The sequence below is a fragment of the Dermochelys coriacea genome, chromosome 8, assembly GCF_009764565.3.
Source record: "Dermochelys coriacea isolate rDerCor1 chromosome 8, rDerCor1.pri.v4, whole genome shotgun sequence".
NCBI lineage: Eukaryota > Metazoa > Chordata > Testudines > Dermochelyidae > Dermochelys > Dermochelys coriacea.
In genome coordinates, this window is record NC_050075.1 from 44,672,181 (window position 1) to 44,911,397 (window position 239,217).

Below are 239,217 nucleotides of genomic sequence, written 5' to 3' on the forward strand. Positions count from 1 at the left end.
CGGGGGAAGGGGAGGGGATGCTGGGGGCGGGGGGGGAGGGGCTGTGGGGGAGGGGAGGGGATGCTGGGGGAGGGGAGGGGAGGGGATGCTGGGGGCGGGGGGGGGAAGGGCGAGAGCGGCTGCGGGGGGTGGGGAGGGGCTGCTGGGGGCGGGGGGGAGGGGAGGGGATGCTGGGGGCGGGGGGGGAAGGGCGAGAGCGGCTGCGGGGGGTGGGGAGGGGCTGCTGGGGGAGGGGAGGGGATGCTGGGGCGGGGGGGGAAGGGCGAGAGCGGCTGCGGGGGGTGGGGAGGGGCTGCTGGGGGAGGGGAGGGGAGGGGAGGGGCTGCTGGGGGCGGGGGGGGAGGGGCCTGCGGGGGGAGGGGAGGGGATGCTGGGGGAGGGGAGGGGAGGGGATGCTGGGGGCGGGGGGGGAGGGGCTGTGGGGGAGGGGAGGGGATGCTGGGGGCGGGGGGGGAGGGGCTGCGGGGGAGGGGAGGGGCTGCTGGGGGCGTGGGGGGAGGGGCTGCTGGGGGAGGGGAGGGGATGATGGGGGCGGGGGGGGAGGGGGCTGCTGGGGGAGGGGAGGGGAGGGGATGCTGGGGGCGGGGGGGGGAGGGGCTTCTGGGGGAGGGGAGGGGATGATGGGGGCGGGGGGGAGGGGCTGCTGGGGGAGGGGAGGGGAGGGGGATGCTGTGGGCGGGGGGGGAGGGGCTGCTGGGGGAGGGGAGGGGATGCTGGGGGCGGGGGGGGAGGGCGAGAGCGGCTGCGGGGGGTGGGGAGGGGCTGCTGGGGGCGGGGGGGAGGGGCTGCTGGGGGCGGGGAGGGGAGGGGATGCTGGGGGCGGGGCGGGGAGGGGCTGCTGGGGAGGGGAGGGGATGCTGGGGGCGGGGGGGGAGGGGGGCTGTGGGAGGGGAGGGGATGCTGGGGGCGGGGGGGGAGGGGCTGATGGGGGAGGGGAGGGGAGCTGGGGCTGCGGGGGGAGGGAGGGGATGCTGGGGGCGGGGGGGGGAGGGGCTGCGGGGGGAGGGGAGGGGATGCTGGGGGGGGGGAGGGGCTGCGGGGGGGGCGGGGAGGGATGCGGGGGGGGGGGGGGAGGAGGGCTGCGGGGGAGGGGGGAGGGGATGCTGGGGGCGGGGGGGAGGGGTGCGGGGGGAGGGGAGGGGAGCTGGGGGCGGGGGGGAGGGGATGCTGGGGGAGGGGAGGGGATGCTGGGGGCTGCGGGGGGAGGGGAGGGGATGCTGGGGGCGGGGGGGGGGGGCTGGGGGGAGGGGAGGGGATGCTGGGGGGGGGGGGAGGGGCTGCGGGGGGCGGGGAGGGGATGCTGGGGGAGGGGGGGAGGGGCTGCTGGGGCGGGGGGAGGGGCTGCTGGGGGGGGAGGGGAGGGGATGCTGGGGGGCGGGGGGGAGGGGCTGCGGGGGGGAGGGGAGGGGATGCTGGGGGGCGGGGGGGAGGGGCTGCGGGGGGAGGGGAGGGGATGCTGGGGGCGGGGGGGGGGGGATGCTGGGGGAGGGGAGGGGATGCTGGGGGCCGGGGGGGAGGGGCTGCTGGGGCGTGGGGGGGAGGGGCTGCTGGGGGAGGGGAGGGGATGCTGGGGGCGGGGGGGGAGGGGCTGCTGGGGGAGGGTAGGGGAGGGGATGCTGGGGGCGGGGGGGGAGGGGCTTCTGGGGGAGGGGAGGGGATGCTGGGGCGGGGGGGAGGGGCTGCTGGGGGAGGGGAGGGGAGGGGATGCTGTGGGCGGGGGGGAGCGGCTGCTGGGGGAGGGGAGGGGAGGGGATGCTGGGGGCGGGGGGGGAGGGCGAGAGCGGCTGCGGGGGGTGGGGAGGGGGCTGCTGGGGGCGGGGGGGAGGGGCTGCTGGGGGCGGGGAGGGGAGGGGATTCTGGGGGCGGGGGGGGAGGGGCTGCTGGGGGAGGGGAGGGGATGCTGGGGGCGGGGGGGGAGGGGCTGCTGGGGGAGGGGAGGGGATGCTGGGGGCGGGGGGGAGGGGCTGCTGGGGGAGGGGAGGGGATGCTGGGGGCTGCGGGGGGAGGGGAGGGGATGCTGGGGGCGGGGGGGAGGGGCTGCGGGGGGAGGGGAGGGGATGGTGGGGGCGGGGGGGAGGGGCTGCGGGGGGCGGGGAGGGGATGCTGGGGGCGGGGGGGAGGGGCTGCTGGGGGAGGGGGGAGGGGATGCTGCGGGGGGAGGGGAGGGGATGCTGGGGGAGGGAGGGGATGCTGGGGGCTGCGGGGGGAGGGGAGGGGATGCTGGGGGCGGGGGGAGGGGCTGCTGGGGGAGGGGAGGGGATGCTGGGGGCGGGGGGGAGGGGCTGCGGGGGGAGGGGAGGGGATGCTGGGGGCGGGGGGGAGGGGCTGCTGGGGGAGGGGGGAGGGGATGCTGGGGGCGGGGGGGAGGGGCTGCTGGGGGAGGGGAGGGGATGCTGGGGGCGGGGGGGAGGGGGGGAGGGGCTGCGGGGGGCGGGGGGGAGGGGCTGCTGGGGGAGGGGGGAGGGGATGCTGGGGGCGGGGGGAGGGGCTGCTGGGGGAGGGGAGGGGATGCTGGGGGCGGGGGGGCGGGGGGGAGGGGCTGCTGGGGGAGGGGAGGGGCTGCTGGGGGCGGGGGGGAGGGGCTGCGGGGGGAGGGGAGGGGATGCTGGGGGCGGGGGGGGAGGGGCTGCTGGGGGAGGGGAGGGGCTGCTGGGGGGGGGCTGCTGGGGAGGGGGAGGGGCTGCTGGGGGCGGGGGGAGGGGCTGCGGGGGAGGGGGAGGGGCTGCTGGGGGCGGGGGGGAGGGGCTGCTGGGGGAGGGGAGGGGATGCTTGGGGCGGGGGGGAGGGGATGCTGGGGGCGGGGAGGGGAGGGGCTGCTGGGGGAGGGGGGAGGGGAGGGGATGCTGGGGGAGGGGGGGGATGCTGGGGGCGGGGGGCGGGGGGGGAGGGGCTGCTGGGGGGGGAGGGGAGGGGATGCCGGCTGGGGGATGCCGGGCGGATGCTGGGGGACGCCGGGCTGGAGGATGCTGGGCCGAGCCGAGGGCGCTGGCCGCGGAGCCGCCTTCCCCGCCGCCGCACAAGCGGAGCCCGGCTCCCGGAGTAGCCCCCGAGGAGCCCAGCCGGGGCCGGCCCAGCCTGGGCTCCTGCCTCGCGTGGCCCCGGCTGCTCCTCCTGCTCCCGGGAAGCGCCTGGGCTGGATCTAGCCGAGATGTGGACTCCGGGCCGGAGGTGAGCTAGGGGTTCGGGGTGATCCGGACTGGGGGGCAGTCAGTGCGATGGGGGGCAGGGTGATCCGGAGTGGGGGCAGTCACTGCAATGGGGGGCAGTCAGTGTGATGGGGGGCAGGGTGATCCGGAGTGGGGGCAGTCACTGCAATGGGGGGCAGTCAGTGTGATGGGGGGCAGGGTGATCCGGAGTGGGGGCAGTCAGTGTGATGGGGGGCAGCGTGATCCGGAGTGGGGGGCAGTCAGTGTGATGGGGGGCAGGGTGATCCAGAGTGGGGGGCAGTCAGTGCGATGGGAGCAGAGTGATCTGGACTGGGGGGCAGTCAGTGCAATGGGGTGCAGTCAGTATGATGGGGGGCAGGGTGATCCGGAGTGGGGGCAGTCAGTGCGATGGGGGGCAGTCAGTGTGATGGGGGGCAAGGTGATCCGGAGTGGGGGCAGTCAGTGCGATGGGGGGCAGTCAGTGTGATGGGGGGCAGGGTGATCCGGAGTGGGGGCAGTCAGTGTGATGGGGGGCAGGGTGATCCGGAGTGGGGGCAGTCAGTGTGATGGGGGGCAGGGTGATCCGGAGTGGGGGGCAGTCAATGTGATGGGGGGCAGGGTGATCCAGAGTGGGGGGCAGTCAGTGCGATGGGAGCAGAGTGATCTGGACTGGGGGGCAGTCAGTGCAATGGGGTGCAGTCAGTATGATGGGGGGCAGGGTGATCCGGAGTGGGGGGCAGTCAGTGTGATGGGGGCAGGGTGACCTGGATGGGGGCAGAGGGGCAGTATGGTGGTGCACTGTCAGGATGCAGGTGTCTGCTTCCCCCTACTCTCCCTCTCTATTAACGGGGTGGGGGCACTGTCCTCCAGGAGCTGGGGGGAGGGTTCAGCCGGGGCACGAAGGGTGGCCCAAGGTGGGATGGCGACCAAGAGGCTGGCATCACTGGTGGGGGAGCAGGGCAGTGATGCCCAGGGTCCAGAGATGAGGGTGGGGCTGCAATGGGCCATAGTTTAAGGAGGGCCAGAGGGAGCCGTGGAGGGGCTGGCGGGCAGCAATTGGGGCCAAGGCCGGAGGTGACCGGGGCAGACGGGCATTGCAGCAGACGGGAGAGTGCTGATGTGCTGGAGGAAGCCACAGAAGGACTATTGGCTCCCAGTGGGGGTATGATCTGGGGATCCCATGCTGCTGTCGTCCCTGCAGGCAGAGCCAGCCAGCCTTTCTGCACATTGGGCCCTTTCCTAGGCAGTTGTGTTGGGAGGCCGGAGTCCCTGTGTCAGCTCTTACTGTCAGGGATGTGCTCTGTGCTGGGGCTGCACAAACTGGGCCCTCTGCTGCCCTGCAGGCTGGGATAAGGGCAAAGTCCCTTTTTGCACCTCTGAGGCCTCCTGCCCTGCAGGGAGCTAGTTTGTGCCGCAGCTGCTGCCCCTTTTCTCCTTGGATTCCTGCTCTGTCCTCAGCAAGGCTGGTGCTATGCTGGCTCTAGCACAATCTCCCTGCTGCCCTATCCGTGCTAGCCCACGCTGCGGGATCACCATGTCACTCCACTGGGCTGCAGCCTGCAAAGGTGTGGGGACGGGGCTTGGTCTCAGTGCCTGGGCAGGAGGGGATTGCTGGGTTGTAACCAAGTGCCCCAACATAGTGCCACTGTGACCCCTCTCAGACTTCCCCACAGCTGGCCCCCGGAGCTCAGGAGCTGAGCTCATTGATGCATGGTGTGCAGGCAGAGAAGCGGGCCCTTTGCCGCTGGGACCCACCTGTTGGTTCTCTTCTCAGCCAGCTAGGGCAGCATGTGGTTTACAGCACCCTGCCTCACTCCCTCATTGCTGCACCACCTCAGAGACCTGCTCCACCTCACTCAGCTCCCAGGACTCCTCCACCTGCCCTCCAAGAACTGCCAGCTGCATCTTCCTGATCCCAGTGGCCCACTGCCACTCACAGGGACCCTCCTCCTGCCTCCCTCCTTGCAGCAACCGTCGGTGCTGTCCCTGCTGCAGAGTCCCTCCCTCACCCTCTGAATAGGCTTGGGGTCAGACGCTGTAAGGTTTTGCCGAAGAAGCAATATTGGTTACGTCGTTCTGTCTGGGCTTCAAGTTCCCGGTGCAAGTGCGACTTCAAGTTCCTCAGACCTCTCTGCTTGTGAATGGGGCATGGGCATCGGCTCCAGCACTCCCTGTGTGTTGGCTAGTTGAATGTGTGCGGGTATTTTGGGGAAAGCATGAGGGCGTCTGAAGGCCTGTGATGGGTGTGCAAAGCTTGCTGCTGGATGTAACAGGACATAATGTGCCACTGGCAAGTTACGCTAGCTCAGAGCAGTAGATCCTGCCTTTTGATTTGCATAGCATTAGTATTTTGAAATGCCTTGGTCCTCTAAAAGGCAGCAGATTGCACCGGGCCTCTCAGAACGTTGCAGGGGAGAACAGCAACTCCCCATGCCCTAGTTGATTGTCTCCTGTCCCCCCAGCACAGCTCCCACACTTGCCTGTCTAGCTATAGCTTCCCAAGGGACTACAGTAATGTAAGAGGAAAGATGAGCATTTCCACTGCACTAAAGTCAGGAGGTGGCAAAGGGATGGTTCTGATTTCAGGGAGTGCTCAGTGGCCTTTGCTATAGTTAAGGCTACAGAAAAGTTTTGGCTCTGTTCGATTCTCCCTGCTGTTACATGCTTCGTTTTTGGAGACATTCACCTTTTCGGGCTGCAAATTGTCATGCTCGATTTCTCGCCAGAAGTGCTGCTGCTTTTTTTCCTGGACAGTTTGAGCAAAATTCCTCTTCCGCTGTTTTTGAGTTGAATGAGGGGGAGAAGAAAACACTTCTCTGTTTCAAAATAGTCTAGCCACACTTTAGGGAGGGGCATGCTGAAAAAACAGCTGACATGTGACACTGTTGAAGACTAGCTTGGTTTAAAAAACATTGGCTGAAGTTCTGTGCAACAGGGTGGCCTCCCCAGGGCTGGAGAGCCTGGAGCTGAGCCAGCCTTGACAATGAGGATGAGCCCCATCTCGGGGGGAATCAGGGATTCCAATGTAAAAAGCAGCTGGAAATTGCACTGAAGGGGAAAAAGCTCCTGGCAGCTGTGGCAGAGCCTGTGGAGAGGGAGGAAAGCTCTCTAGGTACAGTGGCCTGGAAGAGACCCTGACCATGCAGAGCGAAGGCTGCAGAAGCCCCAGACAGAAAGTTCTGGGAAGAGGAAGAGACATCTTAGGTTGTATGGATCTATGCGTGGACTTGGTTTTGGTGTTTTGAGTTTTATTTATGGTTTATTGTGTATTCATAAGCCCAGTCCCCAAGGAGGGGTATTTTTTGACAAGGAAAAAGCCGCAATTGAAGTTTATTTGAACAGTCCAAGAGGGGAAACTGAGGCAGACTGCCTGTAGCATGACCCAGGGCCACGAGGAGGCGCATGGGAGGTAGCTGGCCTGGTTACAGTCTGAAAGTTACTTACTGAGCATGCAGTGTACGTTTTTCACTGTCAGTAGGTGCATGCCTACAGAGAGGTCTGCAGTGCCTTCGTGGCCAGCATGACAACTGGCATGTCAACTTCAACCACTCCTAGCTTCAAAACTCTGGAGCCCATTTCCTTCAGGCTTTGTGCGTTTTGTGACTGTTTCCCTGACAGCATAGTCAAGCCCAGACTGAAGAAAATAGTTTCAGGAGATTCCCAGATGTTTAAAATCAACGTGTTGAAATGTCACTGGAATAAGGGAAACAAGCAGAGTACCTGGCTCAGTGTTAGCACCACAGGCTTCTTTCTGTGACTCTCTGCGGTTGACATATGATGGAGCTGAGCCTAGAGAGGAGAGCTCTATTTCTGGGGGTGGTGGGGTGAGCTCCTCAAAGACTGGCTGCGTGGAACACCTGTCTGGTTGCATTGCTCTGGGGTTTGCTAGTGGATTTGATCTCTGACACGCACCCAGTTCCATGACGCTGGCTGTCACCCGTGCCTAGAAAGGCCGAAGCAGCTGCTGCGGCTCTGAGGCCGTTGGCATATCACTCTCCCCGGCTGGGAAGCAGGGAGAGTGCTGGCAATAGGTTCTCACTCTGTGCTGGACTGTTTCCTATGCACAGCTCGATGCATCAGCTGCCCCTTGTGGGGGTCAGAGAGGGATTCCCCTCCCCCAGCACCCACGTACAGCATTGCAGACAGGATACCACGTAAGCTGGGCCAATAACTGGAGCTGGTGCTGCGAGCCCAGTGTTCTTTCTGTACTGCTCCTGACCAAACTGCCTGCCTGATTCCATGCCTCCTTGGCCAAGGTGCTCTCCTGGTGTGTGTGAAGGGTGAGTGAGCTCAGGCTGGTACTGGCAAGGTTTCCTTGTTCTGCCCTTAAGAACCCATCTCTGCAGTGGTTGGTCTCCTTGCTCAGAGGAGTGCAGGCAGGTGGGGTCCCTCTCACAGCCAGCCTTCTCTTTCTCTGCTCCCATAGCTGCGCATGTGCTCAATCCTTTGCCATGAGAGGCAATGGGAGCAGGCCAATGGTGAATGCCTGTGTTCCTTACAGGCTCGGTGACGGTGACACCCCCGGCCTCGGGGCGTAAGCTGCTCTCAGTGCTGTGGTGTATAACCCCTCTGGGAACCCCCCTGGCTTCTGCCACAGCTGGCGTGATAACAAGGCAAGCCCTTGCAGTGGTACCCATGGTCTTACAATGCAGGTGCTTTTCTTAGGGGCAGGCTGCTAGGACAGTCTCTGAAAGTCTCTGGATAAGGATAAAAAGGGTAAAAAACAAGGGTGATGTCATGGTGGGGGGTCTACTACAGACCACCTAACCAGGAAGAGAAGGTGGATGAGGCTCTTTTCAAACAACTAATAAAATCATCCAAAGCACAGGATTTGGTGGAGATGGGGGACTTCAGCTACCCAGCCATCTCTTGGGGAAAATAATACAGCAAGGCACAGATTATCCAACAAGTTCTTGGAATGTGCTGGAGTCAATCAGTTCTATATTTGATTTTGACAAACAGGGAGGAGCTAGCTGAGAATTTGGAAGTGGAAGGCACCTTGGGTGAAAGTGATCATGAAATGATAGAGTTCATGATTCTAAGGAATGGTAGGAGGGAAAACAGCACAATAAAGATAATGGATTTCAAGAAGCCAGACTTTAGCAAACTCAGGGAGTTGGTAGGTAAGATCCCATGGAAAGCAAGTCAGAGGGGAAAAACAGCTCAAGAAAGTTGGCAGTTTTTCAAAGAGACTTTATTAAAGGCACAAGAGCAAACTAGCCCACTGCATAGGAAAGATAGGAACTATGGCAAGAGAATACCCTGGCTTAACCAGGAGATCTCCAGTGATCTGAAACTCAAAAAGAGAGTCTTTTATAAAAAGTGGGAACTAGGTCAAATTTTAAAGGATGAATATAAATAAACAACATGATCATATAGGAACAAAATTAGAAAGCCTAAACACAACACGAGATTAAACTAGCTAGAGACATAAAGACATTTGTAGACATTTGTCTACAAATACATTAGAAGCAAGGGGAAGACAAAGGTCAGGGTAGGCCCATTATTCAATGAGGGGGGAAGACAATAACAGAAAATGTGGAAATGGCAGAAGTGCTAAATGACTTTTTTTGTTTCAGTTTTCACCAAAAAGGTTAGAAGCGATTAACATAATGAACGTCAGTGAAAATTAGGTATGATCTGATGCTAAAATAGGGAAAGAACGTGTTAAAAATTACTTAGATAAATTAGATGTTTTCAAGGCAGCAGGGCCTGATGAAATGCAGCCTAGAATACTCAAGGAGCTGATTGAGGAGATATCCCATTAGTGATTATCTTTGAAAAATCATGGAAGACGGGAGAGATTTCAGAGGACTGGAAGAGGGCAAATATAGTGCCCATCTATAAAAAGGGAAATAAGGACAACCCAGGGAATTTAGCTTAACTGCAGTACCCGGAAAGATAAAGCAATCAATTTGCAAACACCTAGAAGATAATAAGAAGATAAGTAACAGTCAGCATGGATTTATCAAAAACAAATAATGTCAAACCAACCTAATAGCTTTCTTTGACATGATAACAAGCCTTGTAGATGGGTGGGAAAGTGGTAGATTTTTAAGAGCAGGGTAGATAAACACCTGTCAGAAATGGTCTAGAATCTGATAATACTTAGTCCTGCCTTGAGTGCAAGGGACTGGACTAGATGACCTCTCGAGGTCCCTTCCAGTCCTACACTTCTATGATTCTCTGACAGGTATAACTGGCTCTGAACCAGAGTCACATACATGCCAGTCCAGTTATTGAGTAGAGGTTCAATGGTGGGTATAAGGATGAGCTTTTCCTACAGGCTGGCACTGTGCTGCCCCTATACAGACAGCATGGGCCTCTCTCTCTGAGGGCAGAAATCTTCTGGCTTGTGGGGCTAGTAGGGTCGTCTGATATCCTGGACAGGTATAGCTCAGTAGCTTGTCTGGCAGCCGTACATGATGATGTCTGGCAGCCGTACATGATGATGTCTGGCTTGTCCAGATGGGACTCTGGCTATCCTGGCCTGCTAGACGGGTTCTTCCAAGCTGCGCTGACTCCATGACCAACTCCTCCCATCTCTCCCCACCTTGAGGACATGAGTCCAACTCTTCCTCCGGCCCCTGCTACTGCCCTCCCACTGTGAAAAGCTCAGACTAGCTGCACTGGGGTTTGTATTGAAACTCGGTCCCACAGTAGCTGCTCAACTCCTTCTTCTGCTTCCCCCAAGAGTCCCCCTGCAGCTGCTGATGTCAGAGGCCACTGCTACCCTGCCACTGACCTGACTCCCCCAGAGGGATCTGGGGGACCAGACTTCTCCTGTTGCAGCAGCTGGGCTGCCTCCCCCAAGACCTTCCCCTCCTGGTGATTTCCCCTGATTCCCTGAGCTACAGCCGCACGGCTGCCCAGCTACCTGCAGTGACCCATGTCTGGAGCTGCCCCTCGGAGCCTGGGCGCTGCCCTTGGCCTGTCACAGAATGGCACGGTTCCCTGGTAGCCCCTCCCTGGGTTCCCTGCAGCACTGACTCATCCACTGCTCCCACTGCTTCTATTGCCAGGCTGCCTTGAATTCCCACCTCTTTGGACCTGTGTCTGCCCCTTACAGCTGCTGGGTGGGTTCCCCCAGCCCGGCCACCCAGCCTCCCTTCAGCAGCATTGTTACACCTCTCTGCTTGGCTCCTTGTTGGCATTGGGCCTCTCTTGCCACCTCCTCAGGCCCAGCTGTGCTGAGGAAAGGGAGGTTAGTTTCTTTCTGGCCACGATGCTCCAGGCGATTGCAACTCTCCTGGCCCAGCCCCTGTTAAAAGGGTCCCAGGGTGCCTGCTCCCCAGGCCTCTATTTGGGCTCAGTCAGCCACGAGGCTTCCTATGCTTAGGTGACTCAAGTCCAGGCCCTCGGGGTTTGCACCCAGTGACAGGCTGGTGGGATCACTAGTGCAGGGGCACAGTGCTGTGCGGCCTGCCCCTGCCCCCTGGGGACAGCTTGGTGCTCTTGGGGCTGGAGGCCAGGAACCTGGTTGGGGGCTCCTCTGCCCTCTGACAGTGACCTAGGACAAGTCACTTCCCCAAGGCCTTTCAAATGTGGGGGCTAAGCCTAGGCCCTTTGCCCTGCATTTAGGCATCAGAGCAGAAACAGCGTGATCTCCGAGGTGCTGGGACCCACAGCTCCCATCTGAGCTGGGGGAGGTGCAGGTGCCAGCATCTCTGCTCACCGGGCCCCTGATGCTGAGGTGCTGAACTCTGGGAACCCGCGTGTGCAGGCATAGGCCTGCATCTCTTCCGCATGTACCACTTGTGGAGATGGACTTGGTAGTCCCGGGATGGGAATGTGCAGCCGCCACAGCCTGCTAATCAGTCCGGCTGACTTGGAGTGTGAGCTGCGTTTGTTCAGGAGTGATGGCATTGGACAGAAGCCTCTGTCGTTTGCAGCCAGCGACGCACCAGCAGGGAGGCTGGGGATGCAGAGAAAGCGGCTGTGTAACAAAGCCGACGTCTGGCTGTCTTGCTCTCTGCGTCTCCACCATTCGGAGTGTGTTTTCACTGTCCCCCCTCTCTGGGCGGCAGGATATGTAGCCGTCCTTCGGATAATTCCAGACTGCTGCAGGCCCAGTTCCTGTCCAGACCACAGGCTGAGACCAGACCAAGAATAGCCTGCCCGGAGTGCTGGAATGTGCAGCATGGGGTGTTGAGGGGGGGCAGCCCGCTTCGAGACAATGTGCTGCTGAGACGTGACCCCCCACTGGAGACCGTTTCCATGGAGCTGTGACACAGGTGTAATAATCAGCTGGGCTTCTCTGGGTAATGCTGTCCATTTACCCCCGGAACCTAGTGTGCGTATGTCACGGGTGCATGGCATCTTCAGACAGGATCCTGCACAGCAAGGGGGGGAACAAAGGCTGGCGGATCCAGCAGGGACCCACTGGGGGATTCAGGATTCTCCTTTCTGGGCGTCTGATATGTGTGGGCAGGGGGCTTAGAAAGCAGGCTGGCTCTCTTGCTCATCAGCGTGGCAGCATTCGCAGCTCTGCACTCGCAGGGCTGGAGGCTGTGCTTTCCACCCCAGGAGCTTGCATAATGCCGTGGGCTCCAGGCGCCTCGGGTCCTGCTCCCCTTCAATGGAATCCTTGTTGCTCTGCACTGGTTGGGGGGTAGCTGTGCACAGCACGCAGAGTGCTAGTGCAGTTGTTTGATGACTGTCCAAGGCTCCACCTCTGGCAGAGCTGACAGCTCAGCCTGTGCTGAGAAACCCGTGCCAGCCAGTCATCTGGGAGTCTGTGCGAGTCCTCTGTGCTCAGCTGCTCTCCCAGTCTGCCTGCTCCAAGGTGTGCTGCTTTGGGACAGCCTGTGCTCTGTGATTCGGATAGAGACTCTCTGCGCCAAACCAGGCAGGAAGGAGACTGTCTCCTCTGCAGGGAGATGCTGTGCTTTTAGCTAGAAACCCCTGGGCCCTTCTTCTCCCTACGCGGGTCGGTGAGATGCTGTCCCCAGGAGCAAGCAGAGGGGCCGCAAGATGGAAGGGGCTGTGACAAGGAAAAAGTAAGTGCTTGGTCTAGCTTCTCCCTCTCGCCTCCCTAAGCTGACTTAGCACAGATGGGCTGTAAATGTGACTTTCCTGTGCAAACCCCATGCAGGCTGCCTGCCAGAGCGGCTCTTGGGATCCCTCTCTGCCTCACCCTGCCATCCCGGGCTGTGCTGCCCCCTACAGCATGCCATGTGGGTGGGAGCCCCATTGCTGGCTGCATCACACACTCCCCGTGGGCAGTTCACATGCACCTTAGCTCTAGTCCATGTGCACTGGACAGAGGGCTAGCACGGCAGGCCCGTTAGAACCATTTGTGTCACCAGCAAAGCTCCTCTCCTCCTAACGCAGCATTTTACCCCAGGCCAATCCATAGACAAGTCAGATAAGGTAGTGCTTGGTGTCCTGAAGTCATACTTGAAGCTGTGAGGCTGCCAGATCTCACTGGCTACCTGGGCTGGTCGGGATCAGTAGCTGGTGGATGGGTGACCAAAGGAACATGTAGATGCTTCGGGAAGTGCTGGGCTGGCTGACATCTGGCAGGTTCCATTTCAGAGCCCTGGCTGCTGTTTCAGTGGCGGGTGTAGCCATCCTTGTATAAAGTTTGTGGATTAGTTTCTAAGCGCTGGCATACTCTTGAGCATTGATTGGGATAGTTATTTCATTGTAAGCCCTGTGTGGGTTTACTCTTATTCCGGCATAGCTATTTTGGGACCTTTCCAAGGCAGACAAAGTGGGCACGGGAAAGTTCCCAGGAAAGCGTTAATTCTCTGTTTCAGTGAGAGCCATAGCACTGCACAGATGTAGTGTCCAAGGTTGGCACTGATCCATTATGGGCTCCCAGGAGGAGTGGGAGTAGGCGTGAAGGCTGCGGGGGAGAGGGCTCTTAAGAAGGTGGATTTGTAGGGGTGAAAGTGACGTGAGGAAATGAGACCAGACATGTCATGTTTAGGTCTGGTTGTGCCTCAGCTTGAGTGCCATAGACAATTGCACTGCCGGTAAGCTAAGGATCGCCCATTTAATCCCCTGGTGCAGGGTGTTCTTCGGGAGGGGTGGGTGGCTGTGAAACGGGCTTCCCACCTGGCCTCACTGGAGCCTCGATTGTAACCTTGAGACCATGCTTGTCCCAGCCCCCTCTTCTGCTAATCTTTGCATGGGAGGGAGAATGGGGAGGAGTTGGGCTGGAGGCTTGCGTTGGTGGGGCGCTGGGGATGGAACAGGAGGAAGCTGTTTTTGCGTGTCTCTCAGCTGCATCCTCTGTGTCCAACGCTCTGTATTGCACCTAGAGTGGAAGATGGGTGGAAACACTCCAGCCACATCAGTTGTGCTGACTAGCCCCTGCCCTCCTGGCTCCTGTGCCATGTACTGCTCCTGCACTGGGGGAATTCTCCCCTGCCCCGGTCGAGAATCTCTCCCTACCTTGTCTGACCTTGCTTAGAGCAAGTCTCCACGCTCCAGCCTCTGTTGCCTTGTCACCGTTGGAGCTCTCGCTGTTGCGACCATTGGAGGGAGCTGAGCCCAAGGCAGCAATGATGGGAAATGTTTGACCAGAAAGGCCCTATGTAGCAAAGGCTGTGAGCTGAATGGGATCCTTCCTTCCTTCAGCAGAGTCCCAGGTGAAGTGTAGCTCAGCAGGGCCTCGCCAGCCCCTCGTGGACATCTGTGCAACCCCGCTGTCTTTGAACGAGCCCATCAGTTCCCTGCGGAGCCCCAGTGCTGTCAGTGGGTTTGTCTGATGGAGATATGGTGAACAGTAGGGCTGGGGCAGTAGGCGAGCAAGTAGGCAAGTAGGAATCCAGCCTGCCCAGGCTGTGGATATGTCCACAGACACTGACTTTTGTTTTTGCTGGTGGGTGCTTGCTCCTCACCACCGCCTCTCCCACTGAGGGTGGGTATGGCCTCGGAGAGCGAGCGAGGGTGGGGTCTCGGGGCAGAGTGGTGGGCAGGGCCTTGGGGGAAAGAGGCTGGTGGGGGAAGGGCCTTGGGGCAGAGCACGGGGCCCACAAAAGATTAATCCGGCCTTGCGGGTGCTGAGCACCCCCTATTTTTTTCAGTGGGTGCTTGAGCCTTGGAGCACCTATGGAGTTGGCACCTATGGGTATACACTGTATCTACCTTGGAGCTGGGTGGGCAGTGCCCAGTGAGGAGACAGAAGTGAGCTGTAGCTCACGAAAGCTTATGCTCTAATAAATTTGTTAGTCTCTAAGGTGCCACAAGTACTCCTTTTCTTTTTGCTAACTCTCCTGGAGCTTGGGTGCTAAAACTAGACTGTAGCTGTGGAGCACGAGCGGTGAGATGGTAAGTGTGCGCCCATCGGAGACGCAAGGTACATCCTCAGGGTGGCTACCGCTCCCATTGCTTGCGCTGCAGTGGCTGCTCTGAATTTTTACCACACTAGCTCGATGAAGACTAGCTGAGTACGTCTCCTTGAGCTGGAAATAGGACCCTGAACTTGCAGGGGCACAGTGCTTTAGGACTTACTTTGATATAGCTAGTTGAGATAAATGCCACATGGAGGAGTTAGGCTGAGCGCAACTAGCTACCCCGAGAAGAATTACTTGTGCCTGGTAATTGTCTCCAGTCGGATTTCACCATAATTGAGCTCTCCCCAGCTCTACATGTTGCACCTTTTTTTGCCACAAAGACAGACCCTCGGTGCATTGGCTCTGCAGGGCTAATAGGAATAAAAAGTACCAAAAATGGAATATTGCTATCACAGCTTAACTCTTGCAATCCCTTGATTTGTGTGCTTCATTTCTTCCTGGTGTTTTAATCACATAGCATGATGCTTTGGTGAATGCAGGAGTGATCTAGGTCTAGGAACCTCCTAATGTTCGGGTTAGCTCCCCAGGAGCTTCCACGAGTGAAGAGGAACGTAGCTTTGGAAACATGCAAACGTTTAATTTTGGTGAGTAGCGAGGACCTCATAGAAGAAATGGTTGTAGGGGACAATCTTGGCTCAAGTGATCATGAGCTAATTCAGTTCAAACTAAATGGAAGGATTAACAAAAATAAATCTGCAACAAGGGTTTTTGATTTCAAAAGGGCTGACTTTCAAAAATTAAGGAAATTAGTTAGGGAAGTGGATTGAACTGAAGAACTTATGGATCTAAAGGTAGAGGAGGCCTGGGATTACTTTAAATCAAAACTGCAGAAGCTATCAGAAGCCTGTATCCCAAGAAAGGGGAAAAAATTCATAGGAAGGAGTTGTAGACCAAGCTGGATGAGCAAGCATCTTAGAGAGGTGATTAAGAAGAAGCAGAAAGCATACAGGGAGTGGAAGATGGGAGGGATCAGCAAGGAAAGCTACCTAACTGAGGTCAGAACATGTAAGGATAAAGTGAGAGAGGCTAAAAGTCGAGTAGAGTTGGACCTTGCAAAGGGAATTAAAACCAATAGTAAAAGGTTCTATAGCCATATAAATAAGAAGAAAACTAAGAAGGAAGAAGTGGGGCCGCTTAACACTGAGGATGGAGTGGAGGTTAAAGATAATCTGGGCATGGCCCAATATCTAAACAAATACTTTGCCTCAGTCTTTAATAAGGCTAAAGAGGATCTTGGGGATAATGGTAGCATGACAAATGGGAAGGAGGATATAGAGGTAGATATTACCATATTGGAGGTAGAAGCAAAACTGAAACAGCTTAATGGGACTAAATCGGGGGGCCCAGATAATCTTCATCCAAGAATATTAAAGGAATTGGCACCTGAAATTGCAAGCCCGTTAGCAAGAATTTTTAATGAATCTGTAAACTCAGGAATAGTACCGAATGATTGGAGAATTGCTAATATAGTTCCTATTTTTAAGAAAGGGAAAAAAAGTGATCCGGGTAACTAAAGGCCAGTTAGTTTGACATCTGTAGTATGCAAGGTCCTGGAAAAAATTTTGAAGGAGAAATTAGTTAAGGACATTGAAGTCAATGGTAAATGGGACAAAATACAACATGGTTTTACAAAAGGTAGATCGTGCCAAACCAACCTAATCTCCTTTTTTGAAAAAGTTCCTTTTTAGATAAAGGAAATGCAGTGGATCTAATTTACCTAGATTTCAGTAAGGCATTTGATACCGTGCCACATGGGGAATTATTAGTTAAATTGGAGAAGATGGGGATCAATATGAACATCAAAAGGTGGATAAGGAATTGGTTAAAGGGGAGACTGCAACGGGTCCTACTGAAAGGCGAACTGTCAGGCTGGAGGGAGGTTACCAGTGGAGTTCCTCAGGGATCGGTTTTGGGACCAATCTTATTTAATCTTTTTATTACTGACCTTGGCACAAAAAGTGGGAGTGTGCTAATAAAGTTTGCAGATGATACAAAGCTGGGAGGTATTGCCAATTCAGAGAAGGATCGGGCTATTATACAGGAGGATCTGGATGACCTTGTAAACTGGACTAATAGTAATAGGATGAAATTTAATAGTGAGAAGTGTAAGGTTATGCATTTAGGGATTAATAACAAGAATTTTAGTTATAAATTGGGGACGCATCAATTAGAAGTAACGGAAGAGGAGAAGGACCTTGGAGTATTGGTTGATCATAGGATGACTATGAGCTGCCAATGTGATATGGCTGTGAAAAAAGCTAATGCGGTTTTGGGATGCATCAGGAGAGGCATTTCCAGTAGGGATAAGGAGGTTTTAGTACCGTTATACAAGGCACTGGTGAGACCTCACCTAGAATACTGTGTGCAGTTCTGGTCTCCCATGTTTAAAAAGGATGAATTCAAGCTGGAGCAGGTACAGAGAAGGGCTACTAGGATGATCCGAGGAATGGAAAACTTGTCTTATGAAAGGAGACTTAAGGAGCTTGGCTTGTTTAGCCTAACTAAAAGAAGGTTGAGGGGAGATATGATTGCTCTCTATAAATATATCAGAGGGATTAATACAGGAGAGGGAGAGGAATTATTTAAGCTCAGCACCAATGTGGACACAAGAACAAATGGGTATAAACTGGCCACCAGGAAGTTTAGACTTGAAATCAGACGAAGGTTTTTAACCATCAGAGGAGTGAAGTTTTGGAATAACCTTCCAAGGGAAGCAGTGGGGGCAAAAGATCTATCAGGTTCATAGAATCATAGAATATCAGGGTTGGAAGGGACCTCAGGAGATCATCTAGTCCAACCCCCTGCTCAAAGCAGGGCCAATCTCTAATTTTTGCCCCAGATCCCTAAATGGCCCCCTCAAGGATTGAACTCACAACCCTGCGTTTAGCAAGCCAATGCTCAAACCACTGAGCTATCCCTCTCCCCTAAAGCCATGTTCTATTTCATAGGTAACACACTAGATAGTTAAAAGTAAAAGTAAAACTGCTGTCACCTAGTGTAATATGAGATGCTCAGCTGCCCTTCCACCACATCGGTGGAGCTGCTGGCACTGGACTGAGCCACTTCTGCAGTGCAAGCCCCATTTCTGCATAACTAGTAACTGTGCAGCTTGTATCTTATGTCTGGCTAGCAGACAGTAGGCTGTGCATGTTCCACAAGAAAAAGGAGATTCCTTGTATGTCTGCAGGTGAAGAGAACCAGAATGGGACCTGGGGTGCCCAGTCCTAATACTGACATCCTGGGCATAAATTCTAGATTCCATCTCCAGTCTACAGATAGAGCCCAGGTCATCACCAGATGAAGTCAGGCAGGCTCTCCCACAGAGACTGGATGCTGCAGCAAGTCTGTCTACCCTCCTCCCCTGCAGCTGACATTCCCCAGGGCAAAGAATCCAACTGAAGCCAGTTATCCTGGGGAATTCTACCCACCACAGGACAAAGGGAGCAAACAAGATCAGTGGATTGTGCTAGAGCAGATTGGGAGTAGAATGTCCAGGGCTCAGCTCTCACACTGATGTGGGAAGTGAGGAGGGCTGGGAAGCTCCTTCTCCCAAACCTCAAAAGAGAAGACTCAGGAATTGGCTAAGACCAACCACAGGAGGGAAGGACTGGGAACCTTGTACTGTGCACCCTCTCGAGGAAGCCAGACATGGAGAACAGATCACCCTCAACTCTCAAAACAGGCAACGCCAAATCAAATTGCGACTAGTTTTAAAGGAGAAGCCGCTGAAGGGGAAAAAATAAAAAAAGGAAATGGGGTGTGGGAGAGAAAACATTACTGGAGTGGAAGGAAAACTGGTTAAGATGCAAGGCAATTAGGGAGGTGGAGAACCAACCCCCAGCTTTATTTCCCTATCGTGGCAGCTTTTTTGTTGCATTCACAGGAAAATACACCTCTGCAGATAGGCCCAAGGTGTGGGATGGAGTAAAGGGCACCATGGTGCCAAAGTGCAACAACTAAAAGAGGACATAACATTCATTTTGCACTCAGGGCTCATACCATGCAATAGGAGGGGCAGCCAGGGCTCTTCCCCCACCAGCTAACAGGGAGCTCGCTCACTTAGTAGATTGATTAGTTGTTTCTTCAGTTCACAAAAAGTAGGTTTGCCTAGCTAATAAGAAGTGATGCTCTTCAGTGAGACTGGCCAATCAGGGAAAGTGTTGCTATACAACGGGCACTTTAGCAGGAGCAGCCGCTCTCCGTTACTGGCTGCTCAGGAGGTTTCTCTAGCTTGATGTCAATCATGTCTTCTTTGCAAGATTCTACTCGATAAGTTTATGGAGGAGATGGTATGATGGGATAATGGGATTTTGGTAAGTAATTGATCTTTAAATATTCAGGGTAAATAGGCCAAATCCCCTGAGATGGGATATTAGATGGATGGGATCTGAGTTACTATAGAAAATTCTTTCCTGGGTATCTGGCTGGTGAATCTTGCCCATGTGCTCAGGGTTTAGCTGATCGCCATATTTGGGGTCGGGAAGGAATTTTCCTCCAGGGCAGATTGGAGAGGCCCTGGAGGTTTTTCGCCTTCCTCTGTAGCATGGGGGCATGGTTGACTTGAGGGAGGCTTCTCTGCTCCTTGAAGTCTTTGAACCATGATTTAAGGACTTCAATAGCTCAGACATGGGTGAGGTTTTTCGTAGGAGTGGGTGGGTGAGATTCTGTGGCCTGCGCTGCGCAGGAGGTCGGACTAGATGATCAGCATGGTCCCTTCTGACCTTAGTATCTATGAACATTAGTGAAGCAGGTTGTTTGATTCACTGGTGTGGTGCCTCCTGATGGCCGTTCTGAGCATTAGCTCTTTCCAGTCTTGGAACATCCGCCTCTGGCCGATATCTCACCTGCCTCAGGCCCCCATGTCCCTCCCGGACCCCAGTGTCCCTTACCTCAGGTGCTGCCTCCCTGTAGTGCCCCCACATTTTGGGTCTCCCCTGCCAGGGGAATCCCCAACCCTCTATACCCACCTTGCCTCAGTGGCTACTGCCAGTTGTCATCCAGCCCCCTCTTAATGGGACAAACTGCAGCCTGTAATGGCTCCTCCTCCTCCTCATCATCATCATCATCATCATCATCATCATCGGGGTTGGACCAGCTGCCCCTGCCCCTGCCCCTGCCCCTGCCCCTGCCCCTGCCCCTGCCCCTGCCCCTGCCCCTGCCCCTAGCAGCTATGTCCTTCTCCCTCCCAGGCTGGAGAGAGACTTGTCTAGCTCCTAGCTCACAGCCCTTTTATAGGGCCAGCTGTTGCCTGATTGGGCATGGCCCCAGCTGTGGCTGCTTCCCCAATCAGCCTAGATTTTTCCACCGGAGCGGGGTAACTGCCCCCCTACAGTTAGCATTTTGCCTAGTTCCAGTTATCCTCCCTTACAGTGGAAGAAAACTGGTCTCAGCTAAGTATGCTCTCTACCTCTGTATAGGTTCTTGTGTTACAGTTTGGACAGTGTGGTAAAACGTTTCAAACTGTGTGTGGGGGGGATGTGGTATTAATTTCTTGATTCGTCAAATAGTTCATTAAGGGTGCAGTTTGTGGTGTATTGAGAATCGGGTTAAAATGACTAGCTATCACTTTAAGTGTAAGGTGTTTCCCAGGCCTGCTTGCAGGCTAAGGGGCTCTGTAGAGAAGCATGTAATCTGGGCCTTCAGCAGGCAGTCTGCAAAGAGCAAGGTGGCTGAGTTGTGCTGCTCTGCTTTAAGGAGCAGCCTGCTTTGTCTCTCTGTCTCTCTTTTGGTTCCCGCATGTTAAGTTTCTGGATGCGAAGCAGTGAAGTCATGGAAACCTTCCTGAAACATAAAAACATAAAATATGCTAACTTCTCTTTGTGTGTGGTAAATGAAAGATAGTTCACCCCAATTCAGGGACCCTACTGCATCAGCCCTGGCTTGAGAGGAGATGCATGGATCAGCTGCTTGGACATGAGGGTGAATTTCATCCTAGTTTCATTTTGAATTTCTTCCTTTTGCAGCTGCTAGGCAAATAGTTTTTCTCTTTTATTCCCCTACTAATGTGCTTTAGCTTAGTAAATTGTAATGCTGTTTCTCCTTTTGGGGGCTCGTTGCCTATGTACTTGTCTAGTGCCGTGTAAAGTGATGAACATTCCCTTCTCTGTTGGGGTGTGTGTGTGTGTATTTATTTAATTGGTAAATAATCAATTACATTGATTTCCTGTGTATACCTTTGCTGTGGGATTTATAAGAGTTGTGCATGTGCAGTACCTCTGGTATGGAGCTTTCTTCCTCAGCTCATGAATTGTACATGAACTGGGGAAGGTCACACTGCGTGTGTGTGCGTCTGACAGGTGAAGCAGCGCCCTGCGTAAGCTCCTGCCTCGTAGCTCCTAACTCATGGGGGAGAAGAGCTCTCCTGTGACTTCCGGAGGTACACAGGGCAGCTCCTAACGGGCCCTACTGCCCTGCATTTTGCAGAGTCACTTACACCTGTGCAAAGGGAAGTTAAGACACTCCCAGGTCAGAGCCACGTCCCTTGTTGGCTTTGCATAGGCATGGATGGTGACCTAATGGGAGGGGAGCTCAGCCTGTGTAGGTAAGGGCGGTCTGGGGGTGGCTGGGCCAATGAGTCCACATCATGCAATTTCCTTTCTTCTCTCCAAAACCAATCTAGCCTAAGAGATGTGGTGACGCTGTGTTAGGCGACTGTGAGGGCTGCAAAATTAAAGCAGTCAAAGGTAGGGACGAGCCAGGAGTGGGGTGTGTCTGTGGCTGCGTGCAGGCACAGGCACTCATTGACGTCCTGCCGACTGGGCAATAGCATGAAAGGACTCCTTGTTTCTGAAATGAAACTGGCTCTTTATCAAGAGATCTATTTACTGAGATGCTGCAGCTGCAGCCAGGCTGCCGACCATGTGCACGTGGACTGATTCCTCCTAATCTTTCCCTCCTGCAACTCGGGCTCCACCCTGCCAGTTCCATGCAGGTTGCTGCTGTCTCTAGCGCTGGGTCTCAGGTATCGCTCTGGGTAGCAGTCTCTCTTTCTGCAGTGGAGACGCGGAGTGAGGCTGCATGAAGGGGCATGCCCTGTTCTTGGTGGGAGGCCAGTGGCTTGAGATTTCTCTGTCCTGTACCCTGCAGTCTCCAGGGGTGAGCAGCAGGCCCACTTCCCCAGCATCTACTGACCTCTCTCTCCATTGGGAAATAGGGCATGGTTGGGGGATCTCCCCAGCTCTTTCCATGGAGGAGGCAGCAGCTCTGTGTCCCCCACCATAAATTGGGGAGGAGGGGTTCCCCTGTGTCCCCAACTGTCCAATCCTCACTGCCCCCAAGAAATCCATCCCCCGAGTGTATTCATTCTTCCCATCCCGTAACTCAGCGCTTATGGGTGCAATGGCCGGCCTGGCCAAGGCAGAAATCCTGAGCGCCAGCAGGAGCTGCTGCCCTTCCAGCTGTAATAGACCCCATCGCCTTCCACTGCCCACCCAGCGATCCCACCCAGCCCTGGGAGCACAGGGCTTGTTAAAGGAATATGCAAACAGGCAGGAAGTTAGTGACTCCCGTGTGTCTCTGTCCCGGGACATCAGGTCACTGGTAGCTCCGCTTGGAGCCTGCCATGTTTTCTTTGGAAGATTCCTCCTGCAGAAAAGTTTTCCAATGCAGTGTTTGGTTCTGTATCAAAGCCAGGCCACAAGCCCAGCCTCATGCTGTTGGGTGCATGAGCTCTGCTCACCAGGACACATGCACCTCCACTGGGCTTGACTGCCTTGGGCACAAGCGCCCCGCTGGGGGGTTGGGCCAGCACCGTGCTCTGTGTTAGTGCTCGCATAGCATCTGAGCAGGGCCCCTCAAATGAGGAAGAAGCAGAGCTCACCATGCAGGTGGGGCGTGCTGCCAGAAGAGGTTAATGTAGTGATGCAGAAAAGGCAGAAGGCTGAGTCTGATGGGTAGCAGCAGTTTCTCCTCAGGAGCAGGGCCGGCTCTAGGCACCAGCAAAACAAGCAGGTGCTTGGGGCGGCACATTTCTAGGGGCGGCATTCCGGCATTGGCCGTGCTGCCCCTAGAAATGTGCCCCTGCTGCCCCAGCTCGCCTCCACTTGCTCCTCTAAGCGCGCCGCCACCGCTCCGCTTCTCCCTGCTCCCTCCCAGGCTTGCTGCACACCAAACAGCTGTTTCGTGCGGCAAGCCTTGGAGGGAGGGAGGAGAAGCTGAGCAGCGGCATGCTTGGGGGAGGCGACAGTGGTGGAGCGGAGGTGAGCTGGGGCGGGGTGCGGTTCGTCTACCCCCCCATTACTTCCTGTGCTCCCCCCCACCCTTGCGCCCCTCCTCTCTGCCTGCTCCCCTAAATGCGCTGCCTCTCCCTTGCTTGAGAGGGAGTGGGGAGAAGCGGAGCGGTGGTGTGTTCAGGGGAGCAGGTGAAGCGGAGGTGAGCTAGGGTGGGGGCTTGTAAGGGGGAAGCCACAGGAAGCAATGTGGGGGAGGAAATGCGGCATGCCCAGGGGTGGAGGTGGGGCTGGGGATTTGGGGCGGAGCCAGGGGGGCACGAAAAAAAGTGGGAGCCGCCAAAATCTTTTTCGCTTGGGGCGGCAAAAATCCTAGAGCCGGCCCTGCTATGGAGGAGTCCTCTGTGCCCTCCTCCCTCCCCTCCCAAGGGGGGCTTGGATTTCTCTTCTCTTTGCCAGCAGCTCAGACAGACCCACTCAAGTCTGAGTGGAGGAAATATAAGCTGCTCATGGGTCTAGAGTGACTCTGTCCTGAGGGCACCTCCATTTCCATCCCGACTCTGCCATCTACCCGCAATGGCTTTGCTGTCCGTACACTTTTATCATCTGGCACCAAACAGGGCCCCTCATGGGATTAGGGACCACACACATAAACACTTTTCTGTGGCTTGTAATTTGGCCAGGTCTGGACAGACTTTCCTGGAGCAGCAAAAAACCCAGGCGGCTCTGATCCCAGACCTGTCCTCCTATCCCTGCCAGGTTTCTAATTTCCTGCTCTCAACCCCTGAGCTGCTAGAGGTCTCTAAGGAAAGGTTGCAGATAACCTTTGTAAACACTGGCAGTGCTGCCTCCTGCCTGCCCCTCTATCTCAGTTCTCAAAACCGGCAGAGCCGCTGGAAAATCAAACGTATCAGCAATAAATGGAAAGCTGCAGCGGATCCGAAATGTGGCACATTTCAGCCCCCAAGGTTACGGTTTAGCAAAGTTATAAGCAACTGAAGGCAGAAGGTTCTTGCCGTGCACAGGACTAGGCAGGCTGCAAACTCGGCAGCGCTGGGTGTTCAGCCGGCTCACGGAGGAGGAATCTCCGTGAATTGCAGCCAGTCCATAATGCGTGACCCAGCCCCATGCGCCAAGGCCCTCATTTTGCAGTGAACACTGCATGGGCTCAGGGGTCTGCCCGCACAGCACTCAGTGTGGGATCAGGACCTGAATTTCTTCCTCTTGCACGACAGCCTCAGCTGCAGCAGCTCTTACCTTAATTGTAGTGCCTGTCCCGGTTATCAGGTGGACTGCACCTCTGAGCCCTCCTGGTGTCTCCGAGAGCACCCCATGGGGTCTCTGGCCATCACCTCTCAGGGTGGGGTCAGGCGATCCTGCCACTCTCAGAGCAGGAGCTGGGTTCAGCCCACTGTGAGTACCTCAGCAGGTCTGGTGTATGCCCAGACTCTGCAATTCTCTCCCTCCAGGACAGGACAGTGAAAATTAGTGACCCAACAGCTTCCTTTAATTAGCATTTGTTTAGAACAAAAGCATTTGAGAGAGAACAGATCTTAAAATAATGGAGCAGGCTCAATGCAATCGGTGTTTCCCCCTGATTCTTGTCATTCCCTTGACTGGGAAAGCACCATTCCATGGGGCCTGGGTATGTCCACACTGCAGCTCGGAGTAGGGTGACTCCAGCTTGGGTAGGCACACCCGCATGAGCTGGAATCTAGCTAGCATGGCTAAAAGCAGCAGTGAAGATGGGGGGTCTAGACCACCACATGGGGCAATGTGAGTACCTACGCGGAGTTCCAGGAAGGCTTGTGCAGCCTCCGCTGGGGTCCAGGCTAGTCCAGGCTCTCTGCCTGATAAAAGAGATATATTTGAATCAACATGGCTTTTGTTCACTGCGGGTCTGAAGAGTGCACCAAATCCGAACTAGACTTGTTCCAAATAGCCCCTACGCAGACCAGCATTGAGAAAAGCATCTACATCAAGGTGCCACCTCTTTCGCCCTGGCTTCCTCTTGGACTTTCGCTTATGGCCGACCCTGCGGGTCAAAGCCCTTCTTTTAAAGGGTTTTGGGGGACCTGTTCATCGCGGGTATGACGCATTTCTCTTTCTCTTCTTCCTCCTTTTAATGTACATCAGTCCCGATCCTTCCTGTGAAGCTGTATTCCCCACCTTCTCCAGAACAGCGCGGGAGACATGACCTACCACGTCTTTAGCTATGTTTTGAGCGGCAGCTTTTACGTGGGGTTTAATAATGTCTAGCCCCCGCCTCAAAAGCGGTACGGCTTTTCGAAAGAGGCTACGGAATATTTCACCCACACCTGCCCCATACATCACGGGGGCCCCATGATATCCAGGAAGGGCATATCCCGCCTGGGCTTTGTAATAGTTCCCGTAGATGTTGGAATCGCCGTAATTTTTTAGGATCGCCATAATAGTGTTTTGCTTTTTAGAAAACTCGCTCTCTCCGGGGACGCAGGTGTAACTTGATGATCACCTTGCCAAAGCAAAATGAGATGTTTCTGTTCTGATCTGTCTTTATTTCAACGGTAATGGTGTCGATGTGGTGTTTACTGGTAGGGACGTAATGAGGTTTATCGTAGGTGATGGTGACAAACTCGTTGTTCCTTCCTTGGACGGGGACACAACATAACAGGGGAACAAAAAAGTCCCCCACAAACTGGTGTTCTACGATATCAATGTACAGATACAAGGAATTAAACCCCCCTGTAATGTCTGCCGAGAAAGGGAATTTTTGGACGCTGCGTTTGGGGCCCAAACCCAGAATGTTAGCTAGCTTCCCGCTGGTAGAAAACATATAAGTAAAATCGGCGGATTTAAGTCTAATTTTTCTACCCATGGGGTCATAGTTCATGACCATCTCAGGTGGTCCGGGGTGACGAGCCACGGTACTGTTCATATGGTCCAGTAATTCGGGTATGGACGAGTAATAACCTCGTCGTAGGATGAAACTCCACGCCATATCTCCAAAGGTGATTTCAAAAGGTGTGTCTTCGTTGATAGTGTTCCAGCTGTGTGGGTATTGTATTTCCACTAACCCCACCTCCCAGGCGCCTGGGAGATCCAAGGGCTTAATTAGCCATATTGTAAAGTTCGAGCTGGTGTTTTGGAGAAAAACTGCAGAGCTGGCGTTGCTGGGCAAAGTAATGTAAAACCCGCCGTTGCTCATTTTCTCTGTCTTTGTAGGAGGAATAATTTTTGTTTGTTTTTGTTGTTTGTTTGTTGTTTGTGTCTAAATGTCACAGAGCTGAGAAGCTTTCACCCAGCTGTTAAACTTATCAGGCCACCCCAACCATTTCACCAATAGTTGCTTTTTTCACCCTTTTCCTTTCTCAGCTAGAACTTTTTCAATCCTGTAAATCCTGTCTCGTTTGGGGTTTACTTTTTGTAATTCTTCAGGGTAGAAAGATCCAGTAACTGTCTCACCCTCGTAATCTTTTAATCGGTATACAGGTCTCTGACCCCTGGTTAAGGCTTCATCCACTATGAATATCTCATCGGTAAATGTCTGTTCATAACCTTTTTCAAAAGCTCCTTTGGTTTTAGATAGTCTCACGTGATCACCTTTTCTGAAAGGGGCAACAACCGGTTTTATTTTAAAACCATCTCCATAAACTGTTTTCCATACCTTCAGAGAATTTGAAGGGTTAACATCAGCGGGTCTGGTATGTATAGTTCTGTGAAAGCTCGGGTTGTAACTCTTTATAAAGTCAGGTAACACATTGATGTAGCGAAAGATGTTATGGGCTGTAAAATATCTCCACATCCTAGTTTTTAAAGTTCTGTTAAATTGCTCCACAACCCCTGCTTTGACTTCATTATTAGTAACAAAATGTTGAACGCCATGCCACTTTAACAATCTGCTTAAAGGTTTGTTTAAAAATTCTTTCCTCCGATCGGTTTGTCATTTTTGAGGCACCCGCCCTTTGCTAAAAATAGCTTTAAAGGCCTTGGATACCTCACCACTCATCTTGTCTCTTAGGCCTAAGGCCCAGGCATATTTGGATAGAATGTCTACCACTGCTAAGATGTACTTAAAATTGCTGTTGTGTTTGGAGAACCGGTGCATATCCACCAAATCTGCCTGCCATTGCGCATCCACATCTGAAACAATGGTCCTGTTTCTTTTAAAACGTATTCGAGCCGGTTTGTGTAAAGTGTAAGCATCCTGGTCTGAAAGCCAAGCTGTTACCTGTCTTCTATTTAAAGTTTTACTATGCTTTTTGGCCACTTGAAAAAGAGGGTTCCCCCCGCCAAAGCTCCCAACTTCCCCGGGGGTGTAATATATTTTCTCTAACAGAGCCGTCCCTGGAGACATGACTGTTACTGGCACCATCTTTTACTAACACATGTATGGGTGGGGGACGACATTCATATTAACACATTTAAATAAGTTTTATTAATCGCCTGGTTTAACACAACCTTTTACAACCGCCTGTAAAAATGGACACCATGACTTCTAACATGAGGGAGTCTGTGCTGGTTCATTCTTCCATTTTGTCCTTTTCCTCTTGAGATCTGTGTCTCAGACATGTGCAAAAACAGCTGATGCATGATACATTTACTCCCACGGGGCTACCGATGTGTAAGTTCTCAAAGGCCTCTAGAAAGGCATCATCAAGCTGTCGAGAGATTTTTTCAGAAAAGAAATAGTGTAAGCACCCCCCTGCTTGGTTTTTGATTTACACAATCCCTGGTTCCTAACCCCATTACACACCCCATCCTACCCCACCCCCGACCGTCACTTAAACATTCATTTACCTGAGCATTATCTTTTCCATTCACCTTGTCCGCCCGTAACTCCCCCAAGCCATGATCCCCTTCCACTTCTAGGGGGTTGGACAACAAGAGGCCATCACGCTCATCGGGTTTCGGGGTCGGTTTCCGCCGTATCCACCAATGGTTGGGCCAAAGGGTCCTCCTCAGAACTCTCACTGATGTAGCGCTTTCTCCACACAAGTCCAAAGGTGCTCGGGGCTAAAACAAAGTCCAAAGTTCTCACGGGGGTGGTGAAGGAGGCCATGTTTCCACGACTTCTAAAACATGCGCGCTTGGTAAAAGATGGCCTCTTCTGCCCAACGCTGGGACTTATGGGGTGATGGTGCTGCGCTCTGACTGGCAGAGGGGTCACACGCCCCTCTTCTGGGCGGTTCACCCCATCCCAGAACCTGCCCTATTTTGGTCAAATCTGCTCTCGGGGTGGCCTGATTGGTAGAGGTTGGTGGGAGGAGTTGTTAGAGGGGTCACAGGAATCATTTCCGGGTGGGTCACCCCACCCCCGGAACTCGCCCTGATTGGTCAAATCTCCTCTTGGGGCCAGTCCTAGCGGGACAAAACACATCCTGATTGGTAGAGGGTGGGGCAAGAAGTTGTTAGAGGGGTCACATGACCCACTTCCGGAGAGGACACCCCACCTCCGGAACTTGCCCTGATTGGTCAAATCTCCTCTCGGGGCAGTCCTAGAGGGGTGAAACCCCTCCTGATTGGTAGAGGGAAGTGGGAGGAGTTGGTAGAGGGGTTACATGACACACCTTGCTTCCGGTCATGTGGCAGTCTTGACCCCGGAAGTAATACCCCATGGGGAGGGCCTTTTGGTGAAGGGGGCAGGGGTCAAGGGATGGAGCTTAAAGAGTCAAGGGGCGGGGTTAGGGTTTGATTGACAGTAGGGCTCTTATACTACTCAGGCTGCCACGTTTTCACTGCCATTTTTAGCCATGCTACCTAGATCAAAGCTAGCACAAGTGTGCCCTAGGCTGCAGTCACCTCTCCGACTGCTGTGCAGAGGTAACCTTTGCATCCCTTTGTGCCAGCTTGAATCCCTAGACAGCTGCTGACAGTGCCTCCTCTCTGCAGTAATCAGAGCACTTCTAAACTGTTTGTAGCCCTGTGGTCTGGTGGGTCCCAGCATGTCTCCAAGTATAAATATTCTGAGATTTGTACATTGCAGCTCCTACAGTGTCCACAATGTTGTATATCACTCCATTTCTGTCACAACACCTAACCCTTTAGGAGATGTCAGGCTTCTCTCCTTGGGGAGCCATCCCTATTTATGCCACATGCTGGAGCTTTCCCAAGCCCCACATCGGGACAGGCCTAGAGAAGGTGGCTGATAAGTCTGTTGTCAGTGAACCCAGACAGAGCTCCCAGCGTCGGTGAGACGCTAAACCAAAGTCAGAAATAAACAACGGGGCACTGTTGCTAGCAGGACTACTTGAACATGACGTGAACAACCCTAGAGTGAGCTGTGGACACAGAACTGCTTCAATAGTGCTGTGGGATGGGGAATGCATTGAGTGCTTGGAACTCCCCGTATTGTGATACTTGGGGAGGATGGTGCTGGGGACACTCTGAATGGTGATGCTGGGATTTTGTATCAGGATCTCTCTGGATCTGTGGCGGGCGGGATGGTTTCTATGGATAGGGGACAGTGCCACAGGTCATTATTGGGGTTTCTGTCAGTAAAAGAAGGGAAGCTTTCTGCCTTAGGAACCCAGCCCTGCTGTGCAGAGCTGTCTATTGACATCACCCCATGTGCTCTTCTCTGCAGGGCTTATTGTGATGGTGACGGGAAGGAGATGGTGCCCGGAGCCAGTCACGTAACAGGTAAGGAGCACTGCCCTGTACTGAAGAGCTGGCCTGCTCCCAGGTCGGGCATGGCCCTGCTGTCTGTGTGGGCACCTCTGATCTGTATTCTTCATTCCGCCCACTCTCAAGACCCTTGTAAATGTCAGGAGCGTGCTGTGTGTCCCCCATCCCAGTTAGCACTGGAGGTCTAGCAGCAAACTTTGGTCTACCCCACTGGTCACCTCTCTCCAGCGCAATTTGTGGCCATTTATAATGACCCTTCCTTCATTCGGCCAGCTTCCACCCCATCTGGCAGCACATGTATTCTAGCTAATTCGTGTTATTCTTTTGAGTAAGCTGTAGCCTTGATCCACTAACTTTGTAATTCCCTCAGCAAAGCAATCCAGTTGGTCTGGGATAGCTAGTTATTTACAGACTCCAGCACATTACTCATGCTTCCATTACCCTCCAGCTGTTTTTAGATCTCTTTTCCTCTTAATGTGTTGTCACCTGATCATGCAGACTCTGTCTCTGCATAGTGACCAATCTTCCATTATAACCCTTATGAGACAGGAGAGCAAGGGTGGCTCAGTGGTTTAGGGTGCTAGCAGGGGGCTTGAGAGACCTCGATCCACCCTGGCCTAACAAAGACTTCCTGTGTGACTTAGCCAAGTCATTTAGTGTCTCTGTTCCTCGGTTCCCATCTGCACAATGGGGATTTTCACCCTGCCCCCCAGGGAAATACATCTGAGTGTGAGGTGCTCTGGTACATGAGAGAGAGAGTTCTTGCCCATGTTCTCTTTCTTTGGCTTGGGAACGAGTGCACTTCTCACAACCATTTCCCCTGCTTCCCGGCTCCCTGTTCAGACCTTGATTCCAGGCCCAGGCCCAGATTTCTTTCCCTGTGGGCTCTTGAAAGTCCCCAGGAGCTGCTGGGGACCCTAGTACTGTCTGTGTTGTGTGTATGGTTCCTGCTAGCCCATTGAGGCCTGCAGCAGGGCCTGTGGGCTTCAGGAGTGCCTCAGGGGCAGGGCCGGAGTCAAGGTATGGCGCCTGAGGAAGCAGGGACATGCAATAAGAAGCTGGCTGTGTACCATGCCAACCCCTGACGCTTCATAGGTGTCCGTGCTTCCTGGCTCTCTGGTACCAGTGACTTGCAGAGCAGCCTGGCTCAGCTGGTCCCATTGGATAGCAGAGCTCAGGGGCTCCCCAAGATGATCTGTTTCCGGTGCCTGTCAGACAATTCAAACTGCCAAGGACATGAGGATGACTTCAGACAAAACACTCGACGCTTTGGGTAAGGCTGAGGGTTCCTATCAGTGAGCTCAGGATAAAAAACCCTGAAAGAATGCTGTAATGTAATCACATCAGAATGGCCATACCGGCTCTGACCAATGGTTCAGCTAGCCTAGTATCCTGCCTTCTGACAGTGACCGGTGCCAGATGCTTCTGAGGGAATTAACAGAACAGGGCAATTTATGGAGTGATCCCTCCCGTTGTCCAGCTTCTGGCAGTCAGAGGTTTAGGGACACCCAGAGCATGGGGTCATGTCCCTGACCTCCTTGGCTAATAGCCACTGATGGACCTATACTCCATGAACTTATCCAGTTCTTTTTTGAACATGTTATACTTTTGGCCTTCACAACATCCATGAAGAGTTCCACAGGTTAACTATGTGTTCTGTGAAGATATACTTCCTTATGTATGTTTTTAATTTGCTGACTATTAATTTCATTGGGTGACTCCTAGTTCCTGTGTTTGTGATGTGCTAAATAACACTTCCCTATTCATTTTCTCCATAACATTTATGATTTTTATAGATCTCTGTCGTATCTCCCCCTTAAGCATCTCTTTTTTTCTAAAATGAGCAGTTCCAGTCTTTTTAATCTCTTCTCAGAAGAAAGCTGTTCCATACACCTAATCAAATTTGTTTCCCTTCTCTGTACCTTTTCCAGTTCTAATGTATCTTTTTTTGAGAAAGGGGTGACCAGAACTGCAGGCAGTATGTGAGGTGTGGGCATACCAGGGATTTCAGTTTTGGCATTATGAATTTTCTTTTTTATTATCTATCCCTTTCTTAATGATTTTCAACATTCTGTTCACTTTTTTGACTGCTGCTGCAGTTTGAGTGGATGTTTTCTGAGAAGTATTCACAATAACTCCAAGATCTTTTTCTTGAGTGGTAACAGCTAATTTAAACCCCATCATTTTGTATGTATAATTGGGATTATTTTTTCCAATGTGCATTACTTTGCACTTTTGAACATTGAATTGCATTTGCCATTTTGTCACCCAGTTTTGTGAGATCCCTTTATAACTGTTTGCAGTCAGCTTTGAATATAACTATTCTGAATAATTTTGTATTATCTGCAATTTTGCCACCTCACTGCTCACCCCCTTTTCCAAATCACTTATGAGTATGTTGAACAGCACTGGTCTCAGTACAGAACCTTGGGGGACCCAACTATTTACTTCTCTCCATTTATTCCTATCCTTTGTTTCCTATCTTTTGATCCATGAATGGACCTTTTCTCTTATTCCATGACTGCTTACTTTGTTTAAGAGGCTTTGGTGAAGGACCTTGTCAAAGACTTTCTGAAAGTCCAAGTACACTATATCCTTTTAATCACCCTTGTCCATGTGCTTGTTTGGCTCTCTCAAAGAATTCTAATAGATTGGTGAGGCATGATTTCCTTTTACAAAAGCCATGCTGTATCTTCCCCAACATATTGTGTTTATCTATGTGTGTGGTAATTCTGTTCTTTACTGTAGTTATAAACAAAACAAGCCCATGAAATCCAGAGAAGGTCAAGTAAACTGCCTTAACTGACCCCTATAGTGATGCCCTGAGAAACCACCCAGGAACTCTGAGACAACCTTATCCATCCATCACAAAGCATTTCAACTCCTGGATGAGCACAAAGGCTAGATAATATTGTCTCTTTTAGCTTGAGTGGTTAGTCAATATATGGGGTCTTGTCGGGTTGTTTCCCTTAGAAGGAGAAACTGATGATACAAATCAAATGTTTCCTTGGTGCAATCCTGTTTATTTACAGAGAATGCATGGTAGGAACAACCAACAGCAGGGAGTTACTGGCTGACAATACTAAGCCTGCTGCCAGCCAGCACTCTGTGCCAAAGAAGCTCTTTTGGCTTCCTTTCGGGGACTTTCTCACACCCACCTCTGCCATTCAGTTAGTGCCCCAGCCCAGGAGCGGATTTACCATGAAACAGACCGTGCAGTGGCCCAGTATGCAGGACATATATCTGACAACCTGCCCCTGAGTCCCAGCTGGTGGATGCTTGCACGCCGTGGCCCCACACCGCTCCTGGAAGTGGCCGGCTGCTAGCATGTGTCTGCGAGCCCCTGGCCGGGGGTGGGGAGGTGGCTCCATGCTCTGCCCCTACCCTGGGCAGTGCATGGAGACCTGCTGCCCCCCTCCCTCCAAGAGGCAGGCAGAGATGTGCCAGCAGCAGTACAGCAGAGCTAAGGTGGTTCCCTGCCTGCTCTGCCTCCCTTCCTCTACATTGCTTCGCTCCTGGAAGCAGCCGGCATGTCCTTGCAGCTCCTGGAAGGGGTGGGGGCGGGTGTCTCTGCATGCTGCCCCCCACCCCAAGTGCCGACTCCGCAGCTCCCATTGGCCGGGAACTGCGGCCAATGGGAGCTGTGTGGGCAGTGGCGCATGGAGACTCCCTGCCCCCCTCTGCCTAGGACCCACTGCCAGAGGGGTGTGCCGGTCGCTTTGGGAGCCATGCTGCCCAAGGTAAGCACCGCCCCCCCGCCTGCCTCCCTCATCCTAGCCCGGAGCCTGCACCCAAACTTCCTCCTAGAGCCCGCACTTGCACCCCAACCCCCTGCCCCAATAAGGTACCTCATTTTATTTTCGTTTACTTCCCATTACTTATAATATAGGAGGACAACGAAGGGAAAAAAAAAAGAGAATGAAAAATGGGGGTGAGGGGAGATATGAGAGAATGTTTTTTCTTGAGGGAGGGGGTGACAAAGATTGGAGGTGCCAGGACAGGGGCTACTCTAAATTGTAGGTGTTTTTGCAGCAACAGACTGTTGGCTTTGTAAAGCCCTTATGAAAAACTGATGGGGTAACTGGGAGATGGGTATGGCATGACCACTGTACCAGTACATTAACCTCAGAGAATTAAAATGGCCATGACAGTTATCTAGGAATTTCTCCTAACCAACAGGAAAAGCTCTTGGATCCCAAAATAACCTAGTTTACGTTGTACCCACACGATGCTGCAAACACCTGCTGGCATGAACGATGGCGTGTCAAATTCAGCTCTAAGCCTAGATGCGTGAGAGAGGTAGCAAGGGAGGTTTGGAGGCTGGCATTCCTGATGCAGGAATCCCAGGGTGAGGTTCTCTGGCCTGGGTGATGGAGGAGGTCAAAGTGCAATGGTCCCTTCTAACCTTAAAATCTGTGGCTTGCTCCAGGGAAGAGTAAAGGTTGTTTGGGTGCCTTATTAGTGCATTTCCATAACTTCATATATTAGCCTCGCTTTGTAATTTGACCTTGACTCTGAATTTTGAGTTTCCAATGATTAAGTGGGAAAACTTCAGCATTCCTGTAAGGCAATGTTACCCTCAGATGATGGCTATTTACTTTTAAATTACTGATAGGTGCTTTAACTCCAGCTTGATGCAGTTTTTATCTGGAGGTATGATCCAGTTTGCTCACCAAGCGTGTATATGAAACAGACACTTCACCTGCATTTCCTCTGTACTCCCTTTCCAGCTGTTCTCCACGATACACCAGAGCAGGGGACCCTAGACATCTCCGATGAGGATCCCCCGAGGTGGACACCCACGTTGGGAGACTTTGAGACGGCCCATCACCCAGAGCCGGCTCAGACTCTGCCAGGCATTGAGCAGAGCCCTCTAATGCAGACTCATGTCCTCAGTGGCCTGGAGATGGGCCCTGTAGTGCAGACCCAAACCCTGCGAGATTTTGAGAAGGTAAGTCCCACTCTGGGGTCAAACTTGTCCTGATATCGATAGGAACTTTGCAGGTGCAAGGGCTGGATAACATGGGGGACTGCAGACCCAGCCTGTTATTCCTATTGCAAACAGGACAGTTAATATGATGTTCTACCTTGCTCTTTTGTTCTGCTGTCTCAGGTTATTTGTTTAGGGCCTTGTGTTATTTATCTCATCAAGGTCTGTCCCAATTCCCCTTGCGTCTCTGTGAGCTCCTGTTGCTTTCTGGCATCATCCATTGCTGGAAGCATATAATAGTGGTTCTGAGGAGTCCCAACCATGCTGAGCCTCATCTTCACCGCCCCTGTGCAGCTTGTGTTTGCACTGAAGTGCCTCCTGGACCCACATGAAGCTTGCTGGTGGGGAGCTATTTGATGGGCTGGTTGGGACTGAGGCTTCAACTCTCAGTGCTCTTTGATCTTCTCAGGAGTCTGTAGCCTTTTTTGCCTTTGGCCTGTGCCAGCTCAATGAGCAGTGTTGTGGTTTCCAAATGATCAGAAGAGACTGGGTTACAGGAGTGGGTTATTTCCTTACTAGGGGAGAAGCAGTTGAGACTACCTGAAAGGGGGTTTCAAAGAGGATGGCTCTAGACTGTTCTCAATGGTAGCAGATGACAGAACGAGGAGTAATGGTCTCAAGTTGCAATGGGGGAGGTTTAGATTGGATATTAGGAAAAACTTTTTCACTAAGAGGGTGGTGAAACACTGGAATGCGTTACCTAGGGAGGTGGTAGAATCTCCTTCCTTAGAGGTTTTTAAGGTCAGGCTTGACAAAGCCCTGGCTGGGATGATTTAACTGGGACTTGGTCCTGCTTTGAGCAGGGGGTTGGACTAGATGACCTTCTGGGGTCCCTTCCAACCCTGATATTCTATGATTCTATGATTCTATGAGATGGACATACTCCTCTTGGACAGGGGGACAGAGGACATGCTCTAGCTTGCAGAAATAGCATCCCTTTCAGAACTCCCACAAAACTGCTCTGTGCTCCAATCCCACCCAGACTAAGGGGGAAGTTGATAGAGACAGATATAAATAAACTAGGACCAGTAGTGTGACAGGGTCAAGACTCACCACTGCTGGCACCTCCCACTAGTTGTTCTGGGAATTAGCTCTGTCTGCTGTGGAGCATCCTCAGCGCATGGTGTCTTGCCCATTTTCCGTTCTGCTGCCCTGGGACCCGTGTTGCTCTCCACTTGGCGGTGTCTGCTTCAGGACACTGCCCTCTGGCAGTGCCCACTACTCCAGACTCACCCCCTTTTGGGTTAACAGTAGTCTTTGGGACTTGTACCTGCCTCAGTGGCCAACCACAACCCAAAGTCTAGCCCCTTAGCTCAGGGACAAGTTGCAGTCTGTATTGGCCACTGTCTTCCATGGCCAGGTACAGTATAAGGGGGGTCCCAGGCCCACCTGCTACTCTGGGTCCCAACCCAGGGACCCTCTAGTGGCAGCCTCTTTCTGCCCTCCTTTGTTTCCCTCTTGTCCACCTATTCTTCCCTGGGCCACTTTCCCTTTGGCCCTGTGCATCTTCTAGGCCCTTTGTTGCAGGGTCTGCAGCCTGGCAGATAATGGGGCTGGAGCCCTCTCCTGCTCCCCCAAACCTGCCCAGCACTGCTCTGTCCAAGGTGTTAGCTCCTTGCTTCAAGAGCCTGTCCTTCTCCCTCTCTAGTCAGGGAGAGACTGCCTTCTTCGCTGCTAGGTCGCCTTTATTTAGGGCCTCCCCCAGCCTTGATTGGCTGCCTCTTCCTTCCCCTGATTGGCCCTCCACAGGCCTTTATTGATTGGCTGCTGGTCTGTGCAGCTCAAAAGGCCTGTTCCAGCCCTTTGCTCAGGGGGTGGGGTGACCGCCCCACCAAAAGTAGAAAATTGATAAGGGACACAAGGGACACAAGGAGACCTCTATGGCCAGCAAAGTTAAGGACAATAAGAAGGAGTTTTGCAAGCATATTAGGAACAAAAAGAATCCTGACAATGGTATTGGTCCATTACTAGATGGAAATGGTAGAATTATCAATAATGCAGAAAAGTCTGAAGTGTTCAATAAATATTTTTGTTCTTTTTCTTTGGGGTGGGGGGAGGAAGCAGTACCCTCTCTCGGGCCCTGCAGGGGCTGAGGCTCCAAGGGCTAAGGGAGCACATGAAAATAGGTTAGATCTAATGCAGAGCTGCTTCACCAACCCTGTTACTCTCTAGTTCCATTTGCTGGAGTATAGGGTTAACTAATCCAGATGGCTTTTATTCAGTGCAATACTGGACTATATTGTGCGGGCAGACCAGTCAACAATCTAGCCACATGCACTAGTTTCTAGCTATGGCACAGAGTGGTGCAGCAGCAGGGTGACTGGGCTCCTTGCATGTTGTTTTCATTCGGTGAGAGAAGGCAAAGCAAAGTTCCCAGCCACAGCCTTTCCAGACCTTGAGATAGGGATCTGGTTTAGGAAGCCAGTCACTTTCCTCCTGGAACTGAGTTAGATTAGAGCTAACTCGGGCACAGAGCACTTCTTGGTGAAAGAAAAGCGAGATTCCAGTGCGTGAGTGACTTGGAGATAGTGGAGCAGGCACATGTCATATTAGTGCCAACCCCAACTGCTGAAAAATGGAGTCTGTCCCCACTCCTGGACTGAGACTGTTTTAAAAAATTTATGAAATTAAAAAGAGTTCTCTTTATTTGCCTTCTGGATTCTGTGCCTTCGTGGAATACTCAGCTCACTTTTTCTCTGCAGCCAGGAGCACTGGAAACTTGTATTTAAAAAAAAAAAAAAGACAGCTGAGCTTCTCACTAAGTCACTTGGGCTCTGGGGGCTGGGGCTTGAAGGGAAACCCCAAATATTGTGAGACCATGGTACAATAACAATCGTTGGCAACACTGCATGTGTTGTGAAAACAATCATAGAACCTTCAAAGGAAGGCTGTTGTTAACACATGAGATGGATTGCATCAGCTGTGTCTTTCTTAGGATGAAAAGAAAAGGAGTACTTGTGGCACCTTAGAGACTAACAAATTTATTAGAGCATAAGCTTTCGTGAGCTACAGCTCACTTCATCGGATGCATTTCTAAGGTGCCACAAGTACTCCTTTTCTTTTTGCGAATACAGACTAACATGGGTGCTACTCTGAAACCTTTCTTAGGGTGCTATCACACTTCAGTTGTGTTCAGGGGAAATGCCCAATTTGACCCCAAGGCAGCAATAAAACAAATCACTCTGTTTGCCACCTGCATTGAAAAAATAACCCCCAAATCATCTGCCCTCTGCAGAAAGCTCACGCCAGCCCCCGGCAGAGGGATAACTTTTGCCCTTCTCTGAATGAAATACCATTGTATGTGCACAGTGACATCTCCGGCAGAGGGAGGAGCAAAGCGCAGCCCTGTCAGGAAGCATATCCTGTTTCTGTGCGGAGCCCCAGTGCCCACTTACACTTCTCTGCAGCCCTGCACAGGGGTTTTTGCTGCAGTGTGACTATGCGTAGTTACTTCATATCATTGTTTAGGGGCCAATTAAGAATTAAAGACTGTAATATCAAGGCTTTGAACTTTAAACTCTTGTCCTGTGTTTTGACTAAACCTGGCTCTGATTGCATTTCTCACTGGAGGTTCAAAATAGGAGCCTTGATCTTCTGCCTTTCAGCCATGGGGTGGGTGAATGGGGGGTGTTTCAGTATTTCCACACTGGAGAAAAGCCTTTTCTTTTTGCCTTCCTTCCTGGAAAATGGCTGGCAGACACATAGGCTCGGTGTTTAGGGACATCCCTGGCTGCAGCTCCGTGGGAGCCCTTGGTGCCCTTTCAGTGCTGCGCTGGGAGATCTGAGTCTGCACACACAGGGTGCGGGGCAAGGCTGTTCCCTAGGGGCTCTCACCGAGTGGGAATTAGCCTTGCTGCTATCCAGCAGCTCTGAAAGCTCTCTCTTGGCCAGGTCTATCGCGTGCCACACGTTGTGGTGCCCTCTGGGTGTCTGTCATCCTGCCTCTCACTGGCCTGGTCCTGCAGTTGGGGTAAATGGCTCTTTTCTCTCCCATCCTTTCCTTGCATTTTGCACCTTGCACAAGAGAGGTCAGCAGGACACCAATTAGAACCTGCCCATGGCCTTTACCTGTGTCTCCCATGGGATCGGCTGGGGCCAGGCTCTGGGAGCGGGGAGGGGAGACCCTTGGGAGATTCAGCTGGTGGACAATGGGGTGTTGAGGGATTGGTGGGGAATCTTCTCTCTTCTCCCTTCCCTGCTGCATCCTCATCACGTTTCCTAGCTGCCCTCTCCCCTCCTGTGCGGGTCTCTGCTGGCCAGGCCCCAGGCTCGCATTAATGGCTTGCAGTTGGCTGGGAGGTGGACGTGGAGTCGCTAGGGCCGCTGTCCGGATCAGGTTACACCACTTGTGTCTGTCCATGCAGGATGTTCCCCTGCCAGGGATTCCACAGATATCTCCTGGAGGTAAAAAAGGAAAGCGAGCTGCACTCTTGCACCCATTGGGAGCTGCTGAGCTGTGGGGAGGCTCCAACCAGGAGTGCTGCAGCCTCCCCACCATGTCTCCGTAGGCCGTCGTGGGCTGGGGCAGCTTCCCAGGGGCTTGGCTCATTCCCTTCCCTTGGCAATGTCCCCTGAGTGAGGGGGGTGATGCGGAGATGCCCCCCTCCATGGGTCACCCACCATGTCTAACGGCTACCGTACTCTGTCCCAGCACCTCAATGACCTGAAGAAGGAGAACTTCAGCCTCAAGCTGCGCATCTACTTCCTGGAGGAGCGCATGCAGCAGAAGTATGAGGCCAGCCGGGAGGACATCTATAAGCGGGTGAGTACGGCAGGCTGGGATGGATGGTGCAGCCGCAGCGTCTTCGGGCCCCACAGGCTCCGTGGGGGCTTGGGTGCCTTGGGGTAGGCCTGGTGGGGGGTGGTCAGCAGGATCTGGGTCCTGGCTGGCACTGCCAGGGAGGGACTGAAGCTCCAGAGCATTGTGGGTGGGATGGGGTCTCACTGGAAGGGATTTGGGGTGAGGGTGGAGGGGAGGCATTGTAGGAGCTGGGGCGAGGGTGTGTCAGTAGTGTGCTATGCGGGGAGGGGAGGAATCACAGGGTTCTCAGTTAACGGGATCCAGGCTCAGCGGGTGGATTGGTGTCTCCAAGGGACTGGGACTCAGTGGGGGTGAAGAGAGGACTTCTTCAGTAAACAGACTTTGGGCTGTGCTCGGGTGAATCAGTCAGAGGAGTTCAGTCACCAGGTGGGGCAATTTGTCACTTACAGAGGTAGGGGTGCAGGGACCATGTCTTTAAGGGGATCCGAGGCTGGGGGTGTAGCGTAGGGGGATTCAGCACCTGCATCCTGCGGGGCTTCTGGCGCTAAGCAGAGAGGTGGGGGTGGTGCTGGTTGAGGGGTTTATTCAGCCAGTCCCTCAGATCAGTGCCAGGGTATGGTGTGTACATGTGCTAGGGGAGCAGGAGGGTGGTGTCAGGCTGTGTCTTGGCCTGGGCACTGGTGGGAATTAGAGATGTCAGGGACTCAGCACTGACACACCCATCAGCCCTTTCTGGGCTTCTGCAAAAATCCCCACAAACTAGCGATGGGGGAGCCACCAAATATAGGGGATGCGGCTAGAGTTCAGGGAGTTGGGTGCTTCCGTGAGCCAGTGGAGGACTCCCCACCCCCCCGTGGGCCAGCTCCCTCCCCCCAACAGCCCCTCTCCACAGCTCCATCCACAGCTGTCTCTGGTGGGTGCCTGATGGGAAGAAAGCAGGCACAGACCCACCCTCCCCCAACCTCTATCCAGAGCCCCCTTGTTCCTCTCACCATGATCTGTCCCCATTTAGCCCCCACCCCCACCCCATTGATTCTCTGCTCCATATCTATCACTGGTCCATGGTGCCCCAGCTCCTGAGCCATCCTTCACTGCTTCCCCCCATGCAGTTCATGCTGTCAGTATTGCCCATCCCAAGGGTTTCCAAGTCATGAGCCAGGCCCCCCAAAAAACCACCAGTGGCTTAATCCTGATTTTTTTAAAAATTAGGAATTGGGATTTTTTAAAATTTGCTCACTCTTTGGGGCTCGTGTTTCTCCACAAGCACCAGGGCTAGAGTCTTATTTCTAAGAGCGAAAGCTGAGAGTCTCACCTATTCACATGATTCCAGGAGCTGGGGCTTTAAGAGTAACACCACATATGGCGAGAGTTGGTGTCTCTGTGCTGGGCCCCAGGCCCCTGTGCTGGCCAGCCCTACCATTGTCGCTGATAATGTCCTTGCCCTGGATGTCCCCTCCCTGCTCTCGCTGACAAGAAAAATAAGGAGCAGCTGTTTGTGTAATTAGGCCGCGAGAGGGTCAGTGTAACAGGAGCTGCTGGTGCATGGAAGAGAAGCCTTTTGACTCTGCTCTGGCCCCACGGATCAGAGTGGTTGGGTGATTGGAGATAGAGTCCTCGCCAGTCGAGAGACTCCATCTGGGTGCTCCGATGCCATGGGGAGAAGCGCAGTAAAAGACAACAGATGGTTTCTCTCATCCCCGCAGTGACCCCTCCTTTTATCTGGGGTAAACATTCCTCAGCTTCCTTCACTGCAGCCTTGGCTAGAACCCAGGACAACACGGGTGTGTGAGGCAGGTACACACTGATCCCCAAGTATGACACAGGGACTTTCCCAACTCTGGGCTACCTTCCTCTTCCCTGGGGGGCCCCTTGCAGGACAGAGACAAATCCTTGACTCGGATGAGAAGATAACCCAGACCTGGGCGTTACAGTATGGGTGATCTCTCACCTTGTTAACCCTTGTGCAGCCTTACCAAGCCAGCGCACTGTTTCATACTTAGTCTAATCCATCAATACTCTCCCCCCGCCCCCTCCCTCCCACATCACATTTAAGTGACAAGAGCAGAAGGAAAGAAGAAAACGAAGCGTGCCTGGTAAGGCAAGTCCCACTCTCACTTAATCATTATGGCTGAAAAATCAAGCTCCTCGAAGCTAAGACATGTAGGAAAGGAAGGTTTTTGCAGCAGCATGACCTTGGCCATGTTGTTATATCAGGTATTTCCTGGCATTAGGGAAGGATGGTAGTTTCTCCATGGTGAAGGTTAGAACACACTTTCATTTCAGGAGGCCAGTGTTGGTCACTCTCACAACCCCCACTTTGCCCCAGGTAAAGAAGTCACGATTGGGCGCTGTATGTACAAGCTCAAAGCCAGGTACAGTGATCAGGGGGTCTGAGATGGGGGAAGGGGAGGTGTGGCAAAATTCAGCTCAAAGGAATTTGGCTGAGAAAGCTGTGAGCCACTGGAAAAGGGGGTGAGAATGCAAACAGGCTCATGCTTAGCTAGCGCATTCTGCACTGCAGCCAGCTGTAGTTATTCTGATTTCACACACATACATCTGCTCACACGCTTACCCATTGTGCGTGTGCATTCGAGTATGCGCAGATACATATGTTCATTCAGACACACACAGGGCTCCCTTCACACATGCATCCACACACTCCTGCCTGTCTGTATGCAGCCACACCCTGCGCACACAAACTCTGCCGTTAAGTCTTTGCATACTTGCACTGAGGTGTGTCAGTGCCATCATTTTCATACCCTTGCACACATATTTTCATGTGCATGCACATACATCCCTGCATGTGAGTGGATGTGCACTGCACTGTGAGAGACCTAGGCAAAGTGCTGACAGCTCTCCTCTGCCTCCAGCGTGTGAAAAGCACAGTGAAGGCAAAATGGGCCAGGCGCTGCCAGCCAATGGCGAGGGAGCCGCCTGCTGTTCCCAGGTAGCTGGAGTTATAAATAGATTGGTTACTGGGAGGATGTGTGGAACTAACTGGCTGGAGCATTACCTACAGCCTGCAGCATGGCAGCTGGTAGAACGCAGTGTGAGCTGGGCTTTGAGTGCCAGCGCATTGCTCTGCCCAGAGGGCAGGAAGATGGGTGCAAGTTCTACAGTGCACATTAGCTCATCTGATGTTTGGAGTGTGCAGAACCTCATTGCACACCCAGGCACTCTCCAGAAGCAGGCTGCGCCCTTGTTCAAGTGGGATCGTGCCAGGAAGTCCCTTGAGTCGCCTCCCATGCAATTAAATTTTCTTTCCTTTAATACGATGTAGCAAATGTGGGACATTTAACGCTGCCTGGGACACCTCCAGCAGCAGCGCTCCAAACCTGTGCTAAGTAGGTTTGGCATTAGCCCAGCTCAGCTAGAGTGGGTCAGGAATTTATTAATGACACGTTGGAAAATAGCAATTTGTCAAAACCTAAACTGTCCACTGGAATGTACCAGTTTTGAGAAAATGTTCATGGAGAAAGGTTTCATAGGGCCAGGAGAGACAGGGTTTTTTTGGAGGGGAGAGGAATAGTCACCTACCCTGGAATAGATAGTAGCCCAGGGGTTAAAGCATGAATATGGGAGACCTAAGTTCAAATCCGTGCTCTGCCTAATTTGGAACAGGGATTTGACCCTGGGCTGTTTTTTGCTTTTTTTTTTTTTTTTTTTTTTTTATCAAAAAACTTCAAAAGGTCCCAGGTTTGTCCAGTTACAGGACAGGAACTCTTTTGAAATCTCAAAAGCCATTTCCCACCCAGCTCTGGTCAGCCCACCTCGGCCCCCTCCCAACAGACCCCACTCAGCTGGTAGAAGATTGGCCTATGTGGCCGAAAACCAGGAGAAGGCCAAGGCGGGTAGGAGACAACGGCTTTGTGCAGGGAACAGCTGATCTCTGCTCTGGAGGGCAGGCAGCTGGAGTTGTACATTCTGTTCCCAAGGCAGTAAGTGTTGCTGGGGTGTTCAGCCAGGCAGCTCAGGGTTGCTAACTATTGCTCCTGGGCTTCACATTTAAGGTAGAGAACTAGACAGTGGCTATGGCAGGGAAGAGCACACCGCTCTGGGCAGCTCCTGTCCCTACTACAGCAACCATCAGGACCCAGTGCCTAGAGAGTAAGCACAGGGTCTGCACAGCTTAGGACTGGCTTATGGTGTGTTGGGGACCGTACTGGAATTGCAAGCTATCGCTTTGTGTGGGTTTGCGGGGGGGGGGGGGGTGTTGGGGCAAGTTTCCAGTCATGCTTGCAGGCTCGGACGCTCTGCAGGGAAGTGTACGATCTGAGCCTAGCCGCAGTTAGTTTGCAGCTTCTACTCCTGAGGGAATTCTGCACCACAAAAATAAAAATTCTGCCCACAATATTTTAAAATTCTGCATATTTTATTTGTCATTAAATAAATATGGAGGCTCTAGCATTGCAATGGGGAGCACAGGGAGGTGGGAGATCACCCTGAAGCCCCTACCCTCTGGGACATGGACTCGGTGGTAAGCCTGCATCCAACCCTGATATAGTGCAAAAGCCAGACCTGCTGCAGATACAGCCCTGGGCCCTGCCCTTCTGTGCCAGGAGCACCAAGATAGTGAGTGAAAAGGACAGAGTCTTGCATGCATGTCCAGCCCTGGCCCCCAAACCAGGTGTGGGTCAGGCATGCTCAGCCTGGCAGGATCCAAGTGTGGAGTGGCTTAGTGTGGGGGGGACACAGATATGGAGTGAGAGGGTTCTGCGTGGGGCAATCTGGGTGCGGGTGGCTCAGTGGGGGTTCCTGGTATGTGGGGAATCTGGATGCACAGGATCTTGTTGGGGGGTTCCAGGTGCAGGGACAGAAGGACTCTGCAGGGGGGTCTAGGTGAAGGGGGTAGGGGCTCAGCGGGGAGGTCTGGGGCGATGGGGCTTGGCAGCAGGCATCTGGGTGTGAAGCGCTCAGCGGGGGGATTTGGATGCTGGGGGAATGGAAGTTGGTGTGGTGGGGATTCGGATGCATCTGGTTGGGGCCTAGTGAGGTGGGGGTCCAGGCATGGTGGGGGGTTATTGGGGTGGGGTTCGAGTGGGGGGCTGAGGGATGGTGGTCTGTGTGCAGGGTTGGGGGGTTCAGATGAGGGGGTGGGGCTTCATGGGGGTCCAGATGCAGGGGGTGATGGGGCTCAGCAGGAGAGTCTGGGTGTGGGGGTTGAGGCTCAGTGGGGTGAGGGTTCGGGTATGTGGGGCTCAGTACGGGGGTTCTGGGTGTGGGAGGGAGTCTGATGTGCGGGAGTTCAGATGCATGGGGGTTGGGCGGATCAGGAGCAGCTCCTGGTACAGTGACCCCTCCCCCCACAGCTGAGGAGTGATAGGCGCAGGGAGCAGGAATGGACTGCCGAACTTCCTGCACCCAAGGGAGATTTCTGTGGATGGGTCTGACCCAGCCCCAGCTGCTCCTCCTCAGCCCAGCCAGGACTACTAGCTGAGCCTAATGCAGGATAGGAGCCAGGGCTGGGGCATCCCCAGCCCCCATTCTCCACTGTGGGGATTTACCTATCTGCCAGCTTCTCTGGGCACCTGAAACAATGTACCTGTATTGCTAGGGAGGGGAGCTTGACCACTCTTGCAGCGGCCCTTTTCTTCCCTGTCAAAAGTAATTTTTCTACAGGAAGAAAAGAAATCTGCTGGGTACATGAATTCTGTGCATGCTCAGTGGTGCAGAATTCCCCCAGGAGTAAGCTTTGAGCAAGGTGGGGTGAGATGTACCTCTCTGCTGTAGGGAGCAACCTGCTTTGTTGCTCTCTGTTTTTGGGTTCTTGTGTGTTCTTGTTTTGAATTCTAAGAAATAACGTCGTGTTGCATCACGGCTTTCCAGCAAGAGTATTTGATGGTTTTATCTAGCTTCTGTGTGTGCATGTATGATGGAACATAATCCCAACTGTACATATAAAATGATGGGGTCTAATTTAGCTGTTACCACTCAGGAAAGAGATCTTGGAGTCACTGTGGATAGTTCTCTGAAAACATCCACGCAATGTGCAGCAGCGGTTAAAAAAGTAAACAGAATGCTAGGAATAATTAAAAAAGGGATAGATAATAGGACAGAAAATATGTTTCCTCTATATAATTCCATGGTATGCCCACATCTTGAATACTGTGTGCAGATGTGGTTGCCCCATCTCAAAAAAGATATATTGGAATTGGAAAAGGTTCAGAAAAGGGCAATAAAAATTGTTAGGGGTATGGAATGGCTTCCGTATGAGGAGAGATTAATAAGATTGGGACTTTTCAGCTTGGAAAAGAGAAGGCTACGGGGAGATATGATTGAGGTCTATAAAATCATGACTGGTGTAGAGAAAGTAGATAAGGAAGTGTTGTTTACTACTTCTCATAATACAAGGACTAGGGGTCACCGAATGAAATTAATAGGCAGCAGGTTTAAAACAAAATCAAGTATTTCTTTACAGAACGCACAGTCAACCTGTGGAACTCCTTGTCAGAGGATGTTGTGAAGGCCAAGATCATAACAGGGTTCTTAAAAGAACTAGATAAATTCATGGAGTATAGGTCTATCAATGGCTATTAGCCAGGATCGGCAGAAATGGTGTCCCTAGCCTCTGTTTGCTAGAAGCTGGGAATGAGAGACAGGAGATGGATCACTTGATGATCCATTCCCTGGGGGGAAGGGATAGCTCAGTGGTTTGAGCATTGGCCTACTAAACCCAGGGTTGTAAGTTTAGTCCTTGAGGGGGCCATTTAGGGATCTGGGGAAAAAATTGGGGATTGGTCCTGCTTTGAGCAGGGTGTTGGACTAGATGACCTCCTGAGGTCTCTTCCAATCCTGATATTCTATGATTACCTGTTCTGTTCATTCCTTCTGGGGCCCCTGGCACTGGCCATTGTTGGAAGACAGGATGCTGGGCTGGATGGACCTTTGGTTTGACCCAGTAGGGCCATTCTTATGTCCTTAACATAATGTGGCTCAGTCAGAGCAGTAGAGGGCAGGAGGGAATCCAAATTGTAATGCTGTTGGCAAGTTAACCACTGAACTCTCTAAAAGGGTCTCCCATTGAGAGAGGTGGGGATGTGAGTTGGACATGCTCAAGCTCAAACTCTCTTAGCCCTATGTATGCCCCCGTAGTGCTGAAAATGTGCAAGGGAGCCTGTCACTTGCCCTTCACAGAGCCAGGAGGAAGTGTACGGAGAGGCTGCGCTGCGTGAGCTCACACATTCTTGTCTCCTTCTGTTAGTTGCTTTTCTTGCTACATTCCTCTCTGCTGGCGCCTTGGCACGTGAGTCACTAATGGAGGCTCCAGGCTGCTGCTTTACACCCAGTGGGCTAAATCCAGCAGTGATGTGTCGGGGCAGAGTATAGGTTACATCCTGCGATGTTTGTGAGTTTAAGTCCAAGTGAGTGTTTAGGGGCCTTACACTGGTGAGGGGGGGCAGGTGAAGACGTGACACCCATTTAAACTCAGGGGCCTGCTGGGTGTAGTTTACACCCCCCTTCCCCGTCACCCCGCATGTGGCCCCAGGCATCTGTGACAGTGATCTGTAATCTGTGTAATCACTTCTTCATTGTAATTGTTAAATGCACAAGTGAGGCTGAGATTTTGTCCCCGAGAGCTGTAGCCAGAGGGGGGCTGTGGGTGTGATTGCCCCTGGTCCAGGTGGAATTGGGGTGTCACCCCTTGTCCCTCCCCTCACAGCCCCACTGGAGAGCTCTTCAGGGGTGGACTGGGTGGGCAGCAGGCAGGAAGCAGATTGAGGACAGAGCGTGGTGTTTCCCTCCCACTGCCCCTGGAGATCTTTTGTGTTGCCTGTCTCAGTGTCTTGGGACACAGCTGGGGGCTCACAGCCCAGATAAGGCCCTTAAGTCATTGGTCTGAACAATGGTGACTAAATTTAGACACATATCAGTGACCTGACTGAACGTGGGGGTGGCTGGGCTCCTCTGTTAAGTCAGTCACTTAGATGCCTAAATTTAGACATCCAGTTTTGACAATGCTGGCATGAGTCCCATTCATGCTGCAACAGTTTGGGGATCACCCAGAGCAGTCAGGGGGTCTATGTCTGCCTGCCCTCTAACCCTGGGTGCCTTAATGCTGTGCGGCTCTGGCTCAGAGCCTGATACCAGTAGCTGGCTGCCAGGCATTAGGGTCTCACCACCTGATCTTCCCTCCTAGTTCCCTCCAACAGCCCTTCTGGTCTCCAGTCCCCCCAAATCCATCCACTCGGAGTTCTTAATTAGAAGACACGTGGTCTTTTCCCTTCTGGATCGTCACCCCAGCAGGAGTGAAACTGGCCCCCAGTTATCAGCTCACTTTGGCACACAGTTTGCACAACAGAGGCCTGCTTGGGTAAAAATAAACACAAGGGTTATTTAATAGAACAGCCCCGGATTCAGAGCTGAAATAGATAGGGGACAAGAACACAGACAGGCTACACAGAAAACAACCAAAGCTGCAGCCTCAGATGTTACCCTTTCACAGTAGATAAAACTCTCTTTTCTCATACAAGTTACCTTTGCTGAGCTTCTCAGCATGCCCCCGAGTCCTAAGGAGGGAACCCACTGTTCATAGACAGCCCCTGCCTTCAAGTCTGGCCCTCAGTGCTGGTTACCTTTCACTTCCACCCCTTTCCTTTTAAGAGGGTTTGCATGTCCCTTTCCCCCTTCCACCAGCCTCTCTCACACACTGTGTGGTGATTCATGGTGGGGGCAATTCCCAGCTGTCTTAGCTTTCCAAGACCTTCAGTGTCAGGGTTTATCAGTGTTTTCCCATCAGCTTTAATGGGACATCACTTGTCTTTTCCTGGGTCATACAATTCTTAGTTGTGATAAATGAAGGTGTGTGTGTGTGTGGGGGGGGGGGGGAAGCTCCCTTTTATGGACCCAGCCAGCTAGTTAGCTATCAAATCCCTCTTAGTAGCTGTTCTCTATTTGCTTTACCTGTAAAGGGTTAAAAGTCTCACTGTGACGCATAGGTAAAAGGAAGTAAGTGGGCACCTGGACAGAGAGCCAATGGGAAGGCTAGAACTTTTTAAAATTGAAACAAGACTCCCTTTTTGTCTGTCTGAGGTTGTTCTCCTGGAGAGAGAGAACAGGACAGCAACTACGCTGTAAGAAGCTTGGGGCCAGGTATGAAAAATCATCAGTATCATACCTAGAAACTACTCATTTAAAACCTCAGATAAGTAAGTAGATCAGGAAATGTCTAGGAAGACGTGATTAGGTTTATCTCTTTTTATTTCTTTATGGCTTGTGGACTGCTCCGTGCTAACTCCAGGTGCTGTTGTTCTGCTTGTAACCTTTAAGATGGACCTCAAGAAAGTTATTCTTGGTGTTTAATCCTTGTAGATTCTGGTTTAAAAAAAAATAATCTAGCAATAGCCTGAGTTTCCAGATGTATTCTCTCTCTCTTTTTTAAATAAAATTTACCTTTTTTTAAGAACAGGATTGGATTCTTGTGTCCTAAGAGGTTTGTGCACATTGTTTAATTAGCTGGTGGCAACAGCCAATTTCCTTTGTTTTTTCTTTCTCAGCTCTTCCGCCGAGGGTGGGTGAAAGGGCTTGAGGGTACCTCACAGGAAGGAATTCCCAAGTGCATCTTCCTGGGTTCTCAAAGGGGTTTTGCACTGGGTGGTGGCAGCATCTACCCATCCAAGGTCAGAGAAAAGCTGTAATCTTGGGAGTTTAATATAAGCCTGGAGTGGACAGTATTAATTTTTAGAATTCTTGGGGGCTCCCACCTTCTGCACTCGACATGCCAGAGTGGAGATTTAGTCTTGACATTGGTGATAGGAGCTAATCTCATCTGTTTGGGGATGCAGCCCCTCGCTGTCAGGCTGACCACCTCCCATGGAGAGGTGGGGCTGAACGTTGCAGCACAGGTTAGGAGCACGGTTTGATATCTACCCAGATACATGGATTCATGACCACAGGCCATCTATGCATCTCTGGGGCTGTCAAGTGTAGAACATGACAAGCTTTCAGAAGAGACCTTCCTTGATATTTTTATACACAGCAATATTGTATACAGCCAGTTGACTCAATTGCTTATTCTTTGGGGTTCGGACCCTCTGTTCTCCCCTTGGGCGGCTGCACCCTGACCATCACCTGTTCAGTTAGGAAAGGCTAGTCTAAATCTTTGGCCAGAGGCAGAACTACATGTAGCTACAGTGCTGGGCTTGCAGACAGGGCAAGTTTGACCCAGTGGCCCCTGGTGACACCCCATCTCGCCATTAGCATGGCTAAGACACCTATGGAGGGTGAACTTGAGAAAGGGCCCTGCCCTATGACAGTGTCTGGGATTTATTCCCAGCCATTCTACAGGGCTGTTATCTTGGGCAAGTCACCCATCTCTCTGCCTCCCATCTTTTGAGTGGGAATAATAACCCTTTCCTAGCCTCCAGCGGATTAGCTCGTTAAGCCTGAGGTGGCCCGATACCATGGTGATGAGCATCCTAGATAAGCCGTAACTCATGGCAAGTGTGAGTGATTCTGCCATTGCTTTAAGTGGCAGCCCCTGCATTTGTCCCAAGCTGGATAACAAGCTGTTTTGGAACCTCAGAGGTGCCAGACTTGCTCAGACCCGAAACCCAGCTGGCCCTGTCTCTGACAGTGGCCAGCACCAGCTGCTTTGGAGCACGGTGGGATGGGGTGAAATACGTCAGCCGCGATCTGTTTTGGGGCACATGGGGCCCAATCCTGCTCACTGGCTTCAGCGGTGCATGAGCCAGCTTTGCGTATTACTATGCTCTGCTGAGAGCGTCTCAGATCCAGAGCTGACTTTCCACGTGCTCTGCTGATGTGAGTGTTTCACTGCTCCGTCAGACACCAGACAGCTGAAAGGAACCAAGGGCAGCCAGTCTTTCCTTAGCAGAATGGCAGTGGTGTCTAGGGGCTGGGCTTCTCATGTGCTGGCATTCTATGAAGAGACGGGGCCACCCCAGAGAGCTCCCAGGTGGATGTGACAAATGGATTCGGGGGGGAGCACATAAAGGAACAGTGAATGAACTCACGTAATAGGTTCCCACTGAACATTCAGATGCACATGGCTGTTGGCCGTGGCTAGATGAGACCGAGGCTGTAATACTGCTCCCCAAGGTGGTTATCGTGCACTAGATGCTGCTAACCGAGGCAGAGAGCTGCCTGGTACAAAACTGGACTCTTAGTATAGCTATTGACGCTCCTTGAAGCGGTTGTGTCAGGTCCGGCATCCCCTGTCAGTCACCCAGAGGCTTGTAGCTGTTGTGGGGCTCTGAGGGGAGGTGCAGGTCTCTAGCAGCAGCACCGTGGTGTCCCAGCCAAGGTGGAGCTTACTCCTTAGGAGTGAACAAAGGGAAACCAGTCGTAGCACAAACATGCTCTTTAGGAACAGCCCATCTTCCCAGGGTCTACCCTCTTCCATGACAGCCTGGGACCCTTCTGCTGCTGTGAGCTTTGGACTCCTGTCAGCTCCTCCTGCCCCTCATTGGTAGAAGTGTCTGCCCTACTTCATGGACTGGCAGCAGCGGGAGACCCCTCCCTCTGCTGTGGTGCCTGCAATGGCATCCTAAACCATTGGGCTGTCCGCCCTCGAGCCCAAACCACCCGGTTTCCCTTTCCTGGCCTTCCTAGCCAGCCTGGGCCTCTGTCTAGCCCATTTGAAGCAGCTCCCCCTGCTCTTTAGTAGATCTCCCCTGCCCCTGCAGGCTATCCTTCTATCTCCCATGGCAGCCCTGGTCTCAGCCACATGCTCCCCCATCATATGATCCCTGTACTCTCATCCCCTTCACCTGGGGAGGTGAGCAAAACCAGAGCCACACCCCTCCCGCCTCCCCCCATAAAGGGGCTACCTCACCCTGGCAGCAGTGCACTCTGAGTGGTATGTTCCACTCTAATGCTGGAGAGATACGTGCAAAATCTAAGGGGCTCGGAGAGGAGCAACCAAAAGGATGTTGGGGTCTGCAGGGCTTGGCTTATGGTGGCTGAGGGAGAACTAGACAGCTGTGAGAGTCTGAAAGATGGAAAGTGTCAAGGAGGAAGCGGAGCTGTCTAGCTTGGGCCGGGGGGGCTAGCAAGGGGTTGCTGCCTTTGGAAAAAGGGAGATGCAGGCCGCTGTGCACAGGCACGTGGGGCACAGAACTATCTGGGTCCCTAGGGAGTTGCAGATGCTCAGCAATTTCTGTGGGGACAGATAAGTCTGAGCCACGTGCCATAATAAACCCTCTCAGGTGTAGATCCCCGTGTGCAGGACTGCGGCTGGGCGTTGCAGAGTCTTGCCATTTCCATGTGCTGTGCACGGAAGCAGAGTGAGAAATGTATCTTTTTCCAGAGCAGGCATCCTGGCTGGGCAGCAGACTGGTGGCTTAATAACATGCCATGGTGTCTGCTTGCGTTCAGCCCCTTTCCTGCCTGTGTGCCCCAGAACGCTCAGCTCAGCGGGGACTCACCCCTGCAGGGCACTGCAGCGGGTCTGCATTGCCCAACAGCTCCCCCACAGCCCTGGCTGTGCATCCCTGTTTGCAATGGGGCGTTACGGCCTGTATTTATCCCCCTTTGCTATTTAAAACCTGTGCTAGACTCAGTCCTCTCCCTGGGCAGAGCCAGCTCATCTCCTCTGAAGGACAGCAGCTCAGGATTGCTCTCGCTCTTGACTGAGGCCGTGTGGTACCACCGTGTCAGTGAGCAGGAGGCTGTGATGGAGAGCCAATACCCCTCCTTAGCTCTTTCTGCCGGAGCCTCCCACTGCAGCCTGGGATAGTGCCCATTCTTGCAGAGATGAATTGCCCAACCCCAGCTGCAAGGGGGAGAGAGAAACAACTGGCCCACTGCAGCACGCAGGGTTTCTCTTGGACAGACTAGCCGCTCTACGTTATTTTTACCAGTGCTGGCATACGACAAAGTGCTTGTGTCAAGGCTGATTCACCACACTGGCACTTCAAGCGCAGAAGGTGGGGACCCGCAAGGACTCTAAAAACTAATACTGGCCACTCCAGGCTTGTATTAAACTCGCAAGCTTACAGCTTTTCTCTGACCTTGGCTTGGTAGATGCTGCCACCACCCAAGTGCAGAACCCCTTAGAGATCCCAGGAAGGCGCACTAGCGAATTCCTTCCTGTGGGGTACCCGCAAGCTCTTTCACCTGGCCTCTGGGGAAGAGCTGAGAAAGAAAGAAAAAAATAAAAAGGAAATCAGCTGTTGCCACCAGCTAATTAAACAACATGTGCACAAACCTCTTAAGACACAAAAATCCAATTCTGTTCTTAAAAAAAGGTAGATTTTACTAATAAAAAAAGAAGAAAATACATCTGGGAACTTAGGCTTTTGCTAGATTAAAAAAAAACACTACAAAGATTAAGCATCAAGAATAGCTTTCTTGAGGTCCAGCTTAAAGGTTACAAGTAAAACAAAAGTACCTGGGGTTAGCATAGAGGAATCCACAAGCCACCAAGAAATAAAAGGAATAAATCTAATCACATCTTCCTATACATTTCCTTATCTACTTACATATCTGGGGTTTTAGATGAGTAGTTTCTAGGTATGATACTGATGATTTTTCACACCTGGCCCAAGTTTCTCACAGCATAACTGCTCCATGTCTGCCTCTCCAGGAGAACAACCACAGACAGACAAAAGGGGAGTCTTGTTTCAACTTTAAAAAGTTCTAGCCTTCCCATTGGCTCTTTTGGCCAGGTGCCCACTCACTTCCTTTTATGTATGCATAGCTGTGAGACTTTTTAACCCTTTACTGGTAGAGCAATTAGAGAACAGCTACTAAGAGGGATTTTACAGCTACTGGCTGGCTGGGTGTCCATAAAAGGGAGCTCCCCTCCTTCATTTATCACAGCTCGGTTCTAGGAGGGGCCCTGGGGGCCTCAGCTGCTGGAGAGACTGAGTAAGGCCTGGGCGTAGGAAATACTGAGTGACAGCACGCTGCCAGGCTGCAGCATATTCTCCCGGCCGGCCGGGGAATATACGGAGGAGGGTGATTCTTTCCTACAATGTCACTGCACCTCGCGGGAGCCTGCTGACTCTGCACGTGGCTGCTGACACCGTCCTCTGATATTGCCCCAGGGCCAACGAATCATAGCAGCTTCTGTAGTACACAGTGAAATGGGAGGAAAGGTAGACGGGGGAAGAAGCAGTTCCTAGGCACTGGGTTAGGCCAGGCGTCTCTGGGCAAGGGACTGCTATGCAGTGTGTGGATAGCCTCACACCATACAGCACTGCCACACTCAGTGGCAGGTGGAGCCTCACTGACTGTGACTGCAAGGATTTCCCACTTATAATGGGATTGATTAGGGGCCTGAATCTCTTTTCCCAGGTTTACACTGGGTAACTGCACTGACTTTAATGGAGCTGCTCCTGATTTATACCAGTGTAAAGGGAGAGTAGATTCTGGGTGTGCAAATCCTTTGGCCCCTCCAGGAGGGGAGCCTCCCAGACCAGTCCCCTCTCCAGCAGTATGCTGGGAGGAGGCTCTGCTGCACCAGACAGCAGCCTGGGCTCAAAGGCTGCTCCAGAGTGCTACCAACTGGGAGCTGACTTGCTGCACCTGAATCAGGGACTCAGCGCTTCCTAGGAAGAATGACGAGGGCTCGGTGCTGCTCAGAAAGCCCAGGGAGGGGCTCTCACAAAATCCTCTGGGGCTTGTAGCCTTTGTTCTTCTGGCTATAAGGCTGCTGCCTGCAAAACTGCTGGGCCAGAGATTATTGCCCAGGTGGGTTAAAGCAGCCTCATAGATGCTAAACCCTGCCCAGAAGGGGTGACTTGGAGCTAAACCATGTGTTTGTCTCTTTGTGATTGGCTATTTAGCTAATGGTTAGGACTGGAGAGTGTATGCCCTGCCTTGGCACTGCATCATGGGCGGTAGTAGTCCAATCTGGATGTTGGCTGTCAAAGGGGGATAATTTTCTTTAACACTGACTTGGGTTGGCTCTGAGATAGTGATCTGGCAGTGCTGGTTCCCTGCATTGCCTGGTCATTGCATTACTAAACCACTTGAGAGCCTGTATTTCTGCATCCGATGAAGTGAGCTGTAGCTCACGAAAGCTTATGCTCTAATAAATTTGTTAGTCTCTAAGGTGCCACAAGTACTCCTTTTCTTTTTGCGGATACAGACTAACACGGCTGCTACTCTGAAACCTGTATCTCTTTGATCACTTGTCCGTTTCCTGGGCCCAGTTGGTGCCTGCTGGATAAGTGGGGATGCTGCGAGTCTGGGACTAAGCAGAGGGTGCCACACACTGGAGGAGTGGGGTCAGGTAGTATTATGGTGGCATCATTCATCCATGTAATGTAGGGTTCAGATACCACTGGGTCAAAAATTTCTGTGCCTGGCTGCTGCTTTTGGCATTGTTAGGTGAGGAAAGAAAAGAGGCTTGACTGGAATTACCAGGAAGCAAGGCAGGGTGTGAACAAGGGACAGAGGCAAAAATTTCCTCTCCTGCCCTTTGTTAGCTAGTTGTGCACTGTAGCCTGGGGGTTTCTGAGCAAGGGAAGCAGGTAGCAGACCTCCAGCAACCACTAATCCAGTGCCCTGGCTGCCGGGGGTCTGTTGTAGTGTTTTGGGAGCTGGGAGAAGCGGGGGAGCTCTGGCCCTAACAAAGGCACCCCCTGTGGGAAAACAGAGCCCCGTATAGGAGGGCTGAGTCATTCATCCTGACCTGGCCTTGCAGAGCAAGTGAGGGCATAGCGTGGGAACACTGGAGCCCTACGACAGCGGATGGCTCTGGCTGTTCCCAGCATGGTGCGGGAGGGTAGGCCGTGGTAGGCATCGAGGATAGTGCTGTGGAGGGGATGGGAACCAGAGTGGCTGGGTGAGAAGATCCCCACGCTGCCCGCGCCCAGCTGTCAGAGCAGAGACCCTTTGTGTTGCTGTGAATGCTCGTCTATAACCAAACCTGCCTGACTCTGAACTTGGGGATGGGCTGAGTGTTTTCTCCTGGCACCATAAATACCCACTCGTGCTCTCCGTGAGGGGCGGGGCCTGTCACCACCCACCTGTGGGCCAAACCCAGGCCCAGCTGCCCCCATCCGTACTGCTCCCCCCCCCCAAGACCAGTGGCTCAAAAGCAACTGGGTCATGTAGCGCCTTGAAAAAATTTGTTGTGGTGTGAATGGGTGGAAAGTCAGGCTGACAGCGCAGTCTGGGCCCCTTGCTCTGGATTCTCCCCAGTCACTGGAGGGGTGTGGATGCGTTGCACACATTCATCCATGCGAAACACTTATCAAAATCTCTCCCTGTCTCCCTCTTCCTGTCCCCTTCCCAGACCCCGTTCCAAGACCAAGTAGCATAGCTCCATGCCAGCTAGTGCGCTGCACCCCCATGTTCTCCCCCCAGCTATACCTAGAATCCATGAGAACGTCAAGTGTTTCGCTGCATGCACCACACCAGCTCCAGGGCGCAGGGCCCGGGGTGCAGCTGCAGGGAACAGGTGGGAGCAGGGCAGGATGAGGCACTATGAGAGCAGAACCAAACTGCACAGGGACTGGAGAGAACAGAGCCGTGGGAACTGCAGGTAACAAGGGGAGCTTCACTCCCAGGGAATGTAGGGATCTGCCCCTGTGGGAGGAAATTAACTAAACAGCACAGATACCCAATGGGGCATGCTGCCCCCAGCGCACTTCAGGGGCCTTTTTCTGTACTGCACCTTCTGTCTCTTGTAACCAGCCTGTCCAGCTCATCTGGGACCATGTGGGACTGGCATGGGGAGGGGAGGTGTCCCAGACAAATCTCCATCTTCAAAAGTGAGGCACTGGGGTGTCTAGTGCAGCATTTCTCAAATGTGGCCACTGTGGCTGCATGCAGCCACCACGAGCTTTTCTTGTGGCCACAGTCTCCTGGGCTGTGATGGGGGTTGGGGAAAAGCAGCGGCCGCTCCCCTTCTTTGTTGTTCCTGGATCAACTGCCTTGGTGTTGGCTGCTGGGGATGCAAGCAGGGGTTGGGACCTGCCCCCCCTCTGGTGGGGCACAATGCTGGAGGCATTGGGGCTCAGGCTCTGGGCTTCACCCCTGGGGGGGCAGTGCAGCAGGCTCTGGCCACAGGGTTTTAGGGTCTGGCTGCATGTTAGCGGGCCCCGGGCTCTGGCTGTGTGGCTTCAGACTCCATCCCCATCCCCTAGCCACGGAGCTTCAGGCTCTGGCTGCGGGGCTTTGGGCTCTGGCTCCCCAATGTCTCCCCCAGCCCCTCCCAATTCCATCGCCCCTGGCCCCTGCTGCCTATCCCGACCCCGCATCCAGGGCTTAATTTGTCCCCAGGCTTGCTAGGGCTGAGTAAGTCTGTTGTGAAAAGTGAGATGTTTACTGCTAGCTTGAAAGTCTGCTGTGAAAAGTGATATTAACAAACATACAAGTATCACTTTTCACAGCAGACTTAGTAGCTAGCAATAAATAAACTACAGTGATTTGGATGTGTACATGTGTATTTATTTGTTTTTTCTTAAGCTAATTAAGTATTTTAGGAAAAAGTGTGAGAGCTGCCATCAGCAAGAGTTGGTGGCTGCCCACTGAGGCCACAAAAAAAATTGTCCTGAGGACCCCTGATCGAGTGAGAATTGCTGGGTGGATTTAGGGAGGCAGGACATAATGGTCCCTAATCGAGACTGGCCAGGATGCTGGGGTTCACCCCTTCCCTTGGCTATAAGAAAAACAACCAAACCCCCCTGTGACCATAAATGGAAAGAGTTTCATGTGCTATCTCTCATTAAAGCCAGCCCCTCTGGCTGCACGGAGCCACCTAGCGCCATGCTACAGGACGCTCTGACTCAGGGGAAGAGTGTTACATACTGAGTCGCCTGCAGCCACTGTACCGGTCTCCTGTCCAGCCCCCGAAGAGGTCTGATCCACTCACAGGGGGGAGGGGGTGCAGACAGAGCCCCTTCCAGGGCTGGGCAGGAGAGCGATAGCAGCTGTCCACCCTTCTTGCAGGGGATCCAGGTGCAGTCAGTGTAGCTAGGTGCAGCAGAAACAGCTCACTTGATGTTTAGACCACAGGTTTTGCTGCTTTGTAGTAAACATGAAACTTACTCCTTCAGCTTCCATTTCTGGAGACAGCTGTGTTGAGGACAACAGCCCAGCTGCTGGGGATGGGGAGACACTAGGCCCTATTTTACGTAGAGGGGGCCTGATCCAGGCCTCTCAAAGTCAGTGGGCATAGTTGTATTGGATCGGGTCCATGTGGTGGTGAGGTTAGCTACTCAGCGGCGGTAGCAAGGAGCCTGGTATAAATGCTTGCAGAGATGTTTTGGTCTTGAAAAGCCAGCTGGGGTGCTGGGAAAGTCAGCGTTTTGGGATTGCTGGTTTGCTGGATTTGGACAAACCCCAAAGCAGCCTCCGTGGGACCAGCCAAGGAAGAAGGTGGGAGATTTGTTACAGGCTCCCAGCGACTGTGTCTGATAGCCAGAAGACTTTCAGGGGAGAACCTCCCCTCCAGGCAACCAGCTTCTGTGAGCTGGGAGACAAAGGGCTGAGATGAGATGCTTAACCCAGGCCCTTTGCTCTGCTGGTGACCTGGCTGTCCAGGACCAGGATGATGGAGCATCTCTGACAGGAACTGCTTACATGCGGGACGGAGTGAATGGCTCAGCAGATGACAGAACAAGGAGTAATGGTCTCAAGTTGCAGTGGGGGAGGTTTAGGTTGGATATTAGGAAAAACTTTTTCACTAGGAGGGTGGTGAAGCACTGGAATGGGTTTTCTAGGGAGGTGGTGGAATCTCCTTCTTCAGAGGTTTTTAAGGCCCGGCTTGACAAAGCCCTGGCTGGGATGATTTAGTTGGGGATTGGTCCTGCTTTGAGCAGGGGGTTGGACTAGATGACCTCCTGAGGTCCCTTCCAGCCCTGATATTCTATGATTCTGTGTGCAGGAAAGGATGGGAGCTGGGGGTCCCTAGGCCCTGGGCAGGGTTGGAAGTTAAGTGGCAGGGCCAGGGAGCACCAGGGGGTGAGGTAACTGCCTGTTTGTTCCTCCTCCCAGAACATCGAGCTGAAGGTGGAAGTGGAGAGTCTGAAGCAAGAGCTCCAGGAGAAGCAGCAGGCCCTAGATAAGGCTTGGTAAGTGACACTGTCCATGAGCAGCTGGCAAGGCCTTGTAGCCCTTCAAAGGTGCCCATCCTCAGGGCCAGGGTCGGTGAGTTATATTCCCTTGTGGTGCCTGGGCTCCAGCAATATTCAGGGCTGGGGGCCCTGCTCCACAATGTTTGGAGCTGGGTCTCTCCCCCGGCTCTGCCTGGAGCAGCCTCGGGTCCAGAGCATCTGCCCCGGGAGCACCCCTGTCTAAGTGAAAGCGACGCAGTTCTCTCTGGCCTCCAGCTGCCAGCAGCTACAGCACAGCACAAGAGCAACGCCAGCAGCAGGCTGAGGCAGCTGCTGCTGCTACTGCACCTCCGGACGGGGAGGAGGCACACACACACGTGCTTGGCAGCTCTCCCTTCCCCTGTCCCTGCACCAGGCGGGAGACATCTGGAGTGGACCTCCTTGACTCACCTGAGCAGCTGCTGGGGCTTCCGGGAGTGTTTGACCCTGTGATCCACCCCCCACCCCACCCCCAGCCACCGCTCCTGCAAATACTGGGCAAGGGGCAGCCCCATCCCCCAGCCCCAGTGAGGCTATGGTGAGGGAGAGCAGGGGAGGAAGGAAGCCACATGTGATGGCAGTCCCCTCCCCGAGCCCACACCCCCTCTCCGGTCCCCAAACTCCCTCCCAGAGCCTGCACCCCCAGCCTAGAGCCTGCACCCAAACTCTGTCCCAGAGCTTGCACCCCTCACCCCCTCCTAGACCTCCAGCCCCTGGCCAGAGCCTGCACCCAGCACCCAAACTCCGTCCCAGAGCCTGCACCCAGCCCTCCGCACTCCCTCCCAGAGCCTGCACCCCTCCACCCATCTTGCACCCCACCCTGTGCCCCAGCCTGGAGCCTGCACCCAGCACCTAAACTCCATCCCAGAGCCTGCACCCCCACTCCCTTCCCACACACCCCCTCCTGCACCTAAACACCCTCCCAAAGCCTGCACCCTTCACCCCTTCCTGCACCCCCAGGCCCTGCCCCAGCCCAGAGCCTGCACCCAGCACTCAAACTCCATCCCAGAGCCTGCACCCCCACCCCCCTCCTGTACCCAAACTCCCTCCTACACCCCCACCTCTTACCCCAGCCCAGAGTCTATAATCAAACTCCATTCCAGCGCCTGCATCCCCTCCCTCTGCAGCCCCTCCCATCCCCAAACTCCCTCCCAGAGCCTGCACTCCTCCACCCATCCTGCACCCCCATCCTGTGCCCCAGCCCGGAGCCTGCATCCAGCACCCAAACTCCATCCCAGAGCCTGCACCCCAGACTCCATCCCAGAGCCCAACCTCTCAACCATCCTACACCCCAATTCCCTGCCCCAACCCAGGGCCTGCACCCCAGACCTCCTCTCCCAACCCAAACTCCCTCACAGAGCCTTAGGTGGCGGGGGGGGGGGGGTGTGCTCTGAGCGTTCTGGGCACCACCAAAATTTCTACAAACCTGCCGCCCCTGTTCAGGGCATGATGCTGAGAGGGGGAGCCAAGCAAACCCAGCTCCGACCCACTCTCTGCCCTCCTCCTGTGCAGCAGCCAGACCATTCCACAGTCCTGTGCCCAGAGCGGCCGCTGGTGCTGTGTAAGGCTGCGGGGCCCAGTGGTTACCCTACGTCTTGGGAGGCATGGCAGTGCCGGGGCAGGGCAGGCCATGCTGTCCTCCTGGCTCTGGCTGCTGTTGGTTCCAGCTGTGCAATCGGAAAACATAAATAACGCCGTTGTGCAGCCCGAATGCTCGTTCTTTGCATGAAGCAACAGTGCCCCCCAGCATGGCCCCCCACCTGCGAGGACAGAGCCTACGTGCCTTGTGGATCTTTCTGAGCCACCTGCTCAGCAAACTCTCAGTGGAGCACTCCCCTGGGCCCTGCACTGGGCCACCAGCCCACCACCGCTGTGGGAGCAGGGCACAGGGGAAGGGAAAGGGACCCTGGTGGACAGCCCCGGTGCCCCGCTGACCTGGCTCTGCCTCCCAGCTGATGAAAGCCCTTTCCATTGTCCTGGGGCGTAAAGCTCTACGCAGTGAGAGCCAGGCCTGCGGCACTCGAGGGGAGAGTTAATAGCAACTCAGGCCTGGTCTATACTACGAGTTTATGTCAGATTTAGCAGCGTTAAATCGAATTAATCCTGCACCCGTCCACACAACGAAGCCATTTTTTTTGACATAAAGGGCTCTTAAACCGATTTCTGTACCCTCCCCAATGAGGGGGTTAGCGCTGAAATCGACATCGCTGTTTTGAATTAGGGTTAGAGTGGACGCAATCCAAAGGTATTGGCCTCCGGGAGCTATCCACAGTGCACCATTGTGACCACTGTGGACAGCACTCTGAACTTGGATCCACTGGCCAGGTGTACAGGAAAAGCCCCAGGAACTTTTGAATCTCATTTCCTGTTTGGCCAGGCGAGCTCATCAGCACAGGTGACCGTGCAGAGCTTATCAGCACAAGTGACCATGCAGTCCCAGAATCGAAAAAGAGCTCCAGCATGGACCGAACAGGAGGTACTGGATCTGATCACTGTATGGGGAGAGGAATCTGTGCTGTCAGAAATACGTTCCAAAAGACAAAATGCCAAAACATTTCAAAAAATCTCCGAGGACATGAGAGACAGAGGCTACAGCAGGGACGCAACACAGTGCCGCGTGAAACTTAAGGAGCTCAGACAAACATACTAGAAAACCAAAGAATCAAACGGATGCTCTGGGACAGAGCCCCAGACCTGCCGCTTCTATGCTGAGCTGCGTGCAATTCTAGGGAGGGCCGCCACCACTACCCTACCCCTGTCCGTGGACTCCGATGATGGGCTACTCTCTGCCATGCCTGAGGATTTTGTGGATGGGGAAGATGAGGAGGAGGAGGACAAGCTTGAGGAGAGCACACAGCACACCGTTCTCCCCGACAGCCAGGATCTTTGTATCACCCTGACTGAAATTCCCTCCCAACCCAACGAAGCCGGAGAAAGGACATCTGGTGAGTGAACCTTTTAAAATATAATACATGTTATAAAAGCAAGCGTTTTTTAATGATTAAGTAGCCCTGGGGACTTGGGATGCATTTGTGGCCAGTACAGCTACTGGAAAAGTCTGTTAACGTGTCTGGGGATGGAGCGGAAATCCTCCAGGTACATCTCCATGAAGCTCTCCTGGAGGTACTCTAAAAGCCTTTGCAGAAGGTTTCTGGGGAGAGCAGCCTCATTCCGTCCTCCATGGTAGGACACTTTACCATGCCATGCTAGTAGCAAGTAATCTGGTATCATTGCATGACAAAGCCTGGCAGCGTATGGTCCCGGTGTTTACTGGCATTCAAGCAACATCCGTTCTTTATCTCTCTGTGTTATCCTCAGGAGAGTGATATTGTTCATGGTAACCTGGTTGAAATAGGGGACATTAAATTAAGGGGACATTCAGAGGTGGCTGTTCCTACTAGGCTGTTTGCCTGTGGCTGAAAAGAAATCCTCCCCGCAGTTAGCCACGCGGTGTGGGCATTGGCGCTGAGCTGTTCGCGTTTGGCTAGCAGGGATCTTCCCTGATACCAGCCATGCGGTGGGGTGAGGGGTAAAGCGATCATCCCAGAGAATTGGATGGGGTGGGGCTTAGTTTGGTTTCTGCTGCTGCACGTTAACAGGAAAATCGCAGCACTAAATGGCCAACTCAACGTGCTTTGCTTGGTCTGGGAGAGGAGGGCGCTGCTGTTATGAAGGTTGCAGAAGCCGAAAGACTATGGCTTACCATGGCTGCCTGCAAGCCGAATTCTGTTGCCCAGCACAGCGTGTGTGATCTCTAACACCAAAGCCACAGGCACTCAATGTAAGATGCAAAATGCGATCACCGTGAAAGAGTATAGCCATTGTTCTGTAAAATGTATCTTTTAAAATTCACTCCCTTTTTTTCTCCAGCAGCTGCAAATGTTTCAAGCCTCCCTCCTCCGTCCCAAAGGCTATCTCAGATAAAACGGCAAAAAAAACTGCACGTGCGATGAAATGTTCTCTGAGCTCATGCAGTCATCTGGCACTGACAGAGATGTGTGGAGGGACACAATAGTAGAGTACAGGAAAGTGGCTGATGAACGTGAGGAGAGGTGGCGGCAGGAAGATCAGAGGAGGCATGAGGCAACGCTGGGGCTACTGCGGGATCAAACGGACATGCACTGGCATCTGGTGGAGGTTCATGAACGGCAGCAGGATCACAGACTGCCGTTGCAGCCCCTGCTTAACCACCCTCCCTCCTTCCCAAGTTCCATATCCTCCTCACCCAGAAGCCCAAGAATGCGGGGGGGGGAGGTTCCGGGCACCCAACCACTCCACCCCAGTGGATAGACCAAGCAACAGAAGGCTGGCATTCAACAAGTTTTAAAGTGGCCTTTTCCTTCCCTCCTACCCAACTCCCACACCCCACCCGGGCTACCTTGTGAGTTATCTCCCTATTTTTATAATCAATTAATAAAGAATACATGTTTTTTAAATGATAGTGACTTTATATCCTTTGCAAGCAAGCTATGATTGAAGGGGGGAGGGTGGGTGGCAGGTTTTAGAGGCATTTAGAAGAATTTAGAGACAACCCCCCCCCGAAAGGGGCAGGTTTTCATCAAGGAGAAACACATGAAACTGGCCAGTCATGAAACTGGTTTTCAAAGCTTCTCTGATGCGCAGCGTGCCCTGCTGTGCTCTTCTAACCGCCCTGGTGTCTGGCTGCGCATATTCAGCGGCCAGGCGATTTGCCTCAACCTCCCACCCTGCCATAAACGTCTCCCCGTTACTCTCACAGAGATTGTGAGCACACAGCAAGCAGCAATAACAATGGGAATATTGGTTTTGCTGAGGTCTGAGCGAGTCAGTAAATTGCGCCAGTGATCCTCTAAACATCCAAATCCACATTCTACCACCATTCTGCACTTGCTCAGCCTATAGTTGAATAGCTCCTTACTACTGTCCAGGGTGCCTGTGTACAGCTTCATGAGTCAGGGCATTAAGGGGTAGGCTGGATCCCCAAGGATAACTATAGGCATTTCAACATCCCCAACAATTATTTTCTGGTCTGGGAAGTAAATCCCTTCCTGCAGCTGTTTAAACAGACCAGAGTTCCTGAAGACGCGAGCGTCATGAACCTTTCCCAGCCATCCCACGTTGATGTTGGTGAAACGTCCCTTGTGATCCACCAGTGCTTGCAGCACCTTTGAAAAGTACCCCTTTCGGTTTATGTACTGGTTGCCCTGGTGGTCCGGTCCCAAGATAGGGATATGCGTTCCGTCTATAGCCCCACCACAGTTAGGGAATTCCATTGCATCAAAGCCAACTAGTAGGACCTGCACATTTCCCAGAGTCACTACCTTTGATAGCAGCAGCTCAATGATTGCGTTGGCTACTCAGCAACCTCCACGGTAGATTTGCCCACTCCAAATTGATTCCCGACTGACTGGTAGCTGTCTGGCATTGCAAGCTTGCACAGGGCTATTGCCACTCGCTTGTGAACTGTGAGGGCTACTCTCATCTTGGTATTCTTGCGCTTCAGGGCAGGGGAAAGCAAGTCACAAAGTTCCATGAAAGTGCCCTTACACATGCGAAAGTTTTGGAGCCACTGGGAATCATCCCAAACCTGCAACACTATGTGGTCCCACCACTCTGTGCTTGTTTCCCGGGCCCAGAATCGGCGTTCCACGGCATGAGCCTGCCCCAGTAACACCATGATCTCCAAATTGCTGGGAACCGCGGTTTTAGAGAAATCTGTGTCATCACCATATTGCCATCGCCTCCTTGCCTGGTGTTTCAGGTGCTGGTTCTGCATAAACTGAACGATAATGCACGAGGTATTTACAATGGTCATAAGTGCTGCGGTGAGCTGAACGGGCTCCATGCTTGCCATGCTATGGCGTCTGCTCGGGCAATCCAGGGAAAAGGGCGCAAAATGGTTGTCCGCTGTTGCTTTCACGGAGGGAGAGAGGGTTGACTGATGACATTTACCCATAACCACCCGTGACAAATTTTTGGCCCCATCAGGCTTTGGGAGCTCAGCCCAGAATTCCAATGGGCAGCGGGGACTGCGGGAACTGTGGGATAGCTACCCACAGTGCACCGCTCAGAATGTCGACGCCGCACACCGCCGAATTAATGTGCTTAGTGTGGACACATGCACTTGACTTTATACAATCTGTTCCCAAAAATCGACTTCTGTAAAATCAGAGTACTTTAGTAGTGTAGACATACATTGGCAGCTGGAGCGGTACGTGTGAGACTGGTGCATCAGATATGTGAAGGGGGATGGATGGAGCTAAATGTGCAGGGTGGGCAAAGCAGAGAAATGGGGGAGGGGGAAAAGAGGGCTATAGAAACACCATCCAGGCAGGAACATCAAGGAGATTTTTCACAGTATCTGATTAGCGGCAATTACTTTGTTCTGAAAATGGAAATACTTTGACTGGGTGGCAGAAGGTGCTGAGCAGCAGATCTCAGCCATTACAGCGAGCAAGCCAGCTAGATCGGCCTCCTGCCGGTTCAGAGAGGTTTCCCACTCTACCCTCTCCGGTCCAGCTGGAAATGGGGCTCCCGCCAGCTGTTAGCACTAACACTAGGATCATCATCAGGTAACACCCCTTGTGCCCAGCCTTAGGAGCCCCTTGCAGCTGGTGATTGACCCCCATAGGGCAGGTCTGCACTGCGGCTGGAGGTGTGACGCCCTCACCCCCAGCTCTGCTTGAAGTAGTGCCTGGAAAACGGTGTGGCTGTGAGAGGAGGGAGTGGGTAAGCCCCCGCGAGTCAAAGCCTTTTGGAGACCTGAGGCACGTCCTGAGGTGGCTAGCCCAGAGGCGGGTGTGCTGTTCTCGGTGTGGTGGTGCCAGAGTTCTGAAGGACAGGCTGTCTCCAGCGCTGGCTTTTTGGAGCCATATCACGTTGCAACCTCAGTCTCCCTTGCGGCCCTCTCCCCTGCTCTCTGTGCTCAGCCCCAGTCTCTTCCCACCAAGTATCTCTCTCCGGTTCCGATCATTTCCCCTCGGTGCATTAGCTGCCTTGTGCCAGCCAAATCTGTGCTTTGATTGTCAGCTCATGTTTCTAGCCTCTGCATTATCCCTGCCCCAGTCCAACTCCATTCAGTGCCATCTGGGTCTCCAGTGTCAAATTGCACAGGACTGATCCCTGGGGCTGTGGCACCTCCATAGACCCCTCCCCCTCACTTGAGCTATCGTTCTTTGTCTTAACCCCTTGTTCACCACATGTGGGCCAAATCTCAGTCTGTAACCTTTACTGGTTCGACCAGATGCCTGCTAGCCAAAGGACTACACCCACTAGGCAAGACAGGTAGCCAAGAGGTCCAAGGACAGCTGCCTAGTGGGAAGCCCAGGGTGCACACTCCTGGCTTCTCCTCCCCCCTCTTGCTGGGAGGGTTGGGGGCTTTTCTTCAGCTGCTAGGAGCCAAGGGGGAATGTCTCTGGCTCCTGCAGAGGGAGATGTGCTGCTGTTTGAGAGCCCTGCTCTATCCCTCTAGGGTCAGGCAAGATATGGTGGTGCTGTGAGAGCAGCGCGCTCTTGTTGCCTGGAAGGACTGTCCAGGGAGACTTGGCTGGTGCTTCTAGGGCCCTGCTCACACCCTAGCCAGTTTCCTGGGTGAGAGTTTGGATCTCGTTCCCTGAGATGGAGCCCTTGCTTTCCAGGAGCCTGTGCTCTGCTGTACAGACAGGGAGATTCGCTGATGACAGTAGCTCAGTCTGAAGAGTACAGGCATCCATCTGGAATTAAAACTACGAATGAGGTTGCATGGAGGGGTGTGTGGGAGTAACGACACATCCCAGCGAGAGGCCTGTTGAGCTGGGAAGCTGTCCAAGGGGTGCTCGGCTGCAGGAGAGCTGCTCTCGTGCCCCTGTTGGAGGTGTTTTTTGCACAGCATCACGCAGAGGAGTCTTTTACATTCAGGTCTAGTTTTTTCCCCCATGACTGGACATGCTCTTTGAATAACGCAGGTAAAGAACCCTCAGGCACCCAGAAATAACGTCCAGGCTTAGATCCTGTAAGAGCAGCTCTGTGGGCTTGTGTTCCAAGTGGTTTGTTTAACAGAGATTTGCTTTTCAGTGCATCAGGCATCCTGCTAATCTCCCTGCCCTGGGTAAGCGGGGCTTTTGTCCCTGAAAGAGTGTGAACCGGCAGAGTGAGGCAGTAGTGCCAGCTCTAAGCACTGAAAAATCATGAGTCACCCCTCCCTCTCCCCCCCAAAAATCATGCAGTTGGCTCAGAAATCATGATATTTTCACGATAACAAATATTGGGTTGGGTTTCTTTGTCTTCTAGTTTCTGAGTCCTCAGGGTTGACTCAGGCCACATTTTTGTGTTTTTCACTGCAACTAGGAGGACACATAACTTACTTTGTTTTCTGCATGAAAGCTGAGATTCTCATGTAATCACCTGACTCCAGGAGCTGGGGCTTGAAGATCCCCTCCCCAGTCTCATTCCAAAATCCCAAGAGTTGTCAGCACTGGAGAGGGTTTGAATATGTGCTGTACGTCTCAATGGAGGCAGGGAGACGCGGGCTTAGAGGCTGATATTGTTTAACATTCTAGATGCAGCATGAGCAAGTACAGCTGTTTGTAAACTAAAAATAATCGGGCACCACCTGTTTCCCAGACGGCAGGAAGATTCCTGTGCTGGCTGTGGGCACATCACTGACTCTGCGCATAGGACAGGAGCACAGTCTGTTTGCAAATAGGATGGGATCCCATGGGCTTTTCAGCTTGTGAATCTCTCCCCCTCCCCTGCTACTTCGCAAAGCTTTTGTATTTAAAAATAAAAGTCAGTGTCACAGAAGTCCCCAAAGCAGGAATAGAACCCACGGATAAGGAACTGCTCACATGACAGTCACCTTTCCAGTTTAAAATATGCCCTTTCCATTTGTGACCTGGCATGTCCTGAGCGCTGTGTCCCCTAGGAGAACGGCTGATGTTCCAGTCGCTGTGAGCAGGATGGGGAGGGGTGACTCAGTCTGGTGACAGAGATGACAGGAGACAACAAGACATTCTGAATTCAGATCTAGGCAGTAAAGAGAAGGAAACGTTCTGTTCCCATTGAATATTCATATTACAATGGAGTTCAGAGACACCAGTCTGAATGTGTGGCCCTGTCATGCTAGGTACTACACATATGAAGACATGGCTCTGAACAGTCCGGAAAGACAAGTGATCTAGGCTGAGTATGGGAAAAGGGAGGCAATCAGATAGATCCAATGTTTGCACCCCTTCTATCCCAGCCTGGCAGGCAACTGAATGGAAACCTAGTAGCATCCCAGAGCTGTAGTCAGGGACCAAGGCACCATGGTGCTATATGCTGGGCAATCACAGAATGGAAAGACAGCTTCTGCCCCAGAAAGCTTACACTGGATTTCCTTGTGAGCTTGCAGGAGGGGAGTGCACAGGTTGTACTGCTGCTCTTGGCAGAAGGATACTGCAGCAGTGGGGGCCGTAGGGGAACCTGGCTGGAATGGCAGGGAAGAGGGATGGAGAGACAGCCCGGCAGCATGCAGTATCTGGGATGCCAGGAGCATTGCACAGTGAGGGGAGGCTGCCCCCACCGAGAACAGAATTAGCTCTCCCCTATGATCGGTAGCTTCAGAGTCGGGGAAAGTGTGTCCCCTGTGGTTCACAGGTGCCTTTCCAGAATGCTAGGGTCCTTCCCCTGCTCCTCTTCTTCGCCACTCCCCAGCCAGGGCTAGCTGGTGTGATGCTCAGGAGGCCCATCCACTCTGCTTGGGGCCTCAGTGTTCCTGCTTCCTCACACCTTTCTTGTTCCTACTGCCTGCACTGTGGGGGCCAGAGTGGAATGGGTCAGAGGGGTTGGTACGTCGTCTGGTGTCTGTGTAGCGTGCCCCAGACCTGACTGCCTGAAGCTGGAGACCAGGCTCAGATCCAGACCCTGGCTCCCCACCTGGGGAGAGGTGAGCCTATGGGGCCTGATTCTGTGCCATCAAATTGGTGCAGAGCGGAATCAGGCCCAGATCCTTTGGGAGCTAGCTTAGTGTCCCATCCTCCCCCCAGTCCCTCTCTAGGTGCTGGGGACCAGCAGGCCATGCTCAGCTCTCTGCAGTCTTCAGCTGTTGCTGTGGCCCTGGTGCAGCGACGGAATAGAGCAGCCGCTGCTATTCCTCCCATGCTCACCCCACTCAGCGCAGCAGTGGGTGTGTGGCTGTACATGCTGGTCTGTGCTAGCTCTCCCTATGCTGCTAGCGCCAGGTGGGGCCTCCCAGAGCCGTGCTGGTTGGAACCAGATCTGAGCCCCATTTGTGACACTGACAGAGTGGAATGAGCCGAGGTGACAGCCTGACTTGCAGCCCAGCCCCTGCTGGGCAGTCCAGGGCTGCCCCTTGCTCTGACAGGTGGGTGCCATGTCTTGCAGGGCAGCTGCCGAGAACGTGACCAGTCGCAATGAAGCAGAGCTCCAGCGCCGGTATGAGGAGAGGCAGCAGGAGACGGAGCATGTGTCGGAGCTACTGGAGAACAAGATCCAGCTCCTGCAGGAGGTGAGTGCGGTGGGGCATGCGCCCCAGCTGTGCGGCATCGGCCATGGAAGAGGAGCACAGAGCCGCCCGGGGCCAAGTGGGGCCCGTCTCTCTTTGCCAGCCCCCTCTGCCCATTCTGGAGTCTCAGTTTCTTCCCCAAATCCCAGTGGGCTCAGTTTTGCTGGGCCTGCCATGTGGGATGGGCTTTGGGTCCCACAGCAAGGCCCCCATGGGACATGAGGAGCAGGACTCTTGGCCCCGTGACTTCTCTTTGCTTATGGGGAATGGAGCTCAGGGTCCCCTGGGACTCCCCTTAGTCCACGGGAAACTGGGAACAAATCTGAGGCCCCAGCTGCTCTTCTTCCCACTGGTTATTCCCTCTGTATCTACAGCAGACAGAGCTCTGAGCCCACCAGCTGGTTCTCTCTTTTCCCACAGCGTATGGGTAAGGGAGTCAGGCCCCCAAGGTGGCTAACTGCAAGGTATTAGAAACCAGTCGCAAGGCTCCATGGCCCTTGACCCTCACCTCCTGTTCTTTCCATTGGAAGGGCAGCTCTGCCATCCTGGTACAAGAGAGCCCGTCAGTGTAGCCTCCCCCTCCCAGCTTGGTGTTGTCCTTGCTCTTGTCTCCCTCGACAGGAGCAGAGATTGGCATCTCTGGGAGACTCCCCTGGGTCATAGACACAGACTTGTGATGACCCCATCAGTTCTAGTGAAGATACGCAGCTTCCTCCTTCGTACAATAATTACACAGATGCAGCTGAAGTCCATGGGAGTTGCTGAGCGCTCGGCACTTCTGCAAATTAGGCCACCTCTTTAGGAGCCTACATCTAGATTTAGGAGCCACCCTATATTTGAACATCTTGGCCATGATGTAATCCATACCATGGGAGCGCAGCTGGCCCTAGGAGAACCTTCCTTGTTGCTGTTATGGCATTGTTTGCATTTAACCTTCCCATCGCAGTCACATAGGGCTTTTTATTTTTCACTTAATTTCCTTGGATTTTAAAACAAAGAACTGGAGAGAAGAGGTTTTGTAAATGAAGGCAGGGGATCATGGCTGCAGTGAAAAGGACAGAGTCACCTAAAATCACAGGGGAGGGATTTTAAACATTTTTTGTATTCTTGTGATTTTTCTCCTGTCTTGGATTTAAGGCAGCGAGTGTCCTGGGAGGAGTTGACGGTGTTTTCCAGGGAGGAATTTGCACTTGTCTCACCAGCAGCCTGCGCTCAGTATCCCCTGCTCTTCCCTATGTGGCCCCATAGGGATGGTACATTGTAAGCGGGGCTTCATTATTTCTTTAGAATGAATTAACAACAAAAAGCTGCCCAGCCCCAGATCTGGGCACCCTAACACGTCATTAGCAACACAGCTGTATCCCAGTGGCAATACAGCCACCTCCAGAAAGCACTCCATCATTGTGGGAAGCACTCGGACCCCAGCCATGAGCTCACATCCTTTCTAAAAGGTGTCATTTGTGGCATGTCTTCTAATTCAGGCTGTTTCTGAGGGGAGGTGGGGAGCGAGTTGCAGAGTCCCAGAGCCCTAGCAGATACCCACTAAGCCTGTTCCGAGGGAACACGCAGCTGTTGGGTTTTTCGAGGGCATGCAGTTGTTGGGTTTTAGTCCCAGTTCAGTAGGGAGCCCCTTCCTCACAGAGACAATCTGAAGCTGACTTTGAAGAGGATGGGTTGTAGTGCAGGTCCTGGTGAGACTTGAACTTCAACATCAGCTGCAGGCCCCATGAATGCTAGCACTGATGCATCACTTGTTAGCGACTGTAGCATGGCCCCAATTCAGTCATCACTTACAGCAGCTCAGGTCAATAGGCCCAGCCCTTCATCCTCTGCCCAAACCCTGCAGCTTACAGGAGAGACCACGTCTGGTCTCACTGGATGCAGCAGCCACCCACTGGTATTGCTGCTTCTCCTTCCGGTCACAAGCCAGTGGAGTTGTGGCTGTCTGCCGGGGGTGGCACAAGTATCCCTACTCACGTCACGTTCCATCCCCAGGAGGCCAGATTAGCAAAGAGTGAGGCGGAGAGGATGGCAGCACTGACGGAGGCTGAGAAGGGACACTGCCTGGAGCTAACCGAGAAGCTGAAGAAGCTCACCAGGGAGGAGGAGAAGAGAGGAGCCCAGGTTCTGCATGATGATCACTGTGCTGCGCTGGCCCAGAAGGACAAGTAGGTAGCCCTGATCACTCCATTGACTTGCCTCTGCTGCTTCTTGGCTCGTGCCCCCTTGCCCACAGAGCAGGCAGCCCAGCTGGGGGGTTCAGAAGAGGGATCCTTGTCTCAGAGACCCCAGAGTGGAGCTTGCTGCGCCACACTGGGCCGCATGGCAGGAGGACCAGTCACTGCCTGGGTGAGCAGGGTCACGGGATGGGGTAGGGGTTGGCATCCAGCAGCGTCAGGGCTCAGTGAGCCCCTGGGGGGATCCTGCTAGGGGGCAGTGTCTGGCTGAGCCAGGTGGTTGCAGAGCAGGTGGTACTGGCTGGGTGGGATGGGTTAAGCCACATAAGGGGACTCCCTAGGTGCTGTACAGACAGCATAGTGAATGTGCACTCCCTGGCTCCTCGCAGCACCTCCAGCACAGGGGCATGGATGGGGGAAGGTGTGTAGCCAGCAGGTCGCTACACTCCAGACTGTTCCAGGAACAGCCCCTTGGCCTGGGAGCTGTCAGCTGTAAGTTAGAGCAACCCTGAGGCTGTTCTAATTTATTCTGGGGACTGGCCCACACCCTGGCTGGCCCCAGAATCAGTTCTGCAAATGCGATGTGAAGCCGCCTTGGGTCCTGCGCTGAGCACAGAGCCCTTTAGCGGAGATCCTCCTCTTCTAACCAAGGTAACTAAGCCATTTTCTCCTTGGCAGACGCATTGAAGAGCTGATCCAGGAGCTAAGTGCCAGAGAGCAGCTCATTGAGCTGCTGGCCACAGAGAAGCAGAACCTGCTGCAACGTCTGGAGGAGCCCAGAGAAATGGAGGTGCAGGTGAGATGGGAGCTGTGCAGGAGATAGTCTGAGGCCTCCCAACATGTCCCTGCTACACATGTAGCTGGGCCATTTCCTGGGCTCTAGACCCAGCTATGCCACCAGCCTGCTGGGTGACCGGGGGCAAGTCATTTCCCTGCCCTTTACCTTAGTTTCCCCATCTGTAAAATGGTGGTAATGGTGTTGGCCTCCTTTGTAAAGGGCTTTGCAATCTTGGGCTGATAAGAGCTGGATGGCACTGTGTTCTTTATTGTTATTCTCAGCCCATTGAAGCCAAATCTATTTTCTGCCAGTGGAAACCTGGCTCTGGGGCCCCTGGTCACACTTTGTGCACCAATTAGCAAATCATTCAGTAGGTTGGGTTTAACTCATAAGGCTCTGTGTGTGTGTGTGTGTGTGTGTGTGTGCAGGGCGGGGGGTGGGGGAGAGTAGCCATGATTTGGGGGCCTTTTCTTCCAGTCCCTCCCTGTCCACAAGTCCCCTGTTAGGAGACTGCTTTAAAACCAGTTCCTGCTGACCTGGGTGGAGGCACTGGGCCAGTTGTCCCTCTGTGACCTCAGTGGAGTGGCACCAGAAGTGAACTGGCTCAGTTTGTCTGGTAAGTGTGGACCAGGTAGCAGGGTAGAATTGTTTTCTAATTCTCTTACAATGGTTTGCTTGGGGCGGGATTCTGTGGTTATTTAATGCCTAGCAATCATCCAGTTCTTTATAGGTCTCCAAGTACATTAGCCAAGGCCTTGTGTCCTGTGCAGATTGGATTTTGCAGGAGGGACTTGCCTTGCCTCCCAGGGTAGGGGCTCAGATTGGAGTTGGGCATGGCAATGGGGTGTACTGGCCCTTTGAAACTGGTGTGGGAAATCTTTGGAGCCAGCACTAGCCCCTCCCAGATAACATGGAGGATGAGGTCATGGGATGGCAGCTGGAAGTCAACCCAAACGGCTGCCTTTGTTCAGGGCCTGTGATGGGAACTTGGGAGTGAAGCTCCCTGCTTTCCTCATCGCTGGGGGAATGCTGGGAATCACAAAGGAAATTATAGGTCTCTGCAGCAGTACATACTGGGAAAGGGTAGGGTGAATAGCTGGAAGTGATGAGTGCAGGGGAAGGAGAGAAACCTAGGCTCTCAGTGCCACGCCTGTTTACCTCTTGCAATACAAGGCTGAAGGGCATTCAGGGAAACAAAGCCATTATCCCTAAGATCCTCTTTAGCCTTATTAAAGACTGAGGCAAAGTATTTATTTAGATATTGGGCCTAGAATAAATCTTTAGGGATAATGGTAGCATGACAAATGGGAATGAGGATATGGAGGTGATATTACCATAACTGAGGTAGAAGCGAAACTCAAACAGCTTAATTGGACTAAATCGGGGGGCCCAGATAATCTTCATCGAAGAATATTAAAGAAATTGGCAACCGAAATTGCAAGCCCATTAGCAAGAATTTTTAATGAGTCTGTAAACTCAGGAGTTGTACTGTATGATTGGAGAATTGCTAACATAGTTCCTATTTTTAAGAAAGGGAAAAAAAGTGATCCAGGTAACTACAGGCCTGTTAGTTTGACATCTATAGTATGCAAGGTCTTGGAAAAAATTTTGAAGGAGAAAGTAGTTAAGGACATTGAAGTCAATGGTAAATGGGACAAAATAAACATGGTTTTACAAAAGATAGATCGTGCCAAACCAACCTGATCTCCTTCTTTGAGAAAGTAACAGATTTTTTAGACAAAGGAAATGCAGTGGATCTAATTTACCTAGATTTCAGTAAGGCATTTGTTACCGTGCCACATGGGAAATTATTAGTTAAATTGGAAAAGATGGCGATCAATATGAACATTGAAAGGTGAGTAAGGAACTGGTTAAAGGGGAGACTACAACGGCTCCTACTGAAAGGTGAACTGTCAGGCTGGAGGGAGGTTACCAGTGGAGTTCCTCAAGGATCAGTTTTGGGACCAATCTTATTTAATCTTTTTATTACTGACCTTGGCACAAAAAGTGGGAATGTGCTAATAAAGTTTGCGGATGATATAAGGCTGGGAGGTATTGCCAATTTAGAGAAGGACCGGGGTATCATACAGGAGGATCTGGATGACCTTGTAAACTGGAGTAATAGTAATAGGATGAAATTTAATAGTGAGAAGTGTAAGGTCATGCATTTAGGGATTAATAACAAGCATTTTAGTTATAAGCTGGGGACGCATCAATTAGAAGTAACGGAGGAGGAGAAGGACCTTGGTTGATCATAGGATGACTATGAAAAAAGCTAATGCGGTCTTGGGATGCATCAGAAAAGGTATTTCCAGTAGGGATTAGGAGGTTTTAGTACTGTTATACAAGGCACTGGAGAGACCTCACCTGGAATACTGTGTGCAGTTCTGGTCTCCCATGTTTAAGAAGGATGAATTCAAACTGGAACAGGTACAGAGAAGGGCTACTAGGATGATCCGAGGAATGGAAAACCTGTCTTATGAAAGGAGACTCAAGGAGCTTGGCTTGTTTAGCCTAACTAAAAGAAGGTTGAGGGGAGATATGATTGCTCTCTATAAATATATCAGAGGGATAAGTACCGGAGAGGGAGAGGAATTATTTAAGCTCAGTACCAATGTGGACACAAGAACAAATGGATATAAACTGGCCATCAGGAAGTTTAGACTTGAAATCAGATGAAGCTTTCTAACCATCAGAGGAGTGAAGTTTTGGAATAGCCTTCCAAGGGAAGCAGTGGGGGCAAAAGATGTATCTGGCTTTAAGATTAAACTCGATAAGTTTATGGAGGAGATGGTATGATAGGATAACGTGATTTTGGTAATTAATTGATCTTTAAATATTCATGGTAAATAGGCCTAATGGTCTGTGATGGGATATTAGATGGGTGGGATCTGAGTTACCCAGGAAAGAATTTTCTTTAGTATCTGGCTGGTGAATCTTGCCCGTATGCTCAGGGTTTAGCTGATCGCCATATTTGGGGTCGGGAAGGAATTTTCCTCCAGGGCAGATTGGAAGAGGCCCTGGAGGTTTTTCGCCTTCCTCTGAAGCATGGGGCACGGGTCACTTGCTGGAGGATTCTCTGCTCCTTGAAGTCTTTAAACCACGATTTAAGGACTTCAATAGCTTAGATATAGGTGAGGTTTTTCGCAGGAGTGGGTGGGTGAGATTCTGTAGCCTGCTTTGTGCAGGAGGTCAGACTAGATGATCATAATGATCCCTTCTGACCTTAGTATCTATGAATCTAGCCAGGCAACTGCTAATAAGCCTGTAATAACTTTGTATTTTCCAATCCCTGGTACATCTGGGGCTGTCTTGCTGCATTGTGGCTTGTTTACAGTTATGAAAAGAAAAAGAAAAAAGAGAAAAATTACAGAATTAGACCATAATGTGTAGAGAATTATGGTCTAATCCTGTAATGTTTCTTGCTCTTCCTAATTATTGCCTGCATGTGCAGTTTAAACTGAGGTCTTAAAATACCCTCTGAAAAGCTAGCTCCAAGCATCAGTAAGGTTTTCAGTGCCATGAAGGGATCAAACTAGATTACTAACCAGCAGCTGATGGAGTTCTCTGAATATATTGCCCCCTCAAAGCCACATTCTTGGAGGCTTATGCTGGGCAAGTTACTCCTAGGCAAACTTCACTGCCTGCATCCTAAGGTACAGAGACTGTGGGAAGGGCAACAGAGAATGAGCCCCAACATCAATGAAGAGGGCCCAGGCTCTCTCGAGGATACAGAGACACCAAAGCAGCAAGGATGGAGAGGGAAGATGAACCTGGGTTTGCGGATGTGGCATATGCACAGAACTGTTACTGATCAGTGATGTAGATTTCTGTTGGTGTTGCCTGGGGGAAAGGGGCGTGTTTATATTTTATATCAGACTTGGAGCTGAACTGAGATTTAACAACCTTGGACATATGGAACACCTGGGAGTGCTGCACACTCTCCATCCTGATTGACCTGTGTTCCTGGAAAGGGTTTGACAGTGGTACTCGGAAATCTTTTGGCAAATGCACAAATGCAAGACTCTGATATTAGGAATTAACTCACCTGTGGTTCTTCAGTTTGAGGTATTCCTGCTGATGTCAAAATACCAGGAGGCGCAGCCCTTTAATAATGGCAGCTGAAATGCCGCTTGTAAGGAAAGGGACATATTCGAGATCCTAATTGCAACAGATCCCTGCTCTTGGGCCTGGGCTCTTGCACATGGCTGGTGCAGGTCCCCCAAACTGTGGTTCCGTGTGTGTGTGAGAGAGAGAGAGTGAGTGAGTGTGTGTGAGTGAATGAATGATTGGCAGCTGGGGTCTCACACCAGTTCTTGCTGTGGAACATTGGCGCCCCCTGTTGCTCCAGCAGCCTGTCCTTGTCAGGGATATTGCTTCCCCAGGATCGCTGTATTGGCTACCACTGGCCCCAGGGCTACTGGGCTCAGCTTGAACCATGTAGCTTCTTCTTGTCTCTTAATAGCAACATTGTTGTTCATTAATCCTCTGGCACTTCCAGTTTCTAAGATGAGTCTGTGGGTGTTTGGTGCTGCTCGTGGTGGTGCACTCATTAGGATGGTGATGGGTGCTGTAGAAAACTCTATAGATAGGTAGGGGTCCATGCCTCAAGGCCTCTCTTGCATTGAGATCTTTGGTTCCAGCTGGCCCAGGACCTGACACCATCTACAGGCCTGAAAGCTCAGCTCTCTGAGCTGAGGGCTCCTGCTGTGTGGATAAACCTGTATCAGTTCAGCATCTCCATTTCGCTGTGTTTACATGTGGAGTGTTTCTTTGCAAACAAAAGGGCTATGAAAGCTTCAAGCCTGGAGCACAGTCACAAGCTGGGGAGCTACAGCAGGGTGCAGGCTGCACCTCCTGTACCAGACCCCAGGCAGCCAACACCTCTGCCTGCTAAAAACTCTGCATGAAAAAGCCTCCCTTTGACAGCTCCGCTTCCATGCTCTGCAGTGAGGCGCCACCTGCCCTGCTGGGTCGCACAGTATGGGAGCAGCTTGGTGCCCCAGAGCACAGGTTGTGCCTTGGCAGCTGGCACACTGATCTGCCAACTCCATGGGTCTTCCTCATAGATTACAAGTTCTCTGACCTGTTTATGGGCCCCCAGGGGAAATCTGTGCCTGCCTCGAGGGGACTCTCCACCTGACCCATCCATTACCCCACCTCCTGCAGAAGGGCAACCAGTCAGGGTCCCTGTGCTTGCCTCTTCTCTCAGCAGGTGAGGCAGTCCATTACCCCACGTCCTCCTCCTCTCTGTACATAAAATGCTGGAATCACTGGGCCCTCATTTGGATTCCTGTCTCCTCCATGGCTGTGTACTCGGGTTTGTGGAGTAGCGGATTTGTTACTCTGCCATTAATTGTTTTTTATCAGACTTTTTTTTCTAATTTTCACTAAGTTGTTCAGCCCGAACCCTGCCTGCATCAGCTCACGTGTGCTCTGCAGTGGCCTTCTTGGCATGAGTCTGGAGGTGCATATCCAGGGTCCACATCACAACACCCCTATCTTACACAGAACTGAGAGACCAATTCCCAGCCTTTGTGCCAGGAGCAGGGCCCATCTCCATTGCCCATTTCAAACATTTTCAACAGGCTCCTCTATGCTTTCTCCCATACTGACCCTTCCACTTGGGAGGAGCATCCCACTCACTGTCCTCCAAACCCCTCCGTCAAACTCCACTCTGCCACGGCCTCCGAGAAACCCAACAGCGGTTAGGCACCCGGTGTGCTGAGGCCTTTGTATCTCATGCTGACCAGTATTGTCTCACTGTTTCCTTGTGCTCCCTATCATGCTTCCCCAGGAGTATCCAGGGCTTTGAGATACCTGGCTACCACCTACCATTAGTGTGAGGAGGCCTTATCTTTACCTGCCATAGGCCAGCTCCCCAACTCCACCTTCCACGGTAACACGAGTAACGCCCTCTAGGCCTACACAGGCCCTGATCTCTCTCTCCAGGTTAGCGGTGGGCACACTCCAACCCCCGAGCATCTCCCTGGAATGTCCAGCCCCTGATTCACTGGCCCCTCACAGGATTCACTGATGCGCTGCTCCCAAAGAAGCAGTGTACCCCAGCTTACCAGTTCCACCTCAGATCACCATGCCGCTTCACACCCAGCACTTAGACATGATTAGAGTGAAAACAGGTACAGGTTTTATTTAACAAAGGCTAGAGATTCAAGTGACAGCAAGTAGAAGTATTGGAGTATTCTGGTTATATATAAAATCATAACACGCATTCTAGAACCTAGATGTACTTAGCTAGTTATCTGATCAGCATCCTGTACAGCAGACAGGAGAAGATCAAGAATGGGCTCTCAAAACTGGAGACTCTCACACAAAACCAACCTTCCACACAAACTTCCACATGGCTGGACTTTACAAAAGCCATTTACAAATGAGACAAGCCATTTACAATGCACACTTCACTTCTCTACAGAGGAAAAAGGACAGTAAACTATCTAAACTCCTACATGCCACAGGGGGTACAACAGTGGTACCCTCAACTCACCGAACAATATTGTTAATCTATCCAACCACACACTTAGCCTGGCAGAAGAGTCTGTCCTATCTCGGGGACTCTCTTTCTGCCCCGCCACCCCCACAAACATGATACAGTTTTGCGGTGATCTGGAAGCCTACTTTCGTCATCTCCAACTCAAGGAATATTTTCAACACACCACTGAACAGTGCGCTGACCCACAGAAACCCTCCTACCAACACTACAAAAAGAAGAATTCTGCTTGGACTGTTCCTGACGGTAGAAATCACAGACTGAACTTCTACATAGAGAGCTTCTGCAGACGTGCATAGGCTGAAGTTGTGAACAAACATCATCGCTTGCTCCATAACCTCAGCCGTACAGAACGCAATGCCATCCACAGCCTCAGAAATAACTCTGACATTATAATCAAAGGGGCTGAGAAAGAAGATACTGTAGTCATAATGAACAGGTCAGATTATGAACAGGAGGCTGCCAGGCAGCTCTCTAACACCACATTCTAAAGGCCACTATCCTCTGATCCCACTGAGGAGTACCAAAAGAAACTATACCATCTGCTCAAGAAACTCTCTGCTATAGCACAGGAACAAATATACATGGACACACCCCCAGAGCCCCGACCAAGGGTATTCTGTCTGCTACCCAAGATCCATAAACCTGGAAACCCTGGATGCCCTATCATCTCAGGCATTTCTTACAGCAGGATTATCTGGCTATTTGGACTCTCTCCTCAGACCCTACGCTACCAGCACTCCTAGCTATCTTCGAGTCACCACCGACTTCCCAAGGAAACTACAATGCATTGGCGATCTTCCTGAAAACACCATCCTGGAAACCATGGATGTAGAAGCTCTTTACACCAATATTGCATACAAGGATGGACTACAAGCTGTCAAGAACAGTATCTCTGCTAAGGCCACGGTACACCTGGTGGCTGTGCATTGTGACTTTGTTTTCACCCACAACCATTTCAGATTTGGGGACAAGTTATACCTTCAAGTCAGTGCCACTGCTATGGGTACCCACATGGCCCCACAGTATGCCAACATTTTTATGGCTGACTTAGAACAACACTTCCTCAGCTCTTGTCCCCTAGAGCCCCTCCTCTACTTGTGATACATTGATGATGTCTTCATCATATGGACCCACGGGAAGAAGGCCATAGAAGAATTTCACCTGGATTTCAACAATTTCCACCCCACCATCAACCTCAGCCTGGACCAGTCCACACAAGAGATCCACTTCCTAGACACAACAGTGCAAATAAGTGATGGTCACATAAACACCACCCTATACCGGAAACCTACTGACCTCTGTACTTACCTACATGCCTCCAGCTTCCATCCAGGACACATCATACGATCCATTGTCTACAGCCAAGCCCTAAGATACAACCAAATTTGTTCCAATCCCTCAGACAGAGACAAACACCTACAAGATCTTTATCAAGCATTCTTAAAACTGCAATACCCATCTGGGGAAGTGAGGAAACAGACTGACAGAGCGAGATGGGTACCCAGAAGTCACCTACCACAGGACAGGCCCAACAAGGAAAATAACAGAACAATACTGGCCATCATGTACAGCCCCCAGCTAAAACCTCTCCAGCGCATCATCAATGATCTACAACCTATCCTGGAAAACGATCCCTCACTCTCACAGACCTTGGGAGGCAGGCAAGTACTTGCTTACAGATAGCCCCCCAACCTGAAGCAAATACTCACCAGCAACTACACACCACACCACAGAAACACTAACCCAGAAACCAATCCCTGTAGCAAACCTCGTTGCCTACTCTGTCCCCATATCTACTCTAGCAACACCATCAGAGGACCCAACCACATCAGCCACATCATCAGGGGCTCATTCACCTGCACGTCTACTAATGTTATATATGCCATCATGTGCTAGCAATGCCCCTCTGCCATGTACATTGGCCAAACCGGACAGTCTCTATGTAAAAGAATAAATGGACACAAACTGGACATCAGGAATGGTAACATACAAAAGCCAGTAGGAGAACACCTCAGTCTTCCTGGACATTCTATAACAGATTTAAAAGTAGCCATACTTGGACAAAAAAACTTCAGAAACACACTTCAAAGAAAAACTGAAGAACTAAAATTCATTTTCAAATGCAACACCATTAATTTGGGCTTGAATAGGGACTGGGAGTGGCTGGCTCACTACAAAAGCAGCTTTGCCTCTCCTGGAATTGACACCTCCTCATCAATTATTGGGAGTGGACTTCATTCACCCTGATTGAATTGGCCCTGTCAACACTGGTTCTCCACTTGTGAGGTAACTCCCTTCTCTTCGTGTGTCAGTATATTTATGCCTGCATCAGTAATTTTCACTCCATGCATCTGAAGAAGTGGTTTTTTACCCTCGAAAGCTTATGCCCAAATAAATCTGTTAGTCTTTAAGGTGCCGCTGGACTCCTTGTTGTTTTTGTGGATACAGACTAACACAGCTACCCCCTGATGCTTAGCTAGTTACTGTAATGCCTTACAGAGCAAAAGGCATTTTTTCTGCATTTTACAGCTAGTGCTGGCTGTGATCTTCCATTCATAGGATGTCATGCTGTCAGCTTGCCTCCCGTGTGAAAGATCCAGGTTGTGTCTCTACACCCTCAGCTATACCCCCACAATCCATTCTCTTCATATATGTTTACTTTCATGAAGATTTCACAATCTCTTGATTGGCATTTGGTTCAGTAGGTGAACAGGCATTCATCGGGAGGCCCCCAATACACATCTGATGAGACACAGAGATAAGCATCTATCACTTCCTGCCTGTAACAAACACGTGTGAGGTTGGTCACCTTCTGATGACCTGCCTCATCTCCCAGATTTTAAGAACAGTTTTCAATATCGTTATCTAACTCCTTAAACATTATCCGTACACACATTTTGCAATGATTATGATGACCCGTAGGCTCTTGGGGAGAGAGAGAGACCTCACATACCACCCCTTAGTGAATTATTTTGCATATGTCTGACACAGGGATCCCTGTAGAATCCAATGCATCGCCTGTGCCCACTGCCAGTTGGCATCAAGAGATCCCTGGGTCACACTCTCCCCTTTGTCTGCTGTATCCATCTGCTTGTTGTCTTACACTTAGGGCACATCTACACTGGCGGAGTTACAGCACCGGGAGTTACTGCACTGCTCAGAGAGTGTTGACGGGAAACCACTGTTGTGTGTCAGCTGCCGGTCAGCTGCCTGTGCAATAGCATGTTCACATTTGTGGCACTTGCAGCGGTATTCAGAGTGGTGCACTCTGGGCAGCTATCCCACAGAGCATCTCTTTCTCTTCTGCTGCTAAGAGTTGTGGGAAGGCGGAGGGGGTTGCAAGGCATCCTGAGTCCTGTCCCAATGCCCCGTGATGCATTGCTTCGCATCCCAGCAATCCCTGTGCTTCCGCATTTGGTGCCATCTTTCAACGTGTACAAGCTGAAATCTGAACACCTTGTCTGAGGTTGGTCACCTTCTGATGACCTGCCTCACCTCCCAGATTTTAAGAACAGTTTTCAGTATAGTTATCTAACTCCTTAAACATTATCCGTACACACATTTTGCAATGATTATGATGACCCGTAGGCTCTTGGGGAGAGAGAGAGACCTCACATACCACCCCTTAGTGAATTATTTTGCATATGTCTGACACAGGGATCCCTGTAGAATCCAGTGCATCGCCTGTGCCCACTGCCAGTTGGCATCAAGAGATCCCTGGGTCACACTCTCCCCTTTGTCTGCTGTATCCATCTGCTTGTTGTCTTACACTTAGGGCACATCTACACTGGCAGAGTTACAGCACCGGGAGTTACTGCGCTGCTCAGAGAGTGTTGACGGGAAACCACTATTGTGTGTCAGCTGCCGGTCAGCTGCCTGCGCAATAGCGTGTTCACATTTGTGGCACTTGCAGCGGTATTCAGAGTGGTGCACTCTGGGCAGCTATCCCACAGAGCATCTCTTTCTCTTCTGCTGCTAAGAGTTGTGGGAAGGCAGAGGGGGTCGCAAGACATCCTGAGTCCTGTCCCAATGCCCCGTGAGGCATTGCTTCGCATCCCAGCAATCCCTGTGCTTCCGCATTTGGTGCCATCTTTCAACGATTTGTGTACTGCACACCCTGCCTCTTCGGGCTGCAGGAATGGATCCTAAACTGTTGACCGGTATGCTGCTTGCTCTGACCAACACGTCACGAGTGACGGTGGAGTTATTCCTTAAACTACAAAGGCAAGAGGAGTGTGACATTGATCTCACCACGCGTAGTAGCTATGCCATGAGATTGCTTGTGGGCTCGGGAAACAAGCACTGAATGGTGGGATCACATCGTGATGCATGTCTGGGATAACGAGCAGTGGCTGCAGAACTTTTGGATGAGGAAAGCCACATTCATGGGACTGTGTGATGAGCTCACCCCAGACCTGCAATGCAAGGACACGAGAATGAGAGCTGCACTGCCATTGGAGAAGCACGTGGCGATTGCACTGTGGAAGCTGGCAACTCCAGACTGCTACTGATCGGTCACTTACCAGTTCAGAGTGGGAAAGTCTACCATTGGACTCACGTTGACAGAAGTCTGCAAGGCCATTAATCGCATCCTGCTCTGAAAAACCGTGACTCTGGGCAACGTGCATGACATTGTAGATGGCTTTGCACAAATGGGCTTCCATAACTGCAGAGGGGCGATAGATGGCATGCATATTCCAATTCTGGCACCAGACCGCCTAGCCACTGAGTACAACAATCGCAAGCGGTATTTCTCAATTGTTCACTAGGCGCTTGTGGATCACCGTGGGAGTTTCACAGACATTAACACAGGCTGGTCCAGAAAGGTGCATGACGCACACATCTTTCGGAACACTGGCCTGTTCAGGAAGCTGCAAGCAGGGACTTTCTTCTGGACCAGAAGATCACCATAGGGGAAGTCGAAATGCAAATTGTGATCCTGGGAGACCCTGTCTACCCCTTAATGCCGTGGCTTATGAAGCCATACACGAGGCAACTTGACAGAAGCAAGGAGAGGTTCAACAACAGGCTGAGCAAGTGCAGAATGACTGTTGAATGTGCTTTTGGCTGTTTAAAAGCCTGCTGGCGCTGCCTCTATGGGAAACTGGACCTGGCAGATGACAATATTCCTATGCTTATAGTTGCGTGCTGGACGCTCCATCATATTTGTGAAAGGAAGGGTGAAAGCTTCCCTCAGGGCTGGACTGCAAAGGCTCAGCACCTGGAGAATGAGTTTGAACAGCCAGAGACCAGGGCTTTTAGAGGGGCGCAGCATGGGGCCATAAGGATCAGAGACGCCTTGAGGCAGCAATTTGAAGCTGAAAGCCACTAATATTTGTTGCTATACTTGGGAGTGCAGTGCTTGTAATGCTAGGAGATAATTGGTGCAGACAATGCAATATGTGGGTTTAACATAATTGTATGTTGCTTTGCAGGGCTCTTTTTGCTTTTAATTAATAGAATAATGATTGCTTTCAAACCAGCACAATTCCTTTATTAAAAAACAACAACTGGAGGAGAGAAGCAAACCAAAACAACCCATCATCAGTGAGGGGGATGGGGGAAGGGGTATCCCAGGATGGCTAAAGATTTTTGTATGTCCAGGGATCATATCCAACCTTCTTCTTTGGAGTACAATGCAGCGGGTACTGTACTTCTGCAGGGCCAAACTGCAGAGGGATGGGTGTTGAGTGCAGTGGGTAGTCTGCAATGCTGGACTGTGACGGGGGAGGAGTGGAATGCCGGGGATATAGATTGGAGCCAGGAGGTTGATAAGAGTGTGTTGGCGGTGTCTGGGGGGTGCATGGGAAAGAGTTTTTTGACAGCGGCTGCAGGGGAGGGCGGGCGCAGAGCTGCTCGGTTTGAAGAGTTAGTATCACCTGGAGCATGTCTGCTTGTAGCTCTATAACCTTTAAGAGCGGCTCCGTGGCTTCATTCTGGTGTTCTGCATTCTCCTTTCAAAAAAAAAAAAAGGAGGACTTGTGGCACCTTAGAGACTAACAAAGGTGCCACAAGTCCTCCTTTTCTTTTTGTGGATACAGACTAACATGGCTGCTACTCTGAAACCTGTCATTCTCCTTTCAGTCCCTCTTCTCGCTGTCCTGCCACTCCTTCAATTCCTGTTTCTCGGCTGTGGAGTGCATCGTAACATCATGCAGAAAGTCCTCCTTAGTTCTTCTTGGCTGCTTTCTAATTCTGTGCAGCCGTTCAGCCACTAGTAACAAAGAGGGAAGCTGGGCTCCCAGGGTCATCTCTGTGAAGTTTAAACACAACATATTACAGAAGCAGTATTTTTTGCAACATAGAGAACACTGATTCAGTGATTTAAAACACAGCCAGTATTCACACAGGCTGTCACTAACTGGCTGACCCCAGGGAAGCACACATGAGCCACAAGACCCCCCAAATGGTGAGTAGCCGCAGAAGCAGGATAAATCAGTCTTCCCAGACTCTTCTGTACACTGGGCATGTGGCTCTTGTCGAAATCCAACACTGGGGGGAGGGGGGAGCTGATAATCATTCCTATCCCCATACTTTCCACAGGATGTGATCATTATAGAAGATATCTCGCTGCTGAGGGTCAGCAGGGAATGAAGGGAGGGTCTTCTCCAAGACTGCGGCTTCCGCCCTGGCCCCATGCGGCTTGCCTGTCTGCAGCAATGGTCCTCTCTCCCCCACCCTCACCCCCCCCCCGTGATGGCACAGTGGTGCTCCCAGTGATAAAGCGCTGTCTATACTGGTGCTTTTCAGCGCTAAAACTTTTGTCGCTCAGGGGTGTGTTTTTTCACATCCCTGAACGACTAAAGTTTTAGCTTTGAAAGTGGCAGTGTACTGGGTAGAGTGGGTGCTACTATTGTGCAGGGCTTTGGGATAGTGGCACAGGGAGCTGTGTGAGCAGGTGGGGGGTACATGGCAGGTGGATCTAGGTGCTGCAGGGTGTTGGATGTGTTGGCTGGAGCCCTGGGAGGAGGGGCTGGTACTGGTTGGGCTTGGTTGGTAGATAGTGGTCAGCAGCCCATAGGATTGAGTGTTGGGCAACTCCCGTCCGCATGTGATGCTAGGAAGTGTGAGGAGCCCATTGGTAAGTATGGCTGGTGCTGGGGGTGTGTGCAATGGTGGAACATGTGGCTGGCACTGACGTGTGGGTCGAGTGGTACCAGGGCCTGCTGGTAGCAGGAGGCTGGTGATGTGTGTGTACCTGGGCGACAGGTGGGAAGTGCCGCAGCACACAGTGGCTGGTGGCTGGCAGCGGGTGAGGACACGTGGTGAGTTGTGGGTGGCTGGCACAGCAGGTGGTGAGAGGCCCTGGCTGCGGGAAGGTAGGGCAGGTGGCTCTGCATGGCATGGTCACTGGCTGGGCATACAGTAGGGTCACTGGTTTGCAGAGGGCATTGCTCAGGCAGGGGGAGCGCTGTGGGGAGGGGGGGTTCTCGGTGTGTCACTGAGGATCCTCTTTGGCTGCTGGGTTTTGTGCTGAATCTCCCATGAGAACTGGGGCTGGGAGGGGGGTTGGGGGAGACCGTAGCATCCTTTGGCCCGCTTTACAGCGCGGCTCCCTCTGCGCACGCGCTCCTGGGCTGTGAGCGGAGGATAGAAACTACAACTCCCAGAAATCCCGGCCCGGCGCGCATGCGCGGCGGAGCCATCTTGACATCTGAGCCGTAATCAAAGAGCCTCAGTGGCAGGAGGCGCCTCGCCGGCGGCGGGAGGCGTCGTGCCGGGCTGCTGCCTCCTCACGGCCGGCCGCGCCCTGCCCTGCCTCGCCCCGGCTTCGGGCCGCGCTCCGAGCCACAAACGGGGTGCCGGTGGGTCGGGTCGGGTCGGGTCGGGTCAGGGATCGCCAAGGGAAGGGCTGTGGGGTCAGGGGGACTCTGGGGGAAGCCTGAGGGGTCTCTGAGACAGCCTGAGGGATCGGGGTGTTCCCTAAGGGGGTCAGCCTGGGGGGCCGGGGGAGCCTAAGGTGGGGTCAGGGGTTCCTGGTGTCAGCTCGTGAGATTGGGGATCCCCAGGATGGGGAGCAGCCTGTGGGGTCAGGGATCCCTGGAGTCAGCCTGTGAGGTGAGGGGGGTCCCCAAGGTGGGGGGAGCCTGTGAGATGAGGGGGTCCCAGTGAATGCCCCCAGGAGATCTGCTGAGTGAGCAGGGACGACTCCCCCAGCAGACCTGAGTGTGGGTCTGGGTGCTAAAGAAGAAGATGAGGGAGATCTGCCGGATTTGCGCCCGGGAGCTCTGTGGCAACCAGAGACGCTGGATATTCCACACGGCTGCCAAGCTCAACTTGCAGGTGCTTCTCTCCCATGTCCTGGGCAAGGAGCTCTGCCGAGATGGCAAAGCTGAATTTGCCTGCAGCAAATGTGCATTCATGCTGGACCGCATGTACAGGTTTGATACGGTCATCGCTCGCATCGAAGCCCTCTCCATCGAGCGTTTACAGAAGCTGCTGGTGGAGAAGGATCGCCTCAAGTTTTGCATTGCCAGCATGTACAGGAGGAATAATGAAAACTCTAGTATTGATGACAAAGTTGTTGGGGATGTGACTGTGGACATTTCTGGCCTGCCTGATATCAGATACACGGCCCTTCTTCAGGAGGACTTTGCCTATTCTGGATTTGAATGCTGGACAGAGCATGAGGAACATATCCTAGAACCGCATAGCTGCCACGCTTCCGAGAGTGTGGGTAACCGCCCAAGGCGATGCCATGGCTGTGCTGCGTTGCGTGTTGCAGATGCTGACTATGAAGCAATTTGCAGAGTCCCACGAAAGGTGGCTAGGAGTATCTCTTGTGGGCCTTCCACCAGGTGGCCAGCTAGCGTATGCAATGAGGAATCCTCTGTATGTGAACCTATAATTGCTGACTCAGGAAATGTCAAGGTGCCTGTGGAAGAAGAAAGCATGGAGGAGGGGACTCCTCGGTCCTCTGTTGAATCCTTGGATGCAACGGTGGAGGTCAGCCCTCCACGACAGAAGGATGAGGAAGCAGACAAAGGTGTAAAAGGGAGTGAGAAGTGTGATGATTCCTCAGATGCCCGTACTACTCCAAACTCATCATTGTATGGGAATAGGTTGGAGTTAGCCCTTAGCCTGATCAAAGCTTTTGACTACAAGCCTGTTCAGAGTCCCAGAGGGAGCAGGTTACCTATTCCAGTGAAATCCATCCTGCCATTTTCCAAGCCTAGCCGTGACCTGGTGGATGAGAGTGCTCTTCCTGGCTCAGTGAATGCTGGTTCTGGTTTCCTCAGTGCAGCCACAAAACCCTTTCCCTTGGAGCTTTCTGACCTGCAGGAGCTGTGGGACGATCTCTGTGAAGATTATCTGCCACTTCGGGTACAGGTAGAGGTCAATGAAAAACATTAGTTTAAAACAATACTGATCCCGAGAACACTGTGGATTCAGATGTGCTGAGATCCTATGGATAGCTAAGTGTAGCCAAACTCAGGTTAGGAATAGGTCGCTGCCTATTAACTATTTAACTGTACCCCCTCTATGCAGTCTGTTCCTTTTCCATGACCAGATATTGTCTCCCTGCTGTGTTTTGAAGAAGCGAGCCCTCTGGGGCTTGATGTCTTCACATCTCTCTCTCTCTCTCTCTCTCCTGCTCCTTCCGAAGACTGTATACTACTGTGGGTTTGAGTTTTAGTTTGCCTCTAGTTTCCTACCAGACAAATACTGCTACTTTATTTTTCCTTGTTACTCTCTCTAACTTGGTTTAAATGTATAAGTTGCACTAAAGGGAATTGTAAGCTGCCAGAGACCTCTTCTAAGTGCTGATTTCTTTTGGGCTTTATAACTGCTCTGTTCTGATGTATCAGGAATTTTCCTCCTCTCAGACAGAGTCCTAAACTATAATCCTCCCTCTAAGGATCAGTCCTCAAATGTACACAGCACACAGGAGTACACTGGTATGTTACCTACAGAGACTGTCATCTTTGAGATGGATTTGCTTCAGTGGATCATTTTAGGGCTGGCATTCTAGATATTTGGTTTGCCTCCTGATCCTTTAAAAAGTTTAAGTGATTAGTGGCAGATGCCACCAAAAGCCTGTGCGTTGAAGACTCTGCTTTTAGAGGAATTCCAGGTGTCTTGCCCACTGTGTAGATTCCAGTCCACATATAGCTCTGGATTTTCTCTGTTTTGCCAGGCTTTAAAATCCTGATTAGTATGTGGCCAGAAAACTACACCTGTAACTTCTTTACTACTTTGTTAATGAATAGAAAGCCCTAGTCAGCTTCAATTCAGGAATATCCATGTCAATTTAATTGCATTCGCATTAGCAGTCTTAGTGCTGTCTAATGTGCCAGCTAGCCTCTGGGACTAGAAAGATGCTTGTTTATTACTATGGCAACTGTAGCCAGTGGATACATTTCCTATTCAGAGAGCAGGGCTGATTCTTTTCCTAGTCTGACATTTTCCAGAGACCTGTACTCTTTCTGCATCAGCTATGATGTGCCTTTATTGACAGGCTAGAAATTGTGCTATGGAGGAAAACAAATTGACAAAAGCAACAAATTCAGTGCCAATCCACTTGTAGCTCATGATTGAAGATCTGCTGACACCACCTGAAAAACTTCTAATGAGGGACGGTGCTGCAGCTTCTGCCCTATTCTATAGTCTCTATATCCCTGACTGGGGATATAAACATTAATTTGTATATGGATTTAAATGGCTTGGCTTTCTCTCATGTCTTATCATCTTTGTTACGTCTCAGAGTTACTTACAAAGGTTTTTCTAAACTCTAGCCTTTGTCACATGTCTGTTTCTGCAGTGATTCATCATGTTGAATTTGCAACTTCCAATTTCTTACCAACAAAACGTTATCACCAGCACTCAACGATTCAGTGCTGGATCTGGCAGAAGGAGAAAGCTCTTAATCACACTGTAGATGGCTTTAATGCTAGAAATGGAAAGTCAGTTGCCAGCAAAGTAAATAGTTTTTGTATAAATGTATGTGTTTTTTTTCCTTCTTTTCCCCAGTATGAAAACAACTCTTCAAGAACCAAATATTGCGTTTATTCCATTAACATGGAAATCAGCTGATCACAGGAGTTGCATTGCCCTAAGAAGCTGATATGCTTCTTGTCTTTGTTCCTTGCCTAGAATAGCAATCCTTTTAGGTTCATTCATCGCAATTAGGATGTCTCAGAGCATTAAGATCTGATAGGCAGATGACTTCTTAAGCCGGGTTGGCACTGGCATTTTCTGCAGAACGTTAAAACCTCTTTCAGCCTTGCAGCTCCAGAGGCAGTAGCAACAATGCTAGCATAAACTGGCTGCCAGTGCTTCCACCATTGTTCTGTGCAAACCTGCTCTTGGCCGGGTTAGACAACATGGTGGTTATGAAAGGCAAGTGGGCAATCTATGCTAATGCTGCTATTGCTGCTGCAGGCACTGGTGGGGAGAACTTAGAAAATGCCAATGTAGAAAAAATTCTGGGGTGTAGAGATTCTGTTTTTGGTACAGTAGTGCCCCAGTAATGAAGAATTAAGGATGGTAGATCCTAAGTGCCACAACTTGGCTCTTCTAAGTTCGTGGCACGCGCGCTTGCTCTTTTTTTTTTTTTTTTTTTTTTTTTTTTTTTTTTTAATTTCCTACTGTGTATCAATTATTCAAATATTTTAATTTTTAAAAATTTAATTTTTAAAAATCATGTAATTGGGGAGGAAGGAGAATTTATGCTTTTCCTTTTGCATTTTCAGCAGCCTAACTAAAGAGTTACAGTTTGAAGTGAGCTGTAGCTCACGAAAGCTTATGCTCTAATAAATTTGTTAGTCTCTAAGGTGCCACAAGTACTCCTTTTCTTTTTGCGAATACAGACTAACACGGCTGCTACTTTGAAACCTGAAGTTTGCCTCCTGTAAGATGTGCTAGCAGCAGCCTCTGTCTGTGCTCAGGGGCTCCTGGTCAGGCCGGGTAGAACAACGTGCAGGGATGTCAGAGTGCAGAGCTTTATTAAAACCTTAAATCCATGGCCCTTGTTCAGAAGTGATTGCTGGCCCCATGGCTTACAGTATTAAATATGCTGTCAACCAAGCAAAGGCTCTTGTCCTTCCTGAGGACTAGATCTAGACCAAATTTCAAAGCTCGGCCAAAATGATCCGTGTTAAACCTTTCAAATCTATTATTTGGGGCAGCGTGTTAGGCTCTTAAAAATTGCAAAAGCAGAGGGACTGAAGAACAAGTGGTCAGTAATTCTTGATTTTCTAACCAGTAACTGTAGCTATGACACAGCAGCTAGCTGATCTCGTCTAGCTATGACTGCAGTTAGTGCTTTGGGCCACTTTTTGGTTTTTATTATTCAAATGCAGAGGGCTCCTTGTATTGCTTTCCCAGCAGCGTGACTCTTGTTAACAGCCTCCTCGTAGAATATAGGTCATCTCTGGCAGTCAGAGCTGCCTTAAGGTTGCTTCCCTCTTTTTGTTCTCTTCAGCCCACAGTCCTTGCTGTTCCATCCTTCAGAGGTCATGTGCGCACTCATCAATCTACCAGAGATGTTGGTGCTTAGTATCTCACTGCAACCCAGAGACAGAATGCAGCACTGCCTCTGCAGCTCTTGCTATTTGATTTATTTATATTGCTATGTATCAGGATCATTTCCCACGTTCTTCTCACCTTCCAGACAGAATGGGTCTGAACTCAGCCCCAGAGAGCTTACAGGCCTAATTAGATGTGAAGGAGCGAAACAGTAAGGAGGGCGATGACAGAAGTGTCAATCAGATTATTATGTGATTACTCAGCGGGTGCTGGCTGGCACACACAATGCTGCGCTAAGGAAGGTGTGATTTCTTTTTTTTCTTTGCTTTCCAAGTAAATTGATGTCTGTCTTGGCTAACTTTTTCAGGCCTAGTGGCAGAAGCAAGTGGGGAGACCCAAACAAGAAGTTGGCCTCACAAATCATCTGAGAAAGGGCATTCCATGCATGTTGTGGGAGCAGGCTATGATATTTGTGGATAAAGTAGGGCATTGAGGTTGGCATCACAGGGAGTGGAAGGGGCAGTGCAGAAGGAGATCAGCTAAGTTATGGAGAATCGTGAAGGGTGATTACAAGAATCTTGAATTGGACATTGTGTAGACGGGAGCCAGTTTAGTGATTCAAAGAGGGTGGGAAATAGGTTCCAGTCCAGTGGTGAGGAAGGTGATCTTAGTAGCAGCAGCATTTTGGATGGATTGAAGGGGGTGATGTGGGTGCCAGGGAGGCCCCTGAGAAGGAAGTTACAGTAATAGGGACAGAGGTAAGGACCTGAACAAGAGTGTTTGCTGTTAGGTCGGACAGAAAAGATCAGGTCCTGATGATGAAGTGTCAGGACTGGCTGGGTGTGACGGCAAGGGAGGAGGCAATGATTATTCTGCGTTATGCGCTGGGGAACTGGTGGTGGTCTAAGGTAAAGGGAGTTTCAGAAGGAAGCTAAATTCAGCTCTGGCTATGTTAAGCTGACTGCTAGGCATGCAGGAGGGACGGGATTGGAGTGGGGGAAGGGGATTGGTGAGTCGCTGGCTGGAAATGGTAGTTGAAGCTGTATGAACAGATGAGATCACCCAGTGAAAGGGTATAAAGTGAGAACGGTGGGTCAAGAACAGACCCTTGGAAGGGGAGGAGGTCCCTGAAGGATCAGCCAGACATGCAGCAAGAGAGGGTGAGGTGCAGGTGGCAGGATGTTGAGAAGGTTGCTATAAGAAGAAGATGTTTTGAAATCCACATTAGGAGCATAGGTGCCAACTTTTCCTGGCGCTGGTGGGTGCTCGACCCTGGCCCCGCCCCCATTCCAACCCCATCCCCAAAGTCCCTGCCCCTATTGGACTCCTTCCCCAAATACCCGCCTCTTCCCCGAGCGTGCTGCTTTCCCCCTCCTCCCCCCTCCCTCCCAGCGCTTGCTGCTGCGAAACAGCTGTTTTGGGGAAGGTGCGCTCAGGGGAGGAGGTGGAGGTGAGCTGGGGCAGCGGGGCGGAGAGCTGATGGTGGGTGCAGAATTGGCGCCTATGGTTAGAAGGGCCACCACCACTCTGAGCACTGAATAGAAACCAAGAAGAGACTCAGGCCACCCATTTTCTCTTCTGTCTCTCCAGAATCTGCCTGAGGACCATCAGCAGCTGACTCAGTGTGACCCTGTGGCGAGTGGGCATATGTCTGAATCGCACGCTGCTGAGCTGCAGGACAAAATCCAGCAGTACGATTCCACCAACAAGGTATTTGTTCACTGGCAGCTTCTTGAGGATTCTCGTTTACCTTAATTAGCAATAGCCATGAAGTGTCATTGCAGGCACTGGAAGTTGCCCAAACTGAGATGGTGCTATTGGCCTTCAACAAGGCTAGGATGTACTTCCTTTCCTATAGCTACGCTATGCAGCTTCCTTCCTTATGCCAGTTCTAAAGCAGTGTTTGAAAGGCCTTCCTTTATGCCAGGGGGCCTCCATAGAGCCATTTGAAGAAAGATGCCTACATCCCTGAGCTCCACCCACTGCCTGCCCCTCCCACTCTGGCTTCTTGGCTGCTGCTTCTCTATGGTGAGCCTTCTGCAGGCAAAGAGGGAAACTGCCATGGAGGCAGCTGGCCTCCTTTTGGCGTGGGGTGAAGGAGGTCAGCCTGCAGAGGGGCCCACCCTGGCATGCTTTTAAAAGGCATGAATTAAAAATTAGCTGAACAAGAAGATGGCTAGCCTAGTGGCAGGTTAAATGAATACACATGGGAAGGCATAGCTGGTTTTATATATGTGGTGCTGTAAATTAACTCTAACCGATCAGGAAAACACCACAGAAGTCATTGTGAACAGCTCCATGCAAACTTCTGCTCAGCATGCAGCAGCAGGCAAAATTGCAAAGAGTGTTTTACCACCCCTTTCTTAACACTGCTAAACAAAGTCTGTTACAGTGCCCTTGTATAGATCAGTTGTCGTCCATAGCTGGAACACTTAAGTTCAGTTTGGCCAGCCTCGCTCAGGAAGGATAACTCCAAAAGAGAGAAGGGCTGGAGAGCAGCAATGAAAATGAATTAAAAAGACAAGGGCAATTTAGTTTCAAAAGAAGCCAAATAAGAGGTAATGTGCTAGGTATATAAATTAATGAGCAGTATAGAGATGGTCATTTGAGAGTATTTGAGAATGAGTGTGGTATCAAGGCCGTTATAGATATTTACCTTCTCATAATAAAAGATGTTTAAAAGGCAACATTTAAAACTGATTAAAATAAACACTTTTATTAAGCAACTTAATCTGTGGAAGTCACTTCCACATGCCATTATGGAAGCAACTGAGCAGGATTGAGAAAAGATTTATCTTCTATTACACTAGTGAGGATGAAAACATAGGAGGTGCTTTGGCACTCATGTTTCAGGGCATAAACCAGCCTTCCCCTCCACCATGATGTTGCAAAACTTCTGTGTGGCAGGGGAAGCCCTAATCAGCACCTGCTACTCCAGCCCCAATCAGGGAAATGGGTTGGAGCTGGGCAACTAGCTAGGACTGGCCTGGAAACTGGCCCCACCTGGCAGCCTCATTAACAGGGGCTAAATGCTTGGGAGGCAGTGAGTCTGGAGGGCGGGGTGGAGACCAAGAGGGGAGAATAGGCTCAGAAGGAGCCAGGAGCCTGCTACCCTGTTGCCACTGAGGCCTGTGCTAGGCCAAACCTGTAAATACTCTGTAAATAGTTGGAGCTTGGTGGTGGGGACCTGACACAGGAATAAAGAGCATGGGTGTTGCACCAGCTTGAAGTGGTCCTGACTCATTGTGGAGGATTTCACTTTGTTGAAGCTAGGACACTGGGCTGGATGGACCATGCATTTGCTCGAGCATGGTGGTGTTACCTAAATCCAGGCAGTTGCTGCAAGAGTGAGTGGCTAGCTGGATGGTGCTACCTGGAGAAAGGGAGGAAGAGTGTAAATATGTAGCTGTAATGCTCTAGCTGTACTGGGTGAGTTGGAGGGAAAGCAAGTGGCCTCTGGGATATGTGGGTTCTGTTTGGAGGCTCCAGATCTCCAGGAGTACCAAGGGCTGGAACCTCTCCTCCCCTTTTGAAAGGGTTGGGGAATTGAGTAATCGAAACTGGGAATGGCATTAGGCAGCTGAGTGTTGGAGACAGTATCAGACAAAGTAAGCAGGGCTCTCTGGGAGGATGTGCAAGGTGTTGAGATGCATGAGTTGGAGGCCAGGATTGCAGCCCCTCCCTCGGACTGGATCACTGGGGACTGGAAGCACAGGTTCTGACTTTTCAAAGTGCTGAAGGCTGTGTGACCCTGGCTCTATCCCAGGCCCTGCCCCCGCTCCACCCCCACCCTGCCTCTTCCCGCCCCTGCTCCGCCCTGCCCTGCCTCTTCCTGCCCAGTTCAGTCCCCTCCCCCGAGCGCACCATGTCCTTGCTCCTCCTGCATCCTGCGAAGCAGCTGATTGCGGCAGGTGGGAGGTGTGGGGAGAGACGGGGAGGCACTGATCCACAGGGTCCGCTGGGGTGGTGGGAGGGAGCTGATGGGGAGGCTGCCAGTGGGAGCTCAGCACCCACCATTTTTTCTCCATGGGTGCGCTAGCCCCAGAGTTGACTCCACCACAGAGTCAGCACCTATGGCTGGAAGTTGGCCTCAGTCCGTATGAGAGAAGGAAAGGCCTTGCATTGCCTTGTTGCTACTCTCTTCACCCAGATCAGGAGAGCCAGACTTCAGAGGGAGCCGCTTTGGTCTTGGTCTGGGGAAATAAAGAGGAACCTCTGGACTTTGTGGACTCAGTATGGTGTGGAGGGATTCTTAGGGGCAATTTGATGACCTTTTGGGCTTGGTAACTAAACCATTGTGTTCTCTGTGTTCAGTTGCTGCAGGAAAAGCTAAATGAGATGAATTTTGAATTAAAATCTGTCCAGGAAGCATCCCAGAGACAAGATCATACAATCCAGAGTCTGAATGAGGCCCTGAAGAGCAAAGAAAGTGAGGTAACTAGCACTGCTGGGGAGGGCCAGTGCTGTTTCCTTGTATAGGAAATGTGGATGCAGGGAAGCATGCTATTCTAGCAGCAATTCAGAAGGAGCCCTTCAGCCATCCTTGGACCTGCTCATTTCTCCTGTGACGTGTTTCTGTCAAAGCACTTACAACAGGCAGAGGCAATCTGTGCCCAAGACTCCTGGGGGTATGGGGCTTGTTAATGGTTGGGTGTCCTATCCCTATCTTGCAGACAGAGGAGCTGTACCATGTGATTGAAGGGCAGAATGAGACCATGGCCAAACTACGAGACATGTTACATAGAAGTCAGCTTGGACATTTGCAGGTACTTCCCTGTGGGCCCCTCCATCCCCCAGAAATGAGGGGCCTTTGCCTTAAAAGAAAATTGAAAAGCCTTGGGTATTTCACTGTCACAGGCTCCTTCATTGTTCTGAACAGCTCTTGTGAGCTCATGCTTAAACACTCACACTTCTGTTCTCCTCTCTTGTCAGACCTCAGAGGGGCTATCCCCTTCCCAGCAGCAGCAGCACATGGCACTGCTAGATCTGCAGAACACGCTCTTCTGCACCCAGCTGGAGATACAGCAGCTGAAGAGGGGTCAGCGGCAGAAAGAACACCAACTGGCTGAAGCCAGGAGAGCTACCCAGCTTCTAGAGGCTGCTGTGCAGGAGGAACAGCAGCTGAAAGAGGTGTCGTTGAAACACAATCAGGTACAGCATGCTTCAGCAGTTGAGCATGGCCTGATGCCACATGCAAATGACAGTAAAGTGTTTTTGCATATGAAGAAAGCAAACCTATGACCTTCATAATGCTTATATTAGCTGAATGTCTTAAGTGGGTACTGTGTTGTGCATTCTCTGTCTAATTCATGTTAGCTTGCGTTCAATAGTACGTGCACACAATCAGTGCAGAGACTGAATACAGTGGATCAGTAGTGGCACTTACTGGTATGTTTTAATTGGTACAAATGTCCTGTTTCTTTTTGTGATGCTGTACTCCTCTTTCTTCAGTGGATTAGCCGGGGTAGATTTGAAAACTTTCAACTTCACCTCTGGCTAGAAGAGGGGATTTAAAAAAAATGGTTCTTAGATGCACAGGAAAATTTTTATCAGGTTTAAAGTTGTGCAGTCACCAACAAATTTTCACTTCGCCGGGGGAATTGAGTGCAGAACCCTAATTCCAGTTGCTTGTCAGTTTCACTACCAAACTTCATGTGGTTGGACCCACTTCGATAGTGACTTTCTGAAGAAGTTAAGAGTTAGTTGCACTGTTCTTGTGCTGGGCACAAAATAATACATAGAACTAAAGGGGCATGTGGCTGGTCACTTTGGTGAGATGGACGGATTTAGAGTTTAAAAATCACTAAATGTGTCTGTGTAATTTCAAAGAAAAAGTAATAAATGTTTGAAAGTTTGCTTTGGTGGCTGTGCTGTACAAAACCCCAACTTGGCATGTAGGTAAGTAATCAGATGTGTCTATGTGGAAATGGATAAAACTCTATAGCAGTGGAGGTAGGGAATAGGAACCCCCAACTTGAGACATACTCAGCTACGGTCAACACTGACATCTGTCCATGCAGCTGTGGAAACCCTATCTCCATCTACATGTGTGCTACACATGTACTGAGCCTAGCTTCCATAAGCTGAACAACGTGGAGATATTCATCGGTGCTCCATCCATATGCTTGCTGAAGGGTTAGCATCCCCATCTCCTGTGGAAGGAGGTCAGGCTCTCAGTTTTCTGATCTGAATGACAGCAGCCTATAACATCTGAATCCCTACTGAATCTATGGTACCCTCTCCTGCAGCCCAGCCTGCCCGTTCCCTTGTGAGATTCAGCAGGATAACATGCTTCTGAAGAAGTGGGATTTTTTTACCCACGAAAGCTTATGCCCAGATAAATCTGTTAGTCTTTAAGGTGCCACCGGACTCCTCGTTTTTAACAGGATAGCAGCTCCTGAGGCTGTCTCCATCTTTGGTGTGACTGACTGACAGGGCTTCCTGTTAGCCTTTTGGCTTCTAGTGGGGAAGTGAGCATCTTATGGCAAAGAAGTGAGAAGTGTGTTTCCTTTCAGGAGCTGCGCAGTGTTGTGCAGCAGGTACAAGCAGAGCTGCAGGCCAAGGCTCAGCAGCTGCAGGCCCTGGAGGGGGAAAGGTGCTATGAGATCCGGGCCCAGGAGCAGCGTGTTCAGCATTTGAGCCAGAGGCTGGCTCACAAAGAACAGCTTCTGCAGGTGAGGTGAAAAAACAATGCGAATCAGGAGTTAGCCTCACCTTGGTATTCGGGTGCTGGTGACCATGTGCAGCTCTCCAGGGCCTGCCTTCAGAGAGATTGGAGTCTGAGGGCAGCCCTCTGACTACAGCCACAGGGAGGGACCTGTATCTGGGGCTGAGTCATACAGGTGAGTCCTAACTGGGGAGGGAATCGGATAGAATAACACTGACCTGACCTGTGGACTCTGCCATCCTTTGAGTATGGGGAGAGGAGAGTGAGCTCAGAGAGAAGTTATCTGACCTTTCCTTGCTCTGACCTCAGAAATCCCTGCACTGGCTCAGTAATGTTGGTGTCTGTGCTGATGTGTGCTTATGGGACCCCTTCAGGAATCCCGGGAACTTCTGCAGCATTGGCAGAGCTTGGAGAAGAACCCTGTGGTGACTGACGCTATGCTGGAGAAGTTGCAGCAGCGAATCAAAGACCGAGATGCTGCTCTGGAGGTAAGCACAAGACATTCCAGCACAGTCTTCCCTGTCCTTTCCCTGAGCTCCACCCCTGGGGTCCTGTGGGGGTGGGTAGGCACAGCATCCCTTGTACTTTGCCCTCCCTTGCCTGGGTTGGTATTCCCTCCTCTCCCTTTCCCTGGGGCTGTCCCCACTTTCCCACCCACATAGAGTTCTCCCACCTAGTGTGAAGTAAACTGCATGGCGAGAGAATTCAGGATGTTGTCCCCACGCAAGGGAGTCTTTCTCTATGACCTCTACGTTGCCTTTTCTCCCTGTAGCGAGCAATAGATCAAAAATTTTTTGCTGTGGAAGAGAGAGAACAAGAGCTGAGACAGCTCCATCTCTCTGAGAGAGAGCGGGAGCACGACTTGGGGAGACTGCGCAGCGTCCTGTCCAGCAATGAGGCCACCATTCATGTAAGTGTGAGCCCCTCCCAGGCGTAGTGTCCACTGTGCAGTGCACCTATGGTGTAGGTGATCACCAGAGCTCCCGACTCAGCTTGCCACAGCATTCATTCCATTAGTGTGGCCAGCCCTTACGTTAGTGCTTTGGCTGCCTCATCGATTCCACAACCAGAAGAGACCACTGTGATCATCTAGTCTGATCTGCATAAAACAGGCCAGAGACCTGCCCCACAATAATTTCAGAAAAGCTCTTGATTTAAAATGGTCAGTAATGGAGAATCTACCATGACCCTTGGGAAATCATTCCAATGGTTAATTAGCTTCACTGTTAAAGATTTATGCCTTATTTCCAGGCTGAATTTGTCTAGCTTCAGTTTCCAGCCATTGGATGGTGTTAGACCTTTCTTGGCTAGGTCGAAGAGCCCATTATTAAATATTTGTTCCCCGTGTAGATACTTATAGACTGTGGTCAAGTCACCCCTTAACTTTCTCTTTGCTAAACTAAATAGGTCTTCTTGGATCTGTCACTATAAGGCATGTTTGCTAATCCTTTATTCATTCTCATGGCTTTTCTCTGGTGAGTGTTTGCTTAGCATACTAGCTGGCATACATCTTCATCCCTCCCCATGAGGCAGTTTTCTGATGGCCTCCTGCATCTGGGGAAGGAAGTGGTTAAACTAATTGTTCCATGTGGCATTTCTCAGCTGGATGCTGAGGTGGAAACTTTCCTTAGGGAGTGAATGTAATGGCTGTTTGGGGCTGCACAAAAGTGTAGAAGAGACTGAATAGTTTCAATCCTGTTTAAGTGCACAAGAAACTACTTTGTCCTCAATGTGTTCCTGGTTTTTTTTCTGGTCCCTAGAGCATGGAGAGCCTGCTGAAAGCCAAGACGCTGGAACTAGAGCAGGTGTCAGCAACCTGCCAGAACATCCAGTGGCTGAAAGAGGAAGTTGAGGCGAAATCCAGCTGCTGGCAGAAGGAGCAGGAGGGGATAATACAGCAGCTGCAGACCTCTCTGCATGACAGGAACAAGGAAGTGGAAGTAAGGCCCATGCTCCCTGCTGCAGGGCCTCCATCCATTCCGTCTTTGGGTGGGATCCCTGAGCACTACTGCCAGGCCTCTGGGCCACTCACTCAATGCCACTGTGCCATCCTGCTCCCCTTGGAGGAGGTGTCAGACTCATTACCCTGATTTGGTGGGGTGTGTGGGTGGGACCCTTAGCCGTGCTCTGCTCCTCTTGGAGATTCCCAGTGTGTCACCTTTTTAAATCTCTGTGCTCTCGGCCGCAGTGCAGAGGAGGAAGCACCTCGGAGGCAATGTAAAAATATCTAAACTAGTATAGTCCTCAATTTGAGAGCACCAACAATTGCCAACTTGTGGAAGCAAAGGCTCTCCCTACAGAATGGAAGCACAGAGGCACATCGGTCTCTGAGTGACATGCATGGCCCAGCCCCTTCCATATGTGCTGCAGGAAGAGCGGGGGCGAGCCAGGAAAGCTGCTCCCTGGAATCCTGGCAGGCCCTCGCAATGCTGCGTTGGCATAAATGCTCGCTGTTCGTAGATTCTCTGCTGGTGACTACACATGATCAGATGGGTGCTCCCAGGCTGCACAGCTATTCATCCCAAAGTGCCAGGCTTCTCTGAGCATGGAGATGGAACATTTCAATCCCTTTCTCCCTCCTTTTCCCCTAGAAGCTCACAGCAACCTTGCTCTGCAAGCTGGGCCCAGGGCAGGGCGAGATTGCAGAGGAGCTGTGCTTGCGTCTCCAGCGTAAGGAGAGGATGCTGCAGGATCTCCTGAGTGACAGGAACAGACAGGCTGGAGAGCATGAGACCGAACTTCAGGAGCTGCTTCAAGCCATGAGCGCCCGGGAGCAGCGAAGCCGAGTGAGTTGTGCTCAGAGCAGCCGCTGACCAGCATGGCTTTGATGGGTCTGCTGTGTGGAAACTGGTCTGCAGTCTCTGATGCCATGCGGGGAACTGCAGGAAGTGTCTCCTGTTTCAGAACCACATAAATGAGAACACCCCACTCGCCCATGTTAATGCAGAGTAAGGTTACAAATGTCAATGTGTTGTCTGTGGGAAATTCTCAGAATTATTACCATAGAGCACCGTTTGCTTGTCCCCGTGCCCCACGGACCTACGTTGTGAAACCTGGGGGCTCTTCTTGTGCACCCAGATCAGGGTTTTCATGTGCATATTGTGGGGTTGGGGAGAGGAAAGTGTTCAGATTTCGGCTTGTACACATTCACAGGGCATTGTGTGCACACGTACCACCACTGCCTGGCCAGTAATCATGGGAAGGATGAACCCTGGAGCCCTTCCCCACGGCGGTGACACTAGGTGACCAGAGGGAAGCCCCAGAGCTGGGTGGAGCCATCTGCCCTGCATAGAATCAGAAGGGTGGAGGGGCAACATGGGGGGGAGCTCTGGCTATTGTATATTAGCTGTATTTAACTAGTTAAACTAGTACTCGGGACTATTGTGTGCGCTACCAGGGATTTAATATTGCCACAAGAGTCTTGCCCTCCGCATTGCCTGCGTTCTGTGCATTGTGATCAGTTTTAAATGTCAGTGGAGTTTTGCATTGAATTTCCCTTTTTAACAGGATTAAAAAACCAAGCTCCCAGCTATCTCCTCACAGCATTTGCCTCCCTTTTCTCCTCCAGCTTCTATCCTCATCCCCTCTGTCCTTCCAGGCCTCCTCCCATATTGCTGCACTCCACAGCCCCCATGCCATGGGTGAGTTTTCACCATCCCAGTCAAAGGTTTGGTAGCACTGCTGAAGAGTTATGCAGCAAAGGCTGGGTAAGTGAAAGCAGGGGGCTGTGATGGCAGTGCTGTAGCATTGATTGTTATGTGTGCTGCCACAAAGCCCATAGCAAAGTCTCCAGTTAGGATTGGCTTGGGACTCCTGATCTCTGTCCAGCAGCAAGTGATCGGTAAATCTGTCCTTATGTTGCCAGAGCAAGGAGTCAGGGCCACGATTTGTGCCAGTAGTCACCTGAGACCCAACTCTTTGTCACCTCTGCTTCTCTTCTCTCACCTTGCTTTCCCGCTGTGTCAGGTGGCTGCTGAGAAGATGGTGCAGGCTCTGACAGAAAAGAGTGGTGAAGTACAATTCCTGCGCCAGCGGCTGGTGGAGAAGGAGCTGGGGAAGAACCTAGCGGCTGATAGCAGGCTCCTCCTCCAGAAAGACAAGCAGCCCTTTCAAGTAGGAATTGTGCACTGGATTATTCTGTCCTTTGCATGCTGCCTCAGGATGGGGAAGAGAAGTGATTGCTGTAGCAGCAGAGGGGAGAGAGAGAGGCCTGTGGGAAGAAAGCAAATGCAGAGAGATAACAGAAGGGGGTGATGAGATGCACTGGGTGGGGGAGGAGTGATCGAGCACTGGGCGTGTCTCATGGAAGCCATTGGCAGCTGTTAATATTTACTATTTGTATTGCTATAGTGCCTAGGAGTCCACTCAGAGACCTGGATCCCTTTGTGCTAGGCACAAACAAAGACCCTCCCTGCTAAGGGGAGTCCAGCTGAGATCAGAACATCCTGATCTGAACCCTACAGCTTTTTCTTAGTCACTCAGCAGCTCCTTCCCCACAGATCTGCTGAGAGCAGACACTGCTGGTGTGGGCAGTATTGGAGCCCCAAAAAGGATGCTGGGGTCGGGGGGAATCAACCTCCCAGAAAGTCATGGTCCAGCCTTGGCTGGGAGCAGGAAGAACTAATTTTAGCCTGCTAATTCTTAGCAGAGCCTGTCGCATGTACCCACATTTAATTATTTCATCCTCAATTGTCAAGTGTTTTTAAATCCGCTTTGCTAGGAACCCCTTTGTGACGGGTTCTCTCACAGAGACCCCCTTGGGACTGTCCCTTGACGTGCTGAAGTTAACCTCTGAGCCCGTTTTTCCCTGCCAGCGTGGGACTCCGGAACACTGTCTTGTTGAGGCGGACATGCTAGCCTGCTGCAACACAGACCCACGTCTGGTCCACGCCCCCAAAGCTGCAGGCTTTAACCAAAAACTGCTCAGCAGGTCACCTGCCTCCAGCATCAGACACCCAGCTCCCAGTAGGATCCAAACCCCAAATGAGTCTGTTTTACTCTGTATAAAGCTTATACAAGGTAAACTCATAAATTGTCCGCCCTCTCTAACACTGATAGAGATGCACAGCTGTTTGCTCCCCCAGATATTAATCATTTACTCTGGGTTAATTAATAAACAAAAGTGATTTTTATTAAGTATAAAAAGTAGGATTAAAGTAGTTTCAAGTAATAACAGACAGAACAAAGTAAGTCACCAAGCAAAATAAAGCAAAAACAGGCAAGCCTAAGCCTAATGCATTAAGAAATTCTTTACAGGTAAAATCTCACCCTCAAAGATGTTCCAATAAGCTTCTTTCACAAACTAGACTCCTTCCTAGTCTGGGCCCAGTCCTTTCCCTTGGTACAGTCCTTGTTCTTTCCAGCTCAGGTGGTAACTAGGGGTTTTTCATGACTGGCCATCTCCTTTGTTCTCTTCCACCCCCTTTTAATAGCTTTGGCACAAGGCGGGAATCTTTTGTGTCTCTGGATCCCCACCCCTCCTTCTAAATGGAAAAGCAGCAGGTTTAAGATGGATTCCACCATTCTTCCTGGGCTGGCTTACATGAACACAGGAAGGCTTGCAAGTAAACAAACCCATTCACAGTTCATTGATTCTGAAGCACCCTTAAAGGCTTCCACCTACTGTGTTTACATCAGTAATACAAGTTTATATCTTATTTCTATGTCTGGAGTTAGGAGAATAATACATGCAAACAAATAGGATGAACACACTCAGTAGATTATAATCTTTGCAATGACACTTTACAAGAGACTTTTTGCATAAAGCATATTCCAGTTACATCATATTTACACTCATAAGCACATTTCCATACAACATTATGGAGAGCAACATCATACCCTTTGTCACTGAGCATGAGCCAGGCTGCTTTTCTTGGAACCATTTCAATTGTTTCTTGGTGAACAAACATCTACTTTTTGTTTAAAGTTGTAAAACAGGTCAGAGTTTAGAATCATGGAGTTTAGGCCAGAAGGGACTAGTAGGCCATTGGTGATTTGTCTCCGCTCCCCAGTATCTCACAATGAGTTGGAAAGACTTTCCTTAACCTTTCCAAAATTGTGCCTCTGGGCTGAACTCCACTGTTAACCTCTGAATTCTCGATGCTGAGTTGCACAGAGAAATATCTCTGCTACGTAGCTAGCTAGTGTGGCTCAGCCCAGAGAAGTTCCTCACAGGGCTCTGGGAGAGTGTAAACAGGGCTGACTTGGGAGTGGCTTTGTAACCTTTACTGTCATGCTCATTGCCAGCGCTCCCAGGATGTCCGATTTAGCAGGTGTTTGGAAGAAGGAGAGGCTCTGATTGAAGATTGCTACCCATCACGGAAAATCCCCCGGCCCGGCACTGTTGCCCATGCATGCAGCCTGTGGGCATATTTGATTCCTCTGTGTGCCTCCTGCAACCAGACCATTGCTAAATCCTGCCGCTTTTTCATGACAGCAGCTTCGGTTCATCCTTTCCTCTTCATTCTAGCTATTAAAGCCCTAGTCCTTTCTCTGATCATCTCTTGCACTGTTGCTGCAGCTGCTTCTCTGGTGTCCCTGCTACTTAGTCCCCCTTGGTGCATCCCAAACGCAGTGGCCAAGAACCTCTTTTCCTTTTCCTGCTCTGGACACCTCTCTTTGGAGTCCCTTTCCTGACTTCCCAGACTTGTTTGTCACACCAGATTTAAGTTTTCATCCCATTTGCGCTTGTCTCCCTCCATTCCTCTGAGTTCTGGGATCCCCAAAAACTTGCAGTCCTCTGGTCAGCTCCCTCATAACTGAAAACCCCGCCAATGGTCTGTGTGACACCAGTGAGCATGTGTCGCGTTTGGTCTTAGCATTGGGTGGTGAGGTCTGGGGGGGGAGGGTCTGAACTATGCAGGGTGCACAGGGTGATCTCTAAGGGGGTAAAACCAGGAATCGCTTTGTGTTTTCAGGAATTACTGCCAAGAGGTTGTGGGAATGCTACCACTACAGGAATTTCCCAGGGAGAGGACAGCAAATTCAGGATGGAGAAAGGTCAGTACAGCGGCAGCTTCTCTCCAGTCTGTACGAAGGTGATACAAGGCTTTTGCTACGGGGAGAACTGTCTCATGTGACAAACAGCCTGCAAAGACACCAAAGAACTCTAAACAGGAGTATTGACTGGAGTCGTCCTTCCCCAGGGGTGTGATACTGGGGATAAAACTTGGGGCACTCGATGACTGTGGCTTGGATTTGGGATGGGAGACTGATGCTCAGGAATCACTGACAGGTTCTGGACTCCAGTGCTGAGTGGAGGAAGTTGGTGTGGGCGTGGGAGCTGGTGTTTTCTGATCACCGGGCTAATCAGAATGTCCTGCCCTCTTTGCCTGGGAGGAGTGCAGTTAATCTGGGAGGGTGGTCAGGGATACTTGGAACTTTTCCCAGGGGTGGGGCCACTGGACTCTGGGGGGGAAGGCATCGGGAATGGGAATGGACTCTGTCTGGGGCGGCTGGTAGTTGAGGATTGCTATGGGAGCAGGAGCATTAGAAAAGGCTTTGAAAAATCCATCTCCATCCAGTTCTGTTAAGGATTTGAGCTCTAATTTGGAAAGTGATTCTGTTTCTAATGCTTGCAGTTAGAAAACCAGGGTGTGTCTGGTAAATGATTCAAGCGCTGCGTTAGTGTAACTTCTTGGGCTGTGGTTTCCTCTCCAGGCCTGTTGGAGACGGCTGCCGAGCTGGAGAAGGAGCTTCTTAATGCCAGAGAGGAACTGAAGCTAATGGCAAGAAAGGAAAGGGAAAGCCAGGTGAGTTTGTGGAGAGACCCTGAGCATCTGGAGTCTGAGACTTATTTCACTCGAGACCAAATCCAGCCTGGCCTGCTTTCGAACAGCCATGCTGTGTTCATACTCCCACCCTGTGGGGAATGGGCTGTCTCTCGCTCGGTGTTTGTACAGTGCCCAGCACAATGGAGCCTGGAAGCACGGAGTATTAATTATTATTTGGTTTCTGGTGAGGACCCTCTAGCACCCTGCGTGGGAATGGAAGGTGCTAGCCCTGGTGTCCTAGTCAAATTCCAGCTCCGGCGATTACATTCAGTCTCCCTATGTCCTCTTGTATTTTTGTTGGATATAAGTTTCTTTTTCACGTCCTGTCACGAGCAGTGTACTATTAAACTGCTGCTGTGTTCCACCCCAGAGGTAGCTTATTTCCTAAACTGAAACCATCTAGATCATTACATTTGTGAGTAGCTGGCCTGTGCTTTATCCTGGGGATGCTCTGGTTTCCGGTGTAGCGACCTTTATGCCTTACTACTGACTAAGGCAGCGGTTCTCAACCCATGGGCTGCCAGTCCACATGGGGTCCAGGTTCCTGGCCGCCCAGCGCAGTGGTCCAGCTGGTCTGGAGCTGCTCACCAGCCTGGTGGGGTCCAGGGCCTGGGGCTGCTGGCTGGCTCAGGGAGGGCTGGGGTCCGGGCTGCCACCCGGCTGCCCTACAACCCAGCCCCACATGGCAGTGTCCAGGTTTGGGGCTGCTGCCCAGTCCTGCACAGCAGGGTCTGGGGTCACTGCCATCCTGCCCAGGGCTCCACTCTTGGCCCCACTCTGTGAAGGGATCTCTGGGTGGGAGGCGCTGGACATAGGGATCTGTGGAGGGAGGCTTGTGGGGGAGCAAGCTGTGGTTCTCAGCCTGCAGCCCAGCACAGTCCACAATGATAAATAGGTTGAGAACCACTGGACTAGGGATTGTCCCACGTGGTGTCAGTCATGAAGCTAACAGATTAACACTGGTCCTTAATCTCCATGGCAATGGGACCATCAACTCCACAGGCACCTCTCTTGATAGAGGGGTGAACAAAGGGTCTGGTTATGGGGTTGCAGTGCTGACTTGATGAGACTGAAAGTAAGTTTCCTTCCTGGGCCCAGTTTGGCCCTCCTCTGTCTTTCTCAGAAATGTTGTCTTTAGACTCAGATAGAGGCATTGTACAGCATGTAGTAGTGTTGCACTGAGTGAAGGAGGTCACTCGCCACTCTGGCCAGCACCACAGCTTAGGGGCATGGGGGTGGGATGATTGGGACAGTGACAGGGAAGGTTTATGGCATGTGTCTGGGTTGTGGAGCTTTCACTGACCCCGTGGTCTCTGCTCTGTAGTTGGAGCTTTCTTCTCTTCGATCTGTGGTGACAGCACAGGAGGAGGAGCTGCAGGTGCAGGTTTCAGATATTGAGTCTCTGACCAGGAACATCCAGAGCAAAGAGGACCTTATAAAGGTGGGATCACTACAATTCTCCTGACATAGACTTGGATCATCTCTGCCCAGGGATGCTAGTGAAGAACCTCCAGCTCCCCCCACCTCGAGCCCTCTAGCTGGCTTCCAGTGTACTGTAAAATGTCAGAACCAGGAAGCAAGGTTTCCATAGAGATCGGCAACGAGGTGGATGCATGAGGAGACTCCCGAGCTGTAGTCGAGGTCTCATGCATGGATCTTGTAACATCTTGGGCCTCACTCCATGGTTTCTGTAAAACAGAGTTGGGAACCCAGGGCTCCATCTGACATCTCATTATTTAGGAGTCTCCCAGCATTCTGCTCAGATGCTCGTTCGGGGATCTCGTTACTCAAGTGCCCTTGCTGTGCATCCTGGTCCTTGTTTAGGAGTTCTGGAGCATGCAGGGTGCCTTGCATCCTGTCTGGAGTCTTGAGCCAGGCTCCTGTTAGCACAGAGCAACAATAAGACTTACTCTGGGATGTTGGTGCCACACACCACTTGAATGTGGGTTTGTTTTTTTTCTTTTCGAATTATCTGGCTCACCCTTGGAAGGGATAGGAGTTTTCCTTGTTAGAGACCCTAATCTCCAGTGTCTCTAGGGACCTTTGTAACTCCAGGTCCACTGATTTGTATGAAGTTCAAGAGGTGTCTCCTGTTGTTGATCTCCAGCCAGCTCTGCTCTCCTTGGCTTTCAGGACCTGCAGATGCAGCTGGTTGACCCTGAAGAAATCCCAGCTGTGGAGCGACTGACCCAAGAAGTCCTGGTACTTCGGGAGAAAGTAGCCACAGCAGAGTCAGGAAGACAGGAGGCTACAGGGAACAGAAGGCAACAGGTAGCACGTGCTCTGATGGAATCTCCCGCAGAGGGGATATCTCATGGGCTGCAGGCTCAGGCCTGTTTCCAGTTCCTGCAAATAGTTAGTTCTCTATTGCCAGTTCTGCACGGTAATGCTATTGCCTGGGAGGGAGTGTGCCAGTGTACGTGCAGGTGTAAGGGGCTCAGACCCTCTTTGTGGCACAGAGGTGTGGTTTGGATCCCCCTCAAGGGCAGAGGTCAGCCCCTCATCTCCATGTCCCTGACATGACCAACTCCAGTCTCTTGGCTGGACTCTGCCTCTCACGTGTTTCTAGGTGGGGGTGAAGGCCTTGCTCAGCTCCCACCTCTGTGCCTGTTGCTTTTTGCCTCCATTCTCCCCAGCTGTTGCTGATGCTGGAAGGGCTGGTGGCAGAGAGGAGTCGTCTGAATGAAGCTCTGCAAGCAGAAAGGCAGCTGTACAGCAGTCTGGTGAAGTTCCACACTCACCCAAACAGGTAGGGGGCCCTCGGGCTGCTCTTGTGCTGTCGCTGCCTGTGTGGTCCTGCGAGGTGTTGGAGCTGCACTCCCTCCAGAGCACTTGTTCAAAGGGAAAAGTTGAAGCACTAGCATGTCCGTGAGCCTGTGTGTGCTGCAGAAGGGCTGACCCGGTGTGAGCAGGGAACTGTTCGGTGGGCTGCTGCTGGGGAGTGGCTGATTTAAAGGCAGCATCTGTCTCATGGCAGAGGAGATCACATGAGGCAGGTGAGACAGCAGGAGTTAATCACACCCCCGAGCTCTAATGCTAATTTCAGATTCTTTCTCCTCTCCCCTTGATTTCTCCCTGCTCCTTTGGCCTTGTCTTCTGACATCTCGGAGCAGCTGCACGTCCCTTTGTTAAATCATTGATCTGAAAATTGCTTGGGGCTTCTAGTGGTTTGTCCAGGTCATTTCCCTCCATGACAGCGTAACTGACGTTGCTACCCTTCACCATGCAAACCCCGTGCCTTCCAAGGTGGTGGTGGGGAGCTGAGCAGTTTGCAGGGCTGAAGGAGCCACGTGCACATGGAGTTTCTCTTGGTACCTGGGTCAGTGGTGATAACTATCGATGTCCAGGAAGCCACCGTCCCTGCCCTACTTCCCAGGGGATTGGGAGTGAGTCGGGGGGAACTGCTCCATGGGTGTAGGAGTCTGTGCCTGACCCAGGTAGGAGGGAGGTGCTGGGGCCCGGCGCCTGCAGCTGGTTCTGGTAAAAGTTAGAAGAGAAGCAGAAGAGGCTGATGCTGGATCTACCTTTGGAGCACTGATGAGCAGTGCTCTGAGTAAGTGATGGTTAGACGTGAGCCAGCACTGCTCTGCATCCTTACTGATGTGGACATTCTGTGAAGCCTGTCTAACCCTCTTCCCTTTCTGTATGACGTGTCTAATTAGTCCTGAGAGAGGCCAGACTCTGCAGGCCGAGCTGGAGAGGGCCCAGGCACTCCGTGGACGACTGGAAGAGGCTCTTGGCAGAAGCATGGAGCATTTGCGCAGGCTGGAGACCCTGGGCGCCTTTGGAGGTGGGGAACAGCAGTGTGTGAGAGTCCTACCCCAGCATGCCTTCTGAGCTCTGGCCTTCACCCTGCCACCTGACCTGGATGGAAACTGGTCACTAACAGAGCAAGCCTGGCTGACTGACTCTGGGAAGGTTGACTTGTTACTAATGATATGATAGGAGTGGTGCATTTAGAGCTGACCTGGAAATGGCGATTTATGCAACCCACGTGTGTCTCATCTATGTACTTGTCTCTGGCCCTTCAGGGGAGGTTATGAAATGTATTTGCACGTTTTGAGTCATTCCATTTTAGTTGATCCTCCTCCATCTTTCTCCTACTCCTCCCTTCATTCCTCTCCCCATGGGCCAAATAAAGATTCCCTCCCTGTGAAAGCGATTTTAAATGTTTTGTGCTATCTCACAAATGCATGGGTGGCTTTTTTTTTTTTGTTTTTTGTTTTTCCCCCTAATCTTTCCCAGTCAGTTAAATGCTGCTCATAGGACAACGGCTACCTCTGCAACCACCTGGCAGAGTAAAGAGAAAGCAAAGGGTCTGGGGAGAAGCAAGTTCTCCCTTGCAGACAGAGTGGCAGCCAGAGAGGAGGGAAATGGTTGTTTTGTCACTGATTACCTGGCCAACCAGGGCCTTTTTTGGTAGTTGCTATATCACTGATGTTGTCTCTTGGCCTAACAAAGAAATGACCCATTTTAGGGTACAGTCAAATCCAGCTCATGTGGAAGCCATGACTGGAATCTTTTCCATTTTTGTGGTTGACAGTCTCTCTGCCAGCCTTGAAATGTGACTCATTCCTCCTGGGCTAAGCTTTGTTCCACGGGTTGTAATCGTCCGCCAGCTCCTCTGTACAGCAAAAGGAAAGAGTTCCCAGCCCTCAAGACAAAAGGGCTGAGCGGGGGGTTGGGGTGATAAAGCCCAGTCTGATCTGGCAGGGCATGTTCCTATCAGGGTGGCATGGGACATGATGCCTCTGCTCCATGTTCTCAGCTTGTGCGGTCCCTTCTGTCGGCTGCTTTGAAAACTTGAGGTCAAGCTGCAGGACCCCTCTGGGCACATGCGGCTCTATGCTGTTTTGCAAGTGGGTATGAGTGCACTGTTTATTCCAAGGTCTCCGTTTCTCTTTCATAAAGGTATTCCTACTGCCCTAAACCAGGAGAGCCAAACCAGCAGGCATTTCCCACACCAGCTTTTCAGTGGTCATCTCTGAGTGGCAGAGGGGAAATCTACCACTTATGTTCTCTGTGAGCAGGGGTGGGATGAGATCCAGTACATCATTTAGTCACCTATTCTTCCTCTCTTACATGTTTATATGGACCATCCTCTCAACAGTGAGCAATAACAGCCAGGCCCCAGGAGCTGCAGTTCCCTTCAGTGTCCTTGTTCCCTGCACACTGCCTCATTCGTGTAGAAGGGATAGAGCAGCTCTCATGCTCCTGTCAGGAGGAGATCAAACCATTCATGTGTCTTAATGCATCCGATGAAGTGAGCTGTAGCTCACGAAAGCTTATGCTGAAATAAATTTTAGTCTCTTAAGGTGCCACAAGTACTCCTTTTTTCTTTTTGCAAATACAGACTAACAGGGCTGCTACTCTGAAACCTCTTCCCTACTGTGTGCTTTCTACCCTTGAGTCTAGACAGGGATGGAAAAGCCCTGGTTAGGTGTGTCCAGGCCATCTGCCTCCGGCCAATTCAGGACTTTTCCAATGCGTGTTTACTACTGCTTGAATGTGCTGATAGCCATTCCACTGCTACTCTGGGGGCTGCTTTTGCAGCCTAATACATTTCATTGCCTAGAAAGTTTATCTTAATATTTAATCTAGATTTTTCCCTTACTTAATTTCATCCCATCACTCCTAGATATATCTGTGTATCACACTGTCTCCTCTCTCTCTCTCTGCTGTTTACACCCTGCAGATACTACTGTTGTGTTCCCCCTTAGCCAGCCCGGACAGATTTAGCTCTTTTAATCTTTCCTCATCAGTCCAGTACCCTGCTAACTCAGTCACCCCCCTCTGAACTGACTCCGCTTTGTCAGTATCTGGTAATGTGCCCAGGAACAGAATGAGGTTGAATCAGCATGGCCTAATGGACAGGTGTTGTGATGATATTTTTACATGTGCAGCCCTGAGCTGTGTCTTCATTGTTTTCTTTTTCCAGTTTTGTCACACTGCAGCATTGTGTCTAATTTGCTGCTTTCAGCATCCTGGCCTCCCAGCACACCCTGGAGCTGGGGTTTGGACTATTTCCCCTAGCTGTATGTTTTTAGTTCTTTCCAAGCTCTATGTAAAGGATTTTTTTACAAACCCTTTTAGCATTGTTATCCTCATAACTCCCTGGGAGGTCAGGCAGTGCTGTTAGTCCCATTCTACAGCTAGGGAACTGACAAAGATTAAGTAACTTGCCCAAGGTCATCCAGGAAGTCTGTTGCAGAGCAGGGGACTGAACTAGGGTTCTCTCAGTCCTAGGCTAGTCCCCTAACCACTAGATCATCAATCCCCTGAACTGTGTATTTTCTCCCTGGAGTATGTCTCCCTCCTGCCCCTCCCACATTTTAGTTTCATCTGAATTTCCTGCCTGTGCCCCCATTCCCAGCATAAATAAAGATAGGCTGTAGCTAAGGCTACCCCCTGCAGTACCCATTGCACCCTCTGTCCAGCACTGCTATTGTGTGGGTTAGCATAACCTGTCATTAACCTTTCTGGATGGCCCTTCTAACCACTTTCTGTCCACATTCTAGTATTTATACCAAAGCTGACCTCAGTTCTAAGAGTATGATGATGTGAGAGAGTATTGCATGCTTTATACAGTCCAAATATAGTGCGTCTGCTACATCCCCTTCAGCCATTGAGCCTAGTGAAAAAAGCACTCAGCTTTGTGTGGCAGAATCTTGATGTACCAATGCAATGATTCTGATAGCTGAGAGATGTATAGTGGTTTCCCCCATCCTCCATTATTTTACTCTCAGGGTACAGAAGGAGAATGGCCAGATCCCTTTTCTTTCCTTGGGGGGACATGGTGGAGCATTTGCTTTTCTCCAATCTTCTGATCCTTCCCCATATTTTGGATCAAAAATTGAATTCCCGGCAGCCAACAGTGATCTCCTGAGGGCAGTGGGGAGCAGAGTATGCAGGCCCCGATTCTTGTGCCAGTCTTGGTTCCCAGGTTATCCCAGAAGCCATTGCAAAGGTAGACTGTGGTGTCTAAACATTCCTGTGTAGCTGCAAATAAACAGCTGGTCCATTGACTAGCTCGCCCAGAGAAGCCGTCTCCTTGTTAAAAGGTGCTATCTCTAGAGTCTGTGTTACCGGTAGCCACCCCTATCAGTACATACTGTTCTTAAAGTCTCTTGTGCCGGCCAGAATGGGAGTATCATACTTCCCACTCAGAATGGCAGCATTTACACTTGCTATACTGGTGCAAGGCAGCAAGAATTAGGTCCAGAGATGGCAAAGATGGTGAGATTAATAGATTTCAAGGCCAGAAGGGACCAAATGTGTGACCTAACGGTTACCTGGTAGGTTATTTTTAGCCCATCCACTGCCACCCTCCCTCTGGAGCCTCTCTGGAGTTCTTCCCTGTGACATAGTGTCAGCGCTTTGTCCAGGCCACTGTAAATACCAGCAGTGATGGGGCTGCTGTCCCAGGAAGTTTAGTCCATGGTCTAAGGACAGATCTCCCTGGCAGACCTGTCTTCCTGATTGTTTCAATTCTCCTTTTTAAAAAAAGAAAACTGTTGCTCCTCCCCTGGCCTGGATAATTCCCCTCTCCACAGGGTTTTTGCACCCTTTAGGTGTTGGTAGACTTTTACCAAGTTCCCCCCTTTTTTTGTCATCTAAAGAAGTAGTGCCTATTGGGCTCTTCTGGTACAAAGAATCCTTTACAGCAGGCTCAGGCCCTATTATGCTGAGCATCAGGCAGCCCCAACTGCAGAGATGTCTCCGGTGCTCTGCTCAGCTGCATTCCTTGTCTCCTTGCTCCAGTTCTCGGTAGCTCTCTCCGGTGATTGCCTGTTAATGACTCACCACTTTCTGTCAAACAATATGCTAGTTTCATGCACACCAGGGTCACATACCTCCCTGCTCTGCACATACAGCTCCCAATCCCATTGGGTTTTCCTTTGCAGCCCCATCCTATTGCACACTCATTGCTGGTTTGCTGTCCTGTCACATCCTTGTGTTGCTATTGCCATAATCTCCCACTAGATACTTTTCTCCTTTCCAGCTGTCTTTGTTTTTCATTTCTCAGAGCTGACTCCCCTTGTGTTATTCCCTGACCATGTTTTTAACCTCAGAAGGGACCTCCTTGAGTGATTTCTGTTTCCTCTGGAGTGTAGGCCACATCCCCCCCATAGTTGCTGTCATCTAGGGGCGTGGGAGGGTCTGTCACAGCTCTGTTTTGCTCTTCCCTAGTCATTCACGGATGTGCTAAATAAGAGCAGACAGAGTCCCAACCAAGCAGCACTCCACTGGAGTATGGGTGGGTTTCAGCGTGTGTGTCAGAGAGAGTGAATCTGAAAGATATTCTGAGACAAGCATTGGTGTCCACCCATCTGTCCCCAGCCATCCCCTCCCCCCAAAAGCAGGGTTGCAACTCAGTGGGGTTCAGACTAAGGTGGTGGCAATATTTGTTATGAAGTGTCTTTATGCTAATGCTGGAAGCTTAAAACTTCAGCTGAGTCAGCTGAAATACTTGGCTGGGTAAAAGGAGATGAGTGGTGTTTGTATTTCATGCCAGTGGGTGACCCTGACTCCCAGCTGTGTGAGAGAGCTAGGTTAGGCTGCTGGAGGAGATGAGCTGTGCTATATAAAAAGGAGCCATACATGGTATGGAAATATTGCTCCATATTGGAGATGACCAAGGTCTATTGCTTTAAAAATCCCAGGGGCTAGAACATAAGGATGGCCATACTGCATCAGACCAAAGGTCCATCTAGCCCAGTATCCTGTCTTCCAACAGTGGCCAATGTTAGGTGCTCCAGAGGGAATGAACAGAACAGGTAATCAAGTGATCCGTTCCCTGTCGCCTATTTCCATTTTCTGGCAAACAGAGCTAGGGACACAATCCCTGCCTATCCTGGTTAATAGCCATTGTTGGACCTATCCTCCATTAACTTACCTAGTTCTTTTTTTAACCCTTTTATAGTCTTGGCCTTTACAACATTCTCTAGCAAGAAGTTCCACAGGTTGACTGTGTTTGTATGAAAAAATACTTCCTTTTGTTTGTTTTAAACCTGCTGCCTATTAATTTCAGAAGGACACAACTGGTGCACTGCAGGTTTCCCAGGTGTGGTAGCAACAAGGGGCCAGCTTGGCTGGCGTGCCTCCATGCAGCCCCATTGCCCTCAGGGGAGCTGCGTTGATGTGCACCAGCTAAAACTGCTCCAAGGGTCCAAATACATTAAGAGATGAGGGAAATCATAAAACTGGGCTTGCTCCTGCTGCCTTTGACACTGATGGGAGCGGAACAGGCCTTGTGCTACTACCACTCTAAGTCCTCTTCTGTTAGGTGCTACAAGTGCAATCTCAGTTGGGCAAGGTTTTGCAAAGCAATTTGGTACCCTGTCTGCCTGCTTTTTAGACCCCCATATTTGTGCCTGCCTGGACAGGTGGTGAGCTCTGCGGGGAGGCTAGCTAAGACACTGTAGTAGGGGTGCAGAGAGTTTGCAGAAGCACAAGAAAGCCAGTAAAATCTACGGGCCTGACTCATGGGTGCTGTAGAAGTGCTGAAAGCTGATAAAGCTGGTTTAATTGGCTACCTGGGCATTCCCCTCTGCAGGAGGAAAACCCAATGTGCAGAGAACCCATATAGCAGCTCACTCAGGTGCCCTCTTGCAGCCCCCTTCCCCTGTGACATGCTGAAGGGGGTGTGGCCAAAGCAGCGCATTCCTCCAGCTATTCCTGGCTACTGAGTGGCCCCTGGAGGATGTGGACAGTGGGGAGCAGGTTAGAGCAACTTCAAGCCTCTCCTAAGAGTGGGGCCAAACTAGCACCTCGCTAGCCCCAGCAGCAGGATACTGCCCCTTGGCTCTTTGCCAGAAACAGCCGTCCTAGTGGTAGGAAGCCAGCAGGCTGCCTGGGTGCGGGATCCCACGTTCACAAGGGTTGTGGAAATGGGGAAAGCTTCGCAATTAGATGGATTTATTGGCATGACTCTTCAGACAATGATAGTTAAAATCATCCCAGTGCAGCCTTGCCAAAGACTGAAGCCACTAAAGGGGAAGCGTGAGTGCAGTAAATTGTCAGGGCTGGCTGGTATTGGCTGAGGGTCAGAAGGGAATGATGTGTGAAGATATGAATATTCACTATGGGGCTTGATCCTGAAATGCGCTGAGGTGGGGAGAGCTCTCACCTTTTCCTAAGGCCCAGGAGCCAGGGAGAATGCACTGAGGGCCTTGTATGCTCCCCACCTGCTGGGAGTTCCAGAGGAAATTACTGGGGAGACCCTGGTAATGCAGCTGATTCAGAGGCTCTTTTTCTCAGGTTTAGCTACAGGAGGGCCCTGAGGAGGAGCAGGCTCCCTGAGTGCGGCTGGGCAGGAGAGCAAACATAGGGACGCTGCAGAAGGGAAACCTGGCAGAGTGCAAACGATGCTCATGCTCGTCCCCCTGCAGGAGAGCGCAAGGAACAGAACGTGCACCCGCAGCTTTGAAAAGGGCTGCTCCAGGATGTGAAGTTCAAAGAGATGCTGGGTGGGGTTTGTTCATGGCTTGCAGAAGGGCAGAGCAATGCCAGGCTAGCCAAAAGAGGGCCTTGCTAATACACTAGGGGAGCAAATAAATTAGAGTAAGTATTGAGAAGGGGAAGGAAAATGTTGGAGCTAGGAAACTGCTTTTTAAAATCTCACTATGTAAACTTGTTTGGCCCATTAGGCAGTAAAGGAAACCCTTCTGATAATTAGTGATCGCTGCAGAGCAGAGAGGGAATGCTTTGCAGAATATGCCAGTGAGTCCAAATCACCTGCAACCTAGACTAATAGGGAAATTAACAAGTTTACTGAATCACGGCTTACTCTTTGAACAAGCATGGGGAAAAGCCAGTGTGGATCCAATCTTCAAGTCAGGAAAAGGAGAGCAGCCCTGCCAATTACCAGCTGGTAAGTTCAACTTCTTTCCATAGCAAAATTTTAGACCAGATATTAAGAGAAAAAAGATCTATAAAGATGGAAGGGATATTGAAACCACGAGCAATAAGCAGCAGGGGGGATTTCAAGCAATGAATCCTCAGAATGCCAGTATAGCGCTTTGTTTAGAGATGTCCGATACCCCAGGTAGACTGGAGCAATCTGTACTTATATGGTACGAGAGAGAGAGAGAGTTCTCACTGCTCAAAGAAACTGCAGCAGAGTCCGGCTGGTAATAACTACATCTAAACTGTAGTAGCTGGCATGAGTCGGACCCTAGCAGAGAGAGAACCAAAAGATAGAAACGGCAGCATGTGGGGCTGGGTGGTGGTTCTTAGTAGGGTGCTGCAGACATCAGTGTTAGGGCTGGTTTTATGGATGAGCTGGACTAGCAGGAAATGACCCTGAAATTGGCAGTGATACTTTACTGACAGGCCGTGTGAAAATCAGCTGCTGTTAGAATGGCACACAGGCCATTTTAAACAAAGACTTGATCTGGAAAATGCAACTCTAACGCATCTTGGGCAAACTAAGTCCCGCCTATTTCATGGGAATGAGCTATGGGGAAAGTGTAATGCCAAAAAAGAGTGGGGGGGAAAAAGAAAAGGAGTACTTGTGGCACCTTAGCGACTAACAAATTTATTTGAGCATAAGCTTTCGTGATGAAGTGAGCTGTAGCTCACGAAAGCTTATGCTCAAATAAATTTGTTAGTCTCTAAGGTGCCACAAGTATTCCTTTTCTTTTTTGCAACTACAGACTAACACGGCTGCTACTCTGAAAGAAGAGTGGGGGACTCGAGTGGGCAGACAGGTTTGTATCTGAAATGGCTGGAAAGCATCAGTGAGAATAGGCGCTGCCTATATGACTGTGATGGAACAGAGAGGAGATGGTCCCTCATCGCTCCACTGAGACAGCAGCAGGAATCCTGGGACAGGTTCAGGGCCCTGGCTGCTACAGCTCCTGTGTGCCGCTCAAGTGGGACATGGGGGTCTGAAGGCAAGTCGGGGGGGGGAAGCCTCCAGGGGCTTCCCCCAGTGCAGGGCCAGCTATGGACCTTTGCTGTCCCCTTTCATCCCCCAGCCTAGGGGTATGTGAGGAGTAAGAGGGGATGTGGTGTCAGAATGCTCTGAGCTCAGGCAGGTTTGATTTGCATAGCAGCCCGCAGCCAGCTGAGAGAGACTGCATAAATCAGAGCTGGGGGGAGACGAGATTAAACTCACTGGCACCCACATGTACCTTCCTGGGTGTCTGTCCTGCTATGTATGGATCCCTCCAAACAAGTATATAGGCAAGTTAGTGCAGAGGGCAGCAGGCCTGAATCAAGCACCTTAGCATGGAAGGATAAAAATAGCACTGAATGTTTTTGTAATAAAACCTCTCTCTACCATTTCTAAATATAGGCTGGCTGTGAAATATTTGGCCTATCCAGAATACGTGGCAAGTCCATCCTCAACTGGACAGTGCTCAGCACTGGCTGCTGGAGCCCTGATTCAAACAAGAGCCATCTGAATTTTCCCTAAATAATCCCTAAACCTGCCTGTCAGAAACTGGGACTGGGGATGGATCACTCAGTAAATTGTCCTGTTCTGTTCACTCCCTCAATATTGGAAGACAGGATACTAGGCTAGATGGACCTCTGATCTGAGCCGCTATAGCTGTTCTTATGTTTGCCTTGAAATCTGAAAAGTGTATTTTACTTGCACTCTTGTATGGAAAAACTCCCTACAGGGCTCTGTCCATATTAAAACATGGGGGGAGAGGACAGCCCAATGCCAAGACCAATGGTGCAATCTTTATACTGTTGAAGTCAGTTTTGAGTTCAACAGAACTAGGATTTCTCCATCAGCATGGAGAATGGCTGCTGCAGAAAGTTCTGGGCATGTGAAAACCGGGAGCTCTGTGGAAACTTTTGCAACTGTAACTCTAGTGGGAGCAGAGGAGTGCAAGCCATTGAAATAGACTGACTGGAAAAGGCAGCAGAGCATTGAGTTGGGGGAATTCGCTAATGACACTAGAAGGCAGAAGGGAAGTGCCTGGCAAGGCATGTTAGCGAAATAGACTGGATTTTTCAGCTCTATTGATGGTCTCTGAATTGATGGGATCCTCTGAGGATAGCAATGGAAAAGCTGTCAGAGGTGGCTCCAGAGAGCACCTAGCCAGTGTACAGTGAACTAGGATGCATGAATACCTTGGAACAGGGACAGAATTGGGCTCAGCTTTGATATACTTGTAAGAAAAAATTAACTGAAATGGTGCCTGTCCCAAGACAGGTTGCAAAGACGGCTGGGTGGGGAGAAAATGGAGGCTTTGAGAAGACTCGATTTGAGATACTGAACATTGTGAAGGGAAGTTTAGAAGCTCGACCGGTCCCTCTGCTCATTCTGCCTCACATTGCAAGAACCAGGGGGTTTTTCCTGCTTAAATGGTGTTAAATTCAGAGCAAAGAAAAGCTCTGTTCACACAGTTTCTGAATTCACTGCCTGTATGTCAGAGTCTAGAATCTGTGAGTTTTTGGACAAGGAGCTAAAATAAATGTAATCAAATCTCATGCTTCGGGCATCAATTTAGCTTCTGCCAAGGCCAGGCAGCAGTTCTCACCATGTGTGGCACTGACAATTAGCCAGGTGCTGTGTGAGAGGAGTTGTCTTCCCCTGAAGTCCCCAGTGTTGCTTTAATGACAGAGGGTGGATCCCAGACTTGACACCCATTGGCCAGCTCTGGTCCAGTGGAAGTGGGAAGGACTGGAGAGCACTTGGCATGCTGTGGTCAGCAGAGGTAACTGTCCCACCCTGCTCCAGCCACTGGGGGTGGCTCTGCCCTACTGCCCACCAGGCCACTCCTGATAGCCGCAGTGCTTCGCCCAGGTCGCAGGGTCTCCTCTCCCATTAACATATTCCCTAACTAGGCTCAGATAAAGACCTGGGCCTTCCTTGTGGGACAGACAAGGGTGTCTCCCTCAGCACCCTCTGTGGTGCGGGGCTGTACACTGCCCTGTGTCTGACCTCCCGGTTCTGGGGCTGGAAGTGGCTGCTGCCCCCTCCTCATAATCCATAGAAGAATCTGGGGCCACCTCCCCGCACCCATGCCAAGAGCCAGGGCGGGCAGTGGGGCAGAGGGAGTCAGAGCCTGGGGACTACCCTGTGTGTTTGTCCCCCAGTCCAGCTCTTGGGTGCAACCCCCTGAGAAGCTGGGGACTCTGCTGGGTGGGCAGGAGGGGCTAGGAAGGGCAGGTGGGTGAGGGGCACAACCATCTCCAGCCAACCTTGGAGCAGCTGCACCCCCTTTCCAAAAGCAAAGATCCCGGGAGTGAGCCCTGGTGAATGAGAGCCTCTGATGCAAGAAACCGGGGCTCCCCACCTTGTAACTTGAGAAACAGCCAGGGACTGGGGGAGGCTGAGGACCCTGACCCCCTTGCAGTGATACCCCATGAGAGGCTGGGGTTGCCGTGACCCTGGGATAGGCCAGAGGCAGCCTGGCTCTGGCTGAGTCAACAGGACTAAAGCAGAGCAACCATACCATGCTCTGTTGCCAGCACCCTGCTCTGCCTGCCTGTGCAGGGAGGAGAGCCCTGTCAGCTGCATGGCAAGGACAGCACTCCCCTCCAGCGCTCTGCCCTCAGTGCTGTTGGTGCTAAACGTGGGCGATCGGCCTGGGGCGATGGATGGCCTGCAGCACTGATGCTCAGATGGCTGCGTATGTGCTGGGGTCGCTAGCCAGCCATGGCCGGTGTTTGAGGATGGCTTCCCGTGTGATTCATTCTGCCCTGTAACCACTCTCTTTGCTGCTGAAATTGGAGCAGGCGGAGCGAGGTCCATGGCACGTGGGAGTCAGTGTTGATCTGTCAAAGGCAGTGGAGTGGTGCTGATTTGCACCGGTTGAGGATCAGGCACAGCGCCGCTGTTTCCCGTGGCTGACGCCAAACCTCCCTGAGATGTTCACTCCCAGCAATGGCCTGTTGCTGGGCTCCTTGCTGCCCTGGGACCAGCCGGTGACCTGTCAGTTCCTGGCTTTTCCCTTCCTGTCCTGCTGGGTCTTGCCAAGCTCTAGGCAGCCAGTGTCAGGAACCACAATTGACAGGCAGAGCAGAGTCTGGCGGAGCCTTGGTGGTTGTGAGGCTTGGCCCTCTTGGGCAGAAGAGTGCCTGGAGGCTGAGAGAAGCCCTTGGCTGTGCGGTAAGCTGACTGGAGTGAGGACACCAGGGAGCAGAGAGCTTGTAACACTATTATTATAATCTATTAGTACTGCAGTAGCACCTGATAGCTCCAGTCCTGACCCAGAGGGTTATTGCAAAGCTCGTTTGGTTGGGGTCCCATTGGGTCCCCTCTTCATCACTTCCCCTCTCCCTTTTGGACCAGACCCCTCTTGGCCAATCAGTGTGCCTGCAGTTTTATTCTGCTTGTTATTGCACTGTAATGAGGGCGTGCAGTGTCCTTGGGTCTGCAGCACTGCAGCATGTGCTACACTGGAGTCCTTGCCTGTCTAGCACCCTCCCCAGGGCCTTGGGAGCAGTGTTCCCTCTAATTTTTCCCACCCATGTGTGGAATGAATTTTGTTATGTGCACCAGTGTGGAGGTGATGTGTGACACATAACAAAATTCATGTAGTGGGGCCGAGGAGTTTCAGGTGTGGGAGGGGGCTCAGGGCTAGGGCAGAGGGTTGGGATTCAGGGCTGTGAGGACTCCGGCTGGGGGTATGGGCTCAAGGCTGGGGCCGGGGGTGAGGGACTCAGGGCTGGGGTAGAGGGTTGGGTTCAGGGGGCAAGGGCCGCGGCTGGGGGTGCAGGCTCTGGGATGGGGCTGAGGATGAGGAGTTTGGGGTGCAGGAGGGTGCTCCGGGGCTACAGCAGGGAGAGAGGACTCCCCCCAGCCCTCTTTCCCCGCAGCAGCACTTGGGCTGGGGGGGAAAGTCGCCTCTCCCCGCCACGGCAGCTCTGGGACTGGGGCTGCAGGATAGGCGCCCCTCCCTTGGCACCTGCAGGTCCAGTCAGGGCTAGGTTCAGAGTGGGGTGCCCCAGCTGCGAAAAGTCTGGGCCGGGCCAGGCTGCTGTGGCTGGATCTGGGGACAGCCACTCGGGTTCACACCGCGCTGCCCCAGCTGCAGTTGGGTCCGGGCCACGACACACCACCCTAACCGCGCCACCCCAGCCACATTCGGGCCAGGATAGGGCCACCCCAGCTGTGGCAGATCCAGACTGTGGCATAGTTTGGGGCTGGAGTGCTGCCCCAGCCATGGCAGGTGGGGGGGTCGGGCTAGGTTGGGGCCCAGGGAAGGGCACCCCTCCCCCAGACGTGGCGGGTCCCTGAGAGGGTTCCCTGAGCACCTGCATGGTGCTAAATAGGCTGCTGTGTGGCAGCACAGCCATGCAGCTTACAGGGAACTTAGCTTGGGAGCTGTGTGCCTTCCCTCTCAGGCTCCCTTGAGCGAGGAGAGGCCATCCAAGCATGGGGGGAACTGCAGGGAGCTGGGCCGGAATGGGCCTCATGCATGGCATTGTGTGTGTGTGGGGGGGGGAAATGCATGCAGCTCTTGTTTGCTGGAAAAGGGCAGGAATGTGCACAGCACATCTCCTGCAGAAGGGCCCGTGGTCCTGAGTCTCTGGGAAGCCGGAAATTGGGCCTAGCTTGCCGGTGGCTGGCTGTGTCAGATGGCACCATGGGGCGCAGATTGCTGGGGTGGGTATTTTCCTGGGCAGGGCTGGCTCAGCCTCACTTACTGCTGCTCCAGGCCCAGAGGCGGTTTGGGGAGTACAGGTGGACTTCCCTGCAGCATCCCCACAGGGACAGGGACTAGCCTCCAGAGCCATATGGGGGTGCCTGGCGCAGGGAGGGAGTGGGGCCATGTCCCAGGTGGGAGCAAGTGGCCTGGCTCAGTCCTTGGTTTCTAGCCACTGTGGGGTCTTGGCAGTGTTCCCCACACTGGGTGCCTGCAGCGTGGCTGGGCTAGTGGGAACGCTGATGAGCTGGAAGAGCCTGGATTGTTCTCATTCTGAGTGCTTCACAGCCTGGTGTCTCTGCTAGGTCAGCCTGGATGGGAGTATGCCAGGGACACCAGTGCTGATGGCATCAAGGGGGAGGCGCCGCCCAGACCTGCAAGCCAGCAGGTGAGTCCAAGAGATGCACCGCTCTGCTGAGGTGCTGCCAGAGCTCGGCCAGAGTGGGGCGGCTAGGGGAGCTCCTGGAAGGACCCAGGGCAGATTGTCTTGGAGCTGTGCAGCTGACCCGAGACTTGCTCATTGCTAAACAGCTGGGAGTCAGGTTGGCTGCTTTGACCAGCTGAGAACCAGGGCCTGGTGAAGAAATCCAGCAGGAACCAAAGGTCTTTGGGTGCAGCTTGCAGGGTCAGTGCTTTAAAGGCCTCCCTGGGCACCCTCCAGCCCTACCCCAGCAGCTCAGTGACACATTAGCCCTTCACAATAACCTCTCCTATGGCACCACACTTCCCCTCCAGACCAGCCAAGGGCTTCCTGAGAAGAGCCCGGTGGCCAAGGCAGCACAACCCGATCTCCTCACCCTGGCTCCCCTGGAGAGGGAGAACAGCCTGCAGGCAGAGCTCCTCCGCGTCAGAGCCAAGAACCAGCAGCTCCTGGAGCAGAAGGCGAAAGTGGTAGGGGAGCTGTGGGAACTGAAGACTCTGATGCAGGAAGCCGGTTTCTCATCTCTCTCTCCCATCAGGTAGGACAGGCTGATGCAATTTGGGCATGAGAGCCTGGGGTCACGAGAGCATGTGAGGGCATCAGGCTGCAGGGCAAGGAGGGAGCACAGACTCTGTGTTATCCTCACACTTTAGGGCACTTCACTGTTACCATTCTGTGGGCTCAAGGCATAACCTAGTTAATTTTGGCACCCCACCCTTACCCATTTCCTAGGGCTCCCAGCGAAAGGCACCTGCTCATAACCATTTTCTAGGGCTCAGGGCCTAATCTTCTGTGGGTTTGTGGGGCCTTTTGCCAGTGAAAGAGCCTTGTACAGTAATAGTCTTAACCTCTATTTATTAACAGTCACCAAAACAGAATGCACATGCTAAGCATACAATGCTCACCACTCCCAATAAGGCAGACAAACTTTTCCTGGTGGCCAGTCAGGATCAGGTCATCCTGGGATTCCAGCTTCTGCACGGTGTGATTGGCAGGATGTTGGAGTGTGGCAGCTCTGATCTTGGGCTGTGTCTTGGGCTTAGGTTCTAGAGAACTTCTGTTTGGACCCCAGTTTATATAGTTACATCTGAGTCCTGCTTAGCTCTGCCTTAACCAATCATTTTAAACTGAAGTCCCACAGAACAGTGTTTTTCACCCATCCTAGCCCATTACAAAAGAGTTCTTTACCCAATCAGACCCCACCACCTTAGTTGATTTAAATCTTGTAAAATTAGTTATGCAACAGACAGAAACAATCAAAGAACCAGAGAGGGACCCTACAGATAAACAATAGAGAAGTGGGGACTGTAAAGTCAAACAATAAAGAAATAGAGATTTTGCAATCACAGCTGTTGATAAGTGATTTCTTGCCAGGCAGAATGCATCAAAGAAAGTTTTCTTAAGATCTGTTTCTTCGTCTGGTGATGGTTGGTACTATTAGGTTAGGAGCCTCCTTAACAGCCCTTCACATTGTTTTTATGTAATTTAGATAGAATGTGAGGATGTGACTCTCTGCTTCTTAGCTCAAGGCTGCTGCTCTCCTAATCTGGCTGCTGCTGCTTACTGTAGAAGAAGGCCTCGGACCATACAATCCTCCCCTTAATGACACTTTTACCAAAGCCATCATTACTATTACAGGAGTCCAGCACTCAGACCTGTTAAGCTTGATCTTGCCTCCTGGGTATAATTAACAAGGGCCTTATTTGACTTTGTATGCCAGCTTCCTGTATTCTCTGAAGAGTTCTCTTCATCCAGCAAACCAAAGCTATTATGCTCACTATTTGAGCCAACTGGATTCCAATGATCACCACGATAGGGTGAACCATTATATTTAGCATACCAGTTGCAGAAGGCAACCACCCTAATAGTGTTTCCCAGCAAGAGTGATCTCCTGCATCTACAATAGTTTTCAGCACCTGGATGATTTTTGTATCATCATGCGGTACTTCAATACATATTTGCTTTCCTGTCTGCGCAACATGTTGTAAATGTGAATATAACATAGGATGGGCCAACAATTTCCTTATCATGGTCTTATTCATGCCTATATGAACCTCAATTCTAAGGTTATAGGTGTTACATTGTGATACAACTGTGGTTTAAACTTTAAGTAGTTTACAGTCCACAAGGAAACATAGTATTCAAAATCACAATTTATAATTTTTGTAATAGTATTACAAAATCTATAACTAAATCTGTAATCTCTTAACTAAATAAGTCATAAAATACAATTCCTTATACTATACTACTACCATTGCACAGTGATTCCTAACACAAACACATCCCCTTCCTGCATATATAACAGATGACTTTTGTTCAATGAATATATCAAACGTACATCTTTGGGTCCCTTTGGTTTGAGCATAAAAACATTTATCTCTTTTTTGTAAATTTTGATCCTCACACATACGTCCCAAATTTTCATGGGCCACACACTGAAACATGTCAATGGTTTTCCATTGTTGATGTTCTTTATATGCCCAGGAATGATGATCAGCGGAATACATAACCAAATTTTTTTGTTAGCGGGATTCCTACAGGTACCGCTGGATATATATCAGTAGTTAGACAGGGGTGTTATTTTACTACATATGCTCATAGAACCATTTGGTCTTTATTCAGTGTAAAGTTTACCAATTTGCACCATGCCATTAATTGCCTTTCCCATCCTGTAACATTCTTCTAACACCTTTTTTATTTCCAAAAGCAAATTTCCTTGCTTGCCTTCCTGAATCATTTGGACAACCAATTGCTGACTTATTTCTTGGGCCTGTGTACAGGCTAATGCTAAGGACACCTTTTCTTGAATTGTTCCTGTCAAGGCTGGTTCCTCACTCTGGCACTTCGAGTGCAGAAGGTGAGGGCCCTCAAGGACTCTTAAAAATTAATACTTGCCACTCCAGGCTTGTATTAAACCCCCAGGGTTACAGCTTTTTTCTGACCTTGGATTGGTAGATGCTGCTACCACGCAAGTGCAAAACCCAGTGCTGCCCAGAGGATTCAGAGGGCCTGGGGCAAAGCAATTTCGGGGGCTCCTTCCATAAAAAAAAGTTAGTTTTGCCACCCAAGCGCCGAAGAAGAAAAAAAAAAGAAAAACCCAAGTCGTGTGGCCGAAGAAAGAAGGGGACAGGAGGACCCGCCGCCAAATTGCCGCAGAAGCCTGAAGTGGAGTGACTGAGCTGCCACCAAAGTGCCGCCACTAAGGAAGAGAGAGACTGAAGGACCCACAGCCGAATTGTTGCTGAAATTGCCCCCACACTGTCGGCGGGGCCCAGGGCCTGTGACAAATTGCCCCACTTACCCCCCGCACCCTATATGGGTGGCCCTGGCAAAACCCCTTTGAGAACCCAGGAAGGCGCACTTGGGCATTCCTTTCTGTGGGGTACCCTCAAGCCCTTTCACCCCCACTCCAGGGAAGAGCTGGGGAAGAAAAAAAAAAAAAGGAAATCAGCTGTTGCCACCAGCTAATTAAACAACATATGCAAAAAATCTCTTAAGATACAAAAATCTGATTCTGTTCTTAAAAAAGGTAAATTTTATTAATAAAAAAAAAAAAGAAAATAAATCTGGGAATTTAGGCTTTTGCTAGATTTAAAAAAAAACAATTACAAGGATTAAGCATCAAGAATCACTTTCTTGAGGTCCAGTTTAAAGGTTAAAAGCAAAACAAAAGCACCTGGGGTTAGCACAGAGGAATCCACAAGCCATAAAGAAATAAAAGGGATAAACCTTCCTAGAGCAGGGGTGGGCAAACTTTTTGGCCCTAGGGCCACATCGGGTACAGAAATTGTATGGAGGGCTGGGTAGGGAAGGCCCTGACTCCCATTCCAGCCCCCCCCTTCTCCCCACCCCTGACTGTCCCCCAGGACTCCTGCATCCTATCCAAACACCCCTGCTCTCTGTCCCCTGACCATCCCCTGGGGACCCCTCCCCATCCAATCTCCCCTGCTCCCCACCCCCTGACCACCCCTCTGGGGCCCCCCACCCTCTGTCCAACCTTCCCTACTCTCCCCACCCCATGTTACCTGTGGGGTAGGGGAAAGGGGGGCTCAGTCCTCTCCCAGTGCATTTCCCCTGCTTGTTTGGCTGCTCTCCGTGGCAGTCAGGCAGGGCTCACTCCCTGTCTGGGCTTGGCTGCTGGGGACAGGGGCCAAGCATGCTGGAGGTGGAGGGGGGCCCTGGTTTGCTCTGCCCCTGTCCCTGGCAGCAGGGCCCAGGCCCCTTGATCACCCCTGCTCCTCACCTCCCCCCCTGGAACTCTCCCTGACCACGCCGCCGTGGAGTACCAGGTCTGGCCCCGCTATAGCTGTGCCGCCCAGCCGGAGCGGCAGCCACGCTGCCCAGGTGCTGGGGGAACTGTGACTGCAAGGGAGGGAGAAAAGGAGTACTTGTGGCACCTTAGAGACTAACAAATTTATTAGACCATAAGCTTTCGTGAGCTACAGCTCACTTCATCAGATGCATTTGGTGGAAGCAGAAGGGGAGGGGCCAGGGGCTAGCCTCCATCCCACTCACCACGCTGCCTGGGGGCCAGAGGGAAGGGTTCTGTGGGCTGGATATGGCCTGCAGGCCGTAGTTTGCCCCCCTCTGTCCTAGACATTTCCTGATCTATTTACATATCTAGGGTTTTAGATGAATAGTTTCTCGGTATGATACTGATGATTTTTCATACCTGGCCCAAGCTTCTCACAGCATAACTGCTCCCTGTCTGCCTCTCTGGGAGAATAACCACAGACAGACAAAAGGGGAGTCTTGTTTCAATTTTAAAAAGTTCTAGCCTTCCCATCGGCTCTTTTGGCCAGGTGCCCACTCACTTCCTTTTATGTATGCATAGGAGTGAGACTTTTTAACCCTTTACAGGTAGAGCAATTAGAGAACAGCTACTAAGAGGGATTTTACAACTGCTGGCTGGGTGTTCATAAAAGGGAGCTCCCCCCACTTCATTTATCACAGTTCCCATAGCCTCTGCTAAAAGTAATAAATCCTTTTTACCTTGCTGTTGCCATACTGGCCATATTTTAGAAAATAATTGTTGCCCCATTCCTAATTTTGATAAGGATGCACTGATGGGATTTCCATTGTTTGCCAATACCTCTAGGTTAGTAGCATCCAGTATTCCAACTCCTAATCCAGTTCCACCCAAAGCAGTTTCCAATACACCTCTAGGAGCCTTTTCCTACCCCCTCCTGCCTGCCAAGTATATCCAATAACCTTCAGTAGTTCACACTGAGGTAGTGGTAGGGCAACTATACTTTCACTGGGCCTTTACTGTACTGCCCCTTGTAGTAATCAGGGAATGTGTTGTAATGTCCTCTTCTTGTCCAGCATGGCCACAGTTATCCCATGCTTACACTGGCGTGGTGTGTTCTGGTTCAGTGAAATAAGCCAAGTGAAATAAGATACACAGCCCCTTATCCTTGGATAACTGCGCCCATGTTAGAGGGGTTTCACTGCTTTAACTAGGGGATGTCTACACTGCAATTAGACACTCCAGGCTGGCCCATGCCAGCTGATGCAGGTGAAGGGGCTGGGGTGAAGGGGCTATTTAATTACAGTGTAGACATTCAGGCTTGGGCTGGAGCCTGGGCTCTAGGACCCAGCGAGGTGGGACGGTCTAGGAGCTTGGACTGCAGCCTGAGCGTCTACACCACAATTAAACTGCCCCTTAGCCTGAATCAGCGGGCACGGGCCAGCCATGGGTGTCTGACTGCAGTGTAGACATCCCCTATGTCAGCGAAACCTCCCCCTTCCCTGACTTAGCTATGGGCTAAAGCTTTCCAAACATGGCATGGCCTAAATCACAGAACCGCAGAGGGCATCCTCGGTCACAGAACCCACAGGGGCCTGGCAGAGGGCGTCCTGGGTTACAGAACCCCCCAGGGACCTGGCAGAGAATGTCCTGCAATGTCCAGCTGACAGCCGTAGAGCCCTGGTCAGCTGGGGAGCATGAATCACAATTAAATGGGAGGATCTGTGGGCAGGGGAGACACGGGGTGCTGGCAGGGCAATATGGGTGAGGCCCAGGGCAGTGGCTACAGAGAAGAGGGCAATGTGGATGTCTGCACAATGCATCTCTTTTCCAGTGCCTGCGGGCCTGGGCCATAGGTTGCACTACAGTCTCCTGATCCTGAAGAAGTTTCCGGAGGGCGTGGGCCTCTCTCCTGGCTCCGGCCTGGTTGTGCTCCACCTCTCGCTGCCAGTGGGGCAAGGAAGTGGTTCCATGCACTGTGCCACCCCTCTGTATGGCAACCTCACTCTCCTGCCTAGCATATCCCCATGGCAAAAGGCACATGGGGGTAGGGGTGGGCTGGGGCTGAGGTTGGTCTGCACCCAAGAGCCAGCTGTGCTGCTGGGAGGAGAGTGGGGCCCTCAGTGGAGTGCGGAGGGGCCAGAGTTTGTGCCTGGGGGCCATCCTGGGGAGGGATTCCAGCTGCTCCCTGTCGGGCACCATGTGACTCCCCCTCATTACAATCTGTATTGTGCTAGCACCTAGGAGCTCAGTGGTGGCCCAGGCCCCCATGGTGCTGGCACTATTCAGACACAGACAGAGTCAGTACCTGCCCCTCGGAGCGGCCAAGCTATATATCAGACAGGAGACACGAGCTGGACACAGACTGGGGAGAACCAGGAGCCAGTGAGACGAAACTGGGCAGCGGGCTCCGCTCATCACTGGCCTGGCTAGTCAGCTCTTTGCAGGGGTCACGGCAGTGCGGAGCCTGAAGGCAGGGTTCGAAAGCAGCTGGGGGGGATTTTGCAGATGGTCGGGGGGAAACGTCTCCCAGGCGAGGGACAGCACAAATGTAACACGTGGGCGATGGTGGCTGGCACCCTGGGTACAGCAGAGCTGAGAGGTGATGGTTTGTGCTGACTGGGATGATGGGGTGGCTGGGGAGAGGCTGCGAAAAGGAGGACCATGGTTTGTGTGTGATGGAGATGGGGGAACCAATGGAGAGATGCGAAGAGAATGGGGACACGGTCAGGTGCCAGGCCAGGCAATGATTATTGCAGGGACATTGGGAATAGCCAGGAGTCCTGCCAGCCACTTGGCCTGGCGTGCAGCTGCCCAGTGCCCTTCCCAAGGCAGCATAGAGGACAATCAATGGCCTGGAGAGAATAGGGCAAGAAGAACTCTCCAACCTTCTCTGGGCTGGGGGGATCTGTGGAGAGGATAGGTGGGAAGCTGCTCTGGGATTGGGTCATTTCAGGCTCCCCACACTGACGGTAGCCCCTGTGTCCCCTGCAGGAAAGCCCTGCTGAGTCTGTGCCTGGAGACTGCAGAGCTGAAGGAGCGGCTGGGGGAAGCCCCGTTGTCAGAGGGTTGGGAGGACGAGGCGGAGGCCAGGGGGGCCTTGCACACCCAGAGCAAGAAGCTGCAGAGCTCAGAGACAGTCGTTACCCTCCTCAAGGAGCAGCTGGTGCTGAACTGCCTGGAGGGCGAGAGCAAGTTTCCGCCCCAGCTCATCACCGGCATGGCCACGGAGATCGACCAGCTCCGGGCAGAGATGGGGGTGGCACCCGGGAAGCGCCCAGCCCTGGAGGGGCAGCTCCAGGAGGACCCAGCAAAGAGGCCCTGCCCTGGGTCCCAGGCGGTGGAAGTGGGACCACCCCAAGCCCCCAGGGGCATAAGCCAGGTAACTCCCTTGGCTTAGGGGGCCAGGAGTGGGAGAGGGTTCAGCCCTCAGCAAGGAGCCTCACCTTGGCAAGCGGGAGGCAGCCTTCTCTGGTTGCCTGTTGGCTTCCCATGGCAGGAGAGGGATGGAGCCAGCCCTGGGTGCCCCTGAACTAGAAGCCATTGCAGTAAAAGGGAACCTGATGCCACCTTCCCTGGCCAGCCAAGCTGGGGGAAAGGGAGGGCAATATGAGCACCTGGGGCAGCCCAGGCTCCTTCCCAGTGATCAGAATGATGCAGTAGAGCTGCCTTCAACCCCCCTGGCTCGCAGAGCTCAAACCTGCCAGAGAGCTGCTCCCTGTCTGCATCTGCCAGGCCAGCCGGCTTTTCAGGAGAGGCTGCCCCCGTGGGCCATCTCTCTGTCCTATCCCATCTGTCTGTCTGCCACTTCTGTGCCCCATGCCCTTTCCATGTGTCTGTCTATTGCCTCTGTGCCCTGTCCTCAGTCTGTGTGTTTGTTTGCCTCCTCTGTGCCCCCTCCCCTGTCCGTGTGTCTGTCTGCTGACTCTGTGCCACGTCCCCATCTGTCTGTGCACTCTGTTCTTCTGTCTCATTGCCAGTGACTCTGCCCCCAGCTTTGGCTCCGGACCCCAAGCTCTCACCAGGCAGGTGAGAGGAGGCAATGGGTCCTGGGTGCCTGTACTGTGTTTGGGGCTGCCCCCTGCCCCATTGCAGCCTGAGGGAATGGGTGGGGCAGGCAGACGATGGAGGGAAAGGCCAGGGGTTAGTTAGGTGACTCACACACTCATTGTTCCAGCTGCATCAGCTGAGGGGGCTGGCCAGCGGCAGTGTCACTGCTTCCTTCCTTCCCAGCAGATGGAGGGCAGCCCTGCGGGCAGCTGGCAACGGTTGGTGGAGCCCGGGGTAGGGCCGTCGGGGCAGCTGGTTCAGTGCCGGCAGCGCAACCAGGAGCTGCAGGACAAGCTGGCCGTGTCAGAGGCCACAGTGCGGGCCCAGGCGGAGCAGCTGGAGCAGTACAGGACCCTGCTCAGTGAGTCGGTCTCACGGCTGGTGCTGGCGGGTGGGTGGGGGGAGAGCTGCACTGGGGTCCCCTCTCCCTCTGCACTGGGGACAGTCAGGGTCCTGTCCCTCCTGCATCCCAGGGAGTTGGGCTGAGGCCAGGCAGGTGAAAAAATCCAGAACCACAGGCAAAGTCTGGAATGGAGCCGTACTGTGTTGAGCGGCAGTCGCCTGTCTGGGGCCAAGGGAGAACAAGTGGGGCCCTTGGTCTGTGGGACTCCACTATAGTCTATCCCTGGGCTGGGGCCCCGCTATGCTGGGCGCTGCACAAACACTGAACAGACGCAGCCCTGCCCCAGGTAGGAGGCAGCGTGTTCCCAGCAAGCAGCAGAGCTCCTATGGGGTCCTAGGCCCACTGGACTCATGCCAGAGGCCCAGGCTGCCATGTTGGCTCTTTGCCCTGGCAGGCGAGCCCTTGGTGCAGCAGGACAACAAGCAGGTACAGGTGGACCTCCAGGATCTGGGCTACGAGACGTGTGGGAGGAGTGAAAATGAGGCCGACCGGGAGGAGACCCCCAGCCCTGGTAAGGAGCAAGTGGGGTGGGAGCAGGGCTGAGGGGAGATGGCAGCCTTTGGGCCCAGTCCCTGGATCTCTGCCCCTGGTGCCATCCCGTGCCCAGCAGCCCACTGGCAAGGGCACCCTTACCACTTGGTTACCGGCAGTTTGCTTTAAAACAAGCTGCTCATTTTGTGGGACCTACAGAAAATCTCTCTGGTATTCTCTCTGGTGCTCTGCAGTGGCAGTGATGCTACCCAGCCCTAAGCCCAGTGCTGCCTGGGGCTCCCCGGTGCCAGGCAGTCGCCCCGCCAGAGTCCTTTGCGTGGCTCTCCTGCTCTCCTAGGAGCTGACCAGGAGTCCTACGGCCAAAGCTGCTCCCCCAAATCCCTCTGGCCCATCTCTCCATGGGGCTTAGACCCCCAGCAGCAGCAGCTGGGCACCCTGAGACCTCAGGCCTTCCTTTCCCTCCCCAGAGTGTGAGGAGCCAGATGTGTTCAGCAAGGCCGGCCTCATGGAGGCGCTGAGCCGGCCGGGGCCGCGTGAGGGCCTGTGCTGGGGCCAGTCGGAAGACGTTGCCGTTCTGCAACAGCATGTGCGGGAGCTTAAGGTGCAGCTGCAGAACTCGAACAAGGCACTCCAGAGGCTGCAGCGCCGCGCCCGCTCCTTCTCCAGCACCAGTGACTACGCCTCAGGCGCCGAGCGGCTCCGCAAGCTGGTGCCCAGCGCCACTGACGAGGACGAGGGCTGGCAGTCTGATGGTGTTGGGGCCTTCTGCCCCCCTGCGCTCCAGGCCAGCAGAGATCTCAAATGGCTTGTCCATAGGGTGTCCCTGTTGGAGGCCCAGGTGCCTGGGCCCCGGGCAGGAGGGGTGCTGCCTGAGGAGCTGCGCTCTGCCGTCTGGCCAGGGTAGGGAGCAGATAGGCTCCAGAGCAGGTGGAGGGGGACAGGCCCTCAGCTGGAGGGAGCTGGCCATGGCTTCCAGGCAGTGATGCTGAGTTACAGCAGCTGAGAATTTGGCCATGTGGGCCATGCATCCAGGGCAGGTGCCAGTTAACTCTGGCATCCTCCCCTCCAGCAGGCAGTGGGTGAAAGGCCCAGAAAGGGGAGGCACAACCTGGCATGGACTCAGCATGGCTAGAGCCATTGGCGCGGTGAGAGCATCTCCGGGCGATGGGCTCTGCTCTCCACAGCCATGCCCGGAGCGAGCGCCCTGGGGCTGCCGCTGAGGGATCCTTCAGAACCTCCCCCCGCCCACCTGGGCCTGTGTCTCAGGGTTAGGGACCTCAGGGCCTGACCCTTTGCCAGCAGGAGGCTGAGTGTCTGGGCGGGCAGGGCACTGGGCTCGGCCTTGCTTTGCCTGCCTTTGCTGCACAGGCCAGAGGCTGTGGAGGCTTCAGCTGTCTGGAGATGAGGCCGGCGCCTCTTCTAACAGCTTGCTTGCCCTGGGGAGAGACGGTCTGAGAGCAGCCAAGCTGAGGTGCCGTCCCTCTCCCCACCCTCTCTGCCCAGCTAACTTCCCCCTCTGGCTGGCTAACTCTCCTGCCCTCTCCCCTGGCAGGAAATATGACTCGCTGATCCAGGCCCAAGCACGGGAGCTCTCTCACCTGCGCCAGAAGATGCGGGAAGGGCGCAGCGTGTGCCACCTGCTCGCCCAGCATCTTAGGGACACCGTCAAATCCTTCGAGGAGCTTCTCCGAGGCACCGACATCGACTACTACATGGGCCAGAGCTTTCGGGAGCACCTGGCCCAAGGTGGCCAGCTGGCCGAGAGGCTGAGCAGCAAACTGAGCAGCAGTGCGTGGCTGAGTAACGTGCCGATCTGGGGGCACCACTAGCTGGCGGAACTCACCGCCACTAGATCTCATTGAGGCCAGGGGCTTAGGAGGATTCCCCAAAGTATGACTGTTTATATGGAGAGAGACCAGCCGCAGCTACAGGGCTAATCTTAATACTACATGAGAGGGGACATAGGCCTGCCTACCTTGGGGAATGACCGGGGTTGGAAGGAAAGTCCCTCAAGGGCCGGTTATCCCATAATTGCCCACTACAGGAACTAGTGTGTCCCATGGTCAAAGACTGCGCTAGCCCCATCTGCCCTCCTCCGGCAATTGCTGTCTTCGCTGGTTGGCCGACAACAGCATTTCCCTGCACGTGCCAGGGAAGGTCCCTTTGTATCTTTCCAGCGCCCCACCCATGTCAGGGTGTTGCTGGGCAGAGCCGGAGGGTGAGCCTGAGATGCTGAGAGTTGGTTGGGGGCCAGGATCCCACAGAGAGGGGGGTTACCCCCTGGCACGGAGAGCACTGCCCTGGTCCAGCGTAGCTGCATGGCCACTCCTCCTAGGATGGCTGGCCTGGAGCGCAGGGGGCAGAAGGCCCCAACACCGCCAGACTGCCAGCCCTCGTCCTCGGTGGCGGTGCTGGGCGGAGTGGGGCATGGTCTCTCAGTGACGGGAGCGTGGTCTCTCGGTGTCACAGAGGGAAGGTGCTATGCTCTGGCATAGGAGCCCAAGGGGAGCTGGTGCTGTGCCGCCCTCCACCCCTGACAAGAACCCTCTGGCTTTGCTTTCAGGGGATCGCTCTGACGTGGAGGATAAAACCGGACACGAATTCGTGGTGCTCAGGTAACCACACGGGTGATTCCAGGGAGCCCTGGGATGTCTGCTCTGGCTGGGTGCCTGCCACACTGCATGGAGCTCAGGCTGCCTTACAGAGCAAAGGGCACCGGTCTCTCCTTCGCTGACCGGCTGCTGGCAAAGGGGAGTCCAAGGGCCTCCCGGGGCTCTCCAGCTGTACAGGGCTGCCCCTCCTCTACTTGCCCCGTAAGACTGAGCAGATAGGCCGGTGGAGCCCATTCCCAGCCCAAGGGAGACATTGGCTAGTGGCACGTAGGCTAATACCTGCAAAGCTGTCTCCTTTGCGCCCCTATGTGCGTGGGCCTGGCCATGCCCAAGACCCTGGGACAGGACATCTGAAGACTTTCACACCAGGGTGCGGGGGTCTCTAGTGAGGAACACCCTCATGAGAGCAGGAAGGGGCCCATGTGGGCGGATGGCCCAGATATTTGAAAGTGAGTGGGGAGCCGGGTGTGCTGAAGACAAAGCCATAAGACCCTGTAGAGAGAGGCGGCCGGGGAATGCACAGGCTTAGTGCACTGTGCGAAGCCACTCCTACTGTGGGACATGTGCACTGTGAGCACGTGTAGATGTGGGGCTGATGTGTGCTCCCAGACTGAGCAAGGAGCTCCGGGAGAAGGAGAGGATGATTGAGACCCTTCAGGCCAAGCTCCAGGAGCGCTGCGAGACCCCGTCCAGCAGCCGTGCACTGTCTGAGTCACCTCGCTCCAACAGCAGCACCTCCTTCCTGTCCGACGGCCCAGAGGCCTGCTCCGACGGGGATACCACCAGCGAGTACAGCCAGCTCCTGGGGAATCGCAGCAAACGGCTGTCCCGGCGCCTCGCAGGTAAAGTTGGGCGATTCTGTATCCCATGGACTGTGCCCAGGCAGGGGCTGACAGAATGGGGAAACTGCCCCGAGCCCTCTGTGCACTCTCAGGGCTGACCAAGGCACACAACCGGAACTGGTCTCTAGTGTCCTGAGCCTAGCCCCTTCCCCAGTGTCTCAGGGCTCACCTCCAGGCCACAGGGGATGAGTCTTTGATTCTGGCAGCCCCATGACACTTCCATCCCAGCTAGTCCATCTGCCACTGGCCTCTGCAAAATAACACCCAGCAGCACACTAACCCTTCCCCACCACGGCCAGTGGGTCCCAAAGGATCCAGGCATATGCAGGGCCGCTGAGAGCAACGGGGGTACCTGGGGTATCCCACAGCTGCCTCCCAATTGGCTGAGCCTCTTGGATAATGTCACAGCCACGCCCCATTGGGCACAACTGAGCCCTCTTCACTCCTCCCCTCCACCCCCTGAGAGGGTCTGATCCTGGGGAAGGAACTAGAACCCTTCCTGAGGCTGTATGTACGTAGCAAGAGCATACAGGCATTGTCTCACTGCCAGCCCAAGGGAGCTGCATGCAGGTATATGGCCCTTGAGGGTTGATGGCGCTTACTGAGGTTTTTCCCTCATTCTTCCCCAATCCCTGCATATCATTCTCTGGGTTCTCTGTTATTTACGCTCTCAAATGTTCCCTCTAGGGGGTTTCTGTGCTTCTGGGCAGGGCTGACACTTGGCTCAGGCCAGGTCTATGCTACAGACACTGTCGATATAAATACATGGATTCTTCACGCCTCTGCGCAACGTCATTATACTGACCTTAGCCTCCCGTGTAGACAGTGCTGTGTCTCCCACCGACACAGCTACCACCTCTTGGGGAGGTGGATTAGCTGTGCCGACGGGAGAGCGCGCTCTCCCGCGTAAGCACGACAGTGACACAACTGCACCACCTCACTCAGAATGACCCTTTCAGCTCCTCCCTTTGAAGCACCCCAAGGTGCTGTCAGACGTCTGTGAATTCTCGGGATGATGCCAGCTTGGAATCAAGGCTGTGTGAAGTTGTTCCTTGGCTGCCTCTGGCCCTGGAGTCCCCTGCCACTCAACCACATTATCCTGTAAAATAATACTGTTTTTCCCCTGGGTGGTTGTGTGAAGAGCCACCCACAAACACCAGGGAAGCTGACTGGGAGGGAAGGGAGATGGCACTTGTCTTCAGTGGCTTCTGGACTTGGCGATGATTAATTGACTGCCAATTAACACAAGGTACTTAACACCTTGGGGGCGCCACCAAACTTTGCAGGCTGGCTAGAGCTGTGGGAGGAACTCCAGTAGTCTTTACAAACGTGCTAAATAGCTTGAGTGAACTGATTACCAGTGCACTTCAGCTTTGAGAGCCCAGACTGGTCTCCATCGTGCGGCAGGACACAGAGTGGACAGAGAGCGGGACACAGAAAGCCTGGAGAGCTGGCTCTCTCCATGCTATTTTTGTCTGGTTCTCAGAATTTCAGGGGATATTAGTATCGCTAGGAGAGGGAGCACGCTGGACAGGCTGGGCTGTTGGCAGTTGCAAAGCCAGCAAAGGGGATGGAGGAGTTCTTGGGGCTTGTCTACATGGCATGGCAAAGCAGGCCAGAGAGTTTGTGACTTTTAAAAGGTGTTGCATTCCAACTGCCCTGCCTAGACCCTGCTGGTGTGCTTCAAAAGGTACCTAGTGTGCGTTAAAGGGGCCTCTGGCTGCGTGCACTAGGCACCTTTTGGAGCACACCAGCAGGGGCTGTGCAGGGCAGCTAGAGGGCTTCACAAGCCACACCCCACTGGCGCACTTGGCTGGTGGCACCTAGATGGCCCATCCCCTAGCAGTAGCTGCTAGGACACTGATTACCCACAGCTGCCTCTCAATTGCCTGGGCCTCTTGGATGATGTCACAGCCACGCCCCATTAGGCATAGCTGAGCCCTCTTCACTCCTCCCCTGCAAAAGGGACTGCGCTCTGCGTACCAGTGGGGACGTCCAGGCTGCAGATGCGCGCAGCTGGCCCATGGGGCTCAGGCTGTGGGGCTGTAAAATTGAAACCCCGCAAGTGGGGAGGGGTCTGGGGCCCACCCACACTCAGACATCTACACTGCGGTGTTAGAGCCCTGCAGCCTGAGTCGGTCGACAGGGGCCTGCTGTGGGGGGTTCGTAGCCGAAGCACCGGCCCCTTTTCCATAGCCAGGCTCGGGGTCGGGGGAAGCCTTATAGATGAAAAATACGCACCGCGGAGAGGTGTACTGCTGTGCGGTCTCCTTTTTGCATATTATGAAATTGAGGCACGGAGGGCCTGATTTGGACTTTAGTGTGACTCTGAAGTGGCTCTGCTGGAGCTAGGGGGCTTGCTGTAGGTTTACACCAGTGTAACTGGGATCAGGATCTGGCCCAGAGATTCTGAGCAGCTTGCCCAGTGTCACCAGGAAGCCGCTGCAGGGTTCCACGCAGAACCTCTCTCGGCGCGGTGCCCAGGCTGTCCAATGTGCCCTGCTCCCTGTGGCCAGCAAGCGGGTGTCTATGAGGCAGGCTCTGGCCATACGTGTGCATCTCCCATCTGTGCTGGGGTGCCGTAGGAACTGGGGGAACTTCCCCAGCCCATTCAGATTCGGGTCAGCAAGGGGCTGTTCTACGGAGAGTGCCGAGACGCCGGCTGGCTGGCCTGGGGGCTGCGTTATGTCCGGTCTCCTCTCTCTGCACCTGCTTTAGAGAGCTTGGGTCACCCACTTCCTCCCCAGGGCGAGGGTCCCATCGAGGTGCTATGCCTGCCTTGGCTGTAGTGGCTATTGCCCCAGCCACCAGGGATGCAGCTGGGTCCTGGTGCGTGAGCCAGCACTGTGGCGCTGGCTCTCTGACATGACCCTTTCTCTCTCACCTGTGGGTCTCTAGATGTCACTCACCCTGTTGCTGTGGCATCCAACCCATCCCCCGCTGCTGCTCCCCACCAGGCTCCGGCAGAGTCCATCAGAGGCTTTCCCACTGGGCCATCTTCACAGCACCATCCCATGGACAGCGGCCAGACACGCACAGGTACTGGCCACCCCCGGGCTGCAGCAGGGATAATGGCTTTGCGGGTGGGGTTAGCAGAGCTCAGAGGCCAGTCCTGGAGGGACTGTCCCGACTGGTGGAAGCAGCTCCACAGCTGCTTCCCTCCAACCACTTCTCATTTGCAGAGGGGTGGAAGCTGGCTCCACCATGGCATCGTTGGCCTACCATGAGTGGAGAATTTTAACTTGGTGGCATCTTGCTGGGGGTTCTCCTGCTGCCGTGTCCTTCTCAGGGCTGGGGTGTATCAGCACTGAAAGGTATGGAGGCAGGGAGCCAGGCTGTGGGAGTGTCTGTGGGGGAGAACGTGCCTTGCAGATGGTTGGGGGCATGGACAGAGTGGCCGGGGGCTGGTCACCCAGAGGGGGTGATCGTGGCTCTAGCCCAATCTGGCTGTAACCAGCGCCCTGGCCGGGTTCTGCCTGGAGCCTGGCACAGGTGGCGCTTGGTGCCCTATTTGCTAGCAGGCTGCCATCTGCGGCAGGAGCTGGGGCAAGGGCTTAGCTGGAGCCCACAGCGGGAGCAGATATCAGCTGTGGTTTGCACCTCGGCTGGACGAGGAGGAGTTTGCGTCTGTGGGATTTCTGCACGGCTGTTCGGAAGCAGCGTCCGCACCCTGGATGGACTGGGCCTGGCCCGTTGCTGGGGAAAGGCACTAGGGGATTGCTAGGTGGGTGCAGGGAGTATAAGCGCTGCAGGGCTCAGTCGGAGCTGGCATCCCTGCCAGGCCACCCCATGCCAAGGTGTGAACCTGCTGGAGTGCGGGTGGCAGCATGGGGCCAATGGAGGGATGTGTGATGAGGGACGGCTTCAGTTTAGCTTAGGGCCATGTTCCCTCTCGGGCAGGGGTCACAGCCGTTTGGCCCCTGGGATAAGAGCTCCATTTCCTGCAGGACAGCTGCTCGGATTTACCCAGGTGCCAGGGCCAGCCCTGATGGCTGCAGGCCGTAGGAGTAGGGACAGCTGCCAGAGGTGCAGTGTGTCCCCTGGTTGTCATGGGGCTGAGAGGCCGTGGGAGATGCAGCATGGGGTGGCGTGGCCTCCCCTGGTTGGGGTGGGGGGGAGGGACTGAGTTGGCCACAGGATATATGGAGTATTTTTGCCCTGTTGGGGGGCTGTGATGACCACGGGATGCACGGCATGGCCTCTCCCTGGTTGCCAGGATGGCCACAAGAAGCATGGTGCGGCCTCACCCCAGTTGTCAGGGGCCAAGTATGGCTGTGGAGTGAATGGCCCGGCCTGGCCCCAGTTGTTGGGGGGGCCAGTATGGCCCTGAGAGTTGAGGGGCCGGTATGGCCAGGGGGGCATGGCATGGCCTTGCCTCAGGTGTCAGGGGCCAGTACAGCCCTAGGAGGCACAGTGTGGCCAGCTCCAGTAGTTGGGGGCCAGTCTGACTGCGGTGGACATGGTGTGGCCTAGCACCAGTTGTTGGGGGGCTGGAACAGCCCTGGTGGGCATGGTGCAGCCTGGCCCCAGTTGTCGGGGCACAGGTAGGGTCCTGGGGGGTGCGGTGTGGGCTGGCCTCAGTCATTGGGTGGCTGGTATGGCCCTGGTGCGTGCAGTGCGGCCTGGCCCCAGTTGTCGGGGGGCCAGTAGGGCCCTGGTGGGCGCTGTGCAGCCTGGCTAAGGTGACCAGGTGTCCGGTTTTTGACCAAAACACCTGGTTGAAAAGGGACCCTGGCACAGAGGAGGAGGTGGAGAAGAGGCAGGAGCAGGGCCTTGGGGAAGGGGGTGGAATCAGGGCCCTTGCACTACCCCTACACATACCCCCCCAACCCTCTGCCGTGAGAGGCTCAGGGCAGGGGGCTGGGAGCACCCCCAGCCTCCTGCCCTGACTCCTGCACCCCCTCACATCTCTGGCCCCGTGTCCTCCCTGACTCCTGCACCCACCACACATACCCAGTCCCCCCACACCCCATGCCCTGACTCCTGCACACCCATCCCCACATCTCCACCTCCACCCTGAGCACCAAACGGGAGCTCCTACACCCACCCCCCCCATGTTCCCACCTGCACCCCTCACATCAAATGGGAGCTGCCCCAGGTCAGCATTCCACACCCCAACCACCTGCCCCAACCTTGAGCCCCCTCCTGCATCCTAACTTCTGGCCAAAGGAAGGAAAAAAAGAATGAAAAATGGGGGCTGGTGGGAAATGAGAGAATGTTCTTTTTCTTGGCTGGGTCCCAAGGAGGGGCCCCCAAAATGAAGGTGAGCACAGGACCCCACTAACTCTAAATCCGCCACTGCCCTGGTCAGCACCGCTGACCAGGCCATCGAAAGTCCCATCAGCGGTGCTGCCTGGCTAGGGCAGGCTAGTTCCTACCTGTTCAGACACCAAATTGCGCCCCGGAAGCGGCCAGCAGCAGATTTGGCTCCTAGGCTGGAGGCCATGGGGCTCTGTGCGCTGCCCCCAGCCGAGCACTGGCTCCGCACTCCCATTGGCTGGTTTCCAGCCAATGGGAGCTGGGGTGGGCGGTGCTTGTGGGAGAGAGCAGCGCACAGAGCTGCCTGTGCACCTCTGCCTAGGAGCCAGATCTGCTGCTAGCTGCTTCCGGGGCACAGAGCGGTCCACGGTGCCAGGACAGGCAGGAAGCCTGCCTTAGCCCCCCCGCTACACTGCTGACTGAGAGCTGCCGGAGGTAAGCCTGCGCCCCAACCCCCAGCCACACCCCAGAACCCACACCCCCATCCCAGAGCCCTCACTCCCCTGCCCCAACTGCCTGCCCCAACCCAGAGCCGTCTCCTGCACCCTGAACCCCTCATTTCTGGTCCCACCCCAGAGCCCACACCCCCAGTTAGAGCCCTCACCCCCTGCCCCAGCCCAGTGAAAGTGACTGAGGTTGGGGAAGAGCGAGCCACCAAAGGAAGGGGAATAAACTGGGCAGGCAAGGAAGAGGGAGGGGTCTTGGGGAAGGGGTGAGGTTAGGGAGTTTGATTTTGTGCGATTAGAAAGTTGGCAACCCTAGGCCTGGCCCCAGTTGTCGGGGGGCCAGTACGGTCCTGGGGGCCGTGGTGCGGCCTGGCCCCAGTTGTCGGGGGGCTGGTACGGCCCTTTGGGGTGCGGTGTGGCCTGGCCCCAGTTGTCGGGGGTCTGGTACAGTTGTGGGGGGTGCAGTGCTGCCTCACCCAAGTGGCTGGATTTTCCAGGCAGGCCCAGTGCCAGCTGCACCCCGTGCCTGGCTAATCTCTCTCCCCATCTCTGCTCTCTCTCCCATCTCTAGGGTTGCATTTTGACTCCTTGTCCAAGCCACTAAGCGTCCCTCTGACGCCTGCCCCTGGGCTGTCCTCCTTCCTGCCCTTCGGCCCTCCTCCTCCCGCCCCCCCTGCTCTCCTGGGCTGCTGCGGGACGCCTGTCTTCTCCTTGGCCGAGGTGCAGCAGGAGCTGCACATGCTGCAGAAGCAGCTGGGAGAAAGTGAGCGCCTCTGGCTTGATTCTTCTGCCTCCCCCTGACATGTGGCTCTGCATGGCTTTCGCAGCCCCCCATGCCTGCTCTGTCTGTCTGTCCTGGGCACACGTTGTCCTCATCCAACCAGCTGCTCCTGCTGCAGCCTCATTCCCAGGGAGCCACCCAAGGGAGGAAGCAGGAGAGAGGCATCAGCTGGCCTGGGCCCACTAGCACCAGCAAGGCTGAGGTGGGAGGGGGCAGGTGTCTGGGGGTGGGCACTGCAGAGGGGAGGAGACTGGAGAAATAGTCATTCCCAGCTCCAGGACAAGCTAGGGAGAAGCTGCTTATGCAGAGGGACTGGGGAGCAGGGCTGGGAACTTGGAGGGGGGATCCCTCCTGCGTACTGTGGAGATTGGGGCGGGGGGATAGGAGCTGAGAGGGGGACCTCCCCCTCTTACAGATCTATAGTGCAGAGACTGGACGGGGGGCGATAGGACCTGAGAGAGGGACCTACCCCCTTACAGATCTATAGTGCATGGAGGAATCATGCCAGGCCCCAACGTAGCTGGGCAGAGTGGGTTTCAGGCTAGGGAGCGACAGGACGTGAGAAACCCTCCTGGAGATGCTAGAGCCCAGGGATGCCTGGCGTCTGCCAAGGAGCCCCAGCCCATGTGCCCAGCCTGGCTCTGGAAGGGCTCAGCTCAGCAACTGGCTCCTCTGCCGAGACAGCCAGTGGTGGGGCCAGCTGGTGCTGGCTGAGGTGGGGAGGCTGGCTAGGGTCACGAGGATCTGCGCTGAGACCCCCTGACTCATTTCACCTAACAGGTACTGCAGGGGCATATCCCATCTGAGCCGGCCTGGATCGGACTGACCCTGGGTGTCTCCCTTTTCCCCCATTCCTCCAAGCTGCCCAGCCCCATTGCTGATGTGTTTGATGCCGCCCCAATGCAGGCTGGCGCTTGGCTGGCTGGGAAGGCGCAGGGCTCCCCGTGTGCTCTTGGCTTGTTGGCCCAATACCCCGGCCTCTGTCTCTTGCTGCTCATCCCCAGCCCTTGCCGATGCATGGCAGCGTGTTGGCTCAGCTTGGTGCCCACCAGTGCCCTGTGGGTCGGTGCCATGGCTTGCTCCAGCTTGCGGCGCTTTGCGGCGTGCGTGTCACGAGGCATTGTACTTCACAGCGGGGATGTCGGCTGCCCCACCTTGTGTGACGTGGGCTCTGCCGTTGGATGCCAGAGGGCTGTACTGAGAACAGGGCCTAGCGGGCACAGCACTCCTATGGCTTCTGGGCTGGATGCAGGAGTGGCGTGGGGGCTCTCTGGCCTGGCTGTGGAGCAGTGCAGAATGGACAGTAGCATTCGTCCCCTCTGGCCTTTGTATCTGTGAGTGTGCCCTGGTCTGCAGACAGGCCTCTGGGCAGAGGCACTGACCATCTGGGCTGCTGAGGTTGCCTCTGGGATTATGGCCAGTGGGCCAACAAAGAGCCTGCAAGAAGAGCAAACCCTCCCACCCCCAACCTGGGAGTCCAGGCCCTGGCTGACAGCACAGGGGCGAAGGATGCACTGCTCTGATCCACACTTGTCTGTCTGGGGTCCTGCATCAGTGGGGAGGCTGTGAGCACTGGGGGACTCCCTGGGGTGTCTCATTTGTGAGTGTTTTGGGCTGCCAGGGCCTGGAGCAAGTGGGGAAGGCGTCCCTGGATGGCACTCAGCAGAGCCACGAGTGGCTCCAAGCTGGACATGTGCACTCGGGGTCTTCCTGTCTGGGCATTTCCTCTGGGCAGTCTCTCTGGGGTAGGTCCTGCCTTCATCCCTGGGGTGGCACGCAGCCCTGCCCTTCTGTGGGCCCCGGACCCACCTCTGTCCACATCTGTCTAGGGGGACCTCTTGCCGCACCACCAGTCAAACCAGTGCCACTGGCTGGCGACTTTGGGGAAGCCAGCACCTCCCGCTGTCTCCACGTTCCCCATCTTGCCCCACAGTCTCGCCCGCTGCAGAGCTCCACCCAGCTGGACAGGAAAGCAGGGGCTGCCTTCCCGGAGAACAACCCCCTCTGGGCCCGGCCTCACACGGGGACCCTCTATGGGCACTTACCCTCTGGGTATCCGGCCAGCCACAAGTTGACTGGTAAGAGCCATGCCGCGGGGATGGGAGGAACCATGGGCTGGGGGAGGGCAGAACTGTGCCTTTGTAGGGAGCACGGTCTGGTGGGTGTCCTGAGGGAGGTGTGAAAGGAGCCGTGTGCCTTCCGTCCTGTAGCAGCCCCAGCCTGTCTCTGTAACCGGCTTCCTTTACCCTCGTCCTGCTCCCTGGGCCGTGGGGGCCAGGGGCCAGCCCACGCAGGGAGATGGCCCTGGTGCTCAGGAAGCATCGTGCCCTCCTGACCTGCTCCCGACTGAGCCCTGGCGTCCCACCCAGTTCTCTGTTCCACTGGCGGGTGCAGGTGCTGACTTGCTGGAAGGACACCTGGCGGAGATCCGCAGCCTGCGCCAGCGCCTGGAGGAGTCCATCTGCATCAACGATCGGCTGCGGGAGCAGCTGGAGAACCGCCTTGCCGCCACTGCCAAGGGCAATGGTACGGGACGGGACTTCAGGATGCTCCGTTCCCCCAGGGTGGGCAGGGCACAGCACACTCTGTGCCCAGAGGGTGTGCGGGAATGATGGTGGGGGGGGAACCCAGCACTCGCTGTGCCTAAAGGGTGTGGGGGAGTGACCGGGGGGAACCCATCAACCCCTGTACCCAAAAATCACAGGGTGTGGATCTGGGTGGGGTATCTGGCAACCCCAGTACCCAAAGGGTGTGGGGCAGGGAGGTGCTCAAGGGCGCTGTTGTCTGCTCAAGTCTCTAGAGTGCAAACCCCCGGGTGGGCAGGCACACCTGCTTCCCTGGGAGGGTGGGATCTGGCTGGGGCTCAGCTCTCTGTACCCCGCTCCCTGCCCCCATTTCCCAGGGCCTGATTCTGGCAGGGGACCCCTCATGGGGCCAAGCCGTCTCTTCTCCACAGCCGCTCCGTCCTCTCTCCTCCTGCTTGGTGTGGGTGGGTGGGTGGGTAGCCAGCCTTGGGGTGGAGTGCCCAGGGCTTCCCAGCGAGCTGGCCATGGCCAGCCTTGGGACACAGCAGTGGGCATTTGGTGCAGACCCTGGGAGAGGCCCAGGGGCTCCCACAGGAAGCGTTGGCAGCATTGCCCCGGATGTCACGGTTGCTCCTGTTCCAGGGTCTCCCACCAGCATCTACATCCAGGGGCTGGAGTCTGCATCCCCACTGAGCAGCGAGACCCGAGCCCTGCGGGAGGAGAACCAGAGCCTGCAGCTCCAGCTCGCTCACCTCTCCAGAGGTAGGAGGCAGGGGGTGGCCAACTGCACACTGCCCAGCACAAGCCCCGCTGCAGGAGGTGCAGCCCAAGGACAGCCCGCTCAGTGCCAGCCCCGGCTCTAGATCTGAGTTCTCTCTACGTGTGGGGCAGACCCCGCTCCTAGGGGCCCAGAACCACAGGAGACCCCCAGACCAGCTGTGCCTTGCTCCTTTGGTAGGGGCCGCCCTGATCCGCCCTCCATCGGGGCCTGTTGGCGGCTGCGGCTCCTACAGCTCCTCGCTCTGCAGATGCAGATTGGAGAGCAGGCCTGATGCATGGGCAGGTGCCATCCTCTTGGGCACAGTCCTACCTCTGTGGGCATCAAGCGCCCTACAGGTGCTGCCATGTAGCACTGGGCCCTGCCTACTCCAGGCACGTGGCCCCTCCCCTGGCCTAGCCCCGTTCACCACCTTGGCCGTTACTGTTGGGCTTTGCCCCCCAGCTGCCAGGTAATGGGGCTCTCCCCTCCTCCACCTTCCCTGGGTAACGGGGATCTCTCCTCCCCACCCGGGGTGGCGGGTAATGGGGCTCTCCCCTCCCCTGGGGCGGTGGGTAACGGGGCTCTCCCCCCAGAGCTGGAGCGGCTGTGTGAGGCCACGCGCTGTAGGCTGCAGGAGGCTGAGGTGGAGAACCGGACGCTGGCAGAGGAGCTGGCAGAGCAACGGCAGAGCAGCCGTCAGCTGCAGGAGGAGCGGCTGGCTCTCCAGGAGAACAACCGCAGGTGAGGTGATAGTGGGAGCGCAGCCCTGGGACCCGTTGTCTCGGAGCCTGAGGCGTGGCACTGTATGGGGTGTGGCCACGATCACACAGCACGCAGGCTGGCCCTCTGGCCAGCTGAGCAGCATCCCGGGGGCACGGGGTCCCCTCCCATTGGGGTCTGTCATGGCACCATTGCGGAGGGGCTGTGATGTCACGGGGGTGTCACCAGGAGAGGGGCGTGGGGGGGGGGCACGTGTGGCTGTGCCCCTGGTGTGCAGCCGTGCTACTCTGACCCCGGCTGTTCTGTCTCTGCAGGCTGGAGCGCACGGTGCCACGCCTTCAGCAGCAGTGTGAGGAGAACCAGCGGCTCTGCCAGGCCCTCTGCGCCGAGCTGCATGTCCACGAGACCCTCTCCGGCTCCTCCCAGGCGGCTTCCTCAGGTACGTGCCAGCCTGTCCTGCCCGGTCTGCTGCGCTGGGGCCAGCTCTGCCATCTCCAGTGCCTCAGTGCCCTGATTCCGGAGGGCCCTGCTGTCCCCCTTGCTGCCCAGGCCCCTCTCTGCACTGGGGAGCCCATCTGGAGCAGCTCAGTGCCACCCTTGACTCTGGAGCGGGGGCAGCACCTTCTACTGGTTAGAGCATGGCCCCATGTCTCGGTGTGCTTGAATTGACCAACTGACGTCCTCCCAAACAAGCCCAGCAGCGCCATCTTGGACCCGCTCTGCCGCACTGACGGCAGGGGGCACACACCCAGCCTTGCCCCAGCAGCAGGGCGGCACGCCTGGTGGCACTGCAGGGCTGGCTTCTCTTGGGAATCCACGGGCCTGTCCACCAAGGCCTCCGCTGTGTTTGGCCATTATAGCAACCCCATGGATTTATAACCAGCTCTGTCCATGGGTCGGTTTGTCCTGCCCATTGTCCCCTTGTGAGAGACACCGTGTTTGGTGCTGCGGTGGGTGTCCTGGCTGCCCTCTTCAGGCTTCTGTGGGCTCTGGGCAGGGGGTGCCCCCCATGCCAGCCAGCTGCTCTGGGCAGGGACAGGGACATGGGATGGGATCAGGCCATGGTGGGTGAAGCCAGCTCCAGCCCTGTCCCCTGAGCTCCCTGGGCCCCGTGCTGTGTCCCCCGCGGTGGTAAGGTTCCACCTGCCTACAGTGGGGAGCCCCCAGAGATGGTCCCTCAGGTGGGGTGCAGAATGGCCCATACAGGCGCAGGAGGTGTGGGGAGGGAAGCTGCTTCCCGCACTGCCTAGGCCTGAGCTCAGCTCCCCCTGGGGTTTCCCCCACCCCATGCCTGCCACCTAGATCACCTGTGGGCCAGGGACTCCCCACCCTCCCCGTCCTACCCAGTCCAGGCTCTGCCCTGCCCCCCTTCCCCAATTCTGTCCAGGATCTGTGCCACCTCTCGCACCCCCACACAGTCCAGGATCTGCCCTGCCCCACCTGCTCCAATCCACGCTGTCCAGATTCTGCCCCGCCCCCACCTTCCCCACGATCTACCCCACCCTGTCCAGATTCAGCCTCGCCCCCACCCTGTCCATGATCTGTCCCGCCTGCCCCGCCCTCCCCACTCCACGCTGTCCAGAAGCTGCCCTGGCAAACAGCCTCTGCGCCTACCAGACGTTACAGCAGCCACTGGCCTGTGGGTTGATGCCCAGACAGCTACAATGGATCTGAGGTTGAGCGCCCCGATAGCTGATGTCGCTCACCTGCTGGTTGGTGTTGGTGTCCCCAAGCCCATGAGGGATCCCAGCACAGGCCCTACATTGGGGATCCTGCCAGGGCCAGGCTCATGGACCTACAGCTGATTTCCAGACCTGTGGGGTTTTGTGCTCCCCACGCCCGCGTGGTGTCGAACACAAAGCTGAGGTTTCTGCTGGGAAGTTTGTGGAATATGCGGGAGTGGGGGGGGATGGTCATTAACACCTTGAACACCTTGAGGTGCAAGCCGGGTCCTGCGGGGCAGAGCTTGGGTCCTTTGGGGGCCCGGCTGTGCATCTCCAGACTGCAGCGTGTTGGGATTTCTGTCCCCGGGACCCCACCGGTGGCTGGGCTGGGTTGGGCTAGTGACCCCATCCCTGCCGTGTTTCTCACCGCCCTGGCGTTCTGCACCCTGCTCCTCAACCCCACGCTGATGTGGCCAGGTGCCAAGCACACTGAGCAGCCTTTTCGTGCCCCCAGCGTATCACCATGCTAAGCCAGGGCTGGTTGAGGGCTGCCCTTCACTACCCTTGGGGGCTAGGCATGGGAGGATCCATGGGGGTGCAGGTGCAGTGCGGGGGCAGCATGCCAGAATGCAGGGCGTAGAAGGTGCGGCTGGTGACAGAGCAGCTGTGTGTGTTGGCAGCTTGCAGCAGAGATGCGCATCGCAGACCACCTCCCAGCAGCGAGCTGGACGCCCTCCTGGCAGAGGTGCGAACTCTGCGCAGGCAGCTGCTGCGTGGCATCCAGGTGAACAGCGCCCTGAGGCAGCAGCTGGCACGGCAGCAGCCGGAGGGAAGCGCTGCCCCTCTCTTCGCTGCACACCAGGCTATGCCCGACTGGCAGCCCTTCCAAGGTAAGAGAGGCTGCACCAGCCCCTCGCGACCCCGCTGGCCCCTCGGGTGCCCTGATGCCTGGCAGAGGTGCCATTAACCTGGTAAATGGACCCTTTGTCACCTCGCCTTTGCAGACTCCAGCTCTTCTCCTCCAGTTCGGGATGTTGGCATGAGTTCCCCAGCTCCCCTCTCCCCGCCCGCCCTGCTTAGCGCTCCGGCCCCGCTCACCCACCAGATGAAAGGTAACGGACGGGCACCCTCGCCTGGGGAAGAGCAGGGCCACCACTGTGGAGGATCCTGGAGTGCGGGTGGCTCAGGCCAGGCTCCATGGGCAGTGAGGGCGGGATGCTTGGAGCGCTCCGGGGCTGGGACCCCAAAGGAGGGAGGGAGTTGGTCACACTCAAGGTGTTAAGGCCGGGAGGGACCATCTTGTCCCACCTCCTGCATAGTATGGGCTGGAGACCTCCTCAGGAATTCCTGCTTGAGCTAGCCCAGTGGTTTTCACCCTTTATGGACTCCTGAAATGTTTTGAATGGTGATACGGACCTCTTTGGAAATCTTAGCCATAGTCTGTGGCCCCCAGGGGTCCACGGGCCACAGGTTGAAACCCACTGAGCTAGAGAAACCTTCCAGGTCTGAGGCAGAGACTCCTCAGGGAGCAGAGAGAGGCCAGCACCTCCTGGGGAGATGGCTCTGGGAGCCTTGGATTTGAAGAGGATGCAGGTCCCATTTTGCAAGTGGCATCCCACCCCCCTGTTCCCTGGGTCTGAGTTTCACATTCCCCTTGTCATGAGGCCAAGGCACGAAAGTGTTTCTTTTTATCCCCTCCCCTGGGTGAATGCTGCATTTTGTCCATGTCTCAGGGGCATCTCGAGCTGTGCCCTGCTGCTCGGATGCCAGCAGGGAACCAGGGGAGTGCAGAGCCACAGCGGTACCTCTCCCTCCCCACAGAGAGGCTGAATCTGCAGGTGGCAGGTTCTCGGTGGGAGCCACACAGCACGGTGTTCTGGTGGCCCATCGGAGCCGGGCGTGCGGCGGGATCCGAGCGGGGGGCTGAGCTCGGAGGAGGCTAGGAGAGCTGGCCCCGCGCTGCCTGGAGAAGTAGCGATGTGAAGGCTGGGGTGATGTAGAGCTGCGGGTTGCATGTTTGGGAAAGGTCATGGCTGAGAGCTTCAGAGATGGCTGGTGACTGCAGGAGTCCAGCCTGAGCTACGTTAAAGGGACCTGGGTTTGGGCGGGCGGGGGCCCAGCACTGCTTGAAATCAGCCCCCCAAGGTGGCTCAGGTTGGGCTTCCAAAACTGGGGGCACTCAGCCTCCCTCGTGATGTCTGGAAATCGTGGCCTTCTGCTCCTAGGACTGTCTGGACAAACAGAACAAGCTGCTTGGGGGCACATGGGGAGTGAGGGGCTAGGGAAGTGTCAGCCTAGGCCATGTACACACTGGTGCTAACCCCCCTCTTGGTGCTGGACTAATGCAGCCCTGATGGGCTCTCAGGGACACCAGCAGTGCTGACCCCTCTTTGCTCCAGAGCTGCCCATCGACGACCCTCTGGTGAGGAGGTGTGCCCCTGCACCGGCGGGAGACACCACAAGCGGTTCGTCTGCCAGCAAAGGAGGGTGCCAGATCATTGGCCATGTTGATGACTATTATGCCCTGAAGCAGCAGATCCTGGAGGGCAAAACACTGGTCCACCAGATGGCCTCTCTCCTGCGGCCAGCTCTGACCATGCCCAGCCTGGAGCCCCGTGGCACTGAGGTAATTCTCCCTGGACATCGGGAAGGGCCAGGCTGCTCTGCCCTCTGTCGAGAAGGGAAGGATCAGGCGAGAAGCAGGCAGAGCCCTGCATAACACCACTCGTGGTCCTGGCCAGGGAGCTAGCGTTTCAGGCTGATCCCTCCAGATCTCCTGGGAAACGCTGGCTCTGGGGGGCACTGGAGATAGCTGGAAAGGATCATGGGGGTCTGTCCCGACCTGTGTGCACGAGAGACCATCACCTGCCCAATGGACTCAGCTGGGTGCCCTGAGACGGGGCATTTACTGCTAGGCTGGCCAGAGTGCGAGGGCGGTGGAGGCACTGGCCCCAGGGAAGGGGGCCAGATGGGACCTGTCCCCATCACTTCTGGGACTGATTTCAGAGCTATTTTGGCGCATAGGGGGCCAGCCTGGCAACGGGCTATTGGGAACCTGGGCCGTTGTGCTGGGCAGTGCCCTCCCGTGAAAGCCAGGCGCATCGGGGCTCTACATTTGTTGTGACCACTGTGCTGCAGGGCAGTGTCTGCAACAAGTCGTCTCTCCTCTGCCAGGCCCTGGAGCGGGGCAGCGTCCGGCAGCTCCTGAGCGCCACGAGTGCCCTGCGTCAGCTCCTGGAGCAGTGTGCCTCCCTGCTCGCCACCTTCTGGAGAGGAGCCCTGCCAGCAGCCCCCACGCGGCCCGCACCAGACCGCAGTGAGTGGCACCCTCCTGGCAGCCGTCGCAGATCATCGCCGATGTCTCCCCCATGGTTGCCCAGGCAGCCACGAGAGTCAGAGGCTCCCACAGATGGGAGGGCAGGGCTTGTCCAGGCATCTTGTGAGACAATGGGGATTAGGAGCTTGCCTGGGTGATGGGGCACTCCTGGGTGTGGGGAGCCCTCCACTGGATGCTCCTATGGGAGGGGCTGGGTGGTGTTTCTCCTTGCCCGGGCGGATTCGGCGTACCATCCCAATCACACATCGCTCTGCCCAGTCTGGCACACTGAGGGCCAGCCCAGACAAGGCATAGGGCCTGCTGCTGCCAGCGGCTAGGGGACGCTCTGTCTGCCACCGGTATGGGAGGCTTGCGCATTGTGGGCCTGCTGGAGACAAGGGGCTAGCCCGGCTCCCTGCGCGTGGACCCCTAGAGCAGGGTCTGTCCGTCCTCAGCAGAGGCTGCGCGTAGTTCACACTAATCCACCTTGTTCGGGATGCTGAGCCACGGCCCTGGGCAAGCAGGGGAGGGGGCAAGCGCCTGCCCCGCGGGTGTCTGGGAGCCGAGGCTGTGGTTTGCAGAGGCACATGGGCCCCCTGCTGACTGTGCCCCCATCTCTGCCCAGGAGCAGGCAATGAAGGACGAGCTCCTGGCGCTCAGGGCCAGGTTAGCTGAGCAGGAGAATCTGCTCCGAAATGCAGCTGAGCGTACTGCAGGACACCTGCCGCCCTGAAGGACAACATGGAGACTCATCGTCAGCCACTGTAGGTGCCCCGTGGGACGGGCCTGCCGGCGGGGTGGAGCGGGAGGTGGGCATAGCCATGGCAATGGTGGGCACAGAGAGTCCCCACACTCCCCTCGGCGCCCGTCATTACACACCAGCACATGCCACCGAAGGGGCCCAGAACTTGGCTCCCGCATGGAGTCTGTGACTGGAGGATGGGAGCATCCTGCTTCACCCAGCACCTGAATGGGTCAGTCATACCAGGCTGGCATCCCTATCCTGTGGCAGGGGCCATGGCTCCAATGCCAAACCAAATGATAATGAACAGACACTGCAGAGTGGCCCCACCAGTGCTGGTAGCCAGCTGGCTCATCATCTCTCTGTTTCCCCCCATACCCCGCTCCGCCCACCTGCTGTTATCATCATGTATAGCTGGCATTGCTGGGGGTCCTGTCTGTGCTGGAGCCCCCGGCCATAGGGCTGAGCATGGGAGCACAGTAAGTAGATGGGCCCAGCATGGGGTTTGCTGCTCTAGTGGATCCTTGCAATGACCGTGCCCCCACACCCTGCCGTTGGTTTGCGGGGAGCGGTTGCCAACCCTGACATCCCCTCCCTGGGGTCGGGAGGGAGCGGTGTCCACTCTGATTTCCCCCCACCCCCGTTCTGTTGCAGTGACCCAAACTCATGCGGTGCTGAGGAAAGCAAGGACAAACCTGGAGGGAGTTAGGACCAGGGCTCCTCAGGGATCCCCCCGCTCCTCAAGGGAGGCAGCAACGCCAAGGCAAGGGGGCTGAGGCTGGCAGGGGGTTGCCTGACTGTGGAGGGAAGGGTCCTAGCTCTGAGCTGACTCTGGTGAGTGCAATAGGGCTGAGCTCAGGCTGAGGGGGAGGAGGAAGGCAGGAGGGGATGGGAGAAGGCGCAGAGCCATGGGGGGGATGAGAGTGGGGGTCGATGTGTAGACCGAGGGGGAGGAGCCTGAGGGGGGGCAGGGGCCTTGCCTTTCTGTCCCATCCTTTCCCTCAACCCCTGCAGTGGGTTCCTCCCCCTTCCACTCCCACCATCCACGGGGTCTCTCTCACTCACCCCATCCCCAGGTGGGTTTGCTCTCTGGCCACTGTCCCTGGGGGGTGGGTCTCATCCTGTCCCCAGGGGGGTGTCTCACCCCATTTCTCTCTTTCTCCTGAGTCTCTCCAGAAGAGCAAGCCCCAGGCTCCTCTGTCAAATTCTCCTCCCTCCAGCGGCACAGGTAACGGCTCAGGCTGGTGCCCTCCCGTGAGCAGCAGGGCTGCTTGCAGAGTGATGGAGGGGCTGTCCTCCTTTGCATGGCACGCGGGCAGGGCGGAGCGGGTCTGGCAGGTGCCATCCAGGGCTGTGGGGTGGGAGCAGGGCGAGGCAGAGACGCAAGAAAGCACTGTCAGTGCAGCGTGAACCGCCCTGGCTGGGCAGAGCCTCTGGCCTTGCCCAGCTCCCATGGTGAGGATGCCTGCAGCTCCAGGCCAGCTCTGCCATGGGCAGGGCCCAGGAGCTGCTGGAGGTGCTAGAGGAAGGCCTATTCCCCTGGGAGGTGCCCCCCCCCACTGGTGGTGGTGTCTCTTTGGGCCAGGGAGGGGCTGGATTGAAGTGACGAGTGGGTGTGGGCTATTAGGGCTTCCCCTCGACCTCCCTTGGTTCTTCTCACGCAGACAGAAAGCAGAAGGCCAGAGTCCAAAGTGCAGGCAATGCGATGTTTATTGGGGTTACCAGGCAAGCATATCCACACTGTGTACACCAGTAAGGCTTTTCCCTGTGCCCCTGCCTTAGCAGGCTTAGTGCGCACCCCTGGTCCCACCCCTTACAATTTATGGTCATGTTCCGTTTTGGAGGGTCATGAGTCTGGGGCCTTCGGTACCACCTCTTCTGTACCCCGTGGGAGGGGCAGGGAGTGAGGTGGTGCTCCAGCCAGGGTCACCATTGCTTTGGCTTTTAGTGTTTCTTACACCTTCCTCCCCCCCCGACTGGTTGTTTGACCTCAGCTTGGGAGAGGAGTGAGCTCCTACCCACGCTTTACCTCATCTTTGCTCATTATGCTATAAACTGCATCTGGCTGTGGGCAGATGCAACACACAATCGCTTTGTTCACACCTGTTAGAAAGGACATAAGAATAACAGTCAAACAGCACCCAAAATTCTACCGCCGGCAAATATACAGTACCAGCACTGACGGATGCGTGCGAGGCCTGGCTTGGCATGCGTGGAGCCCCTATGGCCCACCTCGAGCCTCTGATTGTGGAGCTCCTAGTGGGAAGGGTCCTGCCCCTCTTGTGGGCGGGCTGCCTGGGGGGTGGGCACCCTTGCCTCACATATGCACCCAGGCTCCTGCAGGGAACTGGGGCGGGGGGAGAGGAAGGGAGGGGAGGCTTTTGGCCTGCTGTGCAAAGAGCTGGGGGGCTAGCCGTGGAATTGGAGGCACCTCAGCCTGATGCTGGTGCTGCTGCTCCTCTGTGGCTGCCGGGTGCAGAGCTGCCCACTGTCCTGAAATGGCAGCACTTGCAGGGCTGTGGGGAGTGCTGGCAGCAGCAGAGAGAGTGGCTGGATGCAGGGGGGAGCTGGCAGGACATTCACGGCTGGGGGCTGCCTGGGGAAGCACAGTCAGAGTGTCCTGGGTTCTGCTCTGCAGGCTTGTCCCTGCCATCCCTCTGTCCAGTCTGGCACCCCTTCCTCCTGCACCCATGATGCTGCAGCAGGCTCAGGGCTGCCAGCAGGCTCAGGTGCTCGTTTGCTGTGCCAGCCTGGCTGGGTTCCTAGTCCCATGTGGCAGAGGAGGGTAGCATCTGATGGCTTACCACTCCCCATCTTCAACCTGGCTTGTACTTTCTCTCCAGGGGAAATCCCAGGGGGCTTGTCTCAGCACCCCAGCCACGTGATTCTGGCCCGCCAGGAGAACAGAAGGAAGAGGAGCCACCCAGACACCCTAAAGTGGCAGGAGGACCAGAGCTGGCCCTGCTTTGTTCATCTTCCCAGCTCCTGAGCACCAAACCTGGCTGAGATTGCTCCTGGGCAGGGCCCAGCAAGAACGGCCGTGCCCCCACAGCAAGCCCACATTGGTGCGCAGCTCTGGCACTGAACCCCTCTGCATGGAAGCGAGCCGTAGACGGTATTAGGCTTGGCCCCTGGGCTACCACCAGCCCTGTCTCGTACCGCATGGCCAGGGAGCCATGCTCGTTTGATTAATCACTGTTAAACTGCTAGGAAATGTATCCAGGGTAACTGGCGAAGCTGCTTTCCCAGTGATTTCACTCTCCCCTAGCAGGCCCATCATCCTGCTGCCACACTCCCTCTGTTGTGGAACCTCACAGCCATGCGTGTGTGTTAGACCGGTGCTCTGCCACTGCCCATGCCAGGGAGACAGGGCAGGTGGCCTCCAGCCAGCTGCTGAGTCCATGCAAGCAGGAGACTGGGCAGGTGGCTGCTCATGGGACCTGGAGCATTTTGCTTGTGAGCTGTTTTCCTTCCAAGCTAGGTGATTGATGATGCAGCTGTTATTGTAGGGGTGGGAGGCTCTATCCACCCTGCTCTGAGGAAAACAAGCCCTAGAGAGCAGTGCTTGTTTCTGCTGCTTAGCGATATGTAGGATATGTATATAGTGACTGAGTGTAACCCAGGGGGGAATGGTGGGGCCCTGGGCTAAGGCAGGCTTCCCATGGGCCCAGAGTGGCTCCAACTTTGGGAAGAAATGAAGTTGTAAGAAATGCAGGGCTCCCTCTCAGGGGGAGTCCCCAATAAACTTTTTTTGCCCATTGGCTACTGTAGACTTTATCCTCCAAGGACCTTAATGAATAGTGGCATGTCAGCAATGCTGCCTCCCTCCATCCCAACTCCCCTTCCACTGGAACCCAGGCTGTTCCCACAGCTTTGCCAACGAAGGCTGCTGAGGGGCAGGCAGCCTCAAGGGCACTCTCACCCTCCCCCACAGCCATTCCCATGGGGAGAGGGGTGTACTATCATCACAGTGACAAGGACACCAGTGTGAAGAGCCTGCCCCCCTGCCCCAGTCTGGCTGAGTTTCCCCTGCAGTGACCTGCCCCGCATAAGCATGGCCTCCCTGCAGCACCTGTGTAAGGCTATGCTGGCAGGAAGAGGGGAGCGTGTGGCACGTGCTTCACAGGGGCAGCCCCAGCCCTGATACTAGACACACCCACAGCCAGTTTTGGCTCAGTTCAGGTCAGGGGCCAACCATCTCAAACCACACAAATGGCCAGCCTGGGTCCTCGGTGCAGCCCCTCTTCCTTGGCATGCAGACACAGCACAGATGAGGTCCCTCCTACCTCTGTAACAAACTTTATTAGTCACATTTTTGGGCCAATGCCTTAGCCTAGCTTTATGAGTTGCATCAAATCAGCAAGGAAGCCTGGCACATGTAGTGTCCCTCCCACCCCAAACCAAGGCTTGTACCCCCATCCCAGGGCCAGCAGCAAGGAGCTGCCCTTGCCTCAGCACTGACTGCCTGAGCATCAGGCCAAACCCGGGTATGAGAGAGCCCCCAGGTCTGAGAGGCCCCTCGCCCCAGCTACCAGCTGTTGCGTCCAGCAGCAAACAGCTATCCGGGCTGTTATCAGAAAGGGCTGGCTGAGGCTAACCTCACCCCCTGCAGCGTCGCTAGCCTGCTGCAGCTCCTGCGGGAAAGCACAGCCTTGAGCTACAGCACAGGCACTGACAGCAGAACCAGTAGGGCCTCCTGGGGCTTTTGCATCTGCTGCTTCTGCAGGGCAGCAACAGGCCCAGGGGTGCCACCCCCCCCCCCCGTGCAGCCTGCAGGGAACTGACGTGCAGCCCTCAGCTGCGATATCCACTCACTGCATTCCTTTGCTGTGCTACAGGCCTGGGCCAAGACAAGGGGCTCAGCTGCTTCCCCCTTGTAGGCTGAGCTCTCCTGGCTGTATGACCCAAGCACCAACCAGCACCAGACCTGCCCCTCTTAGGCCCCTGCCTCTAGGACTGTGAGGGTTTGGCAATTGGAGCCAGTGCCCAGCATGTCCAAGCCCTTTCTTTTAGCCAAGCCCCAATGCCTTGCCACAGAGCCATGCTCACCAGGCAGGCAGCTAAGTGGCCACAGCACCCAGACTCTGGGCTTTCCACCTTGACAGCAGCAGCCCCATGCAGCTTGGCAGCATTGCCTCAGCTTGGCCCTCTGGCCCCTGCAGCTGTCAGGTGCTCACAGGGACAGTTATCAGGGAGCAAGCTGACCCTCTGGCTCTTGGTGTGGTCTGAGGCCGCCAGCATTTCTCCTATATGTTAGTGCTAGCACCAGCCCTCACAATGACCTGGCCCCGCAGCACAGAGAGCAATAATCAATCAATCGCCTAGAGCCAGTGCCTGCTCTTCCCAGCACTGGAGCAGTGCCAGGCTAACCTGGAGCCCTTCCTGCCAAGTCCTCCCCACCCCAAAGGGGGAAGAGGCAGCTGCCCAAGAAGGAGGGGCTTGGCCCTGCTTCCTTTTCACCTCTAAGCAGAAGTTTCCCTCTTGGTCAGTGAGCACTATGGCTGTGCTGGTGTGACTGGGCTGGGCAGAAGCTGCTACTGCTTGTCCAGCTTGGCCTCCCACACAGGCATCTGTGGCCCTTCCAGGGTCCAGCAGAACTGTGGCCCCGCTGGAAGCTGCTACAGTGTATGCATAGCCATGCTCATCTCACCATCACACAAAGCAATCCCCCCTCCCTTGAAGGTACTCCAAGAGGACTGGGAGCCAGTGCTCTCAAGTGACTGCTAAAGTGCAAGTGCACGCACTGGCAATGCCCTCTCCCCACCCACACCTGCAAGCTAATAGCTGAACCTGGCAGAGGCTTAGCCCAAAGGGCTTGTGACAATGACACTCCCTAAACATTTCTCAGGATAAGTGAGCCAGGGAGGCTGAGCTCAGCCACTAGTGTGCTCCCCCCAGAAAGAAGGGCTGCAGAGCCAGTGAGCTCTGTGGAGACCAGCCTGAGGCAGTGGCAGAACCTTGCACTGAGGAGTGAGAGAAGGGGCACAATGAGGGACAGGCTGCACTGGGACCCTAGGAAAGCTCTTAGCTAAGATGGAACCAGCCACTTCAGTGCAAGGGGGCAGGAGACTGTCTCCCAACAGTGAGATCAGCTTCCAGACCAAGAACCCCAGTGCATGCGAGAGCCCCTGCCCAGACGGAGCACCCCAGCCAGCTTTGGGCACTAGCAATGCAGTTCTTCCCACAAAATATCCAAACTGGCACTTGGGAAACATGTGAGAGCTTGTGCAAAGGCCACTGACCCAGCAGCAGCCGCCTTTCCCTTGGCCCACAGCAGGAGAGAGAGCTCTGAGGCGACAGACATCTCAGCAGCTCAGGGTCTTCCTCTCAGGGGTGCTAATTGCTCTGTCACAGCAGCAGTTCCTATGCTACACTGGCCAGGGGAGGGTAGCACTGAGCCATTCTGCTGTGGCCTAAACCTGGGAATTCTCACCTCTAGGCCCCACAAAAGTCAAGGCTCAGCATTCTGGGGCCTAAGCCCACAGCTCACTCAAGAGGGGTGGCGATGCTTGAGGCAGGCAGGATAGTGTGTGTATGTGGTGGTGGAGGGCGGGGTGGGGGGTGTTGGAACTAACCCTGGTCTCTGCTCAGGGGAGCCAGGTGCACAGTCCAGTCCCATCAGCTGAGTGCAGGGAGGTAGGAAGCCAGCCCAGGCCTGCAGAGCTCAGGTACAGACACCCCCTGCACTCTGCCCAGAGGCAGGCCATTTTGGAGGGCCTTGGCATGGGGTACAAAAGGAGAGTGACATGGCTCTGCCCCATCACAGGCAACTGCTGGAGGAACTGGCCAAAGCCTTTACAGTCAGAGGCAGGAAGAGCTTCCAACAGCTCCTTCCCTGCTGTGACTCCCCTGCAGGGAGCCAGGCAGCAGGCCAAGCCAGGGAACTCAGCAAAGTCAGAGGACCCCACAGAGGGAGGCTATGACAGGGTCAAATCAAATCTCACCAACAGAATACAGAGGGAATAGCTCAGACACCCAGCAGGGCTGGGGTCATCCCCTTCCACCCCTGCCAGGTTCAGCTAGAGCCAACCACCAGTTCTTTGTAGGCCTATGGCCCAGTGCGTGCAGACAACATGGCATTCCTCGTGTGCTACGCGGCGAGGCACACGATCAGATGGGCTTGTACAGCAGAGTGGTGACATACTTCTTCTTGTAGCGGTGAGTGGCACTGAGCACCATTACGCCGTCCTGCAAGAGAACAGAGCTGAGTGCTAGTTGTGTGGATCACAGATGCACCACGGCCCCAGGATACTTCACAGTGCCGGGACAGTTACACAGATGTAGTAAGGAGAAGGGAGGGAGAGACAGCTCCTAGCCAAGATCTGAGATGCGGAGAGTCACTGAGACAGAGAACAGGGAGCTGTTACTAGCACCAGCAGTTGCAGAGACTGCTCTTGTGCTGGCTAGACTGCAAGAAGGCAGAGAGAAAGGTCAGTGCTAGAGGAGCAGAGGAATCCGGGAGCGGCACACCATGATGAGCAGAGACAAGTCCCTGGAGGTAAATTCCAAGCTAGATCCTGATGGCCATGCAAGGAGGTTGTGGACCACGGGAGGGTCTGGTAGCAGTGCTCTGGGCGAGCTGGAAGGCAGCAACATCTGGCACTAGAGTTGTCGGAAGTTTTCCGACAAAAACTCCACATCCTGGGAAAATGCCGATTGGCACAGTGAGTCTGGCTGAATTGGTTATCGATTTAACTAAACACAGGCAGGTCTTCCTACTCCCCCGCAGGGGTGCAAAGGCAGAGCACCAGGCTGCTCTGCCTCCCTGCCCCCAAGCTCCGAAGGGTGGGACAGACGAGAACCTTCCCTGAGAGCTGCCCAAAACGTTCTGCATCGGTTCACCCCAAATGGAGTCTCTGAAAATACCTTTTCTGACTGGCTCTGTTCAGCACATTTTGCAGGGGGAACTACAGGGTATCAATGGAAGTGACAGTGAAGCACGGCACCTGCAAGCTGTGATGAGCAGGGATCAACAGGCATCTGGGACCAGTGGGAGAAACTGGGGAGTTCAGGAAGACAGTGGAGCCCATGTGAGACTGAGCTGGGCAGACCGACAGAGCCGAGTTTGAAGCTGCTGCTCTTGCCCCAGAGAAGCGCTATTCTCAGAGACAATAATGAAAACCTTCCACAAGGCAAGCAGGGAGCAGTCAGGGTCTTCCAGCCCTTCCAACCCCAGCCACCCAGGGTGACAGCGGAGGCCCCAGCCCAGCTGCCTCCCCTCCTCTGGCACAGCAACGGCAGCTAGGCCAGCTGCAGGGACAGACTTTGGGAAGCCAAAGCCGCACGCACCTCAACCTCAATCCCAGAGCTCTGCCTCAGCCACTCAGCTCTGGGCTGGCACTCTGCCCGTTTGCCAGTTTCTGTATTGCCAGGGGTGGGGAAGGGGGAAGGGAGAAGGGGTGTGCAGGGGTGTCTGCCCATTAAACACACCCACGAAATTAACCCGTAATTGACAATCCCTCTGGCTGGTGGGCAGATGCCAGCTACCCCAGAAGCTCCGTAACTCAGGCTGCGATGCGATTTGTTCGTAAGCAGGATTCGGTTACACACACTCTGAAAAGTGGATTTTAATAGGAAGGACAGAATAGAACAAGGTTAGAGGCCAATGTGGAACGAGGGAGCCAGGCTGGAACTGGACTAGGCAGCAGGCTAGGGAGCCCCACTGCCTTCCAGCCCCCATGATCAGCCTCCACAGTCCTACACCCTGGTCCATCTTGAACCACTAAAGTTTGCCAGTGTCAACTGCTTCAGTGCCCCCTGGCTCCCTCAACAGAGGGGCTTACTACAACAATCTGTAGCCCACTCAACCCTCTCTTTTTGTCCTATGATTGCAGGGATATTAACAGGCCACTCTACCTGGTATGGTTCCTTACAATATGTGCTACCTATGCTAAACAATCTGTTCCACTTTGCATTTAACAGTGACGCTCCGAGAACCTTTCCCAGACCTGAAGGGGGGCTCCGGGATCTCTCTACACAGCAAAGACAAATCTGCGGCTGGCCTGTTGCAGCCAGCTCAGGCTGTGCATCCGTTTCATTGCTGTGTAGACTTCCGGGCCACACATCACAACACCCTGTAGCAGCAGGGGAAGATCATAAAAACAGTAGCCTCTCCTAGGCCCTCACAGGTGAAGTAGGTACCCCGCCGTGTGACCATCACTTACCTTAATGGAGAGTGCGTAGAGGTGGTTGAGCATGACATGGTTGGGCTCCGGTAGAAGAGCTGGGTCACACTGGAACAAGGAGAAGGGTCAGTTTACAGAGGCAAATGGGAACTGGGAGCAGCTGCCACAGACAGGCTCTCCATGCGGAAACAACTCGCAAACACCAACCCCAGGCCATTTTAGGGTGTGCAGGAATCAGTCATTTCAGTGGACATTAGACTTACACTCTGGATTTTAGCCATGTTCTACTGTCTAGAGCAAGGATGGAGCCCAGGCTTTGCACCAGAGAGAGCAAGGAGCCAACACAAGGCAGAAGTACAGCCTGCTTTGACCAGCACACAACGAGGGGTGTCTGCTTGGATTGAGATAGAAGACCCCAAAGTGGGTTGCAACCCCGTTTTAGTTGGGTCACCAGGGCTGGCATTAGACTTGCTGGGGCCCACAGCCAAAGCCTGAGTCCAAGCCCCACCACCCTAGGTGGCAGGGCTCAGTTTACAGGCTCCCCACTTGGGGCTGAAGCCCTTGGACTTTGGCCCCCCCACCTGGGGCGGCGGGGCTCAGGCTTTGGTCCCCCATCCTGGGGTCATGTACTAATTTTTGTTGTAAGAAGGTGGTTGCAATGCAATGAAGTTTGAGAACCCATGGAGTACTGCATGCTGAGATCCATGATACCCTCAGGCTGTACAGGTAGGAGGACTGCAGCAGGACATGTCGCAAAACTTTGGGGGGCACCCTCTGGCCACCTTCGCTCTTACTGCGGAGCCTCTTAGTGCTCAGCACAAACTCCCCTGCTTGCTCCACACCCAGCTATGTGCCCACTTAGAGGGCGAGGCTGCTACTCACAGAGATGTTGGTGTCCTTGTTGAGAATGACTTGGAGGAGGTGAGGAGGGAGGATGGGTGGGGATTTGAAGCGCTCCTCCTGTCGATACACATACATTTCCTGGCCATAGAGTCCTGGTGGGGAGCTAGACAGGTCTATAAAACACCAAGGAGATTTGAAGGGAAGTGTCAGAAGCTTCATCACTTGAGACGAATTTAAGTGAGTCTGGACAAAGCTCTAGTGACATCTGCTAAGGATCCCTGGCATGGACTAGAGGGACCCAGCAGGGTCTTTCTAGCATTGGCTTCTTTAATTAACCCTGGATTGGCACTAGGCTGCAAGTCCAAGAGAGCAGATATGTGCAACAGAACATCTCAACTCCATGGCCTTGGCAACACCTTCTGCAAGCAGTGGCTTCCGATGGGGATACATATAGGTGCCAGGACCATACTAAGGGGCTGCACTGAAGGGGTTATTTGAGAGTCACACTGCACTTATTTCCCACTCTAGCACAAGCCTCTGTGTAACACTGTTTTTCAAATCGTGGGTTGCGGCATGTAACACTGGGTTGCCTTGCTCTGGTCAGCACCACCATCCGGGACGTTAAAAGTCCCATCGGGGGTGCTGCCCAGCTGAGGCAGGCTAGTGACCACCTTTTCCAACACTGCGCTGTGCCCCAGAAACGGCCAGCTGCGGGTTCGGCTTCTAGGCAGGGGGGCTACGGGGCTCCACACGCTGCCCCTGCCCCGAGCACCGACTCCACACTCCCATTGGTTGGGGAGGGGTGGAAGGTGAGGCACCAATGGGCGAGAGTTGGGTGGAGCTAGACCTGCTGCTGGCCACTTCCAGGGCGCAGCACAGTCTGTGGTGCCAGGACAGGCGGGAAGCCTGCCTTAGCCCACCCCGCTGCACCCCTGACCGGGAGCCGCCTGAGATAAGTCTGCACCTCAATCCCCTGCCCCAGGCCTGAGCCCCCCCAAACCCAGAGCCCCTCTTGCACCCCAAACCCCTCATCCCCAGCCCAGAGCCCTTACCCCCTCCCGCACCCCAACCCCCCCAAACCCAGAGCCCCTCCTGTACCCCAAACCTCTCATCCCTCATCCCCAGCTCCGTTGGGTTGCGGGCATCAACAATTTTCTTCAACTGGGTCCCCAGAAAAAAAAGTTTGAAAACCACTGCTGTATAAGATGCATCAGCAGCAGCAGATGGGCTTCTCAAATGATCTACATCAGAGGTGGGCAAACTACGGCCTATGGGCCACATCCGACCCGTGGGACCCTCCCGCTCACAGGACCCTCCCACCCACAGGACCCTGAACTCCTGGCCCGGGAGGCTAGTTCCCGTCCCCGTCCCTGCTGTTCCCTCCCCTGCAGTCTCAGCGTGCAGCACTGCTGGCGCAATGCTCTGGGCAATCTGGTAGTGCAGTTGCAGAGCTGTGGCCTGAGCCGGTGCTCCGGGCGGCACGGCTGTAGCGCCGCCAGCCACTGGTGCTCCAGGCAGCGCAGTAAGAGGGCAGGGAGCAGGGGAGTTCGAGGTGGTGGTCAGGGGTGTGCATTGGGGTTGGGGCGGTCAGAGGGCAGGGAACAGGGGGGCTGGATAGAGAGCAGGGAAGTTCGAGGTGGTGGTCAGGGCAGTCAGAGAGCAGTGAACAGGGGGGTTGGATGGGGCAGGGTTTGGAATTTAGGGGTGGGGAGTCTGGGGGTGGTCAGGGGACAGGGAGTGGTGGATGTGGCCAGATAGGAGGTGGGGGCTGGGCCATGCCTGGCTGTTTGGGGAGACACTGCCTTCCCTAACCGGCTCTCCATAAAATTTTGGAAACCTGATGTGGTTTCCAAAATGTTTGTCAACCCCGATCTACATGATTCGCTGCTGCAGGACTCCCAGACACACAACTGAACTACCAGTCAGCGATCCCAGGTCAACCTAGCACACCTGGCATCTGGAGAGGTAACCCAGTGATCTTTGCTGCAATGTGAGCAGAAGAAAAGTGGGTTTTCTACACAGATTACTACTAAAACAATTAACTCTAATCCTAAACTAGCCAGATGCTGATGCACAATGGAAGCTTCTGGTCCCAGCAGGGCTGTAAGATGTATAGATGTAAAATATGCCTTGGATATATATTGATAATAGGTTATTATTACAGCCCTCTCTCTGCTTACCTAACCAGGAAGCAATCACCCTATTCTCCCTCGTCTTCACGGCGACCAGGATTACCACCATACACAACCCAAACTGGAGCCTCCTCATGGAGCAATAGAGCATGGAAATCAATATGCACATCACCACAGGGGGACATCTTTTTGGGAGTTTCAATTAAACTAAAGGTTGAGTTGCACAGTTCCCAGGAAAGGAGAGTTCCTAGACAGGAAATTCTCATGATTTGCATGTGGTGAGAATTCCCATCCGACTAGAAATTAAGAACCAGAGACGCGTGTAGAACACAAATTGAAATCAGCTAGGAAGCTTGTGACCAAAAAAAAAAAAAAAAAAAAAAAAAAAAAAAAAAAAAAAAAAAAAAAAAAAAAAAAAAAAATAGATAGCAACTCCCCAATGTGTAACTTTGGAATATTAAAAGAAATCACTTAAAGAGGGAGAAATTCCAGTTAATAGTCTGGGTTAGTACAGAAATGCATTATTTGAAATGAATCAAACATAAAAAGCCTCCAAGAAGAAAGATTGTATATAACAAATATCTTCAGACACCATCTACTGGATACCAACAGAGGCAGAGAAACAAGAGCTGAAATCTGAGCACAAAGACTGGCCAGCGTCCAAAAAAGAGTTTTGGCCTCCTTCAGTGGACCCCAAAACAAGGCATATAAACCCAAGGCTACTGTATGTACCTGACGGCTAGAAAGGGTTAAACAGCCTGCAAAATAAATAACCCATAGAAGACATGTGGGGAAGATAATGTTTGTGTTTTTGTATGAGTAGGGTCAACAATGTAATCAACAGTCCCTGTCTATGCTGTATTCTGATAATTCAGAGGTCAAAAGAAGATCCTATCATTTAAATGAATTGTAAACACGGGATATCTTGGTATTCATCTCTCTTTGAAATGTACTGTGAATGGTGGAGGAACAAGCAAATGGCCTTATATTAATTCATATAGCTAAGTACCAGTGATAGACCTCCTTCAAAGTCATCCTAATTACCTTTTGTTCCCTGAGGAAATCCCAACTTGTCAAAGAGGACATTAAATTGTATAAAAGGGTCCTGATTCTGTCATCTCAGATCTACCCCTGGCGAAGCCTAAGAAGTTCGAGTCGCAAGACTGAGGTCCCAGTTATTCTGGTACCCCCTGAATGTGAGATTTGGGCATTGGACTATAACCTATGAACTATTTCTAAAAGAACTTTTTGCAACTACAAAGCTCACCATCTCTGCTATGAATCTGCACTTCAGGGAATTGAACTTGTGTCTGTATGCATGTTGATCTTTTAACCACACTCTGTCTCTCGTTTTTTAGATTCATAGATACTAAGGTCAGAAGGGACCATTCTGATCTAGTCTGACCTCCTACACAATGCAGGCTACAGAATCTCACCCACCCACTCCTACAAAACACCTCAACTATGTCTGAGCTATTGAAGTCCTCAAATCGTGGTTTAAAGACTTCAAGGAGCAGAGAATCCTCCAGCAAGTGACCTGTGCCCCATGCTACAGAGGAAAGCGAAAAACCTCCAGGGCCTCTTCCAATCTGCCCTGGAGGAAAATTCCTTCCCGACCCCAAATATGATGATCAGCTAAACCCTGAGCATATGGGCAAGATTCACCAGCCAGATACTACAGAAAATTCTTTCCTGGGTAACTCAGATCCCACCCATCTAATATCCCATCACAGGCTATTAGGCCTATTTACCATGAATATTTAAAGATCAATTAATTACCAAAATCACGTTATCCTATCATACCATCTCCTCCATGAACTTATCGAGTTTAATCTTAAAGCCAGATACATCTTTTGCCCCCACTGCTTCCCTTGGGAGGCTATTCCAAAACTTCACTCCTCTGATGGTTAGAAACCTTCATCTAATTTCAAGTCTAAGCTTCCTGGTGGCCAGTTTATACCCATTTGTTCTTGTGTCAACATTGGTACTGAGCTTAAATAATTCCTCTCCCTCTCCGGTATTTATAGAGAGCAATCATATCTCCCCTCAACCTTCTTTTAGTTAGGCTAAACAAGCCAAGCTCTTTGAGTCTCCTTTCATAAGACAAGTTTTCCATTCCTCGGATCATCCTAGTAGTTCTTCTCTGTACCTGTTCCAGTTTGAATTCATCCTTTTTAAAAACATGGGAGACCAGAACTGCACACAGTATTCCAGGGAAGGTCTCACCAGTGCCTTGTATAACAGTACTAAAACCTCCTTATCCCTACTGGAAATACCTCTCCAGATGCATCCCAAAACCGCATTAGCTTTTTTCACAGCCATATCACATTGGCAGCTCATAGTCATCCTATGATCAACCAATACTCCAAGGTTCTTCTCCTCCTCCGTTACTTCTAATTGATGCGTCCCCAGCTTATAACTAAAATTCTTGTTATTAATCCCTAAATGCATAACAGGTTTCAGAGTAGCAGCCATGTGAGTCTGTATTCGCAAAAAGAAAAGGAGTACTTGTGGCACCTTAGAGACTAACAAATTTATTTGAGCATAAGCTTTCGTGAGCTACAGCTCACTTCATTGGATGCTGTAGCTCACGAAAGCTTATGCTCAAATAAATTTGTTAGTCTCTAAGGTGCCACAAGTACTCCTTTTCTTAAGTGCATAACCTTACACTTCTCACTATTAAATTTCATCCTATTACTATTAGTCCAGTTTACAAGGTCATCCAGATCCTCCTGTATGATATCCCGATCCTTCTCTGAACTGGCAATACCTCCCAGCTTTGTATCATCTGCAAATTTTATTAGCACACTCCCACTTTTTATGCCGAGGTCAGTAATAAAAAGATTAAATAAGATTGGTCCCAAAACTGATCCCTGAGGAACTCCACTAGTAACCTCCCTCCAGCCTGACAGTTCACCTTTCAGTAGGACCCGTTGTAGTCTCCCCTTTAACCAATTCCTTATCCACCTTTCGATGTTCATATTGATCCCCATCTTTTCCAATTCCCCATGTGGCACGGTATCAAACGCCTTACTGAAATCTAGGTAAAATTAGATACATTGAGTTTCCTTTGTCTAAAAAAAAAAAAAAAAAAAAAAAAAAATCTGTTACTTTCTCAAAAAAGGAGATCAGGTTGGTTTGGCACGATCTAACTTTTGTAAAACCATGTTGTATTTGGTCCCATTTACCATTGACTTCAATGTTCTTAACTATTTTCTCCTTCAAAATTTTTTCCAGGACCTTGCATACTACAGATGTCAAATTAACAGGACTGTAGTTACCCGGATCACTTTTTTTTTCCCCCCTTCTCCTTTCTTAAAAATAGGAACTATATTAGCAATTCTCCAATCATACAGTACAACTCCTGAGTTTTAATAAGTTTTAGTTTAGTTAAAAAGAATTGATTGTAGCATGTATATGGGTAAGATCTGAAACATTCATTAACCTGGGAGGTAATGTGTCTGATCCTTTGGGATTAGTAGAACCTTCTTTTATATGATGAAATAAGATTTACAGAAATTTTCATCATATTTGACGTGGGTACCTGGATGGAGGCCTGAGGCTGGATCACTTTAAGGGAACTGTGTTGTTTGGACTTCTGAGTAACCAGTAAGGTAATAAAGAAGCTGTTTTATGCTGGCTTGGGAAATCTAAGTACTGGAATATCCACCAGCTTTTTGGGGTTTGGCTGCCTTGTTTTTTGCCGTTCATCCTAACTGAATGACCACAGGTGGCCCCCACTAGGGCCCCGGTCACAGTACCCAAAGCTAGCTGTACCCCTGTAGACACTCTCTCCCACCCCTCTCTCCAGGGTTACAGGACAAAGCAGTTGACTAAACCCACAAAGGAGCTGCAGAATTCAGAAGTGCTACTGATGCTTGGACCGACAGCATGGAAGAGACTCCCTCCGACCCCAGGGTTACTGGACTAAGAAGTGATGAGATTGTATTTCTTTCTGCTCAGTAGCATAAACAGAGTTACCTTGTTAGGTCCACACTCTTTTGTGAGACCTCAAGTAACTATATTTTGGCATTTAATGAACTAATGTTATATGTATATTCCCCTTTGTCAACTCCACAAATTGGCCTAAGAGACCTAGAACAACTTTAAGCAATTGCACTTGATATTTTAAACTAATACCCCTCATACCAAACAATTCCAATAGCAGTGACCACAGTGTGCCCTAGGACCAGTGCACTCTTACTCCTTGGAGAAGTCCCGGAAGCATGATCATGTGGGTGAGATTCTGTGGCCTGCATTGTGCAGGAGGTCAGACTAGATGATCATAATGGTCCCTTCTGACCTGAATATCTATGTATTACAGAGACTAAAGAATTGATAACTTATGATTGTCAGAAAATATAAGAAATCTTGGTGATTTGTATTGTTCCTCACACTGATTTATGTGTATTTTGTGTTCAGTACATGCCTAAATTATTGCTTGTATCTACATTTGGTTGATAAACTGTTGATTGTCCATTTATATGGTTCTGGGTGAATTAATAAACTGCCAATTGGTTAAAAGCACCAAGTGTCCTGGTTGGAGAAACCCTGTCCAAGGTAAAAGTGATAAAATTAGTAAGCCAGTGCTCCTTGGACTCACTAAAAAGGGGTTATCCTAATTAAATTCCATTCCAACACTGCCATAATGCTTAAAATTGGCAAATCTAGTGTTAGATTTCAGTTTTAAAAAACTCTGGCACCTCAGCACCTACACACAACTGACCCCCCATTCACACTTACAAGGCACAGATCAGACAACTAAGTCACTCACACTTACAAGGCACTCAGACAGCAAGCTCTTCAGTGTGTGCGCATTGCACAGCATTGGGTCCTTGGGCAATGGTGCAATATAAAAACAAACAACTACTCCTCACAGCTGCGTGTCAGGCACCCACCCAGCTGTCAGCTGGAGTTCCAACTCAAGGGGCTCATTCCCCTTCAGTGAAATCAGTGTCAAGCTTTGAGCAAGTCTCAAAGGAGGAAAGGGGCAGGTGTCACAGTCAATATCAGCACGCACTGAGTACCATGGGAAATTTACCTCGACATGAAGTCTCTGAGCTCTCCAAAGAATCCACCTTTAATGCATCAAATACCTCGAAGTCAGACTTCTTGACGTGAATCAGATTGTTAATGGTGCCCATTTGGCTGGTGACCACAGGCTGAAATGAAAAGTGAAGACAGTGATCTACCTCCTACATCCCCTTCCCACTGACACAATCACACACACTTTTCCCAGCCCTCTCTCCCCCACTTGCACATGGACAATCACACATCTCTCATTTATCTATCCCCCACTACAGTAGCACATACATCACCCATCCGTGTGTCAAACCAAGAGGCAGAGGTAGAGTAGATAACCCACAAGAGCTGCCCAAGGCTCAAGAGACACTATGTTGAAGAATGCCCTGCTAGACTCCAGGATGCAGAAGTTTCAGACTCTTAACTAAATACAGGGGATAACAGGCATGCCTCATTAGCATTTTCTCACTGTTCCTGCCCTTTCGCTTTCCAATTACTCTCAATTTTGGGCAATCTATGCAACTCCACCCCCACACTCTGCTTTAATAATCCTATTCTGTAGGCCCATCCTCCTACCAGCAGGAAACTAGATTACTATGCGTGTCACATTACCCCTTTATCAGCTGCAGGCATCACCTCTGAGTGAGAAGATTAAGGGAACCAGATGCCCTAGTCTGGCTGGTTACACAAACTGGTTGAAAGGAATTCTGGTCCCCAGCTGCCCCTTTTAACACTGTTGAGGGTCACCAGATGATCTAAGTAGGGTTACATGATCTGTTTGATCATGGAGCTAGGCCCCAGAAGGAATCAATCAGTGGAACTGGTATCTTATTTCCCATCCCTACCCCTCCTCACCCTACAATGCTCCCCAATCCCTTCCTGCTCTCTGCACCTCTGCCCAGGCAATGTTAAAGACAAATGCCTTAATTTTAATTTCAAACCCAGACCACTGCTTGAGGGAGTCAAGGCCACAGGGAGGAATCTGATGTAATGCTAGTCCTGGGAAGCAAGGGGCTGGGACATGGAATCAAGCAATGGATGCAGAGAGGCTCACAAAGCTATTCCATTAGCTACATGCACAGAAATGCTTATGGGGTGAAACAGCCTCAATGTATTACCAGAGTATAGAGAGGGGCAATCATTGCCGCACCAGCCAAAGCAGGGTGAGGGCTGCTGGTGCTGTACAATCCTAGCCAAGGAAAGAAAAAAAGTGTTACAGCAGAAGCAGGGAGTAGCAGAAGCAGGGAGGAGAGGCTGATTTAGCCAAGGGCATGGGGTGCACACTGCATTTCCGCAGCACTGACGCAGCATACTGAGCCTAAGAGGAGCACTCACTGAGTCTCTGGGGAGAGAAAAAAGCTGAGAGTTACCTCTGAAGGGTCATGAACCCACTGGCCATCCACAAAAAACTTGTACTGGTGCTCACCCTCGGGCAGGTCCAGAATAGCAACAAAGTCATTGTGACTGAAAGGAAAGAGGAGAACAGGACACAGTGTTGATACAGAAATAGCACCGCAGAGGTTGCTCTTCCACAGGTTGCTCTTCACCGGACACAGCAGCAGACCCAGATAGTTCCAGCCTCCTAGTGCCTGAGCTCAGTACTGCTTTGGAGAGCACAGACAAAATTCCTGCAGTGCAAAGACAGCGGCTCTCAACCTTTCCAGACTACTGTACCCCTTTCAGGAGTCTGATTTTCCTTGAGTACCCCCAAGTTTCACCTCACTTAAAAACTACTTGCCGACAAAATCAGACATAAAAATACACAAGTGTCACAGCTCACTGTTACTGAAAAATTGCTTACATTCTCAGTTTTACATACAGTTATAAAATAAATCAATTAGAATATAAATATTGTACTTACATTTCAGTGTATAGTGCATAGAGCAGTAGAAACAAGTCGCTGTCTGTATGAAATTTGAGTTTGCACTGACTTCACTAGTGCTTTTTATGTAGTCTGTTGTGAAACTAGACAAATATCTGGATGAGTTAATGTACCCCCTGGAAGACCTCTCTGTATCCTCAGGGGTACGTGTATTGCTGGTTGAGAACCATTGTGCTAAGAGACACTCCGCATCGAGAGACATCTCAACACATCACAGACATCACAGTCTTACCCCACCCACACCTGCCCCATGCTAACCCTACACATTCACACACAACCTGAACCAACACTATACACATACAAATGTACGCACTGGATGAGGGCATGCTTGTGGCACAGCTTGGATAATTAAGGAACTTGCCAAAATTTCTAAATTCTACCTTAGAATTGTTTCGCTTGGACTGCCCCAAGCAGTCCCATAATTCCACTGGCAGATATGTTTGGAAGGATTCATATTCAAGGATCTGTAGTTCCATGTTGACACCAAAATCACCAGCCCAGATTAGTATAGAACTGGGGAAGTTAGCATGGTTTTGTTACCAAGGCTAAGTCGTTGAATTAATTGAAATGATTTATTACTTCTTGAAGATAGCTACATCTCAAGTGGAGTTCAGTTTTTGACACTGTAGACGTTATAACCAACTTTATTTCACATGCTGTAATTTTGTTGGTTTTCAAAGCTATTTTGGCTAATAAAACCATAACAATTCGCCAGTCCATACTTCAGCTAAGGAATGCCGCCCCAAAGAACAGTGAGAAATCTAGTAGAGGGAACTGGTTAAATATAAAACACTTTGGTTAAATAATTTATCACCCCTCTTCCTCACGTTATTGTGACTTGCACATGCAAAGGCTTCCCAGAGAGGAAATACCTTTTGATGAGTGGGATCTTGGCACTCCAGTTGTTGAAGGACCCAGAGATGAAGACCTCCTTGCCTCCATCAGCCCAGCGGATGACAGTGGGACGAGCCTGCTGTGAAGGCTTTACTGACTCTTCCAGATCATGCTGCCATGACATAAACTCCTTCTCCCCAGCAAGCTGCATGAAGGAAACAAGAGCCATCCCACAGCCTAGCCAAGACGCAGATACAGCAGGGATCAGGGCTGGATCTCCAGTCACATTGTTCCCCCATAGCCCTTCAGCACACATAAGAGCAGGAGCAGCACAGATTTTCCAGCTCCACAATGCACCACAGGTTACCCCATTTGTTGCACCCCCACCCCCCAACTGGCATCTACTCCAGTGCTTCGCTTCCTCTCCACTGCCCTCACCAACAACTTCTGTGTCCAAGTCACAAGACCCCTTTGCCACCTCATGGAGCTAGGCACTTACACAGTCCTCCTTGCTGTAGAATCCAAATGCCTCCATTCCCACATTCCTTGATCTATGCACTGTCTTCAATATGAGGATGACCCCCTTCTCCCCTAGACTCTGGAGTCTGAGATGCAGCATTGCACCTGACATTACGTTATTGCTCCACTTCAGACAATAGAGCTGAGAGAATTTACCCCAGCTGAGGACGTGCCCAAGTCATTTCCTGGTTTCTCTGTCCAAGCCAAATGACCGCCTTTGCATTGTGTCCTCTTCTCACTCTATTCTCTGGACCTTCTTCTAAATATGCCCCTTTTCCTGCTACTCTTTGACTAGGGGCATTGTGTACACACTGTATCACCCCTAGGCACTAACTGTAGTGGGGTGTATTGTACACACCGCAGGGTAATTAGGCACTTACCAAAAAAAAAAAAAAAAAACCACACAAATGTCATCGACTCAGATCTGCTAGAAAATGAGCTCAGCAGAGCTGCCAATACGGTGACCTGCATCATTGGTTATGATCCTGTAAGGACGGGGAATGGGACAGAAAGGCCAGCCCATACCTTGGAGTCAAGGGTGCTGAAAACATTGGGGTCATCAGTGCTGCCCACCATGATCTTGTGGGGATGATCCTTCGTGGAATGGGTGCTACTGGCTCCATCGGAGCGGTGAGATTTGGAGCCATGGCGTTCCCCAGACAGTCTATCGCTGGTGGTGTTTCCCATGGCAGCTCTGCACCTGACTGAAGGAGAGGGGAGAAAACACAATGCCCCAATGCCCACTACACACCCCAGGCGGGAAGGGAGATCTCTTGCTTTTCCAAGCCCCCAGCCCCCCATGTCAGCGTAGATTGATTTCAATCCATCATTTAAGTTTTTCAAGCAACAAGACACTTCTGCTGAATGAATTATTTGCATGATGGTTAGTGGAATTTCCAGCCAGAATACTAGAACAGTTTTGCATTAATTGAAAATAATTATGTACCACAGCCAACAGAGATGTATTTTTAGAGCATCTTTCACCCTGAAGGATTCCAAAGGGCTTTGCAGACTGCACATAGAAACCCTACACCCAGCAAGAAAACAGCCCCCAGAGTGAAGGTAGCAGCTGTTTGACAGCCAGCAGCAACGCTTCTCGTTATAAACTGTTGTGTAGGGAAGAAGAATCCTGTGCCTAATTGAAATGACAAGGAGATTTTAAGGAGACAGAATGGAATTACCCAAGATGAAATTTAGCTGCAATGTCCTGGCCAACACCATGGTGCCTATGAGAAGCTCTACTATAAAAGGATGGGGATGCTGATAGAGCACGAGCATTTACTAATCATTTACCAGTCACACCAACATCAGTTTCAGGACAGGAGCTGAATCACAGCAAAAAGCTATTTGCAAAATTGACTGCTTTGACTTGTAATCACTTAAAATCTCTCTTTTGTATTCATGATAAATGAAGGAGGGGAACGGGCAGCTCCCTTTTATGGACACCCAGCCAGCCAGCTAGCTATAAAATCCTTCTTAGTAGCTGTTCTCTACTTGCTTTACCTGTAACAGGTTAAAAGTCTCACTACTATGCATAGGTAAAGGAAGTGAGTGGGCACCTGACCAAAAGAGCCAATGTGAAGGCTAGAACTTTTTTTTAAATTGAGAAAAAAAAACTTCCCTTTTGTCTGTCTGTGGTTGTTCTCCCAGGGAGAAGGGGACAGAGCAGTAGTTATGTTGTAAGAAGCTTGGGCCAGGTATGAAAACCCGTCAGTATCATACCTAGAAACTACTAATTTGAAACCCCAGATACGTATGTAGATCAGGAAAAGTCTAGGAAGATGTGATTAGGTTTATCTCTTTACAGCTTGTGGATTCCTCTGTGCTAACCGCAGGTCCTTTTGTTTTGCTTGTAACCTTTAAGCTGGACTTCAAGAAAGCTATTCTTGGTGCTTAAATCTAGCAATAATCTGAGTACCCAGATGTATTTTCTTTTAATAAAATTTACCTTTTTTAAGAACAGAATTGGATTTGTGTCCTAAGAGGTTTGTGCACATGTTTAATTAGCTAACGGCAACAGCTAATTTCCTTTGTTTTTCTTTCTCAGCTCTTCCCCGGACCGGGATGGGGGGGTGAAAGGGCTTGAGAGTACCGCACAGGAAGGAATTCTCAAGTGCGCCTTCCTGGGCTCTCAAAGGGGTTCTGCCCTTGGGTGGTGGCAGCAGCATTGACAAATCCAAGGTCAGACAGAAGTTGTAACCTTAGGAGTTTAATACTGGCCACTCCAGGCTTGTATTAATTTTTAGAATCTTTGTGGGCCTCCACCTTCTGCACCCAAAGTGCCAGAGTGGGGAATCAGCCTTGACAGTAGTTAATAAGTTTGTTTATTCTACCTGAAGCAGTGTGTTTGGTTTGAAGCATGTCAGAGACTCCACTTGGGATAACAAGCCTTTGTTAAATTGACAAACTCGTATAAGCTTGCAGCATTCAGCGGGCATAACTGGACACTGCAAGACGGAGGTTTCTAGGGTTTTGTCTGGGACCGGAGATATTGGCTAGTGTCATTCGGTTGCACAATCCAAGCAGTGGCTGGCCAAAAGTGATCACGCACACAGCCGGGAACAGCTTACATGCTAGAGGCTGTGCGTGAACAGCCTGGGAGTGGGGGTTCTCACAGTGGAGCAGGGTAAGGATGGCTCCCGGAGTCGAGGATTGGCATGACAACTGATCACCAGTCCAGATAACATGAGAGGAACACATCATCTTATAAGAAAGACAGCAGGCTCAGCAAGTTGCACAGATCTCTTCCATTCTACGACAATCATCACACAGATTCCCAACAGCCAATTACTACAGAATTTTTGCTTTACCTAGTTAATCTTACAGTGCTATTCACATGCCTTGAATTCTACTATGCTGACAATCACAGACCTGCAGAGCTAGTCATGGGGACAGCAAGCAAGGAATACTGTATTATTATTGGTGTTACTGTAGTGAATAGAAGAGGAGTACTTGTGGCACCTTAGAGACTAACAAATGCTCACGAAAGCTTATGCTCAAATACATTTGGTAGTCTCTAAGGTGCCATAAGTACTCCTTTTCTTTTTTGCGAATACAGACTAACACAGCTGCTACTCTGAAACCTGTAGTGAATAGTTGCTTTCCCCCCAAAATTAGAATCTTCACTATTTGGAGAGAGCTTTGCATAAAAGACAAAGTTACACGTTGACACTCGAGGTTTTTGAAGAGAAGCTACATTTAAGTTGTTAGGAAAACTCTCATTAAAAAAAAAAAAAAACTTCAAATTTCTTCACAAAGCAAAAAACCTCCATCCAATTTACTATGTAGTTTTATAGAAAGTGACAAGGTACAGACTAACACCGATCATCATCATCTTTAAGAGAGTTGGCTGAATCAACCTACAGAACAACTGAATTTGCATCCGATGAAGTGATCTGTAGCTCACGAACGCTTATGCTCAAATAAATTTGTTAGTCTCTAAGGTGCCACAAGTACTCCTTTTCTTTTTTGCGAATACAGACTAACACAGCTGCTACTCGGAAACCTACAGAACTGAATTTTGTTACCTACATAGCTGGTAAACAACAATTACATGACTTGATGTAACAAATAACCTATAAACAAACAGCAGTGAGAGAACAAAGACCTGTAGTCAAACACAGGTCAAGACAATTCAAGAACAAGCAGTTGTAATAGGATATTGTACACAGAAACAATATGCACTAGCCATGTTCAAGCATCCTAGGAGCATCCTTGGACATTGAAAGCTTTGTAATATCCAAGTGAGAGTTAAAGGGGGGGGAACAAACCAAAAAGCCAATCAATGAATTGCAATTTAGGGAGAAATTCTTGCTTCAGTCTTAATCCTGGAGAGACAAGATTTACACCAAACTAGATTCTGATGGTAACTTCATCAAATCTATCTAATCCTACTGGAAATTTCACAAGAATTTATAGGAAGGCAGAATTTTTCAGGAGATATAGGGTCCAAGATGGAAATGTTTTATTTTTTTGACTCTGCATAACTTCAAAACAGTTCAGATTAGTAAAGCCACATTTGTTCTAATAGTCAATCCAACCCTTCTTTGTTATTAATGGTCTCTACATACAACTGCCTCCAGCCTGTTTTGGTGAGGACTATTTAGTTCTCAAGTGCGGTTTTCAGGTATTTACAGTGTAAGGATATTTCTTGGTGTTCTGAACACATACCAATTTCAGGGATCTAGGAAGTATATGTAGCCCTGACCTGCTGGTTATAAAGCTCACACAGAGGACAAGCTTGTGCAGAGTTCCTAAGTATGTCCTGAATTCTATTTCCATCTCTTCCCCTGACTAGTCCTAAAACTATTTACCCTTATATACCACTTTACAAACACTATTTACTTAGATCTCACTACAGTGCCCAGAAGTAGATAAATGAATCTTTTATAGAGCACCAGTTGCTGTGTTAAATGTAAAGGTTCACTACCATGAACCACAATTACCAAGCAGGGATGACTCAGAAAGCTTAAGGCCAACATTTCCAAACATATCAACTGTGGCCTTGTCTACACTAGGAAGGGTTTGCTAGTGTAACTATACAGGTACAGTTATACTGGCCAGCCCTCCTAGTGCAGCTTATCCTAGCAAAAGTTCTTTTGTAGCTTTATCTTATTGTGATTCCTCAAATGAAACATGCTATACTTTCAAAAGGACTTTTTGGCATCTATAACTACATCTATTCAAAGCTTTTGCCAGCAAGACAAACCAAAACCACCACACCCCGACTGACATAGCTATGCCAACAAAACTTTGAAGTGTAGACCAGGCCTAAATTTGGGTTTCTAATTTGAAACATGGCTGGATTCTCAGATGCTGAGCACCTGCAGCTCCCAGAGGCATCTGTGCCAGTGCAGCACCTTTTAAAGTCAGGCTCAAGGTACCTCAGTTTGAGCACCCAAAAGTAGCAGGAGGTGGCTGCAGCACTGTCCCACCCTATGCACACATTCACCTGCCCCTTTGGCCTATATAGATGGATGAGCTTCCTTCCATTTACCTGCTTATACAACCCCGATCACACTGGTTTCTAAGCAGCACAAGCACTCAGGAGTCCTGGGTTCGAGTCCCAGTTCTGCTTGGGCAAGTCACCTCCCCACTCTCTGCTTCACTTTCCCCATCTGTAAAAGCTACTGACCGCTTTTGTAAAGTGCTCCGAGGTGATGAAGAACGCTAGATAAGGGCTAGGGATTGTTATTAATGAGTTTATCCCCCTGTGAGGTGAGGACAGGTAATCCCAGGTGGGGCACGGAGGCCCAGAGAGACTGAAGGACTGGCCCCAGACCATACACCCAATCTGTAGTAGAGCAGGGAATTGAGTCTCATCTCATACCCCAGGTCGGTGCTTCATCAAGCAGCCAACCTCCCTCCTCCAGGCCTGGCCACCGGGGAGGTGGGGGCGGCTCCCTCACAAGGCTTCATCTGCACCCGTTTGCAATGTGACACCCCGGGGGCCTGTTCCCACCCCCGCCAACTTGGGGCGGGCGGGCGGGGGGGGAGGGGGCTCCCCCCACCCCCGGGCACAGCAGCTTCACAGCCGCCCGCTAACGCCAACGGCCCCAGGCTCGGCTCGGCTCGGCTCCGCCCCACCGCCCGGCCCCAGGCTCCGCGGCCGCCGCCGCCGCCGCCGCCGTCCACCCCCCCGGGGGCCCAGTCTCCCCAGTACCTGGCCTCGGCTCGGCCTCCGCCTCTCTCCTCTAAAATGGCGAGACGCCCCCGAGCCGGCCGCTACTCTATGGCCGGGCTGGGAGACGCTCTGCCCGACTCCACCGGCTCCTCTATGGCCAGGGCAGGAAGCGGGGCTTAGCTCGACGCCGATAACCTTGGACCGCCGCCCGCGCGGCTGCTTGGAACCGACGCTCTAGCTGCCCGGGGGGAGCGTCTCTATGGCTTTATGAGGGGAGCGTGAGGATGCACCCCCGCCCCCCTCCAGGGCGGTCTGGGCTTTAGCCCCAGGGCGGCGCTGCGGGGGAGAGACTTTCGTATTCCGCCCCGTGGGGCGGCCGCCATCTTCTTTGAGGCTTCAGTCACGTTGCCACCCATGGCAGACGGCAGCCATCTTTACTAGGGCGGGGGCGGCCGCCCTCTTGCCTTGGAGACGCTCGCGGCAAAGGGCGGCCATCTTAACCGCGGGCAACTTGGCTTCACCCCGGTTGAAAATAACGGGGAACGGGCGAGGGCGGCCATTGCGGTTCAGGGAAGAGCCAGGCGTTTGGTTCAGGTGTGAGGGGGCAGCCCCCTTGTCCGCACCCGCTCTGACCCAGGGTGTCCGTACCCATAGGCAGAGTATGCAGCTGTGTCGGGCACCAAGAAATTCCTGGTGCCCTAAGCAGCTCTGTGCTGCTCCCCCCACCCCGCCTCCACTTCACCCCCTTCCCCAAAGCCCCTGCCCCTGCTCCACCCTCACCTCTTCCTGCCCCTGCTCTGCCCCCACCCCGCCTCTTCCCACCCCTGTGCCACCCCCACTCCAGCCAGCCCTTCCCCTGAGGACTGTAGCAGGGGTTGGGCTCCCTGCACTCACCCGTGGTGGTAAGTAGGGTGACCCGGCCCCAGCCCACTCTGCTCCCCTGGCTCCCAGCCGCGCCGCCGGCAAGTGCCGCACCGGAGGTCAGACTAGATGGTGGCCATCATCCCTTCGGGCCCTAGACGCTGTGCGCTGCTACAGCTTGCAGTCTCCAGCACCACTGAGCACTTCGGGGCATCGTCCCCATGGCTCAGCCTTCCTCTCTGTCCCCCCCCCACCCTCCCCGGGAAGAGCGTGAGAAGTTAGGTTTGGTAGTGTGTCCCATAGGTCAACAGAGTCACCCTCTGCCACCCCCGGCAGGGAGCCATGTGTTCTAACACGGTGGAAACCTGCCTGAGAATGGCCCCCCGTCAGCTCCAGGTCCTCAGACTCACACTCCGAGGCAGCCAGCCACCCAAAGAGGAGCTCTGTTTCGAGCTGTGAACGCCTTGATGTGCACTTGGAAATCAACCGTAATCTGCAGCCTGTGAGAAGTTCCACTAAATGGACCCTTCTGGAAGAGGTGAAGTATGAGTGGTCTTCAAGTACAATCCCCAAGTAAAGTTCGTGGCAGTAATCCATTCTGGAGGAAGAAGTGTGTGGCAAGGTTTGCATATAAGACTTATGGTCTCAACCTCCAGGACAGTCACAAATGGAAGAGTGCTCCTCGTCACTGCTGCTATGTGTGTATCCCGATGGAACTGAGGACCTAGTAAGACCCTCAAAGCGTGAACCTGTGTAACAAGATAGGCAAAGTCACTCACTCTGGCATCTCCTGCTCTTGTTTCCCCATGGCCTACCCACATTAAACTCTTGGATCTGGATCAAGCCTCTGTCAGCCAGATAGCTCTTACTATACTTAACCGCTACAGTGGCATAGTCATGGCTGGGCTGCTATAGCATTTCAATGTAGCCACTCACCCAGCATTTAGAGTGGTTCTTCCATCACTGTGGTTAGTCAACCTCCCTGACAGGTGGTGTCTACATCAGTTCTTAGAGCAGCATAGCTACATTGCTCAGGGGGGTGGATTTTTCACATCCTGAGAGATGTAGCTATGCCATGTATACTTTTTACTGTAGACCTGGCCTAAGACCTTTCCTGGCAGATTTTTTTTTTAATCAGGTCCCTGACAGCGATGCCACCTCACCCTTGAGACCTGGCCTAGTTTATAGTCATGGGTTTACAGGGGATTTGATGCCTCAGCGGTTATACAGTCTCTGTGGGAGTATCCTTATTATTTGCTAGGCTCTAGCCACAGCTTTTTACAAGGACACCCCATGATCCTGAAACTTAAGGCTACAGCATTCTTGTTTCTCACCCTGGCTCTCTAGTGACTCCAAAATAGTTCAGCCGCCTGTTAGAGATGTTACATCTTCAGGCAGCAATATAGCTAGTAAGTATCTGCAGGGTCACCTTTTACCAAAACCAAGAAAGCATTTATTAGTCAACTGGAGATCAGCAATTAAGAGTTCACATTAGAAGGGTAAAGCAAAGTTTAAGTCCAAGTATATATTGGCCAAAGCAATTGCCCTACTGTTCCAGGGCCTCCTGGAGTCTATCTCAGCCTCTCTGTGTCATGTGTGTCTGTCCTGGGCAGCAGCAAATTTAAAACACAAACTGTTAACACCTGGCCCCTGTGGCTCCAGAAGCAGCTGTGCTGTGGTCATATGTTGAGCTTCCTTGGATGCCAGCCATTGAAAGTTAATGTTCAGTTGTTGAGGCTTCTGTTGCCTCTCCAGGCACCTCCATGCACCTGTGTTGATTCCAGTCCTTTCTAGGCAGGCTGATGTGATCTACAACCTTGTCCCCAGGGAGAAATTAACCCCTTCATACTCAGTGGGAAGCAATGCAAAATGATTGGGTAAGTTGAGTGACACCTATTGTTCATAAGAATATTCCCACAGTTCCCACACTTGTACTTGTATCAATCTGGGACAAGATAGTTGAAGAGGAATGAAACCAGGAACTTCAAAGGCTGGGATTTCTGAGTGGGTTTCAAGGTGTCTTTGTGAAGAACATTTATCAAAAAGGTCAAAAAACACAAATGTTCTTATTTGAGCTTCATCCTGAGCATAAAGTGGTTTGACTTTGTGGGACATGGCACAATCTCACAAAGATCTGTCTTTTCTTTAGTTGCTTATTATATTCAAAAGCAGCATTGCCAAGATGGACAAAAGCTTCCCTTGCTCTCCATCGATGTGCCAAAGGATGCATGCTCTGTCCCTAACTGGTGCCACCCATGGGGAAGCCCCAGCGATTTGTGGATTGACAGGATTGCACCTGAGCTGGGAACCTCACAATACCTGATAGGACACTGTCTAGTGAGATCACTCTAGCTGGCAATGGTCCTTAGTAGACTAAGCATGTTTGATGATGGCGATGAGCCACTTCATTTCCTCAAAAAAAATCTCAGACTCATCATCCCAGATAGGCGTGAATGATGGTTTGCATAAGCCATCACACACAAAGTATATGGTTGGTAGCTGTGACCACCACGTGACAAGCATTGTAGGCACGCCAACTATTAGAGCCCGGCACTTTATGGGCTTCCCTAGGAAGGGCACATGCAAGGATCACACATAAACAGAGAGATTTACTTGGTCAGGCTGAAGTAATGGGAGTGTGTTCAGAAAAGCAGACCGACCAAATTAAACACACTTAACAGATCCAGATAACAATAATAGCGAGACTTTTGCTTTAGCTTTGCTTGAATCGCTGTGTGCTACTGGGACAAACCTACTCTGAGCCTACTCTGGGACAAACCTACTCCTAGACAGGGATTCTGTAGTCTATAGAGCTCAGACCCTTCCCTCTACTCAGGGCTCCATCTTTTCCATGTATGAGGCACCAAGTCCTTACCGAGCCTTAACTCAGGCCAGGATCCAAGAGCTTCCCCTGCTCCCTCAGGGCTCAAGGGCTGCTGCCTTCCATGACATCCTTGTCCCTAATTCCACCCTAAAGTGACCTGTAGCCCCTGCCAGCGTGGGACTGTAGATACAGCTCCTCTAGGGAGAAGCACAGAATAGCGACTGAGTCTGCCTGCCTGCTGGAGAGCACACACAACAGTGATGGATGGACTGGGCCCTGTGTTGCTCTGTGGAGGGACCATGGGACCCAAGAGAGCAGCTGAGGGGGAGTTGTTTTTCTCAGCTACATGGAGAGGAAGCCATTTTCTGGTTCTCTCAGGCAGATGCTTGAAATTGACATGGAGCCCTGCTCTGATCCAGGACGCTTAAGCACCCAGAAGCTGTAGCAAGCATAAGAACTAGAAGACAACAAAGCCCACAAGCCCCTCCTGCACTTGAGGTTGGGAATCAGCGATGACTCGATTCACCATGGACACCAACCAGCCAACTATGAATCTGCCAGCAATGATGCCAGCCTGCCCCTTGATCTCCAGTCACACTGCCTGAACCAGGCCACTGGAGACTTTGGGAATGGTCGGGGATTTCCTCTTATTATATCACTTGTTGTGGGGTTCCAAAACAGGGCTTGAATGGGACTTAACAGGCCTTGTGTACCCTTACTGCAGACTTTGCATCTGCATTAGAGCAAGTTTACCCTACACAGAAGACAGATTCAGAAGTGCCCACCATAGTCCAGTCTGCCCATACGAATGCAAAGGAAAGAAGGGAAACCACGAACTGGACTCGCAGCTTGAAAAATGACACTTGTCAGAGGGGAAAAAAGGACCAAGGAAAATAAGCAAAAGTTACAGCAACTAAAGCAAAAATGAGAAAAATCTGAAGGTAGTAAGGCACCGAGGCACCTGTATAATCATCTAGGACTCTAGTTTTGAGAGGTTTAATGATCCGTTCTCTCTGGGTCAAGATGGCTTCCCTGGCTCCATCCCACTTCCCTGGCTTTCTCAGGCGATACTGGTATGAGGTGCAGGGGCCAAAGAAAACCTCCACGGCGAGCTTTGGATCCATGAGGAAGAGAGACAGGAGTTTGGGCTTGACCCCTGCCAGGCAGGCCACTTCATCCATGTATGGGATGTAATACGCCTGGATGGTATAGCGCTGGCTTTTCACATACCTGAAATGAGAAAGAAGTGCAGGTGTCTCTGGAGTGTGGTCAAATGGAAACTTCACTGACCAGGAAATGACATTCCTGAGGGGTAAGGAGCTTCTATCCCTCTCTGAAATGTGAGGAGAAGGAGATGCTGATGTACTCTTGCTCCTTTGGATGACTCCCACTCATTACAAAGATTAGAGCTGCTTTCTGTTCATTGACCGTGAGAGAAATTCACCCCTGCACAGAGATCTCTTGCGCCGTAATTGGGACACAAGTGGCATGTTGATCTTCTGTGTGGGATAGGGATGAGTTCTACTTCATTCTCCTTCGAAGAGCTGGATACATTCTCTAAAGCAACTTTGGCCTCAGACATTACTCTGTCTTCTACTTAAAATCTTTACCTGGAGCTTCCCCAAATTATTCAACCCTCTGTGTTTAAGTAGAATTGAAGGGCCAACCCTCCTAAAAGTTAAGTTGTTGCACAATCCTGAGGAGTGCTTAACAGCAAAGTAAAAGGGCTGGAAATTAACACCCAGCCTTCCACAGAGTTGTCAACACTTGCAAATTTAGCATGAGGTGTGTGATATTCTTAGGAAATTGGGGTTTAAAGGTTTTTATGACCTCATGATTGAGAGTTTGATGTGAGCAATTTTCAATATATATTCAATATATCTGCCTTCTCCCATTATTTTCAGTGTGACTGAAGCCAAAGAATGCCCTCAGTCAAGATGACCACCATTCCCCTTACAGATTTCTCAAGTGGTACAAGCTGCTCCCAGTAAAGAGGGTCAGCAGGTCCAATCCCACTGGGAACAATGGAAGCCATAGTGTCCTCAGTGAAGACTGCTGCCTCTGTGCTGAAAGGGCAACAAATAGGAAAACAATAGGGAGGCAGGGGAATGTGGGATGCAGGAGGGAGAGAGAAAGAGAGAGGAATAGGTGATGGCAGCAAGGCAGAATGTGTGGGATAGAATTTTGTAACAAGAAAGAGGGAAGAATATTTGGGGCAGATGGATAAACCTACTCACACAGATCATTTCTCCTTGTTTGGGGTTCAGTAGGACCCCGCTTCTTACACACTCTTTGTGATGGGACATACTTCCCCGGGAGACCTCGAGGATGGGTGCATGAAATGCAATGTTTGTTGGCTAAAGGTCCTCATGGGGATAAAGGGAGGCAAAAAGTGAAGCAGGGAAATAGGCAGAAGTGGATGGAGAGCTGACTGCCCTGGTGACTTCCCAGCATGCCCAGTGGTTACTGATTCACATAATAATTCCTACCGTTTTGCCATTTCCTCTCTCTTCTGGGCAATATCAGCCAGCATGTCACTTGCTGAAGGCAATCTGTTCAGCCCTAGGAAAGAGAAGCCCAAGTCAGAAGGGAGATCCATCAGGTGCTCTCAGACACAGAGGCAACAGCTTCTGGGCAATAAGAGGAACAAAGAAAAGATCTGAATGCATCCGATGAAGTGAGCTGTAGCTCACGAAAGCTTATGCTCAAGTAAATTTGTTAGTCTCTAAGGTGCCACAAGTAACAGATACAGACAGCGAATACAGACAAACACGGCTGCTACTCTGAAACCAAAGAAAAGATAAAGAGCCCCAGAGAAAAAAAAGTTGTTTGTGCCTCCTCCCTCTTCCCCTGCCCCCAAGTAAACCCTAGAGAGTAATGGCTCTTGAACCCTCAGCAACACCTCCTGCCCCCATCAAGGCTGTGTTGGAATTCAAAAGGTAGGTAGCTGGGAGTGGGTGTGCAAAGGAGAGGGCTTGAGAAAAGTGCAAAGTAACTGCAGCCAGAGAGTAAGAGAAAGCTAGCCAGACTCCAGCACCAACAAAGAGGAAGGGTGCAGGAGTACACAAAGAGCAGAGCTGGAAATGATCTTTTTGGGGGAGGTGACAGTTTTCACAGAAAGTTTCCAAAATAAAATAAACCGGCCTCTATGCGTCACAAAGAAGCAAAGAACATAACCAGATCACCTTTCAGTAGAAAGACAACAGACAAAAGAGGGAGAGCAGCGGAAATGTTGCAAGATGGCAGGTTGTCCACCTGAACAGCACTGGCTTTAGGATTTCCTTGGAAATGTCTGCGCTTTCTGTCTAGAAGGCATTAGACTATTTCCTGCATTTTGGTTCACGTACCCTTGAACACACGTGTGGCCCAGCGACCCTGGAGTTCGGCAATGGGCATGACGGCTCCCAATGCCTGGATGAGGCCAATGAAAGCCAGAGTTGGCTTCTCCAGCTGAGGAGGGAAGACAAATTTATACAGGGAGACCTGGTTTTTGACCACTTTGGCACAATCCCCGAGGAAGGGGAAAGAGAAGCGGTATCCTGTAGCAAAGACAACCACATCAATGTCCTCCTCTCTGGTGCCGTCTTCGAAGATGGCGCTGGTTTCGGTGAACTCCCTGATGTTTGGTTTTATCAGCACCTTGCCAGAGATGATGCGGTTTGGCAGGTCGTCATTGAAGGTTGGGTGCTGGCTGAAAAACCTGAATGGCACAAAGGAAATACAAGAAATGTGAAGATCTCTTTGGGCAGGAGATGACCTTCTTCAGGGCAGTAGGCTGCCAGGAGAAAAGAGAACTATTTCCTCTCACACAGAATGTGCTAGTACTGCAACTAGAAGTTGTGGGAAGGACATATCAGGTTATTCAGTCCATCCTGCTGCATGTGCAGGATCACTCCATGTAAGGAATTCTATTGCTTTGTCCAGTCTATGCATTCACCACTTCCTCTGATAAACTCTTTTTGTTCTGTGTTTCTCCACATCTTGCACCATGGGATCCTGGTCCGTGAGTAGGCCTCCTTGGTGCTACCATAAATCAATGAATAAATAATAACAAACAATTCCCTGGTCTAACAGCTTGCCATTTGCAAGTTCTTTCAGGTATTCAGCTTAAATTATCTCTTTCTTAGGCCATGTCTACACTAGCACCTATGTTGGCAAAACTTTTATCACTCAGGGGTGTGAAAAAACACCCTGAGCAATGTAAGTCTTGCCAGCATAAGCACTCATGCACACAGCGCTATGTCTGCAGGAAAGCATCTCCTGCTGACATAGTTACTGCTGCTCATTGAGCTCGTTTTACTATATCAATGGGAGAGCAGTCTTCCATTGGGATAATGTGGCTACATGAGTGATCTTACAGCGGCACAGCTGTATCGGTACATCTGCGCCAATGTAAGCTTGTAAGTGTAGACATGGCCTTAATGATGTCATCCAGTACCATTTTGTTTACTCCCACATATGCAAAATAACTCCTCCCCTTGCTTGGCATTTACATCCCACAAGGATATTTGTAACCAGAGGGATAGGCATGTTCTGGATGGTAGCAGTGGGAATAAGACCTAGACCCCAGGTGAGGCAAATCCTGACAGATTTGGTATAGCAGCAGCAGCAATGAGAGCTGGGCCCCAGGTGATGGACAGAGATTGGCTGGGGGAATCTGGCACAGCAAGGGATTGAACCCAGGCCCTAGAGACTCTAGCTGCAGGTTTGCCTAAGAGGAGCTCTGCCCCGCTCTCCAGTGCTTGACAGGCCCCAGCTCTCCACTGTCCTGTGGAGTCTGGGTGGGCGCAATGAACATGACCCTTCCCCTCCTGGCTCCACAGCCCGGAGAAAGTCTCCTGATCTCCCCAGCTTACCTGTGCGCAGGCTGCAAACCGTAGATTGCATGGTTGAACTTTGCATTCAGTTTCTTCTCTGCAAAGTAGTTAAGCAGGGATAGAGGCACAATGCGCCTGAGGAATTCCATATAGCGAGTGACATAAATTGTGTCCAGGGGGTACCCTTCTTCTCCAATCCGACCAAGTATCCATGCACCCCGCTTGGTGCTAAGGAAAACCTGAAAGAGGGAGAAACGAGCTGTTGGAAACCACAGGCCTTTGAGTTACTTGCCAAGAGCCTCTTTGGCTGAGAGCCATTCTCATGGGAGCGAATGGTTCACATCTAGTTGTGTTTCTTTATGATTCTCCTGTCCGTGGTGCAGCACCCCCTTTCAGGGCTATGTGGGGAGTGCACACACGCAAATCCAATATTCCTACTGTGTTTTTCTAGCGGGCCAGTGCTTAACCCTCTGGTTGAAGTCTCTTGACTATTTCTTCCCCTCTCGGCCTTCCAGGTGAAGCAACAAATCAGTCAGTCAGCAAACTAGGTTCAACACAAGAAAGGGAAAGGAAAGTCTGTAAGCAGCTCCCTCCAGGGTATGGACCTCTGACTTCAGAAGCCCCTGAAGTGTCACTGTCCATGTCAGAGGTCACTGGGTTCCAGTGCAAGTCTCAGTCTTTTCCCCCTTTTAGCTCAGGGGATCTGCACCCTCCTTCTGCAAGGGCAGTGGCTCTGCAGGCTGTCAGCCCCTCTCTCCAGGGCCAGAGAAGCTCAGCCTATTCCCTTCCCAGGGCTGCCCCCATCCGAGTGGAGTTCCTTCCTTTTAACTCCTCTTCCTGGCCCGATTTGCAGGTGTGATGGGGCAGGGCCACCCTAGCCCAAAGCAGCTCCTTAACCCCTTTCATGCTAGTGCAGGGGTTCTATACCATGTCACAAGCTTCAGTAGTAATGTACTATTATTAGAAATGAGGCATTTATGCGTATTAATTATTTTTTTTAAAAGATGTTCCCTACCGCAAAGGAACAACAGGTGGAGACAGGCTGACAGACAGGGGAGCAGAAGGAATTGACAAGACAATGCTAGTCAACATGTTGTCAGGTGGTCTCACCACACTGGCTGCCTAATCATGTGAACTCTCTTACTGACGAGCACAGCCGTTGATCATTGGAGATGAATGCTTGGCTGCCCAGATGGTGTAGTTGGGAGGGCTTTGGCTTCCTCAGCCTCGGACGGTCTGCTGGGAAGAGATGGGTCCACCTGACCAAGAAGGGGAAGAGCATCTTCACACACCAACTCACACAACCTAGTGAGGAGGGCTTTAAAGTAGGTTCAAAGAGGCCAGGTGACAAAAGCACAGGTAAACATAGAAGAGGGCGACCTTAACAGAGAGCTAGATGTTGGGGGAGGGACATGGAAAGTTATCATAGGGAGGGGTGAGCAAACTTTTTGGGCCGAGGGCCACATCTGGATGGGGAAATTGTATGCAGGGCCGGGGCAGGGGTTTGGGTGCAGGAGGGAGTGCGGGGTATGGGAGGGAGTGTGGAGTGCAAGAATGGGCTCAGGGCAAGGGATTGGGGCAGAGGAGGAGTGTGGAATGTATGAAGGGGCTCAGGGAAGGGGGTTGGGATGTGGAGTGCAGGAGGGGGCTCAGAGCAGGGGTGTGGACTGCGGGAGGGAGCTCAGGACAGGGGTTGGGGTGCACAGGGGTGAGGGGTGCAGCAGGGGACTCAGGGCAGAGGGTTGGGGTGCAGGAGGGGTGTGAGGTGCAGGGAGGGGGCTTAGGGCAGGGAGTTGGGGTGCAGGACGGGTTTGGGCTCCAGCCTGGCACTGCTTACCTAAAACGGCTCCGGGGTGGCAGCAGCATGCTCCCTGCCTGCCTGCCTGCCTGCCCTGGCCCCATGCCACGCCGCTCCGGGAAGTGGCTGGCACCATAACCCTGCACTGCCCCTGGAGGGGGTGGCGGGGGACAGGGCTCCACGCACTGCCCTTGCCACGACTCCAGGTACCTCCTCCGAAGCTCCCATTGGCTGTGGTTTCCCATTCCCAGACAATGGGAGATGCAGGGGGCAGTGCCTGGAGGCAAGGGCAACATACAGAGCCCTCTGCCCCCACCCACCCCAGGGCCCCAGGGACGTGGCGTCGGCCGCTTCTGAGAGTGGCACGGGCCTGCAGCACCATGGGGGGCAGTCCCGTGGGCCGGATCCAAAGCCCTGAGGGGCCAGATCCGGCCCATGGATTGTAGTTTTCCCACCCCTGCCATAGGGTCATCCAAACAACAAGAGGAAAACCAGTGGGTGAATCTACTCAAAATCTTAGATGTCTGTATGCAAGGGGTACGGGGAATAAACAGGAAGAACTGGAAGTATTAGCACATAAGCTAAGTTATGACAATTGGATTCACAGAGACTTGGTGGGATAAATCTCATGACTGGAATGTTGGTATAGAGGGGGATCGTTGTTCAGGAAGGATAGGCAGGGGGAAAAATGGAGGAAGTTTGTTTGAGATCCAGAAGGAGATGAGAAGCGGACCATTTGAAACACACTGGGCAAAGATAAAAGGGGGGAAATAGGGGTGACATCATCGTAGGGGTCTACTCTAGACCACCAAATTAGGAAGGGGAGGTGATTGAGGCATTTCTAGAACAAATAGCAGAAATATCCAAAACGCAAGACCTGGTAGTAATGGGGGACTTTAACTTCACAGACATCTGCTGGAAAAGTAATACAGCAAAACACAAAGTGTCCAATAACATACTGGGGACCTATGTTCTCTCTAAGCTATGTGACTGCCCAAGAGTCAATCAAGTGCTGTGCACGTGATTAGCAGAGACCTGCACGTCCAGCGATGTGTGTTCAGTTGCCCCTCCCACCGCTGCTCTGCAGTTGCCTTACTCCTGCCCTCTGCCATGGAGCCCCTGGCCAGCTGCTCCTGGGACCCTCCTGCTTGCTGTGCAGAGTGGAGGAGAGACTCTGACATCATAATCAAAAAGGCTGACAAAGGAGGTGCTGTCATCATCATGAATAGGTCGGAATATGAACAAGAGGCTACTAGGCAGCTCTCCAACACCACTTTCTACAAGCCATTACCCTCTGATCCCACTGAGGGTTACCAAAAGAAACTACAGCATTTGCTCAAGAAACTCCCTGAAAAAGCACAAGAACAAATCTGCACAGACACACCCCTGGAGCCCCGACCTGGGGTATTCTATCTGCTACCCAAGATCCATAAACCTGGAAATCCTGGACGCTCCATCATCTCAGGCATTGGCACCCTGACAGCAGGACTGTCTGGCTATGTAGACTCCCTCCTCAGGCCCTACGCTACCAGCACTCCCAGCTATCTTCGAGACACCACTGACTTCCTGAGGAAACTACAATCCATCAGTGATCTTCCTGAAAACACCATCCTGGCCACTATGGATGTAGAAGCCCTCTACACCAACATTCCACACAAAGATGGACTACAAGCCGTCAGGAACAGTATCCCCGATAATGTCACGGCAAACCTGGTGGCTGAACTTTGTGACTTTGTCCTCACCCATAACTATTTCACATTTGGGGACAATGTATACCTTCAAATCAGCGACACTGCGATGGGTACCCGCATGGCCCCACAGTATGCCAACATTTTTATGAACAACGCTTCCTCAGCTCTCGTCCCCTAATGCCCCTACTCTACTTGCGCTACATTGATGACATCTTCATCATCTGGACCCATGGAAAAGAAGCCCTTGAGGAATTCCACCATGATTTCAACAATTTCCATCCCACCATCAGCCTCAGCCTGGACCAGTCCACACAAGAGATCCACTTCCTGGACACTACAGTGCTAGTAAGCAATGGTCACATAAACACCACCCTATACCAGAAACCTACTGACCGCTATTCCTACCTACATGCCTCCAGCTTTCACCCAGATCACACCACATGATCCGTTGTCTACAGCCAAGCTCTACGATACAACCGCATTTGCTCCAACCCCTCAGACAGAGACAAACACCTACAAGATCTCTATCAAGCATTCTTAAAACTACAATACCCACCTGCTGAAGTGAGGAAACAGATTGACAGAGCCAGAAGAGTACCCAGAAGTCACCTATTACAGGACAGGCCCAAGAAAGAAAATAACAGAACGCCACTAGCCATCACCTTTAGCCCCCAACTAAAACCTCTCCAACACATCATCAAGGATCTACAACCTATCCTGAAGGACGACCCATCACTCTCATAGATCTTGGGAGACAGGCCAGTCCTTGCTTACAGACAGCCCCCCAACCTGAAGCAAATACTCACCAGCAACCACACACCACACAACAGAACCACTAACCCAGGAATCTATCCTTGCAACAGAGCCCGTTGCCAGCTGTGTCCACATATCTGTTTAGGGGATACCATCATAGGGCCTAATCACATCAGCCACACTATCAGAGGCTCATTCACCTGCGCATCTACCAATGTGATATATGCCATCAGGTGCCAGCAATGCCCCTCTGTCATGTACATTGGTCAAACTGGACAGTCTCTACGTAAAAGAATAAATGGACACAAATCAGACGTCAAGAATTATAACATTCAAAAACCTGTCGGACAACACTTCAATCTCTCTGTTCACTCGATTACAGTCCTCAGAGTGGCTATTCTTCAACAAAAATCCTTCAAAAACAGATTCCAACGAGAGACTGCTGAATTGGAATTAATTTGCAAACTGGATACGATTAACTTAGGCTTGAATAGAGACTGGGAGTGAATGGGTCATTACACAAAGTAAAACTATTTCCCCATGTTATTTCCTCCCCCCCCACCCCCCACTGTTCCTCAGATGTTCTTATCAACTGCTGGAAATGGCCCACCTTGATTATCACTACAAAAGGTTTTCTTCCTCTTCCCCCCCCCCCACTCCTGCTGGTAATAGCTCATCTTAAGTGATCACTCTCCTTACAGTGTGTATGATAACCCCCATTGTTTCATGTTCTCTGTGTATATAAATCTCCCCACTGTATTTTCCACTGAATGCATCCGATGAAGTGAGCTGTAGCTCACAAAAGCTTATGCTCAAATAAATTTGTTAGTCTCTAAGGTGCCACAAGTACTTCTTTTCTTTTTGTGTTGTTATTGTTACTTCTGGGTACTTCCTGCAATGCACATATATTCTCTATAATTTTATTCTTTCAAAGTGCTGTTATTTTAGTTTTTGACTGGTCTGTGCATTTCAGAATTTTATTTCTCTCTCATGTTTAAATTCAATTCTTTTAGTAGTGAGTTCTAAAATGCCTAACCTGTCCTGGCTGCAGTAATAATCCCTATGGTAACTTTTTAAAAATATATATTATATCTAGGTTTTTTGTTTCTACTGATGGTGCACATCATCTCGATATTGGTGCACATAACAAAATTCATTCCACACATGGATGAAAAAAATTAGAGGGAACATTGTTGGGGACATCTTTTTGTTTCAGAAAGTGGAGGAAGTAATGTGCCCGGGGGGGGGGGGGGAGAAGGGGGGCAGCCATTTTAGACTTGATTCTGACCAGCAGGGGGGAATTGGTTGAGAATCTGAAGGTGAAAGGCAATTTGGATGAAAGTGATCATGAAGTGATATATTTCATGGTTCTAAGGAAAGGAAGGAGTGAGAGCAGCCGAATAAGAACAATGGACTTCAGAAAAGCAGACTTTTAACAAACTTAGAGAACTAGTAGCTAGGTACCCATTATACACATGAAACCCATTATGGTTTTTGCACTGATTTGTTACATTAGTACATTTCGCCTGCAAAGTACTCACTAAATATAGTCCTTGAAGGATAGCTGCTTTTTACTTTGGATTTATGCAAATAGATGACAGATGCAGCAGGGTAGGGGTCCCCATGCAGTGGGGCTCGGGGTTGGGGTCCCTGCCACCTGCCCTGCACCTGGCACTCTGCTCCTGGCCCCACTCTGTGGAGGGGTCTCTGGGTGGAGGGGACTGGGCATAGGGGTTTGGGGGGGACCCTGTGGTTCTCAACCTGAGGCCCAGGTAACACTTTGTGGGCCGCATATGTGGCCCACAATGATAAATAGGTTGAGAACCATTGATATAAATGCATTTTTAATATATGGTACAAGAACACACCTTTGTAAAGATAAGGAGGGGATGATAGGATAATGGATGAAGATGTTTTGTTTGAACTAGCAGGTACAAGGATAAGGATGGAAACTATTAACATCTGGAGTGTAATACATAACTTATTTGTATCAATGTATAAAAGGAGAACTCATAGGAGGGGCAGGGGCATCTTTGTGCTGTCCTAGGGGACAGCATCCTGGTGTGCTGATTGAACTGGCACCATTGTGATGGGCACACTTTAGTGTATCTGTAGCTTCTATGGGGCACTAGTACTGTGGGATTGTGGACAATAAATGTGGCCAAACAGCTTCGCCACCAAACTGAACCTGTGGTCTTTCTTATGAATAACATTGAGCAGTGGTGGATTAGCTACTGGGCCAACGGGGCCCATTCCCAGGGCCCCCTGCCAATTGGGGGGCCACAGAAAAATGGATGCCCCTATGCACTGACCCACTCCGCCTGCCTGCCTGGTGCTTCTGCCGGGGAGCAGGGTTGGGGTGTGGGGGCTTGCCCTGCTCTGCCCAGCACTCCTGCCTGTCGGAGCAGGACAAGCGCCTACGCCCCACCCCCATTTCCCTGGCAGGAGCACTGAGGGGTTGGGGCGGGGGAGACTGCAGGTGGAAGGGGTGGGAAGGGCCCCAAGGCCCCACCGAACCATAATCCGCCTCTGACATTGACATCTGCTGAATCAGCAGGCTGCACTCCCTGCTAATGCAGCTAACATTGGGGCTCCAAGAACAGCTGCATTAGCAGCATTACAAACTTAGCAGCCTTAACAACACTCCACAGCACTAACAAAAGTCAGTTATTATTAGTCATGGAATTCGATGTTGAGTCTGGCAACTGTTGCAGGCATGGTATCTTCGTGTCTGACTACTTCTGGGAAATTGGTAAAGTAATCCATTATAACCAGGTGATCACATCTTCAGGCTGAATGTGTCAATTCTGACTTTGTCTCATGGAACTGTGAGTTGTTCTTACAGTATCATTGGTTCTTTCTGCTGGGAACCTCTGTACTTCTGATAGGTTCCTTGTCTGCTCATCATTTTTTCAATGTCACTGCTCATTTGTGACCAGAATACAACTTCTCTCTAGCTCTCCTTTTTGATTTGGTCATTCCCAGGTGCCTTTTGTGTATTGGATTCAATATTTTCCTTCCCATCACTGTGGGAACCATGACCTATGTCCCCTTTCAGCATGCTCCTGAGAGCACTGGCAACTCATTTCTGCAGTGGAAATATACAAGTGTGCAGTGCTGATTTTTTCCTCTTTTACTTCTTGTAACACTGCTTGCAGCATTTCGTCTTTAGCTGAGTTCACATGAATGTTTATTCCTTATTCCAGATCATCAGCCTGTGAATTGACAGATGGAGCATTTGCTCTTGAGAGTGCATCTGCCATTACTAGGGCCCTACCAAATTCACGGCCATGAAAAATGCGTCATGGACCGTGAAATCTGGTCTCTCCCTGTGTAATCTGATCTTTTGTGTGCTTTCACCCTGTACTATACAGACTTCACAGGGGAGACCAGCATTTCTGAAATTGGGGGTCCTGACCCAAAGGGGAGTTGCAGGGGGGATCGCAAGGTTATTTTAGGAGGGTCACGGTATTGTCAGCCTTACTTCTGCACTGCTGCCTTAAGAGCTGGACAGCTGGAGAGTGGTAGCTGCTAAGTGAGGGCCCCGCTCTGCAGGCAGCAGCACAGAAGTAAGGGTGGCAATACCATACCATGCCATACTTACGTCTGTGCTACTGCTGGCGGCGGTGCTGCCTTCAGAGCTCGGCTCCAAGCCGGCAGCCACCACTCTCGAGCTGTCCAGCTCTGAAGGCAGCGCCGCCACCAACAACAGTGCAGAAGTAAGGGTAGCAGTACCACAACCCCCCTTCACAATTCCTTTTTGGGTCAGGATCCCTACAATTACAACATAGTGACATTTCAGATTTAAATAGCTGAAATCATTAAATTTATGATTTTTAAAATTCCATGACCATGAAATTGACCAAAATGGGCCATGAATTTGGTAGGGCCCTAGCCATTACTAAGTGGTGTCTGGGTTGGAAATCATAGTTTACATGTGTGACAGACCCAGACCGGTTGGATGCAGAAGTCTGATAGAAAGAAAACACTGGACACTGGATGAACAGTTTTCTGTTTCCTGAGTGACCAGGCCAGGGGCTACCCTAAAACAGTCAGGAAGGTGCTAGAAGCAATTAAGTTAGGCAGACTCCATAAGATACCTGGAACCAATTAAGAACTGATTAGAAGCAATCAAAGGAAACAGGTTAATTAGATCACTTGAAGCCCATTTAGAACCTTCTGGGACTAGTTTAAAAGGAAGCCCCTTCAGAGAAGCCAGCTGGTAGAAGCTGGGAGTAAGAAGGTGTGCTGTGGGAAGACTGGGAGAAAGAAGGAGCGCAGTAAAAGACCCAGGAGAACAAGTGTGATCAGGTACCAAGGAGGATCATTTGGGGAAGTAGCCCAGGGAAGGGCTATAGCTCTGGTAGAAGGAAAACTTCCTGTTTCTGCTGTCAATTAGGGTCCCTGGGCTGGAACCTGGAGAAGAGGGTGGGCCCGGGTTCCCCCCAACTCCCCCCCACCTCTACACAAACGCTCCCTGAGAAGGAAGAAAGGGACGAAAGAGGGTTCTTATACCAAACCCGTTGACTAGCCGATGATGATGGCAACTCAGTAAGCTGTAACCCTTGCCTCTAGGAGGGAAGAGAGGCTACAATAAGGGTCACAGCAAACCTCTGAGGCAAACCCTAACCACCTAGAAGTGCAGGACCCCCCAAGGCAAAGCCAGTGCTCTGCTACACATGATAATTCTGTATTTTTGAAAGCAGCCCCAGTCTCAGTGGTGCTTCGCAAAGTCCCTTTTTGTGAATCGCAATCAGTAGTTTCAGAGGGGTTGCCGTGTTTGTGATCAGTTTCTGCTTTGAAGCATTGAAAAAATCACTGCTGCTATCATATCCCTTGAGGCATAGGAGACACAACCAGTTAGTTCTATGACACTGTAATAGTACTGCTCCCACCCTCTTTTCAAGGCATCTGTGGAGAGTCTGATGCTTTCAATGGATCAAAAAACTGCAGCACTGGAACTGATATCAGAATGGGCTTTCATGTTCTGGCATCCATGCTCATTCAGTGACCCTGTGGCAGAGATGTCTTAGGTGAGTTGTGGAAGCTTCATAGTTAGGTTTGAACTTGCTGGCGTAGTTCCTAGCAGCCTTTGAATTCCCTTTTTTATCTTCAGGTCTTGTCATGTTCGGTATTGTTCAAATCTTTGTTTCATTAGGCAACACTCCCTTTGAGGTCAGTCCTCCGGTATGTTATCTCCATGATTTGAAATTGACATTTGCCTTAATTCAATTTAAGGCTATTTGCTCTCACAATTTTCAATACATTCTTCACTAGTTCCTGATATTCAACAGCAGTGCTGCCCAAATTATTGTGCTCTCAAGCTACACTTTCATACCTGCTAGGGCATCTCACATCTGGCTCACGTTCTGCAGGCAAACATACTCTTAAAGGAAGTCTTAGGAAGCAGTGTCAACCAAATGGTGTGTTGAAAGTACAGATCTTGGAGCTCTCAGTGTCCAAGGGGATTTGCCAAAACCCTGATGATGCATCTAATTTGCTGAAGAATTTGGCTCCTGCTATCTCAGACGGTATTTCACTTCTTGTGGGCAAGTAGAAATGTTCTCTTTTTATGTTCAGCTCCTTAGGGTCCATGCACAGCTGTGGTCCCTCTCCTTTTTTTCTCTATGATTTCTAAGGACTGATCTCAATCTGCTGGTCTTCTAGTCTCCAAATAATACCATCTGCCATAAAATGCAGAGATGCAGAAAAGGGCTGCTAGGATGATCCAAGGAATGGAAAACCTGTCTTATGATAGGAGATTCAAAGAGCTTGGCTTGTTTAGCCTAATCAAACGAAGGCTGATGGGAGATAGGATTGCAGTCTATAAATACATCAGAGGGATAAACACCAGGAAGGGAGAGGAGTCATTTAAGTTAAGTGCCAGTACTGACACAAGAACAAATGGCCAGTTTATATCCATCAACAAGTTTAGTCTTAAAATTAGATGACGTTTTCTAGCCCTACAACCCCATGTTCATCTTTATAAAATGATTGTGTGGTATCCAATGCAAAGTTTGTCATGTTGGGTGTCTTCGGAAGGCTCATAATGCACTGAGCATGCTTGTTATAGTGATGTTCTAGTAACTAGAAAAAAAAAAGGTTTTTTCCACCAAATGCATCCGATGAAGTGAGCTGTAGCTCACGAAAGCTTATGCTCAAATAAATTTTAGTCTCTAAGGTGCCACAAGTACTCCTTTTCTTTTTGCGAATACAGACTAACATGGCTGCTACTCTGAAACCTGTTCTAGTAACTGTTACACTAATGTTATAGTAAGGTTGTAATTCCATGTATATAGTTATGAGGCTGATAATGTATCCTCATGGCTTAAAGCAAGCCCATGCAAAAACTCTCCAAGAACAGAGAGGCAGTTCACACCTCGTCAGGGCATGGATGGGACAAACCCAGCCCAGCCTCACAGGAACAATGGACACTGGCTTAGGCAGCAACAAAAGAATCTGTTAGACCCTTGAGGAGTCACCCCCTTCCTTTGGGCAATTTGGAACTTTGATGATAATGTTCACCTGACTCTGAAGGGGGGGGGGCAAAAGCCAAAAGGAAAGAAAGGACGTGATAAAAGGGAGAGATTTTGCCATGCTCTCTCTCTTCCACCTATATCTACAGACACCCCCCCCGCCCGCCCCGTGACTGAAATGCTGATCAAAGGGGAGAGCCTGACTTAAAAGTAACTAGCCAGCAGTGAGAAGCATCTAAGTTTTTAAGGACATTGAAAGTGTTAATATCAACTTAGAATGTGTTTTGCTTTTATTTCATTTGACCCAATCTGACTTGTCATGCTTTGACTTATAATCACTTAAAATCTATCTTTATAGTTAATAAATCTGTTTGTTTGTTCTACCTGAAGCAGTGCATTTGGTCTGAAGTGTGTCAGACTCCCTTTGGGGTAACAAGCCTGGTACATATCAATTTCCTTTTTAAACTGACAAACTTATGTAAGCTTGCAGCATCCAGCGGGCATTACTGGACACTGCAAGACGGAGGTTCCTAGGTCTGGAACCGGAGATATTGGCTAGTGTCATTCAGTTGAAAGTAGCTGGGAGCAGCTTACATGCCAGAGGTTGTGTGTGAACAGCCCAGGAGTGGAGGTTCTCACAGCAGAGCAGGATAAGGCTGGCTCTCAGAGTCAAGGATTGGAGTGGCCTAGCAGATCACTGGTCCAGACAACACCAGAGGGGAACATCAGAGTAACCATCCTGCAATGGCTAGTATCAAAAGATCCCCAATGGCTGGAGATGGGACACTAGATGGGGAGGGCTCTGAGTTACTACAGAGAATTCTTTCCCAAGTGTCTGGCTGGTGGGTCTCCCCAACATGCTCAGGATCTAACTGATCACCATATTTGGGTAGGGAAGGAATTTCCCCCCAGGTCAGATTGTCAGAGATCCTGAGGGTCTTTCATGTTCCTCTACAGCATGGGGCACAGGTCACTTGTTGGTTTGAACTAGAGTAAATGGTGGATTCTCTATGACTTGAAGTCTTTAAATCATGATTTGAGGATTTCAATAACTCAGCCAGAGGTTAGGGGTCTATTACAGGAGTGGGTGAGTGAGTTTCTCTGGCCTGGAATATGCAGGAGGTCCGACTAGATGATCATGATAGTCCCTTCTGGCCTTAGTCTCTATAATCTCTTCTTCTAGTATCTTTCTTAAAAATTGTGGAACTTTTCAAGCAACATATATCATTGGCTTTGTATCTTCTCTTAACCTTATCTTGTATGTTAGGGGAGACGCCCATTTCCTGTGGATACATCGTTATATGATGCTATTAATACTTTTATATCTGGTTCTTATTATCCTTCTGTCTCTCTGTGGCATACATCCTCATAATGAGACCAAGCCCCTTACACATGTGTAGGCTGAAGACTGGTTGCTTGCCTCTATGTACAACCACAAGCTCTTGTTTTATCATCTTCCTTTTGTATTAACTTGCCCCATAACCTCAGCCGTGCAGAACACAAAGTCATCCACAGCCTCAGAAACAACTCTGACATCATAATAAAAAAGGCTGACAAAGGAGGTGCTGTAGTCATCATGAATAGGTCGGAATATGAACAAGAGGTTGCTAGACAGCTCTCTGACAACACATTCTACAGGCCATTATCCTCTGATCCCACTGAGGAGTACCAAAAGAAACTACACCATCTGCTCAAGAAACTCTCTAAAGAAGCACAGGAACAAAATCTACATTGACACACCCCTAGAGTCCCAATCAGGGGTATTCTATCTGCTACCCAAAATCCATAAACCTGGGAATCCTGAATGCCCCATCCTCTCAGGCATTGGCACCCTGACAGCAGGATTATTTGGCTATGTAGACTCTCTCCTCAGGACCTGCACATCCAGCGATCTGTGTTAAGTTGCCCCTCCCACCGCTGCTCTGCAGTTGCCTTGCTCCTGCCCTCTGCCATGGAGCCCCTGGCCAGCTGCTCCTGGGGCCCTCCTGCTTGCTGTGCAGAGTGGAGGAGAGACTCTGACATCATAATCAAAAAGGCTGACAAAGGAGGTGCTGTCATCATCATGAATAGGTCGGAATATGAACAAGAGGCTACTAGGCAGCTCTCCAACACCACTTTCTACAAGCCATTACCCTCTGATCCCACTGAGGGTTACCAAAAGAAACTACAGCATTTGCTCAAGAAACTCCCTGAAAAAGCACAAGAACAAATCCGCACAGACACACCCCTGGAGCCCCGACCTGGGGTATTCTATCTGCTACCCAAGATCCGAAATCCTGGACGCTCCATCATCTCAGGCATTGGCACCCTGACAGCAGGATTGTCTGGCTATGTAGACTCCCTCCTCAGGCCCTACGCTACCAGCACTCCCAGCTATCTTCGAGACACCACTGACTTCCTGAGGAAACTACAATCCATCAGTGATCTTCCTGAAAACACCATCCTGGCCACTATGGATGTAGAAGCCCTCTACACCAACATTCCACACAAAGATGGACTACAAGCTGTCAGGAACAGTATCCCCGATAATGTCACGGCAAACCTGGTGGCTGAACTTTGTGACTTTGTCCTCACCCACAACTATTTCAGATTTGGGAACAATTTATACCTTCAAGCCAGTGGGACTGCGATGGGTACCCGTATGGCCCCATAGTATGCCAACATTTTTATGGCTGACTTAGAACAATGCTTCCTCAGCTCTTGTCCCCTTATGCCCCTACTCTGCTTGCACTACATTTATGACATCTTCATCATCTGGACCCATAGGAAGGAGTCCCTTGAGGAATTCCACCAAGATTTCAACAACACCATCAACCTCAACCTGGACCAGTCCACACAAGAGGTCCATTTCCTAGACACTACAGTGCTAGTAAGCGATGGTCACATAAACACCACCCTATACTGGAAACCTACTGACCACTATACTTGCCTACATGCCTCCAGCTTTCACCCAGGCCTCATCACATGGTCCATTGTCTACAGCCAAGCTCTAAGATACAACCACATTTGCTCCGATCTCTCAGACAGAGACAAACACCTACAGGATCTCTATCAAGCATTCTTAAAACTACAATACCCACCTGGTGAAGTGAAGAAACAGATTGACAGAGCCAGAAGGGTATCCAGAAGTCACCTACTACAAGACAGGCCCAACAAAGATAGTAACAGAACGCCACTAGCTGTCTCCTACAGCCCCCAACTAAATCCTCTCCAGCACATCAGCAGGGATCTACAACCTATCCTGAAGGACGATCCCTCACTCTCACAGACCTTGGGAGGCAGGCCAGTCCTCGCTTACAGACAGCCACCCCCCACCACAACCTGAAACAAATACTCACCAGCAACTACACACCACACAACAAAAACACCAAATCAGGAACCAAACCCTACAACAAACCCCAGTGCCAACTCTGTCCACATATCTATTCAAGGGACACCATCATAGGACCTAACCACATCAGCCACGACATCAGGGGCTTGTTCACCTGCACATCTACCATTGTGAAATATGCCATCATGTGCCAGCAATGCCTCTCTGCCATGTATGTTGCCCAAACCGGACAGTCTCTATGCAAAAGAATAAATGGACACAACTGACATCAGGAATCACAATACTCAAAAACCAATAGGAGAACACTTCAGTCTCTCTGGTCACTCAATAACAGACCTAAAAGTGGAATTCTTCAACAAAAAACCTTCAAAAACAGACTCCAATGTGAAACTGCAGAAATGGAATTAATCTGCAAACTGGACATGATCAGATTAGGCCTGAATAAAGATTGGGAGTGGTTGGGTCATTACAAAACCTAAACCTAATTTCCCCCTACTGTTACTCACACCTTCTTGTCAACTCTCTGAAATGGGCCACTCTCATTATCACTTCAAAAGTTATTTTTTCTCCCTTGGTATCCTGCTGTTAATTGAATTGTCTTGTTAGACTGACCTTGCACTTGGTAAGGCAACTCCCATCCTCTCAGCTATTTATAGCTGCTCCTGTATTTTTCACTCCATGCATCTGATGAAGTGGGTTTTAGCCCACGAAAGCTTATGCCCAAATAAATTTGTTAGTCTCTAAGGTGCCACAAGGACTCCTCGTTGTTTTTGTTGATACAAACTAACACGGCAACCACTCTGAAACCTCTCCCAACACTGAAATTGTTCCTCCATTATAGTTTTTCACAAGCACTTTTGACTCTTCCACTTTTATGGGCTGCTTATGTCTTTCTATTTCAGTTTCTGTTACTACATTTACTTATGCCCCAGTGTCTATCCTGTATATCCTATAAGTGAGGCTACATTTTAGTGATGGGTATTTTTAGTAAAAGTCATGGACAGGTCATGGGCAGTAAACAAAAATGCGTGGCCCATGACCTGTCTGTGACTTGTACTATATATCCCTGACTAAATCTCATGGTGGGGGTGGGTAGGGGTGCTGGGGAGGGGAGTGGCCTGGTGGCACCACAGGTTCTGGGGAGGGGGGAAGTTGGCAGGGCTGGCAGGCTCCCTACCTGACTCTGCGCTTCCCCAGAAGCAGTGACATCCCCCTCCCTCAGTTTCTAGGTGGACGTGTGGCCATGCAGCTCTGCGCACTGCCTCCGCCCCAAGTGCCAGCTCTGCAGCTCCCATTGGCCAGGAACCGTGGCCAACGGGAGCTGAAGAGGCAGTGCCTACAGGTTGAGGCAGTGTGCAGAGCTGCCTGGCCATGCCTCTGCCTAGGACCTGAGGGAGCGGGATGTTGCTGCTTCTGTGGAACCCCCTGCCCCACCCCAAGGTAAGTGCCGTCCAGAGTCCTTACCCCCTCCCATGCCCCAACCCCCAGCCCTGAGCCCTCTCCTACACCCAAACTCCTGTTGCTGCTGGGGAAGAGAGGTGTGGTGGCCCAAAACATCCCCAGCAGCGGCCAGTGTGGCTGGCCCAGGGGTTGCCTGAGCTGCTCAGGAGGCCCCTGAGCCAGCTGCTGCAGAAGTCACGGAGGTCCCAGAAAGTCACGGAATCCATGACCTCAGTGACAAACTCACAGTCTTACATATAAGTGCCATTTGTGCATATTTAAATTAGCCAATCTTTTGAGTTTTCAGCCTCTTCCATTACAGTGCTTAAGAATAGCTCCTCTTCTTCAGATGATATAGTCTCATGATATGGTGATTATAAATTCTTTCCATTCAACTAGTACATATGGATGATGTTAAACAAAAGCCATGAGAGTTAGACATTTTTAAATCAGCAGGTCCAGATAACTTGCATCTAAGAGTTTTAAAAGAGCTGGCTGAGGAGCTCACTGGTCCAGTAATGTTGATTTTAAATAAGTCTTGCAGGACTGGGAAAGTTCCCAAAGACTGGAAGAAAGCTAATGTCATGCCAATTTTTAGAAAGGGTAAACAGGATGACCTGGATAATTATAGGCTGACATGGGACTCCATTATTAAAGAATTGAAGAAGGGTAATGTAATTAATGCATATCAACATGGTTGTATGGAAAACAGATCCTGTCAAACTAACTTGATATCTTATTTTGATGGTATTACAAGTTTGGTTGATAAAGGTAATAGGGTTGACATAATATACTTAGACTTCTATGAGGTGTTTGACTTGGCACTGCATGGCATTTTGATTAAAAAAATAGGATATAAAATTAACATGGCACACATTAAAGGGATTAAAAACTGGCTATCTGATAGGTTTCAGTAAATGTAAATGGTGAATCGTCATTGCGTGGGTGTGTTTCCAGTAGGGTCCCACAGAGATCCATTTTTGGCCTTATGCTATTAAAGATTTTTAATAATGACGTGGAAGGAAACCTAAAATCATCACTGATAAAGTTTGAAGATGACACAAAAATTGGGGAAGTGGCAAATAATGAAGAGGTCACTGGTACAAAGCGATCTGGATCACTTGGTAAATGGGATGCAAGCAAACAATATGAGTTGAATACAGCTGAATGTAAATGTATAAATATAGGAACAAAGAATGTAGGACATACTTACAGGGTGGGGGACTCTATCCAGGGAAACAGTGACTCTGAAAAAGATTTGGGCGTTGTGGTGGTTAAACAGCTGAACATGAGCTCCCAATGCGACGCTGTGGCCAAAAGAGCTAATGAGATTCTGGGATGCATAAATGGGAATCTTGAGTAGGAGTAGAGAGGTTATTTTATCTTTACATTTGGCACTGATTGAACCCCTCCCAGAATCCTACGTGTAGTTCTGGTGCCCACAATTCAGGAAGGAGGTTGATAAATTGGAGAGGGTTTAGAGAAGAACAAGGAGCAATGGTCTCAAGTTGCAGTGGGGGAGGTCTAAGTTGGATATTAGGAAACACTGTTTCATTAAGAAGGTGGTGAAGCACTGGAATGGGTTGCATAGGGAGGTGGGGTGTGGGAGATGGGGACTATCAAATGTTCTAAGGAAGAATTTGTCAATGGAAGATATTAGAATTTGGCAGAGCATAAAGCTACCCCACGGGTCATGAGTAACGAAATAAACAAGATTATAAACGTTGGGAATTTGGCTACACTACAAAGCTAATAGCATGAGAAGCGACTTCTAGTTTCTAGCACAGCAGAATAATGAAACACTAAGATAAGGACATTGGAAAATGAATTGTAAAAAGGATAAACAACTATCGTGTATATATATGACTGTATAATCAGAAATAAAATGCTTTTACCAGCAACTGTCTCAGTTGTGCTGCAAGCCAGCCTGCTAACCGTGACAAATGGTGACCCCGACATGATAGGAATTCCGTGAGTTCGGCATCACGTCCGGAGTAAGAAACAGCAGGGACCGCCGCTGCCGGTGTCCTCAATTTAACGGAGGAACCGGGACGCCCAATTGAGGCGAGGGAGCTCCCCACTATTAAAGGTGAGCGGCGGGGGACATCTCTCATAATGGGAGTCGCAGCATCTGCAGATGAGCAGGCCGTATTCAAGGTCTTAAGCAATCTGCTCAGTAACCAGGAAGAAAAATTTTCCCCAGAAGCTCTTCAAAAACTGCTTCGGTGGGGAAGATGACGAGGTTTTTTGGTTACTGCAAAGAATGTATTTGATTTTTCGGTATGGAAGGCGTTGGGGGAGGACATGTGGGATTCAGTGGGTGTTGGGAATAAAGAGGCTATTGCGTTAAGCCCTACCTGGCGAATAGTTCATTGAGCCGTTACAAATGCGGCGGCTCAGGTTGGAGCCCGTACCGCGCTACGTGAGGCGCTTGGGTCGCCCCCTAAAGGGGTGTTCCCGGCCGGGGCGTGAGACTTTTTTGGGAAAACAACACCCACGATCCCCTTGGCACCCCCAGAGGCTGGTGAAGTGCCACTACCTGGAGATGCCGATTGCTCCAGTAATGAAGAACCAATGGCAGTGGATCTATCGGTTTCAGAGGGACAATCTCCCCAGGGCAAGGTTGTTTCTGTGCCTGAGAAATCCGGGCTATATCCTTCGGTGGAGCATCCTTCGGTTTTACCGTCGGCCCCTGTTGCACTGGTTCGGATTACTGATTTGCCTGAGGGGGGAGAATTTGATAATCTGACGCAGGAACAAATAATTCGCAGTTTGTACAAGGAGGGCAGTAAGGCTCAGCAGATAATGGATGAACTGGATCGAAAGGAGGGTAGACCAGCGGGATCATCACAGTCACAGTTATTGAAACAGCTACGGGATCAAGGCATACCAGATCCTTCGCAGTGGCCTCATGTTTGCAAATTATGCGGATATTATGACTGTATGGAACATCTCACATCAGAAGGAGCCTTGACGACAACAGCAGAGGAAGACTACCGTAAACTTTTGAATCCTATTACGCGACCGGTCCGATCAAAGGCAAAGCCTCTGCCGCCTGAGTACTCTCCGGTCAAACGAGAACAAGGGGACAGAGGGAGAGGGGTGATTTGGAGAACAGAGGGAGAAAGGAGAGAAGGATCCCCTGATCCGATTAAGAGGTGGCATGGGTTGATAAAGGATGCTATTATTGAAGGGGAATTCTTGGATGCTATGCCAGCTACATTCCCAGTTTCAGTATCACAGACCGGGGCTAGAACATGGGTACCGTTAGATTGGAAACTAATGAGGGAAGCCCAAAAGGCTATTATGGCATATGGGCTAAAAAATCCTTATGTACAAGCATTATTGGAGCAAATGTTTTCGGGGCAGGCTGTGTGTCCTTTTGATGCACAAAAATTTGCTGACATGCTATTAACACCCACACAGAGATTATTATGGAAAGATTCGTGGAAAAAGAAGGCTGAGCATGCGGTAGTGACTAATTTAGATAAACCCCAAGGCGACCCTCTCCAGGCAGCAACATTAGACATGCTGTTGGGAGAGGGGCGATTTGAAGATCCTCAGGTACAGGCGCGATTGGTACCCCAAATATTACAACAGTCTCAACTTCTAGCATTGGAGGCATTTAAGGAGCTCCCTGATTTGGGCACCCCTTTACCCCCATATTTAAAAATCATGCAGGGTATGGGCGAATCCTTTGCCCTCTTCTTGGATCGTCTAAGAATGGCATTGGATAGGGCCCCTAATTTAACACCAGAAGCCCGATCGGCGCTAGGATTAGATTTAGCTCTTCAAAATGCTAATCCCACATGTAAGAAGATTTTGGTGACTTTGCCAAAATCAGCCTCCCTAGTCGATATGATTGAAGCCTGCACTCGTGCCCCCTTGGTGGAGGAGGAGGATAAGGCAAAGATTCATGCACGCGCCTTGGCGGTAGCCTTGAATACCTCCAAGCCGAATTGGCGAAAGGGAAGGGAGGGGGCGTGTTATCAGTGTGGTATGATGGGTCATTTAAAACGAAACTGCCCAAAGAAAAGGGCACAAATGCAAAGCGGCTCACCCCCTGCCCCTTTTCCTGGGACCTGTAATCGATATGAAAAATTCGGCCACAGGGCCACGGAATGCCACTCTCGGTTTAAGAAGGATGGAACCCCATTGCAGGGGGCGGGAAATGCCTCGCGGAGCGCCAACCGGCAGGGCGTGAGGACAAACAATACTCCGGCTGCTTGGATGGCCTCCGCGGGGCAACCACCGGCAGTGCCGGAGTTGATTTGGCCACCGCCACCGACTTTACATTAGAGAATGATGAGGTCAAACTTGTCCCTTCCGTGGCCTCTGGACCGCTGGGGCATGGGCTAAGTGCGTTATTGATAGGCAGATCATCTTCTTCCCTTAGGGGGCTCTTTGTGCTTCCTGGGCTGATTGATGCTGATTACATAGGGAACATAGGGATTATGGTACGGGCACTTTGCCCGCCCATTACAATTATGGCCGGAACGAAAATTGCACAGCTAATACCTTTCTGTGCGACTGTTCCCTCTGCATTACCTCAGGTGAGAGGGACCAGTGGGTTTGGGTCCTCAGACTCTACGCCACTGACGACAGCATTTGTTCTATGAATCGGAAGGGACCGTCCAACGCGTGTAGTTCAATTCAGAGGCCAAGATGGCTTTTTCTTTGAGCACCGAGTTCTTATTGATACAGAAGCGGATGTTACGGTGTTGCCCTGCATGCATGGCCATCGGCATGGCCACTGCAGCCAGTAACCACACCCCTTCAGGGTATCGGTGGGCAACGTAATCCCATGTTGAGTGAATTCTTTATTAACATTACTGATGTCACTGACCATACATTGATGGGGTCGGTTCGCCCTTATCTTGTTGATACAACTATTTGGTTATTGGGGAGAGATTGTTTAAGTCAGTGGGGAGTCACGATTAGCTCTCCGCCTTTCTAGTAGCAGCCACTGAGGAGCGGCCAACCCTTGCATTATCCTGGTGTTCTGATGAGCCGATCTGGGTTGCTCAGTGGCCGCTGCCAACAATTAAGCTTGCCGCGTTAACGGAATTGGTGGCTGAACAAGTAAATCTCGGCCATCTGGAACCCTCCGTTAGTCCATGGAATACACCTGTATTCACTATTCTTAAAAAATCAGGGAAATGGCGTTTATTGCAGGACTTACGTGCCATTAACGCCATCATAGTCGATATGGGCTCCTTACAACCTGGCCTACCTGCCCCGTCTATGCTCCCATCTGAATGGCCGTTACTTATTATTGACTTAAAGGATTGTTATTTTACCATTCCTTTGCACCCAAAAGACAGAGAACGCTTTGCCTTCTCTGTCCCAACAGTAAATCATGAGGCTCCTGCCCTTCGATACCAATGGAAGGTTTTGCCTCAAGGAATGAAAAATTCACCCACAATCTGTCAACTTTTTGTTGCATGGGCTATTCACCCTATTCGAACAAGGTATCCCCACTGGAAAATATATCATTATATGGATGATCTTTTGTTTGCAGCTCCTACAGCCTTTGAACCCTCTGTTATTGCATTGATTACTTCCCAATTAGCACAAGCAGGTCTTGTAGTGGCCCCGGAAAAAGTTCAAACCCGACCTCCCTTTTTTATATTTGGGCCTTCGGGTTACTGATTGTACAGTACGCCCTCAACATTTAACAATTTCACCTCATGTCCAGACACTATATGATGCTCAGAAATTACTGGGTGAACTTCAGTGGCTCCGCCCACTTTGTGGTATCACAAATCATGATATATCCCCTCTCCTTCCTCTATTAGAAGGGGGGAGAAGTCCCGGGGATAAACGACAATTATCAGCACAACAGCGGGAGGCATTACAACGAATTGGTCAAAAGGTTGGAAATGGTTATTCGGGCAGATACAAAGAAAATCTGCCCTTTGTGGTAGCAGTTTTTAGTTTGGATTCAGTATTGGAAGCATTGTTATTTCAATGGGATGAAACGGATAGAGATTCGTTAATAGGGTTAGAATGGATATTTCCACCCTGTAAAAATATATGGACGGTGACTTCTAGAGTTGAAGCTATAGCTATGTTAATAATGCAAGCACGAAAAAGAGTAACTACCATGACAGGGACTGATCCGCACCAGATTTTGTTACCCTTTTCCAAAATGGTTATTACACAGTTTTTGATGCATGATACTATGTTCGCCATTGCCTTAGCTGATTATCAAGGCCAATTGAGCTGTCACTACCTGCCCCACCGTCTCTTTTCCTCCCCTCTGCAACTAGAAAGACACCTTATGAAGCAGGAAAGACCGGTAAAAGGAATAATGGTGTTCACTGATGCGGCGGGACGAACGGGAACCACGGGGATGGTATGGTGGGATGGAGGTGTTTGGGCCCATAAAAAGATTATTAGTGAAGGATCAGTGCAGATACTAGAACTTTTGGCCATACTTATGGCCTTTGAAAATTGGAGCAAAGAACCCCTCAATGTTATAAGTGATTCCAAGTATGCTGTGGGCTTGGTGAATAAGTTGGAGAGAGCGATGCTTGGAAGAATCCACAACCCTAGATTACAACAAATACTTTTGCATCTTTGGCATCGACTTGATGGGAGAAGGGACAGATATTTTGTGGGGCATTTAAGAAGCCACACAGGCCTACCGAGATACTTAAGTATAGGGAATGAGCAAGCAGACACTCTAGTAGGATCCGTGGTGGTACCGAATCAATTTGAGCAAGCCCGTCTATCTCATGAGTTCTTCCATCAGTCGGCAAGAGCTCTTACTCGACAATTTTCCCTACCCATATCTCAGACCCGGAGTATTGTGTCCTCATGCTCAGAATGTAACAAACTAGCCCCTGCTTTTCCTATTGGGGTCAATCCCCGAGGCTTAGAAGCATTAATATTATGGCAATCAGATGTTACTCAATATAATCCGTTTGGAAAACAGAAATATGTTCATGTATCTATAGATACGTTCTCTGGGGCTATTTGGGCCACGCCCCATGCTTCCACCAGTAGTAAGGATGTAATTAAACATTGGCAGGCATGTTTTGCAGCGCTAGGTGTGCCAAAAACAATAAAAACAGACAATGGAGCTGGGTATATCGCTAGGCGTATGCAAGCCTTTTTGCAATTGTGGGGAGTAAACCATAAAACAGGGGTGCCGGGGAACTCTACAGGCCAGGCCATTGTTGAGCGCACTCATGCTACTTTAAAAGGAATGTTAGATAAGCAATCATGATGTGGGGAGGATGCTATACTGCAGACTCCCGCTGGGCGACTAGCGAAGGCTATATATGTATTGAACTGGCTCCAACCTATTAACGCTGTTGATAACAGTAATAATGTTCCAATACAAAAGCATTTAGGGGGAACAGGGATGGAAAAGGAGCAAAGGTAAAGTGGTTCGATTATGCCTCTCAACAGTGGAAAGGACCGGTACCGTTATTAACCTGGGGTGGGGGTTATGCTTGTGTCTCCCTTGACGCAGGTCCTCGGTGGATACCCGCAAAGTGGGTCCGGCCCTGTATTACAGAATCAACGAAGGATGAAACTACTGCTTCTGTGGATAATCCTATGGCCGCTATGGCTAGTCTCTTCTCTGCTTACACGCATTGATCCCCGTCAGAACGTATGGGTCACCTGGGCGAATCAGACAGGGCAATCTTCATTTTGTTTATCTATGGCAACACCCACGGATCCTTTTAGTACGTGCCTTATAGGTTATCCGAGTATAGATTTAAATGGATATCGAGGGTACGTTAGCAATGATAGTGTCCTTCGCTCGAGTGATTTTAATGATACTAATATTAATAATACTTGTTATCGATTATATAATGGGACACCAGGGCAACAGTGCCCGGGGGTTGCTTGGAGTTTATTGCAAGGAACGCTAATAAATTTATTAAATCAATCACTGCTTAACCCACCCCAAGAACTCACATTATTAGGATCCTTACCCGCAACAATAAACGATACTCATAATCATTCAATGGGGTGCATTGAATTAGGTGGACAATTCCATGTATTGTATTCTCAATATGGGTGGAAAATGAATGCTTCTGTGTTTTCTAATATGCAAAATATTACGCCAATTGCCTCCTTTGTGGCGGGAAATTGTCAGCAAGGAGGGGCCAACCTAGGCTTACAATTGCCACAAAAGGGTATATGGAATAATGGATCAGCAAAGGCATTACCACCAGGGACCTTTCTTATTTGTGGAAATCGCGCATGGCAGGGTATCCCTAGTTTTCCCATAGGAGGGCCATGTTATTTAGGCCACTTGACACTGTATGCACCTAACTGTAATATGATTAAACACCAAAGCAATCGCACTAGGCGAGCATTGGAGGACTTTACTCCTGATTGTAAGGATACAATAACCTTTTGGGATACTCCTTCAAAAATATTTGCGGCATTTCTTGCCCCTGGTGTCGCTAGTGTAAAGAGTTTAGTTGATTTAGAGAAATTGGCTTGTTGGAGTATTAAGCAATTTAATCTAACCTCAGAAATATTAACTGCTTTATTAATGGATGTAGATAGTATTCGTCATGCGGTATTACAAAATCGTGCTGCAATTGATTTTTTGTTGTTAGCCCACGGGCATGGATGTGAGGATTTTGAAGGTATGTGCTGTTTTAATTTGTCTGACCATTCTCATTCCATCCATGAATTACTAGCACGCTTAGAACAAAATCTTCATAAATTAGCAAAGGAAACCAATCCCTTATGGGATTGGTTGTCTAAATTTGGATGGCCTGGCTGGCTAACTTCGTTGTTACATATTATAATAATAATGGGATTTTGTATTTGTATTTTTTGCTTATGTGGTCCTTGTATAATCCAATGTATGCGTTGGGCTATATCTCGCATGGTTTCTGCTGCCTTTAAAAAACAAAAAGGGGGAGGTGTGGGAGATGGAGACCATCAAATGTTCTAAGGAAGAATTTGTAAATGGAAGATATCAGAATTTGGCAGAGCATAAAGCTACCCCACGGGTCATGAGTAACGAAGTAAACAAGATTATAAACGTTGGGAATTTGGCTACACTACAAAGTTAATAGCATGAGAAGCGACTTCTAGTTTCCAGCACAGCAGAATAATGAAACACTAAGATAAGGACATTGGATAATGAATTGTAAAAAGGATAAACAACTATCGTATATATATGACTGTATAATCAGAAATAAAATGCTTTTACCAGCAACTGTCTCAGTTGTGCTGCAAGCCAGCCTGCTAACAGCGACAGTGGTGGAATCTCCATCCTTGGAGGTTTTTAAGGCCCGGCTTGACAAAGCCTTGGCTGGGATGATTTAGTTGGTGTTGGTCCTGCTTTGAGCAGGGGATTGGACTAGATGACCTCCTGAGGTCTCTTCCAACCCTAATATTCTATGATTCTAAGAGCCATGAGAATGATTAAAGGGTTAGAAAACTTGCCTTATAGTGATAGACTCAAAAAGCGCAATCTATTTAATTTATCAAAGAGAAGATTAAGGGGTGACTTGATTACAGTCTATAAATATCTACATGGAGAACAAATATTTATTAATGGGTTCTACGATCTAGCAGAGAAAGATATAATACAATCCAGTGACTGGAAGTTGAAGCTAGACAAATTCAGACTGGAAATAAGATGAAAATTTTTTAATGGTGAGAGTAATTAACCACTGGAACATACCAAGGGTTGTGGTCAGGGGTGAAAGTAAGTCAAGTGACTTTCCGGTACGCTGGGGCCAGCTCTGGCCCTCGGAAGGGGCGGGGCTAGGGCAGAAGGGGCAGGACTGAAGGGGTCAGAGCCAGCCCCAGCCCACCCTGTAAGGTAAGTGGCCCCCCCTCCTGCATGGGGTAGCAGCAGCAGCAGCCCAGGGCTCTGGGGGCTATTTAAAGGGCCTGGGGCTCCCCTGCTTCTACTGCACTGGTCCTTTAACTAGCTGCCAGTGCAGTGGGGAAGCGGCAGGGCTCCAACAACTATTTAAAGGACTGGGGTGGCAGAAGCAGCTGGAGCCCTGGCCCTTTAAATAGCCCCTGGAGCCCCCGCTATCCCAGGGCTCTGGGGGCTATTTAAAGGGCCTGCAGCTCCCCTGCGTCTACTGCCCTGGCTCTTTAAATAGCCCCCAGAACCTGGTGGCGGGGCTCCGGCAGCTATTTAAAGGGCCGGGGCGGTAGAAGCAGGGGAGCCCCAGGACCTTTAAATAACCTCTGGAGCCCCACCACTGCTACCTCAGAACTCCAGCAGCGGGGCTCTGGAGGCCCTTTAAATTGCCCCCTGGGGAAGCCAGGCTGCCCCAGTATGGTGCACTGGCTCTTGCTGGTATGCCATACGGGGGCGTACCAGCTTACTTTCACCTCTGGTTGTGGTGGATTCTCCATCCCTGACAACTTTTAAATCAAAAGTGGAGGTTTCTATGAAAGATCTGTTCTAAGCAGTTGGGGAAATTCTCTGGTCTGTGTTGTAAAGGAGTTCAGACTGTCACACCCCAATGGCCCCCTCCCTCACCGGGGTCCCCTGGGAGAGGCAAATCAGCATTGTGTGTTGCTAACACTGTTGCAAGCATTATCAGGCATTTCGGGGAAGGGTTAAAGGGGTGAGTGTGGAGTGAAAGATTCTTTAGCAGGTTGCAGGCGGAAGGGGGAACCAGGGAGAAAGGAATGGGTTAACTCGACGCTACAGGTCTGAAGATAAGACACTGGCTCCTGCCCAAGGCTACAGCACATGATTGATGCTGGGCCACTGCCAAGAAAGGTGGGAGCCTGGATTTCATCTCCAACCAGCCGTGAGAAAGAGATTCAGCTGCACAAACCTGCAGGGGCTGCAAAACCCAGAGAGACAGTAAAGGTCAACACGGGGGTAAACAACCAATGTAGTGTCCCTACAGCCGGAGTGTTTTGGGAGATCTGAAGAAGCCAGGAAAAGCCGGTTTGGACTGGTACACAAAGCCAGAGGAACAAAGGGCCCGAAAGGAGATGCCTCCAAATGATCCCAGGGACTTAAAAACCCACCCAGGAGCCGAGGCCAATCAGAGATCAACAGCGGACCCTGGAAGACCTGTGTGCACAGGACAGAACTCCCATCCACCCTTCCCCCTCTTCTTCTGATGTTACACCCAGGCCTGGCCAGCCTTGGGTAGGGCGTGTGTGAGTATGAAAGTGGGTTTGGGTTAGGGTAGGGGCACTAACACTTTCTTCCTTCTTCTGAGTGATGTGGGGAGCACCCATCACTCTCTGCTGTTGTTTTATTATTTTATTAAGTAAAGCTTTATAACTTAGACACTTGGTGTGTTCTGTCATCTCCTCCCCAAATGATCTTGCAGCCTCAGCCTGATCACGTGACACCTCAGGCAGATTGGTAACAGAAATCTGTCACAAGACTTAATGATTACAATGGTCCCTTCTGGCGTTAGCATCAATGAATCTACTTGAGGAATCCTTTTCTGTATTTTCCTGCTTTATCTGCACATTTTAACATAATGGTTAGGTTCATTGTAGTTTCTGCATATCTGCCCAAATGCTGTTCATTTGCTATACTCGTGCTGGCTGCCATATTGCTGGCATTGTTTCTTGCTTTCCATGTTTCTGTCCTTGGCTGACTTAATTTCCATGAATTTTTCCATTGCTGATTTAGCTATGGTACTCGCAGGTAAACGATGTGTGCCTCTGGCTTTTCATTTGTGTTTCCGTGTGTTCTGCTGCTTGGCATGTAAATATTCTATTATCATTTATTATTTGTGTTACTTTAATGCTTCAGAGCCCTAGTCATAGATCAAGGCTCCATTGTGGTTGGTGGTGTACAAGAACCTAACAAAAGAACAGTCCCTGCCCTAAGGGTCTTACAATCTAAATATAAGACAAGAGGCAATGGATGGATATTGATAGACATGGGAGTGAATACAAGTAGACAATGAGGCAATACTGGTCAGCATGATAGGCAGTACTTTGCACACTAACCACTGTCATGTATATTGTGGGCTTCATGGCAGAGGAGGATTTGAAGGTGGACATTGAGGTAGTGTTGTGGATATTGTGATACAGGAGGGCCACGGAGCAGCAGGAGAGTAGTAGAGAGGAAATATATAAGTCCTAGGCTAATTAAGGCATGGTTCCCTGTAGACTAGGGAGGGTTGCTACAGGTTAATTGGAGCACCTGCAGTCAATTAAGGCCCTGTCAGGAACCTAATATGCTTCAGGCAGTCAGGGAGGAGGAGGAGGAAGGAGAGAGGACTGGATCTTGGAGGTGTATTGTGAGATTTGAAAGACCAGAGAACCGAAGTAAGGAAGACCCTGCCCCAACAGGGGAGGGAGACTCCCTTCCCCAGCATCTAAGGACTGAAGGTAACCCACCCAAGGGGGAAGAGGGTAAGAACCCACAGGGATTGAGTGGGGCTAGGGCTCAGAGTGAGGAGCAAACCCAGACCCCTCCCCGCTTCCCTCCTTTACCACCTTCCTGGGCTACTAGCCCGGCCCTTGGTGCCCCAAGAGTAGGGACAAGGGGTGGCGTCTTATCCCACCACCCAGAAAAGCTCAGGACCCACCATACTAACATCGGCCATCTTGTCACAATATTTATGAGGAACTCCTGTTGCCCTTTCCAGTGTCAGACTCAGATCCATCTGCCTTAGTAACTCTTCACAGACTTTTTTATTGTTACACCCTAGGACAATCTGGTCTTTAGAGAGAGTCTTTTAATATTCCATATTTGCAGCACTAACTTCTTAGTTTCAAGTCTGTGACAAACTCCTCTGTTTCCCCTTCATTCATTGTCCTTATCCTGAACATAGATCTTCTGTGAGTAAAGTTTTTTTCCTAGGGACACAATAATCCTCAAACATTTTCATTATTTGGGTAAAGCTTTCCTCTCTTTCCCAGCCACCATCTGTATGGAATGCATCATAGACATCTGGGGCTTCTGTGCCTGCCACGGTTAAGGACAGAGGAATCTTTTGTTCATCGTCCAGTTTATTTGCTCCTGTGGCTTTCCTAAACAGCTCAACCTGCTGTTTGAACCTTTTCCAGGCACATTCAGCATTTTCCCTGATTGTCAAGGCTGGTGGGAAGTTCATTGCAGTTGCACAAGCTCTGCACTGGCACCAACTCCAGCACCCTATGTCATCCAGTCCTGATCCCATGTAGTACCTTACTGATGGGCAGACCATTTTCACCTTTATTAAGAATGAAAACTATGTATTGAAATGAGGAAACAAAACTCCCTGCTATAGTCTGACTGTAGTCTCTGACTGCCCTGTCCTGGGATCCTTTGTTTCTGCTTCCAGCAGGAAGAGTGTCACAAGAAACCAAAGGTGCACAAAGAGGATACAGGAGGTGAGGCATCTGTACACTTCCTGCAGGATTTCCTCTGTAAGCACTGTCAAGTTGTTTTGTAAAGTTAACAACAAAGGCAAATTTTAAGGAGGACAATGAGGTGGCTTTGCAGATGACTATAGGGAACATCTCCCAAGAATGAGGGGCAACACAGGGTCGACATTTAGATGGCATATGAGCGACAATAAATCTACAAGGATCATGGCATTTGTCAGTTGTGATTAATTAGCCCAAGAAATAAATGCAGGGTTCATAACATCCCTGGGCCTGAGCCCAGACACATGCAGTTAAGGGATTCAGGAGACTGTAGAATCATTTTGCCACAACCCACTCAGCTAGCTAAGCCATAGAGCCATCTGCAGACACCAGCGTTCTGAGCAGGAGGTCAAGCAAGCTCTTCTTCAAGGGTAATGTCTACACAGCAATCACAGGTGTGACTGCAACACATGTTGTAGATACCGGAGCTAGCTTTGATCTAGCTAGCTGAAATCACAGTCTTATTGGGATCCGGGAAGCCACAGCAGCACAGACTGACCCCAGGTATGTACTCAAGTAGCTAGACAACTATGCTGCTGCGGCTCCACAGCTATAGGTCTACCTAGATTGAAGGTAGCTCAGGTATGTCTACGGTGCTGCAGTCACACCTCTGATTGCAGGGCAGGTATAACCTTAGGGCTTGGCTACCCTTGCGAGTTACAGCGCATTAAAGCAGCCCTGGCTGCCCTAACTCCTGAGGTGTCCACACTGGCAAGGCACGTAGAGCACCTGGACTCCATGGCTGGAGCACTCCTGGTAATCCATCTCCACGAGAAGCATAATGCTTGGTGCGCCCTGGCTGGAGCACCGCGGTGCCAGTGTGGACGACCTGGTCTATTCATGCGCTCCGATCGGCCTCCAGAAGTGTCCCATAATGCCTGTTCTAGGCACTCTGGGCATCACTTTGAACTCTACTGCCCTGGCCTCAGGTGACCAACCACCCTTTAAATTCTCGGGGAATTTTGAAATTCCCCTTCCTGTTTGCTCAGCCAGGTGTGGAGTGCTCTCAGTGAATCTTTCCAGGTGACCATGCCTTCACGCACCAGGCGATCCCCAGTACGGAGCAATGGCGAGGTGCTGGACCTCATCAGTGTTTGGGGGGAGGAAGCTGTCTAGTCCCAACTGCACTCCAGCCATAGGAATTATGATACCTTCAGGCAGATATCAAGGCACATGATGGAAAGGGGCCATGACTGGGACACACTGCAGTGCAGGGTTAAAGTGAAGGAGCTGCAGAATGCCTACCACAAAGCCCACGAGGCAAACAGCTGCTCTGGTGCTGCTCCTGCGATCTGCCGTTTTTACAAAGAGCTGGATGCAATACTTGGGGACAACCCCACCTCCACTCCGAGGACCACCATGGACACTTCAGAGCCCAGTTCAACAAGGCAGGAGGAGGAGGAAAGTGGCAGCAAGGGTGCTGAGGAGGAGGGGCACACTCCAACATCCCTAGATGCATGCAGCCAGGAGCTGTTTTCAAGCCTGGAGGAAGGTAGCCAGTCATAGCGGATGGTGCTTGGGGAAGAACAAACAGCAGAGGAGGTGCCCAGTAAGTGGCTTTTATTTTGGGAAGGAAGTTGTTCGGTGTGGGCTCTTGGGGCAAAGAGGGTTAGAGCTACATGCATGCCTAGATGTGGAATAGGGCGTCTATGTGCTCTCTCACATTGTGGTAATCGGCCTCCGTGATCTCTTTAAAGGTCTCATGCAGAAGCTGGGCAATACGCTTGTTCCTTGGCAGAGCTACTGTGCTTCTTGTCCCCGTCAAGCTAACATGTCCACGCCACTGTGCTGTGATGGACAGGGGGACCATTGCTGCACACAGGTAAGCTGCATATGGGCCAGGGTGGAAGCTGCATTGTAGTAGAAGACCCTCCCTTGCTTCCCAAGTCACCCTCAGCAGTGAGATATCTTCCTGTGGAAAATGTGGGGACAGTGTTCAGTATAGGGGCCCCCTGCAGCTGTTGGCTCTCCCCAAGGCACAGAACCCCAGAGGACAGTACGGCCATGAAACAATCAGTCCCCCTTGCCCCTGTGCTTACTCACCATTTTGGGGCTCCTGTGGGTTATATGTGCTCGCTTTGGGACGGGCAATTTCTGTTATTGTGTACATCCTACTTATCTTTAAGTACAACCGAATCATTGCAATGTCTGGTGTGAACAATGCTGCCTCTGTTAAGTGTTGCATTTTGGCTTTACAGATGCAACCGTGAGATCTCAGCCCTCCTTGTTATCACTGGCCAAAAGACTCCAAAGAATCAGGAAGCCTCCACAGAGGAGCAAAGAGGACATGCTGCATGAAGTAATGCAGCAGTTGCTTAATGAATATCAAAAAGTGCAGGAGTGGCAGGAGAGTGAAAGGAGGGTCTACCAACAGAATGTGGATCACCGGCACCAAAGCACGGAGTGGCTGCTAAGCATCATGGAGCGCCAAGCAGACTTGATACAGGCGCTTGTAGCAATGCAGGCAGAGCACATCCGCCCCTGCACCTCCCCTGCAGCCCTTGTCCCAAAACGCTTTTCCTTGTGCCCCCATGTCACTACCAACTCACTTTCCCCTACATCCGGGTTCTTATTGCTGCCAGCAGCCTCCAACACCTGTAGCTTCACCACTCAGCCCTGCAAACTACAACCCTTACCCACTGCGCTCAACTCCTATCATCATGCAATTTAGCCAGCCTGAAGTACAGTACTCAGTGCATGGCACTCCAGACAGGAAGGCTGAGTATGATAACAGGACATACACAAATCTCTGATTGTCCTGTTCCCCATCCCACCCGCTTCCCTGGTCCCACACAGCACAGATGTGGCATCTCATTTGTTTCCCAAGCAGTTGTGTTTCTTTTCAATAAATGAATTTTTTGGTTTTGAAAACATTCTTTATTATTGCATTAAGTAAAAGATACCATAGCCCAGGAAAGCAACAGGCGTGCATCATACGTAGCAAACACAGATTCCTACTAATGTTGGAATCTCTGTGCTTCAGTCCCATGCAGGGCACCAAACATTACTGGTGGCTTTCAGCATCAAATTGCTCCCTCAAGGCATCCCTAATCCTTGCAGCCCTGCGGTGGGCCCCTCTAATAGCCCTGCTCCCCGGCTGTTCAAATTCAACCTCCACGTGTCGAACGTCTAAGGTCCATGCCTGAGTGAATCATTCACCCTTCCCTTAACAAATGTTTTCGAGGATACAGCATGCGGATATAACCATGGGGATGTTGTCATGGGCCAGGTCCAGCTTCCCATACAGACAGCACTAGTAGTCCTTTAAATGGCCAAAAGCACACTCCACAGTCATTCTGCATTTGCTTAGCCTGTTGTTGAACCGCTCCTTGCTGCTGTCAAGGCTCCCTGTGTAGGGTTTCATGAGCCATGGCATTAAAGGGTAAGTGGAGTCTCCAAGAACCACAATGGGCATTTCGACTTTCACTACAGTGATCTTCTGGTCTGGGAAGAAAGTCCCGACTTGTAGCTTCCTGAACAGGCCAGTGTTCCGAAAGATGCGTGCATCGTGTACCTTTCTGGATGAGCCTGCTTTAATGTCAGTGAAATGCCCACAATGATCCACAAGCGCCTGGAGAACCATAGAGAAATACCCTTTCTGAGTTATGTACTTGGAGGCTAGGTGGGCTGGTGCCAGAATTGGAATATGCATCCCATCTATCGCCCCTCCACAGTTAGGGAAACCCATTTGTGCAAAACCAGCCACAATGTCACCCAAGTTACCCAGAGTCACAGTTCTTCTGAGCAAGATGTGATTAATGGCCCTGCAAACTTGCATCAACACGACTCCAACGGTTGACTTTCCCACTCCAAACTGGTTAGCGACCGATCAGTAGCTGCCTGGAGTTGCCAGCTTCCAGATTGCAATAGCCACCTGCTTCTGCACCAGCAGGGCAGCTCTCAATCTCATGTCCTTGTGCTGGGGGGGAGGGGAGCGGATGAGCTCAGCACAGTCCCATGGAAGTGGCTTTTCTCATCTGAAAGTTCTGCAGCCACTGCTCATCATCCCAGACTTGTGTGACGATGTGATCCCACCACTCAGTGCTTGTTTCCCTGAGCCCAAAAGTGGCATTCCACGGTGGCGAGCATGTCCGTGAATACCACAAGCAATCTTGTGTCATATGTGTTATGTGAGTTGATATTATCGTCGGACTCCTCACTGTCAGTTTGTAGCTTAAGGAATAACTTGACTGCAATTTGTGATGTGCTGGTGAGACTCATCAGCATATTCCTCAGCAGTTCAGGATCCATTCCCGCAGACCGAAAGGGAAGACAGAGCGCGCAGCGCAAAACACGTTGAAAGATGGCGCCAAATGTGGACGAAAGCACAGGGATTGCTATGCGAAGTGATGCATCACGGGGCGGTTGGGACAGGACCCAGAATGCCCTGCACCCACCCGCCTCCTTCCCACAAGCCATAGCGCCAGAATGGGAAGAGGTGCTCTGTGGGATAGCTGCCCATAATGCACTGCTCCCAATGCCGCTGCAAGTGCTGCAAATGTGGCCATGCCAGCGTGCTTGCTGCTGTCAGTGTGACCACATTGCAGCGCTTTCCCTGCTGTGCTCTCCGAGGGCTGGTTTAACTCAAGTGTAGCCATGTCCTTAGAGGCAGGCATTTGCCCAGACAAACCATGTCATAAGCGTAAGCATAAGCATGTACTTGTGAGCAAATGCCTATATCTGTAAGGAAATGCCTGTGTCTTCTCCCTACTTGCCATAAAGTGCCTGCAGATCAAAAAAAGGGTGAGTGGTATGAACTGTGTCCGGGGCACACGCTCCATCCCCAGTAGAACTGGAATTCAATGGCTGTTTGTTGGGAGCAACATCGACTCAGAGGCTTGCTGGCCTTGCTCACTCAGGTTGCGGGGTGTTTTAGCAGATGGTAACACAGTAGATGTGGGTTCTCAATTCAGCATTCCCCCAACGTGTGCTGTAGGCCTGATGTCTCTGACAGGCTCCTTAGGCAAAGCAGAATGGGTACAAACTTTGATGCATAGCAGATTGAGCAAGTCTGCATGGGTGGGCCTTCCAGATCTGCTTCCCATTCTTCACTGCCCCCCTCTATTGCTCAGTCTGCCGGCACACCATTGAAATCAATGGGAATTCCACATGGGGGTCAAACACAGGAAGTGGAAGATTCCCCCAGTGTGGATTGGAGAGGGAAACGGGGCCTCGAATATGACTGCACTCTGGAGGGGAAGTGTAGCCATGAGGGGGAAAAAGCACACAGTGATGAGCCACAACATTCTTACTGTTCCGTGGTGTAAAATAATTCCCTAAACCAAACCTGAGCTGCGGTGTGGCTGAGCTCCACTGCCAGGTCCGTTCCTGAATTGCCAATGCCGATCACAATAACTTTCTTCCCCGAGAACTCCTGGGGCTTCTTGTAATCGTGGCTGTGGAAGTAGCAGCCTTTGAACTTTTCAATCCCTGCAAAGAAGGAGCGGAACAGCTGTAAGTGTGCCCCCTGACTCCTGCATTGTCCTGGGGGTCCAAGATTCAAGAGAATAGCAGGACTGCAAGGGTCTGCAGCATTCCTTGCACCTTGGGCAGGAGTTACACACACAGCAGTTAGACAATCCATGATAGTGTCAAACTGAGTAAAAATCCCTTCCCTCTCAGTGGACTCAAGGTCCACATCCTTGGTACATGTGATGTCATCATCCTGCTTGTTCTCCAGCCCCCAGGAGTAGACAGGGACCCCTCGATTTCCAATGCAAGTAGCAAGCAGAACAAAAAAATCTTTAAAAAGCATTTCAGGACTTTAAATGAAATGAAGCAAACTAGGGCAGAAGCCAAGTTTTCCCCTCCCCTTTTTAGGTTACCTTTAAAGCTGGACTGCACAAGGAAACTGAGCTGTTGATGACACTCCTCTGGGGGTCTAATATGCAGCTGGATTTGGCTCTGGATGTGCTGTTCCTTGCTCATAACCTCTGCAAGCCCCATCTTCATTTTAACCCTTGTGAACATATGTACCAAGGAACTTTTGTTTCAGAACTTGGAAATTTCATTTCAAATTTTTAACTTATTATTTTTCATTTTTTCATTTTATTATTTTTACTTTACTTCATAAATTCTCAATAGTAATATTGCATAATAGGACATCACAGTTGAAATATTCAATTTTCATTTAATCTGTTGGTTTTAAAATGGGTAAGGGCAGGTACTATTTAGTAATGATTGAAATACCTTATTTCCTTGATCACAGGGCCTTCGGTTTGTGTCATAATTGAAATGTGAAACTATTAATTTTCAAAATCTCCTGTGAAATGGAAATTCTGAGTTTTGACCAGCTCTAATGCTGAGTGCTCTTGTAAATGCTGCCTCCAGAGTCCAGGCCTCCAGCACAGAACAGGGTATCCACTAGGAGCCTCTGCAGACCTGCCACCATCTCCATCAGGAAAACCCTCTAGTCCCAGGCCATGTGAGGGGATGGAGAGACTAGAACTAGAACATAATATATGGAGATGCAGAGAGACACAAAGGTTTAGTATTAGCTTTGCACTCCGCGTCCTACCTGGGAAGGAGTCCAGTGGCAGATGGGCGTTGCTGTGATGGCCGGTGCAAACCATGACCCCATCGAAGATGGCTGACTCCTGCTTCCCCTCGGTCTCCGTGACAACGTCCCATTGGCCCGTGGTGGAGAAATCCGGGCTCTTTGTCACACTGACCACCGTGGTCTGGAAGGAAAAGGGCACTCGCAGAGCTGGTACCAGCAAATTTCATCCATTCCCTCAGAATGGAGTCCCTGACACTAACCTCCTCCCTATGCCTGAGTCAGCAACCCAGCCAGGCAGCACGAGGCCAGCACAGAGCTGGGAGCAGCAGCAAGCGGCCAGCTGGGCTCTGCTAGGTTTTGCCTCACAGCCTCTGAGGGCTCACTGGCTCCCACAGAGAATGGGCTGCAGCGGTTCCTGGGAGCTGGGCTATAACTTCCGCCAGGCAGCCCCCAGACAAAAGGAGGTCCCAGAACAGTCCGTCTGGTTCTCCCTGTTCCATGAGTGTGAGATGTTTCCTTATGGGGGGCGGAATTCTTTCACCTAGATCTTGCACACATGTGCGTGCACACACTCTCTCTCGCTCTCTCTCTCCTAACCCTGCTCGCTGGGCCAGGTCTCCTCACCTTGAAGCAGATGTATTTCAGAAGGTCGAAGTGCTCGGCGTACATGCGGAAATATTCCATGACTTTGGAGTGGTGCATGTAGTTGGGGAAATCGGCTGGGATGGGGAAGTCACTGAAGCACATCATCTCCTTGGAGGTGTTGATGATGACAGATTTGTAGATGCTGGCTCTGCCCTCTTCAGGATTCTCCTGTAGGGAGCAGGAGAACATTATGGAGTGTAACATTAACCATGTGAATTCCCAAAGAACTAAAGCTCTACAAGTTAAATAGCCAGTATTACTGACTCCTTCTGCAAAAGCTGAGGTGACAGTCATCTTTCAAGTGTCTTTGTCACGTGACATTAGCCTGGGGTGCAGTGGGAACACAATGACATTTCTTTAAATGTTCTTTAAATCCCCTGTGGGGATGACAAATAAAACCAGCAGGAACAAGGAGATCTTATGATTGCCTTGAACTTGCAAGAATCATAGGAAAACCTAAAGCATAGTGAATTTAGGAAGGGATAATAAAAATAGATTACTGGCTGGAGTCATTTCAGCATATAGAATTACTGGCACTGTTTATAATCCTTCCTGAGATAAACCACGTCTTCCTCAAGGTGACATATTTTCTTAACTATTTGACTTTTATGCCAGGTGCCTAAATCACATGCAAGACCAAGTGACTGTAGAAAGAATCAAAGGCCTTGTTTTCATTACTAAAAAAGGTGAATTTTTTACCTCATTGAGACTAATGTACCTGAGTTTTTCTCTAGGTAAACCCTCAGCGAAAACCAGGCATGTTATTTTGACCATGAGTTTAACTCAATCCCTGGAGGGGGCAGAGGGCTGTTTACCTCCCAGAAAAACTAAAGTTCCTGGTCTTCGCTGTCTTATTACCTCAAGTTAGTTACTCGGAGGTAAACAGCACACTTTTCCAGCAGCGAAGACAAGGCCTAACTTAGTGAAGTGTATACCTCTCCCCAGCCAGATTAACAGGGACGCTGCCCCAACAGGAACATGTTGGGTTGCCAATTTTGGTTGGATGTATTCCTGCAGGTTTCATCACAAGACATAACCTTAAATTAAAAATTAATCTTTAATTCCTGCAGACTCCAGGACAATCAGGGTGGGGTGTAGGACCCTGGGGACACTGCCTCAGCTAAGACTCCCTTAGGTTATTTGCTAGTAGGGAAATCTTACCATAAACATCACTGTGGGCAAAGCTCAGAGGAAACAGGGCATCAGAGAGTCTAAGCTGCAGTAAACTGCTCTGAGCAGGGAGAGGGGCCGCAGAAGCACGTTAGACTGTGTATGTTAAAGCCAGAGGGGGTCTCCTTCAACTCGCACCTTCTTCCAGGCCTGGCGCACATTAGTTACACCTCTGCAGGCTCCCTCACACATTGGTAAGGGCCTGATCCAAAGCCTCCAGGGTCAGTGGAAAGATTCTCGTTGACTTCACTGGCCTTTGGGTCAGGCCCATAGCAGGTGCATGGAGCATTGTCTACACAGAGTATTTTTATAAACTCTTCCCCCATGGCTAGAACCAGCTCAGCAGCATCTGGTGCAGGTGGAGCTTTGGCTGCAATAGCCCTTTTCAGTACCACACCAATTATAGTGACTGTGCTGGGGCTCACGGGGGGGTTAAATGCCGCTCAGGTGCACTGATGTTAGCAGCACTGGAGATGTTTATACAGCTCCCTAGTGCAGTAAGGCTGTGGTGGAGTCTGACAAACGGCTACTGGCCCTGCATTGTTTTGCTGCTAAGTAGAGGTTGGAGCATGCAGAGAATGCTCATAGAGAATGTTCCCCTGGGGGAAGACTGGAAACACTTTCATTTCCACCCTACCTAGCAAGTCAGGACCGAGAGAAACTCAGACCCACCTCAAATCTCCAGAGCCCTCCAATGTCACTGCTCCTCTCGAAGCAGATGGGCTCCAGACCCTCGTCCAAGCAGCATTTAATGGAGCTCAGTCCACAAACACCAGCTCCAATAACTGCAATCCTCTTCTGTGCCATGCCGTCTGGCTTCAGAGCGCTTTGCCAGCCACCTGGGAGAGGGGGATCCTCAGGCCGTATCACTGTTGGCGCAGTTCAGAGCTGAAGGAGTGGCAATCACTTGCCGGCTCCGAATGAAGGAGCAGCTTGCGTCAGCGCCATTCTCTGATTGGGCTGTCTGAGGCACTGAGTTCCAGGGCAGGGAGGATCAGACCAGAGGTGGGACCACTCCTGGGCTTCTCTCTTGCTGTAAATGCAGCTTGGCTCAGTTGCATAATAAAGTAATTGCTACACTACCAGACAGGATTTACAGGGTTCCTGCAGCTGCCCTGCCACACTTCAGCCCCTGCACACCCTTCCCATGAAGGGCTTATTCCCTGATCTAACCATGCTTAAAGTATTCTGAAAAAAAATAGGGGCTCTGTCACCACCCCTCACATTTGCCAGTCCCCCTGCCTTGCAATTAATTCTTTACCCATCCCCCAAAGAAATCCTGCCTCCTCCAAGTCTCCCATCAGTTCTGCCTCAGATCTGTTCCACCTCCCTGACCCCCCATCAATTGTGCCCCTAGCCTGGAAGCAAGTCTGTCCCACTCAATTCTGCTCCCCAGCCTCCCTCTGCTCTGCATGTTGCTCCGGGGGCTCTTTACCCCGCCTGCCCAGGCCAGATGCTGAAGGGGAAAGAAGTGGGGACAGAGGCACTGTCCTATCCCTATTGCTCACAGGACGGGGAGCAGGGGGCAGAGCTGCAGGGTCTCTCTGCTCCTCCTCCCCACCTGTAAGTGTAGTGTGGGTGTGACATTTTGGGTCACAGAGACCCCCCCTTGGGACTGTCACCTGATGTGCTGAGACTACCTCTGAGGCCATTTTATCTGCCAGTTTGGGCCTCCAGAATCCTGTCTTGTTGACCCAGATATGCTAATCTGCTGCAACACAGACTCAGGATCTGACCCACGCCCCCAAAGCTGCAGATTTACTGAAAATGGCTTAGCAAATGCTCCTGTCTCTAGCACCCAGGCACCCACCTCCCAATGGGATTCAAACCCCAAATAAATCCATTTTAGTCTGTATAAACTCATAAATTGTCCACTCTCTATAACACTGATAGAGACATATGCACAGCTGTTTGCTCCCCCACGTATTAATTACTTACTCTGGGTTAATTAATAAACAAAAGTGATTTTATTAAGTATAAAAAGTAGGATTTAAGTTGTTCCAAGTAATAACAGATAGAACAAAGTAAGTTACCAAGCAAAATAAAACAAAACACGGAAGTCTAAACCTAATACAGTAGGAAACTGAATACAGGTAAATCTCACTCTCTGAGATGTTCCAATAAGCTTCTTTCACAGACTGGACTCCTTCCTAGTCTGGGCCCAATCCTTTTCAGACCAATGTTATAGTTTATGGCCTGGGTCCAGCAATCACTCACACCCCCATAGTCATTGTTCTTTATTCCAGTTTCTTTCAGGCTTCTCTTTGGGGTGAAGAGGCCATCTCTTGAGCCAGCTGAAGACAAAATGGAGAGACTTCCAGGGCCTTTTATATTCTCTCTCTTGTGGGCGGAAACCCCTTTGTTCTTCTGTGCAAAGTCACAGCAACAACATTGGCCAAACTGGACAGTCTCTACGTAAAAGAATGAATGGACACAAATCAGATGTCAAGAATTATAACATTCAAAAACCAGTTGGAGAACACTTCAATCTCTCTGGTCACTCGATCACAGACCTAAGAGTGGCTATCCTTCAACAAAAAAGCTTCAAAAACAGACTCCAACGAGAGACTGCTGAATTGGAATTAATTTGCAAACTGGATACAATTAACTTAGGCTTGAATAGAGACTGGGAATGGATGAGTCATTACACAAAGTAAAACTATTTCCCCATGGTATTTCTCCCCCACCCCCCACCCCCCACTGTTCCTCTGATATTCTTGTTAACTGCTGGAATTAGCCTACCTTGCTTGTCACCATGAAAGGTTTTCCTCCTTTCCCCCCCCTGCTGCTGGTGATGGCTTATCTTAAGTGATCACTCTCCTTACAGTGTGCATGATAAACCCATTGTTTCATGTTCTCTGTGTGTGTATATAAATCTCTCCTCTGTTTTTTCCACCAAATGCATCCGATGAAGTGAGCTGTAGCTCACGAAAGCTTATGCTCTAATAAATTTGTTAGTCTCTAAGGTGCCACAAGTACTCCTTTTCTTTTTGCGAATACAGACTAACACGGCTGCTACTCTAAAACCTGTCATTATGCAAGGCACTGAATTTAGCCATATAGAGTGGAAATCTGTCAACTTCATGAAAAAACTCGCACAGATACAGACAGACATCATCTTCCTCTCCAAATGCAAACAGATGGACATCATACCGAAAGGACTGAAGGTAAAAAATCCATTACAATCTACATACCACACAGACTATGCTGACAGCTTGTGCCACACACTCTCAAAGAAACTGCGGAACCACCTGATCAACATCCTCTACAGCAAACAGGGAAAGATTAAGAATGAGCTCTCAAAACTGGATACTCTCATAAAGAACCAACCTTCCACACAAACTTCCTCGTGGCTGGACTTTACAAAAACTAGACAAGCCATTTACAACACACACTTTGCTTCTCTACAAAAGAAAAAGACACTAAGCTATCTAAACTACTATATGCCACAAGGGGCCACAACAATGGTTCCCGTAACCCACCCAGCAATATTGTTAATCTATCCAACTATACTCTTAGCCCAGCAGAAGAATCTGTCCTATCTCGGGGCCTCTCCTTTTGCCCCTCCACCCCCACGAACATGATATAGTTCTGTGGTGACCTAGAATCCTATTTTCGACGTCTCAGACTCGAGGAATATTTCCAACACACCTCTGACCAACATATTAACCCACAGAGACCTTCCTGCCAACACTACAAAAAGAAGGATTCTGGGTGGACTCCTCCTGAAGGTCGAAACAGCAGCCTGGATTTCTACATAGAGTGCTTCCGCCGACGTGCACAAGCTGAAATTGTGGAAAAGCAGCATCGCTTACCCCATAACCTCAGCCATGCAGAACACAGTGCCATCCACAGCATCAGAAACAACTCTGACATCATAATCAAAAAGGCTGACAAAGGAGGTGCTGTCGTCATCATGAATAGGTCGGAGTATGAACAAGAGGCTACTAGGCAACTCTCCAACACCACTTTCTACAAGCCATTACCGTCTGATCCCACTGAGAGTTACCAAAAGAAACTACAGCATTTGCTCAAGAAACTCCCTGAAAAAGCACAAGAACAAATCCGCACAGACACACCCCTGGAGCCCCGACCTGGAGTATTCTATCTGCTACCCAAGATCCATAAACCTGGAAATCCTGGACGCCCCATCATCTCAGGCATTGGCACCCTGACAGCAGGATTGTCTGGCTATGTAGACTCCCTCCTCAGGCCCTTCGTTACCAGCACTCCCAGCTATCTTCAAGACACCACTGACTTCCTGAGGAAGTCCATTGGTGATCTTCCTAAAAACACCATCCTAGCCACTATGGATGTAGAAGCCCTCTACACCAACATTCCACACAAAGATGGACTACAAGCCGTCAGGAACAGTATCCCCGATACTGTCACGGCTAACCTGGTGGCTGAACTTTGTGACTTTGTCCTGACCCATAACTATTTCACATTTGGTGACAATGTATACCTTCAAATCAGCGGCACTGCGATGGGTACCCGCATGGCCCCACAGTATGCCAACATTTTTATGGCTGACTTAGAACAACGCTTCCTCAGCTCTCGTCCCCTAATGCCCCTACTCTACTTGCGCTACATTGATGACATCTTCATCATCTGGACCCATGGAAAAGCAGCTCTTGAGGAATTCCACCATGATTTCAACAATTTCCATCCCACCATCAACCTCAGCCTGGACCAGTCCACACAAGAGATCCACTTCCTGGACACTACGGTGCTAATAAGCGATGGTCACATAAACACCACCCTATATCGGAAACCAACTGACCGCTATTCCTACCTACATGCCTCTAGCTTTCATCCAGATCATACCACTCGATCCATTGTCTACAGCCAAGCGCTACGATATAACCGCATTTGCTCCAACCCCTCAGACAGAGACAAACACCTACAAGATCTCTATCATGCATTCCTACAACTACAATACCCACCTGCTGAAGTGAAGAAACAGATTGACACAGCCAGAAGAGTACCCAGAAGTCACCTACTACAGGACAGGCCCAACAAAGAAAATAACAGAACGCCACTAGCCATCACCTTCAGCCCCAACTAAAACCTCTCCAACGCATCATCAAGGATCTACAACCTATCCTGAAGGACGACCCATCACTCTCACAGATCTTGGGAGACAGGCCAGTCCTTGCTTACAGACAGCCCCCCAATCTGAAGCAAATACTCACCAGCAACCACACACCACACAACAGAACCACTAACCCAGGAACCTATCCTTGCAACAAAGCCCGTTGCCAACTCTGTCCACATATCTATTCAGGGGATACCATCATAGGGCCTAATCACATCAGCCACACTATCAGAGGCTCGTTCACCTGCGCATCTACCAATGTGATATATGCCATCATGTGCCAGCAATGCCCCTCTGCCATGTACATTGGCCAAACTGGACAGTCTCTACGTAAAAGAATGAATGGACACAAATCAGATGTCAAGAATTATAACATTCAAAAACCAGTTGGAGAACACTTCAATCTCTCTGGTCACTCGATCACAGACCTAAGAGTGGCTATCCTTCAACAAAAAAGCTTCAAAAACAGACTCCAACGAGAGACTGCTGAATTGGAATTAATTTGCAAACTGGATACAATTAACTTAGGCTTGAATAGAGACTGGGAATGGATGAGTCATTACACAAAGTAAAACTATTTCCCCATGGTATTTCTCCCCCCCACCTCACCCCCCACTGTTCCTCTGATATTCTTGTTAACTGCTGGAATTAGCCTACCTTGCTTGTCACCATGAAAGGTTTTCCTCCTTTCCCCCCCCTGCTGCTGGTGATGGCTTATCTTAAGTGATCACTCTCCTTACAGTGTGTATGATAAACCCATTGTTTCATGTTCTCTGTGTGTGTATATAAATCTCTCCTCTGTTTTTTCCACCAAATGCATCCGATGAAGTGAGCTGTGGCTCACGAAAGCTTATGCTGTAATAAATTTGTTAGTCTCTAAGGTGCCACAAGTACTCCTTTTCTTTTTGCGAATACAGACTAACACGGCTGCTACTCTGAAACCAGCAACAAGATTGAATTTGTAGCCACCTGTGCAAGTCACATCTCCATGAATGATTCAGCTTTTTGCAGGCTGACACCCCATTGTTTACATGTTAGTTTGAACATTCCCAGGACAGCTCAGATGTGGATTGGCATCTTCCAAAATCCATTGTCAGTTAAAAGAAAAGAAGTGCTTATGGCACCTTAGAGACTAACAAATTTATTTGAGCATAAGCTTTCATGAGCTACAGCTCACTTGTGTTTCTTGACTGGGCATTTATTGAGAATAGTCCTTTCTCAAGAAGCTGACCAAATGCTTCACTGAGGCTACTTAGAATCAAACACATTGAGATAAAAGTACATAGCCAATATTCATAACTTCAAATACAAAAATGATACACATATACAGACAGCATAATCATAACCAGCAAACTACAACCTTTCCATAGACACCCCACTTGACCTCTTCTGTAGCACCCTGGTTGCAACAATGATCTATATGGTCACAGTTCATGTCAATAAAGTCACAGTGGGCTCCTGAGGGGAGGCATGAGAGCTCTGCTTGCCTCCTGCAGCAGCTCTGATTGGCTGCTGTTCACCAGGAGGTGGGGCAGTGGGCAAAGCAGCCAATCAGAGGGAGTCTCCCACTGTGAAGTACTACAAGATGTGTAGCTCAGCCCGTGGACTGCTCTGTAGAGGATGGAGGATAGGTCCATCAATGGCTACTAGCCGGGATGGTCAGGGTTGGTGTCCCTAGCCTCTGTTTGCCAGAAGCTGGGAATAGGTGACAGGGGATGGATTACTTGATGATTACCTGTTCTGTTCAGTTCCTCTGGGGCACATGACATGGGCCACGGTTGGAAGACAGGATATCGGGCTAGATGGAAGGTTGGTCTGACCCAGTATGGCCGTTTTTATGTTCTTATGTAGAGATGTCACCCCTGGGTGTGCACTTGTTAGGAGCCTCCCCTCGTGTGAGATAGGCAGGGAGCAGCACAGATGCCATCCTGGCAGGGTCGGGTATGGAGAGTTGCCCCAGCATCATTGGCAGCAGCTGGTGCCCTGCCACTGGCCTCCTACAGTGATTGGGCCCAGCCGGGCTCTCCGTGGACCCCCACACTCTGATAGGATTGGCTGGAGCTGGAGCCATCTGGCCATGACGCAGGGGAATCACCCTCAGATTGGCTGCCTGACCCACTTGCCTGCATCCTGAGGCAGAATGACAACCAGCGCTGCTGCAAGCAGAGCTCTTGGCCCAGTCCCCTCCCATCAGCAACATAAAGATGTTCTCACTGGAGGAGAGCAAAGAACCCCACAGCTCCAGGCCACCTCACCTGTCCTCCCACTCCACTACTGTGAGTAACAGGGACAGGACAGTGCCTCAACCCCTTCCCTGTGCACCAGGCCTGGGCACGGACAGATTGGGGTGAGGAGCCCCTGAAGGAGCAGACGTGGGGATAGGGGTTGGACTTAGAGGGGTGGGAGGATGGGTCCCCTCCTGAATTGCCAACGCTGATCCCAATGACTCTCTTCCCCGAGAACTCCTGGGGCTTCTTGTAATCCTGGCTGTGGGAGTAGCAGCCTTTGAATTTTTCAATCCCTGCCCGGAAAGAGCGGAGAAGCTCAGGCTCTGGGCGCTAGGGTTGAGCTAGCGTGTTTGGCCTGTGTCTTTGCCCACTTGAACATTGTGGTTCTGGAGCTCAACATAAACAGTGTGCAGGGGGACTAGAGGGACATTCTGGGCTGCACCTCTAAGAGGTGCAGTAGGTATTCTGCCCCAACTGAGACTCCCTTAGGTAATTTATACTCCAATCTACTTCCTGGCATGTACGTATCAGCATAAACAATATGGTAGCCAAAACTGAGAGGAGTCTGGTCATCTGCAAAACTAAGCAGCTATAGCCAGCACTGAGCGGGAAGGGGGGCAGCAGAAACACAATGTAATGTGGATGTGAAGGGCAGAGGGGGCCTTCTTTAACTCACACCTTGGGCACATTGGTTACACCTCCACAGGCTCCCTCTCACATTGGTAAGGTCCAGATCCAAAGCCCCCAGGGTCAGTGGAAAGACTCCAATTGCCTTTGGGTCAGGCCCGTAGCAGGTGCACAGAGGCCTAAGGGAGCCTGAAGCCTGGTCCATATGAGAGTGTTTATGCAAACTCTTTCCCCATGGCTAGAAATGGCTCAGCAGTACCTGGTGCAGGTAGAGCTCTGGCTGCAACAGCCCTTTTCAGTGCCACACTGATTACATTGGCTGTGCTGGGGCTCCCATGGGGGCGCTAAATGCAGCGCAGCTGAATTGGTGTTAGCAGCACTGTACAGCTCCCTACCACAGTAAGGCTGTGGTGGAGTCTGACACATGGCTACTGGCCCTGCATTGTTTTGCTGCTCAGCAGAGATTGAAGCATGCAGAAAAATGCTCGTAGAGAATGTTTCCCCAGGGAAAGACTGAAAACATTTTCATTTCTAACCCACCAAGCAAGTCAGGACTGAGAGAAACTCGGACCCACCTCAAATCTCCAGAGCCCTCCAAAGTCGCTGCTTCTCTCGAAACAGGTGGACTCCAACCCCTCGTTCAAGCAGCATTTAATGGAGTTCAGTCCACAAAGGTCAGCTCCAATAACTGCAACCCTCTTCTGTGCCATGCCGTCTGGCCTCAGAGCGCTTTGCCAGCCACCAGGGAGAGGGGGATCCTTGGACCGCGTCCCTGTTGGCACAGTTCAGAGCTGGAGAGGAGTCACAATCACTTGCCGGCTCTGAATGAAGGAACAGCCTGAGTCAAGGTCGCTCTCTGATTGGGCTGTCTGAGGCACTGAGTTCCTGAGCAGGAAGGCCACTTCTGGGCTTCTTTCGTGCTGAAAATGTTCAGCTGCATAATGAAGTAATTACCACACTAACAGACAGGACTTACAGGGTTCCTGCAGCCGGCCTGCCACTCTTCAGCCCCTTCGCGCCCTCCCCAGGAAATGGGGGCTCTTTCCTCATCCCCACATCTGACCATTCCCGCCCGCCCTGCAATTAATTCTTCACCCATTCCCCAAGAAATCCTCTCTCCTCAAAGTCCCCCATCAATTTTGCCCCCACATCTGTGCTGCCCCCCAGGCCCATCATCAGTTGTGCCCCCAGCCTCCAAGCAAGTCTGTCCCACTCAATTTTGCTCCCCTGCCTCATGTCTGCTGCTCACTAGATAAAAGGTTAGAAGCACTCTCCTTCCCTTTGCCACACACAAGTTCAGGTTTCAGAGTAGCAGCCGTGTTAGTCTGTATTCGCAAAAAGAAAAGGAGTACTTGTGGCACCTTAGAGACTAACAAATTTATTAGAGCATAAGCTTTCGTGAGCTACAGCTCACTTCATCCGATGAAGTGAGCTGTAGCTCACGAAAGCTTATGCTCTAATAAATTTGTTAGTCTCTAAGGTGCCACAAGTACTCCTTTTCTTTTTACACAAGTTCAGGAATCTTTTCCTTCTTGCTACAAGTTGTCAAACTGTCAGTAGGTAACACAATTAAATCACCTTTCTGCTCTCCTTGTGCCCTGACTAGGGTATCACCCTGATTCAATAGAGTTGCTACACCCTTTCCCAACAACACACTAGCAACAGGCAAAAGACAAGCACCAGAATTGTCTGGTCTCTGGGATTTTGCTAAGACACTAACTGGATGCAACCTAGTTTCAGTGCCATTCTCCCTAGCAGACAGAAACTTAGGACCATTCCCTTCCTAGGCTTTAGCTGTATCCAGAACCAACTCTGAGGGTATGTCTACACTACAAAATTAGGTTGAATTTATAGAAGTCGATTTTTTAAAAAGCAATTTTATACAGTCGATTGTGTGTGTCTCCACTTAAGACCATTAAAACCATTAAGTCAGTGGAGTGCGTCCACCGTACCGAGGCTAGCATCAACTTCCGGAGCACTGCACTGTGGGTAGCTATCCCACAGTTCCCGCAGTCTCTGCCGCCCATTGGAATTCTGGCTTGAGATCCCAGTGACTGATGGGGCAAAAAACATTGTCACTGATGGTTCTGGGTACAGGTCGTCAGGCCCCCCTCCGTCTGTGAAAGCAATGGCAGACAATCGTTTCACGCCTTTTTTCCTGGGTTACCCGTGCAGACGCCATACCACGGCAAGCATGGAGCCCGCTCAGCTCACCTTCACCGTACGTCTCCTGGGTGCTGGCAGACATGGGACTGCATTGCTACACAGCAGCAGCTCATTGCCTTGTGGCAGCAGACAGTGCAGTACGACTGGTAGCCGTCCTCGTCGTCTCCTGGGTGCTCTTGGCCGGCCTCGGTGAGGTTGGTCGGTCAGAGAGCCTGGGCAGACATGGGTGCTCCTGGCAGATCTCGGTGAAGTATGTCAGGGGCACCTGAGCAGACATGGGTGCTCCTGGCAGACCTCGGTGAGGTCTGTCAGGGGTGCCTGGACATAAATGGGAGTGACTCAGGTGATTCTCTTCTTTAAGTTTTGTCTAATGGAGATTCAGTCATGCCTGGAATATTGGCAGAGGGATAACTCAGTGGTTTGAGCATTGGCCTGCTAAACCCAAGGTTGTGAGTTCAATCCCTAAGGGGGCCATTCTGCCTTAGGCTGCTGTCCCAGCCAACAGCACTGTGAACACCCAGGAGACAATGACAGCTAGTAGTCGTACTGCACTGTCTGCTGCCAGCCTACCCCTTGCTTCCCCCCTCCCTCCGTGAAAGCAATGGCCGACAATCGTTTCGTGCCTTTTTCCGTGCGGGTGCCATATTGCTGTCAGCATCATCATCCACCCGCCACTTCTGCTGCCACTCTGCTCTCCTGCTCACGCCATACCACAGAAAGCATGGAACCCGCTCAGATCACGGTGGCAGTAGTGACCGCTCTAAACACCATGCGCATTATCCAGCAGTATATGCAGAACCAGAATCAGAACCTGCAAAAGCAGGCAAGTAGGCAACGGCAGCGTGGTGAGGAGAGTGATGAGGATATGGACACAGACTTTTCTCAAAGTACGGGCCCCAGCAATTTGGCCATCCTGATGGCAAAGGGGCAGGCTCATGCCATGGAACGCAGATTCTGGGCCTGGGAAACAAGCACAGACTGGTGGGACCGCATAGTGTTGCAGGTCCGGGATGATTCCCAATGGCTGCGAAACTTTTGCATGCGTAAGGGCACTTTGGGAACTTTGTGACTTGCTTTCCCCTGCCCTGAAGCACCAGAATATCAAGATGAGAGCAGCACTCACAGTTCACAAGTGAGTGGTGATAGCTCTCTGGAAGCTTGCAATGCCAGACAGCTACCAGTCAGTCAGGAATCAATTTGGAGTGGGCAAATCTGTTGTGTGGGCTGCTGTGATCCAAGTAGCCAATGCGATCACTAAGCTACTGCTATCAAGGGTAGTGACTCTGGGAAATATGCAGGTCATAGTGGATGGTTTTGCTGAAATGGGATACCCTAACTGTGGTGGGGCAATAGACAGAATGCATATCCCTATCTGGGGACCAGACCACCAAGGCAACCAGTACATAAACCGAAAGGGGTACTTTTCAATGGTGCTGCAAGCACTGGTGGATCACAAGGGACGTTTCACCAACATCAACGTGGGATGGCCGAGAAAGGTACATGACGCTCGCATCTTTAGGAACTCTGGTCTGAAGGAACAGCTGCAGCAAGGGACTTACTTTCCAGACCAGAAAATAACCGTTGGGGATGTTGAAATGCCTATAGTTATCCTTGGGGACTCATCTTACCCCTTAATGCCCTGGCTCATGAAGCCATACACAGGCACCCTGGACAGTAGTAAGGAGCTGTTCAACTATAGGCTGAGCAAGTGCAGAATGGTGGTAGAATGTGCATTTGGATGTTTAAAAGAGCACTGGCACAGTTTACTGACTTGGTTAGACCTCAGCAAAACCAATATTCCCACTGTTATTACTGCTTAAACCATAAAACCATAGAATATTAGGGTTGGAAGGGACCTCAGTAGGTCATCTAGTCCAACACCCTGCTCAAACAGGACCAATCCCCAACTAAATCATCCCAGCCAGGGCTTTGTCAAGCCTGACCTTAAAAACTTCTAAGGAAGGAGATTCCACCACCTCCCTAGGTAACGCATTCCAGTGTTTCACCACTCTCTTAGTGAAAAAGTTTTTCCTAATATCCAACCTAAACCTCCGCCACTGCAACTTGAGACCATTACTCCTCATTCTGTCATCTGTTACCACTGAGAACAGTCTAGATCCATTCTCTTTGGAACCCTCTTTCAGGTAGTTGAAAGCAGCTATCAAATCCCCCCTCATTCTTCTCTTCCGCAGACTAAACAATCCCAGTTCCGTCAGCCTCTCCTCATGAGTCATGTGTTCCAGACCCCTAATCATTTTTGTTGCTCTCCGCTGGACTCTTTCCAATTTTTCCACATCCTTCTTGTAGCGTGGGGCCCAAAACTGGACACAGTACTCCAGATGAGGCCTCACCAATGTCAAATAGAGGGGAACGATCACGTCCCTCGATCTGCTGGAAATGCCCCTACTTATACATCCCAAAATGCCATTGGCCTTCTTGGCAACAAGGGCACACTGTTGACTCATATCCAGCTTCTCGTCCACTGTAACCCCTAGGTCCTTTTCTGCAGAACTGCTGCCTAGCCATTCGGTCCCTAGTCTGTAGCGGTGCATGGGATTCTTCTGTCCTAAGTGCAGGATTCCTTGAGGACTCTGCACTTGTCTTTGTTGAACCTCATCAGATTTCTTTTGGACCAATCCCCTAATTTGGCTAGGGCTCTCTGTATCCTATCCCTACCTTCCAGCTTATCTACCTCTCCTCCCAGTTTAGTGTCATCTGCAAACTTGCTGAGGGTGCAATCCACATCATCCTCCAGATCATTTATGAAGATATTGAACAAAACCGGCCCCAGGACCGACCCTTGGGGCACTCCACTTGATACCGGCTGCCAACTAGACATGGAGCCATTGATCACTACCCCTTGAGCCCGACAATCTAGCCAACTTTCTATCCACCTTATAGTCCATTCATCCAGCCCATACTTCTTTCACTTGCTGGCAAGAATACTGTGGGAGACCGTGTCAAAAGCTTTCCTAAAGTCAAGGAACAACACAGCCACTGCTTTCCCCTCATCCACAGAGCCAGTTATCTCTTCATAGAAGGCAATTAGATTAGTCAGGCATGACTTGCCCTTGGTGAATCCATGCTGACTGTTCCTGATCACTTTCCTCTCCTCTAAGTGCTTCAGAATTGATTCCTTGAGGACCTGCGCCATGATTTTTCCAGGGACTGAGGTGAGGCTGACTGGTCTGTAGTTCCCTGGATCCTCCTCCTTCCCTTTTTTAAAGATGGGAACTACATTAGACTTTTTCCAGTCGTCCGGGACTTCCCCCGATCGCCATGAGTTTTCAAAGATAATGGCCAATGGCTCTGCAATCACATCCGCCAACTCCTTTAGCACTCTCAGATGCAGACCATCTGGCCCATGGACTTGTGCTCATTCAGCTTTTCTAAATAGTCCCGAACCACTATTCCTGATCACCTTCCTCTCCTCCAAGTGCTTCAAAATGGATTCCTTGAGGACCTGCTTCATTATTTTGCTGGGGACTGAAGTGAGGCTGTAGTTCCCCAAGTTCTCTTTCTTCCCTTTTTTAAATATGGGCACTATATTTGCCCTTTTCCAGTCATCCGGGACCTCCCCCAATCACCATGAATTTTCAAAGATGATAGCCAATGGCTCTGCAATCACATCAGCCAACTCCCTCAGCCCCCTTGGATGCATTAGATCTGGACCCATGGACTTGTGCATGTCCAGCTTTTCTAAATAGTCCTTAACCTGTTCTTTCACCATTAAGGGCTGCTCACCTCCTCCCCATACTGTGTTGCCCAGTGCAGCAGCCTGGGAGCTGACCTTGTCTGTGAAGACTGAGGCAAAAAAAGCATTGAGTACTTCAGTCTTTTCCACATCATCTGTCACTAGGTTGCCTTTGCCATTCATTAAGGATCCCACGCTTTCCCTGACCTCCTTTTTGTTGCTAACATACCTGTAGAAACCCTTCTTGTTACCCTTCACATCCCTTGCTAGCTGCAACTCCAATTGTGCTTTGGCCTTCCTGATTACACCCCTGCATGCTCTAGCAATATTTTTATACTCCTGCCTAGTCATCTGTCCCAATTTCCACTTCTTGTAAGCTTCTTTTTTGAGTTTAAGCTCACCAAAGACTTCACTGTTAAGCCAAGCTGGTTTCCTTCCATATTTGCTATTCTTTCTGCACATTGCTGTGGTTTGTTCCTTGCCCTCAGTAAGGCTTCTTTAAAATCTATGTATTTTCTCACTTTTTTCCTGTGTTAGAGTGGCACAATGGGGTTAGATTACAGCTCAGGATCTGGACAACGATTAGGAAAACAGAATGATTTTCATGTGTGAAAGTCTGAGCAATTTAAAATGACATTCTACTTTACTTTTATTTTGGTGTTTGGTGTTCTGTAATATAATTTAAATGAAAATCCAGGATTATAACTGGAATGCAGAATACTGGTTACCAAGTTTTTGTAACTTAACTTTCAAATGCTGAACATTTATTGTGATTGTTTTTCTGTATGGTTTTTAGTTTTAATTACCAAAAGAAGTGAAACTGGTGTGATTATATTGCATTATTTTGACAAATAAAATATGCAGAATCTTGCAGAATTTTTAATTTTTTGGCATAGAATTCCCCCAGGAGTAGTAATGCAATTGTCTGCCACTACATTATAATAGGGATAGATAAGTGAATACAACGCAAGTAACATTTCATTAGTTATTATGCAGTTTACATATCAAATGTCTAGTCGTCCTAATACTAACATACACTTTTGATCTAGGGTTAATTAAGCGCAGGGATATACATACTGTAATGCGATAGCATTCAACAGGTTACAGATAAGTAAAGACATCATCATTCCCATTTCCTTTGAACTAAATACACACCTGAGTGAATTAGTACACTTAATCTTTCCTTGATATTCACACCAAAGTGAACTGTCCTATTGCTCTGACCTGAGCCAGCATCACACCCCCAATGCAAAACTGATGTGGGAACAGGTGTCACTGATGCTTCTGAATACATTGCAGGGTTCCCCCATTCTTTATAAAGCATCCACAACCACATTTTCCTTCCTCTTGTTATGGATTATGTCCATGTCAAATACTTGTAAAACCAAACTCCAATGAAGTAATCTAGAATTGGTTCCTTTAGCTCAGTGTAGCCAACTTAAAGGGGTATGGTCACTTAAAACATTTTATTGTACAGATAAGGTTTGAGTTGCTTAACAGCCCAGACAATGGCATAGCACTCTCTCTTGATGACAGCATAATTTTCTTCAGTGAGGTTCCAGTTTTTCCTTAAGAAGGCAATGAGATGTCTTTTGCCCCTGCACTCAGTCTTGCCTCAGCACTGCAGCCAATCCAATATTAGAAGCATGAGTGCACAGCACAAATGGTTTGTTGAAATCAGGGATGATCAAAACAGGCTCTTTAGACAAAGCCTCTTTTATTTCCATAATTATGGAAGCTTTTCTCACAAGCCTCTGTCCATACCATCCAGTCTGGTTTTCCCTTTTTCATAAAGTCTGTTATGGGGGCCACAATGTCACTAAACCCCTCTACAAACCTCTGGGAATAGTTGGTCACACCAATAAGGACTGGACCTTTTATCTAGGGTTAATTAAGTGCAGGGATATACATAATGTAATGCAATAGCGTTCAATAGGTTACAGATAAGTGAAGACAACATCATTCCTATTCCGCTGGCCTGTCAGTATTACAATGTTCTTGCTTGATGTATTTACCCAGTGGATATTAATAGCTCCAGTAATATACACTGGAATTATGACTCAACTGTGTGGAGTTGGGAAATGGATCAACACGAGACATTGGAATGTGCTTTCCCCATCTGGGAGTTACTTCCAAAGGAGTTTGAAAGACAGTGAGAATTTGTTTACATATTATGTGAACAGACCCATCAAGCTAACAAGGGTTGAAAGCAAACCTCATGCTAACAAGTTAGGAAGAGGACAGCATGGAGTCTACACCCGGCAGGAGAGAGAAGATTTGTCCGAGTTTTACTTTTCAAGAAATACATTGCAAAGGGTTACTGGTCTGTAAAGAAAGGGGCTGTACCTCCAGTGATAAGCAGGTGAATCAACTGGCTGTACACAATTCTACTGTATGATAAAAATGCATAGAGTGAGGTTTTTTTTGAAAGCTAATGGCACATTCATGATTAATAGCAATGTGAGATGTCTATATTAACACTGTAGGAGGTAATATGGATACTTAATGATATCGTGCTTTAAAGTCTGTGGCCAAGCAGGGAGAAACAGGTTCGCTGCCAGACAGGATAGAAGGCAGCTATCTACCTGTCTCATCTGTCAATTACATACGGTAGAAGCAAAACAATGGAAGCCCCATTTCCATACAGGGAATGGGAAGCTGTCAAGGTTCCTTACCCACTCTGAACTCTACAGTACAGATGTAGGGACCTGCATGAAAACCCCCTAAGCTTATTTTTACCAGCTTAGGTTAAAACTTCCCCAAGGTACAAACTATTTTACCTTTTGCCCTTGGACTTTATTGCTGCCACCACCAAGCGTCTAACAAATATATAAGAGGGAAAGAGCCCGCTTGGAAAAGTCTTTCCCCCAAAAATCCTCCCCAAACCCTACACCCCCTTTCCTGGGGAAGGCTTGATAAAAATCCTCACCAATTTGCATAGGTGAACACAGACCCAAACCCTGGGATCTTAAGAACAATGAAAAAGCAATTAGGTTCTTAAAAGAAGAATTTTAATAGAAGAAAAAATAAAAGAATCACCTCTGTAAAATCAGGATG

The 239,217-nt window shown here is 51.4% G+C and overlaps 3 protein-coding genes across 8 annotated transcripts; 1 reads left to right on the forward strand and 2 right to left on the reverse strand.

Annotated features, from left to right (window-relative positions):
- The first annotated feature begins 11,963 nt into the window (after positions 1 to 11,963).
- Positions 11,964 to 154,479, forward strand: LOC119860648 (myomegalin-like). Its single transcript, XM_043491179.1, is given in 51 exon segments — positions 11,964 to 12,145; positions 29,186 to 29,241; positions 33,957 to 34,177; positions 38,868 to 38,978; positions 57,891 to 57,967; positions 68,330 to 68,453; positions 70,446 to 70,618; positions 71,306 to 71,423; positions 91,975 to 92,094; positions 94,699 to 94,818; positions 95,058 to 95,150; positions 95,317 to 95,535; positions 96,900 to 97,058; positions 97,426 to 97,539; positions 97,824 to 97,961; positions 98,812 to 98,991; positions 99,643 to 99,837; positions 101,018 to 101,164; positions 103,969 to 104,050; positions 104,711 to 104,802; positions 106,148 to 106,264; positions 106,957 to 107,094; positions 107,460 to 107,572; positions 108,486 to 108,613; positions 121,742 to 121,824; positions 122,172 to 122,395; positions 129,101 to 129,488; positions 130,340 to 130,517; positions 130,951 to 131,070; positions 131,519 to 131,951; positions 132,604 to 132,839; positions 133,615 to 133,666; positions 134,273 to 134,505; positions 137,404 to 137,544; positions 140,782 to 140,973; positions 142,821 to 143,069; positions 143,386 to 143,517; positions 144,159 to 144,278; positions 144,870 to 145,017; positions 145,311 to 145,435; positions 147,341 to 147,550; positions 147,665 to 147,772; positions 149,060 to 149,286; positions 149,835 to 149,956; positions 149,958 to 149,976; positions 150,602 to 150,685; positions 150,687 to 150,704; positions 150,706 to 150,740; positions 151,373 to 151,419; positions 151,895 to 151,946; positions 153,562 to 154,479. Coding segments are annotated over 51 exon segments (7,200 nt in total). The 5' UTR covers positions 11,964 to 12,119; the 3' UTR covers positions 153,725 to 154,479.
- A 525-nt stretch (positions 154,480 to 155,004) lies between these two features.
- On the reverse strand, positions 155,005 to 177,202 carry PRKAB2 (protein kinase AMP-activated non-catalytic subunit beta 2). 3 transcript variants are annotated; one of them, XM_038414642.2, is made up of 8 exons: positions 176,738 to 177,202; positions 171,601 to 171,779; positions 170,595 to 170,761; positions 169,211 to 169,304; positions 167,860 to 167,980; positions 160,726 to 160,859; positions 159,883 to 159,951; positions 155,005 to 157,906 (listed from the first exon to the last, which is right to left on the reverse strand). In XM_038414642.2, exons 2-8 carry the CDS (start codon positions 171,760 to 171,762, stop codon positions 157,829 to 157,831), a joined length of 825 nt encoding a protein of 274 aa, XP_038270570.1. In that variant the 5' UTR covers positions 171,763 to 171,779; positions 176,738 to 177,202; the 3' UTR covers positions 155,005 to 157,828. The 3 variants fall into 3 exon arrangements, with proteins under 3 accessions (XP_038270570.1, XP_043347116.1, XP_043347117.1); XM_043491181.1 differs by lacking the exon at positions 176,738 to 177,202 and adding an exon at positions 176,405 to 176,680; XM_043491182.1 differs by lacking the exon at positions 176,738 to 177,202 and having other exon boundaries at positions 170,595 to 170,793; positions 171,601 to 171,707.
- Positions 177,203 to 178,989: 1,787 nt separating this feature from the next.
- LOC119860029 (flavin-containing monooxygenase 5-like) lies at positions 178,990 to 223,295 on the reverse strand. Of its 4 annotated transcripts, none has more exons than XM_038413122.2 (8): positions 223,020 to 223,295; positions 221,157 to 221,345; positions 220,551 to 220,713; positions 219,321 to 219,463; positions 185,240 to 185,439; positions 183,731 to 184,083; positions 182,873 to 182,945; positions 178,990 to 181,613 (listed from the first exon to the last, which is right to left on the reverse strand). In XM_038413122.2, the coding sequence occupies exons 1-8, from the start codon at positions 223,152 to 223,154 to the stop codon at positions 181,250 to 181,252; spliced, it is 1,620 nt and encodes a 539-aa protein (XP_038269050.1). In that variant the 5' UTR covers positions 223,155 to 223,295; the 3' UTR covers positions 178,990 to 181,249. The 4 variants fall into 4 exon arrangements, 3 of the variants coding, with proteins under 3 accessions (XP_038269050.1, XP_043347119.1, XP_043347120.1); XR_006273883.1 differs by having other exon boundaries at positions 181,581 to 181,613; positions 183,569 to 184,083; XM_043491184.1 differs by lacking the exons at positions 182,873 to 182,945; positions 183,731 to 184,083.
- Between the last annotated feature and the right edge of the window lie 15,922 nt (positions 223,296 to 239,217).

Coding starts and splice junctions, on each gene's coding strand:
- PRKAB2 (XM_038414642.2), bottom strand. CDS start 171,762: ATGGGAAACACCACCAGCGATAGACTGTCTGGGGAACGCCATGGCTCC. Junction 169,305..170,594: donor AAGATCCCACTCATCAAAAG/GTATTTCCTCTC, acceptor CTTTCCTTTCAG/TCACAATGACTTTGTTGCTA. Junction 160,860..167,859: donor CTCAGAGACTTCATGTCGAG/GTAAATTTCCCA, acceptor GGTGTTTTATAG/ACCTGTCTAGCTCCCCACCA.
- LOC119860029 (XM_038413122.2), bottom strand. CDS start 223,154: ATGGCACAGAAGAGGATTGCAGTTATTGGAGCTGGTGTTTGTGGACTG. Junction 221,346..223,019: donor GAGGGCTCTGGAGATTTGAG/GTGGGTCTGAGT, acceptor TGCTCCCTACAG/GAGAATCCTGAAGAGGGCAG. Junction 220,714..221,156: donor TGAAATACATCTGCTTCAAG/GTGAGGAGACCT, acceptor TTTTCCTTCCAG/ACCACGGTGGTCAGTGTGAC.